General features: G+C 37.9%; 23 protein-coding genes and 1 long non-coding RNA gene across 34 annotated transcripts; 15 read left to right on the forward strand and 9 right to left on the reverse strand.

The window, feature by feature from the left end:
- Positions 1–6,784: 6,784 nt before the first annotated feature.
- Positions 6,785–7,690, reverse strand: LOC133843779 (uncharacterized). The gene is made up of 2 exons (XM_062277506.1): positions 7,106–7,690; positions 6,785–7,038 (listed from the first exon to the last, which is right to left on the reverse strand). The coding sequence occupies exons 1-2, from the start codon at positions 7,606–7,608 to the stop codon at positions 6,951–6,953; spliced, it is 591 nt and encodes a 196-aa protein (XP_062133490.1). The 5' UTR covers positions 7,609–7,690; the 3' UTR covers positions 6,785–6,950.
- Positions 7,691–31,864: 24,174 nt separating this feature from the next.
- Positions 31,865–32,877, reverse strand: LOC133835082 (ubiquitin-ribosomal protein eL40 fusion protein). Its single transcript, XM_062264945.1, has 2 exons — positions 32,727–32,877; positions 31,865–32,430 (listed from the first exon to the last, which is right to left on the reverse strand). Exon 2 carries the CDS (start codon positions 32,415–32,417, stop codon positions 32,031–32,033), a length of 387 nt encoding a protein of 128 aa, XP_062120929.1. The 5' UTR covers positions 32,418–32,430; positions 32,727–32,877; the 3' UTR covers positions 31,865–32,030.
- Positions 32,878–32,981: 104 nt separating this feature from the next.
- LOC133835081 (putative lipid scramblase CLPTM1) lies at positions 32,982–35,605 on the forward strand. The gene is made up of 2 exons (XM_062264944.1): positions 32,982–33,370; positions 33,432–35,605. Exons 1-2 carry the CDS (start codon positions 33,326–33,328, stop codon positions 35,337–35,339), a joined length of 1,953 nt encoding a protein of 650 aa, XP_062120928.1. The 5' UTR covers positions 32,982–33,325; the 3' UTR covers positions 35,340–35,605.
- A 327-nt stretch (positions 35,606–35,932) lies between these two features.
- LOC133835083 (ral GTPase-activating protein subunit beta) lies at positions 35,933–43,810 on the forward strand. The gene is given in 17 exon segments (XM_062264946.1): positions 35,933–36,360; positions 36,423–36,642; positions 36,864–37,262; positions 37,330–37,590; positions 37,716–38,315; positions 38,727–38,828; positions 38,944–39,084; positions 39,155–39,642; positions 39,644–39,699; positions 39,757–39,971; positions 40,112–40,282; positions 40,420–40,560; positions 40,720–40,737; positions 41,058–41,621; positions 41,681–42,267; positions 42,335–43,164; positions 43,232–43,810. Coding segments are annotated over 17 exon segments (5,100 nt in total). The 5' UTR covers positions 35,933–36,168; the 3' UTR covers positions 43,347–43,810.
- Positions 40,419–41,064, reverse strand: LOC133835084 (uncharacterized). Its single transcript, XR_009893512.1, has 2 exons — positions 40,769–41,064; positions 40,419–40,713 (listed from the first exon to the last, which is right to left on the reverse strand). It is a non-coding gene; the product is annotated as an uncharacterized LOC133835084 (long non-coding RNA).
- A 1,913-nt stretch (positions 43,811–45,723) lies between the features above and the next one.
- On the forward strand, positions 45,724–67,208 carry LOC133841954 (cadherin-related tumor suppressor). Its single transcript, XM_062274855.1, has 8 exons — positions 45,724–46,041; positions 48,576–54,228; positions 55,979–56,293; positions 56,347–56,580; positions 56,646–56,847; positions 56,914–57,206; positions 57,478–63,788; positions 63,928–67,208. The coding sequence occupies exons 2-8, from the start codon at positions 48,703–48,705 to the stop codon at positions 66,629–66,631; spliced, it is 15,585 nt and encodes a 5,194-aa protein (XP_062130839.1). The 5' UTR covers positions 45,724–46,041; positions 48,576–48,702; the 3' UTR covers positions 66,632–67,208.
- LOC133848393 (uncharacterized) lies at positions 66,564–76,068 on the forward strand. The gene is given in 11 exon segments (XM_062283946.1): positions 66,564–66,654; positions 67,662–69,524; positions 71,108–71,455; positions 71,522–71,998; positions 72,030–72,140; positions 72,203–72,236; positions 72,301–72,490; positions 72,541–72,758; positions 72,824–72,911; positions 74,069–74,398; positions 74,493–76,068. Coding segments are annotated over 11 exon segments (5,241 nt in total). The 5' UTR covers positions 66,564–66,642; the 3' UTR covers positions 76,063–76,068.
- Positions 76,069–76,272: 204 nt separating this feature from the next.
- Positions 76,273–77,164, reverse strand: LOC133843698 (RNA-binding protein 7). Its single transcript, XM_062277386.1, has one exon. The coding sequence runs from the start codon at positions 77,086–77,088 to the stop codon at positions 76,339–76,341; it is 750 nt and encodes a 249-aa protein (XP_062133370.1). The 5' UTR covers positions 77,089–77,164; the 3' UTR covers positions 76,273–76,338.
- A 652-nt stretch (positions 77,165–77,816) lies between these two features.
- On the forward strand, positions 77,817–79,460 carry LOC133843138 (uncharacterized). Its single transcript, XM_062276599.1, has 5 exons — positions 77,817–78,657; positions 78,717–78,758; positions 78,819–78,920; positions 78,981–79,092; positions 79,157–79,460. The coding sequence occupies exons 1-5, from the start codon at positions 77,883–77,885 to the stop codon at positions 79,443–79,445; spliced, it is 1,320 nt and encodes a 439-aa protein (XP_062132583.1). The 5' UTR covers positions 77,817–77,882; the 3' UTR covers positions 79,446–79,460.
- Positions 79,461–79,506: 46 nt separating this feature from the next.
- Positions 79,507–81,125, forward strand: LOC133843465 (uncharacterized). 2 transcript variants are annotated; one of them, XM_062277077.1, is made up of 3 exons: positions 79,513–80,480; positions 80,542–80,755; positions 80,812–81,125. In XM_062277077.1, exons 1-3 carry the CDS (start codon positions 79,670–79,672, stop codon positions 81,014–81,016), a joined length of 1,230 nt encoding a protein of 409 aa, XP_062133061.1. In that variant the 5' UTR covers positions 79,513–79,669; the 3' UTR covers positions 81,017–81,125. The 2 variants fall into 2 exon arrangements, with proteins under 2 accessions (XP_062133135.1, XP_062133061.1); XM_062277151.1 differs by lacking the exon at positions 80,542–80,755 and having other exon boundaries at positions 79,507–80,480; positions 80,812–80,930.
- Positions 81,126–81,501: 376 nt separating this feature from the next.
- On the forward strand, positions 81,502–82,238 carry LOC133848399 (uncharacterized). Its single transcript, XM_062283958.1, has 2 exons — positions 81,502–81,537; positions 81,637–82,238. The coding sequence occupies exons 1-2, from the start codon at positions 81,502–81,504 to the stop codon at positions 82,135–82,137; spliced, it is 537 nt and encodes a 178-aa protein (XP_062139942.1). The 3' UTR covers positions 82,138–82,238.
- A 5,530-nt stretch (positions 82,239–87,768) lies between these two features.
- LOC133843604 (glutamine synthetase 1, mitochondrial) lies at positions 87,769–89,824 on the reverse strand. The gene is made up of 2 exons (XM_062277268.1): positions 89,633–89,824; positions 87,769–89,312 (listed from the first exon to the last, which is right to left on the reverse strand). Exon 2 carries the CDS (start codon positions 89,303–89,305, stop codon positions 88,106–88,108), a length of 1,200 nt encoding a protein of 399 aa, XP_062133252.1. The 5' UTR covers positions 89,306–89,312; positions 89,633–89,824; the 3' UTR covers positions 87,769–88,105.
- Positions 89,825–93,484: 3,660 nt separating this feature from the next.
- Positions 93,485–100,582, forward strand: LOC133842901 (ATP-binding cassette sub-family G member 1). The gene is made up of 7 exons (XM_062276234.1): positions 93,485–93,992; positions 96,931–97,048; positions 97,799–97,988; positions 98,284–99,123; positions 99,190–99,358; positions 99,426–99,526; positions 99,584–100,582. Exons 1-7 carry the CDS (start codon positions 93,800–93,802, stop codon positions 100,082–100,084), a joined length of 2,112 nt encoding a protein of 703 aa, XP_062132218.1. The 5' UTR covers positions 93,485–93,799; the 3' UTR covers positions 100,085–100,582.
- A 1,021-nt stretch (positions 100,583–101,603) lies between these two features.
- On the forward strand, positions 101,604–106,501 carry LOC133843067 (ATP-binding cassette subfamily G member 4). The gene is given in 13 exon segments (XM_062276476.1): positions 101,604–102,047; positions 103,128–103,265; positions 103,797–103,859; positions 103,939–104,208; positions 104,273–104,396; positions 104,457–104,544; positions 104,614–104,715; positions 104,775–104,920; positions 105,003–105,516; positions 105,578–105,746; positions 105,814–106,070; positions 106,161–106,191; positions 106,194–106,501. Coding segments are annotated over 10 exon segments (1,797 nt in total). The 5' UTR covers positions 101,604–102,047; positions 103,128–103,265; positions 103,797–103,859; positions 103,939–104,000; the 3' UTR covers positions 106,352–106,501.
- Positions 106,502–108,341: 1,840 nt separating this feature from the next.
- LOC133843228 (S-adenosylmethionine synthase) lies at positions 108,342–115,706 on the reverse strand. 4 transcript variants are annotated; one of them, XM_062276952.1, is made up of 7 exons: positions 115,592–115,706; positions 114,536–114,701; positions 112,272–112,349; positions 112,021–112,143; positions 110,668–110,780; positions 109,308–109,987; positions 108,342–109,233 (listed from the first exon to the last, which is right to left on the reverse strand). In XM_062276952.1, exons 2-7 carry the CDS (start codon positions 114,666–114,668, stop codon positions 109,128–109,130), a joined length of 1,233 nt encoding a protein of 410 aa, XP_062132936.1. In that variant the 5' UTR covers positions 114,669–114,701; positions 115,592–115,706; the 3' UTR covers positions 108,342–109,127. The 4 variants fall into 4 exon arrangements, with proteins under 4 accessions (XP_062132936.1, XP_062132858.1, XP_062132783.1 ...); XM_062276874.1 differs by lacking the exon at positions 115,592–115,706 and adding an exon at positions 115,382–115,528; XM_062276799.1 differs by lacking the exons at positions 110,668–110,780; positions 115,592–115,706 and adding exons at positions 111,773–111,885; positions 114,985–115,182.
- Positions 115,707–116,537: 831 nt separating this feature from the next.
- Positions 116,538–119,042, forward strand: LOC133842983 (sodium/hydrogen exchanger 8). The gene is made up of 2 exons (XM_062276355.1): positions 116,538–117,370; positions 117,446–119,042. The coding sequence occupies exons 1-2, from the start codon at positions 116,655–116,657 to the stop codon at positions 118,701–118,703; spliced, it is 1,974 nt and encodes a 657-aa protein (XP_062132339.1). The 5' UTR covers positions 116,538–116,654; the 3' UTR covers positions 118,704–119,042.
- Positions 119,043–121,104: 2,062 nt separating this feature from the next.
- On the reverse strand, positions 121,105–152,130 carry LOC133838836 (mucin-2). The gene is given in 16 exon segments (XM_062270064.1): positions 121,105–122,492; positions 122,556–122,754; positions 122,815–123,252; positions 123,489–123,714; positions 124,260–124,453; positions 124,517–124,603; positions 126,008–126,163; positions 126,165–128,939; positions 129,636–130,106; positions 130,422–130,468; positions 130,529–131,045; positions 131,555–134,098; positions 134,349–134,545; positions 134,607–135,178; positions 150,852–150,956; positions 152,031–152,130. Coding segments are annotated over 15 exon segments (8,661 nt in total). The 5' UTR covers positions 150,922–150,956; positions 152,031–152,130; the 3' UTR covers positions 121,105–122,324.
- A 5,960-nt stretch (positions 152,131–158,090) lies between these two features.
- LOC133850229 (uncharacterized) lies at positions 158,091–162,702 on the forward strand. Its single transcript, XM_062286273.1, is given in 7 exon segments — positions 158,091–158,772; positions 158,839–159,098; positions 159,291–159,422; positions 159,483–160,910; positions 160,912–161,256; positions 161,258–162,063; positions 162,118–162,702. Coding segments are annotated over 6 exon segments (3,153 nt in total). The 5' UTR covers positions 158,091–158,772; positions 158,839–158,960; the 3' UTR covers positions 162,422–162,702.
- Positions 162,703–163,725: 1,023 nt separating this feature from the next.
- LOC133850240 (galectin-9) lies at positions 163,726–166,978 on the forward strand. Of its 6 annotated transcripts, none has more exons than XM_062286306.1 (3): positions 163,726–163,840; positions 165,786–165,901; positions 165,954–166,978. In XM_062286306.1, the coding sequence occupies exons 1-3, from the start codon at positions 163,751–163,753 to the stop codon at positions 166,975–166,977; spliced, it is 1,230 nt and encodes a 409-aa protein (XP_062142290.1). In that variant the 5' UTR covers positions 163,726–163,750; the 3' UTR covers position 166,978. The 6 variants fall into 6 exon arrangements, with proteins under 6 accessions (XP_062142290.1, XP_062142267.1, XP_062142274.1 ...); XM_062286283.1 differs by lacking the exon at positions 163,726–163,840 and adding an exon at positions 164,001–164,628; XM_062286290.1 differs by lacking the exon at positions 163,726–163,840 and adding an exon at positions 164,019–164,535.
- A 10-nt stretch (positions 166,979–166,988) lies between these two features.
- LOC133850278 (galectin-6) lies at positions 166,989–170,309 on the forward strand. 2 transcript variants are annotated; one of them, XM_062286337.1, is made up of 3 exons: positions 167,854–167,994; positions 168,080–168,664; positions 168,726–170,309. In XM_062286337.1, the coding sequence occupies exons 1-3, from the start codon at positions 167,976–167,978 to the stop codon at positions 168,776–168,778; spliced, it is 657 nt and encodes a 218-aa protein (XP_062142321.1). In that variant the 5' UTR covers positions 167,854–167,975; the 3' UTR covers positions 168,779–170,309. The 2 variants fall into 2 exon arrangements, with proteins under 2 accessions (XP_062142313.1, XP_062142321.1); XM_062286329.1 differs by having other exon boundaries at positions 166,989–168,664.
- A 4,595-nt stretch (positions 170,310–174,904) lies between these two features.
- Positions 174,905–179,898, reverse strand: LOC133848843 (uncharacterized). Its single transcript, XM_062284546.1, has 2 exons — positions 179,485–179,898; positions 174,905–176,678 (listed from the first exon to the last, which is right to left on the reverse strand). Exons 1-2 carry the CDS (start codon positions 179,555–179,557, stop codon positions 175,684–175,686), a joined length of 1,068 nt encoding a protein of 355 aa, XP_062140530.1. The 5' UTR covers positions 179,558–179,898; the 3' UTR covers positions 174,905–175,683.
- Positions 179,899–187,293: 7,395 nt separating this feature from the next.
- Positions 187,294–195,020, forward strand: LOC133835053 (dedicator of cytokinesis protein 7). Its single transcript, XM_062264910.1, is given in 15 exon segments — positions 187,294–187,447; positions 187,550–187,634; positions 187,712–187,881; positions 187,941–189,508; positions 189,565–190,097; positions 190,100–190,445; positions 190,502–191,097; positions 191,168–192,364; positions 192,419–193,150; positions 193,211–193,342; positions 193,406–193,586; positions 193,666–193,842; positions 193,952–194,327; positions 194,385–194,514; positions 194,817–195,020. Coding segments are annotated over 14 exon segments (6,177 nt in total). The 5' UTR covers positions 187,294–187,406; the 3' UTR covers positions 194,428–194,514; positions 194,817–195,020.
- LOC133835055 (ATR-interacting protein mus304) lies at positions 194,754–197,522 on the reverse strand. The gene is made up of 4 exons (XM_062264914.1): positions 196,899–197,522; positions 195,365–196,844; positions 195,132–195,311; positions 194,754–195,038 (listed from the first exon to the last, which is right to left on the reverse strand). Exons 1-4 carry the CDS (start codon positions 197,505–197,507, stop codon positions 194,791–194,793), a joined length of 2,517 nt encoding a protein of 838 aa, XP_062120898.1. The 5' UTR covers positions 197,508–197,522; the 3' UTR covers positions 194,754–194,790.
- A 567-nt stretch (positions 197,523–198,089) lies between these two features.
- On the forward strand, positions 198,090–205,355 carry LOC133835054 (lethal(2) giant larvae protein). The gene is given in 10 exon segments (XM_062264911.1): positions 198,090–198,174; positions 199,357–199,472; positions 200,745–201,523; positions 201,578–202,757; positions 202,814–202,919; positions 202,992–203,299; positions 203,301–203,635; positions 203,706–204,160; positions 204,526–204,634; positions 204,690–205,355. Coding segments are annotated over 9 exon segments (3,492 nt in total). The 5' UTR covers positions 198,090–198,174; positions 199,357–199,388; the 3' UTR covers positions 204,826–205,355.
- The last annotated feature ends 28,189 nt before the right edge of the window (positions 205,356–233,544 follow it).

Raw genomic sequence — 233,544 nt, forward strand, 5'->3', positions numbered from 1 at the left:
AAATTTTGTCAATTTTTCTACACCTACCCCTTGAAAAAATTTCAAGTGCATTTTTTGGTATTATCCTTAAAATCTTTGAATGCCAATCGATAGTCCTGTTTGTTGTGATTACAAAAATGTGCATCCTTGCTAGATCCTTAAAGATTTGGCAGAGCTATGGCTAAAAAACGAATGTCCTTTTTCGAAAACAAGCTATATCTCGGCCATATTCTTGCACATTTACAAAGGACATATATTGCCAGGATCGCAAGGACGAACTCTATCGATTGGCATCAAAAAAGTATGGGGTCATCTAAGGATCCAACACTTGTATTTTTCAGTCCGGGGGCCGAAGAAAATCGCCCGAAATCGCAAATTCCAGGATATCTAGAGAACCGCAAGGACGATTGGGATGAAATTTGGCAGGATAATAGTCCTTGCCAAGAAACTTCGATTGACACTAGTCCGGCAAGGATCGGACAGGATATGGCCGAGATATAAGCTATTTTCTCTGAACATAAAAGTCCTTGTAACTTTGTTGTTTACAGGACATTCGTCCTTTTTGTTATGTCAGTCGGTTTGTATTTAAAAGAGCTATCCTTCTGCCAAAGGACATCCCGATCGTCCTTTAAATGGCCGAGATACGGCGGATTTTCTGAAATTTTTTCAATTTTTCTACACCTACCCCTTGAAAAAATTTCAAGTGCATTGTTTTGGTATTATCCTTAAAATTTTTGAATGCCAATCGATAGTCCTGTTTGTTGTGATTACAAAAATGTGCATCCTTGCTAGATCCTTAAAGATTTGGCAGAGCTATGGCTAAAAAACGAATGTCCTTTTTCGAAAACAAGCTATATCTCGGCCATATTCTTGCACATTTACAAAGGACATATATTGCCAGGATCGCAAGGACGAACTCTATCGATTGGCATCAAAAAAGTATGGGGTCATCTAAGGATCCAACACTTGTATTTTTCAGTCCGGGGGCCGAAGAAAATCGCCCGAAATCGCAAATTCCAGGATATCTAGAGAACCGCAAGGACGATTGGGATGAAATTTGGCAGGATAATAGTCCTTGCCAAGAAACTTCGATTGACACTAGTCCGGCAAGGATCGGACAGGATATGGCCGAGATATAAGCTATTTTCTCTGAACATAAAAGTCCTTGTAACTTTGTTGTTTACAGGACATTCGTCCTTTTTGTTATGTCAGTCGGTTTGTATTTAAAAGAGCTATCCTTCTGCCAAAGGACATCCCGATCGTCCTTTAAATGGCCGAGATACGGCGGATTTTCTGAAATTTTTTCAATTTTTCTACACCTACCCCTTGAAAAATTTCAAGTGCATTTTTTGGTATTATCCTTAAAATTTTTGAATGCCAATCGATAGTCCTGTTTGTTGTGATTACAAAAATGTGCATCCTTGCTAGATCCTTAAAGATTTGGCAGAGCTATGGCTAAAAAACGAATGTCCTTTTTCGAAAACAAGCTATATCTCGGCCATATTCTTGCGCATTTACAAAGGACATATATTGCCAGGATCGCAAGGACGAACTCTATCGATTGGCATCAAAAAAGTATGGGGTCATCTAAGGATCCAACACTTGTATTTTTCAGTCCGGGGGCCGAAGAAAATCGCCCGAAATCGCAAATTCCAGGATATCTAGAGAACCGCAAGGACGATTGGGATGAAATTTGGCAGGATAATAGTCCTTGCCAAGAAACTTCGATTGACACTAGTCCGGCAAGGATCGGACAGGATATGGCCGAGATATAAGCTATTTTCTCTGAACAAAAAAGTCCTTGTAACTTTGTTGCTTACAGGACATTCGTCCTTTTTGTTATGTCAGTCGGTTTGTATTTAAAAGAGCTATCCTTCTGCCAAAGGACATCCCGATCGTCCTTCAAATGGCCGAGATACAGTGGATTTTTGGATTTGGCAGAGCTATGACTACAAAACGAATGTCCTTTTTCGAAAACAAGCTATATCTCGGCCATATTCTTGCACATTTACAAAGGACATATATTGCCAGGATCGCAAGGACGAACTCTATCGATTGGCATCAAAAAAGTATGGGGTCATCTAAGGATCCAACACTTGTATTTTTCAGTCCGGGGGCCGAAGAAAATCGCCCGAAATCGCAAATTCAGGATATCTAGAGAACCGCAAGGACGATTGGGATGAAATTTGGCAGGATAATAGTCCTTGCCAAGAAACTTCGATTGACACTAGTCCGGCAAGGATCGGACAGGATATGGCCGAGATATAAGCTATTTTCTCTGAACATAAAAGTCCTTGTAACTTTGTTGTTTACAGGACATTCGTCCTTTTTGTTATGTCAGTCGGTTTGTATTTAAAGAGCTATCCTTCTGCCAAAGGATATCCCGATCGTCCTTTAAATGGCCGAGATACGACGGATTTTCTGAAATTTTGTCAATTTTTCTACACCTACCCCTTGAAAAAATTTCAAGTGCATTTTTTGGTATTATCCTTAAAATTTTTGAATGCCAATCGATAGTCCTGTTTGTTGTGATTACAAAAATGTGCATCCTTGCTAGATCCTTAAAGATTTGGCAGAGCTATGGCTAAAAAACGAATGTCCTTTTTCGAAAACAAGCTATATCTCGGCCATATTCTTGCACATTTACAAAGGACATATATTGCCAGGATCGCAAGGACGAACTCTATCGATTGGCATCAAAAAAGTATGGGGTCATCTAAGGATCCAACACTTGTATTTTTCAGTCCGGGGGCCGAAGAAAATCGCCCGAAATCGCAAATTCCAGGATATCTAGAGAACCGCAAGGACGATTGGGATGAAATTTGGCAGGATAATAGTCCTTGCCAAGAAACTTCGATTGACACTAGTCCGGCAAGGATCGGACAGGATATGGCCGAGATATAAGCTATTTTCTCTGAACATAAAAGTCCTTGTAACTTTGTTGTTTACAGGACATTCGTCCTTTTTGTTATGTCAGTCGGTTTGTATTTAAAAGAGCTATCCTTCTGCCAAAGGACATCCCGATCGTCCTTTAAATGGCCGAGATACGGCGGATTTTCTGAAATTTTTTCAATTTTTCTACACCTACCCCTTGAAAAATTTCAAGTGCATTTTTGGTATTATCCTTAAAATTTTTGAATGCCAATCGATAGTCCTGTTTGTTGTGATTACAAAATGTGCATCCTTGCTAGATCCTTAAAGATTTGGCAGAGCTATGGCTAAAAAACGAATGTCCTTTTTCGAAAACAAGCTATATCTCGGCCATATTCTTGCGCATTTACAAAGGACATATATTGCCAGGATCGCAAGGACGAACTCTATCGATTGGCATCAAAAAAGTATGGGGTCATCTAAGGATCCAACACTTGTATTTTTCAGTCCGGGGGCCGAAGAAAATCGCCCGAAATCGCAAATTCCAGGATATCTAGAGAACCGCAAGGACGATTGGGATGAAATTTGGCAGGATAATAGTCCTTGCCAAGAAACTTCGATTGACACTAGTCCGGCAAGGATCGGACAGGATATGGCCGAGATATAAGCTATTTTCTCTGAACAAAAAAGTCCTTGTAACTTTGTTGCTTACAGGACATTCGTCCTTTTGTTATGTCAGTCGGTTTGTATTTAAAGAGCTATCCTTCTGCCAAAGGACATCCCGATCGTCCTTCAAATGGCCGAGATACAGTGGATTTTTGGATTTGGCAGAGCTATGACTACAAAACGAATGTCCTTTTCGAAAACAAGCTATATCTCGGCCATATTCTTGCACATTTACAAAGGACATATATTGCCAGGATCGCAAGGACGAACTCTATCGATTGGCATCAAAAAAGTATGGGGTCATCTAAGGATCCAACACTTGTATTTTTCAGTCCGGGGGCCGAAGAAAATCGCCCGAAATCGCAAATTCCAGGATATCTAGAGAACCGCAAGGACGATTGGGATGAAATTTGGCAGGATAATAGTCCTTGCCAAGAAACTTCGATTGACACTAGTCCGGCAAGGATCGGACAGGATATGGCCGAGATATAAGCTATTTTCTCTGAACATAAAAGTCCTTGTAACTTTGTTGTTTACAGGACATTCGTCCTTTTTGTTATGTCAGTCGGTTTGTATTTAAAAGAGCTATCCTTCTGCCAAAGGATATCCCGATCGTCCTTTAAATGGCCGAGATACGACGGATTTTCTGAAATTTTGTCAATTTTTCTACACCTACCCCTTGAAAAAATTTCAAGTGCATTTTTTGGTATTATCCTTAAAATTTTTGAATGCCAATCGATAGTCCTGTTTGTTGTGATTACAAAAATGTGCATCCTTGCTAGATCCTTAAAGATTTGGCAGAGCTATGGCTAAAAAACGAATGTCCTTTTTCGAAAACAAGCTATATCTCGGCCATATTCTTGCGCATTTAAAAAGGGCATATATTGCCAGGATCGCAAGGACGAACTCTATCGATCGGCATCAAAAAAGTATGGGGTCATCTAAGGATCCAACACTTGTATTTTTCAGTCCGGGGGCCGAAGAAAATCGCCCGAAATCGCAAATTCCAGGATATCTAGAGAACCGCAAGGACGATTGGGATGAAATTTGGCAGGATAATAGTCCTTACCAAGAAACTTCGATTGACACTAGTCCAGCAAAGATCGGACAGGATATGGCCGAGATATAAGCTATTTTCTCTGAACAAAAAAGTCCTTGTAACTTTGTTGCTTACAGGACATTCGTGCTTTTTGTTATGTCAATCGGTTTGTATTTAAAAGAGCTATCCTTCTGCAAAAGGACATCCCGATCGTCCTACTAATGACCGATATACAGTGGATTTTTGAAAATTTTGGCCATTTTTGTTAGGTTTTGGAAGTAAGTCTTATTTTGTAAAGAAAAAAAGAAACTCTGTTTAATAACTGAAGTAAAGCGCAAGCTGGCTGGTAAGTTGATGATCAAATGCACAAACTAAACAAATGTACGAGCATACAATGAAAAGATTCAGGAGCAACAGAGAGCGAAATTGTGAAAACGTTGTTGGAGTGAGAACCGGACGTAGGGAGAGAAAACAAAAATGATGTGGCATTGACATTGATGATACTGTTGGTGCTAGGGGATACGGATGCGTATACCGCCCAAAGAACACGATACGCAAAGTGTCAATAACAATTTACACTTGAGACGATATCTCAATATTGTCGAACGTCAAAAGCAGCATCGGTACCAGCCAACAACACCAACTGTTTCGTCCTGCTCTTAGGCTTTGAGGAGGACAATTCTGATGACAGCAAAACAATGGTGACCATCATGACGAGTCGATGGTGAACTCTAGTGCTATTGCCGATTCCTTTCCGTTTGTCTTGTCCTTGCCCTTGCTTTTGGCTTTGCTGTTCAGCGCTTTTTTGTTTATTTAACCCAAACCATTCCACCCAAGATCTAAAAAAAGCAGGTCGAAACGATGTCTTCAAAGTTGACTGAAAATCCAAAATAATTTCATCGGTTGAATAATTATCGCAAAACAATTTAGTCAGCATGAGCTTTGAGTACCCGCACATTTTTATGCCCGCTACCCACAGGTTAGAAGGTAGAATTATAACTTTGTGCCTTCAGGATACGTATAGTATGTAAACTCGTAGTAGCGGGTATGTCACAGTCAACCACACTCGACTGAAGCTTTCTTACTTGCTTAAATGTTATGATACAATAAAAAAAAAGTAACACAAAGAAGGACGTTAAGGCATGTCACTAAATTTGACACATTATCTGTGTCAACTTTGCACTAAAATTTTGTGTAAAATTTTTAGAGGCTGATTAAACAATAAAGTCACCGCTTATTATTACATTTGCGAGCACAGAGATTTACTGCTTCATCAAATGTGACTAGTTAATATTAATTGAAAGATCCAACAACGATTGCTTTCTACAAAAGCAGTCCATTATATGTTAAATAAGCTTTTAATATTAAGTCGCATGAACTTTCATTATTTTTGCAACAATATTTTGTAGCTGTAGGTTTAAAATTAGCTATTGTAAAATGCATTGTTAGTGATGATTGCGGTGTACCTTTTTAGGCACTTAAATTTGAGTTCAGTTATGTAAATATACTATGTATAATTTGTGATTTTCTTTAGATTTCAGAACTTGAAAATCGTCCAAGTTCCGTTTAAAGATTTCAGAGTATCGTTTATAAATTTTAAATTAGAGGACATGAAAATTATGGCAGGCAGTACCTTGCATATTTGTTTGATGCTTAACAGCGTTAACACTCACAGATGCACATGGATACCCATTAAGATCGAGAAGTGATCTGTGCTATATAGTTAGTGGCAGATATATGTATAAGCATCGCGGTATCTGTCGAGTGCCCTACAATAGTACTTGTTCAGACAATGTAAAATGCGCGCTCTTTGGCACAGTCTGTCAACCCATCTGACTCAAGTAGCGCTATAGCACCCTGCCCCGCCTATTGCTCACCAATGTCTGCGACTGCTCCAAATCATGATAAGAGCTCTCATCACAATCATTGACATCAATGCGTTGCTCCTGGTTTTTAGCCGTCGTTCGCAGCTGATAGCGAGAAAATATGAGTGGAGCAACTTTGTATAAACTGAAGTGTATTATTACTACCCATTGCTAGAGTTATTGGCTAAATAATAGGTCATTATGCTAGATTGGCATATGTTACAATAACAGTAAAAGAAATGTTAAGGCAGTACTCAATTATGAATTATATTATATAATGGGGAATGTTGTATTAAAAAAAATCAGAAAATGCACATTTCTTTAAATACTAATAGTTCCACAATTTTCTATTAAAGGACTGGAATTCGACTCATACATCATGAATATGATGCACACATTGTAGGCAATGTTATTTGATTTGATTACATGTAGATATGTCGAAATACACATATACATATATGAAACAAACAATTTAAAGACCTTACTGTGCTTAATTTGAGCCGAGTTTAGGTCATGTGTAAGAAGGCTTTCTATTTGCTTTTTATCTTCAAATTGTTGTAATTGAATTTACTTCCATATGTTGGCACTATATTGACAGGTGGGATGGGCTTGCGCTTGCTATAAAATAAAATTTTTGAATATAAATTTCGCAGTCTTTTAAATAAAACTAATGCAACATACTAACCAGGCGCAATGAAACTCGAACAGCTCTTCATCATTGCGATGGTAACTTTGTGCTACATTTGGTCCCTGAATTTGTAAAATCATGCGCATATGTTTTTTCAACGAAGATTGGTCGCAGCATGTGTAGTTCTTCAAATAACCGACTAGTGTTTGAGTTAGGAATTCCTCTATCAACTGATCCGGGCTAGAACTATTTGAAGCCTGCGGATTAACATAATGCATAATTTTTGATACCGTACGCTCGTAATCAAGTGGCAATCCAGTTATGCGGTCTGGAGTAAATATCCTAGGTAAATTAGCTTTATGCTTAACTTTGGTTAGCACGATCGTCTTGCGCCAAATGACTTGACTACTTGGACATTTTTGTGGTTGACGCTTTGTGGAATTTTTGAAGCTTTTCTTACTGTGAGACTTCTTATTCTTCTTTTGCATCGCCTGATAAGCTAGTTCAATTTTTGGTACCACGGCGTGTTTGGAGAATCCAACATGTTTCTCAAATTCCATATTTGCCTGTCTTTTATTTTATTATATTTTTGTACTATGAATTTAAGGTAGATTGATCGGTATTTTTTCGATATAATATGTATCTTAATAAGACAAAAACACCTAAGCTAGCTTCGTGTTGAACGAAAACAATTGCAAGAATATCATCGCTAGAGTAAGCAACAGATTAGAAATTGCAGTTATGAGTGCTCTTTTAATTTAATGTATTGCATGATACATCATAACAAGTGCAATGCCAGACTTATAATTGCATTTCGTTAGGACCCATACAGCATACACACACACCCACATATGTACATTTAAACAAACAAGCTGTAAGTTTGTGGCCACAGCCAACTTAACTTTTGAGACAATGTCAACTCCAATGAACGGTCGCTTTAGTGTCATTTGCAATAATTGACACCAATACAAATGAACAAAAAGCAAACCGTACATACATCTTCATTCTGTACATGTACGTACATTGAAATGTATGTGTGCTCGACCAGGGCTGTGGAACCGCATGATTGTATTGCAAGGAACTATTGTAATTGCCATTACATGCATTTGTTGTAAGTAAGCGTTGATACAGAGTATAACGAGAACACCTATATCAATGCACAGGACGCAATTCATATCCCGCACATAACCACTCACACTCACGTAAGTACGATAACGTGCTGCAAAAGACATTGCAGTAGTAGCAGTAGCAGGACAAAAGCAATATAATTAATCATAAAAGAACAAGCTGAGCTAAACCCACATGATGATTCAACAGCAACATTTACGTCTGCTTCGTCCGGATATGGCAAAATGGCAATATTTATATGCTCAAAAATGTTAGTGAAACAGCAAGAAACATTTATACTTTACATATCAAATTGGCCAACCTTTGTGATATTATTTTATTTGTATGTATCCGGTCCAATAAGCAGAGGAAATCGTAAAATTTTACTTTAATTTTTTGAATACTTGTCGTATTTTTTGTATGACACTACTATTCTATCAATTATAAATGTTTATGTAGGATATTTTACAAGCCGACTACTCTTTTGCCAATTCACTATTACTTATGTTTCCAAACAAGACGTACGAGAAAAAAGTTGAGGAAAATTCTGATAGCAAGGAAATGACTTCACACCTTTTTCCTCTGTCTGCTGCGCGTAAGCGTTGAGCGAAAGAAAGAAATGGATCAAATATAGATTTATGTGCTTCATGTCAAAATAAATGGATTTTACATGTTGCCACAAAACGCTCGAAGCTTGCTGCCAGTCCGCATGGCACCCAATATGTTAAAAAAAAAGAGGTGGAGGTGTAAGTGAAGCCATTGCCAATGCTACCATCAAACGGTACAAACAGCAACAATAATGAAAATATAACGGCACATTAAAATGTCATTTTACACTCACACGCATACAAATAAGTCTACATAACGAATTACCTCGCTTTTATCAATTCTTTTATAGAAGGAAGTTAGTTGGTTCGCACAAAACCAAACAATTCACCACAATTTAAATTCGTAGGGTTTGTTTTATTTAAAAAATACTAACTTTAAAAAGTACTAACTTTAAACTTTAAAAGTACTAACTTTTAACTAAACTTTTTTAGATGTCTCAAAGAGTAAAACTAATATACCAGATTTGTTGAAGTCTAATCTTAGCCGCATTTTTGAGGTATCTAAAGTCTGCTCGCGATACAGCGTTGTCTAGTCTTTGCTCGACAAAATTGCACCTTTTCTCATCACTTCTTTTTTTGTTTGCAGATGTTTGTATGCCACACGCCACAGCACATCACAAGAGACCATCCTCAATAACTTATCAACGATTTTTTACATTCTGCACGCGTTGTGTGTGTTATGGGCATTGCCAGGAGAACGTGCTGACTGATGTGCTGAATAGGGTCGGAGTCGATGTCGATGTCAGTAAAGTCGTGTCGACTCGAGGCAAGTCTAAAGCTGCCGCCTTCAAAGGTCAACTTGAATCACAATGTGGCCAGGCTGATCTCTAAACACTGTCAGCAGTGCTAAATATCGTGCGTTTCTTTGGCGTTTTATTTGCCAAGGTCCCTTAATCTGCACTCCTACTGACTGCTTCGCATTTTGATAAATATATTTTTCTAAATAAAAACATGACGTAATCGTATGCGTGAGATATTGCATAGACATACACAACTGTGAATCCAGATGTTTCTTTTGATAAGCTAGATAGGAGAATTACAAAATTTTATAACAGTGATTCAGACATTGTCCAGCTTTAAAGTCAACTACTGATGTATGTCAAGAGCACAGACATTAAGGGTTCTGCTTAATGTGATATTCCTTGTTCCTTGCCTATCAACGACCACACACCGACAACCGACAACCAACGTATCCCCAAAGCCAATTCAACTCTCGCACTGAACCATTCGATTTAATGGAAAATCGACCGCAAAAACAGTAACAACTTGAGCGATTCAGAAATTGCAATATACGTGTACGTTAACCAACCAAGCCACAGCAGGAGGAGACAAGGTGCGGCAGCTGGTACGCTGGCAGCAGACCCCAGTAGAAGTTAGAGTGCTCGTATAGAGTACTCGCATTGCGGTGCCACACGACACGCAATTAGGAGGTCTAACCACAGCCTACAGTGTGTTTCAAAGCTATGCGACACTTAAGAATTTGAACGTGAATGGCTAGCAGAACAAGATTATTAAATCGTCACAGTCATATAGAGTCAATGCACTGAAAATTAGAATTACCCTTTTGTTATTTTTTTTAACAGTTCGCCTTTTTAATCAATAGTATTCTTTCTAAGAGAAGTGTGCATATTTTGGTAAGTTGCCTGCGATCCTGCTTTGTACTTGAAAGCATTCTCTGGAGGCGGCAGCCAAAATTCAAGTTGAGGAAAAGCTCTTCGACTTGTCGTCACCGTCTCTGAATTCTTCTTCCACGATTAAAGCATTCGAACAATTGGCAAATAACTGCCCACCAATCCAACCGATAGTGTTCGCCACGAAAGGAAGGGGAACTCCTTTCAAACAACAGTGGCATTTCCAGCAAACTAATTCAAGTGTTCCGTGAAATGAGTCGAAAATTGGCATTCGATTTTCGAGTCCATTGCACATTGCAACCGTAAAGGCATACTGCTTTCAAGAAGAGAATGTTAAGATTCTATTTTGCAAAGAAATGTTTCAAGTACTTGTTTAAAAAAATGCTGCCCGAAAACCCAGAAAGTTGCCATTTTTAAAGGCTAGCAACCAATTTGCAACTTGCATGTGAAGGCAAAATTAATTATGCCATTCAGGCTGGCAATAATTCTCATATATCCATACATAAACCCGAATCATATGCGTGATTTGTATTTCTCATGCAATCCAGGACAATTAGAGAGAGTTTCACAAAGCTAAGACTATGTAACAAGCGCGAATAACTATTTGTGTTTTTAGCAACAACCATATTGCTATCGACATAAATTATAAAAAGTTTTAAGTTTTATAAATAATGCAATACGCTCACATGATGGCTTGCCAAGTGCCCAAAACTTCGTTTTATAATCAAAGTTGTATTAATGCAAAATGAGAATAGTCAATTGAAATTAAAAAACATTCTGTGTCATAGAAGTCTGCAGCTTGTTGCACTTCCAAAACTGAAAATATCACTGCAACTGTAAAAGCAACAGTAACAGCAGTTTTGCTACATGTAGTCGCCATAATTATTCACAACTTTTGCGTAATGAGAGTGTCGCAATGGCGCACCAACAAGCAAGGTTCAAATTGTGCCGACTATGCTTTTTACTGTTTTTTGCTGGTGCGCAGCTCATTAAATATTTAATAGTTAAATTAAAAGAATATGCACACTGTGCGCAAAATGAACTGACATGGCACATGGCCGCAATGGAAAATCACAAAATGTGCAGTTGCAGCTAAAAGTTTCAACATAGAATAGTATAAGAGAGCGACAATTTGAAGAGCGCCAAGACTACAGCAATTATTTACCAAAACGTTTATTAAAATTTCCCTTTTTACAACTTGTTAATTTCGTAATAGACTTTCATTGTCCTGACAAGCTCGTTGAGAAGAAACTTTTTGAGACTTGTAAAAGTGGTGCTCGCAGCCTACCAACGATTATAACTGATAGCTAATAGCTGATGGCTGTTGCCTGCTTCGGCACCCACCTAGTCTGCTTGGAGTCTAGGCCTGGTTGCGAAATAAACTTGTTTAAGTGTATTTTTGTTTTTATTGATCGCTTGCGGTTGTGCACAATTTAGATCAAGGATATCGATAACGGCTTCATGTTCATGCCAAAGCATTTTGTCAATGCTAAAGAACATTTATGCCCATTTTCATTTTGGCACGCCGACAACGGCAACTCAGTGAGCGCCTTATGAAAACTCGATAGGCAAAGTGGAAAATAATGTGGCTCGGAAGACAGCGGCATTGTTGTTGTTGTTGTTGGCGTTGCCGTTGTCGTTCTCGTTGTGCTTGTCACTTGGCCGTTTGGCAGTCACTGTTCTGGCTGCGCGGTCGTTACCGGAGTACGGAGTAACAACAAAATTACAAAATTAAATTATTTTCAAGTGAATTTATCAACATGGCATAAACGATTCTGTGCAGCTCCCGGAAATTGCTAAATTTTTTTGTTGCCAATTGAGTTTTTTCCGGGGCTAACATTAAAGCTGCTTTGGCACTTATGATTGTGTTATTAACGACATAATTATACAATTAAATGCTTGGTCATATCGCCCGATCGCATAAACAAATGCTGATTTCATTATTTCAATGGTTGCTTCCTCTCCAATTTCGATTGGGTCACAACTAATGAGTATAATGATTATATAAACCTATTCATTGCGACAGCCAAGACGGAAGGTATGTCATATGAGAACAAGAGATGACTCTTGCTCTCTAATTTATAGAGTACAGCAAAAGGAGCTCCGATTTCTCAAAGCACTCTGTCAATTAGATACGATGCTACATGCTCCATGCGTCCTCTGCCACGTGTTCCTTTTGCCCTCTAATTCATCGATACACATCGATACAGACATGCTGCCCAACTGATTTCATAACAGACAGCTCGCAAAACACATTACTATCGATGAGGCATAGATAGTCGATTGCTTTTAAAACACTCTTAGACTCCTTAGAGGTGGAGTTGTAGCCACGAAAAGAGACAGATCCCGGCTGACCAATTGCTAAAGCGAATGCAGCCTGATTAATTAGGCCATTAATTTTGTTAAATTACTCTAATACATTAGGGAGATCGAAGCCATTTATCAAAATTAACCTGAGGACCAATGCAAATGAATAAACCTAGCACACTAATGACTCTCATGAAGCTCTAGTTAGGCTTGAAATAGCGATGAAAACGACGTCAGTTTTCTTGCTCTCAATGATTACGATTACGTGGCATATCAATTGCTCAAAGTTGCGTCCAAACTGAGTACATCACGTCTTGCTTCTTTAAAATTTCATTGGTTCAATATGTTCAAGTTCAATATGTTCATGAGTGAAGATCTATACAACAATTTAAATTCCGCAAATAAGAATTTGAATCCCCGACATTTCGACATGAGACTTATCTGTGCAATATATTGCAAAGCATAATTTTTTTCCGTTTAGGAGTTAGGAGTCTAAGTATGAGTACAGATCTGAACCGTCTACGCTTATTTTCTTACAATTGCTGGCATATTATAATAAATGCACTGTGACCCATCAACACACGCTGGAGCTATACATTCAGTTGCCTTTACCACTCCGCTCCTCTGCTCTCTGTCGTCTGTTGGTGTCATCAGCTTAAAGTTTCTAAGAAGGAGGGAAACAGCCGGACCCGAGATACATACATACTATACATACACATATACACATAGGTAGTCAACTCGGCTTTACATTTTTATGTGTTGCTATACAAGCTATACAAGCTATTGGTGGCTGTCGAGTAGGGACAGGACAGCCCAAGATGCCAAGCGAGGAGACGACAGCAAAAAGAATACAACAACGAAGAGGGTGAAGGACAGAACGGTGGATACTTCGCTACTACTGCGTGGGCGGCATTAATAATTGAAATATTCACTAACAGAAAGTTGAAGACGTTAATGGCGCTCGTCAAGGCGAAAGGGATGAAACTGCTATTGCCGCAGCCACTGGTGTTTCTCCTTTAGCTGGATGGTTCTGACTCCGACTCCGACTCCGACTCTGACTGCGACTATGACTGTGACTATGACACTGTTGGTTGTACGCCACACTTCTTACTTCGTGCTTGATTGAGGTTTACTTTGCCGAGAGGCTAATGCATAAACCATGCACAGACATCAACAAGCATCTTACATGAAGTGGCTCCTGCGCTGCGCGTCTTAGTCCTGATCTCTGTTAGTGTCTGGAGCCTGGAGTCTCAAGTCTGGCCCAAAACAAGCTAGGCAACATATTTTCTAGCTCATTATAAGGCAATGGCAAAGGCAACGGCAACAGCAACGGCTACAGCAACGGCTTTGACAACTGCTGGCTACCACGGCGTCATCTATGCAGCACAGAAGAGAGAACACACACACAACGGCAACGCCTCAGAGCGTTGCCCAAGTTGTTTAACTTGTCTTTTTGCCTTGTTTTCTCTTTCTGCTCCGTTTTTGCTGCTTCCTGCTTCCTTCCCCAACAAATATTTCTGCTTCACGATTGCAAATGGTGTAGCCCGTCATATTCCATTTCCATATTCCCAAAACGTTGGCATCTGTAATGAGCCCGTGCTCACAGGCTACGTACAACTTTTCTTGTTTTGTAATTTAAAAATAATTTTGCTGCAAGTTCAAAATTTGTATATGCGTGTGTCTCTGTGCCTGTGTATAAACATACACACACGTATATTCTATTTCACTTGGGGGGATGCCGCGGTCGCCGCTTTCGCTCCCACTCCCACTCCCGCTTCTGGTCCCCATTCCTGGTCACTGCACCACGTGAAGGAACACGAGGATGCCAAGAAGCTCGGCCTCTAGCCGGCGGCAGGCGTTTGCCTGCTCACCCGAATATTCCCGTAGCAATCATTTGCGTTTATTATCACAAGGCGTCGAAGGCGCTGCTGTGGCTGATGTTGATGTGAAAGGCAAACGTTCTTTCCCATTTCCACTTCCATCTCCACCTCCATCCCACTCTGACTCCCACTCCCATGGCGCAGCCATAAAGTTGCTTCCTACACACTCATATACATATATTGCTATATACATACATACCCAACTATATATCTACTTATATACAAATAAATACGCATGCAGATATACGATTTGTATTGAACATAAAGCAAAGTTATCCGATTTCGTGGAGCTTTAAAGCAATATGCTTAAACTTAAACATTGCCTATATGTATGTATGTATGTATGTGCGTGAGTGTTTGCACGAGTGTGTGTGCGTGTGTGTGAGTAGGGGTGTGTGTGCGAGGCACAAACTGTAACCGCAAGCGCCAAAAGGAAATAAATGTGCGACTTTGCAATGAAACAGGCATTTATGATGCCATAAAACAAACCAAGCACAAATATTTCTAACTCATCTTAAAACAAGTATGCCGATTTGTATGGAAGTGTGTGTGAATGTGTGTGTGTTTGTAATATACACGGACATGCATACTATACTCCAAATCGCATGCATTGGTGTCTGTATCCGTGTCCATGTTTGTGTGGAGAGTGAAGCCCTCTCGCCTGTCTCAAATCTTTTGTGTGTATTTGGTCGTGGTTCCAATTCAAGTTGAGACACGCATAAGCTTCGAGTGGATAAAGTTGGGGTTTGATTAGCGCTCTAGCTAAAAATGGCGGTTTCAAATTTGTATAACATTATCGAAAGAGTATTTAGCGACTCTGCATATATTGTTCTCAGCCAACAAATTGAATATGCCACGTTTGCAATAAAGTCTGTTGCATATTTCGAGTTTAACTGTGTGTGGTAATGGATGTTCTTGTAGTAGTTATGTGTGCGGACCCCGACAAATTTGTAAAATTGCGAAATAAGCCAACACGCATTTTAATAAAAACGACAGAAACATAACGAAAACGCCGTTAAACCCATAACACGATGAAGGGAGTAGCAACAAAATTTTCAGAGCACAGCACACACACAGTGAAAAACCACAAAATACAAAAGGCAAAATTACTCCCTCAGGAGTTCAGTGTGCTCTCAACAAAAATACCACAAGCGTTGAGATGGAGCGGACACGGACGTGCCGGGGCAGACAGGGGAGAAGCTGTTGACTGAATACGTAGCCAGAGAAAAAGAGAGAGAGAGAGAAAGAATGCGATAGAGAAAGAGAGAGTTTGCCAAATGCTGAAAAGTAAGAAATGAAACGTCGCATATTAAAGTCGCCTTTCCGTTGTGACATCAACGTCAACGTTGTCGTTGTCCCCGTCAACTTCAACGTCATAGTCGACGCCCAAAAAACGGAAGAAATGGCAACGAGAAGGCAAACGAGGCGTGGGGGAGATGCTGCGAGGGGAGGGGGTTAAATTATTTTAAAGTGCTTTGCGGTTATTTGGTTGCGTTCGTTACTGCTCTTTTGCCTTGACACTTGAGAAGATTTCAAACACACAACGTCGAAAAAGTTCGTGTATTTACATATTAAAGTGAAATAATTTTTTGTTCTTTCATGGATGTCGCATTTGCATGTTTGCAAGTTGCGCAGCTTTTCATTCACTATGACATACGGCACATTTTACGAGTAAACAGTGTTAATGAAGTCGCATTAATTTGAGTGCATTATACAAGACTACAACAGCAGCAAAGCCGGCTAGCAGCACGCAGCAGACAGCACACAGCACAATACGAGTATAGTACAAAGAAAGTGTATAGCACGCAACGAATTTCGAGTAAGATGTGTTGAACAGAGGCCAAAAAGGCAAACAACAATACCGAAACACATGTAGTATACACACGCTCTCACCACAGAGCAGAGCAGAGCAGAGCCAATGACAATCCAAACATTTAGTATCTGGGAAAAATGGCTAAATGGCACGTGGAAGAGGAAGAGCAACAGGAGCTGCTTGCAAGCAGCCACCGAGCAAAAGAGTTTGAAAGCGGAGTCGTCTCCGTTGTCATCAGCGCCCTCATCGTCGTCGTTGTCGTTGTCGTTGCCGGCGCTGGCCTCCTGCAGCGTCGTAAAAACGGTGTTGGCAACATGAAAATCTTGTCATATTTTTCTTGTTTACTGTCAACATCTTTGTACTTCAAGTCCCATTATGTTAATTATGATGAAGTAAACAGGACACAGTTGTTATTTATTATAATTACCAGCAGTCAAGCTCCGAGCTGAGTTGAGTTGAGCACAATGCCAGAAGACACAAGGCGCCAACGCAACGCAACGCAACATAAAATGAATTTGTTGCCAGTCCTGACCCATCTCTTCCATCTTTCCTCTACCCCAGTAGCCAGCGAAGAAACTGAAGTTAAAAGCCAGTAAGGAAGTGACAAATTCTGCGACCAGTGAAGGGGGTAAGTAATTGACCGGGTTGCTGGCATTGTAGTTACTATTAAGTTCGGCAACTGGCTTTGAGCTTGTCAAGCTTCTCCTTTAACTAATTCACTTTAATTGAAATCGTTGACATTCTTGCTATCTCTAGAACTTGCGACAGCAGCCAGCAGCCAGCAGCTGATTAAGAGATGCAAACCCGAACCCAAACCCAAAGACACATCATCGAGAGGAATAGGAGGAGGAGGAAGAGGAAGAGGAGAAAGCCATAATAATTTCCTAATTACATATGTATACAGTCAGACAAAGACACAACGCCCCATTGAAGAGTGTTTAACATGGAAACGGTTATGATGAGTTTTATTGAAACTTTGTCTTTTGTTTTCAATAACAAAAATACAATGGAAATTCCTAGCATATTTTCCTGCTGCATTGTTAGACAGTGCGATAGGCATAGCATCGGCTTGTGGGTAGTGACTGAGAATGAGTAAGGTGCTTTTTCGTATTCAGCACAACAACAACAAAATACAAAAACAATCAATAGAAAATGGTATGCAAACAACCTTTTGTATGCGGGTCTGCGCTTATTTGTTCAAGAAAGTAAAAGTAAAGAAAAGCAAAAGCCTCGCATCACACGCATACACGCACACATACATATAAGCATACATACATATTCACACCCACAGACAGACTGCGAGCTATGAAAAAGCACATACGACAGCAAATCGATGCTCAGAAGTGTTTTTTACGGAGAGCAGTCCTCTAGTCCTGTTGCCTAGCTCTGTGGAAGGCAGTCAGGACATCGCCGTTTACTCTTGAGTTTGTGGTGCACTTTACAAGTGGTCGTCTGCACCACGCCGACGGTTCGGACTGCGTCGGATCTGCTTGCATTGTTTGTCCCCGCCCAAATGCATTTTTAATAATGCAACGAACACTGTGCTGTCCAAAAACAATGACATTAATTAGCAGCTCTTTGTGATTGCAGAACAAAAAGCAAAATGCAGCCATGGTTTGTCTTCTGCTGCCTTGCTTCAGTTACTTGCCTCATTCTCATAGCTATTCTACTTATTCTTCTTCTTCTTCTTCTACTACTACTGCTGCTGCTGCTCCCTCTCTTGTTGTGCTTATTGTGTTTTGCTGTATGCTCTGTCTATTTTTTGTATTATGTGCACAGACAGCGGAAAAATTCATTACACTTTTCCAAAGCGTGCAATTTTTATATTTAGAACAAAAACGCTTGAAATTGAGTGTAAATGAGAGAAATGGAGCCTTGCATAAGAGCCACACTAAAATCAACGAAAGTACCATAGTGTGTATGAGTAATATTTCTTTACTTGAAACATATTTTAAACTGATTTTAGAGGCCATGAAATCCATTAAGCAAGTTACGTATTTACCCTATGCATCTAATTCACTAGCCTTGTCTATTATTTTCCGGCAAACAGTTAACAGTCAGCCTGTAAATACAATAGCATAACCCTCAGTTCCATGGAATTGTTGTTCGACGTTATTGCATTCTTCTGCTCAATGTGCTGATAGACAGCCCAGAGACTATTCAATTCCCTCGCCTTTGCAGTTCACGCTCTCCATGTTCCATGCCTAGCAACTAGTTGGCTGGAGCCCACACTGTGAATGGCGATTGATGTCCTGCAGGCAAGTTTTCAGCACACAGACCTCTTAAACATACAGAAAATTCAACTCCAGAGTCGCAAAAGCAGAAGCAACATCAAAAAAGTAGCAAACATGTACGTCGATTTATATAATATATCTCACACAATTTCAAGTGCTAGCTATTTTGTGTGTATATGTGCATGTGTATGTGTGTATGTGCCACTGGTTGTGGGTGTCTGTCTATTTGAAAAAATAAACAAACCGCGCCATAAATTGCAACTTTGTAATTTCGAGAATGTAAACAGGAAATGTTTTGTTCATTTTACTCACGACTTTTCCACTGCAGTTTTTATTTATTTTTTACTAAGGCGACAAGAACAATATCCTTCGGCTCAGTTTGTGGATATTACTGCTTTTAAAAGTACTCAACCAAAAATGTTTGATCACAAAAATAATGATATGGTTGACCAAATTAATGGGATACGTTTGTATATCAGTGTTTATTAAATCCATGCCAATAAATATGCTACACTTTATAACTTTATTTACAGCCAGTTGCAAAGCTGGCATATAAGAAACTTCGCGTCATTAGTAAAGTCTTGTATGAAAATTCTGTATAAATATCAATTACTCGAATTTCGTAATGACCGCAACGCCAAAATGACGCAATAAGACAAAGACAGAAAGCAATCAAGCTAATTTATTTTTAAATTTTCTATGTCCCTGGCTATCTTAATAAAATTACCTTATTTAAATTTTACTCAAATGTGATGATTATAGATTGTAGTACTGAAGTATAATTAGGCAATACATAAATGTGGCTTTAAACTAATTGAAGCTTTATCTCGCACATATGAGAATGCTAAGTACATAAATGGAAATATACAAACACACACACCCACATCCTAGCGCTCCCCGCCAATGCATTTAAAAGTTATTAATTCCCGAAAAATAAGTATTTCCCCAATAAAGCAGCAACCTGAGATGGAGAAGAGAACGGCAGCATAGCAGAAAATATATATAAAACAAATTTATAACAGAGTCGTGACGAGCTTATTGATAGACAGCTATGGTCATGGAGATACAAGTGATACAATCCTATATTCGAGTTCGTATTCGGACATACATAGATGCAATGGAATTTTATTGCGCATTGTAGTATGGACAAGAGTCCCGTATATTAACTTAGCTATATACAGTATGCATTAAATCGTTAACTCTGAGACAAGGATAATTACGCTTTTCACTCTATATCACTGCAATAGATTGTATTCTACATAATGCAGTATTTTCTATAATTAGGTCATTTAATTATTGCACCTTAATTGCTTTCAGTTAAATTGAAATATAATTCGATACTTCGATTTAGATTAAACCCAAAAGCGTATCCTGTTGTAGTGTTCATATTCTAATATCCTTCCGACTGAACACATCTGAAGTCATCTTTATCTTCGAGCAATGAGCTTTCTTAAATACAAGACATCAATGTGCTCTCACCGAAAAATTAAATTTTCCAAATCACGAAGATTGGTGGTTTTATGAGTTGGTTGAAGGTGGTTTTCACAAAATTTCTGGTTTGGCAAAATGAAGGCTGAAGTGAACAAGAACAACAACAAAAAAACGCATTTCCCATAGACTTAACACAGTTTGTCGGACAGCCCAAAGACGTGACCTTAGGGGCAGAGGGTCAGACCATCAGTTGGTCGAGTCTGTCGTATGTCGGGCGTATGTTTGTGAGTTTCGTTTTCAATGAATTGCGGCAATTGGAACCCCTAAAATCTACGGCAGCAAGTGCGAGTACGTCATATCTGTTATGTCCTTGTTGGCCCTGCCCTACTTTACCTGCTCAGCGGCAATTCCATTTACCGAAAAAGGTTGCGGCAGACACGAACGACAACAAATGAAAATAGAAACGAGACAAATAAAAGTAAGAGGAAGAGACAGAGACAGACCTAAGAAGTATACTGAACCAGTTTTATTTTTAGAGATTATAACAATTTTGTACCAGCTACCTAAAGATTGGAATGACGTGTTAGACAGTGGGAGGCACTAAGTTTGAAATCTCATTTATAATTCATTGCTTTAAATTAGAATATTGAAAAACCAGTAGAATTGTGAAGGTCTAAAACATGAAAACCCTACAACTATATAGGTTTAGGTTTAGGTAGGACCGGCTGCCCCTGTACGGGGCAAAGCACAGACCAGTGGTCCGTAGCTGTACCGGTAGCTTACCTACGTCTCAGAAATCGCGCAGTATGGATGCATTTTTGGCAAAAGCTAGCAGCATCCTAGGAGGTAGCCGTGAAACGTCCCGAAGATCGTTGTGGCACGGCGAATTAAGGTATTTCAACCGGAGTCGGGATAACGCTGGGCATCTACAACTATATAATAAGCGCAAAAGTAATGAAACAATGAATACACTTGACTATTAGTTTTCTTCATTTGTTCATTTTCATTTTGCTATTCGTATTTCGTTTGTTCATTCATTTTTTTGCTCGTTCGTTGTCTAGTTTGTGGTTTCTTTTGGCTTGTGCATTCCAAGCACTTCTGCTTAACTCTTACACAAATATACTCATATATGTGTGCAAGTGTAGGGGGTGAGTGAGTGCACGATTGAAAGGTAAGGAACAGGGTAAGACATGCATGTGCCTTGGCCGACCCGATGGGTGGGTAATAAGTAAGTAGAGTGTACGTGTGTTCGAATAAACAGTGACAGAGACCGTGGCAGAGACACAAGCATATCAGAAACTAAAGAGATGCAGTGCAGCCAAAAGCAAAGGCAAAAGCAAAAGCACGCGATCTCCAGCTAACGTCGCGCTGTCTAGCTGCTTCGCACTGCCTGCGATGACAGTCGCCAGCGAAAATAGATTGCGGAGGCACCAGTTAAAATGGGCGAACGAAAGGAAGTATTGCAAGTGGCAGAGCGGAAACGGAAAAGAAAAATATTGTTTCAATTCAATTGAAGTTGAAATTGCATGATTGTGACCAAGCCGGTCGATAGAAGAGACGTATCGAGGCCAGGCAAGACCTTAAAGAGAGCATCTCTTGTGATGCAATGAAGTGAGAAATTACACTAAGTACAAACACGACTACGAACAAACTGCAATCTCTCTGAGCATGTTTTATATGACATCCGAATTAAGGTCTAGTTAGTCAACTTACTAGCATCTTTGCCGAACTTTCAGTTATTTACAAGTTTAGCAAAACTTTTGGAAACATGTACATATTGTTTGTAATAATAATAATAATAATAATATTTGTATATTAAAGAGAAACAATGTGAAGGTGGATTTAATGAAAAAGCTGATTTATCGACAATAAACCAGTACAAGGCATATCCAATCAAATTTTGCAATTGCAAGAGACTTCTAACAGTTTTCGATTAATTAATTATTAAATAGCGGCTAAACGTGAATGTTAAGCCAATTGAGAGCACGGCAGGGAAATGCGCTTGCTAGCAATGGGAAGTTAATAAAAACAGAGAAGAGCACTAGAATGTATATGTATTTACAAGCAATGATTAAATGATATGTTTGAAACGGTTCTGTTAAAAGTTTCTCTGTCCCTTCTATAATAAATAACTGTGAATCAATACAAGAGAAGATACTGTTCTCAAGTCATCAAATCATGCTATCTCAAAGCGCCAACCGGGTTGTGTCCTTTCTTTCTTAACACGTAGCTCTGAGACCGAAGCAAGTATAATAATGTTTGCATAGCTTTTGGGTTTTATTACTCGGCTGTGTAAATGCAAGCGCAGCATGTTTGCAGCTCCACCGGTGCTAGGACAGCAACCAGCAACCAGCAACCAGCTGCCATTGCTGTTGCTGTTGCTTTCAACGTTATAGTCATAGTCGTGGTCGTTATGGTGCCACAAAGTCCTTCTAAATACCTTTTGTTTTACAGTGCTTGGCTGCTTTGCGGACGGCTACGAACCCGTCATCAACGCTACACTGACTCTGTGCGGCCATTTACATGTTTTACTCGCTTCAGGATTTTATCTAGTAGCTGTTGCCTCTGTCGCGTGAAAGAAGCATCAACTTCTCTTTAGTCTCCAAGTACCCCCAGTCTAGCTGTTCCCGTCTTGTTCGCCTCGCTCTTTTGAGTTGATATACTTAGCAGTACATTTGTTGTCGTCCTTGACAACGACATCAGCAACCTCCTTCGTGCTACCGCCTGCTTCGCGTCAACCTTTCTCTCTACCCCAAAAGATGTTTTGGTGCTTATCTAGTCGTACTTGTCAAAAATTCGGTAGCTTCCTCGCCCATCGCCCACCGTTTTCGCCCATTTGCCCACCGCTTATTGTTGTTGCTTTAAAAGCTAAAACTTATAACTCTTGTACTATTGCTTGTTCTTGGTCCTTCGGTCCTTGGGTTCGTCATTTTAGGCATTTTCTTGTGCGCTTTTGTTTTAGTTATTTCTTTTGTTTCTTCATCTTTCGTCTTTTCTTGTTCTGATTCCGCTGCTGTTCTGCTGCTGCGGCTTTGAAGTTTGTTGTCTTGTCTTTAATGACATTGGAAATTGCGGTCAGGACAATTAATTTCCGGTTGAAGAAACATTACTTTAGTTTTTGCAACCAACGCACAATTCCTGACACTCTACCTGACCATCATCTGGCCACGAAATTGATCGACCATTGCAACAATATAATAAGTGGTCCATTTTAGAAATAGGGTTGCTAAATTTAAAGATATTTTTATTGATCTTAATCATTTGAAAGCAACCTATCAAATCAGCTCAGCAGAAATATAAACATAAGGAATTGTGTACCGCTTATAATAAGCATAATTTAAGATCGGATTCGGATCGCAAAATATGCAAAAATTACTCAATAAATAATTTAATGGCATCTCATAGTTAAATACTCTCGACTCAGCTTTCTTCATTCATTTCGCTTTTTCATTCGGCACATATCTTACCCGGCATAAACATGAGAAGTTACCAAATTTCGGCGAGTCTTGCAAGTTCTATTGGCCTCTATTGTCCCCCACACAGCACAAGGATTGACATAAGTTACAAATCACTTACTAACACATAGTCACACTATGCATGTACAAGTATGCAAGCGGACTTGTGTGTGTGTGTGTCCCTATGCGAAAAGTGTCGGAAAAGAAGCCGTACCTATTTAGCATTCAAACGAACTTATTCACCAACACCCACGACGAGTATTCTATACACACTATACACACACATGTGTATGTTGTAAGTATGGTTGTGTTTATGGATTCGGGAGAATATACGTGCATGGGCCTAAGTGCTGGCTGGCTTGGCAATAGGAGCCAAGCCAAGCCAAGCCAAGCCAGAGCTAGCCTCTGCGACAACCGAGCGAGCGCATGGAATACTCATTAAAATTTCAGCCCACGTACCCAATCTGCACTTAAAGGACCTTTCGAGATTTGAATTTTTCACATGTTTGCAGCCAGTCAGTCAACGATTATTTTTTCCGATGCCCAAACTCTGCCCAGTGCCCAAAGTCTGTACTCGTGCCGTAGCGTAGTTGCGTCACCTCAGGCCAAGTGAGTGGAGTATATAAAAAAGTGTAGCATACATATGGGCTGAACGGGAGTGTAAACTATACTCGTAAGTGCTATGACATGTTATGCACGCACTTCCGCGCATGCTGAGGCTGGGATCGTGAGTGTGAATGTGTGTAAGGGTGTATGCGAGTGTGTAGAGAGGTTTGTAGTTTGGAGGCCCATTGTTATGGACAAACAAACAAGCATTGTTAGCAGCAAGGAAGCTATTGGCGACAGTTCTTGAGTTCTTCACTGAGGTAACTGAGAAAAAATACAAATTTGAACTGTAGAAAACGGTTTGGCTCCTGCTTCTATGCTATTTTAAGTACGGCTGGGTGACTGTTGTCCTGGTATCGAAACCACTTGGACCACGACTCACCCACGTCGTTATGGTTACGGATGCGGGTCGTTGTCGTTCTTATTCTTTTTCTTGTTACTGAGGTAAGGCGGTTATGCCTAGACTGGGCACGGCCATCTTGACATGTCATCAAAAACACATTAAATGAGTTTTTATGAGCTCGTTTATCCAAACTGTTGTCCACCTTTTAAGCGGGATCTAGGCAAAAGTTCTACAACCAAAGTTATTCTCATCAGACCGAATCCGAGTCCGGAAATTGCCATTGCGTGGTAATTGAAAAGTTTTTTCTTTTCTGTTCAAGCTCTCTCTCTTGCTATCGCTAACGCTATCGGGCTCTCTGCGTTTGGCAACAAAGTGGCATTGCTGTAAATTAGTTTTATAATTTTTTACGCTTGCCACAACAATAAGCAAACTTGACGGAAATTTGACAAGTTTTTGCTTTTTGTCCACATCCATTGTTGTTGCCAACAATTATTTACAAATCGAAATAATATATTTAAACATTGGTTTCCAATTTGCTTTCCCGCTGTCGCAGACATGGCCACAAAGGGAATATTATATTATATGTCAAACGGAAATAGAAGGAAAGAAACGCTTTAAATTTAATTCTATCGCAATCTGTGCTATTAAATACGGGCGTAAGAGTGCAAACTGTTGCTATACTGCGATAAGTTCACCTCTCAGCTTTGTCCATTGGCCTGCGCATCCTCTTTTCTCTGAGAAACTGATGCAAATTTAGCCCACAACAGACCACAGGCTCACCAAACTTTCAACCAATATTTATTGTGTAAAAATTCACGCCTAGTCGCAGTGCCCGGCATGCTGAGAGAGAAAAAAAATAGAGATGAAGCACAAACTAGAAACTTTGTCCTTTGCGTTCAACATAGTCATACTCATTAAATTTGCTAATTGAAGCTATTAGAGAGGAAGACAGAAAAGGATGAGTGCAGCAAAGAATTTATCTAGCTCGTCGAGCTCGTGGCGAAAATGTTTGTTAAATTATACAGCAAATTAAAAGTAAATGCGATTAGTCGAAAAAGTTCAAGCATTCTTTAAAGTGCAACTTTCCTATTAGAAAATCGAAATTTCTAGCAGCTTTAAAGTATTACACCCATAAATTATAGAAGCGACAAAACCTATAGATAATAAATGAATTTTTCGATGTAAATTACACACATTATAAAAAACAAAGAAACAAGGAGTCTAGACTGCACAATTGACCAACTGCTATGGAAGGCAGTTTAGTTGACTGAGTTGACATTCTTTCGCTAGATCAAACTTTGCACAAATGTTGGCATTTCCATTGTGGACATTAATCAGAAATGCATGAAATTGCTAAAGTTTCAGAAAGCTCACGCCCTGCAGAGCAGCTGTATGCTAGCTAGCTGCATTACATTGCTCAAGTCAAACTTCCAATCGAAAGATTTCGTGTGTTTTGGACATTGAAGCATAAAACAGGCTCCGGAGAATTACTTGTACTTTCCAATGTGCTGTTTGTACTGCTTGATTCTTGGTCTGTGACCTCCAGCTTATTGATATATTAATAGAGGACCAAAGGGGCTCTGAGGTTTGATGGCCAAACGCCAGAGGTGGCAACGTGTTCTCGACAAGTCCCCAGCGCAATTTGCACACGCTCTACAACTATGGTTGCTACACTTAAATCGTCGAGCAATCCTGGCTTAGCAGCATATGCATTTGGCCGAAGGAGCAAATAGCGAGTTGAAGCTTTTCACGTCCGCGCATAATTGCATGAATAATGCACTTAGTATTTGGCAAACGATATACGCTCACGAAGTTCTCGATTCTCTTGCAAGCAATGGTTACCTTCCAATTTAAGGTAAAATCAAAGAGTTAACTGCCTGGCAGCAGGCTTTGGTCTGAACTGAAGCACAAGCAAACTCACAAAAATTACGAAATAAATTACAAGACGTGCAGACATGCCTGATGAGTATAGGACAAGACAATTGTTACGCATATAAAGTGTTGGCCAAATCGAACACAAGTAATTTAGAAATAAGTGCTCTCGAGCAGTCTAAATCGAAATAAGCATGCACAGTAGGCCAGTGGGAGAGCGGTAAAGGTTTGCATATGCGAATCGCATGTTTGCATTACACTGGAGTCGACTGACAAAACAATTGAACATGCAGGGCATGTTACAGCTTTCGAAATGTACTGTCAAAAGTGCCACCCAAGCAACCCAGAAAGGAGCCCAACAAACTCGACCCGAAACCGACCCGAGTAACCCAAAAACGCAAAACAAAACATTAAATGAACTTTTCATTTGCAGAAAGGCCAAGCAAATTTTGGGTGAATAGTTGGCATGGAAAACTGAGCAGAAAGCTCTGAGTAGAGCATGCTTCCGTTTAACTCTCTTATTTTATTTAGGGGCTCAAGTTTGTTTAGATTTAGGGAACTGAAAAGGAAGTGAAACATTTTCAAAAATTTCCTATGCACTATTAATGGACGCAAATAAGGCCTTCGACTGCGAGGGGTGTCTCAGACATTTGTATGTATATTTTCATTCCAGCACCATAAAAAAATATGTGAAGCGACTTACCCTCGAGTAATTCCAGTTGTTCTTTCAACAGCATTAATTGGATAGACTCGACGATTTTAGTTTTATTTGCAATCAAGCAGCTTCTAGAGAAAAGGAAATATCATATGCATTAATATATAGCATAGGCAGCCGTCAGATAAACAGTTAAACGAGTGCGTCACAATCTTTTTGATCAACTGCTACACACGAAGGAGTCTCGTAATGGATCAATGCGAGACGAGCTAAACAAGATAAGTAATGAATGTGCTTCTTGGGTAAGATGTAAAAATTGTATATTTTAATAGTCAAGTTATTCTGCATTGATGGGAGACACGTCGACGGCTTAGCTAACGCTTGGATTGGTTATGGCCATGGTTAACCAAAACACTACAAGAGGCCAAAAAGTGCTTGTCTTGGCCAGTCAACCGTAAGATCGCTACAGAGCGAAGCGAGAGCACTTGTAATCTAAAATCAAGTGCTGCTCCTCATCCATTCGAAATTTGTTGTCGTCCTGCAAGGCAAAATGGCAATATGGCAATACGGCAAAACGGCAAACCGGCAAACGACTCTAGTCAAGTGCTCTGGCTTGGCCTGGCAGCCAATCTGTCTATCTGTAGCATTTTATATATGCAAAAGTAGCATTTTTTCTTGCAAGCCCCAATTTAAAGTTGCCCAGCAGAAGCAGTCGAGGTCTTGCCAGCTGAAGAGAAAGGAGGGGACGAGAAGGGCAAGAGACGGCGTGGTAAGAAGAGGGCGTCATTTGCCTGGCCCATGGCCCATTTATAAAACAGGCAAACGAGCAGCCAACCGTTCGACCAACAAACAACTTCGTCGTCGTCCCACAAGTCCTTGTCCTAAAGTCGGAGTCGCCATCGCTGGTTTACTGCTGGGACAGCTGGTCAAAATTAACAAGTTCCAGCGCATGCCTGGATTCTGGTCTCCAGCATCTCCTTCGCTATCTGTACGAGTGTCTATATGTGTGTGAATGCGTGTGTGTGTGTGTGCGTGCGGGCATCTGTAGCTATATATGTATATGTGTGAATGTATAGGTGTATGTATGTCACAACATAAGCAATTTGTTGCAAACTTTCGTACAGCTGGCTTTTGTTAGGCCCCAGCTCAGTGCAAAAGTATGTCGCTGTATTGGTGTATTGGTGTGCGGTCTTGTCTCTGTGTTGGTAGCTTGGTGTATCGGCGTGTCGGTGAGACAGCCCGCAGAACTTTCGACTCTGATGCGTGTGCGGAGCGAGCAACAATGGCCTCAGACTCAGCATCAGCCGCCTTTGGGCCAACATCAGCTTGTGCCCGGCCGTGGGCGTAAGCCTGGAAACAGGCGCCGTTTGTTCGCCTCGCTTACTTCCGTATTTTCGTCAGAGTCGGAGTCGGAGTTGGGAACGGTAAAGGGAGCGGGAATGAGAATGAATGCGCCGGGTTGGTTACTTGGTTGATGGCAAACTTTTTAAAAGATCTTAAATTTCTGTTGTTTTGTAAAATTGATGAAGTAATTTGTTTGGTGATTGCACAAACTTTGCGTGTCAATATTTAAAAAAGAAACACCAAAGTTAACCTAAGTTGCCACACACACATACACAACCACTACGTCAAAATTCGCATAGCTTTCAAGTGCAACCAAGCAGCAGCAAAAATCGGTCTTCGCTGCAACCACAGCAGCAAGTTGCGGATCAGATCAATAAGTCATTTGCACTGTTAATGATTCAAATAGCTTACGAACTTTATGAGCACTGACTTTATGGCCAATTGAAATCTACAATTTAGAGTGGACAGCGTCAAAAAATGACAATTGAAATTTACTTTAAAATTATACATATATAGAAAATATGGAAGACGAAATGATACTATCAAGTTTTGACATGAAGACATGAAATGTTTAAACCCAAATAATGAAGAAATAAAATATAAAAGTAAAAGTGATTTTTAAGTTTAATTCGATATAAAAAAAAGGTAGTTAATATCGGACAAAATATAAGCAAGAAATATATGCTGGTTTCTAGCTAGTAGATTGTGGTGCACAGTGAATACAAAATAGAAGTAGCGAATGTCGCCAAATTTGTAAATTTGTGAAAGCAGTTAAAACCTCGCTTCAAATCCCTTTTGAATTGGCCTAACCAATTGTTGTAACATAAGAAGAGCAGTAGTGGAGTAGTAGTAAAAGTAGTCTAGTGTAGTTGTAAATGTTATTGTGAGTCAACCGCCCCACTTTAGCCCTGGCACTTAAGTGGATTTTTATTAAGTATTTATCAAGGAAATCAATATGTCATCTAACCGGTTGTCTGTCTGTTGCTTTGTACGTCTGTTTATCCTACGAGTCGAGTCTGACGGTCGAGTTTCAATGCTTCCGCTTGGATTGAGCTTATTGCTATTGCTATTGCAAAATGCTCATTCATTCATTGCCTGTGTGGCTGAAGAGTCCCGCAAACAAACGTCCCATACCCATTACCTGCTCCTGCCGCTGCCTCTCCCATCCTCAACATCTTCCATTGAAGCTCACACTCAGAGCCAGAGTCAGAGTCACAGGGAATGCTCGCAAGTACGATTGAAATTGAATAAAATGACTTTTCAAATTATTTGCGATACAACAAAGCGCCATGTGGCAGAAGTGCTTATCTGCGGAAAATGTTAACTGTATGACAAAACATAAATTGTAGATATGCAAAACCGAAGAAGCACACACATAATAGCGCACACAGAAGTCAGTCGTACAGAGAATTGTATTCTACTCATAGATATCTGGCTGGATGCTCACACACTCACACATGTAAGTGTTTGAAGGGTAGATGTGGAGTCGACTCACATGTACACATCAGCATATGTGTGCATTTGTACGAGCGTGAGTGCGAATATGCGTATGCTGCGGAAGAGTGAGAGGGGGAATGAGGATGGGGGTGCAAGTGCGAGGGGATATATAAAAACAAATAACAATTTTGTGCTCAAAATAGAATACAAACAGCACAATGCGTTCGAGGCATGCCAATGCGCGAATGGTGGGTAAAGAGAGGAAGAAGTGCGGCGATGTGTATATTCGTATGTATGTGTGTACGCATGAAATGTAAATGTAAAGCGTGGAAAGAGAAAGCCGGGCAGAGTATCGATTTATGCATATTAAATTACACGCGCTGCGTACAATACATACACACATACACTTGGCGCTCCTTTGAAAATATTTATACTCATCTCTTATTGGCCGCCTGACATCTCAATTGGCGGCTACGCCGATTACCGCCTACACCCACCACCATCTCCTCTACCTATACAATACTTGCGGCATACACATACATCCATACAAAACAACTACTACTTTCCCTGTATGAGCCATTATTACCATTGTGATCCCACACTTGCGACCAATTTATAAACGTTTGGCTCTTCGGCTTATCTTTGTCAGTTTTTCTTCTTGCGTTTCGTCTTTTTTATTTTCTTGCTGCTTGCCGCTCACCTCCTCTCCTTCTCTTTCGCTCTTCCTCTGTTCATGTGTGCACACAAGGATAGTAAGTTTGTATATCTGGTGAAACTTAACGCTGCCCAACTGCTGAATTGCCTCAACTGTATTGAGCCCAACCGCAACTCGCACTCGAATCCACTCTATTGACAATTTGTATTCAGTTAGCTGGACCCTCATTTCACTCTTCAGTTGGACAAACGACAGCGATTATAACCACTGCACTTGTTCTGCCAATGCAAACGAGGCTGAACACACTTATGCATATTGTATACACATTACAGTATCTGTGGATATAGTGAACACGCCATATAATAATCATCAAATATAAACAAGAAAGCATGAGGTTCAATAGATCGGAAATTCTCGTAGTAAGAAGACATTATATTTTCCTACTAATTTATTTTATAGGTCTCATGAATTTAAACACACAAAGTGTAGTTTGAGCAAACGAACTGAGAACAAGCGTAATACTTTGCAGTAATCAGTTCACTATACCCAGACACGACTATAGTAAATATGTATTAGTGTAAGGAGTGGCCTTGGATGGTGTGTGGTTGCGCCACCCGCACACTCTGCAATATTAATACTGCTGAACCGCCCACAAAGTTAATGCCAAGAAAAGCAACTGAAAGTGGCCAAAAGCATCAAAGCAGCAGCAGCGAGACTTTGTTGGAATCGCGCCCTGAGCTCTTGGGAGTGATAATTTTTGGGTCACTCGGAGACTGCGACGACCATTGTTAATTATTCTGGTCACATCTGTTATGTAAACTACGTCCCAAGCATAAAAAAAGAGCAAGGACAACAACACGACGTACTTCAAAACGGACTCCAAGCGAACTCGTGCGCCCAAAGAATTAAAAAGTTACAAAAAGCGCGTTAAAAAGCCACCCAAAGTGTTGGATATATTTGAAGTGTACCTTTTTAAGCCCTCTTTTTGTAATTTGCTTTCAAACGGCCGCCAAATCCCAAAAGAATGTAAAAACTGCACTTTGTTAATTTTTTAAATATTTCGCTTCATGTTCAAGATGCCTAGTTATATATATTTCATGAAACCAAACATAAGAACAGACTATGCGAACAATAGGGTAAGAGTGCAAATAAAACCATCGGACAATTTCAATTTGCCCTCACTACCGTTTTTGTGTGTTCATAAGAGAACAATCCAAGCTGCATGGACATTTCCCATACATACTGAACATATAACAATTGACGAGACTTTCGACATTCTACAAGTTGCGGACTAGAGACGAGTAATGAATATGAAAACCACTTACATATTCAGAATGCAGTAATGAAATGAATCCCAGGGTAACAGTTTAAGTTTTCTGCTCAACAGGCTTTTTTGGAGACTGCTCGCGAGACCATAACAAAACACACATGGAACTGGTACGAAGCGCCTTTCAGCAAGTAAATACATTTCGCTCTTAATCATCTTGATAAATTTACAAATTTATATTTACTTAATTGAACAGACGATGATCTTAAAAAGCGCCCAAAGATGATGTTTTGGGCGGGCGTTCGAACAGTAAACTGCAAATGGAAATGCAAATCATCTACTTCAACTTCTTCTTGGGGCGCAGGTTGTTTGTGTGTCCACACTTCTTCTTGCGGCAGTTGGTGGCACGTGGATGCAGACGTGCGTAGCATTTGCGGCAAATCATCTTGTCGCAGTTGTACTTCTGGGCTAGGATACGCAGAGATGGTTCAATGATACCACCACGCAGACGCAGCACCAAGTGCAAGGTCGACTCCTTCTGGATGTTGTAGTCGGACAGAGTGCGGCCATCCTCCAGCTGCTTGCCAGCGAAGATCAGACGCTGTTGATCTGGGGGAATTCCCTCCTTGTCCTGGATCTTAGCCTTGACATTCTCGATGGTGTCAGAGGGCTCCACCTCCAAGGTGATGGTCTTGCCAGTCAAGGTTTTCACGAAGATTTGCATTTTGACGGTGTTGCTGGAATCGTAACACAGAATGTAATTTAGATGATTGTGTTTGCAATTTGTTGTAAACGACACAGTTGAATTTCCATATCAATTGTCAATTTTGTCGACGGTGTCTCATGTCTCCCATTCGAGGTTATGTTCGACACAAGTCAATGAGCGGCGAGTGTTTGTTACACTATTTTCACGGAATAAGTTGTGATTATAAGTAATTATGTTGCACAAACGCAATTATTACACTTTACCAGCACAACTGAATCCATGATTTCACTTTCTACCATTTATTTTTCGTTATTTTCCGCAACTTACCAAGAGAAACGTGCAACCAAATGCTAATTCACAAAAGAAAAGAGTGTGTACACTGTATACAAGCAGCGAACACGTATGTTTAACATAGATTGAGCAACACTGACAAGTTTCGTAGCAACATGCTTTTGAAAATATGTCAAAAAATATATCGATAATATTATTAAATAATTCTACGTAAAAGAATAGTTGAATAGAAAATACGCTAAATATATTAAAATAATTTTTTTGTTGTGTTGAATAAGTTCTCTTTTTTCTTATAATATCAGCTGTTTTTAACAGACTTGTGGGCACACTGTTATCTAACATTTTGAGTCAATTAAAATTAGTTTACATGAACTGTTAACACAATTCGTTCATTGCGAATGCAGAGTGTCATTAATAAAAAACACTATATTCGTTTAATTTTCACAAGCATGGTAGTCAAGCCGCCAACAAAGCTAAACACTAGCAGCGTATCTTAAATTGAACAGTGAACAAGTAGTAGTAGTAGTTCGTAATTGAACTGGTTCAGAACAACAGACAACTCTTAAATCTAGGCAACGAGAAAAAAAGTTGTGTAAAAGAAACGTGTATTAATTAAAAGTACACGTACACGCAGTATGTCGAACAATGATGTCGCCGTGCCGGCGACGGGAGAGGCTCCAGTGAGTTTATAGTAGATTTATCGAATATCGCCCATCTTAATTACCCTTTTCTCAAATTTAGGTGGCGGGTGCTGAGGGTCAACAGCAACAACAACAACAGCAGCCAACGCGCATGGAATCTTTTTTTGCCATGACAAAATCGTTGATTCTGCGAGCGCTGATCATTTACTTTGTTAGCTCGTTCTTTCGCCGACCACAACCAAACGCTAGCCAAGACAACGCAGTGGCCAATGCGGGTCCCAAAATAACCGCGTGGAACTTTTTCGAGAACGGTACAGATTTCGACTTGCATGTTTGGCTCTCTGAGGAGCCAGATGTGGTAAACTTCCAGCAGAAGGCAAATTTGTTGTGGCTGCAAGAGGACCTCACCTATGGCGACTGGATCTCAGGCCCCACTGGCAATGGCATTTATACACACAACCTTAAAATCAAAGCCAGCTCGCATTTGATGAACAATGGCAGCGTTTATCTACACGCATTTGTAACCCGCGCCGGCGAAAGCCCCGATCCTAAATCACCGAAGTACTCGCGAAATGGTCACATGGGTCATCAGCAACACCAGTTGAACAAGTACAAGAAACTGCGCGTAAATCGCAACTATAATCTGCTGGCAAGCGAGAAGGAGAAGTTGGAGCACGAGCTGAAGCACGCCAATCTCAAAGATCAGATTGTGTCCCATTGGCATCCCAACTTGACCATTAACCTGGTGGTAGATCAGACAAATTGGGCCCAGGGCAGCGTGCCTGCTCCACTGGATGAGTATGTGAAGTTCGTAGATGGCGGCAAGACTTATTTGCCCATCGTGTTTGTCAACGACTACTGGAATTTGCAGCGGGAGTATCAACCGATTAACCAGACAACGCCTGAGCTGGATTTGCAGCTGACCTTTCAACCTCTAGGCATGTTCAAGTGGCAATTGTATGCCGCCAAGCAGATGAAGAGCAAATGGGCTGGCAACATGCTGGGCGAAATAATGGCAGCTGGTGCTCCCGAAGAATCAGACGAGGATCAGGACTCGCTGAAGGAGACTCTGCTGGATACAAACATCTATCTGCTGGGTATTACAGTTGCCGTATCTATATTGCACTCGGTGTTCGAGCTGCTCGCATTTAAGAACGACATTCAGTTCTGGAATAATCGCCAATCTCTGGAAGGTCTCTCAGTGCGATCTGTGTTCTTTGGAGTGTTTCAATCCTTGATTATTCTGTTATATGTGCTTGACAATGAGACGAACTTCATGATTCGTGTATCCTGCTTTGTTGGCCTTGGTATCGAGGTGTGGAAAATCCACAAAGTCGTTGATGTCAACTACAACAACCAGCAAAAAGTGCTGGGCATCTTTCCGCGCATCAGCTTCAAGGACAAGGGATCGTACTCGGAGAGTTCCACAAAGGAGTACGACAAGTTGGCATTCAAGTATCTGGGATGGGCATGTTTCCCACTGCTCATCGGCTATTTCGTCTACTCGCTGCTCTACAACGAGCACAAGGGCTGGTATTCCTTTGTGCTGAACATGCTGTACAGTTTCTTGTTGACCTTCGGATTCATTCTGATGACACCGCAGCTGTTCATTAACTATAAGCTGAAGTCAGTAGCTCATCTGCCTTGGCGAATGATGACCTACAAATTCCTCAACACCTTCATCGACGACATCTTTGCATTTGTTATCAAGATGCCGACCATGTATCGCATTGGCTGCTTCCGTGACGACATTATCTTCTTTGTGTTCCTTTATCAGCGCTGGCAATATCGCGTTGATCTTAAGCGCGTCAATGAGTTTGGCTTCTCTGGCGAAATGGAGGAGCAAGCCGCCAACAAGCGGCAGCAACTCGAGGGAGAGAAATCCGCCGCCGGTTCAATTGAAGGAGTGCCCAACAATACCACAGAAGCAGAAACAGCAACAGCAACCAAAGCAACGCCGAACGCGACGCCGACCAAAAAGACAGCTGCACAAAAGAAGAAGGACTAGATAGCCGTGCATCCTAGACTATGCATTAGAACAATTTTAACAAGTAATAATCGTGACATATACTCCATTTGTGTGTATGTATTGTACTATATATATGCAAAAATAATCACACTTTCAGTATACATAGCAACGGACGGTTAAGCAGCCAAATGTTAGCCGCAGTAGCAAACATATTTTAGTGGTAATTGTATGTGTATTTGTTTGTTTTTGACCCCATGATGGTCCATAGCATTCGTCATTGAAATAAATTCAGTGTGAGAAGTATATCTCTTAATCTTATCTTATCAATCAAAAAACATGTCGTTTTTATCTTCTACCTTTTTTTTGGGGTGCAACAGGTGTTTCGAATTCGAGATAGGCCATTTGTCTCATGCGCAGTACCTTGAAAACTAATGCACCCCACTAAGAATTTTTTATTGAAGTCAAATAAATATTTGAAAGTTTTGAGAATCAATATATATTAAATGCGTTTGCAACTGAGGATTAGGATTAATCAAAAGTCAATTTCAAATGCCCGCGTCAAACTGTAATCGAACCTATCGAATAGTTGCATGATGTTTTGCAACACTAAAAACGACCGCTGACGAACACTTGAGAAGAAGAAAAAAGAAACAAACCAAAATAAAGGAGTGTACAATTGGCAGCAGAAAAATATTTATAAAATTCATTCGAACTGCATTATACAGTCATTCAATACCAGGGACTATCCTTAACTTGGAATGCATCGTTCTGAACCATCTTGTCATTGCAACAAAGTTAATTTGTAACGAGCGACTACAAAAAGTTCAACTGCTTGGAAAGTGGAAAGTGTTGCGAGTGAACAATCGCCATGTACTCTGAGTGGGCTTCGCTGTCAACACAGATTAGTGCCAATAGCTGTGGTGCGCAATGCTTTAGTGTTTTAAATAAGTTTCCCGCATCTGCTGGACGGGAAGTGGTTATTTCTGTGGTAAAACAATTAGGCACAAATTTGGGAATCACGCAGAATGCAGAACCTAGCCACTTGGTCAAGGATGAAGAGGTAAATACGACGCACGCAGCCAGACAGAGAGAGAGAGCTCAACTATCATCTTCCTCTAACAGGTCAAATGGTGCATGGATGTCATTTGCTTTGGTCTCTCGTTGCCGCTTCAGGAGCATGAAACCATCAAGGATTGCGTCAATGTTTATTGCGAGTGGTTGACGGCTTTGCATCCGCAGCCTCGCATAAGCGTTCCCAAACCCATTTGTGAGGATGCGAATCTCTATGCCAGGCAAATCATCAATCATTTTCACAATCTCTTTGTGCCGCGCCAGGGTGAAAGTAAGTTGGCACAAGTTTTGCAAATAACACTTCACTACATATTGAATATTTGATGCCTGCAATCATACAATAAATCTATTAACTGCAAATCGTAACTATTCCATTTAAATATTTCAAGTCTTGCCATTTTTATACCAATCGAAGCTTGGTAGGTGCTGCTTGGATCTGTTATCATTTGGAATTAATTATCTTATAGTAACATAAATTCGAAATACTTGCAGGCAGTGACACTATCAAGCGTCAGGCTGTTCTTTGTCATCGCGTACTGCGAACTCTTCAGCAAACTGCTCAAATATCACAGCAAATGGATCGTCAAACTTGGGACACACTGCTGCTGTTCCTGTTGGCCATCAATGAGATTCTATTGGCGCCACCAACGGTGAAAGATGATGTTGGCGACCAGTTATGCGAAAGAGTGATCTCTGTGCTCTTCGAGGTGTGGTTGTTGGCCTGCGTGCGCTGCTTTCCATCGCCCTCGTTGTGGAAGACCTTGCAGGAGTCGTGTGCCATGTGGCGTCACCGCGTTGCTCTGGTGGATCAATGGAACCGTGTCAATTTAGCATTAACGGCACGTTTGCTTGAGTTCAGTTACGGACCCGATTTTACTCAACTCAAGATTGGTAGGTGGCAATTACAAATATGCCAAATTTTATAATTGAACTAACTTGCCTGGCTTAATCTTTGCAGCCGACGAGGATAGTCAGCTTATACCTGCGGGCATGTCTAACGACTGTGTGGCACAGACTTGGTATCGCTTCCTACGCATGATCGGCAATCCCACAGCACTATGCTCTCCGCATTTGATTAGCAAGTCCTCGCACTTTGTGCAATGGGCGCTGACGCATGAGAAGGGCGCTGAAACACATCAACATCCGTGCCTGCAAATGCTGCCGCAGATCTTTCTCAATGCTATTAAGGGAATCTCCAGTCAAGTTGATGCATTTTTGGGTAAGATAAACCATAAACCTGTCTGCGGTATGTAATTTGATGGGTTCAGTAGTCTAGATGGTTCATTGCTATCTCTGTAATTTTCTCAATCTCACAACTTAAATTTTAAATTATCGGTGATGTAGGCGTTTATCAGCCAGCAGCTAATCAGCAGGACAACGTAGTTACGAATCTGCTTGAGATACGGCACTCCCTCAACGAGGCCACCTCGTCCACGCTTCAGCAATTCATACACTCGAGCAGCGTTTCAAATATTAGCACTCAACAAGCTGGACAGCAGCAGCATCCGCATCCGCATCATCACCATCATCTTCCGCATTTGCATTTACATGGCGCTGGTAGTTTTCTGCGCGACAACTTTGTCAGCAGCTCGGCTAGTTCTGCTTTAAATGCCATCATGGGCCACCATCATCAGCAGCAACCACAAGCCCAGGCAACAGCAGTAGCAGCAGCACAAACTCAAGGGCATCTCAGCCATGGCCATGCGTCTCCCACCAACGTTTGCCACGGACCATCAACGTCAACAGTCCCTGTGGGCAGCGTAAGTGCAGGTGGCAGCCACTCAGCTGGCGTGGTAGGCTGCATTTCGTTCACTCCAGCTGAGCCAATGCTAATGCCATTGGCGAACTCGACTAGCAACAGCAGCTGTGTGACGCCAACGCCGCCTCTTCAGCGTCGCTTAGCCAAAAGTTTCAGCGTAGCTCCGTCTATAACGCAGCAGAAGGGTGCGATTTCATTAAATAGTCCATCGATTTGTTGTGACGCATTTCACTGTTGCAGTTTATGTTTATTTTATTATAAATCTGCAGTTGACGCATTATTATGCCTAAATTTTTTTTTTTTTTCTTGTACACCTGCATGATTTGATTTGCTGTGGTCCTCACATAAATAATTCTTGTACTGCCTGAGTTTTTGAGTTTGCACATTCACTCTCAAGTCTGCGATGAGTTTGTTCGTAGTCATACATACTCTGCTAATAGTACTCGTTCTCCCATGCATAATAGAATTTAATTTATCTATTGTACGCCCACAATTAAAGCCTCGCATGCTCCGCTGCATGTTGAAATATCCAACGATCCGCTGGCAGATGTACTAACTAATTTCTCACACGCTTTCCCTTCCCACTCGCTTTGCAGGCTTAAGCAAAACTGCGCTTATCAGTCTAACACGCAGTTCGGCGAATGCGGCGGCCCCCACAACGCCAACTTCAGGTCCGCCCTCATCGAGCAGCATCAATTGTGAGTGTTGTTGTGCCAAGTACTTGTTGCTTCTTTTTTCTCTCTCTATTAACTAGCTAATTACTCACGCTCTCGCTATGAATTCCATCTACTACCTCTGCCTCTGCCTCTATAGCGTTGCCATCCATTGGAACTGAAGTACGGACGACGTTGTCTGTGGCTCGTCCAAAGTGCAACAGTATTCTGCATTTATTTGGCGAGTGGTTGTTCGAGGCAGCGCACATAGGCGGCGACACTTGGTTACAGAACCGTAAGAGTGAGTATTCGCCTGCAGCTTGAACTACATATTTAATCAAACAACAAATATTTTTTAACATTTACTCCAGGACAAGCATGTGAAGCCAGCAAGCGACCGTCATCAATGATAATGGAAAATCGCAAGGGCTCAATATCGCTTTCACAGCCAAATTCACTGAACGACCCGTCATCATTACCGCCCACTCTGACCATAGACAAGTATGAATCTGGCCGTGCTGAAGCTATCGGCACTCTGTGTAAGATTTTCTGTGCCAAGAAAACGGGAGAAGAGATCCTGCCAGTCTATTTGGCCCGCTTTTATATGGCACTGCAGCAGTGCCTAAAGATTACCGAGTCGAAAGAATGCGATGAAACATTGGCGAGTATTTTGCTGCACTCAGCCGATTTATTCCGTTTGGATCTGGATGGCATTAATGTGCTACTACCTGGCTATATAGCTGCATTGGAAATTGTGCTGCCCGACAAGGACTTGAAGCTAAAAACTCAGGCAACCGCATTTAATCGAACTGATCTGCGTCGCTCAGCAATTAACATTCTTCTGTCGATTATGGTGCTTCCCCCTTCACTACCACAATTTGCCTATCCGGAATTTGACTTCGGACTCAAATGAAAAGTAAGCGTGCAAATGCATTGAATATTCTGCGACTAATAGTTCCAAACTTTATGCTAGGCCGCTGACTTTCATTCAACTTAAAGCGCGCTTGATGAATATTTTAATGAATGCCCTGCAAGTTGAGACGGATGCTCAGAACACTCATATGCTGCTTGGCGGATTGTTGCTCTGCGTCCAGGATGCGGTTACTTTCGAAGAGTGCGAGTTAAGCGGCAATGAGCATTTAAGCGGACCAACTGGTCAAAATCATGAAGATAATTTGCTTAGCTCCGGTAAGAGAACATTGTCAGATTGAAAGCAAATATTTAATTTGATGCTTTTTCGTTTCAATTATTTATAATTTTTTGTGCATTTTGTTTTTTGTTGATCTATCTGGTTTGAATTGGTGTTGCCAATGTCGTTGTGTCATCAGCCTACTCGGAGCGTTCCGCTTCGTTAGTCAGCGGCACAGTAAGCTTTGGTGGGCAAACCCCAGCAATGAGCTCGCGTGACACAGCCTCAGCTCACGAGTATCCGAGTCTGACTATATCCGATGATATATCGGTGGATTTTACACATGATTTCGAGAGCATTGCATCATATGGTAAAGTAGATCCATTTCAAAATTCCAATTATGTTATATTTATGTTTGTGTATTTGTGCTTCATATTGCATTTTTATCTCAACATTAATCTTGTGCATTTTCTATTAAATAATGAAAAACAATTCGAAATATTGCAGATAACGCACACGCTTTGTTTGTACGGGCTACTTATTTGGTTTGCCACCGCCTCATTTCCTCGTGGAAAACGGATTTAAATGTTTCACTAGCGGCTCTGGAGCTGTTGTCCGGATTGGCACGCCTGCACATACGTGAAACAGGTAGAGTACATGGCTTGCACACATGATTTATGATGTGTTTAATTCTCCTACAATATAGCAAATGTAAATTCTTCTCATCCTCACTGTTATTTGTCCTGTTCCTCACCACACTCTATTTTCCATTTGAACTTGTTAATGTTAATAACTAAAACACTGCAGCAAGGAAATTAGCAAATGGTAATTTACTAACTATACTAACAAATCTCACCACTTTTATTTTTTTCTTTTCTTTTGTGTTTCTCTTCTCTACCACCCACTCAATAATCCTTATCGGTTCATATCGCATCACTAAAAATATTAAATCACAATCGTACGGCGGTAATTGTTTTATTTGATAACTACATATATGCATATTTATATGTTTTGTGTTTTAATTTCAACGGTCACCATGTAAATAACCCACACAACCAAACACCACCTGAACCCACATACATACATCTTAGATTCTTTAGTCAAAATTGTCGAACCAAGCCAAAATCTAACGATAATCTCCACAGACGCTCTAGAGTGCAAGCGGGCAGTCAAGTGGATATGTGACTATATTTGCTATCAATGCTCTCGACCTCCGCCTGCCCACAGCAAGGATCTGCACAGCACAATCGTTGCAGCGTTTCAATGTACAGCAGCATGGCTGATGCAGCATCCATACTTGCTGCAGGATAAAGATTGCCTGCAAACAGTCCTGGAGGTTGTCGAGCTGGGTATATCTGGTACGAAAAGCCAAAGCAAAAATGGCGATTTACCCAAATTCAAAGATGAAAAAGAACTTAAGCCTGCTTCAATGAGAGTTCGTGACGCGGCAGAGAATCTGCTTACAATTATACTGGAGCAGGTCGGCTATTTCCCAAGCGAGTGCGGCCCAGAGTCCATATCTTCACTCTTAAATGAACTGGCCTTAATCAAACATTGCACGCATCCGACTGGAGATGGATCTGTTGGTGTTTGCAACACTGAGCAAGCAATTTCCAAGTTTAAGTATTTTGTTACCGAAAACTCGACTATTTTGGCGCTTCTAGAAGAGCCTTTAGGTAACGATCAGGATCCGCAACCAACAATCACTCGTAAGTAGAAATCGCACAGTTCATGATTTAATAATAATCAATTTCATTTAAATTCGCAGTCCTTATAAGGGGTCCATTTGGTCGACATGCCTGGACCATGCAACTGCGCCATCTACCGCGCAGCAAGTCTGGCATCAAGTACCATGCCGTTAATCCAGGTCGACCCATACCCTTGAATGACATAACACAACGTCCCGAGTGTGAGCAAAAAAATTTCCCCGAAGGTGTTGATAAAGTGCAGCCCTGCGTGGCCGACTACTCAATACCAACCATTGAACAAATACGTGAGCAGTATGGTGCCAGTATAATAGGTGATTTGGAAGCAATGCTTGAAAACCAAAGCATACATGAGAAGCTAGCTTGGGCAGAATCTGACAATAGCATGGACAGTCTGTCACATGCTCAGGAATGCATACCTCCCGCTGTCTGCCACGAGTTCCACGCGGCTCGTCTGTTTCTATCTCACTTTGGTTTCCTTAACTTTGAGATACGTAATCCGCAGAATCCAAATGAATCTTTGGGAGCACCGCCGCAAAGGCCACTGATTGTACTCGACACGACAGCCAGCGCTTTTGCTGCAGACTTAGAGAATCTAGATAAACTCAGCGCTCGCACACACGATACTGTTTATGTATTCTACGTAAAGGTAAGGCGTAACTCATTGAAATCATTCTATCAAAATCGTTTCGAAACATTGTCTTTGCCTTTTTCAGGCGGGTCAGACAAGTGCGTCTCAAATAATTGCCAATATGGCAGAGGATCAGACATATGACTCACACTTTGCCAACATGCTCCAAACATTAGGTTGGCCAGTTCAGGTGGCGGATCACTCGGGATGGACTGGCTTCGTACACAATTCATGGTCCCTCAAAAACACAACGGAATCGACAGATCGCAATCAATCAAATGTATCTAACGAATTGTCCTATAATGGCGCGCAACATGTACTTTATTGGGCGGATGTGTCCGCTGAGATAGCTTTTGTAGTACCCAATGCTTGGAATATGCGCTATAATAGTGACATTGACAGCTGTAGCCTGTCCAGCAATATCAGCGACCAGAGCACGGCAAGCAATGTATGGATGCGCGGAGAGGATACTGGGCCTTTAAAGTCGAAGCCAAGAAATCTCAGCTTAGAGCTTGACACTGGCAGTAGAAACAAGGAACCAATACCACCCACTCGACGAAAGGGTACTGTTTCGAAGCCTGCGTTGCTCGCTCAAGCTCCAACAAAGATATTTCTCGTATGGCTGGAGAGCTTTGAGGATTATTTGAATTTCCCTGTTGAAGATCTTCTGGCCTACGCACGCACTGGAGAAGAGCTACATTCAATGCAAATGCCAAAAGCAGCTGATTGCCATGTGATTTTTGTACATTCTCTGCAGTCTGGTTTGCTGCGAGTAAAACTCTTGGGACCATCTGGACGCATGAGCTTTGCTACACCACTTGTCGACGGCATGGTGCTCAGTCGTCGTATTGTGGGCAATTTGGTTCGTCAAACGGCGCTAAACATATCACGGCGCAGACGTTTAGATAACGATAAGTAAATACTAGTAATTTGTAACCAGTTTGAGTAAGTAAAATGCTGATTGCTTGTTTACTATTTGTAGTTACCAACCACCACACGTGCGTCGTCGCTTGAAGGTTCAGGACATAGTCCAAAAGTACAAAATGGATCTGACCGAAGCAGAGCTCCTGGCGCATTTGTTCCACCGCTCCATTTAAATCGAATCAACTAACAATAAGTTAACTTATTTTACTGGTATTGGCGCTATTCTAAATGCATTTCAATGTATTAGGCTAAAATAAACTAACAAAGTTAGGTTCTCAAAAACACAAGCAAACAAACAAGTTAACTTTTAAGCTATAAAGTCGCACCTTGTCTCAACTAGCTAGCCACTTTTGCCTCATCGCCCACATGCTAACAAGACGCGATTAAAGCATTTACAGAAAGCGCAAATTCCGTACTGAAATAACCCAACCACTACGTACAACTCATAGAGGCTGGCCTCGAATGCAGGCAGGCTGCATCTATTTTTGACCGCAACTGCACAACGGCAGCAAAAGGCCTCTGCGTGTTATTGCAATATTTCTCAAAAGATAAGAATGCGACTATAGCTGGGCTTGGGTGCATGCCGAAGCTGAACGTTTGACGCTAACATTTTAGATCATACACAAATAAAATCGGGCAAAACATATTTTTATGCGCATTTTTACCATTTTAAGTGACTGGTTTATGAGACAGCCGCTGGTTCTTGGTTTCTGGCATGTCTGCCAGCTTGACTAAACTATTTCCCATTCTTTTGGCAACCACGCTTTGTTTTTCAATAGGGACTGCGAGCGATTCAAATGACTTAGACAACGAACTTGGCTGTCTCAGAACTCCAGTTTCTAAATAACGTTACCTCACATATTGTAACTAAAAGCTGACCCACAAAATAACTAATTCTCAAGTAAAAGAGCAAGTCTTAAATATACACTATGAAAGGCGGCATTTTAGAATCAATCCAAAAGCTTGCTATCCCTTTACATGCATTTGACACTTGTCGGGATCATCTACTCGTAGTATTCGTCAAACACGCATACTGGCATTTTAGTTCACACTAACACCGAAAAGCAAACTCAGGTCGAATCACCAAACACCAAAACAAAACAAAAAAATTATAAAAGGAGGCATCTACAAGCAAAACAACAGCGGCAAAGTAAACGACAACTAGCCATAAGAAAAATGACCAACGATAATTTTAATTTGAAACCAGTTTCTATGCTAAACGAAAATTCAGCGGCGCTGCCGAAGACCCAAAAGCAGCGATCCAAGGAATCGAAAAGAAGTGGCAAGCTAAACAACAGAAAATTATCAATAAGAGACAAAACTCATGGAGAGAGAGTATCCGCTAGTGAGAGAACAGAACAAAAACAGTCACAAAACTAGAGCTTGGTCAACGCAAAAGAATTTCTTGTTTCCAAAAGACAGGAGACACTGAGTCACGGCGAACACCGAAACCGAGTGAATACGATCACAGCCAATAGCCAGCAATACGAGCAGCAAGTGAAGTAGTGGTCATGGGACCAGCAATATCAGGCGAGTAATTCTTATATTCTTATTCTTATGCTGCTTGTATACGAGTTGCCGGTGGCTATAGAATCTCGTTGGATTGGCTATCGCACATACATACATACATACATACATATGTATAATATATAGCAAATGCTGGAAACCGCAGCTCTCGTGAAGTCTACGTAGTTATAGCAGCGAGAGCGAGAAAAGCGGGAGAGCTGTGTTAGAGCGTTAGCAGAGTTTCCGAACAAGAAAATGAAAAACGAAAATGCAACAAGTGAAAAATATGTTGCGGGCGACGGCAATGCAGCGGCAGCGCACTCACTGCTCACTGTTTGGTGTTCAGTGCTTGCTCCTAGCATTGTCCGTCTATGCGCTTGCGATACAACAGGTAGACGGCTGGGTCTAGGGGCGAGACAGGAGGCAGAAGGTAAAAGGAAGGCGCAACAACAACAACAACAAAACAAGCTACCGCATTTGGTACGTTTATGACAAGAGCAAGAGAGCCATTCTCTCTCATTGTGTTTCTCCAGTTTTCTGTGGCCCAGTCCGGCTGTCCGTCTTTACTTCTCTCGGTATCGGTCTCGGCCTAAACCTGTTAAGCGACTTTTCGAAGCCAGGCTGCTGCCACTATGATCATAATTTTGTGTGCTGCTGCCTGCCTTTGAGTTGCAAGTTCTTCTCGCAACTTTCAGGCAGTCAGTAACGTTGCGACCACAGAGCGAGTGGCAGTTGGCTGAGTCTTTAGCTGGGAAACGTGTCCGCGTAAAATAAAGTCTTGACAAAAGTGAAGGTGCGTCGGATGCTCAAATTTCGTTCGCTCGTTCGATCACATAAATACGGTTACCCACACTCAGGCCCCCTCTGTTAATGTGTGTGCGTGTATGCGCACATGTGTGCGTGTGCTTGTACTTGTGAGTGTGCTACATATTAAACCAATAATTAGATTTATGTATAGATACTATACACAAGCTACTATACATACCACAAGCACAAATTCCAAAAAATCTCTGATAAATTAAGTGCGACCAGCATTGCGTGGTTTTAAGCCTTCTATCAGTTTGTATGTGTGTGTGAGTTTGAGTGTGTCTCTCTTGTCGCTGTCGTTGTATTTTTATAAGTGAAAAATTCCAACAACGTTGCAGCCCGCACTGCACTGCAGCCACAATAAAAGAGCACAAATGAAGCAAAACACGTTTTGTTGAAAAAATATGCTGCGTCTGTTGTGGCTTCTGACGATGTTGCATTTGTGTTTTCGTGAGTGCGCGTGTCGTATTTGTACTATAGGTGTACCAGCTCAACAAACACCAACAGCAGCATCGAGACTATCACAACACCCATTTTAAAATGTGAACTAAAATGGTAGGTATTTTTATTCGTCTAGTGCGAGTAGATAAAAACTGTTTTCTATTTCTATTTTCCCATTTGCTATTGCCCAAAAGGACCAGTCCAACTGACGAAACATCACAATAAATTTGTCAAGAATCAATTAACCTTGCAAGTGCTTACCTAAGGAATTTCGTATATCTTTCTCTCTTTACGGCTCTCTCTCTCTTTGATTTGAGCTCTGCTCTCTCCCTATCTCTCTTCCTCTCTTGATGCGGGTAAAAGTAAAAAACTTATAAGTCAATCTAGAAAATGGCGTATATGTGGTATGTACATATGGTAAAGCAGCTTGTGAGGCTGCGGCGCATTGTGAGGTAAAAAGCTAAGCACAGAAAACTAATGGAGCGACAAACCTAACTTTGAAATTCAAACAAGATTAATTGTTAAAATATTATAAGGCAACGGTAACGTAGGCAGCGAGTCGTTATTGTAATCTTTGGCGTCTTTTGTTGTCTGAGGAGGCTGGCGCAGTCAGTTGTTCAGAGTTGAGCTGAGATTGAAACGCCCAGCGTTTGTTGCTGTCTCGTAATAGCTTAAATTGTGTTGTTGGCGTCGTTAGAGACATGTAAGAAAGAAGCATAGACGGAAAAAAAGAAATACCTTCTCTCTCCCAACTAACTAATCTTGTACCTTTTCTCTGCCGCCTACTTGGCTCCCTCTTTCTCTCTATCTGGCTCTCTTTCTATGCACAAGAAGAAAACATTTGAAGCATAGACACTGCTCAAAAGCGAAATGTAAATGACTATGGAAATATGAAAACACGTTTTTGTCAGTTATTTTCCAGCTTTTCGGAGTAATAAAGCGAAAACACAAAAAAAAAAAAAAAAGGAAATACATAATAATAAAGATTATGTATTGATGTCTATATGTACATGTATGTATATTTCTATCTGACCTTATGTAAAACCAATTTTGTAGGCGCCTCTTACCAACGAGCATTAATTCCAGTTGATGGTTGATATTACCATGATTCCTTGAACATATGGCCAAAGTCAAACAAATACGACTTTAACAAAATTCTATCTCCACCTCAATGAGCCTTTGCTCGTATTAGCATTGCAAATTGTATACACAGATATGGTATTTATGAGCTCTTATAAATAGTTCGCATAACCATCTTGAAGTCTATGCATAATAAAATAGAAGCTGCTTCCATATTGATATTCAGATCAATCTTTGCTAAACCACTTACGTATATGTGGGAACTACCGAATTGGACACTGCAAGTGAGAAATATGTTTAATAAATATCTTTATGAAACTGATTAAAACAAACGAGAAGAGCATTGGAGAGAGCAGACTCATATTAGTCAAGCAAGCGGCACTCAATCGATAATTCACGCCAACTGAATTTATATCTTTCTTTCTTTTTTATATTCCCATTCATTCACATGTTTATGTTCGTAGCCATGTACATATGTATTTGAAAGGGTATAATATAATACGAAACACTAATGCGTCTATGATTCAAAAGAAACAACAAAAGAAAACCAAAACGAAGATAGAAAAAACAACTAACAATACTCTTAGAACAGGTAGATTTTAAAGATTAATGAACGGGTTCAGTTTCAAAAGCTTTCGACGAATACAACATATCTAGGGTAACAAATTTACGATGGATGTGTCTTCAGTGCTTCAATGCTGATTAGCCTTACCCGCATAAGAAGCAAGAAAAAACTAGGAGATATGTCTACATATATTTAAACTTGTGTTTTGTTTATAGATTCATTGGCATTGGGATGAAATCATTTTCTATGGTTAGAATGCAATGTTTGGGTTGAATTTATAGTATGTCAGTACTTACCTTTATCAATTCCATATGTAATCATCTATGATCATAGTCTTTTGTTGGCGTTTTAAGTTGTATGTCTTTAGTTAAATCGCCACACACGCGGTATAAACGGACGTTTTGACTTTACGATTTGTTGTTTATTGAATTATTAGGTTGGAATTCCTTCAAAATCACCTTTTGTTTGGTGTTTAGTAAGATCGATGAACAATCTTTCAATTAAATATGTGTTGATATCAATTATTCTGATAATTTATTTGTTTATAATTTCTGAAAGTAAAACGAATTGAAAAAGAAGTGTTTTCATTACTAAAAGCGGCAGTCGAGTGTTACAAGCTTAAGCATTGGGGCCGTCATAGAGCCATAAGACCACAGCAAAGGCTGTAAAAAATGTTATGCTCGACGAAGTATAAAATAGGCAGATAAATTGTTAGAGGCGTTAGCATGTTAACCATTAAATCAAAAGTATGTGTGAACTTAAACAGGGGGGAATGGATATAATAAAGTAATTCACTAGTTTGTATAATCATTTGACGCATGCTTATATATTATATATAATATTTCAGTGATAAACTATTTGTTTTTTTCTTGCTGTATCTCCTTTCTACTTATATAAAATTATTTTGGTAACATGTTGACTTTATGAATATAGGTAGAATATTTATTTTTATTTTTTTTTATTTTAAATAATTATTTAACAAATTCTTCCTTCTTTATTGCAGATGTCTGTGAAGATTAAAATGAATTAAAAATATGACGTGTTGTAAGTTAAGTACAAATTGTCAAACAGTTAAAGAAGAGCATAAGCTAATTGCTAATGAAAACTTTGCAAAGTAAGAAAACAAGTGAATGAAAGAAAATCTGCGAATCTCACCAAAATCTTTAAGGTTCTCAGAGAAGATGCACTCACATCTCTCGATCCGCCACAAAAAGAGATGGGGGATCCTGTTGCACTTGATCGTGCTAGCAAATTGCTGGCATGTCACATTTCAAGTATCTGAGGATTCAAGAGCTACGCTGGAATTCTCATCTCCCCGTGGACGCAGTTATGCGACAACCTATGAGCAATATGCTGCGTTTCCAAGGCGTCGTAGCTCCTCACCATCAGGTGAAATGCAATCACGTGCCGTGGATACTAGCGCCGATTTTGAAGTATACGAAGGACAGCCTCGTGGAACACTTGTTGGATTTATTCCAACGAAGCCCAAATTCACATATCGCTTTAATGAGCCACCACGGGAATTTACACTGGATCAAATAACGGGAGAAGTCAAGACGAATGCTGTGCTGGATAGGGAGGGAATGCGCAGTCACTACGATCTTGTGGTGCTCTCCTCACAGCCAACATATCCCATAGAAGTACGCATTAAAGTGCTCGACATCAATGATAATTCGCCAGAATTTCCAGAGCCTAGCATTGCAGTTTCTTTCTCTGAAAGTGCTGTGACAGGAACTCGTCTGCTCCTTGATGCGGCAACAGATGCAGATATTGGCGAGAACGGTGTGACAGATCATTACGATATTGTGGCTGGCAATGTGGACAAAAAATTTCGATTGGTGACTACAACGAATCCCAGTGGAGATACTTCCTATTTGCATTTGGAGACAACGGGCAATCTAGATCGTGAATCGCGTGGGAGTTATCAGTTAAATATATCCGCGAGTGATGGTGGGACTCCACCTCGACTAGGCTTTCTTCAAGTCAACGTGACTATACTGGACGTAAATGACAATCCTCCGATTTTCGATCACAGCGATTACAGTGTGACATTGAATGAAACAGTCATGCCAGGATCGCCAGTTCTGCAAGTGATGGCCTCCGACAACGATCTGGGTGATAATAGCAAGTTGACTTATTATTTGGCAGAAACAGAACATCAGTTCACGGTTAATCCCGAAACTGGTGTTATTTCTACAACGGAACGCCTAAATTGTCCTCAACAAACCAACGAACAGACACGAGAGCCCATGAGTAAAAATCATGCTCTGAAAAGTTGTGTTTTTACAGTCTTTGCTCGTGATCACGGTTCGCCTCGTCAAGATGGCCGGACTTATGTGACTGTGAATCTAGTCGACACCAACGATCACGATCCTATCATACGCTTCCAATACTTTCCGCCTACGGGCATCGTAGCTACCGTCGATGAGAATGCCAGCAATGGAACTGTGGTAGCCGCTGTGTCCGTAATAGATTCGGACGATGGCCCGAACGGTGAGACAACCACTCGAATTGTCTCTGGTAATGAACTACATCACTTTCGTTTGGAGAAGACGCCGCTGTTTCACATTGTGCGCGTAAATGGAATCCTTGATCGCGAGGAGATTAGCAAATATAATCTGACTGTTGTGGCCACCGACAAGGGAACGCCGGAACGCACAACGATTGCATATCTCATAATAGACGTAAACGATGTGAACGACCATGAGCCAGTGTTTGAGAAGTCTGAATATTCTGCTGTGCTCAGTGAACTGGCGCCAAAGGGTAGCTTTGTTGCCTCAATCGCGGCCACAGACGAAGATACAGGCGTCAATGCTCAAGTTTACTATGAAATTTTGTCGGGTAATGAACTCAAGTGGTTCAACATTGACACTGCCACAGGTCTTATTGTAACAGCCGGATTATTAGATAGAGAAGTCCAGGGCAGTGTGGAGCTAAGCATTTCCGCTCGTGACGGCGGACCAAATCCTAAGTTCGCTTATACTCAGCTTAAGGTCACTATTCTTGATGAGAATGATGAGGCACCACACTTTAGCCAGCAGGAACTTAACATTATCTTAAACGAGGATGTTGAGCCCCAGTCTATAGTCGCCTTATTATCTGCTACAGATAACGACCAGGGCACGAATGGCTCAGTTACATATTCTTTGGCGCCTAGTGTGGAGCGACTGTACCCACAACAATTTGCGATCGACTCCATAACGGGCCAATTAATGACACGCCGAACTCTTGATCGTGAGACAATGGCGAATTATGAAATTTTTGTGATTGCACGCGATCAGGGAGCACCGGCTCCGCAATCTGCCACAGCTACTGTGCACCTCGCTGTTGCCGATGTCAACGATAATAATCCTGAGTTCTATCCCAAGCATTACATCTACACACTAAAAGACACCGAGTCAGATAACAAGGAAGGTAGTATAAGAGCACTGCTAAATGTCACGGCCACTGATCGCGACGAGGGCGATAATGCCTTAATTACATACAGCTTGGAATCTGGCGGTGAGGATATTTTCAGTATCGATTCAGAAACTGGTGCTGTAATCTTTAAGCTCCATGGCAACAATATGAAAAAATCTTACTACAGTTTGCGCATCTCTGCTCGAGATGCTGGACAGCGGCGTAGCACTCTGGATGCCATTGTAGAAATTGTATTGGAATCGACTACTGAACAACTCGAATTTAATTCACAAAAACCATACGAATTTCAAATAGTTGAGGATGCGGATCAGAAGACAGCAAAGGTCGGGCGGGAGGTGGGCATAGCGCAAGTAAAGCGTGCAAGTGGATCCATTGAATATATGATAATATATGGCGACAAAGCAGAGAATTTTGCGATTGATCAGCGCAATGGGCGTATAACCACAGCACGCCCAATTGATCGAGAAATGCAGTCACAGTATCAGATAATTGTCGTCGCTCGCAGCATTGATGCAACCACTTCTCAACATCGGTTCGCCTATGGCAAGTGTTCTATTCACATAACGGTACTCGACTTGAACGATAATGCGCCCAGTTTTGTGCAAGAACGAGATGCAGAGACTTCCATTTGGCTGCCCGAAAATACGGCTGCGGGACAGGAAATCTTTTTGTCACGTGCACGGGATCGTGATGCGGGTGTGAATAGTCGTATCACCTACAACTTGACCTATAATCCAGATCAACAGTTTCGCATTAACGCAGCAACAGGAGTTCTTTATTTGCAAAAGCCTATACGTGCCGAGCCTGGAAGTGTCTTGCAAGTGGAGATTATGGCCACAGATGGTGGGTCGCCAGCTCTAAGCAATAAACTTAGATTGCCTGTTCATGTTGCTGACATCAATGATCATACACCTGTCTTTGATCACACATCTTATGAGACTTCACTCTTAGAGACGACAAAAGTAAACACTCGTTTCTTTGCCTTAGCTGCTTCCGATAACGATCTAGGCGCCAATGGTCGAATTTCCTATAAGATCATAGAAGGAAATTCCGATCGTAAATTTGGCGTTTTTCCTGATGGATATTTATTTGTTCGTGCTCCTCTAGATCGCGAAGAACGTGACTATTATGCGCTCACAGTATCCTGCAATGACGGCGGTTCTCCTCAACGATCTTCTATGGTTCCCATTGTCATCCACGTCATAGACGAAAATGATAATCCACCACAATTTACCAACAGCACATTTACTTTTTATATACCCGAGAATGCAACGCCAGATACATTTGTTGGCAAGCTTACTGCAGTCGATCGAGATATTGGTAGAAACGCCGAACTGAGCTTTAGTGTCCTAGCGAGCTCCCAGGATTTTGCTATAGATAAGCACAATGGGTTTATCAGAACACTGCGACCGTTCGATCGCGAGGCTCTAGTTCGTAACGCCCGTGGTGTGGATACCGCCGACGACGAGGAACGCAATATAAATAGTGGTGGCTCCAACTATCTGTTACTGGAGGCCATGGTTTCGGACAATGGTATTCCCCCACTTCACGATAAGGTTAAGATTAAAGTCATAGTCACAGATGTTAATGATAATGCGCCAGAATTCTTGCGAGCACCTTATCAAGTAACCATTTCCGAAGAAGCCCCCGAGGGCACTCATATTATGCATGTTTTTACTCAGGACGCAGATGAGGGTCTCAATGGTGATGTATATTATATGTTGTCTTCTGGAAATGAAGGAAACCAATTCAGTTTAGATAGTGCTACAGGCCAGTTAAGTCTGCTTCGCAAATTGGACCGTGAATCACAGGAGGTGCATCACCTAACTGTGACAGCGCGGGATGCAGCACTAAAGAATCCTCTTAGCTCAACTGCCAATATTACCATCACAGTACTAGATGACAACGACAATGCGCCGGAGTTCACGCAGTCCAGTAGCGAAATTTCCGTATTGGAAACTAGTGTCATTGGAACTGAACTAATGCGTTTCCGCGCAAGCGACGCCGACTATGGTGTCAATAGCCAGGTAGTTTTTAGTATTACGGCGGGCAACAGAAGAGATACATTTCACATTGATAGCATTAGCGGAAGTTTGTATCTGCATAAGCCACTTGACTATGAGGATATCACCAACTACACTCTGAATATTACTGCATCTGATTGCGGCACGCCACCTTTGTCAACAACGGTACTTTACAATGTCATCGTTATGGATGACAACGATAATCCCCCGATATTTCCAAGCACGGCAATCGTGCGACAAATCAAAGAAGGTATACCACTAAAGACCCCAATTGTCACAGTCGTCGCAGATGATCCTGACTCTGGTCTTAATGGAAAGGTTACATACGTCATAAGCAAGCAGGAACCAGAACTGACCGGTGGTCGGCACTTTGGAATTAACACGCAGACGGGAGTGATTTATACACTACGTGAAATCGATCGCGAGTCTATTGATAACTTTCGATTGACAGTTGTAGCTACGGATCAGGCGCAACCCTCGGATCGTCAACTTTCCACCGAAAAGTTAATCACAGTCATAGTCGAAGATATCAATGACAACGCTCCAATATTTGTATCAATGAATGCAGCTATTCTTCCTAGCCTACCCAATACGACAATACCATCAAGGGGCAATGGAGGCTATGTTATGCAGGTTTTAGCTCGCGATGCAGATTCCTCAAGCAATGGCCTGGTAACATATGAAATTGTTGGCGGCCATCAAGAACTGTTCTACTTGCAACGCAACACAGGAGTCATCACTCATGTCCATGCTAATCACTTGCAGGACAACTTCGAAGTGCGCTACCAATTAACCCTAAAGGCCACGGACGAGGCAAGTGGTGAGCGCAAGAGCACTGAGACTTATATAACAATTATAACGCCAGGAACCGCGATGAGCGATGAACCAGTTTTTGATAAGCACAACATCTTATTTGGATCGGTTTATGAGAATGAGCCGATTGGTACTAGTATCTTAACCGTAAATGCTCAACTCGGGGGGGCAGAAATCGAATACTATGTGACAAATGTGACTGCACCTATAGAATCGACCTTTGGACAGTTAAGCAATAGTGAATCACGAGTGCAAGTTGATCGTCTTTTCGACATCGATGCAAAGCTGGGAATTTTATCGACGGCTGTGGAACTGGACCGCGAGGCTGGGCCTCCAGCCTATGAGATAGACGTGTATGCCATCGCATTGGGTGGAAGGCCACGAACCGCCCTCACAAAGGTAAGTTATTCTATATGTTCTTTATTCAAAACAAAAATAATTTTGAAAAATTGTGTAATAGAAACGTCAAAGACTAGATTATTATGTAAAACATTCACTCTAGAAGCCATAAAATGTTAGCCGTCAAAGTTCAAATTCTAATTGTTTATACATATGTACATATGTAGTATAGATTACTTTTCCCAATAATAAGAATCTGGCTTTAAATAACAACTTGAAATATATACAATAATATAAGAATTATATGTCTTTTGTAGATACATATAGATTTTAAAATGAATATTTTTTACTTAAATTTTTAACGGAACTTATTTTGTATACACACAAAGTGCGATTTGCAGCTCAGATATTATACATACATACAAGTGAAACCTCAACCTTTTGTTCATTAACAATATAGCTGCAGTTTAGACTGGAGATGCAGAAGGAGATGTAGTTGTGAATGCTGTTGGGATGGACATTATTGGGCCTGTTTCAAGTGCTTATCAGTATAAGTTGAGGCCACGCTAATGCGCTTTTAATGTCTACTGTAGATATGAAATGTTAATTGTACGCAAAAGCTGGAAACTTCTCGAGATTCGGTCACCTAAAGAGCACATGGATACAACACTCTGTTTGCTTGTGTGTGCATGTGTGGAGGCCTTAAAATGCAAATCACATCAGACATGAGGAGCGATACCCATGTATTCTACTCAATGAATGTGGTGCTTGACTAAAAGAATCATTATATCAAATCATTCCTGTACCAGCCAGTAGGGGATCACATACTTCGAGCAGCGAAACTGCATAAATAGGCCGTAGGGATGAAATTATAATATATAAGTTGTTTCATTGGCAGTCGCCTTTAATTATGGAGAATGCTTCACCAGAATCCTTAAGATGTATTTCAGTTGGAGACCCCTTTCCGTGTTGGTGTGTAGCGCATACCACAGTCGAAGTCCTGATGTCAAGAATTGCAAAATCTTCGACCTGTTTTCACTCACAACAGTAAACATTTTCGGGTTCTCCTCTCGTCACATTCGTATATACATACATACATACATATATATGTATATACAGTCATTCTCGCCGTCCGGCCCTTCAACGGACGTCTTGTTATGCGCCTCACACTGTTGATTCGATGCCAACCCGACGCTGTTTACTGCTTTCCTCTTGGCTTTTCTGGCAACCATTGGTGTTTCTTGATCCCCCTTCAGGAATCTTCCGCTTCCCTTCCCCCATGACCTGATGCATGCGTAGGTATGCCAGCAATGCACGCATGCAAATGTGTATACGAGTAGTTCCAGTTCTGAGCAGCGCAGCTTCTTGAAAGAATTGCTTGTACCAGCGAAGGTTTAAGTGCACGCACACTTCCACATGCATACACCATATGTACATATATACAAATACGGGTACACAAATTCACACATCTTTCACATTCATGTGAATCTGCAGCTTGCGTGTTAAAAGTATTTCAATCAATTTTATTGTTTCTTTGATTTAAAACGATTGTCATGTTTTTTTCGGAATTTGTGTTAATTTTGAAAATATGCATTACCTGTCTGCAGAGTACATTGCAATGGCTTCAAATACATATAAATGAAGCCATTGATATATATATATATTTCTGAGGGGGGTTGTCGATCCTCTATTTCCCCACAACATATGTTGGTATATAGTAAAAGAAAAGAGACATTGCCTACGGGAATAGGAAAGTTAAATTAATTACAGCTTATTCAACGATTCCTTTGGAACCCCTTTATATTTGCAGGTCAAAGTAAATGTACTGGATAAAAATGACAGCCCGCCAAAGTTTCTTGATACGCCACTAATGTACACAGTGAGCGAAGACCTAGAGATTGGTCATACCATAGCAACAATTCGAGCGACTGATCCTGATCCGGATACAATGGGCAGTATGGTTTTCTCTCTAAGGGAAGGCCATGATGGCAAATTTACCCTTCAACCAACAACTGGTAAACTTCAATTAAAAGATGCATTGGACCGTGAAACAAAAAGTAAATACGATTTGCGTATACGTGTTAGTGATGGAGTCCAGTACACGGAAACTGATATTGTGATTCAGGTAAGCATTAACTTCGTCACTTCTTAACGGGAACTTATTACTGAATCTTTAAGGTGGACGATACCAATGATAATCCGCCGGTATTTGATGAGTCTATTTACTCCTTTGATATACCGGAAAATGCACCACGAGGCTATCAAGTTGGTGAAATTGTGGCCAAAGATGCAGACTTAGCACAGAATGCTCAAGTGTCATATTCAGTCATTTCTGATTGGGGTAATGATGTGTTTAGCTTGAATCCTCAAACTGGAACGCTTACTCTAACAGCGAAGTTGGATTACGAAGAAGTAAATGTCAATTTACTATTTGAGATAATTTCCTTACATAAATATAAATATTTATCTATAACCAGATACAGCATTACATATTAATTGTACAAGCCCAGGACAATGGTCAGCCCAGTCTCTCAACTACCACGACTGTATATTGCAACGTGCTCGACTTAAATGATAACACACCATTATTCGATCCTATGAGTTATTCGAGTGAAATATTTGAAAATGTTCCAACAGGCACAGAGGTGGTGACCGTTTCCGCAAAAGATATTGACTCTGGTAAGTAATATTATATACACAAAAATTAACAATAGAAGTCCGAAAATATCTCTTATTTTATTATAGGTAAAAATGGTCTTATTGAGTTCAGTATAACAGGCGGAGATATGGATAACGAGTTCGAGATCAACAGCAATGGTACTATCTCCACTCGCCATCAACTTGATCGGGAGCATCGCAGTTCTTATACCTTAACAATTACTGCTCGCGATTGTGCTGATGAAATTGCCACATTCAATGATCTTAAGGAGACACAAATGAAGCTGAAATATCGTTCACCAAGACGTTTCTATAGAACACATGAGGAGAATCAGTTTCTGTCGCATCAAAAACAAGAGCGATTATCCTCGACGGTACAGGTAAGCTACTATGCTAGATAAAAATGTAAAGGTAAGAGAGCTGTGCCATTTAAGAAAATAAGTCTGAGTCTCATCTATGACAAGGTCTGTTTAAAATTTTTATGTTACTTTGGCAAGCCCTCATTATAAAAAAAACTGGTTTCACTAAAACTGAAACCAGTATCATATCACACCGTTGGTCATTAAGATCGCAACATTATCTAGTTTACATTGCGCAATTACAGTCGACAGATTTTCTAATCTCAATTCTTTCTCTTACGATATACAACAGGTCACCATACTTATCAAAGACATCAACGACGAAGTGCCCGTGTTTATTTCCGCAAATGAGACAAGTGTTTTGGAGAATGTGGCCGTGAATACAGTTGTGTTTACTGTGAAAGCCATTGACAACGATGAGGGACGTAATGGCTATATTGATTATTTCATCGATAAGCCTGCATTAACTGGAGGGTATAATGGTGTAAAGCTGCCGCCGTTTACTTTAAACCCAACTGATGGAGTCCTACGTGTAGCCGATGCACTAGATCGGGAAATACAAAATAGCTACATTTTGAATATAACAGCTCGAGATCGTGGAGATCCACCACTTAGTACGCAGGCGCAGTTAACTATCAAAATTCTAGACGAAAATGATAATACTCCAGTTTTCGACCCAAAGCAGTATTCAGCATCAGTCGCTGAAAATGCCAGTATTGGTGCCATGGTGCTGCAAGTGTCCGCTACAGATATGGACGACGGAGACAATGGCCGTGTGCGTTACTCTATCTTTGCAGGCGATCAGAATCGTGACTTTACCATCAGCGAAGATACTGGTGTTGTTCGAGTGGCCAAAAATTTGAACTACGAACGAAAGTCGAGATATGTATTGACTGTACGTGCTGAGGATTGTGGTGAACAGGAGAGTGCCAGTGATACGGCTGAACTGATAATCAGCATTATTGATATTAACGATAATCGACCAACATTCCTTGATTCGCCCTACATTGCTCGCGTAATGGAAAACACTTTGCCGCCCAATGATGGATACCTCCTCACTGTAAAAGCTTATGATGCTGATACACCTCCTTTCAACTCACAAGTGAGATACTTTCTAAAGGAAGGCAATGTCGATCTGTTTCGCATCAATGCATCAACAGGCGAAATAGTTCTATTAAGAACTCTGGATCGTGAATTGCAAAGCGAGTATATTTTAACACTTGTAGCCATGGACACTGGATCCCCGCCCTTGTCGAATACTGGCATTGTCAAAGTTGAAGTTCAGGATATAAACGACAATGATCCCGTCTTCGAGCTTCAATATTATCAAACCATTGTTCAGGAAAATCTTCCCATTGGATCTTTGGTGCTTATAGCTAATGCCTCTGACAAGGACACTGGTCCCAATGCCAAGATTCGCTTCAATTTGCTGGGAGAACATATGTCTCACTTTCACATCGACACTGATACTGGAGAAATTGTCACGGCTGTAATTTTGGATCGGGAGAGCATTAGTGTTTATCACTTAACTCTCATGGCCCAGGACAGTTCTATTACCGAACCAAGAGCAACTTCTGTGAATCTAACAATTATTGTGGGGGACACCAATGATAATATGCCCAAGTTTGATGCGAGTACTTTCAATGTTGTCGTGCCAGACAAGATACAAGCGGGCGAGTTTGTTTTCGGCGCTAAAGCTACGGACTCTGATGAAGGATTGAATGCAAAGATCATTTATAATATTAGTGGAAAGGATCAGCAGTATTTCGATGTACATCCCACAACGGGAGTTATACGCACTAAAATGGAACTGGCCCATAAGAATACACCCCACGTTGACATAGTTTATAACATAAACATTCATGCAACTGACCAAGGTAGCATGCCGCGCAGCTCCACAGCTGAGCTAACAGTTCAAGTGCGTCCTGCTGAACTCTTCCCTGTATTTTCGTACATGCCCATTACACAATTTACGCTACCTGAGGATGTGCAACCAGGGAAATTAATTGCCAAACTAAATGCTTCATCGCCAAAAAAGGGTACTGTAGCTAACATAAGATATAAGATTGCTGGCGGTAATATGGCTCAAGCTGCAGAAGTGGATCCCATAAGCGGGGTGCTAAGTGTTGGATCTGATGGACTCGATTACGAATTGGCTCATCAATACGAACTGTGGATTGAAGCAGCTGACTCTGATAAACCAAGTCTGAATACTGTCACTCTGCTCAAAATTAATGTCACCGATGCCAACGATAATCCTCCAGTTATGGAGAAACTTGTGTACAACAGTGAAGTCATGGAGGAGGAATCTCCACCACAGTTAATTGCAACGGTCAAGGCTAATGACAAGGACTCTGGTGATAATGGCGAAGTCAGTTATCGTTTAAAAAATGATTACAATGGTACATTTGAGATATTTAATTCCGGAGAAATATACACGACTATGCGGCTAGATCGAGAGGAGCTCAGTGATTACGCCGTGATCGTGGAGGCTGTCGATCAGGGAGCACCTCAGCTAACAGGCACAGCAAGTGTTTTGCTCCATCTGCTCGACAAAAACGACAATCCACCCAAATTTACACGTCTCTACTCACTGAATGTGACGGAAAACGCGGAGATTGGCAGTTTCGTTATTAGCGTGACATCTTCAGATCTGGACTTGGGGGAAAATGCACATGCCACATATTCGTTCAGTTCAAACACTGGCGACAAATTTAAAATTGATCCACATAGTGGAAATATAACGGTAACGGGTCACATCGACCGTGAGCAACAAGATGAATATGTTTTGAAGGTAGTGGCCTCCGATGGCGCGTGGCGTGCTGAGACGCCGATCACAATCACCATTCAGGATCAAAACGATAATGCACCTGAGTTTGAGCACAGTTTTTACAGCTTTAATTTTCCAGAACTGCAGAATGCTGTCTCATTTGTGGGCCAAATTATAGCTACAGATCGGGATAAGCAGGGACCCAATTCTGTAATCTCATACTCCTTACAATCGCCATCGCCCATATTTAGCGTCGATCCCGCTACCGGGGAAATATTTAGCAAAACTAAAATTCAATACAAGCACTCACAGTACACAAGTTCACCAGAGAACATGTTTGCACTCAATATTCTGGCCACGGACAATGGCAAACCGCCTCTGTACTCCGAGTGCTTAGTTAACATCAACATTGTGGATGCCAACAATAATGCACCCAAGTTCGAAAAGGAGGAATATCTGTCTCCATTGCCAGAGCATGCTAAAATGGGACAACGTGTGGTTAGAGTTCGAGCAAATGACGACAATGATGTTGGCGTAAATGCAGAGATTGATTATGCTCTGGTCAGCTCCAATATAAGCTTATATTTTGCCATCAACAAACATGATGGTTGGATAAGTCTGAGAAAAGAAATTGATGCTCGGCCAAACACACGATTTGAGTTTAAGGTCAGAGCCACTGATCGTGGTGTGCCACCACAATCAGATGAGTCGCGTGTCGTTGTAATTGTAACCGATGAGAATCGTTATATTCCCGAATTTATCCCACTCACTTATCAAGTGATTGTGCCCGAAAACGAGCCCATTGGCTCCACAATTCTCACAGTTACTGCTACCGACAAAGACATCGGACCTAATGGCATGTTGCGATATACTATTTCTGGTGGCAACGAGCGAGAAGACTTTAGTGTTAACGATAAAACGGGAGCTATTACCATAATGCGATCGTTGGACTACGACTTGTTGCAGGACTACCACTTGAACATTACTGTCCAAGATCTGGGCTATAAGCCACTGTCTGCTGTGGCCATGCTTACGATTATACTAACTGATGTCAACGACAATCCGCCAATCTTTAATCAATCGGATTATCATGGTTATATAGCGGAAAATCAGTCAGTTGGCGCTAATGTGTTCCAGGCCCATGCCACAGACAAAGATTCGCCAAAGAATGCTATTATACACTATTCATTCCTCGCAAGCGATCCAGATCGTCACTTCTTCACCATTGATGCCAAGAGCGGAATAATTCAATCTGCAGCTAGTTTCGATTATGAAGAGCGTCGTACCTATACACTTCATATAAAGGCTAGAAATCCCGACTCCATCATGGAGAGTTACGCAGTGCTGCATATTCACATCTTAGGCGTCAATGAGTTCTATCCTAAATTTTTGCAACCTGTTTTCCACTTCGATGTATCGGAAACTTCCATTGTCGGTACTGCTGTGGGATCGGTTCAGGCCACAGACAAAGACAGCGGAGAAGATGGACGCATCTATTACTTGTTGGTTGGATCTAGCAATGACAAGGGATTTAGTATCAATGCTGACACTGGCTTACTGCACGTGACAAAGAGTTTGGATCGTGAGACTCAGGATCGTGTCGTGCTTATGGTGATGGCCAAGAACTACGGCAGCATACGAGGCAACGATACGGATGAGGCACAGGTGATAATTTCCATACAGGATGGAAATGACCCCCCAGAGTTTGTAAAGCATTATTATACATCGAGCATATTGGAGTCGGTGCCGGTCGGAACATTGGTGACCACAGTTAAGGCTGTAGACAAGGATGTGCGTCCGCAGAATAATCAATTTATCTATTCAATTATCAACGGCAATCTAAAACACAGTTTTAAAATTAACGAGGAAAATGGCGAAATAAGCACGGCTGCCTTGCTGGATCGAGAAGACATAGGGCGCTATAATTTAGTGATTGGGGCTATCGATACAGGATTGCCGCCTCAAACTGGCACAGCTACAGTACGAATTGACTTGGGCGACATAAACGACAATGGACCAACTTTTAGCGCCGAAGGTCTCCTGGGTTATATATCAGAAAACGAGCCAGCAGGCACAACTATAATGACCTTGGCAGCGAGCGATCCTGATTTGCCCAAAAATGGCGCACCTTTCAGTTATAAAATTGTAGGTGGCAAACACAAGACCTGGGTAAGTGTTGATAAAAAAACAGGTCTCGTAAAGTCTACTACCAGCTACGATCGCGAAACAACTTCGACTCTAGAAGTTGTTATTGAGGCAGAGGACAGTGGCATTCCCAAGCAACGATCCCAACATAAACTCATTATTAAAGTCCTCGATCAGAACGACAATCCATCAACTCCACGCACTGTGCACGTCGCTGTCAACATATTCAACAACAAATTGCCAGCCAATATAAAGCTCGCTGATGTACATCCCAACGATGTCGATATTGTTGGAGATTATCGGTGCAGTTTGCACGGCAACGGCCAGCTGGCCATAAAGAGCGGCTGTGACTTATATACAACATCAGTGACAAGTCCAATTGCATATTCTTATAGTGTCAGGGGTAGCGATGGCAAGCACAACGAAGTGAACTCAAATGTAACTGTTGATTTCGAGAACTTTAATAATTTAACCATAGCCAACACTGTGTCACTACTTATAAGAAACATGTCTGCTGTGCAGTTCCTTACGCAACATTATCAACCCACTTTGGAATTAGTAAAGTCAAGATTTGCTTCCAACGATCAAGTACATATTTATAGCCTGATAGATGTGGAAACCAACCAGACGAGTAATACAAATGTTGAAGCGCTTCTTGCGGTACGGACACAGCAAAACTATAAAGAGCCAACTAAAATTGTAGAACGACTGCGAGAGAAGCGCTCCGCTCTCTCAGAGCTACTACACTCCGAGGTGGTCATCGGATACGAGCCTTGCAATACACCCGAGGTGTGTGCCAATGGAGGTGTCTGCAGTGCAATGATTCGACTATTGGATATGAACACCTTCAGCACAGTTGACAGTCCAACACTGATTCTCAGTGGTCCACGCTTCGTCCACGATTACACTTGTCAATGTGCCAAAGGATACGCTGGAGAACAATGTGCCAGGAGACAGGACCCTTGCATACCCAGTCCGTGTCAAGGGCAGGTACCATGTCGACGGATGGGCAATGATTTTCAATGCGACTGTCCCACTAATCGAGAAGGCAAACAATGTGAAAGGGAACGTAGCGATGTCTGCTGGGGCAAGCCTTGCCGTAATGGCGGTAGTTGTCAACGCAGTCCAGATGGCTCGTCATACTTCTGTCTATGTCGACCGGGCTATCGTGGAAGTCAGTGTGAGAGTTTAGCTGATTCATGTCGTCCAAATCCTTGCCTGCATGGCGGCTTGTGCGTAAGTTTAAAGCCGAGCTATAAATGCAGTTGTCCTTCTGGCCGATATGGCCGACATTGTGAACGTTTCAGTTACGGCTTTGATCCGCTCTCCTTCATGAGTTTTCCGTCTTTGGATCCTACCACAAACGACATTTCAATTGTATTTGCTACAACTAAATCGACAGCCCTTTTGGTCTACAATTACGGTCTGCAGACTGGAGGGCGTTCCGATTTTCTGGCGATAGAGTTAGTGCAGGGAAAAGCGTACTTTTCATCAGGTGGCTCACGAACTGCAATAAGCAGAGCTGTGGCTGGCTCCAATCTCGCCGATGGCAGTTGGCACAAGGTTACTGCCACTCGCAATGGGCATGTCATGTCATTAAGTGTCGCCAAGTGTGAATCTGGTGATGTTTGTGCTGAATGCACTCCAGGACACTCCAATTGTTATGCGGATGTTGTCGGTCCAGTGGGGTAAGTGAATTTTTTACAAGTGTCTCAGAGAAAAATTTATCAAAAGTAAATTACAAGAATATGCGAATTGAAATTTTTTCCCTATACACTCGCCTAAATTAAAAAAGAATGCACCACACAAATATCATTCTACTTTCAGAACTCTAAATTTTAACAAGGAACCAGTGCTTATTGGAGGCCTCGCATCCGCCGACCCTGTTCTTGAGCGACCTGGTCAAATACACAGCGACGATTTTGTTGGCTGTATTCACAGTGTTTCAATTAATGGACGAGCCTTGAATCTGAGTGCACCGTTGCAACAACATGGCATCACCCCGGGCTGCCATAAACAATCCTGTCAGCCATCTCTGGCAGCAGAGAGATGTGGCAAGTTTGCTGGGCAGTGCATTGATCGCTGGACAACTTCGCTGTGCCAGTGCGGAAGCCACTTGCAATCGCCGGACTGTGCTGACTCGCTTGAGCCTGTAACTCTTAGCGATGGCAGTTTCCTTGAGTTTAAAATCTCAGAGCAATATCGTCGCATGCAACTTCTTGATAGTCTTTACCATGACAAGAATGCATGGACCACTCGCTCAAAACGTCACTCAATTGACAATAATAATGTCAATACATCGACGTTGTTTTTTGAGCCACCAAAGCTAATAAGCTTGCTCTTCCGCACTTACAAGTCGCAGGGTTTAATTCTGTATGCCGCAACTAATCACATGTACACCACGATCTCTTTGCTGAGTGGACAGCTTGTGTACTATTCCAAACATCATTTGTCCATTAATATGACAGTGTCCACACCAAAGGCGCTTCACGATGGCAAGTGGCACAACGTTAGTCTACACAGTCATAGCCGTATACTGCATCTACTCTTAGATGGCCAGCGAGTTGGCGATGAATTGGACCTTGCCGGAGTGCATGATTTCCTCGATCCCTATCTGACTACACTCAGTGTTGGAGGTACAACTAATGGTCAGTTAGATACTGAACCATTTGCAGGTTGCATTGCCAATTTCACAATAAACAACGAACTGCAGCCTTTGAACGGATCGGGAAGCATTTTTCAACAAGTGAAGCACCACGGCAAAGTAGAGCTGGGCTGCAGTGGAGCGGATCTTGGAGTTGACGCTGCCCAAGTTGCCGATCCATTGAGTATTGGCATCACACTGGTTATTGTGTTCTTTGTTATACTGGTTGTGGCCATATTTGGCTCTTATATCATCTATCGTTTTCGCGGGAAGCAAGAGAAAATCGGTAGTCTCAGCTGCGGAGTTCCCGGATTTAAAATCAAACATCCTCCACCAGCAGCTGTGCCACAAAGTCAAGTGGCGGACCATGTCCTAGTACGCACAATACACACTAACGAAACTCCCACTCCCGCTACAGATCACATACGTCCACCTGGACATCATTTGGCTGGGCCCGAGCTAATTACAAAGAAGTTCAAGGAACGCGGTGACCTGCCACCCACAGCAGATCTTCCGCAGCCTCAGCAAAGGCCTCAAAGGCCAGACATCATTGAGAGGGAAGTTGTTGGGAAAAGTCCGCCAATTCGAGATGAACATCATCTTGCAATTCCACCACTGAATCCACTACATCCCCTCGATCACGGCAGCTCCGTTGACATGGGCTCCGAGTACCCTGAGCACTACGACTTGGAGAACGCAAGTTCAATTGCTCCCTCTGACATTGATATTGTATATCATTATAAAGGATATCGTGAGGCAGGTGGCATGCGCAAATACAAAGCAACCACTCCACCAGTTGCTGCATATACCCACCACAAACATCAGAGCACAGCAGCCCAGCAGCAGCACCGTCATTCTCCACGTCACGCTGTCAACGCCCCCTTTGTACCTCGCGTGCCCAATCAGAACAATCAACCACCACCCTCGACATCAACATCTAGAACGCATCAGACAACACCACTAGCACGCCTCTCGCCCAGTTCTGAGTTAAGCTCGCAACAGCCAAGGATTCTAACCCTTCACGACATTTCCGGCAAACCTCTTCAGAGCGCTCTTTTGGCGACCACGTCGAGTTCAGGCGGTGTGGGCAAGGATGCGCTTCACAGCAATAGCGAACGCAGCCTCAACAGTCCAGTGATGTCCCAAATGTCTGGTCAGAGTTCGAGTGCAAGTCGCCAGAAATCTGTGGCTCCTCCCCAAGCGCCACCACAAAGTTCAATGGGTCTAACTGCTGAGGATATCGAAAGACTTAATAGTAGACCCAGAACTTGTAGCCTAGTTTCAACACTAGATCTATCATCGAGCAGCGAAGCGCCAACGCCGCGTGTTTCAGGCGGAGCACTTCATCTATCGCTTGGCGGAGATGTTGATGCGCATAGCTCAACATCGACAGATGAGAGTGGCAATGATAGTTTTACTTGCTCGGAAATTGAGTACGACAACAATAGCTTAAGCGGCGATGGCAAGTACTCCACCAGCAAGAGTATGCTTGACAGCCGGAGTCCTGTGGCTCGAGCGCTGAGCGGGGATCCAGCGAGAAATCCAAATGCGGTTAAGACTCCGCCGATACCACCACATGCGTATGAGGGATTCGAATCGTCTTTTCGTGGTTCACTTAGTACACTTGTTGCCAGTGACGACGACCTGGCGAATCACTTGAGTGGCATCTACAGAAAAGCAAGCGGCGCCGCTTCGCCATCTGCCACAACTTTGGGCTGGGAGTACTTGCTTAATTGGGGACCCAATTATGAGAATCTAATGGGCGTATTTAAAGACATTGCTGAACTGCCTGACACAAGCTCACAACAACAACCACAACAGACAACTCAGCCCGTGTCAACATTACGTATACCTAATGTACAAAAAGCACCAGAGGAGTATGTGTAAATGACTCTCTTATGTATCGAATTGTATGTATATTGTATGTAAAACTATGCCTTCCTTAAATGTTAAGTATTGCCATTTGATTTTGTAATGTACAACATAACCGCAAGGATGTTTTAATTAAGACCCAATTTAACCATTGCATTAATATTTATCAACTGTAATTATAGTTAAAAACAATCATTAAACGCCTTGTATCAAGGTTACACACATCCTAAGTGCATTCCTACTTCCATAAGCATCAAAGGGAATGCACTGACTGATTTTTGAATATGCCAATAGAAATAGTAAACTAATGCACAACCACAAAAAGACACTATTCTTAGTTCTTAAATATGAATGCAAGTACTTGTGCATGTGTACTTCTGTTATACGAGCATGTACGATATATGTGCTATATTACATTAGATTGAGCTATTCTATTTATTGCCATTTAAGTACATTGTAATTTTAACCAGCATTTATACTAAACTGCATTAGTCTCTACAACTTTCGCATGAATAAAAAATTTATTAGGAATCTAGATGTAATATTCTGTAAATTACAATTAACAAATAAATACAAGCTTACATATCTTTAATCTCGAATTATTCTCAATTAGATGTCCAAACTGCTGATTAGTCAATTTGACACTTTTCATTTGCCAGACTTTATTTTCGAAGAGACAACCTGCGCTTGTGACCTGCGCAGAAAGCGCTTCTAATTTTTCCTTAAATAAGGGGTACATTTGCCACTACAAAAACAGAGCAAAAGTAGCTAAAAGTTGCAGTCGTTGCTGACTACTGGGAAACACCAGACAAAAGTGAACAAAGTTGAAATAATCGATGCCTAAAATTTCTAAGTATATTTCTTGAAATACGAGAACTAATTATGAGATACTTTAGTTTGAATTTTAGTAAGCAAACTCAATTATTCAAGTGAAAAGACAATGCATATTGTGAAGTTCTGAAAGTTGGTTAGATAATTGCAGTAGAGTACCTGCGGTTCCGCCATGTTCTTTCAGCGAATTTTTGACCGAAAACCCATTTCACAGAATGGATACACCGAAAACAATGAAAGTGTCATTTATGATTTGAGAGGCACGAGTGTTGGCATTGACGATACCAAGGATAACAACAACAATAATAACAATCAATCAAATAACAGCGAAGTAGCCCCCATCAGCGGCAGTGATAATAGTAAAATGCATCAACGACGCACAGAACCTACAGTAGGATCAGTGCAACTAACGCCCCTATGGGAACATGTTCTACGTACTCGGCGCTTGCCGGAAGCAATTTGCCCGGCTACAATGTTTGGCGAATTCCATGAACGTCTACAGGATCCAGAGTGGCAAGTACGGCAACATGCTCTACGCGTTCTCGTCGATGTTCTGGTGGTGATGAAATCGAAGGCCGACAAGTACAATATTCATTTCTTAGTGGATCTGATCAAAAATCTGGGACATCAAGCGCCCACAGTGCGCAAAGGAGCTTTAGATTGTTTGAGAGTATATCTCGCAGAGACAGGCATACCCGAGGTGGTCATGCTGCAGATTTTAGACATCGGTTTGAATCACCAATCTATCTATGATGAGCGCTTGAGCTGTGGAGTTTTGCTGTCACTGCCCGCATTGCTTCAATTAATTTTACTCACGCCGCAACGACACTTCATTGTGAAGCATACTATTGAGCGTATACTGCAGCGATTGCAGCGTAAACAAGCCCAAGAAGAAATTTCGATAAAAGTTCTGGCAAAAATTAGCGAGCTGCTTGGTTTGCAAGAGTTCGAGAGTTATTTGCATGACGTGAATGGTCAGGACGCCTTGGCCCTGTACAGGCATCTCTGCAAAGTATATTTAATTTCAAATAAGCCTACTACTTCTACAAACGGTAATGCTGGAGCCTGGCGAGCTATTCCTCGAGAATATACCTGGCGTGGCAGTGGATTATCTCAAGCATCTGAGCCAGAATCTTTACTGATGACCGAGAAAGGCGGCAAGGTGATTATGGAAACGGAAATTAAAATCAACGATGATACCCTTACCATGCGCATCCTCGAAGCAGAGACTGAAACCGAGGAGACAGATAGTCCCATTATGGGTTCAACTGAGCTTGTGTGTCGACCATTAGCAAGTGCTACGTCTCAAAGAGATTTAAATGCGGGTATTCTGCAAATTATAAGCGACTCGGAAATGGAAGAAATAGCGGAGCCATCTCACAATGAAAACAATGAACTTGGCACGCCCATTCGTGGCTTGAAGCGTGTCACTTTTGGTGGCGAGGTTGTAAAAATGCGCACACCTGACAGCGATGCAGCATCTTCGGCACATAATAATGAGAACACAACAGCAGACCAAAGCAAACTCAGCGCTATTTCAGTATCAGCGATTAAAGGACATTCATTGTTATCAACGCCATCACCATCGCCAGCAGAAGAGCTGAACTCAGAAGAGAATTCGAACTCACCAAGTGAAAATGGCATGACAGAATTAACATTGGAAATTCCCATTGATAACACAAAGCCCTTGCCTAGGGCACATAGTGCACATTCCCCAAAACGAAGTAACAGTGCCATGAGCGAGCCCCCATTGTCGAATTCCAGCAATTTCACATCACCAAAGCCAGATATGACACAGTCTCCTGCCTTTCTCTGCCGTAGCATAAGTCCGGCTGGCAGCAGCAACGTCAGTCCGAAAGTGCCCCACAAAGAGATCGAAGTGCTGCATAACCTACAACGTGATTTAGATCCCTCGCCCCGTTCAATGCGTCGCATCGACTGTGTGGCAACTACAGACACAGTTACACCTTCGCCTACAACAGCATCTGTAATGTCAGTAGAACTGCCTTCTACACCAAATACGTGGGAAGACCTAGACATTGTGAGCTATAAAACAATAATGGACCTTCGCTCAGGGGTGAGTGTATAATCTGATTTTATTGAATTTATTTCTGGACTTTTTGCTCTGGCAAGTTTAAATTATTATATTGATTTTAATTTATTCAATATAATCGAATATAAAAAGTATTTATAATTATGCGTCTCATATTCTCGAGACAACTATTCTCTAATCTTCTACACTGGGCATGCTGTCATTAGTTTTATTGTTGCTTGCACATAAAAATTAAAAAGTGAAATTGTAACGCACGCTACCCCACTGCCAATGACCATTCTATATGCCAACTGGCTAACTGGGTTACTAGGATATATACATTTTCATATGCGTTCATAATTTGCCTTCATAATGGCCACCCAAATTTATTACGTACACGACACGCATTGCCCCCTCTTCCTCCAACATCAATATGTACACATAGCTGCTGCTATTATTTTACCGGCAAGCCGGGTGCTTACTAATGAAAACTTAGCGATAAGTGCAGGGTTCAGTCATACACATATTAATGGCAGGCAGAACAATGCTAGCCACTGCCACTGAGGAAAGCTGTACCCTTTTTGTTTGTAGTAGAGAACTCCAACCAATGACCTATTAATTTTTGACATGAACTATTCAAAAGTTATATATTTTATGAAACGATTTTGTGAGTACTTCGAGTAACTATGCTCGACAAACTTTTAGGTAAATCGTGGGCGCTGCAAATTTGAAAGCAACTTCATTTGAATTGGAACATGTGATATGCTTGTAAAATTGAAGTTGAACTGTGACAGCAGAATACGATTTAAAGTCTTAACCAATCCTTTTTATTTTGATACTGTATAAACGTGTACACATGTCACAATCGAACGACTCGAATAGTTGACAAAAATTGTGCTATCCATATTCTCATAATAAGAATTAAAACATTAATTCAAAATTTATTTCTTGAGCATTCAAAACATTGGATCTTTTTAATTTTAATCCGAAGTTATTGGGAATGAAACTCAGGTCATAATTTTTTCTCTGTGTAGCAAAACTTTAAGTAAAAACTCTTAAGAATTTTTGATAGAGCTGCATGCTATTTGTAATGTGTTATTGGTAGCTGCTGCAGAGTGCCAATGAGTACGGTGCCAGTGGTTGGTCTAGCCGGCCAATCATTTAAATGCACGCGATATTTGTAGCTGGTAAAAAAAACAACAACAATAACTCACTAACAGCATGCATACGAGTACGAATACACGGCGATAAAATAATAAGAAGTACATTGGGTACTGTTGGTTGCTGTTGATGGAAACGCAGCGTAACTTGGAATGGGTTGGGATGAAGAGAGCCAGAGTCAGAGCCAGAGCGTGCCAACAACTGGGTCAAACACAAAAATAATAAAACATTAACAAAAATTATAGCGCGTATAGAATACAAAAAGGCGCCAAAGAAACCCACTTACGGAGCATGGAGGATGGCGCATGGGTCAAAAATGATTACATTTAAAGTAATGTTCTTGTTGAATACTTTTGCATTACTTTGAAACATTTCACAATTCAACGAAAAGTGCCAAGTAACAATGGAGGCAATTATTGAAATGCTTTTTGTCAATAAAGCATTCTCCATTTTCACCCAACTCTCAGGACTGGCGCAATCGTTTGCAGGGAATATCACAACTAGAGATAGCATTGAGCTCATCAGCCAACTTGGTACAAGTGCTGCCCTGTTTGGATAGTCTGCTGCGCACCTTATTGTCTTCCGAGCGCAATTTAAAGGTATCTGAGCTGAAGCGCGAGGTTTTAGTGAATCTTATCTCACGGCTTCCGTTGGACAATTTAGAGGAGCGTACGCACCAAATTCTTTCAGGTCTCTGTCGCCAAGGCAACGTCGGAGCTAATCGTGTTTGCAAGGCACTTATGCAACATCTTCCAGCTGGCACAATTGTTGCCAAACTGACAGCACCAGAGTATTTGCATGCCAAGAGCTCCAAGGTGAGTATACTGTTCTCATATATATTTTTTTGAAGTTGTTAACCTATTTTATATTCATTTGCGCAGTTTCGTGACCATGCGTTGCAAATGTCCATATTCGCATTGATGACTTTTCCCGGTACTTGCTTTGACATCAGTAGCCTGTCCGAGCAAGTTACGTACGCCGCCCTTAATCGAAAGCGTCGAGTGCGACAGGCTGCCCTAGAAGTGTTAGCCGTGCTTGCTGATATATCATCGGCGGAGCAAGTCTTGGAAATCGTAACAGAAATTGCAGCTGGTGTAGAATCGGGAACTGCCCTGTTGACGGCTGTTAAAACACGTTTGTCACGTCCACAATTGCCCGTTATAACGTCGGACGGAGCAGTTTTATATATTTTTCATAAAATGGAGCAGATGGGCATCTCAAGTACAGGAGCTGATATCGATTGGATTACACAAGGGGACGGATCAGCCTCGCCCAATTCTATGAAAAGGCGTCACATGTCACATAAAAAAACGAGTTCTCCAAGAAAGAACGGATGTGGATAATAAGACTGGAGCAAGGTTAGGTGACACATATGATATGTATGACAAGATATGTAATATATTTTAACCTATATTATCTTTTAGTTTTAAGACTTATGAAAATTTGCACCCGCATTCCTTTCATTCGCCACCTGAAGCCCTAGTCATGTCTAGACCAAATGTAAGTACCAACAATAATCGATTAAGAAAACAATTTACGCACTATCGTTTATCAAAATACAGGATTTTTCTCAAAAGAAAAACTACGGTACTAGTGGTAAGTACTACCGTACTTTTCACTTTCTCTTTTGTATACTACAATATATTCTTTAAAAACGTAGTCATTCAAGGCAACTTCATGGAGCGCCGTCTAGTCACCCAGGCATACTCTGAATCTTCTATTGACGGTAGAAGCTCTGACAGTACAACAACAACTTGCAGTAGTGGAAGCGGGAGCGGAAGTGGAAGTTTTATACAATTGACTCCCTGTAAGGCTGGCTTGAACCGACGATTGGTCAGACAGAATTCACGGTAAGAATATCAAAGCATACACTTTAAACACTAAACGCATTTGCTCTCAGGTTTCCCGTTATGCGGCAACACACGGATTTCATCAATAATTTCATGCGTAATGGACAGCGAACTACATATCCTTATAGTTTTGAGGATTCCAATTATCCGAAAGTACACTGTGCATCCCACAAAATAGAAAAACAGCAGTCAACTAGAAAGCCACCGACATTGCATCAACAAGCTAACAACCAAAAAAACTGGATTACCACAAACAATGAATCTCAGGGTAAGTACATTTTAGTAACAAATTCATTAAATACTATTTATATTTCAAACTCAAAATATATACAGAAAACGCAAAGGGGAATGAAACAATTAAAAAGAATTCCAACATTGGATTAGAGGTAGCCATTCAAGATGTACCCACGAGTAAATCCATGTAAGTCAACAAAGAAATATGTTATGTGTCTAATATTAATTTTAGAAATTCGCGATTATAAACTAGTCAGGTCAGAAGTGGAAATACTTTTACTTCCGTCCTCATCGCACTAAGAATGGCAAGTAATAATAATAAATTGACTGCCAGCGTCAGCAAATGAGTTTGTCGCGCTTTTGACCCAAAAATTCGGCAACTTACGCATTCGATACATAACGTTGACTGTTGGCGACTTAAAGGTGCCACAAAGAACCAAAACCATTTCGTTATTTAACCTAAATAATTTAAATGCGCCCTGAAACATTTACCACGACCATTTAGGATATAGACCCAGAATGGTTAGCAGAGCCAGTGACGAACCTTCAAGTGACCACTACAAATACATATGTATGTATACACACATAGAACTTTAGCTACCTGTATCATAGTCGGTATTATTCTAGTTACAAAGTCATTCATTCCCAGCTTTTAAACTGTTTCTTCTGGGGATATCAATTTTTTCTTTTGTTTTAAAAATTACATGCAATTATGGGATTTCTTCCTCACGCAATGAATATATGTTATTCGGTCATTAACTTGCTCTAAATAGTTTCAAAACTTGTTGCTTTATACTATCGACAATAATGAATGTTGAAGGATTTGGAATTCTTGAAGTTAAGTCTTTTCACTTACCATGCGCTTACAGGAGGTTAAAATGTCGACATAGCCGACGGTGGTTTTTTTCTCCGTCACAATCACACGAAGAAACCCGAACTTGGCTAAGAAGGTACTCGTTCAATAGAGAGAAAGTCAAACTGAAATACCACCAGTGCTTTGTTAGCCAGACCAATGGCTAACTCTTCGTCATCGTGGTGGTCGGTTAGCGTTATTGGGGGTGCTCCTTTTGTCGCAAGAAGTGAGTGGAAAACGCAATGTCCTCTTTTACATTTGCAACTTTTGTTGTTGTATTTTCCTGAAATGGAAATAAAGACTGTTGTGTATAGTAGGGAACTGGACTCGGCATTTCTGCCCTCTTGGTGAAAGAGACTGAAGAAGTGGTCAACGAGAGCGTTACAAACAGTTTGTAAAGCGACGTTGTTGCTTAAAGTGCTCAACCAGCCGACAGCCAGCGAGTGGCCTTAATAGTTAACAAGAATTTATTACTAAAATGTTTTCTTATTTAATTTTTCACTAAAACGAAATCAGCATTCTACAATGCAAAATGTATTTTCCTGTAGCGGTCAACCCGCAAATCTTTTGCGACAATTGCAAACTTTCTGGTACATAGCTAAAGATTATTTAGTGGCAAAGGCCACGGCAGCGCGTCAAACTCTGATACCCTATGATCGGTGTCTATGTCCATGTGGTGTTGGTCACACCAAGCCGCAACGCAGAAAATCGATTGGTAAAAGTGATACAAATGTCGCTGATAATGTGACGTGGCAAGTGTTGCAAACGCCCAAGGTAGTTGATAAAAGTTCAGTCAATGCGTTGCCCTCTCAAAAGGATTTGTAAGTTTATTACCGTTTATTTACGAATTTAATTCAATCATATATTATTAACTAATATGTTATTGAATATTAATAAAATAAGTAATTTTTACAGGATTATGGTTGAGCCAGAAAATAAAATTTCAACAGCCCCATCAACGTCATCCTTGATGCTAGAAACTGAGTCAGTTAACGTTACCAATCATAATGTAGATGGCTCTCCACTGTCAATCAAATCGACAAGCTACTCTCAAAAATCAACAGCTTCAGCTAAATCGTACAGTTGCCACAGCGAAGAGAGCAGGCAACCAATCGAACAATCTGCTACTCGAAATGATTTAGAGTCGATAAATTTAGAGCAACAATTTGGCGATCTAGTTGTGAACGATGTAGAGGACGAAACGGATTCACTGTCTCAGGAGCCAGTATTAAAGCGCAACGAAAGCGTCAATAGTCTGCACAGCAAAACAGAAAGCATCAAGACACAGTTAGAAGATGCCACGCCACAGATGTCTCGAGCACAGTCTATCAAATCGCTTGCTATTGAAGAGGAGATTGAAAGTACCAATAGCTTCGTAGTGGTTGAGGAACTGCAGCACGAGCTTGAATCGCCGGCTGTGGAATCTCCCGTCGTCAAGCTGCAGAAAAAATTAATCGATAATCACGGAACACCCTCACGAGCTTCAAGCAGCAGAAAGTCCGCTAATGCACATGACGAAAGGACCATTCATTCACGAAGTATCTCTCTGGATTCTCTGTATGGCGCACGTCCCGTATCGAAGCAAGACTCATTGGATACCAGCCTCTGCACGACAGATAACAGCTCGCACACAGGGTCCCAACTGGAAAACATACATTTGCCTGCGAAAGTACAGCACACTCCATTAAAACAAAAGTCAAAAACATCATATTTTCTCCGAGGTCAACGGCGAATTTCTCCGGTGAAGCAGGCCATCAAAATGTCGCAGACGGAATTGTTCCCGCCGAATATGACACGTTTTGAAAAGCCACGCGACGCCCTGATAAAGACATTCGATCAATTGGATTCCAGCAATTGGGAGATTAACATGACTGGACTGAAATCCATTGTACGCTTAATCCGCTATCACTCAGATTTTTTGGATAGTCACATGCACATGACATGCATTCAGCTGACGCGATCTGTTCGAAACTTACGTTCACAAGTAGCTCGGGCATCATGTCAAGCAGCCACTGAGCTGTTTACTTTAAAGTGCAAGTCGCTTGAGGTTGAGTGTGATGATTTAGTCTGCGCGTTACTCCATCGCACGGCAGATACTAACCGCTTCTTGCGTGCAGATGCCACGCGTGCCTTGGAGTCGATGGTCGATCACTTGCAACCGCCTAAAGTACTCACTATATTAACGACAAAAGGCGCTCAACACCAAAATGCACTTGTCAGGACCACAACTGCAAAGCTGTTATTCAGACTAGTCGAACGCTTAGGAAGCGATCGTATTTATGCGATGGCCCGTGAAAGCCGTGACAAGTTTTTCATGGTGGGTGCAAATCTATTGCTTGAGGGCAGTCTGGAAACACGCAGCTATGCCAAGTCTCTGTTCCGCGCCTTGTCAGAGCACGCAAGCTATCAGCGTATCATATTGGAAGTTATTCCCCCTCGAACTTATCGCAATGTGGAGAAGACACTCAGAAGCATTACTCGATGATCTCTTTGATATAATATGTAAGCATGCGGATACAGTGATATGATATACATACATATGTACATAGACAATTAAAATAAATCTATTTATTCTTAACACAAAGCTGTACACTGTACGCAATAAAAATATATTAATTCATATGTGGCAATGACTTCAATTGCAATAATTTCTCTATGCTTAACTGTGTGTAAAAAGTTGAATAAAAAATATTGATTAGTCAAAGCTAGTGAAATAAATGTTGTTTTAATTCTATACATCTTTTGATAACTATTCTAAACCTTAAAGCAATCTTTTTTTGCCATGACTATAGCGTTGATCAGATCTTCGACTACCTCCACTGCTGTTATGCGGATGTTGTTGATGCATTCTACGTCGATTGCTCTCTATAATTGCACTATCGGATTGTCGTCTTATATCATTACTATTAAATTTGTTTTTGTTATCATGCATGCTGTGACGAGAATGCCTCGGACCGACATGGTCATTTAGTGGCATTGCAGGAGGACCCATGTCGTGGGCGAACGGATTGCGTTGGTTACTCCGGTTGGGTGTAGATGATTTTGATTTATCCAGACACTGCTGTCTAATTGTGACCTTCTTTTGGAACAGCTCCAATCCTTGGTATAGCTCTACTGCATACGGCACTGCACTTCTGTGCTGATATGTAACAAAACCAAAATTCCGTTGTCTTCCAGTATTATCCAAAGGAATACGTGCGCTTTCAATGGGGCCAGCTTGTAGAAATACTTCATACAGAATCTCTTCTGTAACGCGCTCGTCCAAATTATTGCAGAACAAGGTGCGCATCTGCTCTTCATCCTCATCATCTTCATCATCGTCATATTCCTCATCAGCAGCACCATTAAATGCTTGGAATTGCGGCCCAGCTTGCGGCCCGTAACCAAGGTAAGCGCCATTCATAAAATCCACGGCATGCGCATTCGACAATGTTGCATAGGCATTTCTTAAAGCGTTGCACATTTGCTGCTGTTCAGCAGAATATTGCATAGCCGTCAAAAAGTTATCCATTGCTTAATAGTTTGATTTAAATAACTAAACTGTGAACTTAGCTTGTTCAGCGTATAAAATATAAATGCCTTTATTTTAATCGATAAATTCAAATGCAGCTCTGTGCATGGCTGCCAACTCGTACAATTATGTCAATGTGACCACATTTAAAAAAAAATTCAAATCAAATTTATCGAAACAAATAATTATATTTAAAAATTAACAGCATAGTTTGGTAATATATTTATTCATTGGGTATACGAACAATCGTCTCAAATTAGACAAATTACAGATATTAATGGGAACTTTTGATTCGCAAATGCAGGGTACAAAGTAAACGGTATTATTCGTTAGACGATAACATTGATTGTTGTTGTTGATGTCTCTGCCTCAATTGTTCGAGTTATTTCAAATGATATCAGTACTACACAGTGCTAGTAATCAACACGAGACGATTCAAATCAAAAGTACCTTGTGTTTATTCGGGGTACGATTGCTGAATGAACGAACAGAACCAGAAATGAAAATAGTAGTTCTACAATTCTGTTTATCAGTTGAGTTGAGCAAATTTTTCGTTTTTGCGAGAGCCAGTCATGTTATAATGCGAACACACGGCAGCAAGTGTATAATCATTTTTTATTATCAGCAGACATATGTAGATATGCACAAACATACATACCTTGTATATATGCTTTACAAACACTACTCAAATGAGCTGAGTGCTGAGCCTAGGCTAGAAAAGAAATTGCAGTCCACTATTACAATTTCAATCAGTCGTCGTGAATAAGCGGAATAACATAGCACAGCTCGCAGAAATGGCTGAGGTTCCGAAAATCATCGATTTACATAAAATTGTTGAACCTTATTTACAAGGTGCTACACTTGAGTCTTATGAAAGTGGCTATCTAACAAAACCTGGCGATAATTATGGCAGTATCATGCTGACCATAAAATCAAAAATAAAGCAAACTAATGGTGAAATTCAGGATTTCCCGCTGATAGCGAAATTGCCGCCTCTTACCAATGATTTGTATTGGCAGATCTTCCAGCCAGAACGTACATGTATCACTGAAAATTCAGTTTACAAGTATTTGTCTCCAGAGCTAAAGAAGCTTCAACTTGAGGCTGGTGTACTGCCTACTGATGTATTCGATGGCTTTCCGCGTTACTATGGCTCCCGCATCTCACTTAATCCGGATACCCCCAAGGTCGATCGAGATGCAGTTTTAGTACAAGAAAATGTCACTAAAAGCGGTTACAGACCTGGTAATAGGCATAAGCCGTATGATCTAGAGCACACTGTCCTTATTTTGCATTATCTGGCACAATATCATGCTTTGCCACTAGCATTGCGTCTAAAGAAACCAAAAGTATATGATCAATTTGTGCGGCCGTATTTCAATAAATTTAACATGAACGACAATATGGAAGCAGACCTAAAGAATGTATTAAACGAAGAAGCTTTAGCAGACATTAAAGAAATCTTAAAGGACAACGATCGTGACATTCAGCGCGTGCAGGAGCTGCAGGATTTGAACGAAAAATTTCAATCTTCAGAAGATGTACAAGATGGACTCTGGACTTCTATAGGTATGTTTAATTTTGCCCATAATTGACTAAATATTAAGGATGCCACTCATTAATTTTAGCTCATATGGACGCTTGGATAAATAACATTATGGTTAAATATGGTGAGTAATCAATTAACTATTGTCCATTGCATAAAATGATTTCATTTTGTTTAATTTCAGATGAAAATGAAGTTCCTGCTAAGCTAAAAATTGTCGACTTTCAAATTGCCCAGTATGAATCAGTTGTGCACGATATCATCTTTTTGCTTCTGTCGAGCGTAGGTGAGAGTAATTTTTAATGTTAAATGCATTTACTTGATAATGACACATTTATCTTGACAGACACACCAGTACTGGAGGAAAATTATTATAATTTTCTAAAGATATACTACGATGCGTTCATAAAATCACTGCGCAGTGTTCATGTAGATACAAGTGAATATAGTTATGAAGGGTATGTATTTGTATGGATATTTAAGCGTTATAGTTGTAGAAACATATCAATTGTGTCCTTACAGATTCCTGGATGAAGTTAAACGTGTGGCTCATATTGAAATCCCACATGCTCTGTTTATGACCAAAGTTGTTTTGGCTGAAAACGATACGTTACCCGACGACTATAAAGATGTGGATTTGACTGTCTTAACTAAAAATAGAGGAGTTGGAAAGATCATGGATAAGATTAGGGACATTTTGCGTTTGTCCAAAAAAGTTTGGAATATTTTACTAAAATGTAACGTGATTAGCCCGAAATATAATGTATTTCACCATTTTCTAAACGTACTCGTGCATCTAATTTTTGTTTAGTATTTATTTGACAAGCCCTCAAAGTAAAAGTCCAGCGGAAAAAAAGAAATAAGTTTCAACGTAATCAGTTTTATAAATTACCACAACGACCACAAAGCTTATCAGTGCGATAACGATAAAGAATACAAAACTTAAAGCTCAGCGACAAACATGGGATGATGGTTTAAGTGTTCATTAAACTATAACATTTATTAACACGACACGCCACATTAAGACAACACAACATGGAAATTCTTCCAGAAATACAAGAGCTAAGTCAGGTAATTGAACCATCACTGCGTGGCGATAGCCTCTTTCGCTACGATGTGACCAACTTGACGCAACCAGGTGATAATTACGGAAGTGTTCTGATATCTATAAGAGCTCACCTGCAGCGACCTGGCGGGGAATTATATTTCAAGCGTTTCGTGGCCAAAGTCCCTCCAACCGACGAAAAGTATTGGCGATTCATTCAACCAGAGCGTACATGCCTTGTTGAGAATGCTATTTACAAAATATTGGTCCCAGCTCTGACCGTTTTACAATATGAAGCAGGTATTCCTAAAGATAAACACTTTGACGGATTCGCCGACTTTTTAGGCTCGCGAATCTCATTAATACCTAACGCCAAGGCAGTAGACAAGGACGCCATTTTGATTTTAGAAGACCTGCGAGATAGCAATTATATTCCAAGTCAAAGAATGAATCCTTTTGACCTACCTCACGCAGAATTAGCGCTGAAATATATGGCACAATTTCACGCGTTGTCAATCTCATTGCGATTAAAAAAACCAGAGATATTTGAGAAGGAAGTAAGACCATCATTTGGAAAGTTCGATTGGCATGCAGCGGCACCAGAATCGAAGGCAACGATGATTGCTGAAACATTACAAGATATAAGAGAAGCAACTAACAATGATGAACTAATGGTGGAGCGTATCGAGCAGTTATCAAGCGAATTCTTCAGTTTCTTAGCAGCACCAACTAATGAAAATAATCCCTTTAATAGCATTATTCATTCCGATTTCTGGGCAATGAACCTCATGTTCAGACATGGTAAGTTATTGAATTGATAAACTGTGAAGACTTATTTTATTCGTCATTGTAATCTATCCAGATTCGTTTGGCGAACCTACGAAATTAAAAATAATCGACTTCCAAACGACACAATATGATTCTATAATTCATGACTTGATATCATTTTTGCTAACAAGCATTTCAACCAATGTATTGGAAGATAAATACCAGCAATTGTTACATGTCTACCACGACAGTTTTATTTGTACTCTAATAGCAGTAGGTGCAAATACATCAGCATATAGTTTTGAAGCGTAATATAAACTATTTTTAACAATGTACCTATAAATAATATTTTACCCCAATACAGATTCCTTACTGAGCTAAGCCGTATAGCCTACATTCAAGTACCACACGCTATATTCATGACCCGATTCATTCTGGCCGATGATACTACTTCCACAAGTCAACAAGACCTAGATCTATCTCAGATACTGAAGAATACGAACTCGAAGCATGTGCATTGGAAACTTGCCGAAATTTTGCGATTAGCACAAAAATTTAATATTCTCTAAATACTATTGTACATTATATTACACATATGTTCCTATAGATTTCTTAACACTAAATTGCTTAAAATGTGTATTTAAAAAATACAAACTATTTATTAATATGAAGTGAATATTTACAATACAATTTATGACGATTTGATTTTAACGAAAATAGACGTCTAATTTCTGTGTTATATTTGATTTCGAAGAATCGGCCTATTTAAAAATGCAATGACATCAAATGCTTTTTGATTTTTAGCTAAATTACGATGTTGACTTTAAATATATTAAGCTAATGAGTCAACAATGTTTATGATGCTTTTTTTTTAACAAAGCAAAAAAAAGGTAGACTTCCAAATTATGTAATTGTTTTGTTTTCAATCGGAATAATATTAGTGTCTTAATGAGGCGTGATATTTGTTTCTCAACACTTTTGGGGTTTGTTAGTTATTTTCATGAAAATGATCTTGCATTAACATAGTTTTGAGTAGGTTCTCGATAGAAACACTATGTATTTTACAAGCGCTTATCAATCATTTTCAATTGTATTTATATTCTTATATACTCTTATGGAAAGTAACTGTAAAGAGGCAAGTTTCCATTTTAATTCATGTTGTTCTCAACCATTTATATAAATCATATAGAACTGTCATTATGTGGATTTGAAATATACCAACTGGACAGACGATCGCCCACGATTTGTCGTCAATATGACATTCTCCAATCAAAATGGCATAGGATCAATTACGACGATCAACGAGGAGGTTTCATCCCCAATCTCCAGTCTATTAATTGAGCAACAGGTTCCAAAAGAAAAGAAACGAGTCATCTACAATGTGACTACCAAATTATGTACACTACAAAGCATATTCAATTCTGTCCCTCTGTTCAAGCCTGTCCAGGAAAATATGTTGAAGCAGAGTAACTACACATTTAGCTGTCCGCTTAAGAAAGGAGTTTATGTCATGAGCAATATGCGCATTAATCCAAGAAACCCTCTTTTAGGTTTAATGTACCAAGTCAAAGGTACTTTTTTCGTTAAGGGTGCTTTATATGCAGAAATGCCCCATGATATATTACATTCTTTGTCGACTTACTATTTGACTGGCAGGATTATAAAAAAGAATTGCGTTAAAAATGATTAAATCTCAATTATTCTTTAACATCACATTTAATCCCTTTAAAGCACTATCTGTCTATTATGTATTGTAATGTAATGCAATGTATTTTTTTCAATATGCTTAAAATAAAATAAAAGATTTAAAATTTTATATTATTCTTTGGTCAGTGCTATTTCATTATCACAACCGTATAACAGCAATCCAGAAAAAGAATAGCATATTTTTGGGCTGTCACAAAAAACATATTTAAAAGGAAAAGTGTGCTGCATCGCAGTTTTATTAAAGAATCAGTATAATCGCAATAAGTTCTATGAATCCTTATATCTAAAATTTAATATGCTCATGCACTGATTAAGTATATAGTTTAGCGATGCGACTAAATATTCGTTATTGCATTTTTATGTATTCCTATTTAATGATTGCCTGCCTAATGAGATGCGCCATTGATTATTGTTTGATTGATTTCGTTATTATTGAGAGTCGTACTCGCTCATACTCAAGTTGGGCTCAGAAGTGAATGAACTCATCTTAATTGAACTTGGTGAATTGTGTGCACTCTGTACTTATTGCACATATAAACAATACAAAGATGCTATGTGGATTCATTTGCATGTATCTACTACATATAGGCACTCTTTCATTTTATCTCTTTAAAAATACAAAGAAGAAAATTACTATACATACAGATTGGGTAGTTCAGTCAACTTAAATGGTATATATCATACATATAAAAGTGTTTATATATACATACAATACATATTGATATTGTCGTTTTCAACTTCACACACACTCATCCCAAACTGCGCTTATCGGGAATTCATTATCAGTCGAGCACTGCGCTCACAGTTTCCCTTTTAATGTATAAAATACAAAATAACAACAATGGGGTAAAAGTTGAAAGCAATGTATAACACAATTTTAAAATCTGCTGTCTTCTATCAAGACAAAAGATACTCAGGCATCCACAACTATGATCCATTAGATCATCATTAATTAGAGTAAATTAATTGTTAAATAAAACAATTATTAATCTAAAAAAAAACGTCAATTAAAATATAATAGACGCTAACAGACACTTCCAGATGATAAACTACCAGCATAGATGCGTCCAAATGCCGCTTTTTTGTTTATTGTGCTGTGTGGTTCAATGTGCTAATCAACCAAAGGAAAAGAAGATCACTTGGCAGACGCGTGCGAAGCCGATGACGTAAAGAATCGAAGCGTGTGCTGCGAATACGACAAGAACGCTATACTCTCAGTCAAAGTCGAAGAAGAGTGCAATATACCTATTAAGTGAGAGTGAACGTACATATATAGTCCATTCTCTTTCATCGTTTTTATACCACAAATGTGTACTAATAACTACACGTATTCACTAAACCGCAATATATCTACATATGTATGTACATGTGTATAAAGCTAACGAATATTGTTCACCAATTATTCCACAACCGATTCATATATATTGGACATTTGAAATATCCACCATATCTTCTATATTATTAACAGCAAAAAAATAACTGATAAGAGAAACAGAATATTGAATGGCAATTCAAACAACTTTTCGTTGTAATGTTTGATTGTTTTTCATGTGATTGAAGCAAAGCCCCACTGAAAAGACACGCGCATTTGATAAAGGAATATGTATTCGAAAATAAAGAGTTTTTAAATAATATATAATTTTTTGCAATTGGATTTTTGGTTCACAAACATACGCTTTTAAAATAATTATAAGGTGTTTAGTCTGCGATCATTTGAAAATATTTTAAAACATGTTCAATAAAGTTGCTACGTGACCAATTTTTTAGCTAGCAAAATGAAATTTTACCCAAGCGAAATGGTTAGTAATTATTTATATGTATATACCATATGTGTTCCTATCCTTAGATATTTATAGCTTGCTAATGTTGATGTTTTAGATTAAATTTTAACGACCACTTCAACGTTAACATAAGCTATAATTCGTGAAGCACTCAAGCAAGTATGTTTTATATAAAAGTGCCATAATCGTAATTGGCAGGTGAACAGGCGTTTGATAAAACCAATTGGTACAATAAAGTACAACCACCAGCAAAGAGAGCGACTTCACCATAATCAGGTTCGCATTGTATTTTTATATTTATTTTTTTATTATGTGTGACGTAGTCAATTATTCGGAATAGTAAACTTAGCTAATATCAGTAATTAGCACTAAATGCTGTTGTTTTCTTTTTACTGAATGGCGTCTGACCCAGTAACTAAATTTGATAATGATTGCGATTTCTTTCAGTTATAATTATTATATTAATGTCTATTAGCACATAGTCTTGATATTTAGTCAGCAAGTAAGTAAGATGTACATATGTACATACGAGTACGTTGTATGAATAGATAAATGTGTGCTGTGTGTCAATATATCTATATTTTGATAAAAACGTTTACGGTCAAGCAAAAATATCACGCAATACGTGCGTGTGCCATTTCATACACTTGTTTATATATGACAAGTAAGAAAGTTACAGTCGAGTGTGCTCGACTGTGAGATACCCGCTACCCATTTTTAATAAGGGCAAAATATTGTGGTATTATTTTCAAAATATACCGAAAATACTAAAAAAAAATACTAAAAATATACCAAATGGTATGTTTGGTATACCGATACAGCACACCATTCAAAATATACCATAGACGGCACAATGTACCAGATTGTCGGCCAAAGCAACTAAGAGCCCTAGTAAGTGGGCGTTTTTGCCCATACAAAAGTATTTCTTTAATAACTTCCACAATTTTTATCTGATCGCAACCAAATTTTCAGGAATCATAACTACTATAGTAATTATACTATATACCAAAATTCACAGCTCTAGCTTTAAATTTACGCTTGTTTTCGATTTTTTGGTTTGCGGGGGCGGAAGTGGGCGTGGCAAAAATTTGAAACAAACTTGATCTGCGTGCAAACATAACAAATACTGTCGAAAAAAAATTATAGCTCTATCTCTTATAGTCTCTGAGATCTAGGTGTTCATACGGACAGACGGACGGACACACAGACGGACAGACACACAGACGGACAGACGGACATGGCTAGATCGTCTCGGCTGTTGACGCTGATCAAGAATATATATACTTTATAGGGTCGGAGATGCCTCCTTCTGCCTGTTACATACATTTCCTGCCGGCACAAAGTTATAATACCCTTCTACCCTATGGGTAGCGGGTATAAAAATTGGATTTTTGTTGTAGTTTTCGGATTAAATCAATCTAATTTTTGAAACCATACATTTTTCCCATTCTCAGGGGTAGACGAATTTAAAAAATGATTTATGGCAGCACGATAACGTTGCCAGATAGCTTCCCGATGTCATCTATTGACCGAGTTAAGAAAATAACACACACCCGGCGTCGTATCGCACAAATCAGAATCACTTTGCAAAACAAAAACATTTCGCTGGACGCTTATCAAATTCCTCTGGACTTTATACACCAGCGAGGTAATAATTATTTCACATTTAAAAAGTGTAGCAATTGCATTTAAATATTTCGTTGATTCGAAGTCTACTTTCTTCGCGATACGGTATAAAAAGGCACTATGATCGATTATATTATTTGATATCTCAATTGCTTTACTCTTTTCAGCATTCTTCTTTTTATTATTTTTGGCCAACGATCCAATTGTCATTAAATAGGTCTTGGAAATATCGAAAGAACATTTATGTTTTACATTATATGTTTCTTGTCGAAATCATTATTGGTCTTTAAGCTCAACTGCAGTTTAATATAAAATGTTTAATGTTTTTTTTTGGGATTCCGAAAGTGGCATTAATCTATACATTTATGTATGTATATACATAAGCATACGCTCGTTTAGTTTTTATGCAAATCTTCTAAAGAAAAACTTAATTGGACTAGCTTCAGCTGAAGTTGATCTCGATAGACCTGCATTGTAAGATGTCAACATAAAAAACTAGTTATTCGCATATAAATAAACTTCATTCATTTAAATAGTGATTGGTGCGGAAATCAAGCGTATTGCGTTAATAATTAGGCGTAGACTTATGGTTGTTTATGTAGCTTTAAAAACAGACAGGTTTTGTTGCTTGAGTAACGCATAATACCTTATCGGTTCAGGCATTCCAACAATATATATGAGTGTTATGTATTATTGTTGTAAATATTATGTGCAAGAAATATGAAAATTCCAAAGGCAACACTGTCATGGCAGAATTCACTTCTAAGTCACTTCAAAAACTAATCTATGCAGCTAATGTCATGATTTTGCAACACGTGTTTTTCAATTGCAGGCTACTGACCTGATTACTTTTATATGCTTACCTTCTATATGCTTAAGTGCAATAAATTACAGTTACATTGTGTAGCCGTTATTCATATTCACACATATACTATATATTACACCGGGTAGTGATAAAAACAAACGAGCCAATCAAATATTGCAAAACATGTGCCAATATTGGCACAGCAAAACTTATATATAGAGGGAATACAAGCCAACCCATATCTGTGGAAGTGCAGTAAAAAAACAAGCTGTGTTAATGCAGCAATCGTCAGTGCAAGTGTCACAAATGTCGTCAGCTCAAGGTGAAGTGCAGCGCTCAACCATTTAGTTGCGAACCTTAATGTTTGCACGGTTATCTAGAAAGAGTGAACAGACTTTTTGTACCGATTAAGGTCACTTCTCAAATGTACTTGAAATGTTACACATACTATATGTATGTATGTGGCTTTAATCAATATTTGATTGTGAAATATAAATCCCTCTCATAAACGTAAGTCCAAGAAAATAAAGTGCATTAGTGCCGTAGGCATATGTTATTCCTGTACAATGCGTATATATATATTATTATATGTATACATTCATTATACGGGCAAATATACAAAAACTTATATATAGTAATCTCGGCTAATATTATCTTGCTACTGATTAAAACCCACATTTTTCATTCTCTCATTTAGAGCAATGACAACTAGTCAATTACATACATATGTACATATGTGTTGTATATATGTATATTATTTTTAAAGCACAGACCCCAAATAACAAAACAAAGACATGTCATCAATGAAACATATAGAGTCAAAAAAACACACCGTGGAATATTTTGGTTTTCAATTTTATCGTGGAATTTTCCAAAGAAACTTATTTTTAATTTGAATATGATAGTTGATATTTTCTTTGTAATATGTATATGTATGTATGAATATGTATTATGATTTGTGTCAAAATTTAACCAACATTAACGATCTATATTACTTGATTTTAGATTCATTCTGTTTAACAATAACAACGGATAGATCATGTGCTCAGTATATGTATATAATTCATTTTTTGTGCAGTATATATATATATACATAAATGTATGGCGCTCATGTATACACACGAATTTTACACGATATATGAATATGTAATTTTAATAAGGTCATTTCATTTGTTCATTTTTCATTAACATCACTTGACGTTTTTGGTTTATTTACTTTTGATCCGAGCATACATAATTTACTCACTTAATGGAAAATAATCAACAAAGTCAATCGAAATGCATTTTTGACTATATAAATAATGTATGAAATAAAATATATTTAAAACATACAATAATTAATTTGGTCATGCAGATTAAACATAATTAATTTATACAATTTATATAAATTACAAAATAATAATAAATCAATAATATGTATTTTATTCATATTTTGGCAGAATATATTTTATCTCCATTTTAATCTTCACTGTTCACTTCATACTCTTAGTTTTGCATTACTTAGATTCTAAACATATTTCTCATTTCTCAATTTATTTGTCTTCTTACACACAAACCAAACAACTCGTAATTTTAGTCAAATCGGATAAATGGCCAAACTATGCATACAACAGACCAACTGCCGGCCGCACGTTCAGTATTGTATAATGATTATACATATATATATACATCAAAAATTGAACTCCCACTAGTAGCATATAAAAAGGGCCCTTAATCTTCTAAACCCTCCTACTATTCCCTTATTCCAATAGGCACGTACGTACCAACGCACCACACACCGCATAAGGATCGCAGTTCGAACTGGGACGTCGATCCTCAAAGTATCCTTTGCCAGCTGTCGCTACACCACGTGGAACGCGAACACTTACAGCTCGGTTGGCAACGCCCCATGAGAATTTATCAATGCTAGATGTCTCTAGGCGACCAACCAGGCGACGCTCATTATCCTTACCCTCCTTAGGATCGTATGCCTTGATATGACGTTCATGTTGTTTGCTCAGTTTCTCGATTGCCTGCTCGATGGCTTTCATGCCGCCGTCAGCACGCATGGCTTTTGTGGAAAAATTTGTGTGGGCACCAGCACCATTCCACTGGCCCTCCATTGGTTTGGGGTCGAAGGTCACAACTACGCCATATTCTTCAGCTATGCGCTGCAGAATATAACGAGACACCCAGAGATCATCACTGGCCTTCATGCCGTTGCTGGGGCCAACTTGGTATTCCCATTGTGCTGGCATAACCTCAGCGTTGGTACCGGCGAAATCAATTCCTGCGTAAAGGCAAGCAATAGCATGGGCCTCTACAAGATCGCGCGCATAAACGCGGTCAGCTCCTACACCACAGTAGTAAGGACCTTGTGGTGCCGGAAAACCGTTATCGGGCCAACCAAATGGTCTGCCATCGACGTCAAGTAGTGTGTACTCTTGCTCGATGCCGAACCAGGGTTCCTGGTCGCCAATCTTGTTTACAGCTTCCTGGAATGCGGCGCGTTTGTTTGAAGGCGTGGGTTTTCCATCAGCACTATACGTGTCACACATGACAATAATATCGTTTTTACCCGGCTTAAAGGGATCCCGGTAAACAGCTCGAGGCTTCAGAGTTGTGTCGGAATTCTCACCATGAGCTTGATAAGTTGAGCTACCATCATACTGCCAATCAGGAAGATCCTCCACGGAGCTGGGCACTTTGTCCAGTACACGATCCTTTAGACGAATGTTCTCGCCTGTTCCATCGATCCAGAGGTAAGTAGCTTGCACACGGTTAGAAGGAGTGTCCAGGTTACGATAACGTTGAAGTATACTCTTGTCCAGTGCAGTATTCGGTGAATTATTTAAAAATTGCGCCTTGCTGGCGGCCGAAGTGCGCATTAAACGCAATTGCTGTTGGATGGGAGCGGTAAGCTCTTTTTTGAGAAAAAGTCCAGCGGCGCGGAATGCCATTGCGATGCTTTTTGGGTATATGTCAAGAAAAGGATACGTTTACTTGTTTGCTTATATGAGAAGGTCGTGTGTATGTATAAGTGTATACATAAAGTTCAAGGATAATAGTAATGCCAATACGTCTGTAGAGCACGAGATGACATCTTAATGTTACAGCATTTCACTTTTGATTTTTCTGCGCAGAATTATTTTCATTTACTTCGAACTGGTTAAGTTTTCCTTGAACTTTTTACAAACAAATTTACACACGTACATTTACATTGAAATGCATATGTACATCCGTAAATCGCTTGCATTTACATTTACATTTTGCTTTGCTCAACTTACAACTTGCACTAGTCACACTGTACAGTTATATATTTTTTTCAATTTTGTATTTCTCTTCTTGGTTGCCTTCGTCGAACTTGCGCGCTGTTTTTGTGTTTTCAGTTGGTCAGTTGCGGAACGAAACGACTGCTTGCTTGGGACGCCCAACCTATACAAAGTTAGGAAGGTTTGTGAATACAATTCGCGACACAACATTCACTTTTCTCGTTTGGCTCGCTGGTCTCGATTTTTCTTTATCGCATTTTCAGTCGACGCGACGGCGCTCAAAATGAAGGCAGCAGCAGCGACGAAGGCATCGGCTGTGACGAAGCGTCCTACAGTGATACCAACGAGAGCGTGTCCAAAACATACACAGCTGATACAGTATATACACATGACCAACGGAGAGCAACACAATTACAAATATGCGCCCACACATATTCACCATCGCTATCTCAGAGAGCAAATGAGTGCCATGCGGAGTCGCGACATTTAGCTGAGCATGACTGCGAGATACCATTTGTTTGACAATTTCTACTACACAATGCTTAAATACATTTAAAATCACTGAAACAGACTTTCTAATACCAATGTAAGACTGTATTCTTTTGTTATTTTTAATTTTTAGCTTGGTGTGTTTCCTTATCCAAAAAAATTTAATCCCTATCATTATTTTCTTGTTGCATTTATGGAGGGCGCACTGTACAAACTTGTATAGAGCAACCAAAACGTAAACATGAAGAGAGCAGTATCAATGTTTACTGCGCATACTCTCTCATCTCCCGCTACGCTAAACATCCCCGACACCCGCATTCTCTTACTTTATCATTAAACTACTGATACAATGTTGTTTGACCTCTACCTAGGTGTAAACAATATATCAGGTCATATACATAGTTGCAGCAGGTGCCTGCAAATGCTCTCTCTTTTAAAAATGCAAAAGACTCTCTTATTTTGGTTGGTGCAAAGTCCAATTATGCCAATTTTTAACAAACTGTTTCAAAAAAGAATCAACAGCTAGAAAAGAATACATATGGTAATAAGTTGAAACTTGTTCGTGTGTTTGTAGTAAGCACACGAAAACTAATTTCCATATAATTTATCTGGTATTTTTGTTGTTTGTCATGCAAAGCTAAAGGAACCGTATTTATATGCAAATCAGTTTGAAATACATGTAAACTCCTAAAAAAAGCCCTACATTTTCTGCTGAGAAATTTGTTTCCCAGAAAAGTTTAATATTGGTAAAAAAATAGTACTTACATACGTATACCTCTTTTCATTCAAATTGTTTATATTCGAATTTTAGATAATGGATATTTTCGAGCTTATTCAATGAAATTTTAAAATTCACAACTTTCGACAAATATCAGAATTTCGTTATATATACATAAACATTTTATTAAAGCCTAAAAGTATGTTACATATTTATTAATGCTTGCGACTTTTATACCCGGTAGATTGAAGCACAAAATCTAATTAAAAATCAAAAAAAAAAATATTAATACTTTAAAAATATAGAAAAGAGATAGTAGCCTAACTATTAAATCAATGTTATTATTTAGTAGTTTAGTAACTTAACTCAACTAAAGTTTTCAATTATTTGATTTAGGACTGAATGAGTAGGTCCACTTAATAAATAAATAATTGTGTTATTATATTGTACATAAAGAAAATCATAATATCGCCAATTCACTAACATCCATGGAAACATATGCTTAAGTGTAGCTTGTGGATTTTCATGTGTATTCGTTACATAGCCTGCCTGACGTAATTTTGGCTAAGTTTCAAGTTATTTTCCGCACACAGCTGTCTTTATATGTGCGTATACACAATTGCATATATGTATGTATGTGTATAGTTTTCCACCATACTCTGAGCGAGTGTTAGTGTTTGCAATTGCTGCACATTTTGTAGCCAGTCGTTCAATGCTTTTCCAGTTGTGTTGAATCGCTTCCAGTGGTTGCCGGTTTCAGTTTTTCTATCGCATAAGCACAAAAGTTAGGGCTTTTCATGTACAACTAATAATTGGCCTACACTTCATCGACAACAATGTAGGTTTAGACTGATTTTGACACTTGTTGAATAATCGTTTGATCATCGCCTCTTAAACAATGAAAGTGGATTACAAATAATTTATATGTGTGGTCATCAGTGAAAAAATCATTGAGATTATCATGGACAACCTCAAGTGGGAACAGTTCTTGGAAAATAACAATCTGTAAGTCGCATTATAAAAAATAATACAAAAAGAAAAACTTAAAGCAAGCAATTAAGCAATTACTTTGGGAAAAAGAAACCGGTTTTTCTTTTATACGTGCTTTACACCTTAAAATTATGATTAAAGGGTAAAATCCACATCTAGATTGTGGGGAGAGCTCACACTATGTGGAAAAGTACTAGTATTTGAAATATCTCTATTGCTTTACGGGAATAGCCGTAATAGTTCTTCATAAACTAATAGATGCGGATATCGTGAACTGCGCTTGGAAAATACTTGTAATGGAAGTCTTGAAAATACCCGAAACCGGTTTTGTTTTCATTGCAATTCGCAATGTTTACGGTTGGTATTGCGAGATCCCAGGTCATTTATTTTGTAAGTCAAGTCAAAAAGTTGTTTAATACTGTGTGTATCGTATAAAATGTTTACTGTATATTAACTTCTTTTTGATAAGTTGATTTCATCAAGTTCAACCCGAATACTAATACACAAGACATTTTCTCACTTGTATAACATGTAAGGTTTTTTCAAACAACATTTGTTGTATGTTATAAAAAAATGTCGCCAACAATTTTTGTTACCATCCAACATTAAATTACTGCGTTGCTACAATAAATAACAAGAATAGGCCTTATCTGCAATATCCATTTATCAAACTGGACATACGATTATGTGTAGCTCCATGAACTTGGTTGGTAATCGTCCAGACGATAAAAAGTATCAAAGTCCATCCACTTCCTATTTTTGTTACGTGTGAAAATGAGAGAGCTTTTAAGAGACTCAAACTCGCTTATCATAGAATAACAACATTTATGTACAATGTATGACTTGCTTTATCAATATTGTATGTAATATTAGTAAAGCAAGGGAGAATGTTTTTATGAAATAAGAATAATTATGGACATACAACAATGTTGAAGTTCTGTGAATGAAATCGAGTATGCACTCAATTAGAATTAACTTATGCAATATGTACATACATGCAAATTATATACATATCTATAATAAGAATATACATAATTCATTTTAATAAAATATTCGTGATAACCAACATAAATGATTGGAAGTCGAACACTTTAATTAGCAAAGGCAACAGTATCTCAAGGACAGGCAATTCATACAAATGTACATATTCAGTGTATGTACAGTATATAAAACTATAACTTTCCATAAGTACATATATGTCCCGGCATTACCGGATAAAAGTTTTAAGTTCCTTAGTACCTCTCTAATTAATTAGAATGCTCCTAATTATCTAATTTCATGCATACAACCATTTATTTGTACGTATGTACGTCACACATTGCTATAATATTCAAAAGCACATGTACATGTTCATTCATTCATATATGTTTGTGTGTACACATATTTATAGGTATGTATGTATAGTGTTTGCATGCAAACAATAAAAGTAAGCTCTGAGAACCGATCAATTCAGCAATAGGTATTCTCGCTTAACGCAACGCCTCTCTGAAAATGAATGTAAGAACACAAACTGACTATTGCCATCGCGCTCCAACCCTCAGCTGAGGCACTTGCGTCAGCATTGGAATTGTGTCAGTGTATGCGTGTGTAAAGAGTCAGTGTGGTGGTGAGTGTGCTCGCTCACTCGCTTCGAATTTTTAGCTTTGTTTCATTGCCACAACTGCGACGCATTCAGTAGCGATCGCGGCGCGAGCGTGTCAAGTACTCTATACAAACTCGAAAAGCAGAATACCCGTGTTATTATACAAACGGGTGGAAAATTTTCTATAGCGACCTGAGGACGGTGGTTGAAATACTGTGCAAAATTGAAGGGGTGGCCATGCAACAGTGAAGCAAAAGAAATAATATTAGCCTTTATACAAATACATACATCGAATACATCACTAAAGAATATTGTGATATCGAGAATAGTGGTTCATGTGACTTAGGCTTGCAGCGTTAATAATATAAATACTATAACTCTTGCTTGACATATAAAAAGCAAGATGGTTACGAACGAAAATAAAAATCTATTAAACGACAACAGATTGGGCGTCAGTGGAAATGGAGGCGCAGGACAAGTTAAAGCTCAGATTGTGCCTGCACAACCCAAGACTCTGCAGCATTTACCTAAACGACCAGCTGTAGATTTGGCGTTCCACAATTTGACATACCGCGTCAAGGAGGGCAATGGAAGCAGTAAGTACTAAATTGTTATATGTAATTATAATATTTAATCTGTTATATTTCTTAACATTGTGAACTGCACTTGTATTTTGATTAGCTTTTAATAATTTTGTTGTGTTATTCACTCAAAAAGCTGTCAGCTGCTCTCTAATAAGATTTTACTTTATCACGCACTGGGCTCTCTTGAATTCAATTCTGCTGTTGTTGTTTTTGTCTGCTACGCTCTGTGCTGGTTTCTGTTTTCTTTGTTCTCATCAGCAGTTGTCCGACAGCGTTGCCACATCACTCAGACTATGTACTGCTTGGCCAGAGTTTTGCGGAACTTTGGACTTAGTTTCTCGTAGCTATGAGTAATTACGGGAACCTTGCCATTTAATGTATAGATAAAAACCCTTAGTGATTAACCCCCGTAATTGTTTTGAGGACAGTCAACAAGTTGTTTCAAATGCGCGTCAGGTCTGCCTGCTTTAGCCATATTAGATATACCCAATGACATACTATAAATATTTATTCTATGGAGACCGCATTGTTTTGTCGTATTCGTGTAGAAATATAGTCATAAAAGAATATACATATATACAGAAAGTTTTTTATGTGCATATGCTAAGGGATAGACAGAAAGCCAGAGAATGGAAAAAATATGTTCCATGTTCATAGGTCAATTCAATGAATTTATTAAATACTGTATGAACATATTTTTGAATATGAAGGTATGTATACAACCTTGCATTAAAGTATCTGCATTTGCCCGATTAAATATTTTTCCATTTACGTCACCCTTTTCTATCGACTTTATGAAGTAGTCTTCATTTACTGATATTGGAAGTTCAGGTCATAAATATAAGCTATCTTGCAAATAGGTAACGCATAGTATATACATATAACTATGTAAATTCGTATGTCCGGTTGTAGATACACGGATACTACCTATTTGCAGTTAGCTTATATTCTTTGATTTCCAATATCAGTATATAAATATTTACTTCGTATTTCCAATGCGGTCGGCACATCTGTTATTCTTCTCAGGTATCCATCAATTAATTACGACATACTATAGAGAGCACACTCGCTTGCATCAATTGAAGGACTGTAATTTAATTTGAAATGGGGCACTAAAGCTAGGGAGACTTGCTTGACCTGACAACCCTGTTAGTTACCGTAACCGGTTGCCAATCAGACATTGTATAAGTAGAAAAAAGCTTGCAAACTTTGAACAGACACATTTAATTGCAGCTCAATATAAACTTTATAGAATAAGTAGTACTTTATGCCAATCACAGGCATTTAAAAATACAAAGGTCGAGAAAAAACAACTTCAGATTGTATTTATACTTATACAAAAATTCTTTGCTCCGCGCTGAGAATGTATAATACTTGTTGTATATAGTCTCAATAATATTACACTGCGGCTATTGAAATGCAAAGAAAAGAAATATACGTGCCACAAATAATGAACTAAGTGGCGAAAATGAGAAAAAAGCGGCAGCAAACAACATCTGTTGTAGCACGCAAATTATGTGATTTTAAAGTAAACACACCCTAAAGTATTTCATTTTTAAATCTCAAATGGCGCTACCTTGAAACTGTTATATTCTTCTTTCTTAACTTTCGCCTTCGACTTTGGTTTTTAAATACTCTACCACGTGTTTCGTACATTTTGAAAACAGTTGTTAATTTTCGATTATTAAAACCTAGCATAAATACATATAAATATGTGTTTGCAAAAAAGCACAAGGGTGTATCTTTAAAATGGTGCTCGTAAATTGTTTTTTATTAGTGAATACTCAATTCACATTTATCTAAAATAGATGACAAACACCTAACGCAAGCATTCCTAATTGGGGTCTAATGTGCCTTTTTAGGCCTCTGTTTGAAAAATTTTCTTGGCTTAAGAGGGACAGAAAAATGGTATAGAAACATAAGTATAGAAAAGATGAAATTGCATTGAAATTGAAATAATGAAACTGCAGTCTCAACGTTTCGCTTTCAACTAGTTTTTTACAAATGGCACATCATAATTGCTGCTTGAAAAACTCTAGCCGACAGACCATACTATGAAATTATCAATGGACTAACCTTAACGCTTGGCATTAATTCGTCATGCGTGTCGTATTCATTTTATTAAGTAGTATTAGTTTTTCCTCAGTAACAACCGGCTAGTCAACATATTCACTTTACTTGTTTTTCGTAGTACAACGCAAAGCGTTGTGTCGACGTAATGTCTATGCAATCTTCTATTTTGTTTTTTTGTCTGCCTGTCGAGGTTCACTGACAAGGTATGATATAAAGTGGTGCCAGGTTAATTAAGCACATAACAGACTTATTAAGTAAGCTGACAAAAGTAATGTGCACTAGCACTGAAAGGTTCGAGTTATGGCGGCAGCCATCAATTTATGTCGAGATTGAGGTATCTTGTAATGCCGTGACTATGAAGCTAGACTAGTCGTACTATGAATATTTTACATATAATAATTAAAAGACACAAACTTTTTAATTTAGAAACTAAGTCATAGTGTACACGTATGTATATATAAATATATGCGAAGTATGTATAACTAAAAAATAAACTACCGCAACAACTCCGTTATTTCAAAAATAAATACATACGAGTATATTGCCTTCCGATTGTTTTCCACTTATTTGCTTTATATGCATATACTTATACAAACATACATATGTACATCTTCACAATGTTAGATACGTTGTCATTAATACTCTACTTCCCACTTTTTGACGGCAACAAAGTCAAGAAAGGCTAATGACCGCACGATTTTTGTTTATTCAAGTTTGTACATTTATACATAGTTTGTATATTTATATTACTGATTTTACATTTGACCAATTACTGAGTATTTTAGCAATGCTGAGCAAAACAATTATTATTATTTATTTTTTTGGTCTTAAGAATGTTTAAGAATGGATACATGAAGACGAAAATGTTCTATTGCAGATTCCAAGACCATCTTAAAGGGTGTCAGTGGCCGTTTAAGGTCTGGAGAGCTCACTGCCATAATGGGACCTTCAGGTGCCGGAAAAAGTACTCTACTCAATATTTTGTCGGGATACAAGTAAGTTTTTGTACTTATTTTTAGCTTATTGTATTTAATATTTAAGTTAGAGATGTTGTATATTTCTCCTTTATCAAACAAATGTCTTATTGAAACTGTAGATAACTAGTAACTAAGTGAAAAAGGCCAACTTATGTTTCCGGCAAATAATCACCAGTTTTCAAACGATTATTTTTATATTATTTACTACACTCTTAATATTGATCAAAGGGAACGAGCAAATGCTACCGCAAAATCGAACTTTGGAGCAACCGCGCACACACAGTCTCACACACACACATATGCTCTCACGCTCTCTATGTATGTATGTTTATACCCAATTATTAGCAGCAGACTTAGGTTGTCAATTTTACGTGCGCGTGTTGATTATACAAACTTACATATATTTATGCGTACAGACATTCGTTCATAATCGTATACGAGTATATGTACATAAATATGTACTTATCTTTCTCATGTGAAATGTGATTAGTACTAAATACATGAGTTCATAATACTGCATGCATGTATGTATTATATTGTAACCATATGGCTATGTAAATAATGGTAAATAATTAGAAAGACTGCTAAATATATAATTTGATTGATTAATCTGATTGACCATCAATGCACCTTCTATATTGTAAGATCTAGGAAATGAAACAATTTAACAAAAAGTGTAGCACTAAAATTAAATTAAGTAACTAATAGAAAATCATCGAATTTGTTTATAATTTTTACGAATATATAAATGTTTGGCTCTGTTTTTAGAACCACAAATATCGAAGGGAGTGTTACAATGAATGGATCAGAGCGAAATTTGAGTACCTTCCGTAAATTGTCCGCATACATAATGCAGGATAATCAGTTGCACGGGAACTTAACAGTTCAGGAAGCAATGACAGTGGCAACGAATTTAAAATTGAGCAAGAAGTTCACAAAGCTCGAAAAGAATTCAATGGTAAGTTAATGTAATATGAAACATTATGCCGTAGCAGTGGACAATTGTTATAAAAGCGTCTTAGAATGAACTCAACTCGAAACAGTTGACAACTTAACAATAGAGTATTAAACTGAGCTCAACAAAAACTGAGCGTTCAGTAAATAATTCGATATTGTCATGTTTTCATGCACATTAATCGTAGACACTACGGCGTACTGTCCTCTCGCAGAATATTTATTTTATATTTGATAAACAATTTCAATTTAAATCGTTAACAAAAATACTATATTTAACATTATATTTATATTTACAGATTGATGATATTTTGCTAACTCTAAGCTTGAGTGAACATCGCAACACAATGACCCGTAATTTGTCTGGAGGGCAGAAAAAGCGTTTGTCGATTGCCCTGGAATTAGTTAGCAATCCACCAATTATGTTCTTTGACGAGCCTACTTCTGGTCTAGATAGCTCCACGTGTTTCCAGTGCATTCATCTGCTGAAAATGCTTGCCGCTGGCGGCCGTACTGTCATTTGTACTATTCATCAGCCGTCGGCCCGACTCTTTGAAATGTTCGATCAACTTTATACTCTTGCTGATGGCCAATGCGTGTACCAAGGAAGCACCAAGCAACTAGTGCCTTTCCTATCCACGTTGAACTTGGAGTGTCCCAGCTATCATAACCCAGCAAGTTATGTGATCGAAGTGTCTTGCGGAGAGCATGGCGATCACACTCGCAAACTGGTGGAAGCCATCGACAATGGCAAACGGGACATTCGTTCATCGGCTGATTATGCTGGCTTGAAGGCCCGTAATGATCTGGTTAAAGTGCAAAATTTGAAAGCTATTTTGGACAAGAACGACGTGTCTAACGTCAGCGGTAGCAAGTACGAGGATAACCTTACTTTAAACAATGGTCTGCTTAATGGAATGGTTAATGACATTGTGAAGGAAACAAACGGATTGGGTGGTTCATCTGTGGTGACCACCAATGAGAAAGGAGACGCTATGATCGACGTTGAGAAAACAGACAATTGCACAACAGCTCTGCTTTCAGAGGAGATAATGTCACCCGAGCGTTATCCCACGTCACAGTTCCATCAATTTTGGGTGGTTTTAAAGAGAACTTTACTTTTTAGTTACCGCGATTGGGTATGTCATAAAAATCAAATCCAATACACCTACGCTCTTATTGTACTATTGTATTTGAATTTATAGACTCTTATGTATTTGCGATTGTTTGCCCATCTGCTGGTAGGATTCTTAATTGGAGCTCTCTATTACGATATTGGAAACGATGGCGCAAAAGTGCTAAGTAATTTGGGTTTTCTGTTCTTCAATATGCTGTTCTTGATGTACACATCCATGACCATAACAATTTTGTCCTGTAAGTCACGAATACATCATTTCTTTATATGAAAATCTATGAACTTATTTATTTCTAACGTATGCAGTCCCACTTGAAATGCCGGTGTTGCTAAAGGAGAACTTTAATCGCTGGTATTCTTTAAAATCGTACTATTTAGCTATATCAGTAGCTGATTTACCATTCCAAGTAAGTTATTTTCGCATCATACTTATATAATACGTTAATACATGATATCTATTACAGGCGATTTTCTGTGTCATCTACGTATCCATAGTATATTACTATACGTCACAACCATGGGAACTCTTCCGTTTCACAATGTTCTTGTCTGCATGTCTGCTGATCTCCTTCGTGGCTCAATCCGTTGGTCTGGTTGTCGGCGCTGCAATGAATGTTCAAAATGGCGTTTTCTTGGCTCCAGTAATGTCCGTACCGTTCCTGCTTTTCTCTGGCTTCTTCGTTTCTTTCGACGCTATACCGGTTTATTTACGGTGGATCACATATCTCTCATACATTCGCTATGGTTTCGAAGGAACGGCTTTGGCCACATACGGATATGGACGTGAAAAGCTAAAATGCTTCCAAACTTACTGTCATTTCAAATCTCCAATGACTACCTTAGAGGAATTGGACATGGTCAATGCAAACTTCACACTAGATATTGTTGCCCTAGTTGTAATTTTTGTGGTGCTGCGAATTTCAGCCTATCTCTTCCTGCGTTGGAAGCTCAAGACCACTCGCTAAGGAATACAACTGTTATTTTCGGGTTTTAAAGCTTTTCCGTGTGTATAAGTATCCAAATTTATATTCTTTTAATAAGATTACAAAATGTGTAGTTTGTGTATAATAGCTTAAAGTCTAAATTGTATTTCAAACATTTGTAGTCTAAGAGTGATAGGGTTGCCCATGTGTGATTTTAAATTAAACCGCATTTGTAAAAAAAAGTGCAATATTCATCAACTGATCAATTTTATGGGAATACGAATCCAAAATATATAATACATTATAATGCGTCATTAGTAACAACACGACCAAAACAATATGAGCATAAATATGAATGTATTAAAAAGCCTAATAACAAATGAACTTGTAACGCCATGTCAAAACACTTTTTTAATGGATGTTATATATTAATGCGATCAAATGTTACTTATAAATATCAAAACGGGACTATGTTTTTGAAAATATTTTATATTATTTTTTATTATATATAAAGTTTAATAAAAATGATAAAAACAAAAACTTTATCTTTAGGTTATTTCATTTTATATACTCGTATGTATAGCCGACAAACTGCTCATTGTAATGTGAAGTGTGGCTAAATATTAATAATTAGTTGGCCACCGGCTTTTAATTTTTAAGATTTCACTTTACACAATGTGGTAGTATTCTCTTTAAATTACTGCTACGGGTATTGTAAATATACATAGATACTCGGGCTGCATCGCATTGATACAAATCATGAGCTCTCCTATGCATTATAAATGTCTAGGTAAAATATCGTGCCTTGGTTTATATATTGCAACATATGTATATTTATATGAAATATGATACAACAGTTATTGCTGCAGGCGTTTTCAAGACACTTGGCAACCGCTTAATGAAAGTTGCTAAACAAAGCACGATGAGTTGACACTAAAAGCGGGAGCAACAGGCTAAATCGAAAGCTCGTAACATTTTGCACTCTTCAACAACTCTTAACTAAATTTCGTCAGCTGTCTGACTCGCAGCATATTGTGATAGGTCGGAATAAAAGCCTAGGGATGTACACGTGTACATCATATAATTTATATTCTTCTTTTTATATACTAACAAAATATAATAAAGTTTATATAAACTTTAATAATGATACTAGACATGTAGGCATTCACGAAACTATAAATGTTTATAGTTGGGGTAGAACGGGAAATATTCAGTTCATTCGTATATTAATATTTTCTAGAAAGGATTTTGATACTCGTCCATACAAGTCCCTAGAAAAAGAAACCGGATTTTCAACGTTTAAAAATAGTTGTTCTCTTGTCGCCTAGAAGAATTCTTTCATTATTTTCTTTGTTTGCCGCTCACTGTGAAGCTCAGATGATTTGACTCTCAATTTGAGTGCGCAACTTGCTTTCAAAGTCCCGTACCCCGTACATACATATGCATGTATTCGTACTGTATGTATGTACATAAACACATATACGAATGAATATAGTATGTAAGTGTGGTCGTGTGGCAGGCCTCCACTCTGTTATTCTTCCTCGATTTGTTTTCAGTACATTTTCGTTTCTCGGTGCAACAAGTCGTTGACGTCGTCGTCGTCCCAACATTGATGTTGTTGCATGCATAAAAACGCCCGCTACACAGTGTTTAGAGAGTGGAAATCTGCAGCAGTTACAAATGCAGCCCTAAATAGAAAGTGGAGTGAGTGCAATGCAACGCAACGCTGTGCCGCACACATTATTTCAAATCGAAATTTAGTACAATGCACTAGTGATACTGAAGCCTACATAGTGTCTTAAGTCCGATCAATGAACCTGAAAATTGACAAAGGCGTAAAACGTTCGACTTTACTACGGAATCAATGCATTATTAATTGTATGCAGCAGAACTTTGACTTCCTTCAATAATGTATCTAGTGTACAAGTAGAACATTCTTAGTATGAAAACCCATTCTTGAATTATTTCAAATGCTTTCCGAGATAGAATAGCCCATGTTCGTTGTGTAAGTAAAGAAATAATATTGTATATTAAAATAATTGTATAACATATAAAATGAATACTTTAATCAATTCATAATGAAATACTTAAATTACCTCACGCCAACCAATGCATGTCAAAGATCAACATTCGACGCTCTGTTGCATTTGCATGCACACTTAGTCACATTATACGGACATTGTATATAAATGCAAACAAATGACGAATACCAAAGTAGTAAAAACAAACCCTAAATGTTTCGAAGAAGATTTGAAAGAATTATTTTACTAACAACGAATAAATGAAAAATATTACGCATACATTCAATTCAGATGAGAATATGTTTACGCGCGGACTCGCAGACGCAATACTCTAATTTGAATAAGTATGTGTGAGTGTGAACAAAGTGTATAGGGCAATGCTCTAGTTCACGCTCTTGATATGCGACAAGGCAAATTTGTTTTACATTACATATGTATGTATGTATATATTTATATATATATATATGTATACAAGATATTTGGGAAATTCACCAAAATACGCGAGTCGACATTCGAATAAATCGACATATAATATATACTTACGATTCGATGTATACACACATCTGGTTATCAGTAATTTCAATTTCGGGTTAATCGTTGTCAACTGATAAACCAGTTAAATAAAATGAAACATCAACGGCAGAGTTACGCACCCGACAAAAGTGCAGCCGCTGCAATCGTCTGGTGAATGCCTTAGAACTCAGCTCAATTTCCGCTGCCTGATAACATTTTAAAAGCTGATGCTTCTTTAGCTTCAATACCCCACAGCTTATCTGAAGCTCACATAGCGCAACGTGATAATTGTAGTACTCTGAGCAAATATTTGTTGTTATGTGAATACTTGTCTTACTCAGTCACTCAGAGCTCTCACAATCGTCCCCAGAAGAGGTATATTGACAGTCGTTGTCAGACCGTCAGTTAGTCATTTACTAGTTCCAAATCAATTGAGAATCTTGTTTCATACCTATAAGTGAGTGTGATAGGGGTGAGGGGTGAAAGTGTACTTAATAAGCTCAGTTCAGTGCAAATTAAGTTTTGAAGACGCTTCGTGTTTTTTTTTATAGGCAACAGAAGTGACTATAATTAATTAAAGCGAAATATGAGAACAATTTGAAACCCTCATATTTTTGTATGTCGCGTCGCCAGTAAGCATTAAACACTTGTGGAGAACAGCTGAACTTAATCTGTCGCTTATTAACTGTGTAAGTGCTTTGCAAAGATACACCATTAATTACCAGTAATTCGTCTAACGAATTGTTTTTTTGTTCTTGTGCTGTGACATTAATTGTTGTGTATAATTTGTTAGACAACCAGTTCAATTTCCATGTTAAAATTATAAAATAAATGCTGTTATAATTATAAATAAATGATTGAAAAAAATAGAAAGAATGCAATTGGAAGCAATTAATAGCAACTATTTACAATATTCAATGTATAAACTATATAAATTGGAAAAAGTTTAAATGTAATTGCTGTCTATGATTTGTTAAACAACCAGTTCAATTGGAAAAAAAATGCTGAGAAGCTATTAATAATTAATTAATTTACCTAATTAAATTTATATACTATATAAATTCGAAAACGTTTAAATGCTAGTGATTAACGTCAAATATTCGCAGTAATTATAAAGATCTGACAACAAGCAATTAAAAAATAATTGATAATAGTCACTGTTTTTATCTTAACAACGAATTTATATTTAGCTTATTAAGTTTTAGTCTCTCGACTTACAGAACAGTATACAGAAAATCACGAAGCTATTCAGATAAAGAACGGCATAACCAGACGCTCCTTCAGTATGTATTTTTATTCATTTATTACGTTATATTAATTAATCAATATATGTGAACAATACAACTTCTTGCAACTCTTCAGCTTTAAATATGGACTGATTTAGAAATTAATATTTAAATTGTACATCGATCCTCGAATCCACAATGGAAATGGATGCTAGTGTTAAGACCACCACATACTCTCAAAGTGGTAGTTCAATAGATTACAGTAGCGATATCAATGCTATTAGTGTAGAACTACCCGAACCAGATGATTATCAATCTTTGAATGGCTTTAAATATTTGCCTGCCTGGCCAGCTGTTAACTTGGAGTTTTCAGGTCTTACATTCGAAGTGCCTGACGAGAATAATGGTAATTAAATATACAAACATTTACTCGAATACTAACATTCAAGCTTGCACTACTTTTATGTCAGCTCCAAAAACAAAGAAAATCTTACGTGACATTCATGGGGAGTTTCGTTCCCATGAGCTGAGTGCAATTATGGGGCCATCCGGTGCAGGGAAAACCACACTATTAAACTTATTGGCAGGATTCGGGTAAGATAACAAAAGTGTTTCAATAATTTGATAACATAACTTATGCTTATTTACTTAAAGCTCTTTTAGTTCATCTGGAGAAATTCTAGTTAATAACAACCCGCGTGATATGAGAATCTTTCGCAAAATGTCTAGATACATTATGCAGGTGAAGTTTACAACCAACATCAGCATACACGAAATCAGCCCAACAATTTAATCTTTAAACTTTAAACAGACGGATATTCTCGACCTACAGTTCACAGTTAGCGAATTAATGTTATTAGCCGCCAACTTGAAACTTGGAAACGAATTAAAATTAGAACAAAAAATTGAAGTGGTAAGAACGCTTAAAATAATATATAAATGAATTTGAGTCCTCTTAACACACAAGCTTAGATAGATGAAATATTAGGAATGCTACGCTTAAAAGGGGCTCAACACACAAAAACTGATAAAATCTCTGGAGGCGAACGGAAACGTCTTTCTATTGCATTGGAATTGGTTAACAACCCACCAATATTATTTCTAGACGAACCAACAACGTAAATATTCATTTCATACATACATACATATGTTTACAAACGTAAGAAATGATACAATTGTTTATTTTTTATTTTATTTCAGAGGCCTGGACGATTTGTCTAGTTCCCAATGCATAACATTGCTGAAAATGTTGGCATCCGGTGGACGCACCGTCATTTGCTCTATACATACACCCTCTGCTAAGATTTTTGAAATGATTGACAAAGTCTACGTTCTCGCTGAAGGACAGTGCATCTACCAAGGGAGCGGCGTAAACATTCTCCGCTACATGAATCACATAGGACTATCATGTCCGCTCACCTACAACCCTGCAGACTTCATAATTGAAGTAGCATGTCATGAATACGGAAATGGATATCATAATCAGATGGTAGAAGCTGTAAGCAATGGCAGAGTCTTCCGCTGGTCTCCATCCACGGAAGATGGCAAGAAGACTCCAACCAAATCAGATACAACGTCAGGAGCCTCAACGTTCTACGAAATTGATCAGTTTGAGGAAGAAATGAACCCAGAACTATTAATATCGAAGTCAAGTTGGTGGATGCAGTATAAGTTACTGCTTGTGCGAATGATGATACAAATGTGGAGAGACAAAGTAAGTTCAGAATATACATATGTATGTATAATACATGCAATAATGGATTTCGCATTTACAGTCGCACATCAAACTGAAATTCTATATGAACATCATTCTTGCACTAATTGTTGGTGGACTTTATCAGGGAGTGGGTCGTCAAGCTTCTAAAGCTCTTTTCAATTTCGGATTTATGTTCACCATTGTGATAGCCTATTTATATTTGCCAATGATGCCGGTGCTACTACAATGTATATTCTGTTATTTTCTGCAATTTTGCGTTGTCAAGTAATGCTAACGATTCTTTTTTTATTTCAGTTCCGACCGAGATCAAATTATTAAAACGTGAATACTTTAACCAGTGGTATCGATTGAGCTCCTATTACGCCGCAATGCTCTCTGCAAAATTACCTTCAATGTTTATCTTGGCTGTTATTTATCTATCAATAGTGTATTTAATGTCGAGCCAGCCTCTGGAATGGTTTCGATTTATCATGCTCTTCATTATCGCTTTTCTAACGGCTCTCACTTCGGACAGCTTTGGCTTGCTGATCTCCAGTAGGCTCAGCTTAGTGGTTAGTACTAATAAAATTCTGATATGCTAACAAAATACTCAATATTTTAATGTCAATAATGGTTTTTATATTTCCTTGACTTCCCATTAGAATGGCATGTTCATGGGACCTGTTCTTGCTGTCCCATTAATCTTACTTTCCATTTATGGCATTGGTTATGGCAAGGATGCCTACATTTCCCCGATCATGCGATTTCTAATGTCGCTCAGTTTCTTACGACACGGTATGGAAGGATTAGTGGCCGCTTTATACGACTATGGAAGAGGGGATACTATTTGTGAGGATTCGGAAATGTTTTGTATGTTCAAAAAATCACAGTTTTTGTTGATGTTCCTCGGGTTTGAAAACATGCATTACCTATGGTCCGTCTTTTGCCTAATTGCATTTTATCTTTTCTTCACCGTTGCTGCCTACATATTGATACGGAAACGATTGAAAAGAACAGAGACAAATCATATCGGTGCTTATGTCTTACAACTCTTGACAAAATACTTTAATTTCACTTCCTATAATTATTAGCTATTGTCTAAGCCATGGGTAGTTTATTTTTTTATAATAATTTCAAGTGTATAAACTTACCGTATACAAATAACATTTCAAGTGTGAAAATATTTAAATTTTTTACTCCTCATGTTTACATATGTGTATGCAAATGTAATGGATTTTATATGAGCAAGAGTAAAGATGACGGGCTTTTACCAATTTCAACACACGCGCAAAAATATACGAACACAAAAAAAAATTCACTCAAAAAATCAACACAATAGTAACGGTAATAAACGCATACGTGTAGAATATTTAAAAACACGATTTCACTCGCGGAAATACATACATACGAATGCATGTATACACAAATGCAATACTTTTTCAATTGCTTCAATTATGTGAGCTTCTGATTTATTTTTCGTTGCTCCTACTAAATTTCAAACATACACACAGACACACGCGCGCCATTTCACTTGCACCATTAATTATTATACCATTAATTAGGTGCGTAATACATCATTTTGTGTATTGCCTTCATTTTACCGTATTCTGACAGTATTCAAAATACTTTTTAACGTAAAAAACTCTATCGCGCACTCGTAATTTGTTAATTATTTTGCAAAAACGTATTCAGTTTACCGCTTGCCGTCGCGCGTTTTTCAACTGACATTGTTTTTTCATTCGAATTTCACAACACTGATGGACAGCAATACCAAAGCTGATTGCTGTGACCCTCAAGCTAAATGGCTTACCACCAATATGTAGGTTGGTGCCTGCGCTAAGGAAGTTTTTTGCTTGTGCCTATTATAATGTTGATCAACACACATGGAAAATATGCACACAAACAAAAATTCACCACAATAGTAACGGTTAATCAACACAAGTTAAAAAAATTAACACAAAAAAAAACACAATAGTAACGGTAATTAACGCATACGTGTAGAATATTTTAAAGCAGGATTTTATTGGCGTTAAAAAGGTATGCATGTATATAAATGCAGTACTTCATTTTTTTTGCTTCAATTATGTGAGCTTGTGATTTATTTTTCGTTGCTCCTTCTACATTTGAAACACACAACAAACACACACGCGCCGTTTCACATGCACCATTATTAAAACATTTATTTAGTGCTTATTACATCATTTTATGGATTGCCTTCATTTTCCCGTGTAGTGACAATATTCGAAACACTACCTACCGTAAAAAACTCGTTCGCGCACTCGTAAGTTGTTATTATTTTGGAAAAAGCTTATCGCTTGCCGACGCACTTTTTTCAACTGGACATTGTTTTTTCACAAATGAATTTCACAACACTGATTGACTGCAAAACCGAAGCTGATTGTTATGACGCTCAAGCTTATTATTAAGAAAGCCGAATGACTTCGAATTTGCAGCGCCAATTACCAGCAACACCATAACTGATTGCTGTGACACTTTAGATGAACTGCTTAAAAATAAAATGGTTCTTGTCTGTGTTAACGAAGTTTTATACTATCCGGGTCAATGTTAACGTTTGCGATCCAACAGTGTACAAGCTCAAACATGTTTGTCCCAAGCATGACGAACTATGTAAATAAATACCCATTCTTATGTATGAATAAATTATCCTAAAGTTTTATCTCAAGAGGTACTAATCATTACTTTGAACATCTAGAATCTAGTTTCTAGGCAATATACACCTCAAAAGGTACTAAGCATCTTATCATCATAAGGAAAATATGAATTGACTAGCTCGTATATCTCATTTACCTGTATAATAATGTAATAAAAATGAAAAGAAAAAGTTTACTTTGGATAAACATATATTTTGGAAGTAATCCACTATACCTCTCTGAATGGGTATTTCGTAGACGTAGCATATTTGACAATCATTGTATTTGAGTAAGGGAAATACACACACAAACAATGTGTACTTAGATATACAACTATTTGGTTGTATGCACATAGAATGTACATTGTCTTTTGCTGGCCAGATGGGTACATAATTTATGGATTTTTATGTTACAATAACGTATTAAATAATTTAAAACTTTCCACTGTATTTTAGAAATATATTTTTGTAAAGGAAAATACGACAAATACAAAACTTGTTAAGTGTAAGTAATGTACAAATAGGTTGTCTACAATTCTGGTTTAATACCACCACATTGACAAGGGAAAGCATATTAATTATAAAAAGAAATATGTGCATGATCGTTGTTTTGTTTTACAGCCGTAAAAACCGAAAAGTCAAGAGAAATCAGCTGTTGGTGGTAGCAACAATTCATTGTGATAAAACTGAAGCTCTTCAGTTAGTATTTGAGCCTTCTTTTGATAGTATTATATGCAAACCATTACAAATAAGTTGTATTAATGGTATCTCATATACATACATATGTATAATTTAAAGTGGGAGGTTCTAGCTTAGAAATGAAAGCCTATGTAGCTGACAAGCCTATTGCTTGCGTCACTTATTTTGTAAACTAAAAAAGAACTAAAAATTACGTCGTCGCTGCTGTTGATTCTGTTATCGTCCTCAATCTTTTAGCACATGGTGACTGCGGCATCGGCATCGGCGTTTCAGCGTCTAGTCAATTGATTTCCAAATGCTTTGCCTGCTCCCATGAGAAACCATCGCGTCCAAAGTGGCCATATGTGCTAGTGCGTTGATAAATCGGTTGGCGCAGATTGAGGTCTCTGTTTGATGGGATATCATTTACGTTAAAAATTGCAAATAATTATCAAAATCATTATTCATCATTATCACTCACTTGACAATTTTTCCAGGGCGGAGGTCAAAGTTGTTTTTGATAATGGCCAGTAGTTCCTTTTGCGACTTGTGAGAGGTGCCGTAGTCAAACACAGTGATCGAAAGTGGCTCTGCCAAGCCAATAGCATAAGAGACTTGCACCAAGCAGCGCTTGCAGAGTCCAGCCTTAACCAGCGACTTGGCTACCCAACGCGCCGCATATGCTGCCGAACGATCGACCTTTGTGAAATCTTTGCCGGAGAATGCTCCACCACCGTGGGCACCCCAACCACCGTATGTGTCGACGATGATCTTACGTCCAGTCAAACCAGCATCACCCATTGGTCCGCCAATGACAAACAATCCGCAGGGATTGATGTGGACAATAGTATTGGCATCAAAGTATTTGGCGGGAATGACAACTTTCACGACTTTCTCCATAACTTCAGAGCGCAGAGTGTCCAGAGAAATCTTGTCCGAGTGCTGCATGGACACAACAATGGTGTGTACGCGCTTAGGCACTGCCGATCCCTGGTTGAAGAGATATTCACATGTCACTTGGGTCTTGGAATCTGGACGAGCCCACCAGAACACATCGGAGCGGCGCAGTTCAGCAATCTTCTCGTTCAATTTGTGTGCCAGCACTACCGTTAGAGGCATACACTCCTCTGTCTCATCGGTGGCATAGCCGAACATAATACCCTGCAAATTATTGATAAGGGCAATTTAGTACTGATGATTATTTTGGAACAGCCAATAGAAAATTAACAATTACCAATGCCATCCAAATTGTTATTATTTAATGGGAATATCTTGCATTTTGGGTGAAGGTTAAATAATAATATGATTTTATAGGGGAAATAAGGATAATTGCTAGGAATATTGAAGTGAGTGCAGTTATGATAAGGTTGAAATATAAATTCTACACACTACCAAATGTTTAGATACAATGTAAGATGTTCGTAGTAGTTGATTAAAAAAGACATAGGAATAGGTCATAAGATATCATGAATGCATTACATTAGACAAACAATTACAATTTCGATTAATTTTAGTGTCATTTGTTGTCTTATGAAGGCGTATGCAGAAATGAGCCTACAAATGATTTGATACACAGTTTCTTCAGCAATGCAATTGATGCGTTACATTGGCATTGACATTGACATTGACTTACAATTAGCTACGCACATGAATAGTAAGAGTAAAGTAAAATAAGGAACACAAATTGTACATATTATAACACCCTTTCCTAAAGAACGATACGAGAACGTTAACTACAAAATCCATAACCAGTTAAATGAATAAGCACCTCTAATGGAAAGGGTATTTGAGAACTCGACATAGCCGAGACTGATAAATTTGTACTTTGTTCTAGTCCACACCTGATCTCCGGCACCGATTTCTTCCTCAGCGCGATTTACATGCACACCGGCAGCAATTTCGGGCGACTGTTGGTCCAATGCCAAGAGCACGTTGCAAGTTTTATAATCGAAACCTTTTTGTTTACGTTTTAAAAACCAGTTGCGAATTAGGTATTAAAGGTATCATTTATGGTTAATGTGTCATGTGTTTGTTTGATTGTTTTATATGGAACGAAAGAGATAAAAAGTAGAGAGCACAACACATTTGAAAATACATAGAGATACAATGTTGTTGGTAAGTAATGTTTATGTAATGGTATATATCACCCCTTTAATTATAAGACGTGTTTACACAAATTGTATTCAAGGCTCGAATGCATTAACTTAAGCGAAGAAAACATCAATACCCATCGGCTTATACTTAGGTGATCCGTTGCTGGTTTCAAATTCTTTCTCAAGTTTTCATTAAATTCTAGAATCTAGATTTTTGATGAGCTGTTTGTCTGTTATCTGAAAATTGGGATATTTACGGTTTGTTACGGTTTCTTTTAATGGCATGCCACGTGCAAATTTGTATGCTGCCTGTTTGAAATTAACTCATCGGTGTACAATGGATGGCTTTAGTTTTTGGTTTGTTAAAATGAAACATTATTGAATTAAAACCCATAAATAAAATATGAAGTTAGTATAACGCTTGTATCTGAGTCCAAATGCAGTTAAATCCGAGATTTAATATCTGCATTGTTTTTTGGTCAAGATATTATTTGATTATGAGAATGCTCGAAATGTTATTTAAGTCCTATGAAAAAAAAAATAATAATAATTTAGGGGCGCCAAGATGATAATGTAATCATAGCACTTTTAAAATTTCCCAGAAAGTGAATAATTTTTAAATCGAGTATATTCTAATCTGAATAAACAGTATGTGGGAATACCATCTGTAATACCTAATATATATACGCGATAACGAGCTTATGAAGTGTTGGTTCACCATTATGCGAGCAAATATATGAGAAACATAAGATTTAAAACTGACATTAAACAAAATGTAAACGTAACAAACGAACGCACACATTCTTCGGTATCACTTAATCGATATGAAGGATACTGATATGGTTTGATATACCTGGTCACCAGCGCCGACATCCTCTTCTTCGCGATTCACGTGCACACCATTAGCAATATTGGGCGACTGTTGTTCAATGGCAACGAGCAGATTCAACGTCTTCCAATCGAAACCTTTTTGATTTTGAGTTGAGTTGATTTTTATGGTATATCGTTTATTTTTCTTAAATATGAGTTTACTTAGCAAATCGTTGCTGACACCCACCCACAATATTCTCAACTCTTTATGTTAATCCTAGAAACACTTACCCTTGGATGAATCATCATAACCAATGTGCTCCACAGTTTCACGCACCACTTTTTGATAGTCCACAACAGCCTTGGAGGTGATTTCGCCACAAAGCAGGATCATTCCAGTCTTTGCCACAGTTTCTGTGCGAACAAAATTCTATTAACTTATAGTCACAATAAAGAAAGGGTATACAAAAATCAGGCAATGTCAGCAGAGTCGGACTCCATGAAATGCATAATTTTTGCATTAAGATTGATTAGTTATTTACCACATGCCACCTTAGCGTTGGGATCTTGTCTAAGATGTGCATCCAAAATAGCATCACTGATTTGATCACACATTTTGTCTATAAAAGGAAAATACAAATAAATGAAGAGACTGAGTACACAAGTTTTGAAGTAAGTTATGAAAAACGCCTATCATGCAATTTATATTCTTTCGAATTGTTGCTATTGACAGCGAAATTCAATCCGTTCACAAATTTCAATTCCCTCGTCAAATCGCAGATGCCATATTGTGTCAATAAATAACCATAAGAATAAAGTGTGTGCTGGCGAATATGCTAGAATAGAATAGGCAGAATATGTCTCAGACATTTAATCATTACGGCCCTTATTAAATGGAGGCACACGATGACGACTTTTTAATAATTTTAATGGCGCATCGCTTTGATTTGAATTATACAAACATACATATGAATACATATGTCTATTATATGAAAATAGTATTAGTATTATTAATAAGGCAACAGTCGCCCTCTGTTTTTTGGGGTCCCGTCGAAGCTGATAACCCAAACCTTGCCTTTCTAGCTATTGCCATAATGACTTAAAAAGATCGAAGACAAAATTGCTGTCTCATGTCCGGTATATGTTTTGTGAAATGACCAGCGTATTTTCATCTCTGTTCTGGGTTTCATTAGATTACTCTTTATAATCGATTCTTGATTTGAATCAGGCTGAGCTTTCTACAAGCTGACAACTCCAAGATAAAATGAATGCAATATATTTCATTACAATACGAGGTTATATATGTACATAGATATAATCGCTTATCAGCTACATACATATTTATGTGAATACCTATGTACATATGTAAAATATTTGTGAAAATTATATTTTCATTGTCAGTTAACGCCGACGGGAACGTCCTTTTCAATCCTACTTGACTTAATTAACTTTCAAAGTGGCAATAGCAATCATCGTATCTGTTCCTTATCACACACCTTTGTACATATGTACGTATATGTATTCACACACACACACCCACACACACAAAACAAACTTACGCATATCCGCATGTCTGAGCATATTGACATGTTGGAATGTTAACACAAGCAAAGATCGCTGCAAATGTATTGACACCTATCTCAATATCTCAATTAAATGAAATTAAAACATGAGCATTTACGTTTCTAAAGCTATGCGACACCGCAACACGTGTTTATTTTGCAAACGCGATAAGAAACTTCGTAATATGAGTAACTGCATAGATTTCAATTGTCTTAAAGTATCTTGGTTCATTTGGCCACTTTACACATATGTATGAATGTATGTACATGGTGTACATTTGCAGAAATACATATTTTATGCCAACTTCATTTATGCATATATAAATAAATATAAATAAATATACGTATGTATGTTGATGCACATATATTTATACAGACGGGATGCATACGATCGTTTTAAGAGAGCCGGTGATTACAAAGAGAAATACACAAGCGAGCACATGGCGCGCATGACGCAGTGTGTGGTTGTCCACAAGTTCACACAGTCAATAGCCAATACACGTACATATAACCATACATATGCATGTACATATATATATATATACACATACATATGTATGGTTATGCATGTGTTTGACTATAACACGTTGCCTGGCATCACACTGGCAATAAAAACACAGAAGAGTGACCAGCTGTAATTTGCTGGCTTCGCAAATGCATGTTCACATAAACATATACATATGTACGTACATGTGTGTGTATGCGAGTTCGCTAACGCCAACTAAAGATGTTGACACCTAGAAATGCACGTATGTATGCATTTTTACAAATGCATAGTTCTCAGTATTTGGTTCATTGCTTAAACACCGGCCAATTGGTATGCGTGTATAACTTGAAGTTGGTCACACTAACAACCGCTTTGGTAGACGGCTGCTGAATAAACAAGCACGTTTTGCCGAGAGTTGGCTCCAGAAATTTTCGTTAAAAACCAAATGAATGAAATATCTATACATATATTAAAATATGTTTATAAACTAGACACTCATTAGAATTGACGGGGCAGATAGCGCAACTTCATTAAATCTGAGACAACTTTTCTTGTTCTTGTTGGATGTGTGTATGCCTGTATATATACTATATATGCAAGTATGTGTGCGTGTATATACATAGACATACGTTGTTATTATATGATGCAATAAGGAGGTCGAAGACAACTCTCGATTTGGCGTCCTCTTTTGTTTCAAATTCACTACACTGCAACTAATGCATATCGATATAATTTGTAATGCATATTTTGCACTTACCTGGGTGTCCTTCTCCAACTGACTCGGAAGTAAATAAGAATGTCTGTCCATCCTCCATGTCGTAGGAATTTCCATTGCCGTTGCTGCCATTGCAGCCGTTGGCAGCGCCGTGTCCATTGGTCTTTTGTGGCATTTTGAATGTTTTTTTTGTGGATAAATGGTTATGCTATATAAAAACAAAACAATTATTACACATTTAAAGTGGTATATACTGTTATATGCAGGTGTAGACAAATTGATTTTCTCATAACCCCGGATTGGTCACATGAAATGTTAGTCCCCTCGGTGCGAAATTACGTTTTTTTTATTTTGCAAATACTATTACTTGTATTTTTATATAACCACACAAGGCGCACGTTATATTCATTTGATCATGCGTTTGATGTCAAACTTTACACACAATACGCACAATACAGTACATAAATATAAATATGAACGAAGATACACACCGCTAAACACACGAACTAGAAAACGCCAAAGCCTATTCGAAAATTTATATTTTGCGGGCTTGTAATGTTTTTGTTTAAAAAATAAGTCGGCCTCGGGAGCAGTGTACAATGACTTTTTCTTATATTTTAGCCGACGGCCAATGAAATAAACGAAACTAACACGCACGTCCTATCGCCGTCACAGTACTGTAGAAAAAGAGCGCACACTTTTTGCCAGCTAGAGAATTTATAGCCGCGAAGCGGTTGCGGCCAACGATAGCGGTGTCAAACGTCGGGTAAGAGCGAAGGTTCGCTCTCTCTCTATCGCTTCGAGTAGTAATATACATACATATGTGTATAGGTAACAATGTGTGTACAACATAAGCATACACGATTATATATATGTATATTTATGTACCTTGTTTTGGGCCCACGTTGGTGCTCGAATTTAGAGCTACTAATACACTAACTGCTACCGTACCGATGCTAACTTTGGCAGCATCTCCACGTTTTTCACTGCTGATTGTGAAAACAGCTGATATGATACAGACGTGGGCGTTACAGCGTTGCCACTGCGTATCAACTTCGTGTGACATAAAAACTAGTATATTTTTAAAACTCTACTTACGTTTTCTTGATGTTTACGTAAAACTTCCTTTTTGGTCTTAACAGTTGCTCGACCAGAGCTTCTCTGGGTTTGTGTTGAGCAAATGAACGTAATTTATAATTTATTGCAGTCGAATCCGGAAAGATGATTGGGCAAAATTAAACGCTTATCAGTCTTAAAATATTGTAAAAAAAATTAGTTGAGTGACTATTTAAAAACCCTGTTTTTGTTTTTCCCAAATATATGGATGGCTCTTTATTTTGCGTATGTACATTCTATGTACATATATTTAAATAATTGTATCACGTGTTGTCAAATGTTTTACGTGTCTTTCAAAGCGATACAATGGTAACACGTGCCCATTGGGTATGTTGGTGTAACCCCCCAGTGGAGTATTTTTGAAAGACTCTAACGTAAGTAGTTACGTACAATACGTACGTATTATGTATTATATACATACATACATACATATGTACAAATGCTCTGTTATATGAGACTCCTAGAGAAAGGAAGTATGACCAAGTATGCGGTCGACAACAATTTGGTTGATTTTTAAATAACAAAGAACCTTAGAAAGCTCATGTCATGCTAATCACAAAATAAGGTCGCTCAAGATCAAGGCGTTCTATAATCTGTTTTCTGCATAATAAATACACAAATCTTTAGAAACTGAAACTGAAAAAACAAGCTCTATTATCATTGAATTGATTTTGACCCCCTAGATAGAGTCGTAGGTTATACATAGGTATAAATTAAGTTGTAAACTTTATTTGAATAATATAATATACAGATGTCTATGTAACTTTTAATTATTTAATTTAATTTAAGTTATACACGCGCACACATGAATATACAAAATATCGTTGAAATAATCAGTCTGCCGATATACCGATAAAAATTCTGATACAACATATTTCGAAGAAATTTCTTGCAGGCATACCACTCTTTATTCGCCGTAACCAGTGTGGTAAAATACCAAGAATCAAAGTAGAACGTTAAAACAGCTGCTCATGACGTGTTTGTACTTCAGTAAAGAAAATAATAAAGAATTTAGGTATCGCGTTGTAAAAATACGTTGTTAAACATGAGGAAAAGACTGGCGCACTCGTGGAAAAGAATTATAATATTTGTTATTTTCGCTGTCTGCACCACACAGGCGTTGGATTCACACGATGCCAACCAAGACACTACTGGTAGTCTGGTACAATCTGCTGGCTCGCCACAAAACACAATTGTTAATGCATCTAATGTTAGCAGTAACAATAGCACAGGCAACACTAATAATATAACCGCAAGTGTCTCACCTGAACTGTCCACCGCAACTTCAGTGGCACCAATAAGGAGAAACACAACTGGAAACTCGTCTACAACAGTCACGGAGCCATCATTAATTGATTCTCATGCAGTTGAACAGGAACACAATTCGTCGCTATCGCTTTTTTTTGTGATATGCGTAATTATGCTGGGCATACTTTTGATACACTCAATGCTTCAAACTGGATTTCAATATTTACCCGAATCGATTGTCGTAGTCTTCTTGGGTGCCTTTATTGGCCTCTCGCTGAATGTGATGTCTGGCGAAAATAATAGTTGGAAACGAGAAGAAGTATTCTCTCCGATGGGCTTCTTTCTCGTCCTTCTACCGCCGATTATATTCGAGTCTGGATATAATCTGCACAAAGGCAATTTCTTTCAGAACATTGGCTCCATATTGGTGTTTGCTATTTTTGGTACAACAATATCTGCCTTGGTAATTGGTGCTGGCATTTACTTATTGGGAATGGCTGAGGTAGCATATCGGTATGTTTTGTAATTGATTTATTTATTAGCGTGTCTTTTTGTTTCCAAATACATCTCTTCTTTTCAATCTTTCAGACTTAATTTTTCCGAATCATTTGCGTTTGGTTCGTTGATTTCGGCCGTCGATCCTGTGGCGACGGTGGCTATCTTTCATGCCCTTGATGTCGATCCAATCCTTAACATGTTGGTCTTTGGAGAAAGCATACTCAATGATGCCATATCCATTGTCTTGACAGCATCCATCACCATAAATGCGAACGCCGATGCAAACACTGGTGAAGCAATGATGAGCGCCTTAAAAACGTTTTGCGAAATGTTTTTTGCATCTGCTGGCATTGGAGTCATATTCGCACTCATATCAGCACTGTTACTCAAACACATCGATCTACGAAAGCATCCCTCTTTGGAGTTTGCAATCATGCTTATGTTCACCTATGCACCCTATGTCTTGGCAGAAGGCATACACTTGAGCGGCATCATGGCTATACTCTTTTGCGGCATCGTGATGTCACATTACACGCATTTCAATTTATCGACTGTGACGCAAATCACCATGCAGCAGACTATGCGAACACTGGCATTTATTGCAGAGACATGTGTATTCGCTTATCTGGGACTGGCAATTTTTTCATTTAAGCATCAAGTTGAAATGTCATTCGTCATCTGGTCGATAGTGCTATGCCTAATTGGACGAGCCTGTAATATATTTCCGCTGGCATATTTGGTGAATAAGTTTCGTGAACATAAAATTAACAACAAGATGCAGTTCATCATGTGGTTTTCTGGTCTACGAGGAGCTATTTCGTATGCCTTATCACTCCATCTGCATTTGGATAGTCAAGAGAAACGACATGTTATTATCACAACGACTCTCATCATCGTACTTTTCACAACACTCGTTCTGGGTGGCTCCACCATGCCCCTGCTTAAATATCTTAAGCCTGGAAAGAAACGACGGGCTCGTGGATCTGTGCGATCGACGAATGGAAGTTCGTACTCAAATCGAAAACGTAGCAAGTCAATATCCCTCTCAAAGACTAGAGAATGGGGCCAGGCAATCGATTCCGAACATTTATCTGAATTGACCGAGGAAGAGGATGTCACGTTTACCCAGGCTAGAGATCGTTTTGGCCGCTTAGATCGCAAGTATTTTATTCCGTTTTTTACACGGCGATTCAACAGCCAGGAACTTAACGAATGCAAGTCTCAAATGGCGGATTTGACCAACAAATGGTATCAAGCTATACGCATAAGTCCTCTAGATTCTGATGAATCAGACGATGAGATTGGGCTCTCAGCTACAACAAGTCAAAGCAATTTGACGCGATCTTAAATTTACCAGATTATTCTAAAACAATATATCTTTGTGGCCAAAATTCAAATATAGTCAGGCATACTACAAAGAGTACTAATTATATTATCAATATTTTGTAAAGTGTGCAAGTGCAATTGTTTTTCAGTAGAAAAATCATTAATTTTAAATGTAGAGTTTAGTATGGATAGTATTTGTTGTAAACTCAACAATGTTTTAATTTATGTTAATTGATTGCCCTTGGTATACTGTTTCGTATATCTTTTATATCACTAATGTTACCTCATTTTAAAAGTGCATCAAACAGTATTCATTCTGTTTATTTGTTTTTTATTCAGCTGTCTCCTAATATATATAAAAATAAATATGTATTGAATATATATATATATAATAGTAATATACTTATGTATGTACATAATATGAAAACCAAAAATATTTGTATTTCCTGCGAAAGAAATTGTGATAATAAATGTCAGTATATTTACTTATGAAACTGCAGCAATTTAATGTTTATTTATATTTATACAAATGTAAGTTAATATGCGCCACATAAAAATACATAACTGTTTCATATATCAACTTGCAATGTTCTGTTGTATAAGTAGGTTATTTTCAACATCAGTTTTAGTTTTAGTACGCAGGAGAAATGGAATTTAGTGCAGTCTACTCACAAAGAGTACAAGTCCTTCTATAGGCTTAATGGAGAATTTCCAATCTTGGTACATTTGAGCTTTTAGAACACAATACAATTCTTGCGTTGGCGGATCAAGCAGTCACGTTTATTGCGTTCCGGTATATAATTTACGCACCAAAATACAATTTGTAAAATTTGTTCTTTTTTTTTATATGAGATGTTAATACATACATCATATATAAGCGAATCAAGTGTTGTGCCAATTTATTTTTAGAACTTTGGGGATTATGCCTCAAGCGCAACCTTCGCACAAAGAGTAAAAGTCCTCTCCAATATGAATTTCGGAGGATTTTTCAATTTTAGTACATTGACAGATTTTAGAGCACAAAGCAATTGGAACTGACATTTTAGTTCTTCTTGCATTGTCGGAGCAAGCAGGTCACGTTTTTTCTTATTGAGATTGCGTGTGTTTAAATATTTGATTTCAATATGATAATTAATATAAAATGTGAACTTTTTTAATTACATCGTGTTATTGGTGTTCGCGATTATGAATGTTAAGCATATTACTTTGCTACTCAATCGTCCTAATTATGCTAAACGAAAAGAAAAAAAGTGACGCTCGGCGAGAAAACTGGCGCTAAACTTGTAAAATTTTGCGCGTTTTTGCATTTTATATGTGAGTTAATTTGTGCGCTTGGCACAAGTCGATATGTAAAGGTGATAATTCATTTTTAAGTGTAACTTCTGTATTATAACATTGCAATTGGACTCCTCGTCGATAAAAGCAAATCACTTGCAGATAAGTGCCAACGGGTCAAAGTCTCTCTTCGAAGGACAAGATGGCGATCCCGTAGCCAACATGCTGTTTACGCAGAAAACTAAGCGCGTTTTTGTTTTAAGTATTTTTTTTTAGTGAGTGTGATGTGCACTTTTCGCAAATGTGCATATGTGTATATATGTACATACATACATACATATGTATGTATGAAGGCGGAAATATGTAACGGTTTGAAGTGTGCTGCAAGTAAACAAGTGATGTGAGTTATGTTTTGCGCTTAGCGTATATATAACGGCGTATATGTGACGGCAAATATGTAACGGATCTTGCCTTGCGTTACTGGCGTTCTCGTCGACGAAAGCAAAGCGTAATTAATTTAGTAGACGATTTTTTGGAATATGCTCTTTGTTTAATATGCTAAGTTCAAACAAAAAACGTCGCGATCCGGTGTATAATTTACTTTTATTTTTTTTTTTTTTTATGTGAGATGTTTATACATACATGTGTATATACATAAGTGTATCAAGGGTTTTGTAAGGTGCTCAAAACATTATTTGTGCGGTAAAATTGGTTATTTTTTGAGATGTTTATACATATGTAAATGTGTCAAGTGTTGTGAAGGGTGTTTAAAATATAATTTGTGCGGAAATATTGTTGTTTTTTTTTATATGATTTGTGTATAAGTGTATCTATCAAAAGTTGTGAATGGTGATCTGATAGGAAATGTGCAAGTGCACTGTAAAGTAGTTTCTTTTTGTTTATTTTTTTTATGTGAATTGTGTTCAAGTGCATCAAATGTTTTATAATATGTGATATATTTTTAATGAGTGTGTGATGTGAATAAATTAAATATACTATGATTTCTCAACGTTCTCAACAATATAACATAATAAAGGCTGTACTAACGGAGGTAAGCTTTTTCTTTTATTTAATATTTGCTCGCCATTTTATGACTGTGAGCTAACCCATAAAAATTCTCTAAATGAAACATCAATAATTTATTTAAAATATTTTATTTTATTACACATATTTAATGGTACTCGTTTATTTTATAATTGGTAGCACAAAATACACAATTCACTCGTTGCTAAATAGATTTTTTAGCGCTGTGTTAGGCTAAACAAAAATTGTATATGAAGGTCCTTAAATTATGAAGTCATTTAACCTAATTATATCTCTTTTCAAGTTTGCAGCATTACAAATCCACTTAATACTTTCGTAACAGTATTCACATATAGCTTACTTGTTAATCTACTTGCTAGACTGGGTATATGAGGACTTGGTTGATGTGCTTTCTTTTTTAATATGTTTGTGTTTTTTATAGATTTCAGTTATTGCCAAAAATAATATTTTTTGATGATAAGTATGTACATATGCTTATATGTTCATAAAAAAGTTGACATTTCTTTCATACATTTTTCTAGTTTTCGGCTAAAATGCAAATAGTTATACTATGCGATTTTAATTAATGTAGTGAATGTGATATTAGCTATGTATATGCATGTATGTGTGTATGTATATACATATGTATGTCTAAGTTGATGAGTGTACAGAGGTCAATTTTGAAAAGGTTGATTTATTATTTTGTGGGTATGCAAAGTATAAAATCAAAAGTTGATATAAATACCCATAAATTAATGGTTTATAATACCTTCACCACAATTCAGAAGTGAATTGGACTTAAATTTAAATAGTATAAATGTGACTGCCAAAGTTGACAAAAAATTAATTTATAAGAGTTTCTGACAAATGGAGTTATCAAACTATTTATAATAGTTTTAATTCTAAAAGGCAATGGTTTAATGTTGTGTGTACATTTTACAACTGTATATCATAACATATAATTTACTTCTCAATAGTTCTTAGATCTAGCATCTAACATTACATAGGTAACTTAAGCTAATATTGCGTTTTGAAACTACTTAAGAGAAATTCCATTTAAGTAGCAAACCATAGGAATATACAGTACACATATGTACACATAATATAAGGGAATAAATAATTTTAAATAACATGCTCCAAAAAACGAATTCAATTTATTGCTGCGTTTCAACTAATTAGCTATTGTGTACGAGTATTAAAGATGAAGAACGAGTGAATCCGTATTTTGGCATACTGTCAATAACAAAATGGTGCTGAGTACCAATTCAATTTTGTCAGCATAGATGAATTGCTCATATACGCGTGGAATTTGCTATCGGGCAGATTAGACTGAAAATTTAAGACTTTACGGTTGTGGCTCCTCAACCTCGTTGTCAATGCGTGATGAACGGATACCAGATTTGCCAGTCCACGGGTAGATATCGGGACAGGGTTGACATGTTTTCATATAACGTACGCCTGATTTATGCCAGAGGTTGCACACTTTTGGATTGTTGCAACGCTTCGGACGGTCCTGTAAAAAGCACAATATTAAATCAAAATTTTGAAATTCCAACGTATAGATGTTTGAGCTTACCGAGTAGTCGCATTGAAATGGCTGGAACGAATTGATACGTGATGTAGGTGTTGGGTCTCGGACCCATTGTAGAGCTTGCCAATTAGTTATGATCCAAACGTCTTGCATGGCATTAATGTTATCGAGAAATTTAATGAAACCTTCTTTGTGATGCGGCTGTGTAAACCAAGCGGCATGGTAAAACAATCCAAAGGGAGCCCTAATTAAATAATTCAAGAAATGTACAGTTTTGTTCCTACACTCAATTTTCAATAAATACCTGTTTGTGGTATAATGTCGTTCAAAATTCTTCATGATCATTTTTGTTACACCCTCTGCATCACTGGGATTCGAACAGGCGTCACCCATAGAACAGCGTCCACCATTCAAATCTTGCCACATAACCATGGGTACCTGCCAAACACCTGGATAGCTTCGAGTTGGGCATGGTGGTATCATACAATCATGAAAGATTTTGTAGTCCAAAGTATATGGCCAGGAAGGTGGTCGATTCTCATATACCGGCATTGATGAGTCGTATGTAAAGTTTGAATCGTATAACATCTTGTACATTTTGTTACCACCGACAGAAAGAAAAGGAGCACGCATTCCACGTACATCGGAAAGCTTTACACCACCATAAGCCGCTAAGATTTCCCGCTGACCAGCAATTTCCCGAGTCCATTTCTTTTGTGAGAATTGCTCGCCAAAGCTGTGGCTGTAGATATATGTAGTTATAAGTATATAATAGCTATACAAAATTCTAGATGTTCGATGTTGTCGTTTTGCAAACAAATAAGTGTGTTTAGTCAAATGAAACTGTGCGTATGCATTAGCGGTGTTTTAGTTGTGAGTAAGCAAGATGAGTTTGTTTGGTCTATCTACTCATATTGTAGTGTCTGTTATTGTTCTGTGCTTACGACGCCGCTTAGTTGCCGAGATTCGACTACTTACGAAACTGTGTGTGAAGCCATTTCATGTCCATCTGCGTATAGATTTTGTACTTGGCTATAATCGGTCCATTCATGAGAGACGTAGAATGTGGCAGTTATGGGACACCCATTGGGGTTAACGCGCCCCTTCTCAAAAAGATCCGTATACAATTGCTTATTGAGGTCGTTAACAGAATCATCAAAGGTCAATAGTACAATTTGAGGTATGCTTTCAACTGGAAGTTCGCCTAGCAACCATGACCATTATAATGATGCAGTGGAAATGATGCAATGTGAAGAAAAATAGAAGGGTAATGATATGAATATATAGAAAATTGAAGCGTATATTTAGAGGCATAAGAATAAAAGATAAGTTCTGTTCTTTGAGGTTGATGTTGATGTAGTTCACTGACTGATTTTAACGAACAGAAGTGAAGAACTCAAGAACTTACGAAACCGTGTGCGAGGCCATTTCATGTCCATCAGAATACATATCCTGTACCATGCCATAATCGGTCCATTCGTGTGATAGATAGAAAGTACCACGCCAAGGACAACCATTAGGATTCTTTCGTGACTTGTTATTGAATATCTCTTGATATAGCTCAATGTTAATTGTGTTGATGGCATCATCAAACGTTATCAAAACAATTTGTGGTGTAACTGATACATTCAAACCGCCTACGTTTTGTGGAGTAAGTTCATTTTTGAGATAATTTCACATAAAGCTTTATAGGGCTATTATTACGCTATTTAACTGCTAGGCAACGAACTGGAAAGAATTTTCACTTACCAGGTATATCCTTTCCACCGCAATAGCAATCAGGCAAAAGACATACATCTTTACGGCATTTCGCTGCAGTTTTATCTGGCGTAGGCTGTGGATAAATAGGATCCGGTCTTGATGCTGGATATCTATAAATGTCTACAAACTCTTGAGCCTTTGAGACTATTGTGCCAGAGGGCTTAAGCGTCGGACGCGTTCGCCTTTAAGTGTTAATATCAAATTAATGTATGGCTTGATGTAACAAAAATAACTTAAGTACGTACGGTGGGTGAGTTCCTCTGTTGGGCGGTGCGGCGGCATCACGATCCTGATTTGTGTATATAGTACTGCCGCGGTTTCTATTATTGGTTCTAAATGCAAGTAACACAAAATTAGAGATAATATTATTTATAAAATAGAAAAATTGAATATCACGTGCGGAATGCCAATTAATTTTTATGGACAATTGCTACACAAATAATAATAAGAGGTTAGTGTTATTTATAAAGTAATTTGCACAACCCAAGTATTTATGTAGGTATGTATATGTATATTGATATGTTTATAGGTGTGATTATGTATGTATGTACACGTGAATAAAATAGCATTTCACATCAGCAGCCAATTTATTGTAAACTTAGTGAGAACCAAAAATGTGTAGTATACTTATATGTCTGTGTGGCAGGATTGGGCTGAAAGTCTAAGCAGAGGATAATAGATAAAAAGAACAGTAACAGTTGATATTGTTTCGCTTAGTAAACCGCTGTAAGATATTTTATATAGACTTTCAATGATACCCGTAATTATTTAAAAAGTTTTATACCATAAGGGACGCTGTTTGGTTTTGTTTGACGAAATTTTTAAAGCCCTTTCTGGGCATATTAAGATATTTGTGTGAAGCCTCATACATCTTGGCTGAGACTATAATTCCTTTATTGAATTTCTGTATGAATTTAGATATTTCTGTAACTATAAATACTAAATAAAAGCTCAATAAAATGTGCAAGTGCTGTTTTACCCCTAAAAAATGTTTAAATATGTATATGAAATTAATCCAAAATAGATAAAATGTGAACTACATTGAACAATAACAGTCAAAAGTAAAAGTGTAAATTTGAATTTTTAGTTCTCACAATATCGTGACATATACACACATACATTTTTGATGTATGTATTAACCATTTAAGTTTGTATAAGGAAATAAAAAATGCGGAAGGAATGTCACTAAAATCATAAAGAAATCAAAAATAAAAAAATGAGAATACTCTCAATAATAATACGAGTATGCAGATACAAATACTAGTATTAAAAGGTAAAAGGGCCACCACCTATCGGTTACGAATTGTTTACATACTTTTTCTTACCGCTCTGTACAGTGTTGCAACATTTTACAGATCAGCTAATATTTAGTATATATAGTATGCATGTATCTTTGCATTAAAAATCAACGAACAACTATGTGACTATGTTGGCATTACAGTGGTCTTAAGATTTCAGACATTTCGCCTGATGGTTGTTTAAATAAATACTAAAGGCGTACTAGAAAGCCAACAAACAACCAAAGTTCTACATAAGTGGGTGAATGTGGGTAATGAGAAACGAAAGCTACATAACAAATACAGTTGTTGGGTTTGTTGTTTGTTTAAGACACTAAATCTGTGTTGAAAAACAAGATTACGGTGAAATTGTAAATTGTAAAAAAAGAGAGGAGAGTGATAATGCAGTGGTATCAGCAACTAAGGAGCTTTATAAAGAAATCGCTATTGATTTTATACCTTGAGGGAATTTCGTTGCACTTGGCGCTCAGTGTGCTGTCGGAGCACTTCACCGAGACGGCAGCGGTAGCGACAGCGCCATTGTTGTTGTATTGATGTTGGTTGTTGTTATTGTTGGGGGCGATGGCATATTGGAATTTGCTAACTCTACCCCCCTGGCATTTGATAGGCTGTGGAGGTAGAGCCTGGGCTAGATGATTGAGCGGCAGCAGCGGCAATCGACGATTTTATGGCATTGTTAACCCTCGAAACTCGTGTAGTAGGAGTAGGTGGAGCAAATATAGGTTCAGAGGAAGTGGCAATTGTGGTTGTGGTTGTTGTTGTAGTTGGAGTAGAAGGTGCGCTACTAACTTCGGGGGTGCTAATATTTGATTGTTGTCTTATGGTCGGTTCTGTGCTTAATATGATCATCGTGGAAGAGGGGGAGAATAATTTGGAGGGATATGGTTTTGATGTCAAATGTGAAACACGAGTAGTGGAGTGGAGCAGTGCAGGCAATGCCGTAGTCGATCTCATCGGCACTGAAGTATTTCGATTCTCTGAGCTGTTGATTTGTTTAATTTCATCAATGGTAGCTGTTACCTCAGGTGCAGCATTTTCATCGACAAACTGCGGTGATCCACTTTCATCACTGCCACTAGCAGCAAGAAATTGTTGCAATTGTTCCAATACATTAGTAGTACGGAACTTTGAGCGACCATTTGCTGTTTTTATATAGCCAGCGTTCTGCAGACTTTCTGCCAGTGTACGTTCCGCCGTTTGCTGTCGATACTTATTCGAATATAGAAACTTGACAGGAGGACGATCAGTAATAATCACAATTTCCGTCGAGCTAGAAATATCGTTGTTAAGAGACGATGGTTCTGTGTTGATGCTTAGTTCTATATCATTGCCATGCTTAGCTTCAAATGGGCGCTGTGCAATTAATGCTTCAGCACGAGGTGAGTTCTGATAATGGGTCTCATTTTCAATAGGATTACTTTTAGGTTTATTCGTTGGTTCTGAATTAATTGGTATGGCTTGATAGCTTTTGACTACCTCTTTAGCCTGCTGAGTCGCTTTGAAGCTTTCATACTTCTCTTGAGACTTCGCTGTGGGGCCAGCCTGCGTTTGTCGCAGGCTGTTTGCAACTCGAGACCTCTGAACTTTTCTTCTAGGATATAGGTTAGGTGCTGAGCTTCTTAAATCCGAATTTTTGGGTATTTTGAATTTTGGCGCATACGTTGTTGGCTCGTCAACGCTGTCTAAATTATAGTTTACGGTTGCTGCTGTGTAACGAGACCGTCCTCGGGGACGCACAGGAGTTTCAGTTACTTGAATGGGAGATGATGTCACTAACGTGGAAATTGTTGATTTTAATACAGAATCCGTTATAGTAGAAATATTAATTGATGAAGTTGGAGTAGTACTCCTGGCTATTGGTGTACTGACTGTTGGAACAGGATTTTGGGGACTAAAAGTGCTGAGAATTGCATCACTAATACTAAAATTACGTGCATTTCCGGTTGTCAAGGTAGCAATAATTGTCTGGCTTGAGTTCTTTTGAGGCAAGCTCATAAAAAGTGGATTTTTATTTGACTTCGGCGTGGTTTGGAGAAACGGTGGCGATCCATTTCCACTACGTGATCTCGTCGTTGCTCTGAGACTGTTCTGTGGTAATCGTTCATCATGGAGTAGGCTCTCAAGACTTTTGTAAGGTGACACAAATCGCATTGAAGGGTTGCTGGTTACACGACTAAGGTTGTCCTTAAAAAGATTTGCACGAGCCGTAAAACTTTGTCCAGAAGCGACTCGCTCTGTGCTTGACGTTGAGATAATCGCAGCTTTTGTTGGGATACTTGTGGTTATTATACTAGCAAGTTCTCTTTCGCTTGTTGTGGCCATTATTGCTTGTTTGGTACTGAGGGCCTGTTTAATAGTTGGACGACCATTACGCCAGACTCGCAACGGAGCATATGTTGTGGGTACTATGTCCTCATAGCTCTCGGTATTTGTATATGCTAGTGTAGGGGGTAAATGTTTGGTTGTTGGAGTTGGTATAGTCGTAGTTGTTGTTGTCTTAGGAGTGGTAGTTGTTGTTGTGTCTGTCTTTTGTAGTCGTTCATTATTGTCAACTTGATATATGGATTCATTTTCTTTATTCAATGATTGCTCCGCTTTCAAGCTAAATCCGTGCGATCCGCTCTGTAGGCTATATTGATAAACATTGTTAGGCCTTCTAGTACTTGAGCTATCCAATAATTCGCCTGGATGTGATTCTGCTCTGCTTTTTGCTATTGCCCTAAAACTCTGGGGCTTTATGTCGGAGAGTACAAAGTTTTGTATACGTTTGTTTTGATTTTGCTCTACGGAAATTGGTTCATCTGTTTCAAAATTATTGCTTGAATATGTGGCCTCTTTAGAGTATATTGGTTTAATAGGCTTCGCTGTTGGAGGCCGAACTGAGTTACTGGATCCGTACGCCGCAGCATTGATGAAATCTAGGAACTTGGGAGAAGTGCTTGTTTCAACCGCACGACTGGTTGGAATCTCTGCAGTTTGCACTTGCACATTCTGGCTTTCGTCATAAATGGTCTCTGGAAGTTCTCGAGTACTACTATTTGCACTGTCACCTACCAACAACCACTTCTCGCCAATTTGATAGAATGGAACTGTAGGTCGGTGGTGTGTCAAGGTATTCTGTGTATTATTGCTTTTTTGGTTTTCGATGTTTTCACTTACAGCACTAACTAGAGACTTAGCCAGTACTTGAAGCTGGGATTTGAGAAAGGGATTGGAACTATAGGTAGGGGATGGCATCGTTGTACTTGTAGTGGTCGAGGTCGTAGTGGTTGTTGAACTGGGTGTATGTGTGGAACGTGGTGGTGGTGTGGTTGTCTTTAATTTGATTATGACATTTTGCTTAATGCTTTTATTTGCATGCGTTTTGTAGCTGTTGAAGAAATGTGTATTTTTAATAAACAACAATCACATTAGAGTTAGTAACTTATCCATTCAAATGATGTGTACTATGTATAAATGCGTGATTTTCAAGAATGATATATCGTAATCCTTTGGTTCTCAATATACTATTTGTCTAATATGTACCTTAGTTTCGGTGAATCGCATCTTAACATAAAGCACATGCCATGCGAATAACGCGAAGCCATGCGCGAAATAAATAATGATTACATTGTACATTCATATGATACTATAAAATTCATGCAATGAAATTAACTGCACGTTTTTTTGTTTCCATTTTGCACAGGACGACTACAGATTTGGTAAAAAAATGTTGTAAAACTAAGACGTTTATAATGAAAAATAACCAAATAAAAATATAGGACATTTGCTAATATTATCATATGTATGTTTGCAGCTAGCTAAAATTGCTTTCTATTATACCATAGATTCTAGCTGCTTCAGTGTATTTTAAGGTCGAAAAATGTTTTGTGTGTGTTTTTTTGGTTTTGTTTGATTTGTAGTGTAAAATGAGATCTCATATTGTACTTATTTGTAATGATTTAAAGGCAAAAAAGCTTTTTGGGCATAGAGGAGAGCCGTATGAACAGACAGCTAGTCATAGACATAGTCTATAAATTTAATTAGGTGTAAGAGAATTTCACAAATCGAGTGGCATGGGAAATACCTTGAAGGTTGCAGTGTTGTTGTTTTCACGGGGGGCTTTGTAGTGGTTTGTGTGGTAATTGTGGTAGTTTTGCTTGTACTCCTGCTTGTCACCGGAAATGACTTTAAGGTCGACTTTAAGGCTGGCGTTGGTGGCGTCGTTGTATATTTTTTAGTTGCTCCAACTTTAAATTGTGTTGTCGACTCTGCGACATCATTGGCGATCAAATAATAGTCGCCTGTGTTCACTGATTTAGATGGTTTGTTTTGACGCACAGTCGCTTCTGAGTCGTGCTCACTATGATAGTAGTCTTCTTGCGAATTATGGGCATACTCAGCTGAGCTGGAATAGCTAAAATCAGGCTCCTCATAGCTCATATTTTCCGTGGTAAATGCGTCGTAGTAGTTGCGTGCATCATGTGTAACTGCAGGACTCGACGTTGTCGATGCAATGGCCCGGCCATCTAGAGTCTGAATGGTCACTTCCTCTGCCCTGATTGATAGATTTGTTGTAGATGTTGTTTGTTGTTTGTGTAGTCGGGGGGTGTTGTTGAATAAGAGATGAAAATGTTTGATAAATTTTGATGGTGATTTTGTGTATTGTGTAAATTTCTTTTGCTAAGGCACTGGGGAAACATCTGCATTTATTAATTCCTTAAATATCTATGTATGTATACTAAATATTGAGTCGAATGCAAATTGTGTGTACGAAACAATTTTCTGACAACTAGTTAGCATGTTAACAAGTTTCTACTCAATTTGAGTCGCGATGTGCGATTTGAGGCCTTAAATAACAAAAATTACTTACCTTTGCGGGGTGCGTGTGGGATGATCATATACACTGTCCTGTTCAATCTATTGGCAATTTATAGATGAAATGGTGCACTATACAATCTATTGAAAAACTATACATACCTGCGCATTGACATCGGTATCATCGTAGTCCGTGTTGTAGCTCAATGCAGATGCAGGCTGATTACTGTAATGTGGCCTTTGTGTTGGCGTTGAAGTTGTTAGTATCTCCAAGGGCCGATAGGTCGAGTGTTGTTGTTGTTGCTGGCGAACAGTAGGCTGGTATTGCTGAGGTTGTTCCTGCTGTGGTTGTTGCTGTGGTTGTTGCTGTTGCTGATACTCAATATCCCTGTACAAATCAATTTCGTCGTCGTAAACAGAATAGTATGATGAATCATAGGGATTTGATAAGGCATGCGACTGTTGCTGTTGCTGATGTTGTTGCGGTTGTTGGAATGGTGTCGGTTGTTGTTGCGCCTGCTGTGGTGTTTGGTAGCCAACCCCGTGATTGAATATGGATGTAGTATTGTAGTAGTTACGATTGGATTCTAACTGTGGCGGTGGAGCTTGTGAGCTGGGTTGTACAAATATGTTATCGGTTGTCTGCGCCGTTAGCGATGACGGTGAGGATGAATCAACTCTTTACACATACAATTTTTGTGAGTCGAGTTGGCGGCGCAAGTTATTTACATTAACAAATATTCATAATTATTTAAAATATTGATGCAATATAATACATATGACAATAAAGTAGGAACGCAATGATTTTCATATGATACAAGGGGGAAAAAATGGAAAATGATAGTAGTATGGTAATAGTAGTAAGAGCTTAAATTCAGAGTACATAAAGTATGGATAGTTTATTAGTTTATATGATGAGTTAAGATGGTTAGAGCAGTAGAAAATTTGGTTAGGGTAGCCCAGTCCATAAAAAAATTGTTTAGTCAACTGTACAGCTTTTGTAAGTTTCATCGGTTTTGATTTTTGGTTTGTTTAGTTATGGGTAAGGTCAGAACGTAAACGTATAAACAGTTGTGCCTGCGGGCAGTTGTAAATATAATTATGTACATGTATTTGTATTTGTATTTGTATTTGTGTAGCAGCCAAAAACAATTGAACAGCAGAATCATCAGCGACTTGTATAACTACCTTTGTCTATCCACATTTGAGGAGCTGTGTATCGAGTTTAAGTGCTGACCGCCCAAGCTACCAGAGCTTATGCTAGCTTTGCCATTAGCAGCCCCTTGGTTGGTTTGATTTTGAGAGCGCTCTGTTACAACTGAAGTATCCACAATGTGTGCTTGCCACTTTTGTTGTCCGCGGGTGCGTTGCGGCCGCACAGTGTGACGTATTTTAGCTGGAGCAGGTGTTGTTGTCGTTGTTGTTGTGGTAGTGCTAGTCAAATGGACACGGATATTTTGGTTGGCAGATGAGGGTTTCCCTTGCAATTGGGGTAGTCGTTGCTTCAGTTCCTGGAATATGTCGCTTGGAAAACTGATGAAAGCTGGAACTCCAGCACCTGGAATAGGCTGGTTGTGTTGTGCAAAATGAGGAAAAGGTCGACGAGTTGTTGTTGCTTGCATGAATCCTGTCTGAAGCTGTTTTTTTTCTGGCATGGAAGTAGTCGTTCTATCAGTAGTCACTTGCGGGCGGGGTGGAGCCATCGTCTCGGACATGGGCATATAAGGAGGCATTTGTGATGGTGGTAATATGTCCTCATCAACTCCATCATCATAGTCCTCGTCATAAAACTCAACAGGTGTGTCCGTAGTAGTTGTTCTAGAGCCACTATTTTTGAGTCGGGGCAAGGGAGTAGTTGATGTTACATTTTCCTTTGATTTATGCATTCTTATGCTGTTGTCGAAACTTTCATATCCTTTAACAATGTGGGTCGTTGCTAAAGTGGTTGCGAGAACTGGCTCACTGGCCACGATTGGTCTGGTTTTCTGAGGGGATCGGGTAGTTGTTGTGACTGATGCCGTACTGGTTACGGGCCGACGAAGAATCAAAGCATTACGCACATTGCCACTTCCATCATTGCTTACCTGTTTAAAGTATTTGATTAATGGATTTACTGCCGGACTTAAACTGGCTAGATCACTTGCTTTTAGGTTTGCCATAAATTCATTAATGTTAAATTGAAAATTTGTCAAGTGTGGCTTCGGTGTTGCCAACGATATTGGTGACTCTAGTTTCGGAAGCGCAGTAGAACTCATTGATTTCGTAAACGTCTGATATGACTCAGGTAAAGTTGTATTGGACGCATAAGTGATACCCACTGGAAGATTTGAGATGTTCCGAAACGGTATTTGATGAAGAATAACCTGCTTGTTGTTAGACAAATCGGGCGCTGAAACAATGTTAAAGTTTGGAGTGACTTGCAGTGGGGTGACTGGTGGTCGCACCTTGACCGCAGCATGCTCTATTTGATTCAGCTTGGCCGTGTTGTAAACACCTTTCATCTTTTGATTTGCAATTATATTATACTGAAAATAATTGCTTTCTGTAGTACTTTGCAGCTCTTGGCCTTGGCCAATGCTATACTGAGATATAAGTTTGACCGGATAGCTTGAATGGTTTGGCGCCTGCTCTGCTTTATTGTTGTTGTTGTTGTTATAAAATCCACCCATTGTACTGTACTGGGCATAGTGACCTATCGGAGTTACTTGTTGCGGTGGTTTAGGTGTGGAGTAATACTCTATAGATGTTCGTGGAGTCGTTGTGTGCACTGTTAACTGAGTAGGGGCTATAGGTTGATTGTCCAAGTGAAAGTAGGCAAAATTTTCAGTTTGAATTTGCTTACGACGTTCTTTTAGTTCTTTCAGCTGCTGTATTAGGTAGGGCAGTAAATCGGTATTTTGCGATTGCTCCTGATAACCTACTGATGGTCTCGAACTAGTTGAACTAGCTGCACCATAGTAGTTGCCAGGAATGGGTCGAAAGTCATCTTCTATCGGAGGCGGTGGCAATGACAAGTTATAGCCTGTATACACTAATGTTGGCTTTTGAGCGTATGGGTAGTTCGGGGCTTGCTGCTGATGTTGTTGTTGTTGTTGTTGCTGATGCTGATGCTGCTGCTGTGGGTAAGCCTTATGGCCAAGGTTCTGGCTTAATTCGTTATAATTGTGGTTGGAGGGTGTTTGTTGATTGGGCGGAGTAAGGTACGGATTGTAGTGGCCAAATGTATAACCATTTTTCTGTGTATTCAATTGATGCGCAGATGGGGAGTCAATGGATCGATAGTTATTCGTTGGCCATTTTAGAGAAGTATGCGAAAAAGGTCTTAACTGACGAGGTCGTCGCTTTGATTCTGCAATGTCAGTATCATTCCTATCATCATTTAATTGTTCATAATCAGAGTCTGCGTCTTCGTCTTCGTCACCGAACTCAATTTCTTTTTGGTTGTAATCATGTTTTTTTATACTATATTTCGATGAAAATTTTTGTACGTGATTTATAGTTGGGGCAGCCTCATCGAAATGTTCTTGAGAGTTATTTGAGTCACTGCCCAAATTAGTGTTAGTGCTGCTGTCTGACTCCATAACCTCACTAGAAATATTTGAATCGTTTTGGATTTCCGCTGGCGTAGTTATCGCTAGTCCAATAACACTGCGTCGTTTGCGTCTCCTGTCTAGATCAAGTCGATTATGTGGCAGTTCAGGTTCAATTGTTATGTCGTTGTTCAAGCTTTCGCTGTTTGCGTACAGAGTTTAGCCAAAAAAGCATTTTTCAGTCAGTTGGTGTGTCGTTTTGAGCAAAATATAGATATAGTGCAGTATGCATTGTATGAGAAAAAGAGAGTAGTACAATGAGTTGAAGAGAATTTTAAATTTGGCTTGCAGTTTTTGGAAACTATAAGAACAGTTTAAAAAAAAAAAAAAACTAAAGCGACGAACAATGAAGAGCTAGTTAAAAACGATAGCCAAAATGATACTAGACATACCTGTAAGCAGAGCCAAAAGTATATGACCCAATTTTTCCATGATTTGGTATGGCATTTATGCTGGCCTGGTGTATTATTCCGTCGCGATCCCGTTGAACTTGGCTAACAGTACTCGGTTGGCCACGATAAACACGCTGTTGTCGATCGCTTTCCTCCTCCTCAACGGGTGGTAGTGATTCCTCTGCCTCGGTGTAGAGCTGGAAATACATAAGCAGTTGGTAGACGACAGATCTTGCTATTTGCTTGTCAGCCACTCACCTTGGCTATTTCTTCTTGAGACTCCAAGAGCGTCTTCGGTTGCCCACGAGACGTGACTATAGGATTTGGCGGCACACGCAATTCTGGTGGCGGTGGTATATGCTGAACTTGTGCCTGAATTATCTGTGGCGGCGAGCGATGATATTGTGGTGGCACTGTGGCTGCCTTTTGGGTCGAGCCTGGGCTAGTAAATGCGGCTCCAAAACGAATGCGGCTAGGAACGTGTTGTTGATGTTGCTGCTGCTGCTGCTGTACTTTGTTACGTGGGGCGCTACCAACATCTGTCGAGCTCGCTGACGTCCCACTATCCACTAATTCACAACCCACGTTTCGGGGCCAGTCGCAGGTCTGCAGCTCATGTGAATACATAAGACCCCCAGTGCAGCTTTCCAGGAGTGCGCCACCGAATACACAGACATAATATTGTGTGCAGTCAGTTGGGTGCGGGTAGTATCCGAATTCTTCGGGACAATCAAAGTTAATACCATTTGTGCTGGTTGGCTTAACATTGGTTCCAAAGCTGCGTGAATTGGTTAGGCGTGAAGCGCGTTTGCTTTGAGCATCAATACATCCTGTAAGACAGGGAAGAAGGGATTTGTTAAAAACATTCAGAAGTATTGCCAAAGTATTTTTGTATTTTAATCCAATGCACAGCAAGTACCTAAAAGATACATTGAAATGTTTCAATCTCCCAGTTAAGTTAGATAAAATACCAAATATCAAAAACGTACTAAAAAAAAAATACTCAAGTAATGCTTGTCCAATTCCACAAAAATCATGAAAATCTTAATAAAAACTTGAATTTGATTATTATTTCAAGCAATTCATGCTCAATTTGAATTCAATTGAACTTCGATGCATTCAAACTTATTGCACCAAAGCCGCAAGCCAATGGCGCGACCAATTCGAATTGCTCGCCCAACCTAAGATATTGTCATAATTGGGGCGGAAGTTGTTTTACTCTTATTACCCAACTTGTTGAACTTTTATTTGCCAAAGTATATTTGTATAAGCGTAAAATCTTGCAAGACAATAAAGTTAGGCAAGAAGCCGTTCTGTAACGATTTCAGTTAACCTTCGTTTATCAAATAGTTTGTACTCAAATTAAGAATGTGACTCATAATTGTAGATGTATGTCGTATTTAGTGCTTAAGTGGAGTAAATATATCAATGACTCTATATTAGCATGTTGCTTCTATAACATAACCTATATTGCTTCAAGCAGCTAGTGAGTTATGCATTTTCCATCGCTATTACAACCTACAAAATTTGTGCTTTTGACCAGACATGTTATTAAATCTGAAATTCATAGGTTTTTTCAAGCTACATAATATATTTGGCTTGTTAAAGAAACTTTTCCCAAAACAAATTTACATTCACTTTTTTGAAATAAGAAACCGTTTGAAAGGCAGACACAGTCCGTAACTGCCAAAAAGCTTTTCAGGCATTGTTACAATAATTGACCGTAGATGAAATGTTAATTTAATGTTGCGCTTTACTACAGTTATAGAGCAAACAATGCTGACACAGGGAGTCAAGCGTAAACTTGAGCATGACAACTTCTTTATATTATATTATACATACATTATTTCTAATACTTTTGCTTGCACGTCACATATGGCTAATCATGTCAAGGCTGTTGGAGAAGATCTACTTAGCATGCAGTGCAAACAGTGAACAGCAAACAGCACGCATCGCAAATTGTGTAATTATCGCGAGAAACATTGTACGTCGTCCCGTACGCCTAATGCAACTGTATACGACAATCTTTAGTGAATGATATATAGTACTTTATATATGTATATGCAAGTACAGAGTCTACTGCTGGCGCAAAAAGTAAGCTAATCACGTGCCAAAGGCAATTGGTCATGCAAAAGCCTAAAGCTGTGTTCACCTGGGATGACATTTGTCTTAGCAAGCGTCAACACACACTTGGCAACACAACAACTGTCGAATCATTGTTGCTTTGCTGTACTTTCTGCTCCACTAAGCAAAATGTGTACCTGGCCTGGCTTTACTCAGCCCGAGCTAGAGCGTGGCTGGGTAGTTATGCAATGCTCAGTAATTCGGCCATAAGCCTGATTGGCTTTTTTTGTGAGTTTATTTGGTGCTTGTCGATTGCTACGCTGTTGCTGCTCTACTTATTGAAAAATAAGTGCAACACATTACGCGACTTTTATTGAAAGTAATACACAGCATAGAAAAAGGCAGCCCGTTAAATATCCAGACTGTTTTTATTGTAATTTCTATCTATTGATATGACAGCTTTAATAAAATTTACGACATCCATATATTGGTCTTATCATAAGAAACAGCTTTTTATAAAGTCATAAAAAGTATGAGTATAAATTAAAAAGTGTTCTATGAATTATAATAAAAATACATTTAAAATTACCAACTTACAAAATTATTTAAATTGCCTACTCTATTAATTAGGTAGATACATAGAATAACAAAGCACTTATCTTATAACAACGATAGGTGCGGTCCACTATAAAATGTACACTTCATAGATAAATAAATAAATCATTCGTCATTTTTCGGTTTACAATCGATTGCACAATTCCACAAGAAGGCGTATTAGATACCTCAAGGCAACCTTAATTTTGCTACATTTTTTGTGGTTACTATTTCTTTTGTTAGCAACATTTAAGCTGCCTTTCAATTGCTTTGCATGTGCGCAGGAAGTCTGCGATCGGCAGTTGGGATTTTCCTTTCTAATCGAGTGCCGTTACCGTAACTTCCTGGGTGTTAAGCCACGACAAATGCCAATTGCTAACACAGTCTAACTCTCTCAATGTATGCGACCTCTAAATACATTAACCAGTATTAGTTAAAAAGCTGCTAATTAAAATCCTAAGCTGATTATTGACCTGATCGAACACATTACTGTACTTTCGCACATATTTTATTGTGGTATAAAATGATGATGTCTAAAAAAAAAATGAAGCCTCTTTTCATTTCGATATCTGAATGTGCTGATACTAGTCTAGTATTGCAACAGCGAAGTGAAAAAGTGAGAGTTATATTGGAACCCACTATTTTGTGGACCACAAACAGGAAATATGCAACTTGGTAACACTTGCCGGTTTTCTGCATATTGCTACAGTTACTACGGTCAGCTATATGTATGCTGCGAACCCCACTTTCAATGGTTACACTTCAAAAGTAACTTAAACGTTTTTGGCAGTTGTGCAACAAAGCTCCTGGCTAGCACTGAATCGCTTCATATATATGTACATGTATTTGTGTTGAAATTTTGTATCATAGCTATCAAATACCCTAACACAATAAATTACCTAAAAAACATTTTTGAAAAAAAAAACTTTTGATATTTTTTTTACAATCTTCTTGTCATTCGGAAATTTGAGGTTCATGATAACACTAGCTCTTGAAAAGATAGTTGGCATTACTGTTCATATATTATTATTCATTTGATTGCTCAAGCCGCATGGAATAGTCACCTGTACAAGTCATTACATTCAGTTAAGAGGTTTGATTTTTGTAGCACGCAGCATTTGTGAAAGCACTGCAGTGGCGAGTATGGCAGCCCGTCGCTTGGTGTTTACTTAACTGTGACTGGCAATATGACACTTGTGGCACATGATTTTTTATCAAATTTGCAGCTTTGAAAAATGTTAATTGAAAGCAAACTTTCAAATATAGGCAACATATTGTTGTCATGTTGCATCAAATGATGTAAAAGCATAAGCCTTGTATTTACAGTACAATATGTGGATCAACAGTGTTTTTAGAGAATTACTTAAAAAACAGAATGGTTTGAGGACCCTAATGCGAATTTATATTCTATTATTAGTGAAGATATTAGAATATAATCATGATCGTATTCGGACATTATACATTAAAAATAAATGAATTTATTATATATTCAGGAATCTATTGAATACACACAATCTAACTCGTTTCGATCAAATAGTTTTTGGTTAGAGTGAATGTTGCCCAGCAACGCCTGCTTAGACCACAACAAAAAGTATAAAAACAACTACTACAAAAGTGGGTCAAACTGAGAATATTGCATAAGATGTAGACACAACACTCACCAGCATACAGACAAGCTATTTCAAATCTTGCTGCTAGTTGCAACAACTAGACCACGCGACGTCGCCATTTCTGCTAACGACAACTAAAACGACGGCGACAGCGACAAAGACAACGACATCAAAGTTTGCTGCTGTGGCGCAAAGCTCTTAGAGCGCATTATAAATGCGGCAAGCCACGCCTGCTTCAAAATCGATCACTTTCGAATGGAGTCGGTTGCCACAACAGCGTTACCGTGGGCTGTAGTTTGCTATATACTATATAGTGTAGCGATTTGAGTTGAAGCAATGAGCTTCAAGCTGTAACTATTGTTTGGCTAACTGCGAATTCGACGATAGTTTTTGTTTTAAAATATTTGTTGCAAGAAGTGGTAAATGAGATGTATTTTAACTTTTCAAATTTAATTTTATACACACACATTCATCTTTCGCGATCCAATGTAAATGTAATAGGTCTTTGCCCCAATGCTTCAAATTTTGAGAGTTAAAGAGGTTATCGTCTCTACATAGATATAAATGCCAGTAAATCATTCATTTTCAAAAGCCAAAATTATCAAACGATCAAAAATTTACATACAGCCAACAATATCAACCCAACCGCGATGCATTTAAACTGTACATTTTACAACATTTGCGGTACCATGCCCATGACGCTCATTTTTAAGTTCACTTAAGTTTAAAAGAAAAACGCCCATTGACTGCAACTGTAGAGGTCAAGGTACTCATATTTGTTTGTGGTGTATGCGGCTATCTTCGTCAGATACCATGAGGTGCGGTTAATGTTGCCAATCTCAAGCCAAGATACTTGTACAATGTATTGCTGTATTTTGTGTTGCCCTTATTATTGCTATTTGTTTGAAATGCCGGATGCAGTTGTACTGGTATGTACGCATTTATGTATGTAGTCCATCGTACATGTATGTACATACATAAAGGAGAGAGCTTCATATACATACGTTAAATTATGCCTTGTCTTGGGGAAAAGTTTTTTCAAAATATGTAAAAAACTACACAAATATAAAGTTTACAGTTTAATGGTTTAGGTTGATTATTTCATCTGTCAACAGAAATAACTTTAATTTTCGGAATAATATATATTTATTACGTTTTTTTCAGAGGTACAAGTTGCTTTTGCATTTGACGTGACATTAAAATTGACTCTCTGTTGACATATGGTATCATTAGGTTCTGTATGAAAATCTTTATTACTTCCTAATCTGCATTTATTAAAATAGGCAAAACCGACATCAACTTGAGATATGATTCAGTTTGAGTCGGAAATGTAAATCTTGCACTGCAAGTTTTCGCTATGTATGCACTTTAGATTAGGATTTCGCAGCTTACCTTTATATATAACCATCGACAACAGGTTAATCCACTCCTTAACTTAAATACCAAAAGTCAAACAAATCTGATATAATTATCCACCCATGAGGTGCTTGAAAATTTAAAAAAATTAGAAACCATTAACCCACTAAGGCCACGCCCAACCTGATTTAGGCAAGAAAGAGAAGTAATTGAAGCACATTTTGTGAACCATCAAGTGTTTGAATATTTACGTACATATGTATATACTGTATGCAGCGCTCAGCAAGTTTAATCATTTAAAGCTTGTTTGTTTTCTAATATTTTTATTTGTTTATTGTTAAACAAAATGCTTATCAAATCATGAATAAGATGAAATTTACCACTTTTCGGGAGCCTCATTTTTTCAAATACATTTTTTAACTTCCTAAAGTTCTGTTCATCATGCCGCAAGCATTTATAGTATTGCAGTTAATTGTGTAAATTGAATTGATTAAAACAGCGTACAAATAGTTTTATTGTCTTCTCATTCTAGAGCACCAATAATTTTAGACTCAAAACAAGGTTTTCTGAGTTACTTAGGTACAAAGTAAATTTTGCAGGTACACAGCGCATACACTCTCACTCACATATGTATGTCTTTTGTATGTATTTGAATGTAGTTTGTAATCATCAAAAAATGCGCTGTCTTGGCATTAGAATTCAAAAGTGAACGGAGTTCACTCAACTGTGTCCGGTCTTGCGCTGTGAATTTAGGTGCCACAGCATATTTTGGGTGTGCCATTTGGAAACAATTGCGATTCAAATCTGTAGCACAATCAAAAAAGTGTGCGGTATAAGCGCCAATAATAAACTGTGTTAGACTGTGGAAATACTATATATTCTTTTTCTGCAATTTTGGTGGACTTATACATGAACAAATCGACAATCGCTAGCTCGACACATAAGTTAACGGAATAGTCTAAATTAAAAAGCGTTAGCTCCAAGCAAATCAAATGACATTTTAATTACGTATATTTAATTCAGTTTACGTTCTCGAGGGGAGACAGAAAAGCATTCAGGGTCGATCTACGCCTCAGCATGGCAACCAACCACCATAAAAGTCGAAGAGTCGAGACGGCTGCTGCTATTGCTCAAGAGGTGAACGCCAACATGTTCATAATACATATAAATAATTGTTTCTTTCAAGCCGGTCGCTATCGCAGTCATATATTAGGCGGTAGTAATGGATCTTATTCACAGAATCAGAAAAAAAGACAAGTAGAATAGAAGTTTTTCTTAATGAAACAGGCAATAAGTATATAATAATCTAAAACAGTATTAAATATTTCTGTAAGATTGTGTTCTTTCTTTATTTTGTCTTTTAAAAATGTTCTCACAGTTAAAGCCATTCTTATATAGGGTATGAGAATCATCACCCATTTTTAAAGATTCAATTGTAATCATTGTTCAATTTAACATAACAATTGTTTGGCATTAAAGCATGTTAAATCCCACACTAATTTTTGCAGCTGAGACATTTCAGAGTGCTGAGTTCGTTCCCATGCTTACGTAAGCCTTGGGAGTGGCCAACTATACCATGTAGCAGCCGTATTTCATAAATATAGAGCACAACGACTGCAACAACTAATGCTGTTACCATTTCTCACGACTATCAATGGTCGCGAGTTAAATCCTTGAAACTCACAGTAATAATAATGTTAATTAAATTAACTGGCGCAGATAACCTAAGCTGTAGTCCGAACAAAGGTGGTAGAACGAATAATATACAAATGAATTAAGCACTCCTATTAAATATCTGTTCAATCTTCAAACAGACATAATCATATGATACTGAAAAGGCTTATAAATAGCTGTTATGTAGAAGGGTATTAGAACTTTGTACAGGAAATGTATGTAACAGTCAGAAGGGGGGCATCGCCGACCTTAAAGCATATGTTATGTCATATTATTATATATTGTATATACTTTGCACTGTATGGTATATTTTGAAAGTAATACTGTACCACTAAAACGCCATTGGTATATTTTTAGTATTTTCGTGGTATATTAATTTGGTATATTTTAAAATTAATACCGCACTGTTTTGCTTTTATTCAAAATGGTTAGCGGGTATCTCACAGTCGAGCTCACTCGACTGTAGCTTTCTTACTTGTTTTAACTGTGTGCCACCTTTGCTCTCGTTAACATTTTTTATAGAGGCAGAAATTATATTGCACATTTGAAATATATTAATTGTTTCAAATTTCTACAAAAATTTAGGTTATTATTTCAGTATGAATAACTCAATGGTACGAATAACCGAAAAAAACCTCATATAAGAAACCTTAGTAAAACAAGCACCTCTGAGCGACATGACTTTAGTTAACATCCGAATATGGCCTTCACCTTTTCATTAGCCAGTAAGGCAAAAGAGATATTTTACATGAAATTAAACATGTAATCGATACGATCGGCTACAAAAATCATCGGGGTCATTGCAATAACAAGCTATTAAATCAAACTAAAATCTGCAAGTAGTTATGCGTTTGATATTTTCAATGCTGCTACTAGGTTTTTTCAATTATATATAAATAGTATACATATATACTCACATATACATAAATGAATATACAAATAAATGTGTATACACACAAAGCTGAAAGTGGATGCCGACGGCTGAATTTGAAGTGAAAAATGTTGTATGGTCGATGCCCGGCAAAAGCATGTAGTAAACAAGCTGCGCCTGCTTACTTGGGTTTCCCGTTAAACTTGAACAAACGTTATGTAGTTTACAAAACCAAAAATATGTTATTGCTAACAACAATTACGAACCACACATGTAGATAAATACTTAAACGTGTTAAAACAAAATTACAGCCATGTATGCAGCACCTAAATGTGGCTCAAATGCGTTTATAGTCAAGAATTAAGTGCAGCACAATTTGAAAAAGGTCTTAGGTGTTGCCATGGTTTACAAAGCGACTTTTCTTGTACAGCTTCGGGCTTAGGTTTATGCAAATTACTCTTTATTTGTGTGTACATTTCAACAAATAGTGAATAAAACAAATTAAGTGCTTTAACAACAGAAATAGAGTAAATGTCGTTTTAATTTAAAAGGGACTTCAAAATTTCGTTATTTTCACGATGCCAAAATAATTAACAGCCTTTGTTACGAAAATGGCTTTACGCTTAAGAAATGCTTAAGTATCAAAATATCCATTAACCTAGTAAAGCTAAGTTACATCATACTTGTATAATGGAATTTGAGCGTATTATAAATACTATATATCTATGCTTGCATACGCTTCAACTTCATTAACAGCGTTTAATCAAATTGTTTAATTGGCAAAACAAATATGATATATAATATAGTCCGCAACTGAAGTTATCAAATGTATACAGGTAATACAAAAATTAACTTTATTAGGCGCTATACACAGCACCAACAAAATTTAATAATGTTAGTAATAAAAGAAACTATTAACAAATATATTTTCGCAAATATATTTCACGCAAAAATGCGTCGTTAAAAAAAATATTTTCTTAATATTGTACAGATTGATTGAAAAACGAGCCAGACAGGTGTGTGAAAAAGCAAAGTCAAGGCTTAAAGTCGTCAAGTTTTAACAGAAGAGGGGCCTTTTTGAGGTTGGGACTTGAAGTCGGAAGTTTCTATGTTGTATCTCTCAACGATTTTGACGGACATTCTTACACATACACATGTATATATATGTATGGAAATACTTATAAATATTGAATACAAGATTGGTGGTTATTAAGTTATTTCACCTTTATAACTAAGCAAATGTTTGTCTCCCTGAGAATATTTTGTATTTGATTTTGTTTTATTTTGTTATTGTTATACCCGCTACTCATAATGTAAAAGGGTATTATAACTTTGTGCCGACAGGAAATGTATGTAATAGGTAGAAGGAGTCATCAGCATCAACAGCCGAGTCGATATACGTTATATACGATATTATGATATAAAAACATCAATATACGGGGCTTCGTTGCTTTGGCTTTTGTACGTTTTTCCCTCTATGGTATATTTTGAATGTAGTACTATATCAATATACCAAATATAACATTTGGTACATTTTTAGGTTTTTTATGGTATATTAATTTGGTATATTTTAAAATTAATACCTCATTGTATTGATTTTATTCACAATGGGTAGCAGGTATCTCACAGTCGAGCACCCTCGACTGTGGCTTTCTTACTAGTTGTTAATAATTCGATGACTAATAACATGTTTCGCAGAAAGATTGTCTAAGCGGATATCATTTGTTAAAAAAATTGTTGTCTCGAATATTTATCCGGTTTTCGTGATTGTGAATGTCAATCTTAAATTTTGAAGACTTGTTGGTAAAATAAAAAAATCCATAGGGCTTTTTTTTTTATTATGAGCACATACAGAAGAAGTTGAAGGTCTTAAATCAAGTAACCTCATTAATATAAATATATTCTTTGCGATTAATCAAGAAATAGTTTATGCAAAAAGTGTTATATGGACCCTGTTCACATACCATGTGTCCACGCAAAATGTTCAAACAGATTATCCGAGCAATATCTACCATTTTGAGTCATGTTCTGCTAAGTTTGCGCTTGAATGTCAGGGTACGAAAAGAACAACATAAGTGACGGGGATAGTCAAGAATGAACATGTTCAAAATTATTGCTAGCATGTAATCTGGACAAAGGTATCTCTCCAAGTGCAAGAAGGCGTGCTTAAGGCAGCGGCTGGTAGATCTGTAGGGGTATTCAAACTGACTGGTTTGGCTTGTCGGCGACTGTCACTATTGTTGTGATGAAGTACTTACATTACCAGCAAATCCTACGTATCCACGATGACTCGCAGTATACATATGTACATGTAGCACATTCATCGCCCTTTGCCAAGATTATACAAATTTATTGCATTTTTAAACTTTACTTTTACACACATATGTAAATATGTATGTTTTAAGTTTGTCACCTCTTACATTGCGCCAATTTCAATAATGTCTATTTGTAACAGTATTGTACAACTCAAACAATCGGTACAATCCATGTAGTATATGTATGTACATGCTTGTTGCTGCAGATTGTATATTATGAAAAATCTATAATAATATTTATTATTTTTACAAAGATATAAATCTTTTTTGCATTTGAAAATGATTCAATAAGATTTCCATGCTTTGAACTAAACGTGATAGCATGTAAGTTGTGTGAACTGCACGGCAAACAATCACCCAAAACTTTTATTGCAAGTAACACTTAGCCGCTGCGTTAATGCTTGTTTGACCAGTGTCAGTAAAACCGCATCAATAAATTCATTTTATAACAAATAAAGAAGCTCAAGCTCCGCTACTAAGCGCAATGTCATCAAACTCAGCGCTGTAATCACAACCAGTTACTAAATGTATTTTGCGGTTCGTCTCCCTCGTCACCTTTGGCGGCATTGAAAATGTACGGGCCCCCATCAGGTTCCTGCTGTGATTAACAGAATTGACGTTGCTGCAACGCTGTAAACCATTAACTAAAAACACGAATGACTGCATCAAGCAATTGGCTTATATGGCAATTACAAGAAAATCACAAACTTTAACCAGCTGTGCACTGATAAAGACCTAGAGTTGAACTATGTAACGTTAATAAACGTTTGATGACCCCAGCACATGATCTGACATAATTTCGATACTGTATTGCTGACTATAGCCACGATTGGTTAACCGAACAATCATAGCTCTTTGGATGATTAATCGTTTGCTGAATGTTGAAAGCCTAACGCGCAATCAGTTCACCAAGCAGCTCATTACAATTGCCCACCCAATGGAGCACCAAACTGAGAAACAGTATCTTATATAATATAATCTACTCTAGCAACATTCATCGATAAATATGTTGTCACTGCAAAGCTGTCGCACGATTAGCTAAAGTAACTTCATATATTCATATGTGCATTCGTATACAAATACATAATATTAAATATGTGTTGTAAGTGAAAGTGAAAGGCTAGCACTATACAATACATATCGCTGCATTCGAAACTATTTTAAAAATTGTAAGCTGTTGAGATTTTTTTAGCTTTCGAAGAAGCAATTACAACCTGAAACAGAAAACTTGCCCTTGGCAACCTTGCTATATTTGACTTCCCATCGTTAAAATGACTACAATAACGAAAATAAAAGCGTCAAGGTTATTGAACATCTGCAAAATCCAGTTTATCAATAATCGACGCGCAGATGTGACAATGAAAGATATGAATGAGCCTTTAAAGTTAACAAACCCTGTCCTGTTCAGCTTTTGTGAGTACAACGGCTATTTCTTACTATACATATACTGCATATATGTAAGTGTATCTAAACTAAATAATACAAACTATTTACAAAATAAAATAGGAATAAATAATCTAAATATACCTTATTTGTAAGTTTTATACTGAGTCGCATACAAGTAAGAGATTTTGTATGTATTGATTCACGTTCTCTGTTCTCTTTAATACGTTGTTGATCTGGCATGCCATTTAAATTGGACTGTGTCCTTGCCGCATTTTCACGCCCAAGACCCATGACGCTGTTGAAATCATTTAGCATGACTGCCTTTCTAAATTACTGACTTAATATTTATATACATATGTATATGCAGTAGCAACCTTGAAATTACTGCAATGAAATTACTCCGAATGCAAGACAGTAATACATAACCTAGAGAGGTTTTGGTTTAAAAGGTTCCCTATGTTAATAATAATAATGTTCTTATAAATTTTTGTAAGCAGCACTACTAAAGGCTGTATTATTTGCTGTTGATAATAAAGTGAATATGTATGATAATAGTGTATATCTGCATAGTCTTAATACAGAGTCGAATATATATTTTATGAGAACAATGTACAGATTTATATGTGGCGATAAATAATAATTGCCTTACTCTAGGTATACATCTATCATACAACGGAACGTCATTTGTTTTTCGATTCTATTATGAAAAGGCAAAAAAGAATGTTGGGCCCACAGACTATTCAATCAATTATAAAGGCACGGTGTGGAGTCGGCTGTTCATATGATATTGTGTTACGAATGCCCATCGGCGTTGCTGGTGATTGTCTGTTTGAAGCAACGAGCCGTAAATGTGAAACGCGCATAAAATAATCATAAAAATTAAGAGTTTTACGCAATCTTCACCAGGCATTCAACCATTAGCTTTCAAACATGAGTGAAAAAAGAGAGCAGTCTGGAGACAGGTGTTAGAGTGTAAAGTGGAGCAGTTGTGCCAGTCAAGGTAACTTGCTGTTGTTATTTCATGATTCAAGTTATAGAGACGTCAAAAGTTTTTATATATTGGTTAGGTATGTTGTTATAGCACTCGTTACGCATTGAAAATAGTTTTGTACTGACTTTTGTACAGACTGTAAGTAAATTCGACCGCGTTGTACTTGCATATATGACTTAATAATACAATTAAAATAAAAGAAATGTAATTCAATGTAATTTATATTATTAACAAGATGTATTAACACTTATAAAAAATCTATATTAGATAGTTTCAATAACTTTACTTGAGCTAATAAGGCGTTGCTCTATTGAACTTTTGATAAATATTATAATATAGTACAATTCCGACATCCATCGCTGTTGAAATGTAAAAGTCAAAGACCCTTTCTTAACATCACAAGTATTTTCACTAAATATAGTATGTGCATGTGATTGAACATGTATAACATGTGCATTTTTATGAATCTTCGTAGTGCATTTGAGTAGTTCGTTGCCTAAGTCTTTTGTTATGCTTGTACCCAGTGGGAAAAAACGAAAGTGTACAGTGGCTACTTGCAGTGTAAGTGATGTTACGTCATAAACTCGTATCTACATATGTATGTATGTCTGAACAAATTCAGCTCTCACATTATTATACTTTAAATAAAAACAAAGAGTAAGTCTGGAGAAGGCGGATTGTCAACTAATCTTATAATTTAATAATGCCCTTCCGCATGCTACAACTGTTTCGCACGGTGTTCATTAACACTATCCTCACATTGTTTTATTTTCCAAATAAAGATTCAAGAGATCAGACCTAATTTGGCATTGACTTTTATTCAAAAAGCAGATAATTCATAGACATATTTTCAAGCTCGTATTATTAAGAAAGAAGTCATCATTCTTGAATACACATATTTTGAATACGAATCAACAATTATTTATTTTCATGAATGCGACAGCGTTTAATAATTTGTTTTCGTGAATTCGACCGCTTACCGCATGTAGTCAAAAAAAAAACCCCAAGTTGATATGAGTATTCAAGCGTAACAAAATGGAAAGCTTGTCACTTTTCATGGATTATTTTGATGGGATTTATTTACTACCTAATTTTCTTATAATTTATGTACCAACAGTTTTATTTTACATTTATTTTTGTCGCTTTATTTCATAGTGTCATTAAGGGCAAGAAAGTTAGATGCCTTTCTGATGTGAAGAATTATAATGATGTCACTGCAGTTATGCATGTTTCATTATTCGGATCTATATACTATGCATAATTTATTGTAAAATTGTATAAAGGTCTCAAAATTGTTTCAACATGGAGGAAAAGACTCGACTAGGTACCTCTTTCAAAGCATTACACCCTTTTAATTCGATTGCTGGCAAATTGCTTGGAAGCTGGGTTATCTAACTTTAGTGATCCTAACTTTATTAATTTAGTTGCCACCAATAGCTACACAAAACAATAATGTTTTCAAAAGTGAGACTCAAGCATTGTGAACAGGGCTGACAGCTGCTCAATATATGCTCGCACTTTCATTTCTCTTATGGAAACGGAAATTTGAATAATTATCAGTAATGCGAAACTTGATAGCACGTACTTTGCATAATAATAATAATACGTATAAGTAACTGAATCGTATGCATACGACAACTTGTGGGTTACCTATGCAATTGCTGTGCTGTAATTATATACAGAAACTTTTAACTTCAGTACTCGCGTGTTTGGACAATGCCTCTTCCGATCATTGTATTTTGATTAAGCATACATAAAGTCCACAACTATAAAGTACGTTTGTATCTACGAATATAGGATTAAAATTTACCAATATGCTTACAAGTGCTTATATGTACGAGTAGCTAGTGAAAATCGAAAGTGAAATAAAAAACATTTGCTCACTAAAAACCACAAATACGATATTGAATGCACGTAGTTTTTTCGTGACCTTTAATTAAGGCAATGAAAACGTAAAAAGTATCAAAAGAGGGCACATAGTAGTTTTTTATCAGAATATAATATGGATTCGAAATAACACTTAATAATAATATTAATTGTAAAGATCAAGTTCGGGTTTCAAATCCAGCATTAAATTAAAATGTTGGACTCCTATTTTATTGGCATATTTTGTATATTTGTAACTTAAGTTTAACTATTAAGTGTGTTGTGTTTGCAAATATTAACAGTTATTATAACCGCAATTTATTTGATGGCAAATATGGTTTCATACACTCTCCCATGAAAACACTAACTCCATTCATTCATGCCACTCGAGTCACTACGTGGTATGCAATTAATATCTATGTCATAAGCAAGCTGATTGGCATAGCTTACATAAGTCATAGATACTATATACATACATATGTATGTATGTACATCGTGCGTTTCGCTTGGTGGACAAAACAAGGTGATCAATCGTTTTGAATGCTTGTTATGCTAGAAATTGATTGTGGTACATTATTTGTTATTTGACTCTATATGCCTTAAATAAATGTATCAAGTAATCGAAGTAATGCACACGATATTTCAATATAATCTGTAAGCGAATGATCGAAAGCTTTAGCTTAGATTGAATAATAAAACGAAGTCTTTTTAATTTTGAGATAATAAAATGGATGTTTTGTGGTTTAAATATGGTTCATAGAAGTACGCATTCATAAAAAACGTGTTATTAAAAGAGCACGATCAATACATTTTGGCTCATGTGAATTTGCATATGAAAACTAAGCAATAAATAATGCGAATAATCACCATTCATCAAATATTCCTTACTTTTTAATTAATAATTGAGTAATAGCTTCAATTGAATATGTATGTTCTTCTAAGATAAAGTATTTATAATGTATATTAGCAGTTACCGTTTTATTCATTCTAACAACCGTTAGCAATAATATTTTAATTTTTCTTAGATATAACTGTTTATAAATAACTGTGAACAAATTAAGATTGAACATGAAAATAAAAAAGTCAAATATAGACAATGATGTGCTAAAATTAATAGCTTCACATGAATGTATTGTATATGAAACAACATCAAACTTCGCTCAAGTCTTGTATATCGTGAATTTTACTTAAATCGAAACAAGTTTTGGTTGTTCATAATTTCTTAGGCAGACTCGAAAAAAATTTCCATACTAATAATGTTCAAAGAGTTTGGCGTATCCAACTTACTACCCAAAATATACATATACATAATTTACATTTTTCTACAGAATAATGAGCAGACTTTATGTGGCTAATTAATATACATTGCTCGTGTGCACTATTTGACAGTAAAAGTTTTATATGATCTGAACACTTTCTTAGTATGAAAACATTTGTTTGTATAATAGTCGCTCCTAAACAATGTGGGGAAGTGACCCTGAAATCTTTTTTATCATAACCAACCGACCTACTATTATTTTTCTGTGTATAGCAAATACTTTAAGCCAACAGCTTCTGTTAACATATTTGTATTCTACTTTATGCGTTGCAAACACGTAATTGTTTGCATAAGTCTTAAGAAAATTCCAGTTTCGCAGTCGGATTGCGAGCTCTTAGAACTTCATGTTTGAAGTTGAAGCATCCTAATGTTACTTTCATATGTTTTATAATTTATATATGTTAAATAAGATTTCCTAACTGAACTAGTAATGCAAGTAAAACTAAAAACAAACTCACCTGTTTTGAATAAGAAAAGACATAATCCCAGAAGCCAGTATAAGCTTTGACGCTGTGTTGAAAACTCCATGTTGCTCTTGTTATTGCGCGTCACTGTAACTGTAACTGTAAATTTTCTTGTAGTTGCATTTACGTTTTCAGCTTAATTCGCAGAATTTGAAATACAAAAATACAAGCATAGACTGACAGTCAAACAGCATGGCAACAGCAGCAGCCTAAAAAGCCAGTCTCTACTTTGAACAAAAACAGATATCTAAACATACCAACGTACTCGCATACACGTATGTATGTATATATGTATGAACGTAATACACATGCAAGTAAGAAGACAATGTCGCAATTTTTCAATTTAGATTTTTTTCGAACTCAAGCTTTTGTTTTCGGTTTTACTGGAATTGTTGGCGTTTTTCTTGGCTTTTGTTACTGCACTTTATTTCAGTTTTGTTTCTATATGCCCGTAGTTGTTCAGTTATTGCTGTCGTAGCTGCTGGTTGCTCTCTATTATGCACACTCTCGTCAAAGTTTGTGGCACACAGTAAAATTCACACATACACACACTCATATTGCAACATTTACGATATACCCTTTGTTTCGAGAAACAATTTATTCTGATTTCTTGACTATGTTGCAATGACAATTGCCACGAAAATTATATTAAACAAAACACTGCACATCAAATGAATTAGCATTAGCGTTGTTGGTATATCTTGGTAGATTCGTTGTTTAATGGCCACATTTGAATTTTCCACGCGTTTTAGGCTGGCGCTCACAAAAAAAATATGTGCGCGCAAGTCAATGTTTAGAGAAGAAAATACGAAGCGAACTGCGATAAATAAACAAACAGCAAGACTTGAGTTTTCGTTTTTGTTTATGTTTTTTTTTTTTTTTTTTAGCAAAACTTTCTTTTCGATGTAAAGCCAGTCTATCATCGGTTGGTATTGCTTTTTTTTCGCGCACACATGCGCGTTTCTTGAACTATAAAATGCAGTTGAGGCTGCTTTCTATATGTGGATTTGATGTATGCAATATTCACTATTTTAAAATCTCAAAACATTTTAGTTTATTATAAAGCACTTTTTTGGTTTTTTTCTTATGCTTAAAAGCAATTATGGAGCTTGACGAAGTTTTTATACCCTAATTAATTGCAGTACTAATTCTCTCAGTCAAAACGCTTCTTACCGTGAGCTCAAGCGAACAACACGTCCTAATCGAAACAGCTAAGCAACACGACTGTGCCCAACAAGTGCTCGAAGTCAGTCAGCTGCGCCAGGTTTCGATGCCAAGCTTGACTTTAAGCTTACAGTGGCGCAGTTGCTGCTGCTGTTGTTTTCGTTGTGGCTTGTGGCTGTGGACGAGACCGATTATTTTGTTTGTATCTCTTAAGTTTTTGAAAGTAAGAGTAAAACGGGTCTCATTCACAAAAGCTTCGATGGTTATGGCTTATCGTTTCTCTTAACTTAAGCTTAACAGACTCAAGACTTTCAAACAAGCAGGCTGCAAGCATGAAACAAATATCTTTCTGTATGTACCATATGCAGCTAAATAAATACAGTTTAAGTTTCTCGTTGCATTAAATTTACATTCTTATTGTTAGCTAATAAAATCATAGTGACAAACCTATTCAAAATTATAACAACAAATTTTTTTATTACAAGTCTTGCAAACTATTATTTTCGCACAAGCATTTTTAAAGTGCGATATATTATATTTAATGTACTGAATAAAGCAATATAATACAATTGTCATTCAGCGGTTTATGATGAATGACTGAAAGTATTTATGTTCATCATTCTTCAGTTACGAAGACATTCGGCTAGATGTGAAGTTCAGTTATACAAATATGCCAAATTTTCGCCAGATACCTTTTAAGTTTAATGCGCAATTTTATAAACAAATTATTTTAATGGACTGTAATGTCTTAATTGCAAAAAGCAAAAGTTTGAGTAGTTACAACTATTGTCGACATTTTCAGTTCCACTTTGCATTGCAAAAAAATGCAGACAGTGCCCCTTAAATATTTGTCATTCACGTTGTTAAATAAAATACAAAATAATGTTGCTTTGTATATGCATGGACATAAAAATTGGATGGAAAAATATTTAGGTTGATTTTTGTTTCACTAGTATACGACACCCACCAAAAATAAAATTTAGTTCTTCAAATATTAGAATATTATTTTTGATTCGCCTGAACTTCTGTCAATCCTTTTTGGATGGTTTAAGCCATGGTTATAAACACTTATACCATTAAAGAATACATTCGAAATTAGATAATTTTGTGGTGGTATAATGCGACATATAAAAGTCCTTGGCAAACAAAAATTAAAATACCCAATCAATTTAACTACACATTACGCATTGACAAAAGTGCCCATAATGTAAATACATCTATACATGTATCTATACAAAGCGGTAAAAAAGTTAACCTTGATAACTTCCCTATAAATAATTATATTCACCAGTCTACAGTATGGTAAGTCTAAAAACAAACATTAACGGACTAACACTACCAAATCTACATTTGTAACGGCCTTCATACCAGCCAGTCATTGTATCTACTTACTGTGGTCGAAATACAGATCTATTGTACTCGGCGTCGACTGAAAATGGGAGTGCTGCATTTAAAAAGCTCATGATACAATGGCCATGGTAAATTATTAAGCTTTTGGTGCAATATGCCAACAACTTAATACATATTGCCACCAATACACAAAAGTTTATACTCGAACCTTCCATTTTAAAAATAATATAAGAGACTCTCAAGCGAAAGCGGTGGTAATAGCATCAAGGGATAAAGGCTTGCCAAACCTTTGATACAAATTTTATGTTAAGTTAGCGAAAACCAGACTCTAGTATTTCCTTTTTTTAGATTAGACGCACCCACTCACCAAAGTAGCTAGACTCTATAGACGCAGCCAACAACTCAAAATCAGAACAGTGACAGAAAATACAGCAACAATGTGAATGTAAGGCAACAAAGGCAGCAAGCAACCGACTTGCTGACCTTCTCGACACCGCCGTGGAGTGACGGTTTTGCAATAATCGACCGACCACTCAACTTCTGGGCGGCTTCTCAATGATACAATTGCTGAACAACCATAGCTTATGCATATGGGAGCAGGCGAGCAAGCACGACCGCACTATTTAATTGTGGTAACCAGCAACTAGAATTTACGACAACAGGCTAGTAAAAAACAGATGGAATATAACAGAATATAATGTGAGCTGCACTGCAAAGTCTGCTGACCGATCAACCACGCCTTACCTTCACACAATGGCTTAATGCAATTTCGTCGTCATAACTTAAACATCATAAATGCACTTATATAAATTTAAAATCAAATTCATTTACCATATTAATTTACTAATTAAAATATATTCCAAAAAAGTTTGGGTGTCTTTTCATATATATTTCTGAACGCAATATTGAACACCCTGTACACGAACACTAGTAAGTTAATAAAATGGTCACACATTGCAGCTCAATGTAGAAATACTTAATACTCAACGTTATAGGTTGAATAAACCGGATTAAAAACAAAACTGTAGCAAATGTTAGTGTAAAGTAAAAGATACAACTATTCTGATTTCCAGCACGCTTAAAGTTAAGAAACTCAATGTCACTGGTAAATTCGAACTTAGAGACAACAAACTTAAAGTTAAAAGACTTTAAAAAAAAGCTTTAGAACCCAGAAAATGTATCCTATTCCGTTAAAATAGTGTAGAATACGGAAGTTACTAAGTTTGCTCTCTAATCTGAAACACTAATACTTCCTGGGCTGGTATGCACTATTTCTGGTTACCTATTGACTACTATTAACTATAATATTGCGTGACGCGGATATTAACAGTAAAAATACCAATATAATTCTTTTCGGGTATAGCATGCGTTCCATTCACGCGTACACTGCAAGCAGCCACTGTGGATTAAGCGTTCATCATATTACCAGAGGCCTTTTTCAAAAGATAGATTTAACTTATGCTCTCGAAGCGCAATGCAAATCCATTTACATAATACTCATGCAGTACTCGTCTCGCCATAATGCTACATTTGGAGCAAATTCGTGTATTGCGACCGCAGCTGAATACGCGAAAGGTAGACACGACTCGAGCACCAATACGAGCAATAAAATAACCAGTGCTGGTCATAGAAATAACTAGATGCATGACTACGCTAGTATGAGTCTCTTATTTTGTATTTCAAAGTAAGAGAAACAAAAGATGTTGGACCTAAAATACGCGAAGTTGTTGCAGCCAACAATCAATGTACTCATAATACGTCAGTTCAAAATAAACTTCAGAATTTATAAAAAAAAAAGTAACAAAATGATCTTTAAGAATTTATGTATATGTTTACATATATGTACATATATACATACATATTATACATGAATATAAAAAGTAGTGCAATTGTTTAGTGGCCAGTCAATTATGGAAAAAATTGGAATCTATTTAAATGTCAGCTTTATGCTGTTGTGGCCTTAATTCTTTTTCTTTTTTTAAATTTGACATTTCATAAGTTGGTAGCACACAGTTTAAAACAGATTTAAGCTCTGTTTAATAGTCAGCAAGGCTTCCTTAATTGAATTCATGGAAAACGCAGTATAATAACAGGAGCGAATTACGATCCACTTAATGTGTCAGTGAATAAATCAAAACAAAGAATTTTAAATTCTATATATATATGTATATATATAGACTGATATTTGCTAGGGGAGGATAGATAGATTTCTCAGGTGTGCTTGTGAATCTGATCACTACAACTGCTGTAATAATTAAGTGGAACCGACGATAGCTTTAGTATTTTTTGTCATTCAAATTTTTTGAATGCACTAGCCATCTTTTTCTATGGAGAAATGATCCAAAGTAAAAGGGGACTATTTTTATAATGTTATTATATTATTTATATTTTCATTTATATATTTTTATTTATTGTATAGCTTTTATCAAATATTAATTTACTTTATTTTTTTCAGTTTCAGTGTACAAGCCTTTTATTGGAGTCAAGGTAAGTACAATTAATAATTTATAACATCGAATAACTTATATTATACATGGACATGAATATAACAGATTTTGGCTAATATTTTTACATATATTCTGAAATATAATCTATTTAAATTAGCTTACATATGTATGTATGTACGTACTACGTAGGTATGTTTACCTCAAATTCATAGCAGCCTCAAAGTATACAATGTTTTTTTTAAATAGAAAAGGTAATATTTATAAGACCAAGCTAGCGCCTTTGATAAATTTAGATATTTTTCAAACTTCTGTATTATTTGGTTCAGAGCACTTGCGCTATTTACAAAAAAAATATAATTTCAAATGTAATAACGATCTCGGGAATTATGTTTAATATGGTATTTGGTTATATTCCATTTTGTTCGATTTTACTCATTAACATGAGTATTTTATTCAAGGCAGTCGAAAATGTAGTTAATAGTATTTATTTATATATTGATATTTACACAATAAAAGTATGAACGAAAACATATATCAATGATATTGACAGGAGTTCGTATGTTCATAATAAATGTTGCATACTTTCGTCCGATATTTAAAAGGCCCTATTAAATTGTTAAAAGCGCAACGCAATGAAATTTGATAATTTCATGGATTATATGAACTTTAATGAGTTTAACTTAACTTGATAATTACTTCTTCTTTTGTGAAAGTCACGAAGGACAAATAATCTAGCTATATATGTATTTATTTATTTTTGTGAGCAGTTGTTCGCTTTTATAATTGTTTTTAAAAATTCCCAGTGCTCCTGCAACATTGTCATTAAGCATAAGTACAAAACAATAATTACTATTTCCTAATAATATATGTATGTACATATTACAATTAAGAACATATTTGCAAAAAATTAATATATATTCTAATGTATGTACGTATGTGTATGCCATAACATACAATACTAGCAGACTTTTCTTCGTTTTGATTAGCTACTTAAAGTTTTATACATATGTACATACATATGTAGATCCCTAAAAAGTCACTATAATTTTTATTTTTATTTTATATACCGCCGAAAATTCCTGTGTATACATGTAACCATACACATACACATACATACATATGTATATTTATATTACGCGCAAAATCCATTTACAATTAATATATCAATATGCATTTATCTACATACATATGTTTGCGCAATTTTTTTTATTTGTTATATCCAACTGATCCCCAAAACATCGCTATACAAACTGCAACATACATACATACATTTTTATAGATGTGTCACACAAATATACAATGTATATACATTACATGTATGTATGTATATGTGTAAGTGTGTGTGTGTGTGTGCATATGTGTAAGTGTGTGCATACGTATGCATGTGCATGTATGTATGTATGTACATATTTTGTATGTTAATTAACAACTAATGGACTTATACATACACATAAATACATAGTAACATTTATAACATAAGCCAAGGATTTAAGTTATTTAAAATCTAAGAAAAATAATACAGCAACACTTCCATATTAGTTAAAAATAGAAAGCTACAAAAGGAACACTACGCAAATTAACTAAAAATACATACATACATACGTGTGTGAAAAATATAATGGTATTAGTGAATGTTAATGTGACACGAATAAGCAGAGAGAAACAAATAAAGATCACGCATATACATTCACATGTTCACGTAAGCTCTATGCACACATACACACATAGCTAGCTAACGAATGGCGTGTGTAAGAGAAATTCGAACGAAACAAAATGCGAGTGAACAAGTTTTATTATAAAAAGAAAACCCCCACAAAATACAAACATATGTATGCACATACATATGTGTACACAGCCAGAGCGGAGAAGCACAAGCAACACATGAATGCATACATATGTATGTATGTACGTATTATACGAATACTTACATGCTTTTGTATACATGATAGTGCGAACACAGACAATGGAAAACTGGCTGTACGCCATCAAAATGTCTACACACAGGCATAGAAACTCACCCATACAAGAGCAAAAGCAAAATGTTTATGAATACGACGAGCGGCACAAAATAAATATGCTTGTATTGTGTGCGTATGTATGTAATAAAAACAACAGTCAGACACGCACTCATACTCATACAATCAGCGCCACAACGCAAAGCGTGTACAACAAAAACAGCGTGGATTGCAATACGCGAGTGTGAATGTATGTGAAGCAAGCCGTCGATAGAGTATATGTATGTGTTTTTTTCAGTTTTCTTTCAGTTTCTTTTCGCTTGCTCGTCGCAACGCAAGTGTTGGTGAAATTCGTTTATTGCTTAGCTCTGTATGTACAAAGGACAGAAGGAACAAGTTGCAAATCTTGTCAATTACGTTTTAGTACAAAAACACTATAAACAAAAAACTTAAACCGAATAATAAACAATTCGTGAATTGAATTGCTAGCATTGCTTTAAAAAGTAGAAAAATCGACGCTCTTTCCTTTTCCTCTCTCTTTCTCCTTTGATCGTCGGGTATATGTACACATCTACATACATACATACATATGTGCGTTGTGCTACGATTATTGTTATATTTTACTTTTTGCTTGGCCTCTCACTCTATCGCGTTCGCGACTTTCTCAAAATTTTAAAAGTATAAGAAAAAAAAATAAAAACTATAATAAACAAGGCAAGCCACATTGCAGTACGGGACGAGTATGCGAACATGAGCATATGCAACACATATACATAAGTATGTGTGTGTCTGTGCAAATTAATGACAACGAAGCCAATGCGAAGCGAGCGTGCGTGAATCGGGTGCAATGAAATGAGTTTGGCGGACTCGCAGTGTTTTCTTTAAAGTGCAGTTAAAAATAAATACATACACTTGCACGTGTTGTATGTATAGATACGCTTTAATATGTAATTGTATTAGATTGGTGTTTCAAAAGAATTAGCAAATATAATAATTCAGGTAAGCTAAAAATTTTCGAATTTATTTTTAAAATGTATTTGAAGCTACAAATATTTTTCTTTCTAGGCGTAAACTAAGGATTTTATTGTACACATATACGTTTAAACTTTGTGTTTAAACATTGTGTGCACATTTCATCAAAAAAAAAAAAAATAAATACTGCCTGAAAAGAACAACTGCTACCAGCAATGGATGCACACTTTGAGCATTTATGTCGAGTTTGTGCCGCCAACACAAAATCCAAAACTAACTCAGTTGTTGAAAGTGTTTTTATTTTCAAAACATCGGGATTAAAGGATAAAATATCGCGACATCTCTTCCTAAATGTGAGTAAAACATACTTTACTTAAAGGCTCTGTTGTTTAGATCAGGGTACTAGTGTCTTTAATTCAATGGCTTAAGCCGGTCTTGACAGAGTATACTGTGCTTTGAAATTTTAAGCTGAATTCATCAATATTTAGAAATGAATATTTAAATTTGTGTAAACCATAATATTTTGTTATTCGTTGCGGCTATAGGTTGCGGAGGATGACCCTCTACCAAAAGTACTTTGTAAATCCTGCTATCGCCAAGTGGAAGCTACAGCATCGCTTTCAAATATCGCCAAACACACGCAACGTGTGTTTTGCGATTTTTTGTTGAGCACAGTGGTAAAAACGATTGTTTAATAATCAGATTTGTATATTACAACATTTGCATTTTACTTCTAGCCAAAACATGCTCGCGAAGCTACTGCAGCACTACTTCCTTCTCCACCTGTCGCATCAACATCAGCTCACAATATTCGGGAATCCAGACAGTTAGAATCGTCTAACACTGCTAGGAACACTATCAGCTTGGAAAATGATACATTTCAACCTATAAGGCTGACACGTCCTCCGGAGACGACCATCACACTTGCGCAACAACAAGAGAAAAGCAGCCAAGCACACAATGACGTTGCCGTCAACTCAAATAATAATGATAATAAGACCGGCAGTCAGCAGCAAAAACTGCAAAATTTATCCAGTACTGAAACTGCCCAGTATAACAGAAATCGCAGTATCGTTAAAACCAGCTTTGTTCTGCCCCCTCGGCGGAATAGTGTGTTTGTGGATACAAGGTATAGCTCCACACCTATGTCAATAGCACAGCGTTCAATGCAACAACCACCGTCATTAATGCCTTTACATCCGGAGATGTCTGTAACGAAAACTTTGAAAATTAGCCCAGAAAAAAAAAATTCGCCGGCCGGAGTGATAAACTTTATACAGACTCATGGTCGCATTACAGGCTCTGCACCATCAATTGCGCCCCGAATAAATAAAAATTATACAGATGAAGAGACGAGCAAATCCATACATACAAAAAATCAAATAGATGCATCTTCGACTGCCCAAACCGTTAACAATGTAGGCGTGTCCAATTTGCCAACTAATGTACTTCAACAAAAACGGCGTAATCTGAAGAACGCGTTGAGTAACATCAGTGCCATAAGAGATGGGCAGGTATCTCTTTTAAAGTCAGCTCACGAGCGTCAGAGTGTAGAAAATATTGATATACGACCCCTAGTTACCACCACAGTGGTGCCACACTTATCACTTTATGGATCCGAGCCATCAGTCGAGGAAGCACTACCTGAGCATATTATTATAGCTGCACCGAAAAAGAAAAAGGAAGAGTCGCACTCACACAGTCGACAATGTATACCCCAATCACAAAAAATAATAACTGCTCCTACAAAATCTACTCAAAAAAGTAGCGATGCAACTTCACAAAATTTTGCTAAATCTAAAACTCCAGCCAACATGAGCAGCTTAACTGATGCAATTTCACTAGGAAATGTTATTCGTGATCCTGATCTTCTAATGCTAATATTGAAAGCACTCAAATGGCCAGTCACAAGTGGAAATTGTGAAGACCAAATGACAAGATTAAAGAACTCAAAATTTGCTGTAATAATGTCAGACTCTAATCTGTTACAGGATACTGATTTGACTCAGCTGCTGGGCCCCTATCTGGGACCCATGATGAATGTCATTCAACAGCAACAAAAACAACCTTCTACTACTAATGTATCAAGTCCTTCACCATCAGAAAGTCCAACACAAGCCACCTCTGAACTGCAATCGATCGGAGACTGTACAATGTATAAATTACCCCCCAGAGACATCAGTTCAGTTGGTGCCCTCCAGTCCGACAGATAAGGAGTCGCCACAATTGGTATCGAATAAGACGTTAGGTACAAATGCAAAGCGTTTACAACGAAAGCCAAGAGCTCGAGAATTTCTTGGCGATGGGCAGCAAAATACATCGGCTCCAGAAACTTCAAACGCGACTGTTGTTACTAACGAATTGCTAAACATTAACGCAATGCTAATTTCTCAATTTGGTTCAAATCCGGCCGATGCAATTAACGAAGCATTGGTTTCAATGTTAAACCAACAGCAGGACTCAAAGAATCAACGCCAAACTCGGCGAAGTCGTAGTGTTTCAACAACGACTACTCCCCCTGAACTTAGAAGATATTATTCTTGTTGAGCCGCAAACATCCTTGGAATCTGTTTCAACAAATGATGAAGTCACTTTTAAGATTCCGCCCCGAAAACTGATGGAACTTCCTATTATAACACGGCCAGTAATAAAGCGGCGCAAAGCTGTTATGAAAATGTCAGAGAAAATAAGTTCAAGTAAGGAATGCAATAACGAAACGAGAATAGACAAAAGCCATGGAGATAATGCGACTAAGACTGAGCTCGAAAAATGTAAGGACAAGCAAATTACTCCTCTCGTCCCATCTAAAAATGATAGTAATTCAGGTAACGAACATGTTATCGATGTGCAACAAGCGCCTACAAGCACGGTGCCGGAGATAAATTCTAGTGAGATCATTAACCATATAGATTTTGAATGTACAACTGATATTGGGGCTACTACTAATACCACTGATAAAAGTTGCGCCGACAAACCAGCAATCCCAAGCGTTCGTAAAACAGATGTTAAAGCTGCCCTTGGACAAAAGTTATTGGAGGCAATAGGATTGCCTCAGACTGGCAAAAATGTTACTCCGGAGTGTTCACGCAACACGTTACGCAGTGCATTGAAGCGATCTTTGAAGCAGGCTCAAGAACAGCAACAGCACCTTAAACGCGTTAAGCTAGAGGAACCTGTCAAACAAATGGCAGATTCGACTACAAAGCCCGGAGCAGGAGAGTCTTCAGAAGAACACAAAAAGGCCATTGCTGAGCGGGAACTGGAATTGCTCAAGCGAAAGTCTAAAAACGCAGAAAAAAACAGTTTGGCAATTAAGGAGTAAGTATAATAGTTTCTCACATTATATAACATTGATAATATCTTCCATTTTAGTGAGAAGTCAGAACGTATGGATGTAAGTTCATCGTCATCCCGCAATCGTCGAATTCGTAATAAATCTAAAACTGATGCTCATGAGGATGACTCTGGTATTGAAGCAAAGAAATCTGAGCGGTGGGATGAAGACGATGATTTGCCATTAAAAACCGAAGTAGAGAAGTCCACGGAGCATATTAATCGTCCTAAGCGCACAAGCAAGACGGTGTCCAAGTATTATAAGAGTCCAGGCATTGATAAAGCTTTGTCAGTCCAAAAGTCTCAACATGCCATGGGAACTCGCTCAACTCGGCAACGATAAACTCAAGATGATCGCGCTACGTTTGACATATTAAATATGTGCAGACATTGTTAATACTTTGTAATCAGGCCGAACTTTACGCGGTATATTCATACATATTTCATTGTAAATAGTTAAACTATTATTCAAAAATATTTAAGCATATGTTATCAGCTATGCTTACCGGTAACCAATGCAAATGATATTTTCCATTTAGCATATTCATTTATTGCAAAGAAAATATAAATAAGTTAATTGGCAAAAAAATTTTGTATTATTTTATACACGCACGTAAAACTCCTATAACATTTGAGTAATCAAAATGTTTCTTCATCAAAATTATTATTCAATCTTCTTGTATTACCAATAATAATTTCTAAATGGTTTAAACTAATTTTTATGTACATATGAATGTACATAAATCATTGTGTTAATGTTTTGAAATCAATGACAAAATAATTATTAAAATGGCATATGAAAACAATTGATGAAAGTTTAAATTTTTAGTTTTATCCAATTTATGTTTAAACTATAATTTGACTTTTCAAATTGTAATTTTAAAGCAAAAGTTGTTGAGTTTAAATACATAGTTACGGTTTCACAGCTGAGTAAATGAGAGAAATATAAATAAGAATTATTGCCAACAAAATGAATTATTTATAACGGATACGCAAAATTGTAATAACATTGGATAATAAGAATGCTGAAAATCAAAGTCCAGTTGATTTTAAGGAGTTTCTTATACAACTAAAATATAATATAATAATATAATTATTCAAATTTCGGTAACAACAAATAATAATATCTAAATGGTTTAAATTACTTACATATGTATGTATATAAATCACTATATTAATGCTTTTAATTCTATGCCACTATAATTATTAAAAAGGCATATGAAAGCAATAGATGAATCTGGAAACTAGTAGTTTTAAGCAATTTGTAGTTTAAACTATTATTTTTCTTTCAAAAATTGCATTTTTAAAGCAAAAGTTGAGAGTATGATATACATACCTACTATTTCACAGCTGAGTATAGTAAGAGCAATTCAGTATAAATAGGTGCAAAAATAAAAATCGAAACATTAGTCAAAAACATTTAGCCACTCGCAACAGTTGTGCAAAGACTTACATGTAATAAAATATATTTTTGAGTATATACACAATATTAATAAATACAATGTTCATCAGCTTATAAATATGTACATTTGTACATAAGCAAGGTCATGGTAGACATAAAGTATCTATCTGTACTAGTTCGCAATAATTTTATATACAAAATTGCAATTTTTGGCCCATTTCTATTTAAAAAAATAGTAATTTTTCAATTTGGCGTTATTAAATAGTAAAAATGAGAGGTTGCTGCTGTAGAAATCGAAAACGTGAGTCTAACTGCTCTACCAGGGATGACACTGATCGCTTATGTGTCTGCACAAATGACGTGAGTAAAAATATATGTACTTATTGAAATTAATACGATTTTCCTACTAACTAGCACTTGTTACTTATTTGTTTGTTGGGTATTAATTTAACAGCATATCTTATCAAAAAAACTTTAATAAACCATACGTTGGTGCACGCATAGTACAAGCATATATGTATATAAAGAGCAGTCGATAACATTAGTTCAAAGTGGTAGCACCTGACTGTGCTTTTATAAGAACAATCAAGAGCATCACATCTTGTTTGCTTACTGTTGCTTGACGAAATCAAGAGAGATACTCGTACATATATGTATGGCAATATGCATAAGTAGTAGTGTGGCTAAATGTACATGTGAATACTATAAAGTGAGAAGAGAGAGAGAGAGAGAGAGTGAACACATTGAGCATACGCGCAATAGCATCCAAAAGAGCAAAATTGTGACGTTCTTGCCGTTTACTTGTTAGTATGACAGCAATAACGTTGCTAATACGTGAACTTTACGATCTGTCGGATGCATTTTGGCACAACCAATTTCATTTCGAACGAAGTTTACGTTACTACCATACAAAGCGACGGCTACAACTGTTTCATTTCCACTGTCGAGAACACTGGATGCGTGAGTATAAGAAAAACAGATTGGGATACGAATATAACCAAACAGACAGCATGCAACATGCTGGGGACACAAGCATCGATTTTGCAGCCATTGAGGCGAGTACGTGTTATCAGGCTATTGGAAATTTTGACCGTCAGCAACTAAATGACTTGAATGACATCGAAATCGTTGATGGCAAGGAATTCAATGTACGTAATAAACAAAGGTGAATCTGGTGTATCTTGATTGAAATGGGTTTATTTATTATCAATTTCCATCACATATATGTACATATGTACATTCACTTATTACGTCTTTTCTGACATTTAGCGCCTATTACATCGATTACTCTCTTTCGTATACTTTTCTGACTCTCTAGCTTGCGAGCTTTTGCACAGCTGTTGAGTACAGTGGTGGCATAAAAAGTATACCTACTCCCAAACTAATAAATAAATGTATTGTTTTTCATTTGTCTACGCCCAAAGGCCACTAAAACAAATTGTAGTTTAATTTCTGCGTGCACATACATACATATGTATGTACATGACATCAATGCTAATATAACTACGTGCAGACAAATGTACATGAGAATAAGCTTCGAAGTAGTGCGCTTTTGCTTGAACTCTACAACTTTTTGACGTTTTGGGCGAATCATACGCGCAATGTGAGACAATTAAAATAAGTAGAAACTATTGTAGTACCAACAAAACTTAATAAGTTTATAAATATATAAATTAGTGTACATATGTAGTAAAAATAACTGTGATAATTTTTATTGAGTTTTATAAAAATTAACGTACATATGAATTGTTTATGGAGCAAGCCATAAATGGATGATTGTTTTTCATTGGTATACAAAAAAGACACTACTTCATAAATACATATGTAGGTGTTTGAGAAACGCGAATTCAAACATTGTAATTGTATATATGCGCCGAGTCAACCACAGATTTGAATTATAAAATGTGCTTTAAGATTTTGTGTAGAAAATTCTTCTGTTGTTGCCATCAACCCAATAAGGGTGGCCTAAATGAGGTAAGCAGTACAAGGACATTGACGTTAAGTAGACCTATTTATATATTTTTTTATAAGTTATATTGTGAAATTGAATGAATGTACCTATATTAAGCATATGTTGCTCCTGTGAAGTATTATAAGCCACGAACTCTTAAACTCATATGTTAATCAAGTTTCGTTGTATTCTTAATATATGTGTAGTAGGCTCCGGTCATAGTTCAAGCTTTCAGTATGTCAATTTTATCGGTTTTTAATGTTCTCATATTTTACGAAAAGAAGCTTCACGGCATTGTAACATATATAAAACCCTTTGGTGTTTGCAGACATGAACTAATTATATTTACTTTAGGCGTCTTTTTATGAATATTCTGATGCACAGCCCAAGTTTCAGACAGATCAAATCGGTGAACTTGTCGAAGGCGTTAGTTTCACGTTCACAGGAAAAATTCCCATTAACTGCGAGAGGTAAGCGATAATACGAATAAAGAGTCACTTTTTAAAATATTTTAATCTGCAGGTTTTCCATTAACTTTGTGTATAATAATGAGGCAAGGGATATCGCTCTTCACATAAATCCTCGCCTACCGCAAAACTACATTGTACGCAATACCAAAGTATACGACGTATGGGGTCGTGAGGAAGTTTCTTCGGCATTACCTTTTTTGCTTCGTCGTGGTGACAAATTCGCTATTCAAGTGCTAATTACAAGCGCTTGCTATATGATATCGGTAAATGGGCACCATTTTGCTGAATATGCTCATCGTCTTCCCTATGGCAATGTTAAAATTCTTGAGGTAAAAGGCGACGTGGAGGAAATAGGGATGGAACGTACCATAGTTCAAAGCTATCCAAAACGCTTGCCCGAATCTGCAGCCCGCTCGATCGATGCGCATCTCGATTCAGAAAAGGATGAAGTTGATTGCAATGTGAATAAGAATATAACAAATACAATACCGCATGAATGGTGCCTAATCAACTCTAAACTGTCGGATAATTCACCAAAGAACAATTGCAATACCTCTGATCTAGGACTAACTCTTCCATACTATGGTACATTGTTGCCGAAATCTTTAAAAGAAGGCAGATGCCTAAAGATTGAGGGCCGTGTTCGTTTGTTGCCACATTCGTTTTACATCAATTTACAACAAGGTCAAAACATTTGGCCACATCCTATTATTGCATTCCATTTAAATCCACGGTTCTCGCAAACAAGCAACGGGGCTATAGGTAAGGCTATAGTTTGCCGTAACGCTTGGTACAATGGTGGCTGGGCTCAAGAGGAACGCTCTGAGCTAGATACCAATTTAAGACCAGGTCGCACGTTTTGCTTGGCGATCGTGTGCTCCCACGATTCTTTTGAGGTCTATGTCAATAATCAGTTTATTACTGAGTTTAAGTATCAAATTAAACCAGATATGATCGATACGGTTTATATACAAGGCGATGTAAAACTTTGGAAGGTAACTCTCGAGCTCAATCCCATAATCAAAGGCAAAAATATACGCATCTATCACAATCCTTTGTACACAGAAGAGAGTTAGCTTAATAATCAATATTTTATTCTTATTATTATTGTATTCAAAACAGTTGCCTTCCGTGACAATAAGATATTTAGAGGAATACATGTACAATATATTTTCTAATAATAAATGTATAAAAATATGTTGAATGTATCAAAGTATGCAATGAGTTGCCTAATTATTAAGCTCATCTCAGTTATAAAAAATTTTGTATTATAGGTGAATTTTTTTTTACTGGGCGCCGGGTCTAGTTTTTACAATAACTTCTTAGAAGTAATCTGTTCAAACATAATATGTATTTGCTGTATGGGGCCTATGATTTGATAATTATCATTAGTGTCCACAACAGATCGTCCCATAAAGATATTTCTTTATAGATTATGAAATTTTTCAATCGTAGTAATATATCTTAAAGTATTCAACAACCTGAACACTAAGAAAGCAAGCAACAAGTTTTTTCACTTACCGATATTCATTAAATATTTTGTTCAAATTATATTGTAAGAACGTAATCATTGAAAATATTATTTAGTTGTTGGTTGAGTATGCCTTATATTCATAAACGGCTCCATGGATGTTTACAAAGGTATTCGCAGTATTGCATTGCGACGGGGCTTGGATGCAATGTCCATATACTATAAGGAAAGATATGCTGCTAGTCGTCGCAAAAAATTGAAGTTATTTGAACCACCTATACCAGGTCTTACTTTTGTATTCCACGGACTAATTCAAATCGATTGCGAACACTTTGCTATCGATTTTCTCACTAGGCAGACAATCACAAACTCCGAAAACTATGATATCATTCTGCAGATTGCACCACGTCTTCCGCAAAATTATATAGTCCGCAATTCGCGTCTAATGGGCAAGTGGGGTCCCGAAGAAAATTCATCCAATTTACATTTTCCTTTAAAACGTGGCAAATATTTCTGGATACAAGTGCTACTGACTGAAGAATCCTTTTATATTTCAGTAAATGGCTTCCATTTCACAAAATATAATTATCGTATGCCATACAAATGGTTAAAGGCTATAGAAGTAAGTGGTGATGTAACTGATGTGATTATCGAAAGTTTCTATGTGAAAGAGTATCCTGTCCGTCTGGTGCGTTCCTTCAATATAGATCTGTCTTATACCTCAACTTGGTCGAAGGATTTTCATACAATTCCTGCGGAGTGGTTACGTATTGATATACCATCCAAATTTTTAAAACATGTGAGTTCGCCACAAGTCCAATTAACTTTACCATTCTATGGCCGAATCCCAGAAGAAGAAAAGTTGACTGATGGTCGTGCGTTACGCATTGAAGGTCGCGTACGTCTTATGCCACAAAGTTTCAGCGTGGCCTTGCAGCGAGGATTTTGCATCTGGCCGCAGCCAACTGTCTCACTATTATTTAGGCCAAGTTTTGTGAGAAATAGTCATGTTAAGGTGGGTAAAGCTATTATTACCAGAAGTGCTTTTATCAATGGTGCCTGGGTGAATCGTGAAGTATCACGCCTGCATACTCATTTGCGTCCAGGAAAAGCATTTGTTATAGTAATTGCTTGTAGGAAACAGTGTTACGAATTATTTGTGAACAGCAAATTATTATTGGCTTTTAAGCACCAAATGAATCCCGCTGACGTTGATATTGTTAATATTCGAGGCGATGTTAAGCTGTGGAATATTGTTGTCGAGAGTGCAAAAGTTCCCCAGAGAAAATCTGGTAAGGGCATTAAACAACCCTGGAAATTGTTTACCGAATAAAACAGTTTTCCTTTTTACAGGTCGATCGATAATGGGTCATATTAGTCGTATTCGATTAAACGATAATGAATAAAACTTGATAAAAATACATATAATTTTAATAATATAAATTTTATTATATGCATTTAGATGTCATATATTACTTGCAAGCACTATTCTGTCATTTTGGGCTTTAAAATCGAATTGTAAACAAAAACTTTTCAAATATCTATTTATTTTATTACGGTCCATAATTAAAATATCAGATAGGGCAGGGGAATTCCAAAAGGTCTACTGCTCATAAACGTTAGCTCGCTGTCAAGTCGAGTGCATCCCATAATAGGAACGCAGGTGGACTGAAAGGGTCCTCTACGATTGATTATTAAAAATGATAATCGATTAAAGTTGCCTCCTGCTAGCTTGCAATGCTGTCTGTTGGCCTGCTGTGCTGAGCTGACGTTTATGTCTAGATGTGTTGAGCACGACAGTTGACATTGTTTTGCCATGTTAAACAAAAAGCAGGATATAAATGGGCATAGCCGAAAACGTCAAGAAATCATAAAATATTTCCCAAGGTTGCGAAAGGAAGATTCTTGTAGCAGAGCCAGGAGAAAATATATATTATTTATGGTTCAAGTTCGCACGTGATCCGCATTCTCTTTTTTATAATGGCGATCATTAAGTGTATATTATTTAATAAAACTAAAAGTAGTGTGAGCTCATTTCCTCTTTAGTTATGTATTAGATTTAAGACGTAAGGTTTTAAAGGTTCAAATAATGAGCTGCACAATTAACACATACTCACAGCTCAAATCAATTTTCTTATAAAAAACTGGCTCTTGTAGATTTTAAACCTCAATGATCAAGAGAGAGGGAGAGCTTATTTTCCGTAACTTATTAAACCTGCAATTAATTATGCGCTCTGTGTAGCACCAAAAACAACTTGTTTTGACTTCCAAGACATTAATTATTAATTATATATTTTTTAATGTCTTTACTTGAAAACTTTCATGACAGAAATAATAAAGTCGTCACCGCCTTGATGATCCATTTTTAAATTTTGCCAATAGCTTGACCATTTTTGCACTTCATCGTTATTGATAATGATATTAGGTAGGCTGCGTGTTTTATATTAATATCTTGTTTAAAGCATCACTTGTTCTTAATGATTATAGTAAAGCCGATATTTTTAGAATAAATCGTATTTCTATGTCACTAACATTGGCTCTAAACAATTAGCAAAATAATGTTTACTTCACTGAAGTGTCATTACATGGTTACATGGTCATTGGCCTTCCATTACATAGCCGCCTATGTTACCATTATGGCGGTGTCAAGTAGCTTATCAATATTCCGTCTGTGTAGTGTAGCCTCACAGTGCACAGCCCAATCAATTCCTCTGCAGTGCCGCAGTAACAGCCACATTCTAAATTAAACCTCAGTTGAGGTTTTGCTCTTTTCAATGCTACAGAGACTGCTTCAGTCAACTGTTTGAAATGGTCATCGGAATGTAACTTGTTTCGTATATCGTGCACTACTCGTAATAACCCATTCCTTAATAATAGCCGCTTGCCGACGAATTAAACATTGCCAAAAAAAAAATAAAATCAACAAAAATGTATCCAGCGCAGTTAATCAACTATAGTATAACTTTAACATTAAGTGCTGTAACTACAAAATGTATCTTGAAATCAATCAGTTTTTGTGATGTGTTTCTTATAGGTCTTTCCTAATTTTGTGGTTTTTATTCTGGTTATTTAAATCAGTAAAGATTCTGTCCGTATCACTTTGAGTATTCTTGATTTGATTATTTATTGTATTACTTTGGTTACACCCTGCTATGCAGCACAGGCATGTTAGGAAGGATTATTTGCTGTTAAAAAGTGATCTTGTAAAGAAATTCACTTTTTCTTGACTTTTAGCAACTTTTATAATTTGACGAAAGTGTATCCAATTTTCGATATAACATAGTTACCTTTTATTTTTTTTTAGCTTTAAGAATTAAATTTCGAAGCTTCCGTTGTTTCTCTTGCGTAGTAATTCTACCGCTTATGCTGTTTTCGTGTAAGTGATATATGTAAGGTTTGAAACTCGTTCCTTAACTGTTGAGTGTCTGATCTTACAATGAATAAAAAGTATATTGTGTTAGTGACTGCAACCAGTATACCTACAGAGGAGACTGTTTCACGGCTTCCCAATTTCTTGGAATATCGCTCGAGATCAATCTGATCGCATATTTTTATATGGTAGTTGGGATCGTTCACATCCTTTTTCGGCGTTTCGATCGATCAGTTACTTGTTAATGTTTATTCCCTTCCTTTGTTTTACCACGTGCTTCTTTATGTTCATACCTTTAAATTTTGGTTCGAAATGCAACAAAAATTTCAGTAATTTCAATGCGACAACATTGTTTTATTTTGTTTGGGGATTTCTCTTAATTTTGGCCGTTTTTTGCAATTAATGATTTTAACACATGACGTTTTACAATTTTTATATCAATCTGGTTATTATTCTAATTTGTTTAAGAAAATTTTTCAATGATACGGACTGTTTACATATCTTTACAAAGTGCTTTATTGGATATTTTTTTTTGATAATGTTAACTTCAGTATCAAACTTACTAGTGTGGTCACTTTTTAGATGGTTAGAATTTGACGTCTTGTGCTACCATTTTCATAGTATTATTATTTGTACGATTTACACTGTACTTAATTGTGTACCGATGAATATATTGTGGTTTTTCTCAGATATAGTAAAAGTATAGAAGGGAACAAGTTTGTGATTTGTGGGTGGACCTCTAATCTACGAGTGCTCTGAGGTATATGCGAGAATGCTACCTACAAATTGATCAGGTGTTTGTCTTGCCCAATTAACAGTCGCGGCATGGCACTGGTCAGTCGTTGGCAGCTAAGCAAAATTGATGGGCCGCCAACCTGACGTTGCTTAAGTGGCGCCAATGCCTAGGCTTCATTCCCCGTCATTTTGATTTGTGGCGATAACTTGCTTATATGCTCTTGGCGGCCAACGCTCAAACTTAAGTGAGAAGGCAGAAGGAGGCATCTCTGACCCCATATAGACATATATTCTTGATCAGCGTCTGTCCGTCTATCCGTATGAAACACTGGATCTCAAAGACTATAAGAGATAACCCATTTTTTTTTAACGACATTTTTAATAAATATTTGTGTTTGAACGGATAAAAGTTGTCAAAGTTATTAAAGAATTACATGTATCATAGTTGCCTTGGCTGACAATCTACTATATTTTATACTCTATGAGTAGTACAATATCGATATACCAAATAAAGCCTTCGGAATATTTTAATATATTTTCGGCATATTAATTTGGTTTATTTTAAGAATAATACCGCACTGGTTTGCTTTTATTCAAAATAAGTAGCGGGTATCTCACACTCGACTGCGGCGTTCTCACTTGTTTTATTTTAAGAATGTCAAATATATCTTGCTAGCTGACCGCCTGTCCATCCCCTACCGCAACTACTTTAACTTGAGATACAATTTAGGTGTATTGCACATAATTGGCTTTTATGGTGTTCTTACCTTAACGACACCATGTGTTGAGTATCTCATAATTGTATTTCTCGTTATACATATGTATATACACATAACATTATATATATAAATCCTACATCTTCATATATTTTTAATGTATTTAATACATTAGTCATAAAATTTTGCGAATGTTAATGTATTGTAAGCAATATACGCACATATAAAATAACTAATATATTTGGTTGTTATCTTAAGTCAAATCTATTAATAAGAAGTCAATGTTTTATTAATATAGAAATCAACTGTGACCAGTTTTAAGATTACACCTAATAGGTTACTCACGACAATGTTCATCAATATGTGCTAACACAAAATACAACGCCCCCGCTGTGAGATGGGAACAGACTCCACGCGCCTAGGAATTGATGCCAACACCTGTCTCAAGTGCTATTCATTTAGTTATTCTTCAGTAACTTCAAAAATGAATACAGTTGGAATCTATTTTTAGTATTACATTTAATAATTGTGTGAAAATCAGCATTTCATCGCGAGCGTCACATGTGATCTACCAACATGAAGTTTATTTTTTGTTTAATTGTTTACGCAAATGCTAATTTGTTGCGCTGACTATAGAAACGACAAAAACATTTTTAAAACTTGATGTCTGACAAGAAGGGGTGTGAATATCATCGAATATGGCTAAAATAAATAATACTGATATTAATATTAACAAATGCTTATACATTTTCGCTTTGACCTGCTGGTCGTTATTGATAAAATATAACAAAATTTATATTTAATTGAGCCGAAGCAATTACCAACTATAGCAAATCTTCGGCAATATAACGTTTGTTTTCTCGACTTCATTTTTATAAATTTGATGCGTTCTCTCTTTTGCGTTGTCAGAATATAAATTAGGTTTGAAGTTTTTTAAGCGTTCTCAAGATTTATTTCATTGATTTTTGATGTATTTTAATGATTGCATCAATTACTTTTCTTCTTTTTTTGACAATCCTCCTTATACGTTTTTTGACAATATAGCTAAGACATTACTATCAATATTCAGGGAAGTCTTATATGATGGAAACAAAAGGCATAAGATATTTTGTCTGATATTGGAAGATAAGTTAAGGACATTTCGGTTAAAAATTCAGCTGCCTTAATGTTATTCACTAAATTAACGATTGTGGATTCCTTTGATTCTATTATATTGAAATGCTGACTTTAGCTACTTTAAACATACATAATTCAAAATTATCGTTATTCACAACAAAAAGGGGTAGGAAAAATTACCTTCTCATTTAATACAATCAGCAGTGCAGTTGCATTTCTTTTCTTCAGTATTAAATCGATGCATAAATCATTGTTACTAACTAGCTCAAATAAATCGAATATAATAGTAATAATTTCTATATTAACATTTGTAGAAATATAAAGAGACAACAAAATCCGGCTCACCTTCAAAAAAAAAACTAGTAATATTATTTATATGTACTTTCAAAACTGCTTAAAAAGTCGTAATCGAGCACCACAATTACATCAGATTTTGTTGATGTAAAATTTCTAACAAATACTTGACGTAGCGAGCAATAATGTAAATTTATATATTGTTGCTTTACTTTGTTTAGGGTCTTCATACTGAACTTGAACTATAAAGTATTCGTGTGAACATATAGTATGTCAGGCTATCGATCAAAAAATACAAATTTAGCTAAATAATTGAGACCGTGATTTGCATTTTAATATATTTATGTGATGCGTGACATATAAGTCAAATTCAATCTTCCAATTCTTGAGTCCGATAACAATGCTGACAATATACAAATGTATTAGTTTGGATTTGTGGTTTTCACGAAATAAAGATTTGAGTATTTATGAGGCACAAAAATAATGCATAGTCATTTTCAGAATTAGTTGTAAAAACATCTATCCATATTATAATAAGTCAAATTATAAAAAAATAAATTTTATGTCTGGAGTGCGCGACAGAGCTGAAAAATGTAATATGACGTGAAAAACTATACATATAGTATACAATATGGGGTTGGAGATTCCCTCTTGTGACGGTTAATATTATATATTGCCTGTTGTTATAAAAAGTGTATGTCGATCTAAGCTAAAAGAATACTTCTTCAAGCACCTGCAATACAGAATAATTATATTCAGTATCTTGTTTTAATTAACCAGTTTCCATAGCTGCATGCTGATGTAATATAAGACAACTATTGCACACTGGGTCAAGTAGATTCATATTAAAGACAGATACAATGTGTTATTTAAAAAAGAAATTGTGTTCGTAAGTACGCGTGCACTTGTATGCGAAACCAATAATTTAACTTCTTATGCCGAATGGCTAGATTAATTGGGAATATATATACGTACATGTATATAAGTTTGTGAATGATAAGTGGTTAGCTTTGGTGCTCCTAAAGGTTCGATAATGCTTGGTGCACTTGAACCGGACTACAGGCGTTTTGTGCGCACCTGTTGTGCTCCAAATCTGACTCTTCGTCTATTATTCCATCAAATGGCTTGTTGTAGACTGATAAGATTATTCAACGTGTAGAAATATCAAACCCCAACACATTTACCTACACGCACGGTTGGGCTTTACCGCATAAATCCAACTCTCTGAGGGCGCTTGCACTAAGAATAAATTATTTCCCATAGTTATGTATATACAAACACATACTAAATGTACATAAATATTTTATGTGGTAACCAATTTTGTATTTAAGCCTTCTGCTTTTATGGCACTTATTACATTTATATATGTATAAAAAATGAGATTATCTGTTAAAGGTTTTGGTATTTACATGGTATTAAATTTCCCAAAATACATGTCTTTTTACATTGATTTTTTTTACATGACTTTTTATCCCTTTAAATAATATTTTTTTAACATGTGTACAAACTGTATCTTAACACGTCACCATTTAATTAAGGTTGTTGTTTTGGATCGTAAGGGATTTTATACATTTAATTAAAAAATATAGAATTCATTTATACTCTTAAGGGTGCCAATTTTATTCAAATCTATTTTATTAGTGAGTGGAATTTTATTGACATAACTTTCATTAATTATTTATAGTTAACTTTAAATATGTAGTTATTGTCTTTTCAAAAATTTCAAAATTTAGTTTGTACTAGAGAAAACCTTAATCATTAATATTATTCAGCTTTACTTCGAATTTAAAATAAGATCACATAGCAGATTTGCAACCAATTATACTATTTTTTAATTTAAAATATGCACATATACTCGTAAACGTGTTATCCCTGGTAAGCATTTGATTATCAAAGCATCTTTGCCAACGTATAAAGCTGTTTCGCCAAGGACTCAAAGTTTTCTTAAATGGTACATAACCAACAGTACACAGTATGGTCAGCGCAGGAACTATTAGGTCACTATATAAACAGTTAGAAGTACTAAGTCAGTCACATAAAGTCTTTTGAAAATTAAGTAATAGTTAATATTTCGTGCCGTTTATTCTTCTTTCTTTCTTTTTATCTTGCCTTCAGTTTGTATTGTGGTAGAAATAGCCTCAATACAATCAGCAATAGTCGGCTCTGAATGATCCGAACTGTAGTCCTTTCCCGCCATGCGACTCAGCGTAAGAATATAAGAACAGGCCACACGCAGCACTGAAAGCTTCGACAACTTTTGAGAGCTAGCATAGGCTGGAACTGCACGACGAAGGGTCTCATAAGCTGCCGATATAGTGTGTACGCGTGTTCGTTCTCGGGCGTTAGCCTCAATCCTGCGCTCGCGAGTCATATTTTTGTAGTTGCGTTGCTGGGGCCTGGTTTGGGAGCTATTGTGATTAACCTTACAGGTATCATCATCAAGTTCTTCAACAGCAGTTTCAATTAATGGCGTAGATAATGATTTAAGCTCATCACTCTCGTGAATAGAACTCGATCCTTTTGCATTGGATACTGCTTTGTTTGATTGGGCCAGTTTTGCAACCAATGCCAACGGTTCTTGTTGTTCGGGTTGTGTTCCAGAACCAAAGGCACGATGCAAAGTGGTGACACCTGGATGACGAACAAAGATGTGCGCAGGATTTGCTATTATTGCTTGCGGCGTAGATAGGCTGGGATTCAACACGTTATCCACTGTTGAAGGCAAATTACAGTTACTATTAATGTACGACGGAGAAGGAAAGGACGGTGGAGTTAACACCACAGCCGAGTCAGCTGACGAAGTGTATCGTATTCGTTTCTTAAGAGGTCCAGATGCTGTCATACACGAACTAGCTGCTAACAGCGATGTCGACTCCACGACTTTTGATGGCTCCAAGCTTTTCCGTTTGTTGCGCACCAACACAATAGATTTCTCTTCGGCTGCACCATACTCTTTGGACGGTCTAATATCTGTACAAATCGGGTGTACATTTTCCAGGAGCAAATCGTCACCACCTTCGCTTTCAGAGCTTGCGGAACAGAAGCCAGCGTCTCGGTCGTTTGAGCTAGGTGAATCTGAAAAAGAGTTACAAAAAAAATTAACCAAAAATTAACAAACCAATAGCGCTCATATCCCTGAATATTGAACATGCTTTGATTGCAGACATATCAGTTTGTAAAAACGCGTGTAACTGTTTCACATACGAGTTCATCAGACAAATGTATAATAAAACCCCCGAAAATGCAAATTAAAATTATTCATTGTACAGAGAAATTAAACCAGTTTCGAGAGTTTCGTTCAGTCTACCATTGACCTCCACAGTACATACTTAAGGATCGTAAAATAAAATTTGTTATTCTTAACTCATGTTGTTCACTGAATAAAAGCTCTTCAAACAATTCTCAAGTCATGTATGCGGTATTACTATACATTTTTAGTTCTTAATTTCTTAATAAGCTCCAAAATACAAAAATAGACCACAGCTAAAGCATCAATACAAACAGAGAGTTCTTACTGCGTTGTCTTGAATTACTTGATATAAACATATTTTCTTGCGTCCTTATAAATTAGTTGTATCATTATTTGGACATACTTAAAAGTCCCCTTTCTTACACTTTTTCACAGTTTATCTTAATAAAAACAGCCACACGCATAGACACACATGTGACTTGATGTGTTTTGCATGTTGACACAACTATTTATAACCACATTATTTTGCTATCTTTGCTAATTTTAGACTAGCAAATAGCAAAGCGAAATTCAAGCAACTGATAGACGTTGCAAAAACATGCTGTACAAATAATAGTAGCTAGCTTATTATAAGTGTATGTATGTACATATGTACATTGTACATAATCGTATATACCTCCTGCTGTCTAGTTTTAGCAATTCAAATAGTAGTTGCCATATTGTATTGTATGATTTTACTTATTAAAATAAAGTGCGACTCAGGAGTTTCTGATGTTTTTGTAAATGCACCATACAATGAATCCTCAGTATTTTTATTTAAAGGATTTCTAAAAATTCTTTTCTTGAGATTTTTAAAAAAATTTTAAATTTCACATACTTTTACCAAATTATAACTACGTTAATTCCATTAATTACGATATCATAACTTAGGGTGCACTTGTGGAATGATACTCATATAGGTTTGTTGCGATTTTAAAATGCAGTCGACTACATTTGAAATTGATGTAAAAAAATTATCCATTTAGATATAATGAGCGTTTTAATCCAAATTTGAATAACCTATTTAAAGGAGGCACACTTTAAATGTATAAGGCTGAGCTAAATACTTGATATTCGTACTGAAAGTCAGGCAAAGGTTATCACATAGACTCTGTGCGGACGGCATGTTGAAACGCTGTCAGGGTTCCGTGTGTGGGAAGCCTTTGCTTATCATTTTTTGTCTACGCGAAAAGTTTAAGGGCATCAGACAATGATCTTAGCTATAGTAAAATGACGCGGCGATTTATGAATGAAACAAATGATGGATTAATATTTATGGTAAATTCATATTTACATATTCGAATCACAAAACAAAATTTCGGGGTAAAATGAGACAAGACATACATTAACATTTTTTTTACCAAAGTGGAGGCCACTAAATTTTATTTAATATATGAAATTACATCCTTTAATAGTTATTAGCATAAATTCAACGGCATTGCCAAATACTTAACAACTGCTGAATCATACCCACGAGATCTGTGATATTAAGTGTAACACTAACAGAAATAGATCATACAAAATGCAATCCCAATGTTGTACAATAAATAAACCCATAATAATTAAATGAAATGCAAAATATTGAACAGAAAACAATCTGGCAGACACCACTTACTCAGGCAATTTTCTACCCCATTCAAAACTAAAGAAAAGCTTTAACTATATAAGAGAGTCCAAGTGGTGTGACACACAACAAACACAAAAAAAAAAGAAAAATGTGATTGTCGAATGGCGCCCCTTTGGTCTGGCGCCACCGCTAATGACTGGTAAATTCTGACTCTGGAGTAAACAAAGCGACGTAAAGCAAAAAATCCTTGCTTAATAAGGCATCAAAGTTATTATATATTACTTTGACAATATAATATAATACAACGAGATATTTGATTGTGTTTGAACGCACATTGTTATCCACAAAATAAAACGAATTAATTATTTTGTGGCAAAAAGCTTTTTTGCACTAATTTTTACCTTATCACCTTGTTCAACTTTCAGAAGCAAGACAGTGTGACAGAAAAACGCGTATCAATTCCCATTAAAACCTTTTGTTATAAGTTAAGAAGTGTTTATACTATTTTTATTTGGAGTTTGTGCACAGCTGAATATTGCCTAACCATTCCAACGCACTCTTTTCCCTTGTAAAACGTTTTCATACCAGAGAGTTATTACTCGTCGCAATAAGCAGAAACTTGGCAGATTTAGATGGGTAATTGGCAGTTACTACTACAGCACCAGCAAAAACAATATGTTAACAGCTGTGTTTTAATTTATTTACACAGTTCTGTCATTAACCTTGTTAGTGAAACCATCCAGCAATTTCCTGCGAGTTAATTTTAATAAAAAAATGTTTATAGTGTTTTCTGCTTATCTTAGCAAATATAAGGCAAGTCTCATCTGAAATGACGCATGGCAATCGATGTATGTATATAGTAAGAATATCATATATTTTTAATCATTATCATTTGTATGATTTAAATTATATTTTCATAAATTAGATATTTTAATAATTGAATAAGAAATTCATTAAGTTACTCCTTGACATGTTTTTGATTGATTCATTTTGTTGTTTAACGTTCAATAACCCATTTAGGTGACATTCATTCAAAAAGTACATTTATCCATATCAAAGTTCAGTTATATTTTTTAGAAAATTACCTTTTTCGATTATAGCTTCTAGCTCCGCAGCATTTAATTGCATGTAAAATTTGTCTGTTTTGACGACTGCCATAGTTCAAATTTGGCAATGATTCTTCAAGAAGAACGCGTAATCCAAAAAGCGGTGTAAATTTATTGTTTTGAATAACTTATTTGTGTATCGTAAATTCACTTGCAAAACTGATAAGATTTCAATCCCACCGTATAATATCAAATATTTATTAAAGTTGCCTTTATATGTGAAAGACCACATCAACTGTTTGATATGTAAAATATTTTGAATTTTTAATATTTAAAGATTATTATTGATCAGAACAGATTGTACACTTTTTCACTGTTCACACTTGCAACGCATATTTTCTGCATTCGTCCGACAGCCAGAAACACGGCACGTCCGTTCGCTTCGACAGTATCTTGCGTTTTGAGAGAACCAAACACGCTCGCTTTCATGCTAAAGACAACACGCGGTCAAACTGGTTGTGTTGCAATTAGAGATGGGCGCGTGCTTTAAAATTGAGTGAGGTGAATTTATATCACTACCAAAAATGAAGAGTTGAAATTCTTTTTCTATTGTTTTAATTTTATTCTCTTTAAACATTTATAACCTTTATTTAATTTGATCAGTAAAATGTAGAACAGCTTTAAGTAATATTTAAATAAAAAAAAAATATTTTTTAGTATTTTACCCCATTAAATCATTGATAAAACTAGAGGACACGTTAAAGCAAATAATACAAAAATTAAAATATCCTGAGATAGAATTTTAATCACTTCGTGCGTTATTATCTATTTTAAATAAATATATTTTTGAAATCGTACTTCGTATACGCATCGAACCATCAAACATGTTGGATCCAACACTTTAAGTTTTATTTTATGAATGAAATCAACGACTGCTGTATGCTATACTAAGTAGTATAAAGTTTTCCAATATACAAAATTAAAAAAAATGCGATAATATATAAATATTTGCGGGAAAATAAGTAAGTTATAGTACAAAAATGTCGATCTTTAAAGATTTCATATTTCTATTAAAAAACAAGATACATTTTTAGCGTATTCAATATGTTTAAGATGATGAGGCTTATACATAAGCGGAATGTCAAGTATCGTTGTAGAGATAGTGTTGTGTCGTCATCTAGTTTGTTATCTGGAGTTGAAGCCATGTGAAGTGCATTTTTTCTGTATTTCAAAACAAAATTAAACTCTATGATTTTTTGAACTTGGCAGACCCCAAAATCTAAGCAGGCAAACAACAACTGCAAAAATATAAACACATTGTGTGCTTAACGTAAGGGCAATTGTAATGATTAAGTGGTGGAAGAAAACTATTCTTCAAATAGTCACTTTTAACGCCGCCATGTGGAATTCTACACAATTGGTCTTTTCTTCTCTACTTAGCTGAACTGCAAATTTGCAACGCTTGCAACGTAGCGAGCTTACTTATACATACGCAACAGAAGACCATCGACAACCGCTAGTTGTTTACATAAATCTTAGGCACCAGCATTGGAGTCTGCTCTATCGTCGACTTAATTCTTATCAATATGCATGAAAAAGCATTTGCAATAAGACACACGTTATTGAGTGCAGCCAGAAAACTAACGATACTTAACTCCATCAGGCCGCCCATTCTTGTGATTCTCATTCACAGCGTTGGTGGTGAGCAACACTCTTATACTTTGCTTTGCTGTTTTGCCACACGGACTGCCCACGCGACAGCAATGTATGAGTACTAGCTTTAGAGTGAATTTCATGATGTTGCAGCCAGCGAGTTCGGAAAACCATTTCGATTCATTTTCCTTTTGTTTTCGCAGTTGGTGGCAAATGCGTCATGTGTTATGCTGGTGCTATGGTAGTACGGTGCGGTAGCCTCTAAGTCTTCGTGCTTGGCATTGGCGTCATCAGGCTCGAAGTGTGAGTTTCACATGTTGTGTATTAAATATGTAAAACAGCACTAAACGGAGAAATAAATCGACTAAATTACACCCTATACTTCACTTAATTAACTGTCGTAGCACAGACACATTTGAACAGCAACATTTCGGTGATTTCTAATAGTAGGAGTTCTATCTGTATAATTCTCACACAATATGTATAAAAATATAAACGTAAGCGCATATGAGCCCATTAAAAAAAAAGGCTATGCATAATAAGGAACAATTCCGTCGGGTTCACAGCAAAGAAGAACTGAGCTCCAAGAGCAGAAGACCAAAAAAGAATTTCTAGGAATATGTTTAAATTTCGCATGATCATGCCTTCTTAAGGAGCCCAAAACCTGCTATCGTGAAACAGAACTTCACAAAGAAAACACTAATATTGTTAGGGGCTCTCTGGTTGCTATGTAGACCCATCAGGCAACATCTGAGCACACCGCAGAACCATTTTTACCAATCAGTTCTCAGCAGATGTACAAAGTGCACGAGTCTGTTGTTGTCGCACTGAGGACATTTAAAATTATGACTTGCGTGTTTGTACTCCTTAACATAACTAACAACATATTGTATATTCAAATTTTGGAAAATTTTAAGATATGACTTTCACATTCTTTACGAACATTTAAATTGAAATTATAGATTTTTCCAAACAAAAATGCAAATGAATTATACAATTTGAGGTAATCTTCTCATTATTGAATGCTTTATAGTAATGCAATTTAAAGTATCTCTTTGTCGATCATTCAAGAATTGTGCTTTTATTTTTTTTACCCGTAGTCCTTAGCTGTTTCATACAAGTATTCAAGATTCGACCGACGGCTAACCTGTTTACCTGTTGCTCTGCTCAGACGTCAGAGCACACACAACCCGCATAGCCGACAAAATTGTGGGCGCGGCAAAGCTTTTGTCAAGCTGCAAGTTCAAGGATATACTCGTAGTGTGCATGTATTTAAAGTTTCTGGTGTACGTGTCGGCGTAATTTGATCGCCAAATCTACAAAATCAGTATTTCAAGCCCAGATAAAATTACAAAATAATTATTTTATTATGTCTCATCTGAATATAATCAAGTTGCTGTCTTTGATTTGGCTTCCTTAATGTATATGAGTGCAATGATTATCTAAATATGTATGTAGGCATATGTCATAACTCGCTTGAAAATATCCACACTTATCTGCACCTGATTTTTTGAATGGAATGATTACTTTTGAAATGATTACACATGAAAGCGAAGACGAATGTCCCATAAAAAAATGAGGGGCCCGCTAATAGAGTTGATCATTAGGGGAAAAGTCCTGCATTCACTCGTCACATACATAGATTTATACTAAATCCTATGAGTGCAATGTATAAATGTGCAATAATATACATATATTTAATTCACATACATTTATTGCCGTAATATGCACATTTTAAAACATGTGTCGTCACCTCGATTGTCTGTTATATACTACAATAACAGCTCAACAGTCTAGCAACCGGACCCAACTGCTCACGTGTCACTCGAGAGTTACAACCTGCGCCCCATTATCAAAATTTACGCAAGGTCCTTTTAGCATACCGTGTCACGTGTATACCAGATAAATTTATTATTATTAAAAGATAAACAAGAGTATGAATATTCATAAACACATTTGTTCACTTTATTACTAATACATATTTAGCAAAATAAAAAAATTGAAATCTTACAAATGATTCGAATGAATTGTTGTTATTAACGCAAATGGAAAAATTATATACACAAGTGGTTACATACATACATACATATGTAAATATATCATAGTAATATACATAAGTTATAAGACTTTCTTAAAATATTCTTTGATTTGAGGAACCTAAAAAACTAAAGCTGCAATATACAAGAAGATAGTACGTACGGTGTTTTAAGTATTTCTAGCACACATGTGCGTAATCCACACATAAAACACAAATGTAGACACATACATATATACATAATAAGAATGTACATATATTTATCTGCCAGCCTGGCGACCTTTGCTCGGCGTCAGCTTGACTCTTGCGATTTTTCATGGAAATTGCACAGTCGGTGGCGTATTGCACATATGGTGTCCAGAACCTGAAATAAAAGTACACATTGTCTACGTCCTTTCCCGACTGTATTTGTAATGTGTGAATGTTTCTTCATCATGTTTAAGTCGGCTGCTTAATGTTTCAAAGTTGTTTTGCTTACATCTGTTTATGAGTGAGAATATTTTTGTTGGGAAATTTTAGTTCTTTATATGTTTTGGGAGTGATTACGAACACGGTATTACCCTTTACAAGGAAGTATACATATGTATAGCCCTTCGATAATCAAAAGCTTTAAATAAATATTCCATATTTTATCTTTAAGAGCGGAACTTTGTTAAATCTTTTTCAATTTAATTTATATATCATTCAAACTTCGCAAACTTCAAACTTATTCTCAATTTAAATACGTGTAGACAAATGAGGAATAAGCAAATGCTTCCTCGCACAGGCCGATAACCACAACCGAAATTTCCGTTTGGCATGCAAACGACGACTAAGTAATACACAATTGAATGCCAAAATATAAGCTATTATTGCCAAAATATTACTGACTAAATTAACTGACGAGGCAAATGATCTTCGTTGAGCACGCAACGTGATAAGGGAGAAACGTATTTTTAAGTTACCTTACCTTAAACCGTATTAAGGTATTTCCCACGCTTTATATCACAGAAAACACCCTCAAGCTGATTAGTAAAAATTAACAAAAAATGTTACGTGGACTTGTGTTTTTCACGAACAAGCCGCCGGCTTCAAGCAATCTGACTTCCTTCCTTAATGGTTGCTGTCCACTTTTAAGTGACTATTACAGAAGCAAATTTTTAATACCAAAAACGAGATCGCTTTGGGCGAACAATGCCACTAATCACATTCAACCTCATAATGCTCTCAAAATGGTCCGTGTTAGTAACCGTTCGGTCTCTGATATCGTGTGATCTTGTTATTAGCATTTCTTAATATACGTACATTATTTATGTATCTGAGGGATCCGTATCCTTTTAACAAGTGAAAGCGATTTTGATTAGGTCTATTAATTTGTAAGCTTACTGTAAAAACGATCAAGGGTATTTCTGAATAATTTGTACAGCGAATATATATCGGTAATGATTTTTCTGCTTTATTGTATCCGTAATGATTTTTGAATGACCTGTAAGATGCAGAGATCAGGTAACCCCATATCAGGTACGGTTAGTAACAAAGTCATTTACCTGTTGTTACTTACCGTACCTGTTATGGGGTTACCTGTAGTTTTACTTCCTTAGTTGTGACCATGGCTAGTCGTTGTTGTCACAAACAAGCGATAGTGTTGTTGCCTTTTGTTATATGGTTTCACAATTTCAAAAAGATATTTACTCCTACAGGAGGCTAGACATACAATATTTTCCGTAATTTAGCTGGCGCCAGACGCACAGCATGCAACTTCGCAAATTATGAAAAATTGTAAATATCACCTGTATGAATAGCATAAACAGAAAATAGACATATCATACTCGAAATTATTGTGGCACAACATTTGATGGCTTGTTTTGAGCGATTGCTGTTCTTGTAATTCCCACAAGTAAATAATAATAACTAATTTCAGATTATATTATATGTATGTATGTTAAGAAGAAGTATAGGCAATTAAATGCTGAAGTTCGATGTTATTTCAAGCAGTTTTGTTCCTTGCCTAATGAAAATAATCAACATTAGTATTTCTAAAAAGAGCAGGAAAAAGAGGAGTCGGACATTTCGGCTCCCAAAAATGCAATAGATCATTTTCACTTATAAGTACCAGATGGCTTTCAGCAGCCACAGTGCCTTGTTGACATTGTCACAAGCCACAGCTACAGGTTGTATGACAACTCATTGGCCACTCTAAAGAAATTTGTTGCTGTTGTTGCTAAGTATAACTGGTTTGAGTTCTTCATTTGCGTGCTGGTTGATCTTATATCCATTGAAACATCTGTGGTTTCCTACGTTACGCCCTTGGTACCAAAAGAGTTCAAAACGTGTCCAGCTGTCCCATCTTCTTTATAGATCGTGACAATCGAAAGCGGCATAACAACTGCCACTTGATCTGCCGAGCCTTTATTTATAATTGCCGCTTGCGGTGGCTCGTCAGGTGCTTTTCCACAGGACGTTCATTGAAATAATAAGATAACCGACCTTGCCAAGCGTCATACGATCACTATGTAGAATGTATATACATTCTTCGCTTTTTTTTAATGTAATATTTCTTTATTGAAATACAATTTTTCGTCAAAAAGTCGTAGGTACATAAAAGATTTTCATCTTTTATGAAAACAGTTTGCACAGTTACTAGCATGTCCTACGATATATGCCCCATGCTAAAAAAAAATTGGCGCCAGACTTATAAAAATATGCTGGCAATTAGAAACATTTTGTACTGTAATTTCTTTAAATAAGTTCATTGTGTATCTTGTATGTAAGTATAAACCTATACGTATGCTTAGGTTTGTATGTGTATGAGCAAGTGTGGGCAACATGCGCATGCTGTTTCCCACAAAGCTATACACAAATTTCGTATACAACAACAACGACACACGAGGATCCATCCGACGAACAACAGATTGTCAGAATGTCACTAAATGGACTTTGTACCTACTCAATATAGTATAGTTGGCACTTTGTTTCTGACTACTGCTTGGTCGGGTTAGTTGTCGTTGAATGCATTTGCATCTGTCGTTCAGCTTTTGGCGTCAGATGAAAATGAAACCAATGACCAACAGTTTCTATTATATCTGGCACAAAAGTTCAAACGCATAACATACTGAGACATTAGTGGCAGAGGCTAGTTAGTAGCAATGGCGCCTGTTGGTGCTGTAAATGTTAGATGACATATTCGTACTCCAGTTCACGATAATAGATATACATATATAGTAAAAAACAAGTAAGAAAGCTACTGTCCAGTGTGCTCGACTGTGAGATACCCGTTACCCATTTAGAATAAAATATACCAAACAGACGAAAGAGTACAGTACTTCCTTCCAAATATACCATAGAGGGCAAAAAATACCAGATTGTCAGCCATCATTTCTATAATTTTTATCTGATAGCAAAAAATTCAGAAATCATAAAAACTATAGTTATTATTGTATGTACCAATCACGACTCTAGCTTCAACATTACGCTTGTTTTTCAGGCTTTATCGATTTGCGGATTTGAGCGTTGCAAAAATTTGAAGCAAACTTGATCTGCGTGCAAACATAGTAAGTGGTGAACAAAATGTACATAAATCTCTCTATATATACTTTATAGGATTGGATTGATTGCTTGATGAGGTAATGAGTTAATTAAGTTTTGTACCAACGACGGCAGTTAATTAAACTTTTAATTAATGTTATCTTACTAATTGTGCTATAACCCGAACTAGGTGAGAATTGAATAATATTGCATATTTAATATAGCAATTATTATGCAATCAAAGCATCATCATTTATTTTTCCACATAGAAATCTTAATATTAAGCCTTATCTTTAAATTTCAAAAAAGGCGCCATTCGTTGAAAACAGTGTTGAGCATCGATAAAAAAAATATAAATATCAACTATCGTTATTACATGGAATATTAAAACAAACAAAAATACTATATATAATTGTTTACCTAAATTGTTTATGCTTCCCTTTTTATACCCGCTATCCATTGGGTAGAAGGGTATTATAACTTTATGCCGGTAGGAAATTACATGTATGTAACAGGTAGAAGGAGGTATCTCCGACCCTATAAAGTATATATATTCTTGATCAGCGTCATTTACTTGTTCGTTTTGTCGTACTATAAATACTTTATATTAACAAATTTCTGGCGCATATTAATATCGATTCGCCACCACGATTAATCGGTTTATGTTGTAATCGGGTAGGTTGATACTAACTCGATAATTTTCGTGAAAAATAGTGCCGATGGATTGAATTTTAGTTATTGAGTAAAATAGAGAATATTCTGTTTATAAATGGCTAATACACAAAGATCTTTTGTACAAAAGGTTTCCAAGTACGTAGTGTTTAATAGCAACTATTCCTTGTAGGAATGTCGCCACAAGTTAACAATTATTATAGTAGTATAAATCACGAAACATTTCTTTGTTTCCAACAGGCAAGCGGCTACGGATGTTCGTAAAAATATGGCTGTGCATATGCATACAAAGCCCTTTAATACAAGTTCGATATTAGGCTCAACAGTATGTGCTCGCGTAATTTAAAGACATACATACATATGTTTAATTCATGTCCATTTTTTTTGTCGGTATTTACAAAGCTTTCGCTCACGGAACCGCTTGACTATGAGGAATTTCTTAGCCAGCACATAAATATTATAACTCGAGATCCCTTAAAACATATATTGGATTTTCCACAAGGTGATATTACAATAAAAATAATACCTCGAAAAATTCGGACCATTGAACATATTTTACCGAAAGAACACATGTAAGAATTTATCATTTCAAAATCATGCATTTTGATTTAAAATTATTTTTTCTTTGTAGTTCCGATTTGCCAAGTCATGTGCAAGAATGCATTAGTAGCTATACTCGCCCTTGGAAGACTGTTGAATATTTACATCGCCATTACTCAAGCTCATGTTGTGCACGCGAACGTATTGATCGAGGCACCATCAGTCCTTCTGCTTTCCAACAAGAGTTTGAGATTGATAAGGATTTTTCATCATTTGACGAATCATTCACCGATAAGAGTGATAGTTGTACACCTAGTTCAAGACAGTCGATTGCTAGTCTAGCGTCTGTTAGTTCTTGTACAGATACTCTAACTCCACGCGGCTCTTGGGCTAGTTTCGATTTGCGAAGATCTGTGAATGATCCACTTATTCCTAATTTATTGGACAATGTATCGCCGGAACAAATTGATCAATTAAATGAAGCACGGCGACAAGATAAACGCCAAGAAGCTTTATTTTCGCTCTACCCCGAACCGGAAACAGATGAAATTATTGAGCGTAGACTACCTGCAGTGTTGCCTGTGGAACACATGGGTCACCGTATCCTAGTTAAATGTTTGCAGTTAAAGTTAGAACTCGAGGTTGAACCAATATTTGCATCAATGGCTATATATGATGCTAAAGAACGTCAAAAAATTTCCGAAAATTTTTACTTTGACATGAATTCAGATAACCTAAGGCTTATGCTATCAAATCATGTTCGTTGTGCGGACATTAGCACACAAAGTCGTTCCGCTATATTCGAAATTTCCTATCCAAGCAATGATTTGTTTCTTGTTATACGCCTTGAAAAAGTTTTACAGGGCGACATTAATAATTCCGTTGAGCCCTATCTTAAAGAAGACAAAGATAAGTATAGAGAGAAAGTTAAATCAAATGCGGCAGATTATTGCGAGCGATTGGGTAAATATCGCATGCCCTTTGCATGGACGGCAATATATTTAACGAATGTGTTTAATGGAGACAGCTTTGAAAGTAAGGACTCATCCGTGGTGGAGAAAGATTTGACTGCAAGCGGTGTTTGTACTACATTGGCGTCTGCGGCTAGTTCAAATAGTTTAGATCGAAAGTCTTCAACTAGCAGTTTCGATCAACTTCGCCGAAAAGCCAATGATATGAGCGGCACACTGACACGACGCGGATCTCTCGAACGAAAGGAGAAACGCCGCTCTTGGTCACCGGATGATTTTGCCAATGCCATTGAAACTTTTCGTCCCATTACAATCACTGTGCCGAGCTTTTTTAAACAAGAGGCTGATAAAATGAAAGATGAGGATTTATATAAATTTTTGCCCGAGCTTAAAAGGCCGAATGCTGTAACAAAAAAGTATAAATGTATTCCGGGGTCTATTAAACTCGAGATATCGCCATGTATCGACGATGTTATTAACGCTTTAACACCTGAACTGGCCAGAGTTGAGCCACAGAGTGTTGAAAAAACGCGTACTATTAAAGAAGTATTGGAGTTCTCACCATTACCTATATATAATCCTCATTATAGTTATCGCAATTTACTTTTTGTATCACCAAAAGAGTTGAATTTTTCATCTCGTGCTGGATCTGCACGTAATATCGCTATTCGTGTGCAGTTAATGGCAGGTAGGAAAATAAACATTAATTTCTATGCAGTTAAATACCGAAATCATGTTTTCCAGGTGAGAATCCAAACGATGCCGTGAATGCAATATTTGGGAAATCATCATGTCCGGAATATGGAACTGAGGCATACACGTCAGTCAATTACCATAACAAATGCCCAACATTCTACGATGAGATTAAAATAGCGTTGCCGTCTGCAATTAAGCAGCATCACCACTTACTATTTACAATCTACCACGTATCGTGCCAGAAAAAGCCACATGAGTTGCAACTTTCAGTAGAAACTCCCATCGGCTACACATGGTTACCTCTTTTGGAGGATGGTAAATTGAAAGTCGGGGAATTTAACCTGCCAGTAATGGTTGAAATACCACCAGAAAACTACTCTTTTATACCACCAAATGTACATTTACCAGGGATTAAATGGCTGGACAACCATCGCGCCGTTTTCACCATAAGTGTGACCGCAATCACTTCAATTCATACGTTAGATAAATATCTCGACCATTTTTTTTTTTTGAACTGTGAATATTTGAACAGCCGTAATATACCATCTCATATTGGTGAAAGTAATATGGAAGCCGAGCTAAAAAAAAATGTCTACTGGATATAAATCAGTCAAATCGTGAATCATTAGTTAGACATTTACCTCGTGTCTTAGACAAGTTGATAGAGTTGTTGGTAACTAGCCATAAAGTTGGCGCACAGCCCATGGCTTTGGGTGCCACAGTCTTTGAGGTGCTATGCTTGGTTTCGGCTCACTTGTCTTTACTAACTGATATCGACCAATATGGACGTCAAAGTTTATTTTCCACATATGTTCAGTTTCAGTGTAAAATACCACACCCATCGGCTGCAAAACGTGACTTTAGTAACGAATTGAAATCCAATAAGTCATATGGCTTATATGATGACATTTTAAATAGTGGCCGGCCAAGTAAGCGATGAACGATTGTAATATGAGACACATTCTAATTTATTAATTTCTTTTAGATCTTGACAACAATTTATCTAGCAGTGCCACCCCACTGGATGGTCCGGCCCCACTTGTGTGCTTGCTACATGAAGAGCTAGCCTTGCAATATACACTAGCCAGCGGCAAGGTGTCAGATCTTGCCATGAACAACTCATGGTTTCTTTTCGAACTAATTATAAAATCTATGACAGAGCATCTTGATTATACGGATTCTATATGCGGCCCACGGAAACACAGGTTTTCACATCAATTTCTCGATGACATTTCAACACTCGTCACCCTCGTCACAAATAAAGTTGCTGAATACCATAATATTGACACAAGAAGTGCTCAGTCATTAAACGCCAGCTTAAGCTTTTTTATATTTGACCTACTTAGTATAATGGATCGAGGATTTGTATTTGGCCTAATTAAAATTTATTCGAAACTAATTATGTCACGAAACGCATCTGTACCTGATCTGATGAATTACAAAATCGATTTCTTACGAATTGTTTGCAGTCACGAGCACTTTGTAGCATTAAATTTACCTTTTGGTACTCCTTATACCACTATCTCAGCACCTTGCAGTCCTACTCCCAGTACCACTTCAAATAATAGCCAAACTTCATATGTAAGTATATTTCGTAATTTTCGTATTTTTTATTTTGAAAACTAGTGTTAATATTAATTTTGTTTTGCAGGGATCTGTTGAGCGTTCTTTACACGCCGACCTCACCACGGAATTTCGTCAACAACACTTTCTAGTCGGCCTTGTCTTAAGTGATTTAGCGACAGTAATGGAGGTGCCAAATCCTCAATTGCATGGAAAAGCTATAAGCTGTATTCGGAATCTTTTGACTTCACATGATTCACGGTATGATGAAGAAGCACGATCACGAGTAGCTTCTTTGTATATTCCATTACTTTCCATAGTCATGGATACGTTGTCACAATTGCATCAATATATATGTGATGTCCAAGATCATGATCGTTTTCACCAGATGAGTCAACTTGAAGATTATCAAGGGCCACATCAGACTATATCCACATCTACAATTAGCCCAGAAGTTGCGTATGCCATCTCTGGCAGTCGTGTATACTCCTATATGGCCGAACAATCCAAGAACAAGATACCATTAAATGCAGAAAACACGCGTCATTTGCTGTCGTGTTTTCTGTGGGTACTAAAAAATTTAGAACGCACTGTTCTTTATCGTTGGTTGCTTGGATTAACTCCACATCGCGTGCACCAAATGTTACAAGTACTTAATACATCTTTAAAAGCCTTTGAATATTCAGGACAAAAGCGCTTACCAACTTTAAAGCGGACTAATACTCATAGTTTTCGCAAAACTGCGACCACTGATGTTAAGGAAAAGTTGGAAGAATGTATCAGAGGAACCAACTCAGCGCGGTACGATTTAATTAACCGTCGCAAGGATCGCAATTCGACGGATAAACTTCGTTGGCGGAAAGATCAAATGCCATATCGGTCTCAGTATAGTGACACATCTAACAGAATTGAGCCAGATCTTGAGCTAAGTTATTTTATTGAAGGTTCACTTGCGACTGAAATTGGGCTGATTATACTCGATTCTTTGGAAATAATCGTACACGTCGCCACTAACCTTCATCACAATCTGCTTGGAACTGTTCTTAAAGTGCTGTTACATAGTTTAGCACGAAATCAATCTACGCTGGCACTGCAAAACTTGTTTGCATCTCAGAGAGCCCTGATTTTTAAATTCCCAAATCTATTGTTTGACGAAGAAACGGACATATGCGCAGACTTGTGTTTATTGCTTTTAAAGCACTGCTCGTCACAATTACCAGGTATCAGGTCGCAAGCTGCTGCTTCGTTATATTTATTAATGAGGCAAAACTTCGAAATTGGAAATGTAAGTAAGATATTTGCATTCATTTGTATTACTTTAACATATTTTGTTTTTCAGAATTTTGCACGTGTCAAAATGCAAGTTACTATGTCACTAAGTTCTCTAGTAGGTACTAGTGCTTCATTCAGCGAGCAATCACTCCGTCGGGCGTTAAAAACAATTCTCGTGTACGCCGAGTCCGATACCGATCTACAGGAAACCTCTTTCCCAGAGCAAGTACAAGATTTACTGTTTAACTTACACATGATTCTGTCAGATACTGTGAAAATGAAGGAGTACCAAGAGGATCCTGAAATGTTACTTGATTTGATGAATCGCATAGCAAAAGGTTATCAAAATAATCCAGATTTGCGATTAACTTGGCTGGAAAATATGGCTAAAAAGCATCGTGAGCGTGCTAACCACACTGAGGCGGCCATGTGTTATGTTCACGCTGCCGCTTTAGTTTCTGAATATTTAAGCATGCTCGAGTCTCAAACACATTTGCCAGTTGGTGCCGTTAGTTTTCAACGCATATCACCAAATACATTTATGGAATCAGCGGTGTCAGATGACGTTCTGAGTCCCGGAGAAGATGGTATTTGCCTGGGTAATCACTTCACTGAAACTGGATTAAAAGCTCTGCTTGAAGAGGCATCGAATTCATTTCAAGTTGCCGGCATGTATGAAGCTATGAACGAAGTGTATAAAATTCTGACTCCAATCTGTGAATCGAATCGCGAATTTCTCAAGCTCAGTAAAGTTCATGGCAAGCTGCAAGAAGCATTTAACAGAATTGCCCAACTCCAGGTAATTTCGAACATTTTATTTCTTGTTGTTTTATATATATTATTAATATTCTTTGTTTAGGGTAAACGAGTATTTGGAACGTACTTTAGGGTTGGTTTTTATGGCGCTAAATTTGGAGACCTCGATCAACAAGAATTTATTTACAAAGAGCCCACCCTAACAAAATTGCCAGAAATATTCAGTCGACTTCAGGTACTTTTATTTCTTTTAAATGTGATGAATATGATATGATGTTTATAAAATAATTTTATTTAGAATTTCTATGCGGATAGATTTGGTCCCGATTCTGTGCATATAATTAAAGACTCAAATAATTTCGACATAAATACCTTAGATCCGGAAAAGGCTTACATTCAAATCACTTACGTGGAACCGTTTTTCGAAACTTATGAAATGCGTCATCGTGAAACATACTTTGAACGAAATTTTAATATTAGTGAGTACTTTTTTATACCAAAAGTGTTATAAAAATGTAAATGTGCTTGCTCCCAAATAATTTAATAATTATTCTCTAGAACGGTTTATATTTTCGACCCCTTTTACAAAGAATGGAAAAGCTCATGGTGAATTACATGAGCAATGTAAACGCAAGACAATCCTTACCACAGCAAACCATTTTCCATATGTAAAAACTCGCATCCAAGTAATCAGCCGAACTCAGTTTCAATTGGAGCCCATTGAAGTGGCTATTGGTAAGCGAAGTAGTTGTTAAAATTGATAATTTCATTTATAATATGTAAACGTGCATTGCTGTTCTACTAAATCGATATACCTACTAATTCCAATGCTTCTGACATATAGAGGACATACAAAAGAAGACATTGGAATTAGCTGCAGCTACAAATCAGGAACCGGCTGATCCAAAAATATTGCAAATGGTTTTGCAAGGTTGCATTGGTACTACTGTTAATCAGGGTCCTATGGAAATGGCTAGCGTATTTCTTTCAATTTTATCTGATGGAACAACTGTACCGACAAAGCATCAAAATAAATTACGGTTGTGCTTCAGAGAATTTTCAAAACGATGTGCAGATGCTTTAAAAAAAAAAATCGAAATTTAATATTATCGGATCAAAAAAGATTATCAGCGGGAATTAGAACGCAACTATGAACGTTTTGTCGAACGGCTCTCCCCGCTAATCACGCTTACGGAAGCTCAAACGCAAGGTGTTGTAAAGTAAGTTTACCTTAAAATTATAATTTGATCATGAAATTTGAATATTTGTATTTGCAGAGCTAACTGCTATCAAAATAAAACCACACCCTTGAAATGGTAATTTGAACGATCAAACTTAATAAGTAAAGTTTCTCATTTGTCTGATAAAATGATTTCTTTACATGCCTAGCGTGTCGGATTATTTTAAGTAAGTTTTATTATTTTATAATATTTATTGGATTTAACTAATTTTTAATAAGAAAAATTGGTTAAAACCATAAGCTACCAAATTTTATATTATAACATCTCTCACTGATAGTATTACTATAATTATATATATTTATATATTGATCGAACTTTCTTATATTTTACACAATCCCTAATTAAATTATGTATATCATAACACCAAAGTTTTATACTTTTTATATTTATAATTTTTAAGAATAAATATATTCGCAATATAATTTGCTTTATTAATGAAAGACTAATTTTTATAAATATAATTTTTAGCGGACGATTTCAAGTTATTGAAAAATTCATTCATTTTATGTAAGTATAGAGTATTGAAATTAAATTCGCTTTGCGACGAATCAAACTTGTCGATGACCATGTCACCTTTGTTAACAATACTTTTCCAGTCGGCCAAGTCAGTATCGGGATTACTATGATTTGCTTCATGATGCATTGGCTTCAACATAAATTGCAATTCCTCCAGTTGATTCAAAAAATGCACTAAAAACAATGAAAGCTTTTTAATTATTTGTATTCAAAGTGAATCAAAAAAGTGGCAACAAATTCGAATGCCCAACATAAAATTATATTTACAGTGCGTGTCTTGAAACCTCAAAATATGCATATGCTCTTTCCACCAACCGCAAAGGAGCGATAAATTATGTTTCGTCGTTTCTTCAGAGTCACGAAAAATACTTGGAAGATAGTATTCTCGAAAAATAAGTATTAGCAAATGTAATGCGGTTTGTGATATTTCCCCAACGTGTGAAACATCTAAAAATTAAATTTTCTTGTATTTGATTGTAATATTTTATTTAACAACGTACCTGATTTTTCAACTTGTAGTGTCCATTGATACATCATTTGAAATACAAGTGTGACAACACTTATACATAATTTTACGTAGCATTCGCAGTTGCTTTCTTGGACTAACTGTTCCAATGCGGGTTTAACAATTTTTGATGGAATTGCTGTGTTGTTATTGTTGCTAGAATTTGTACTAGAGGTAACCATAATTTTGGGCGTTAAGCGCTCTTCAGGGCCTTCGTACTCAGCAAAGGTTTGAAATGGATGCATTTTCATTATAAATTTAGGCATTGATATAAAACCTTGGTATACGAAGCGCACGTGATTTCCACATATAGATAGAAGCAACTTAAAATGAGTTGAGTTCAGAGGAATGTCACCACAAAAACAAAGTTCAAGTAACCCGGCGTAAACTTGTATTAAACAAGACTCTGGCCGAAAACGGTATTTAGATCTAACTCTGTCTGACACAAAACAATTATTATTAGTGCCAGTGCACATTCTCTCCATTATTTGATCGTGTAAAGCACATAATAACATACAAGAACTTAGCTGCTGAAACACCCATATATTTGGTCGAGTAAACACCAACTGTTTGAATAAGTTAAAAAGTGAATCCAATTGAGTTTCGTGTGTATAAACCGCATTTATATTACTAAGTAAACTGTGTAGAAAAGCCCCAGTTGCTTCAATAACCCCGAAATGCTCAAGTACTTCCGATGAGTAGCTTAACTTGTTTATTGCCTCTATGACAATTTGCAATATTGAAGAGTTGTCTCTTTTATTTTTAATCAAAGTTTGAGATAAGTTGCCATGCCTTTGACAAATCAACGCCAAGGTCGCTATATAGCGACGTAATAAAACACCCCTTTCAAGTTTGTACAAATTCTCGGTTTGAATTAATGAGTGGCGTTGGCAAGTGTTGTGATCAAATTGTAGATCATAATGATGATATGGATATACTAAATGGTGTTTTGGTAATTCCAAAGTTTGAGCATATGACAAGAACTCTTTAAATACACCACGTACTGAGCTAATTACGCGGTCCATAGCCATTGTGTCAGTGTTGGCTTGCAACTGCAGTTCTGCGTTTATGAAAATCAAATGCTCTAGCTCCAATTCAAAGAAGCTTCGTTGTTTCTTTTGCGTGCGGGTTTCTTTTGAAAAATCGTAAAGCTTATTTTCCGCATTAATAGAAAATTGTGTATTAAACCTTGTTATGCACAGATTTTCCACACGAAGGATATTACGACACTCATCGGTATCATAGACTGTAAGTTGTTGGTTTTTGAATGAGTTGTTCGTATTTCGAATTTTATATTCAGAAAATTCAACATTCGTAAAAGTTAATTCTGTATTTTTCGCAATCACTTCCTTGTAAACATCTGCGACTTTTCTATTGCAGTCTTTTTTAGCTTCTTCAGCCATAATAATTTTTTCCATCTTACTCATTTGAAGTAATTTTCTCGCTTGTTGTAGTTCATAACGGAGTAATTTTACCTGTCGAAATATTTATTAATGGACATTGAGCTTATAATATATATACTCTCTCACCTCTCCATCTTTGGTGCCTGTTTGACTCTTGTGATCCAAGAGATCTTTTTGCAATTTGGAATTTTCCTTTTGGAGAATATCGACGCGCTCCATTAATAATTTAAGTTGTCGTTCCTGTGCTACTTGACGACTAGTTGCCCAATGACTTGTATTTGAAATTGTAGGCTCATTTTGTACATGTTGAACTTCTGGTAACAGAGGGTTATCTTTATTGGGCCTAAAATTACTCGAATTTGAGAATTTGATCGTCTCATCTTCAGGCGACGTTGAAGCCACATGGCGCGGCTGGTACGCAGGACTCTGGCGTGAAGTTGATAGCCGCTTTCTATGCGGTTGTTGTGTACTGGATACAAATGGACGTAATTCAAATTCATTCTCTGTTTGTCGTGGACTGTCTGGCTGTCGCTGATTTTCCTCTGCTTGTTGAGTAGCTAACAAAATAACATCGTCATCGTCACTTCCCCAAAATTCAGCAATAGTTGACTTAAACAAATCGCCTGAATTTTGCACGCCTAATTCTAATTTTTGCCTTTTACTCGAATTGTTTAGTAGCGGACGAAATTGTCTTGCCATCTTTGCACTAGAGGTGGGAAACATTGATGGCGCCATCGATGAAACAATATTTCAAACAACAAATATAATGCCCTGTTTCCACAGCACCAACAATTTTTCTCGGTATTTGCATTCAATATATTTGAAATGTTATATTGGTCGCACACAAGCGTAGAAATATCGGCCACCAACTTTCAGTATATTTTTGGATATTTAATCATGGTGAAATCGAAATAGTTCTCACCACAGCAAAAATTGATAATAAAAATGAGTGCGAAGATATGCAAATTCAACAAGTGATTTTTTTAAATGATTTTGCTTCAAATTTTCAATTGTTTTAATCGCTCACTTATCGATAACTTGATGGTTAAAGTGTGTTTTCATTCTGCGCAGCTGTTTTGCATCAGAGCGGCCACACTAAAATATTTGGCGTTGCCATTATTTTTTCATGATTGCTGTGCAAGCGCCAAAGCGGGACCTGATCAAATGTGGAAAAGTAGGGTATAAAAAAGGTCAATATTTGTTCAGTATTTTTTTCAATTGAGTTTTATTATTCAATAATCGAATGTGACTATCGATTACTCGTATTATTTTGCGACTCTGCAACGATAGTACTTTTTGATTATTAAGCGATATCATACAGTTGAGAAGATAATTCGGCATGAACGCGTTGTTAAATTTTGTGAGCGCCGGAATAAAAACTTTTCCTTAACGCGATTTTTAAGTAAGAATAAAACTGTTATTTATATAAAATTGGCCACATTCTTCTTTTTCAAAAACTACTATATTTTGTTTCTATGTTGTTCAAAAAGGTTAAGTTATTTTGCGAGTGCATAGACTTCAATCTTCAACAAGTGTGGGAAAAGTATGAAGAAGACCTCACCACGCAACTCAAAAGTATATGTGCAGCTTGTCTTAAAATTCTATCATTATAATTAAAGAGTAAGTAAATGTGATTCATTTTTATGTCTAAAATGAAGATTTTGTCACATATTGTGATATACATAGGTATTCATAAGTGTATATGTATGACTCATCCAAGACAATTAAGCAGCATTTGCATACATACAAATGAGCGCGTGTGTGTGTGCATTCTCTCACGCACATTCTGTTTAGTATTATGTTTTGTGTATTATTTAAATTGTAATTGTGGCGATTGCTTTGGTGGAAATTTGTATACCTCAGATCAGTTGGTTTTTGTGAAATTCGGAATATATTTTTTTAAATTGGACACACAATTTGTTCGATAGTGAAACCATTTTGAGTGAAAGGTGTAGTATTCTGTTTACATGCTAAGAAAAATTCGGGCGTCGGCTATCGAGCAAAAACAAAAAGAATAGTGGTTATACGTGTGTGTTTGAATGCATGATGCCTTCTTGACACGCATACTGTACTAGCTGCCTGCAATAAACTAACTCATATACACACGATCGATGTGTGTATACACATTTGTCCACCATGACGTTCATTAACAATTTTATCGAAGCATGAATAAATCATTCATAGCTGAAGCTCATAGCAACTGTCCAACTAGGCGCCTATAATTTTGCTAGTAAAGTCGAATTGTTTCTTGAATAAAATTGTATGTAATGCATAAGATTTCTGTTGAATAATTCTGATGTATTATATTTGTTAGTTTTTATATTCGCGTAAAATAGCTCAAAGTAGATTTTTTTACGCCTACACAAAAATGGCCGGCGTTTGTCTTAGCACAACTTGTCTAACAAGTTTGGTAAGTTTAGTTCATATTGCGATGCTGGTGCCATTTCCTTCTTTCACGTTCTTGTATTTATGTTTTACATTGCATTGTACACTACATAATAGGATTATGTATTTTAACATATTTTTATATGGCAAGCTAACGTTTAAAATATAATAAAATATTTTTTGTTTATATGTTTTTCAGATACTAAAAATTTTAACGTTGCAACCACAATTATGTTGAAATTCATTCGTGGAAAAGGTCAACAGCCAACTGCTGAACGGCAACGATTACAGAAGGAGCTCTTCGCATATCGAAAGGTTTGTCATTAGTTACATACAAATAAAGGAAGAGAATGTGTTCATAGAAACAAACGGGCATCTGCACCCAAAATACATTTCATTCATAAATGAGTTGGATTGTTAATTATGTTGTAGACGACGCAGGACATGAAAGAATGTACTTAATGAAATGTAAAATAAATTAAGATTACTCTTCTGTAAAATGTGCTGCTAACAGCAGATATGTATAAGCAACCAATCGAAAATGAAAATAATTTGGGTCCAATATATTAAATATTTAAATAAACGTCAATTTTATTGAAGTTGTTCAATGCTAGTGTCATAAGTCAGTTGTAGTTAGCAACGTTGCTTAATTGAATGACATCATCAACAATGCGTCACTTTCAGAAATGACTCTTTCAGTGTAATTCAACGACGGAAAGGTATACCAACTTATGTAACATCAAAGACATTATCAAATAAATTTATCGCAATGTGTAGCGTTTAAGAAGGCCACAGCTACTCATAACAATTTCTATTAATATATTCATTTATTATGTGCACACGAAAAATATTACTATATCATATTTCTTGTAAAATTACTAAATTCTTTAAACACTTGCTTAAGTCGTAGGAGGGGCATTTAGGCGTGGATGAATAAGATTCGCGTACAGTGAACATTATTTCATGTAAATCGAAATACATTGATAATTGGTGTCACCTAGGCGAATGTAAACCATTTATAGACTTCAACCTAAAATAAAATATTGTGTAGTCTGAGGAAAAGATAAACGTTAACGACCCAAGCAGTACAAAACAGTATTGTTGATAAGATTAACAAAGTTTGTTTTATGTACAAAGTGAACGAATGGAATGGTTGTAGTGCATTTACGAGGGAATGTGTGTACATAAGGTACTTATGGATATTGATAAGCGTAGAATGCCGAACTGATAAGGTTTCATAAAAAGAGTCAGAAATTGTGTAAACTGCTGCACCTGTATTGGCGTCGTTATCACTGTGACTATATGCCCATAAAAATTGAAATGAGTAAGCAAGTTATTGGTTCCTGTAAAATAAGTATTTCTATATGTTAGACTTAAAAACCAAATATTTGTTTAGCCAACATAACTAGTTTAGTGATTAATTATTATGCAATTGAAATGTTTTCGTTTTTTCATTATAATGACAATTTAATAATAATAATACTGAGTCAATTAATAAAAAATAAATGAGTTTGATGATATTATACAACAGTTATATTTGATAAGACACGATATTGTAGTAACCATAGATTTTTCCTTTATTTGCAGACAGCTCAACATGGTTTTCCGCATAAACCATCTGCTCTGGCTTATGACCCAATATCAAAGTTGATGGCTATTGGTACGCAAACAGGAGCTATAAAAGTTTTCGGACAACCTGGCGTTGAACTTTACGCGCAGCATACCTTGACTAATAACTTGGCATCGGAATTGAACGTACAACTACTTGAATGGGTGTATGGTAGTGGCCGTATACTCTCGCTGACTGCTGCTAATCAACTTACATTATGGGAACCTGCGGGTACAACTCTTGTGCCCCTCAAAACTCTACCTTTTGATGGAAAACTAAAGAAAATATCTTCATTATGTTGTTCGATCAATAAAGATCTTGTGTGGATTGGTACTGAAGGCGGAAATATATACCAATTGGATTTAAAATCATTTTCTATTCTGGAGCCTGTCATTTATCATGATGTAGTTTTGGAACAGGTGCCATCAACGTATAAACTAAATCCGGGAGCTATTGAATCTATACGCCAGTTACCAAATTCACCGAATAAACTTCTTATCGCATACAACCGCGGTCTCTGCGTATTATGGGATTTAGGCGAGTCGGCTGTTGAACGTGCCTATGTTGCGCCTGGCCATGGTCAAAGTGTGGGACTCTATGTAAACACAAAAGGCAATGAATTTAATTGGTACCATGCGGATGGCTCCTATGCTACTTGGAATATGGAAAGCGAAAATCCACCACAAAATGTGAACTATGTGCCCTATGGTCCAGATCCATGCAAAAGCATAAACCGTCTATTTAAAGGAAAGCGCGGGTAATATGTTACATTTTGTAATTATGGTTCTTTTTTTAACTTATGCATTTGCAGAATAAGTGATATTATCGTTTTTTCTGGTGGTATGCCTCGTTCCGCCTATGGTGATCATAACTGCGTTTCGGTACATGCCAGTGATGGACATAAAGTTTGCCTTGATTTTACTTCCAAAGTAATTGATTTCTTTGTTACATATAAGGAAGATAGTGAGTCTGTCCAGGTACTGATTGTCTTACTCGAGGAAGAGCTTTGTGCTTATGATCTTACCGATGCTAAAGTTTCTTCAGTGAAAGCCCCATATTTGCACTCGGTTCATGCGTCTGCAGTAACTTGTAATTACCTGGCATCAATGGTCTCGCACGAGGTATATGAACGAATTTTGCGTGCTGGCGATGAACAGGATTTAGACTATAGCAGTATTGATTGGCCTATTACGGGAGGTGTGCTTTCGGAAGATGACGTCCCACAGTCTAATGACAATAGCATAGAAATTTTGTTAACTGGCCACGAGGATGGTTCAGTAAAGTTTTGGAATTGTTCTGGAGTAATACTAAAGCCGATTTATAATTTCAAAACGGCAAATATATTTGGACATGATAATGAGGATGATGTTCCGGTAGACAGTAGCAATGATCAACTTGATGAGGGGGAGCCACCGTTCCGTAAAGCTGGCTTGTTTGACCCTTATTCTGATGATCCACGTTTAGCTGTTAAAAAAATTGCACTATGCCCGACCACCGGTCAGCTTATTGTGGGTGGCACTGCTGGCCAGATTGTCATAGCAGATTTTCAAGGGGATCAAAATGAACATGGAATATTTAAGGTTATGTCTATGAACTTGGTCAGCGATCGAGATGGCTTTGTATGGAAAGGCCATGATCAGCTTAACGTCCGCGCCAATTTAATAGAGAAACACTCTTTAGCGATTAGTGAGAATGGTGTGAATATTACAGGTGTACTCCAAGTACTCCCACCAGCAAGTATTACTTGTTTGGCATTAGAAGCTAATTGGGGTGTAGTCTCCGGCGGTACTGCTCATGGTCTAGTATTGTTTGATTTTAAAAACTTTGCTCCGGTATTCCATCGATGCACACTTAATCCAAATGATATGACTGGTGCAGGTGAACAGCTTTCGCGTCGAAAGTCGTTTAAAAAATCACTAAGAGAATCATTCCGAAAGCTACGTAAAGGAAGATCAACTAGGAATAATCCAAGTAATACGGTTCCAACCACGGTATGTTGAACACTTTGTTATATTTACAACCAATTTAATTACAAATTTTAAAACAGTTAGAAGCGCGTCCAGTTGAGAGGCAAATTGAGGCGCGTTGCACGGATGATGGCATGGGATCCATGGTACGCTGTTTACTATTTGCTAAAACGTATATAACCAATGGTAAGTATAGTAGAATTACTTAAAAATGTTTTCGCTTTTTTTTTAACATGTTTCATAATTCATTTTTTTTAGTAAACATTACTTCGCCTACTTTGTGGTCAGCTACAAACTCCAGCACAGTTTCGGTATTTCTTCTACACTTACCGCCAGCAATGACTGCAGCCACAACAGTACCACCCGCAAGCGGAAATACAACTCCGCAGTCGCCTCGCCGTATATCTGCGCAATTAGCCAAAGAAATTCAGCTTAAGCATCGCGCACCTGTTGTTGGAATTTCTATATTCGACCAAACTGGCTGTCCTGTTGATCAATTAAGTGCCGGTGAAAATGGCTCACCACCACATCGAGTTTTAATTGCCTCTGAGGAACAATTTAAGGTTTTTTTCGCTTCCACAATTGAAACCTATCAACAAATATAAGCTTACTGCTAATGAGGGAGCCCGAATACGCCGTGTGCACTTTGGATCGTTTACATGTCGGGTGCCACATGAGCTTTTACAAAGTCTTAATGGGAACAGTCCCACAAAATCAACGCGTTCATATGAAGGTGGCGATGGAGGTCATAATGCAAGTATTTCGCCAATATCAAATGATAGTGAGCTGTACAATGAAATGGCGTTGATTTGTCTGACGAATATGGGCGACATTATGGTACTGTCGGTACCTGAGTTAAAACGTCAATTGAATGCAGCGGCAGTACGGCGAGAAGATATAAAGTAAGTACTTTATTTATCACAATAAAATAGATTGCAAATCATTTAACTAAAAATCAATTTTTTATGACAGTGGGATTTCATCACTATGTTTTACCAATAGCGGTGAGGCTTTGTACATGATGTCGTCATCCGAACTGCAACGAATAGCTTTAGCCACTTCTAAAGTAGTGCAACCAACGGGTGTGGTTCAAATTGAGCCACTTGAAACCGACGACTCAACCGTGCCAATTAATGAAGAGGATGACACCGATAACGAAAATGAAACAAATGGCGATGGAAACGTCATCGGTAATGGCGCTGGGATGCTAGAACCACCAGTGGCTCAGCAACGCTCCAAGCCGCTACAACTAAACGTTGACAGCAATGTTGTTTTAACAGCAAATGGACTTAGCAGAGGCAGCTCACCCAACCGTGCCAACGAAACTATCACCAGTTCTATAGGTGACATTACTGTTGACTCTGTGCGCGATCACTTGAATACCACGACAACAACGCTATGCTCTACAACCACAGAGGAAACAGTCGGTGAGTAAGATGACTATTCATGTAACATTGAGCATCAAAAAATATATACAAATTCATACCTCATACCTTCTACATATCAATGTCAGTCAGTGTGCTCGTTACAATGCAACTTTTGTGTGTTTCAATTATTGTGCGGATTTTTGCATAAGTTTAAATTTCTTTTTTACTTTTTGTTTTTAGGATTACGGCAATAAAATTCACATCCGTAGCAAAACTTTATTTTAATCCATTATATGCTGCTTTACATTTGGCATAAATTTTGCATGGTTGCAATGTAATATGATTTATGGAATATTGTGAAATAACTATATGATTATTAACTATATAATTACTTAAAAACGTAATTTATTAATGTTATTTGCCAGGTCGTTTATCGGTTCTCAGTACGCAAACAAATCAAAGCACTACCAGCGTCAATATAAAGGATTTACCAATCTTAAATATACCCAATTTAGTGGATATTACATCGAAAAGGTATTGTAGCGTGTTTGCTAATAATTTTGCATAATTACCAATTATTTTCTTATAGCAACACTAACGAAATAAGTACTAGCTCAGTAGTGATCAAATCGGTCATAACGAGCATATCACATGAGAAGACAAACGGCGAAAGCGAAAATTTGAAGACGACTAATGTTACAACACATGAGGAAAGTCAATTTTAGAAAAAATGGAAGGAGTACGAATGAACCCACGTTGATCTATAATATATTGGGTTTACATATTAACATTAGTTGTATGTATACACCATAAGTATGAAGACAATTTTAATTGTACACAAGAGAACATTCGATTTACAAGTTTAACAAATTTATAATTTCGTATTTGTAAGTATTTAAGTAATAAGATATCAAGAACAGAATCAAAAATGGGTTCTTAACAATTTCTATTAATATTTATGTGTATTATCTTGACAATAGCTGAAACGCTTTTAGACAAAATATTATTGACCTTTTGAAACATATATCGACAAAAGATTAAATTGTTGCCTTATATCAGGGACCACATTGCTACTGATTTTATACAAGTATTGAAAAATCACAGGTATAATTGCAAAATATATACATTCCTTTTTCCTATCTACGGTAAACATATCTATTTTTACACCCCACATTTTATATTTCTTGATTTATAGTATTTTTATATGGTTAATGCAATAAATGTTAATTATTTAAGTAAATATTTTAACTGAAAACTGGGTTTTGTATTACTTCTTGACCACGGTTACAAAATCGAATGACCAACAACAACAGGCATATTATTAATAAATATTTATGGAGTGGTTGTTGTTGGAATTCCCAAAAAAATATTCTCAAATTTTAACGAGTTAGACGCATGTCTATTTAAGTTTTTATAGTAGCGGAAACAGACGAAAGATGGATTTCAATGTTGAAAATAACCGACAAAAAACAAATCCGTTATAATTTAAAATTATTTGTTTTTTTTGCCATATTTTGGTGAAAACACTCAGGATCCTGTCAGGAATTACCTTATTATCATGATAATTAGTTCTATCAGTTGACACTCAAGGAATTTCAGGATATGCCAATAAAATTCACTTGAAAATTTTTCAAGTGGTAAGTATACAAAAATGGCAAAAATTTCAGAAAATCCACTGTATCTCGGCCATTAGTAGGACGATCGGGATGTCCTTTGGCAGAAGGATAGCTCTTTTAAATACAAACCGATTGACATACCAAAAGGGACGAATGTCCTGTAAGCAACAAAGTTACAAGGACTTTTTTGTTCAGAGAAAATAGCTTATATCTCGGCCATATCCTGTCCGATCCTTGCCGGACTAGTGTCAATCAAAGTTTCTTGGCAAGGACTATTATCCTGCCAAATTTCATCCAAATCGTCCTTGCGGTTCTCTAGATATCCTGGAATTTGCGATTTCGGGCGATTTTCTTCGGCCCCCGGACTGAAAAATACAAGTGTTGGATCCTTAGATGACCCCATACTTTTTTGATGCCGATCGATAGAGTTCGTCCTTGCGATCCTGGTAATATATGTCCTTTGTAAATGCGCAAGAATATGGCCGAGATATAGCTTGTTTACGAAAAAGGACATTCGTTTTGTAGTCATAGCTCTGCCAAATCCAAAAATCCACTGTATCTCGGCCATTAGTAGGACGATCGGGATGTCCTTTGGCAGAAGGATAGCTCTTTTAAATAGAAACCGATTGACATACCAAAAGGGACGAATGTCCTGTAAGCAACAAAGTTACAAGGACTTTTGTTGTTCAGAGAAAATAGCCTTTATCTCGGCCATATCCTGTCCGATCCTTGCCGGACTAGTTTCAATCGAAGTTTCTTGGCAAGGACTATTATCCTGCCAAATTTCATCCCAATCGTCCTTGCGGTTCTCTAGATATCCTGGAATTTGCGATTTCGGGCGATTTTCTTCGGCCCCCGGACTGAAAAATACAAGTGTTGGATCCTTAGATGACCCCATACTTTTTTGATGCCGATCGATAGAGTTCGTCCTTGCGATCCTGGTAATATATGTCCTTTGTAAATGCGCAAGAATATGGCCGAGATATAGCTTGTTTTCGAAAAAGGACATTCGTTTTTTAGTCATAGCTCTGCCAAATCTTTAAGGACCTAGCAAGGATGCACATTTCTGTAATCACAACAAACAGGACTATCGATTGGCATTCAAAGATTTTAAGGATAATACCAAAAAATGCACTTGAAATTTTTTCAAGGGGTAGGTGTAGAAAAATTGGCAAAATTTCAGAAAATCCGCTGTATCTCGGCCATTTGAAGGACGATCGTGATGTCCTTTGGCAGAAGGATAGCTCTTTTAAATACAAACCGATTGACATACCAAAAAGGACGAATGTCCTGTAAGCAACAAAGTTACAAGGACTTTTTTGTTCAGAGAAAATAGCTTATATCTCGGCCATATCCTGTCCGATCCTTGCCGGACTAGTTTCAATCGAAGTTTCTTGGCAAGGACTATTATCCTGCCAAATTTTATCCCAATCGTCCATGCGGTTCTCTAGATATCCTGGAACTTGCGATTTCGGGCGATTTTCTTCGGCCCCCGGACTGAAAAATTACAAGTGTTGGATCCTTACATGACCCCATACTTTTTTGATGCCGATCGATAGAGTTCGTCCTTGCGATCCTGGCAATATATGTCCTTTGAAAATGCGCAAGGATATGGCCGGGATATAGCTTGTTTTCGAAAAATCACATTTGTTTTTTAGCCATAGCTCTGCCAAATCTTTAAGGACCTAGCAAGGACTTTTTTGTTCAGAGAAAATAGCTTATATCTCGGCCATATCCTGTCCGATCCTTGCCGGACTAGTTTCAATCAAAGTTTCTTGGCAAGGACTATTATCCTGCCAAATTTCATCCCAATCGTCCTTGCGGTTCTTTTCTTCGGCCCCCGGACTGAAAAATTACAAGTGTTGGATCCTTACATGACCCCATACTTTTTTGATGCCGATCGATAGAGTTCGTCCTTGCGATCCTGGCAATATATGTCCTTTGAAAATGCGCAAGGATATGGCCGGGATATAGCTTGTTTTCGAAAAATCACATTTGTTTTTTAGCCATAGCTCTGCCAAATCCTTAAGGATCTAGCAATGATGCACATTTCTGTAATCACAACAAACAGGACTATCGATTGGCATTCAAAGATTTTAAGGATAATACCAAAAAATGCACTTGAAATTTTTTCAAGGGGTAGGTGTAGAAAAATTGGCAAAATATCAGAAAATCCGCCGTATCTCGGCTATTTGAAAGACGATCGGGATGTCCTTTGGCAGAAGGATAGCTCTTTTAAATACAAACCGATTGACATACCAAAAAGGACGAATGTCCTGTAAGCAACAAAGTTACAAGGACTTTCTTGTTCAGAGAAAATAGCTTATATCTCGGCCATATCCTGTCCGATCCTTGACGGACTAGTTTCAATCGAAGTTTCTTGGCAAGGACTATTATCCTGCCAAATTTCAACCCAATCGTCCTTGCGGTTCTCTAGATATCCTGGAATTTGCGATTTCGGGCGATTTTCTTCGGCTCCCGGACTGAAAAATACAAGTGTTGGATCCTTAGATGACCCCATACTTTTTTGATGCCGATCGATAGAGTTCGTCCTTGCGATCCTGGTAATATATGTCCTTTGTCAATGCGCAAGAATATGGCCGAGATATAGCTTGTTCTCGAAAAAGGACATTCGTTTTGTAGTCATAGCTCTGCCAAATCCAAAAATCCACTGTATCTCGGCCATTAGTAGGACGATCGGGATGTCCTTTGGCAGAAGGATAGCTCTTTTAAATAGAAACCGATTGACATACCAAAAGGGACGAATGTCCTGTAAGCAACAAAGTTACAAGGACTTTTTTGTTCAGAGAAAATAGCTTATATCTCGGCCATATCCTGTCCGATCCTTGCCGGACTAGTTTCAATCAAAGTTTCTTTGCAAGGACTATTATCCTGCCAAATTTCATTCCAATCGTTCTTGCGGTTCTCTAGATATCCTGGAATTTGCGATTTCGGGTGATTTTCTTCGGCCCCCGGACTGGAAAATACAAGTGTTGGATCCTTAGATGACCCCATACTTTTTTGATGCCGATCGATAGAGTTCGTCCTTGCGATCCTGGTAATATATGTCCTTTGTAAATGCGCAAGAATATGGCCGAGATATAGCTTGTTTTCGAAAAAGGACATTCGTTTTTTAGCCATAGCTCTGTCAAATCTTTAAGGACCTAGCAAGGATGCACATTTTTGTAATCACAACAAACAGGACTATCGATTGGCATTCAAAGATTTTAAGGATAATACCAAAAAAATGCACTTGCAATTTTTTCAAGGGGTAGGTGTAGAAAAATTGGCAAAATTTCAGAAAATCCGCTGTATCTCGGCCATTTGAAGGACGATCGGGATGTCCTTTGGCAGAAGGATAGCTCTTTTAAATACAAACCGATTGACATACCAAAAAGGACGAATGTCCTGTAAGCAACAAAGTTACCAGGACTTTTTTGTTCAGAGAAAATAGCTTATATCTCGGCCATATCCTGTCCGATCCTTGCCGGACTAGTTTTAATCGAAGTTTCTTGGCAAGGACTATTATCCTGCCAAATTTATCCCAATCGTCCTTGCGGTTCTCTAGATATCCTGGAATTTGCGATTTCGGGCGATTTTCTTCGGCCCCCGGACTGAAAAATACAAGTGTTGGATCCTTAGATGACCCCATACTTTTTTGATGCCGATCGATAGAGTTCGTCCTTGCGATCCTGGTAATATATGTCCTTTGTAAATGCGCAAGAATATGGCCGAGATATAGCTTGTTTTCGAAAAAGGACATTCATTTTTTAGCCATAGCTCTGCCAAATCTTTAAGGACCTAGCAAGGATGCACATTTTTGTAATCTCAACAAACAGGACTATCGATTGGCATTCAAAGATTTTAAGGATAAAACTTATTTATCATCACACGCACACACATACACACATTCACCTAGTCGACACTGACACACGCAGGCGTATGCATATATTGAAGCTGATTCATCTGCAGTTGGATTTCCATCAGTTGGGCTGGCTCCACACACACACACACACACACACACACACACACATACACATGCACATGCCTAAACACAGTCGTGGAGTGACAGATCGAAAAGGATAGAGAGCGGGAGGGAGGAAGAGTTCGAGAGCCATGCGGTGACGTTGTCATCGACGGCCCACGACGAACGAACGCGTGCCGAACGTGGAAACGAAAGCGACGAAGCAGCAGACGAAGCAACAGCCGAAGTTGCCTGCAAATCGTGCGCTTCGATGCGAGGCTTTATATGCAAAAGCCGAAGGCCGACAATGAAGACGACAGCAATTGCTCGCGTCTTAGATGTTTGGACAAGGACTGCGTTGGCTCAGCTCTGCTTTCGTTTGTATGTATGCGTCTGTCTATGTATCTACATGCTCGCCTATATTTGTATGTGGGTATGTATGTGCTTAGAAGTGAATGTGTGAGTGTGTATGTGCATGCTTCTAATGAATTGCTACTAATCAGTTCACTTTTCGAAGGCATTGCAACTGAGTGAGTGTAAAAATTGCATGCCAAAAATGTGAATGCATGTTTGTTAAATTGTGTGTATTAGTGTGGGCGGACCTGATAAGTGGACGTGGGCAGGCAGGAGGGCTTCACAAAGAATTCGCAGCTTGCTAGTTCAATAGTTAATTATTTCTTACTTAACCTCCAGACATTGCCAGTAATCTACATACATATGTACGTATGTATGTGTGCGAATGCGAAAAAGTCGATGCCAAAAATTTGTATGAATGTGTGTGAAATGCATGTGTGTGTGATTGACTAGGCGGCGGACCAAGATATCACTTAAGGTGGACCTGATAAGTGGGCGTGGTCTGCCAGGCGAGCTTCACAAAGATTGCCTAGCTAATCTAATTAATTGCTACTTAACAGTTCTGCACAATTTGAAGGCATTGCAAGTGATCTTTGAAGGCAAAATTGGCTTGCCAAAAATTTTAATATATGTCTGCCAAATTGTGTGTGTGTGCTTGACTAGGCGGCGGACCGAGATATTAGTGTGGGCGGACCTGATAAGTGGGCATGGTCAGGCAGGCGAGCTTCACAAAGATTGCCTAGCTAATCTAATCAATTGCTACTCAACAGTTCATCTATTACTCAACTATTTCTCTACAGTTCTGCACAATTTGAAGGCAGTGCAAGTGATCTTTGAAGGCAAAAATTGACTTGCCAAAAATTTTAATATATGTCTGCCAAATTGTGTGTGTGTGCTTGACTAGGCGGCGGACCAAGATATTAGTGTGGGCGGACATGATAAGTGGGCGTGGCTAGGCAGGAGGGCTTCACAAAGATTGCCTAGCTAATCTAATCAATTGCTACTCAACAGTTCATCTATTACTCAACTATTTCTCTACAGTTCTGCACAATTTGAAGGCAGTGCAAGTGATCTTTGAAGGCAAAAATTGGCTTGCCAAAAATTTTAATATATGTCTGCCAAATTGTGTGTGTGTGCTTGACTAGGCGGCGGACCAAGATATTAGAGTGGGCGAAAGGGATAAGTGGGCATGGTCAAGCAGAATAGCTGCATGAAGGTTGCACATTTTAAAAGCGCATGTGTGAGTGTGTATGTGCATGCAAATTTCCAAATATCTTCTTTCGATTACGGATTGCAGAAGAACTATAAGGACGTAGCCGATGAAATAATCATCAAGCAGATTTACAAAAAATCATTTGCAGCGCCATCTATTGGAGTCGATGTGAACTTACTCATACGACTTTTCCACTAGCCAACTTGTCAGCAGCAATGTTCAGCTTTGTTCTATGGATTCTCAGAGCGGGAGAAAATACTCTCTCTGTCTTATGTAGGCATTTGTCGAAAGTGACTTTCTGTACTTCATCTGCTTGCTGCTGCTTTATGTTAGCCTGGTAATCCAACTGCTCTAAGTTTTGGTTTGCAAGCGACATCGGGCAGATTTCTTGACAATTGTTGCTTTTTCCCAAATGTAGTTGTTGTTGTTGTTGTAATTTTTGATGTTGTTGTAGTTGTTGTTCTACTGACTAAATTTGTTGTTGTTGGTCAGTTGAAGTCGGCGTGAAAGGCTCAATAGTGCAAACTCAGCCGATGAAATACCAGACGATCAGAAATCAGCAGAAATCGTTAGTAGCTAGATATTTTCAATGCGCAACTTTTAATATATAATTTATAAACGTGGATCCCTGGTTTTCGTTACCTGGCGAACACGTGCAAATTTCAAAATTTCCATATATTATGTTTCGATTGCGGATTGCAAGAGAAAATCCTTTAAGAATTGTAAAAGTTGTATTTATATTATTTTTTATTCGGCTATTACAAAAGCAACAGCAACTTAAGTAACTCGAACGCAGCGCGCAGCGTACGTCACACACACTGTTCAGTCGCAGATCGTTTGTATGTATGCGTCTATGTGACTTGCTCGCTTTAATTGGCTTGTGTATGCATGTGAAGTTTGGCTACGCAAAGTTGCAGCATAGGTTAGCAGCTACCAGCTAGCGCATGTCCATTTTGTTTTGCCGCGACGAAAGTCTCGAAAATGAGGACGACAGCAATCGCTCGCTTGCAAATTTCAAATATTGGAGAGGGATGGCAAGAGAGAGCAGTTCACATGCAAAAATCCCAAAGCTAAACAGTGAATAAAATCAAAATAAAAACTTATTTATCATCACACGCACACACATTCACCTAGTCGACACTGACACACGCAGGCGTTTGCATATATTGAAGCTGATTCATCTGCAGTTGATTTCCATCAGTTGGGCTGGCTCCACACACACACACATACACATACACATGCCTAAACACAGTCGTGGAGTGACAGATCGAAAAGGATAGAGAGCGGGAGGGAGGAAGAGATCGAGAGCCACGCGGTGACGTTGTCGTCGACGGCCCACGACGAACGAACGCGTGCCGAACGTGGAAACGAAAGCGACGAAGCAGCAGACGAAGCAACAGCCGAAGTTGCCTGCAAATCGTGCGCTTCGATGCGAGGCTTTATATGCAAAAGCCGAAGGCCGACAATGAAGACGACAGCAATTGCTCGCGTCTTAGATGTTTGGACAAGGACTGCGTTGGCTCAGCTCTGCTTTCGTTTGTATGTATGCGTCTGTCTATGTATCTACATGCTCGCCTATATTTGTATGTGGGTATGTATGTGCTTAGAAGTGAATGTGTGAGTGTGTATGTGCATGCTTCTAATGAATTGCTACTAATCAGTTCACTTTTCGAAGGCATTGCAACTGAGTGAGTGTAAAATTGCATGCCAAAAATGTGAATGCATGTTTGTTAAATTGTGTGTATTAGTGTGGGCGGACCTGATAAGTGGACGTGGGCAGGCAGGAGGGCTTCACAAAGAATTCGCAGCTTGCTAGTTCAATAGTTAATTATTTCTTACTTAACCTCCAGACATTGCCAGTAATCTACATACATATGTACGTATGTATGTGTGCGAATGCGAAAAGTCGATGCCAAAAATTTGTATGAATGTGTGTGAAATGCATGTGTGTGTGATTGACTAGGCGGCGGACCAAGATATCACTTAAGGTGGACCTGATAAGTGGGCGTGGTCTGGCAGGCGAGCTTCACAAAGATTGCCTAGCTAATCTAATTAATTGCTACTTAACAGTTCTGCACAATTTGAAGGCATTGCAAGTGATCTTTGAAGGCAAAAATTGGCTTGCCAAAAATTTTAATATATGTCTGCCAAATTGTGTGTGTGTGCTTGACTAGGCGGCGGACCGAGATATTAGTGTGGGCGGACCTGATAAGTGGGCATGGTCAGGCAGGCGAGCTTCACAAAGATTGCCTAGCTAATCTAATCAATTGCTACTCAACAGTTCATCTATTACTCAACTATTTCTCTACAGTTCTGCACAATTTGAAGGCAGTGCAAGTGATCTTTGAAGGCAAAAATTGACTTGCCAAAAATTTTAATATATGTCTGCCAAATTGTGTGTGTGTGCTTGACTAGGCGGCGGACCAAGATATTAGTGTGGGCGGACATGATAAGTGGGCGTGGCTAGGCAAGAGGGCTTCACAAAGATTGCCTAGCTAATCTAATCAATTGCTACTCAACAGTTCATCTATTACTCAACTATTTCTCTACAGTTCTGCACAATTTGAAGGCAGTGCAAGTGATCTTTGAAGGCAAAAATTGGCTTGCCAAAAATTTTAATATATGTCTGCCAAATTGTGTGTGTGTGCTTGACTAGGCGGCGGACCAAGATATTAGAGTGGGCGAAAGGGATAAGTGGGCATGGTCAAGCAGAATAGCTGCATGAAGGTTGCACATTTTAAAAGCGCATGTGTGAGTGTGTATGTGCATGCAAATTTCCAAATATCTTCTTTCGATTACGGATTGCAGAAGAACTATAAGGACGTAGCCGATGAAATAATCATCAAGCAGATTTACAAAAAATCATTTGCAGCGCCATCTATTGGAGTCGATGTGAACTTACTCATACGACTTTTCCACTAGCCAACTTGTCAGCAGCAATGTTCAGCTTTGTTCTATGGATTCTCAGAGCGGGAGAAAATACTCTCTCTGTCTTATGTAGGCATTTGTCGAAAGTGACTTTCTGTACTTCATCTGCTTGCTGCTGCTTTATGTTAGCCTGGTAATCCAACTGCTCTAAGTTTTGGTTTGCAAGCGACATCGGGCAGATTTCTTGACAATTGTTGCTTTTTCCCAAATGTAGTTGTTGTTGTTGTTGTAATTTTTGATGTTGTTGTAGTTGTTGTTCTACTGACTAAATTTGTTGTTGTTGGTCAGTTGAAGTCGGCGTGAAAGGCTCAATAGTGCAAACTCAGCCGATGAAATACCAGACGATCAGAAATCAGCAGAAATCGTTAGTAGCTAGATATTTTCAATGCGCAACTTTTAATATATAATTTATCATTATAAACGTGGATCCCTGGTTTTCGTTACCTGGCGAACACGTGCAAATTTCAAAATTTCCATATATTATGTTTCGATTGCGGATTGCAAGAGAAAATCCTTTAAGAATTGTAAAAGTTGTATTTATATTATTTTTTATTCGGCTATTACAAAAGCAACAGCAACTTAAGTAACTCGAACGCAGCGCGCAGCGTACGTCACACACACTGTTCAGTCGCAGATCGTTTGTATGTATGCGTCTATGTGACTTGCTCGCTTTAATTGGCTTGTGTATGCATGTGAAGTTTGGCTACGCAAAGTTGCAGCATAGGTTAGCAGCTACCAGCTAGCGCATGTCCATTTTGTTTTGCCGCGACGAAAGTCTCGAAAATGAGGACGACAGCAATCGCTCGCTTGCAAATTTCAAATATTGGAGAGGGATGGCAAGAGAGAGCAGTTCACATGCAAAAATCCCAAAGCTAAACAGTGAATAAAATCAAAATAAAAACTTATTTATCATCACACGCACACACATTCACCTAGTCGACACTGACACACGCAGGCGTTTGCATATATTGAAGCTGATTCATCTGCAGTTGGATTTCCATCAGTTGGGCTGGCTCCACACACACACACATACACATACACATGCCTAAACACAGTCGTGGAGTGACAGATCGAAAAGGATAGAGAGCGGGAGGGAGGAAGAGATCGAGAGCCACGCGGTGACGTTGTCGTCGACGGCCCACGACGAACGAACGCGTGCCGAACGTGGAAACGAAAGCGACGAAGCAGCAGACGAAGCAACAGCCGAAGTTGCCTGCAAATCGTGCGCTTCGATGCGAGGCTTTATATGCAAAAGCCGAAGGCCGACAATGAAGACGACAGCAATTGCTCGCGTCTTAGATGTTTGGACAAGGACTGCGTTGGCTCAGCTCTGCTTTCGTTTGTATGTATGCGTCTGTCTATGTATCTACATGCTCGCCTATATTTGTATGTGGGTATGTATGTGCTTAGAAGTGAATGTGTGAGTGTGTATGTGCATGCTTCTAATGAATTGCTACTAATCAGTTCACTTTTCGAAGGCATTGCAACTGAGTGAGTGTAAAAATTGCATGCCAAAAATGTGAATGCATGTTTGTTAAATTGTGTGTATTAGTGTGGGCGGACCTGATAAGTGGACGTGGGCAGGCAGGAGGGCTTCACAAAGAATTCGCAGCTTGCTAGTTCAATAGTTAATTATTTCTTACTTAACCTCCAGACATTGCCAGTAATCTACATACATATGTACGTATGTATGTGTGCGAATGCGAAAAGTCGATGCCAAAAATTTGTATGAATGTGTGTGAAATGCATGTGTGTGTGATTGACTAGGCGGCGGACCAAGATATCACTTAAGGTGGACCTGATAAGTGGGCGTGGTCTGGCAGGCGAGCTTCACAAAGATTGCCTAGCTAATCTAATTAATTGCTACTTAACAGTTCTGCACAATTTGAAGGCATTGCAAGTGATCTTTGAAGGCAAAAATTGGCTTGCCAAAAATTTTAATATATGTCTGCCAAATTGTGTGTGTGTGCTTGACTAGGCGGCGGACCGAGATATTAGTGTGGGCGGACCTGATAAGTGGGCATGGTCAGGCAGGCGAGCTTCACAAAGATTGCCTAGCTAATCTAATCAATTGCTACTCAACAGTTCATCTATTACTCAACTATTTCTCTACAGTTCTGCACAATTTGAAGGCAGTGCAAGTGATCTTTGAAGGCAAAAATTGACTTGCCAAAAATTTTAATATATGTCTGCCAAATTGTGTGTGTGTGCTTGACTAGGCGGCGGACCAAGATATTAGTGTGGGCGGACATGATAAGTGGGCGTGGCTAGGCAAGAGGGCTTCACAAAGATTGCCTAGCTAATCTAATCAATTGCTACTCAACAGTTCATCTATTACTCAACTATTTCTCTACAGTTCTGCACAATTTGAAGGCAGTGCAAGTGATCTTTGAAGGCAAAAATTGGCTTGCCAAAAATTTTAATATATGTCTGCCAAATTGTGTGTGTGTGCTTGACTAGGCGGCGGACCAAGATATTAGAGTGGGCGAAAGGGATAAGTGGGCATGGTCAAGCAGAATAGCTGCATGAAGGTTGCACATTTTAAAAGCGCATGTGTGAGTGTGTATGTGCATGCAAATTTCCAAATATCTTCTTTCGATTACGGATTGCAGAAGAACTATAAGGACGTAGCCGATGAAATAATCATCAAGCAGATTTACAAAAAATCATTTGCAGCGCCATCTATTGGAGTCGATGTGAACTTACTCATACGACTTTTCCACTAGCCAACTTGTCAGCAGCAATGTTCAGCTTTGTTCTATGGATTCTCAGAGCGGGAGAAAATACTCTCTCTGTCTTATGTAGGCATTTGTCGAAAGTGACTTTCTGTACTTCATCTGCTTGCTGCTGCTTTATGTTAGCCTGGTAATCCAACTGCTCTAAGTTTTGGTTTGCAAGCGACATCGGGCAGATTTCTTGACAATTGTTGCTTTTTCCCAAATGTAGTTGTTGTTGTTGTTGTAATTTTTGATGTTGTTGTAGTTGTTGTTCTACTGACTAAATTTGTTGTTGTTGGTCAGTTGAAGTCGGCGTGAAAGGCTCAATAGTGCAAACTCAGCCGATGAAATACCAGACGATCAGAAATCAGCAGAAATCGTTAGTAGCTAGATATTTTCAATGCGCAACTTTTAATATATAATTTATCATTATAAACGTGGATCCCTGGTTTTCGTTACCTGGCGAACACGTGCAAATTTCAAAATTTTCATATATTATGTTTCGATTGCGGATTGCAAGAGAAAATCCTTTAAGAATGGTAAAAGTTGTATTTATATTATTTTTTATTCGGCTATTACAAAAGCAACAGCAACTTAAGTAACTCGAACGCAGCGCGCAGCGTACGTCACACACACTGTTCAGTCGCAGATCGTTTGTATGTATGCGTCTATGTGACTTGCTCGCTTTAATTGGCTTGTGTATGCATGTGAAGTTTGGCTACGCAAAGTTGCAGCATAGGTTAGCAGCTACCAGCTAGCGCATGTCCATTTTGTTTTGCCGCGACGAAAGTCTCGAAAATGAGGACGACAGCAATCGCTCGCTTGCAAATTTCAAATATTGGAGAGGGATGGCAAGAGAGAGCAGTTCACATGCAAAAATCCCAAAGCTAAACAGTGAATAAAATCAAAATAAAAACTTATTTATCATCACACGCACACACATTCACCTAGTCGACACTGACACACGCAGGCGTTTGCATATATTGAAGCTGATTCATCTGCAGTTGGATTTCCATCAGTTGGGCTGGCTCCACACACACACACATACACATGCCTAAACACAGTCGTGGAGTGACAGATCGAAAAGGATAGAGAGCGGGAGGGAGGAAGAGATCGAGAGCCACGCGGTGACGTTGTCGTCGACGGCCCACGACGAACGAACGCGTGCCGAACGTGGAAACGAAAGCGACGAAGCAGCAGACGAAGCAACAGCCGAAGTTGCCTGCAAATCGTGCGCTTCGATGCGAGGCTTTATATGCAAAAGCCGAAGGCCGACAATGAAGACGACAGCAATTGCTCGCGTCTTAGATGTTTGGACAAGGACTGCGTTGGCTCAGCTCTGCTTTCGTTTATATGTATGCGTCTGTCTATGTATCTACATGCTCGCCTATATTTGTATGTGGGTATGTATGTGCTTAGAAGTGAATGTGTGAGTGTGTATGTGCATGCTTCTAATGAATTGCTACTAATCAGTTCACTTTTCGAAGGCATTGCAACTGAGTGAGTGTAAAAATTGCATGCCAAAAATGTGAATGCATGTTTGTTAAATTGTGTGTATTAGTGTGGGCGGACCTGATAAGTGGACGTGGGCAGGCAGGAGGGCTTCACAAAGAATTCGCAGCTCGCTAGTTCAATAGTTAATTATTTCTTACTTAACCTCCAGACATTGCCAGTAATCTACATACATATGTACGTATGTATGTGTGCGAATGCGAAAAGTCGATGCCAAAAATTTGTATGAATGTGTGTGAAATGCATGTGTGTGTGATTGACTAGGCGGCGGACCAAGATATCACTTAAGGTGGACCTGATAAGTGGGCGTGGTCTGGCAGGCGAGCTTCACAAAGATTGCCTAGCTAATCTAATTAATTGCTACTTAACAGTTCTGCACAATTTGAAGGCATTGCAAGTGATCTTTGAAGGCAAAAATTGGCTTGCCAAAAATTTTAATATATGTCTGCCAAATTGTGTGTGTGTGCTTGACTAGGCGGCGGACCGAGATATTAGTGTGGGCGGACCTGATAAGTGGGCATGGTCAGGCAGGCGAGCTTCACAAAGATTGCCTAGCTAATCTAATCAATTGCTACTCAACAGTTCATCTATTACTCAACTATTTCTCTACAGTTCTGCACAATTTGAAGGCAGTGCAAGTGATCTTTGAAGGCAAAATTGACTTGCCAAAAATTTTAATATATGTCTGCCAAATTGTGTGTGTGTGCTTGACTAGGCGGCGGACCAAGATATTAGTGTGGGCGGACATGATAAGTGGGCGTGGCTAGGCAGGAGGGCTTCACAAAGATTGCCTAGCTAATCTAATCAATTGCTACTCAACAGTTCATCTATTACTCAACTATTTCCTACAGTTCTGCACAATTTGAAGGCAGTGCAAGTGATCTTTGAAGGCAAAAATTGGCTTGCCAAAAATTTTAATATATGTCTGCCAAATTGTGTGTGTGTGCTTGACTAGGCGGCGGACCAAGATATTAGAGTGGGCGAAAGGGATAAGTGGGCATGGTCAAGCAGAATAGCTGCATGAAGGTTGCACATTTTAAAAGCGCATGTGTGAGTGTGTATGTGCATGCAAATTTCCAAATATCTTCTTTCGATTACGGATTGCAGAAGAACTATAAGGACGTAGCCGATGAAATAATCATCAAGCAGATTTACAAAAAATCATTTGCAGCGCCATCTATTGGAGTCGATGTGAACTTACTCATACGACTTTTCCACTAGCCAACTTGTCAGCAGCAATGTTCAGCTTTGTTCTATGGATTCTCAGAGCGGGAGAAAATACTCTCTCTGTCTTATGTAGGCATTTGTCGAAAGTGACTTTCTGTACTTCATCTGCTTGCTGCTGCTTTATGTTAGCCTGGTAATCCAACTGCTCTAAGTTTTGGTTTGCAAGCGACATCGGGCAGATTTCTTGACAATTGTTGCTCTTTCCCAAATGTAGTTGTTGTTGTTGTTGTAATTTTTGATGTTGTTGTAGTTGTTGTTCTACTGACTAAATTTGTTGTTGTTGGTCAGTTGAAGTCGGCGTGAAAGGCTCAATAGTGCAAACTCAGCCGATGAAATACCAGACGATCAGAAATCAGCAGAAATCGTTAGTAGCTAGATATTTTCAATGCGCAACTTTTAATATATAACTTATCATTATAAACGTGGATCCCTGGTTTTCGTTACCTGGCGAACACGTGCAAATTTCAAAATTTTCATATATTATGTTTCGATTGCGGATTGCAAGAGAAAATCCTTTAAGAATTGTAAAAGTTGTATTTATATTATTTTTTATTCGGCTATTACAAAAGCAACAGCAACTTAAGTAACTCGAACGCAGCGCGCAGCGTACGTCACACACACACTGTTCAGTCGCAGATCGTTTGTATGTATGCGTCTATGTGACTTGCTCGCTTTAATTGGCTTGTGTATGCATGTGAAGTTTGGCTACGCAAAGTTGCAGCATAGGTTAGCAGCTACCAGCTAGCGCATGTCCATTTTGTTTCGCTCGCTTGCAAATTTCAAATATTGGAGAGGGAAGGCAAGAGAGAGCAGTTCACATGCAAAAATGCCAAAGCTAAACAGTGAATAAAATCAAAATAAAACTTATTTATCATCACACGCACACACATACACACATTCACCTAGTCGACACTGACACACGCAGGCGTATGGATATATTGAAGCTGATTCATCTGCAGTTGGATTTCCATCAGTTGGGCTGGCTCCACACACACACACACACACACATACACATGCCTAAACACAGTCGTGGAGTGACAGATCGAAAAGGATAGAGAGCGGGAGGGAGGAAGAGTTCGAGAGCCACGCGGTGACGTTGTCATCGACGGCCCACGACAAACGAACGCGTGCCGAACGTGGAAACGAAAGCGACGAAGCAGCAGACGAAGCAACAGCCGAAGTTGCCTGCAAATCGTGCGCTTCGATGCGAGGCTTTATATGCAAAAGCCGAAGACCGACAATGAAGACGACAGCAATTGCTCGCGTCTTAGATGTTTGGACAAGGACTGCGTTGGCTCAGCTCTGCTTTCGTTTGTATGTATGCGTCTGTCTATGTATCTACATGCTCGCCTATATTTGTATGTGGGTATGTATGTGATTAGAAGTGAATGTGTGAGTGTGTATGTGCATGCTTCTAATGAATTGCTACTAATCAGTTCACTTTTCGAAGGCATTGCAACTGAGTGAGTGTAAAATTGCATGCCAAAAATGTGAATGCATGTTTGTTAAATTGTGTGTATTAGTGTGGGCGGACCTGATAAGTGGACGTGGGCAGGCAGGAGGGCTTCACAAAGAATTCGCAGCTTGCTAGTTCAATAGTTAAGCATTTCTTACTTAACCTCCAGACATTGCCAGTAATCTACATACATATGTACGTATGTATGTGTGCGAATGCGAAAAGTCGATGCCAAAAATTTGTATGAATGTGTGTGAAATGCATGTGTGTGTGATTGACTAGGCGGCGGACCAAGATATCACTTAAGGTGGACCTGATAAGTGGGCGTGGTCTGGCGAATGCGAAAAGTCGATGCCAAAAATTTGTATGAATGTGTGTGAAATGCATGTGTGTGTGATTGACTAGGCGGCGGACCAAGATATCACTTAAGGTGGACCTGATAAGTGGGCGTGGTCTGGCAGGCGAGCTTCACAAAGATTGCCTAGCTAATCTAATCAATTGCTACTCAACAGTTCATCTATTACTCAACTATTTCTCAACAGTTCTGCACAATTTGAAGGCATTACAAGTGATCTTTGAAGGCAAAAATTGGCTTGCCAAAAATTTTAATATATGTCTGCCAAATTGTGTGTGTGTGCTTGACTAGGCGGCGGACCGAGATATTAGTGTGGGCGGACATGATAAGTGGGCGTGGCTAGGCAGGAGGGCTTCACAAAGATTGCCTAGCTAATCTAATCAATTGCTACTCAACAGTTCATCTATTACTCAACTATTTCTCAACAGTTCTGCACAATTTGAAGGCATTACAAGTGATCTTTGAAGGCAAAAATTGGTTTGCCAAAAATTTTAATATATGTCTGCCAAATTGTGTGTGTGTGCTTGACTAGGCGGCGGACCGAGATATTAGTGTGGGCGGACATGATAAGTGGGCATGGTCAAGCAGAATAGCTGCATGAAGGTTGCACATTTTAAAAGCGCATGTGTGAGTGTGTATGTGCATGCAAATTTCCAAATATCTTCTTTCGATTACGGATTGCAGAAGAACTATAAGGACGTAGCCGATGAAATACCAGGCGAACAGTAATCATCAGCAAGCAGATTTACAAAAAATCATTTGCAGCGCCATCTATTGGAGTCGATGTGAACTTACTCATACGACTTTTCCACTAGCCAACTTGTCAGCAGCAATGTTCAGCTTTGTTCTATGGATTCTCAGAGCGGGAGAAAATACTCTCTCTGTCTTATGTAGGCATTTGTCGAAAGTGACTTTCTGTACTTCATCTGCTTGCTGCTGCTTTATGTTAGCCTGGTAATCCAACTGCTCTAAGTTTTGGTTTGCAAGCGACATCGGGCAGATTTCTTGACAATTGTTGCTCTTTCCCAAATGTAGTTGTTGTTGTTGTTGTAATTTTTGATGTTGTTGTAGTTGTTGTTCTACTGACTAAATTTGTTGTTGTTGGTCAGTTGAAGTCGGCGTGAAAGGCTCAATAGTGCAAACTCAGCCGATGAAATACCAGACGATCAGAAATCAGCAGAAATCGTTAGTAGCTAGATATTTTCAATGCGCAACTTTTAATATATAACTTATCATTATAAACGTGGATCCCTGGTTTTCGTTACCTGGCGAACACGTGCAAATTTCAAAATTTTCATATATTATGTTTCGATTGCGGATTGCAAGAGAAAATCCTTTAAGAATTGTAAAAGTTGTATTTATATTATTTTTATTCGGCTATTACAAAAGCAACAGCAACTTAAGTAACTCGAACGCAGCGCGCAGCGTACGTCACACACACTGTTCAGTCGCAGATCGTTTGTATGTATGCGTCTATGTGACTTGCTCGCTTTAATTGGCTTGTGTATGCATGTGAAGTTTGGCTACGCAAAGTTGCAGCATAGGTTAGCAGCTACCAGCTAGCGCATGTCCATTTTGTTTCGCTCGCTTGCAAATTTCAAATATTGGAGAGGGAAGGCAAGAGAGAGCAGTTCACATGCAAAAATGCCAAAGCTAAACAGTGAATAAAATCAAAATAAAACTTATTTATCATCACACGCACACACATACACACATTCACCTAGTCGACACTGACACACGCAGGCGTATGGATATATTGAAGCTGATTCATCTGCAGTTGATTTCCATCAGTTGGGCTGGCTCTACACACACACACACACACACATACACATGCCTAAACACAGTCGTGGAGTGACAGATCGAAAAGGATAGAGAGCGGGAGGGAGGAAGAGTTCGAGAGCCACGCGGTGACGTTGTCATCGACGGCCCACGACAAACGAACGCGTGCCGAACGTGGAAACGAAAGCGACGAAGCAGCAGACGAAGCAACAGCCGAAGTTGCCTGCAAATCGTGCGCTTCGATGCGAGGCTTTATATGCAAAAGCCGAAGACCGACAATGAAGACGACAGCAATTGCTCGCGTCTTAGATGTTTGGACAAGGACTGCGTTGGCTCAGCTCTGCTTTCGTTTGTATGTATGCGTCTGTCTATGTATCTACATGCTCGCCTATATTTGTATGTGGGTATGTATGTGCTTAGAAGTGAATGTGTGAGTGTGTATGTGCATGCTTCTAATGAATTGCTACTAATCAGTTCACTTTTCGAAGGCATTGCAACTGAGTGAGTGTAAAAATTGCATGCCAAAAATGTGAATGCATGTTTGTTAAATTGTGTGTATTAGTGTGGGCGGACCTGATAAGTGGACGTGGGCAGGCAGGAGGGCTTCACAAAGAATTCGCAGCTTGCTAGTTCAATAGTTAAGCATTTCTTACTTAACCTCCAGACATTGCCAGTAATCTACATACATATGTACGTATGTATGTGTGCGAATGCGAAAAAGTCGATGCCAAAAATTTGTATGAATGTGTGTGAAATGCATGTGTGTGTGATTGACTAGGCGGCGGACCAAGATATCACTTAAGGTGGACCTGATAAGTGGGCGTGGTCTGGCGAATGCGAAAAGTCGATGCCAAAAATTTGTATGAATGTGTGTGAAATGCATGTGTGTGTGATTGACTAGGCGGCGGACCAAGATATCACTTAAGGTGGACCTGATAAGTGGGCGTGGTCTGGCAGGCGAGCTTCACAAAGATTGCCTAGCTAATCTAATCAATTGCTACTCAACAGTTCATCTATTACTCAACTATTTCTCAACAGTTCTGCACAATTTGAAGGCATTACAAGTGATCTTTGAAGGCAAAAATTGGCTTGCCAAAATTTTAATATATGTCTGCCAAATTGTGTGTGTGTGCTTGACTAGGCGGCGGACCGAGATATTAGTGTGGGCGGACATGATAAGTGGGCGTGGCTAGGCAGGAGGGCTTCACAAAGATTGCCTAGCTAATCTAATCAATTGCTACTCAACAGTTCATCTATTACTCAACTATTTCTCAACAGTTCTGCACAATTTGAAGGCATTACAAGTGATCTTTGAAGGCAAAAATTGGTTTGCCAAAAATTTTAATATATGTCTGCCAAATTGTGTGTGTGTGCTTGACTAGGCGGCGGACCGAGATATTAGTGTGGGCGGACATGATAAGTGGGCATGGTCAAGCAGAATAGCTGCATGAAGGTTGCACATTTTAAAAGCGCATGTGTGAGTGTGTATGTGCATGCAAATTTCCAAATATCTTCTTTCGATTACGGATTGCAGAAGAACTATAAGGACGTAGCCGATGAAATACCAGGCGAACAGTAATCATCAGCAAGCAGATTTACAAAAAATCATTTGCAGCGCCATCTATTGGAGTCGATGTGAACTTACTCATACGACTTTTCCACTAGCCAACTTGTCAGCAGCAATGTTCAGCTTTGTTCTATGGATTCTCAGAGCGGGAGAAAATACTCTCTCTGTCTTATGTAGGCATTTGTCGAAAGTGACTTTCTGTACTTCATCTGCTTGCTGCTGCTTTATGTTAGCCTGGTAATCCAACTGCTCTAAGTTTTGGTTTGCAAGCGACATCGGGCAGATTTCTTGACAATTGTTGCTCTTTCCCAAATGTAGTTGTTGTTGTTGTTGTAATTTTTGATGTTGTTGTAGTTGTTGTTCTACTGACTAAATTTGTTGTTGTTGGTCAGTTGAAGTCGGCGTGAAAGGCTCAATAGTGCAAACTCAGCCGATGAAATACCAGACGATCAGAAATCAGCAGAAATCGTTAGTAGCTAGATATTTTCAATGCGCAACTTTTAATATATAACTTATCATTATAAACGTGGATCCCTGGTTTTCGTTACCTGGCGAACACGTGCAAATTTCAAAATTTTCATATATTATGTTTCGATTGCGGATTGCAAGAGAAAATCCTTTAAGAATTGTAAAAGTTGTATTTATATTATTTTTTATTCGGCTATTACAAAAGCAACAGCAACTTAAGTAACTCGAACGCAGCGCGCAGCGTACGTCACACACACTGTTCAGTCGCAGATCGTTTGTATGTATGCGTCTATGTGACTTGCTCGCTTTAATTGGCTTGTGTATGCATGTGAAGTTTGGCTACGCAAAGTTGCAGCATAGGTTAGCAGCTACCAGCTAGCGCATGTCCATTTTGTTTCGCTCGCTTGCAAATTTCAAATATTGGAGAGGGAAGGCAAGAGAGAGCAGTTCACATGCAAAAATGCCAAAGCTAAACAGTGAATAAAATCAAAATAAAAACTTATTTATCATCACACGCACACACATACACACATTCACCTAGTCGACACTGACACACGCAGGCGTATGGATATATTGAAGCTGATTCATCTGCAGTTGATTTCCATCAGTTGGGCTGGCTCACACACACACACACACACACATACACATGCCTAAACACAGTCGTGGAGTGACAGATCGAAAAGGATAGAGAGCGGGAGGGAGGAAGAGTTCGAGAGCCACGCGGTGACGTTGTCATCGACGGCCCACGACAAACGAACGCGTGCCGAACGTGGAAACGAAAGCGACGAAGCAGCAGACGAAGCAACAGCCGAAGTTGCCTGCAAATCGTGCGCTTCGATGCGAGGCTTTATATGCAAAAGCCGAAGACCGACAATGAAGACGACAGCAATTGCTCGCGTCTTAGATGTTTGGACAAGGACTGCGTTGGCTCAGCTCTGCTTTCGTTTGTATGTATGCGTCTGTCTATGTATCTACATGCTCGCCTATATTTGTATGTGGGTATGTATGTGCTTAGAAGTGAATGTGTGAGTGTGTATGTGCATGCTTCTAATGAATTGCTACTAATCAGTTCACTTTTCGAAGGCATTGCAACTGAGTGAGTGTAAAAATTGCATGCCAAAAATGTGAATGCATGTTTGTTAAATTGTGTGTATTAGTGTGGGCGGACCTGATAAGTGGACGTGGGCAGGCAGGAGGGCTTCACAAAGAATTCGCAGCTTGCTAGTTCAATAGTTAAGCATTTCTTACTTAACCTCCAGACATTGCCAGTAATCTACATACATATGTACGTATGTATGTGTGCGAATGCGAAAAAGTCGATGCCAAAGAATTTGTATGAATGTGTGTGAAATGCATGTGTGTGTGATTGACTAGGCGGCGGACCAAGATATCACTTAAGGTGGACCTGATAAGTGGGCGTGGTCTGGCGAATGCGAAAAAGTCGATGCCAAAAATTTGTATGAATGTGTGTGAAATGCATGTGTGTGTGATTGACTAGGCGGCGGACCAAGATATCACTTAAGGTGGACCTGATAAGTGGGCGTGGTCTGGCAGGCGAGCTTCACAAAGATTGCCTAGCTAATCTAATCAATTGCTACTCAACAGTTCATCTATTACTCAACTATTTCTCAACAGTTCTGCACAATTTGAAGGCATTACAAGTGATCTTTGAAGGCAAAAATTGGCTTGCCAAAAAATTTTAATATATGTCTGCCAAATTGTGTGTGTGTGCTTGACTAGGCGGCGGACCGAGATATTAGTGTGGGCGGACATGATAAGTGGGCGTGGCTAGGCAGGAGGGCTTCACAAAGATTGCCTAGCTAATCTAATCAATTGCTACTCAACAGTTCATCTATTACTCAACTATTTCTCAACAGTTCTGCACAATTTGAAGGCATTACAAGTGATCTTTGAAGGCAAAAATTGGTTTGCCAAAATTTTAATATATGTCTGCCAAATTGTGTGTGTGTGCTTGACTAGGCGGCGGACCGAGATATTAGTGTGGGCGGACATGATAAGTGGGCATGGTCAAGCAGAATAGCTGCATGAAGGTTGCACATTTTAAAAGCGCATGTGTGAGTGTGTATGTGCATGCAAATTTCCAAATATCTTCTTTCGATTACGGATTGCAGAAGAACTATAAGGACGTAGCCGATGAAATACCAGGCGAACAGTAATCATCAGCAAGCAGATTTACAAAAAATCATTTGCAGCGCCATCTATTGGAGTCGATGTGAACTTACTCATACGACTTTTCCACTAGCCAACTTGTCAGCAGCAATGTTCAGCTTTGTTCTATGGATTCTCAGAGCGGGAGAAAATACTCTCTGTCTTATGTAGGCATTTGTCGAAAGTGACTTTCTGTACTTCATCTGCTTGCTGCTGCTTTATGTTAGCCTGGTAATCCAACTGCTCTAAGTTTTGGTTTGCAAGCGACATCGGGCAGATTTCTTGACAATTGTTGCTCTTTCCCAAATGTAGTTGTTGTTGTTGTTGTAATTTTTGATGTTGTTGTAGTTGTTGTTCTACTGACTAAATTTGTTGTTGTTGGTCAGTTGAAGTCGGCGTGAAAGGCTCAATAGTGCAAACTCAGCCGATGAAATACCAGACGATCAGAAATCAGCAGAAATCGTTAGTAGCTAGATATTTTCAATGCGCAACTTTTAATATATAACTTATCATTATAAACGTGGATCCCTGGTTTTCGTTACCTGGCGAACACGTGCAAATTTCAAAATTTTCATATATTATGTTTCGATTGCGGATTGCAAGAGAAAATCCTTTAAGAATTGTAAAAGTTGTATTTATATTATTTTTTATTCGGCTATTACAAAAGCAACAGCAACTTAAGTAACTCGAACGCAGCGCGCAGCGTACGTCACACACACTGTTCAGTCGCAGATCGTTTGTATGTATGCGTCTATGTGACTTGCTCGCTTTAATTGGCTTGTGTATGCATGTGAAGTTTGGCTACGCAAAGTTGCAGCATAGGTTAGCAGCTACCAGCTAGCGCATGTCCATTTTGTTTCGCTCGCTTGCAAATTTCAAATATTGGAGAGGGAAGGCAAGAGAGAGCAGTTCACATGCAAAAATGCCAAAGCTAAACAGTGAATAAAATCAAAATAAAAACTTATTTATCATCACACGCACACACATACACACATTCACCTAGTCGACACTGACACACGCAGGCGTATGGATATATTGAAGCTGATTCATCTGCAGTTGATTTCCATCAGTTGGGCTGGCTCCACACACACACACACACATACACATGCCTAAACACAGTCGTGGAGTGACAGATCGAAAAGGATAGAGAGCGGGAGGGAGGAAGAGTTCGAGAGCCACGCGGTGACGTTGTCATCGACGGCCCACGACAAACGAACGCGTGCCGAACGTGGAAACGAAAGCGACGAAGCAGCAGACGAAGCAACAGCCGAAGTTGCCTGCGAATCGTGCGCTTCGATGCGAGGCTTTATATGCAAAAGCCGAAGACCGACAATGAAGACGACACAGCAATTGCTCGCGTCTTAGATGTTTGGACAAGGACTGCGTTGGCTCAGCTCTGCTTTCGTTTGTATGTATGCGTCTGTCTATGTATCTACATGCTCGCCTATATTTGTATGTGGGTATGTATGTGCTTAGAAGTGAATGTGTGAGTGTGTATGTGCATGCTTCTAATGAATTGCTACTAATCAGTTCACTTTTCGAAGGCATTGCAACTGAGTGAGTGTAAAATTGCATGCCAAAAAAAATGTGAATGCATGTTTGTTAAATTGTGTGTATTAGTGTGGGCGGACCTGATAAGTGGACGTGGGCAGGCAGGAGGGCTTCACAAAGAATTCGCAGCTTGCTAGTTCAATAGTTAAGCATTTTTACTTAACCTCCAGACATTGCCAGTAATCTACATACATATGTACGTATGTATGTGTGCGAATGCGAAAAAGTCGATGCCAAAAATTTGTATGAATGTGTGTGAAATGCATGTGTGTGTGATTGACTAGGCGGCGGACCAAGATATCACTTAAGGTGGACCTGATAAGTGGGCGTGGTCTGGCGAATGCGAAAAGTCGATGCCAAAAATTTGTATGAATGTGTGTGAAATGCATGTGTGTGTGATTGACTAGGCGGCGGACCAAGATATCACTTAAGGTGGACCTGATAAGTGGGCGTGGTCTGGCAGGCGAGCTTCACAAAGATTGCCTAGCTAATCTAATCAATTGCTACTCAACAGTTCATCTATTACTCAACTATTCTCAACAGTTCTGCACAATTTGAAGGCATTACAAGTGATCTTTTGAAGGCAAAAATTGGCTTGCCAAAAATTTTAATATATGTCTGCCAAATTGTGTGTGTGTGCTTGACTAGGCGGCGGACCGAGATATTAGTGTGGGCGGACATGATAAGTGGGCGTGGCTAGGCAGGAGGGCTTCACAAAGATTGCCTAGCTAATCTAATCAATTGCTACTCAACAGTTCATCTATTACTCAACTATTTCAACAGTTCTGCACAATTTGAAGGCATTACAAGTGATCTTTGAAGGCAAAATTGGTTTGCCAAAAATTTTAATATATGTCTGCCAAATTGTGTGTGTGTGCTTGACTAGGCGGCGGACCGAGATATTAGTGTGGGCGGACATGATAAGTGGGCATGGTCAAGCAGAATAGCTGCATGAAGGTTGCACATTTTAAAAGCGCATGTGTGAGTGTGTATGTGCATGCAAATTTCCAAATATCTTCTTTCGATTACGGATTGCAGAAGAACTATAAGGACGTAGCCGATGAAATACCAGGCGAACAGTAATCATCAGCAAGCAGATTTACAAAAATCATTTGCAGCGCCATCTATTGAGTCGATGTGAACTTACTCATACGACTTTTCCACTAGCCAACTTGTCAGCAGCAATGTTCAGCTTTGTTCTATGGATTCTCAGAGCGGGAGAAAATACTCTCTGTCTTATGTAGGCATTTGTCGAAAGTGACTTTCTGTACTTCATCTGCTTGCTGCTGCTTTATGTTAGCCTGGTAATCCAACTGCTCTAAGTTTTGGTTTGCAAGCGACATCGGGCAGATTTCTTGACAATTGTTGCTCTTTCCCAAATGTAGTTGTTGTTGTTGTTGTAATTTTGATGTTGTTGTAGTTGTTGTTCTACTGACTAAATTTGTTGTTGTTGGTCAGTTGAAGTCGGCGTGAAAGGCTCAATAGTGCAAACTCAGCCGATGAAATACCAGACGATCAGAAATCAGCAGAAATCGTTAGTAGCTAGATATTTTCAATGCGCAACTTTTAATATATAACTTATCATTATAAACGTGGATCCCTGGTTTTCGTTACCTGGCGAACACGTGCAAATTTCAAAATTTTCATATATTATGTTTCGATTGCGGATTGCAAGAGAAAATCCTTTAAGAATTGTAAAAGTTGTATTTATATTATTTTTATTCGGCTATTACAAAAGCAACAGCAACTTAAGTAACTCGAACGCAGCGCGCAGCGTACGTCACACACACACCGTTCAGTCGCAGATCGTTTGTATGTATGCGTCTATGTGACTTGCTCGCTTTAATTGGCTTGTGTATGCATGTGAAGTTTGGCTACGCAAAGTTGCAGCATAGGTTAGCAGCTACCAGCTAGCGCATGTCCATTTTGTTTCGCTCGCTTGCAAATTTCAAATATTGGAGAGGGAAGGCAAGAGAGAGCAGTTCACATGCAAAAATGCCAAAGCTAAACAGTGAATAAAATCAAAATAAAAACTTATTTATCATCACACGCACACACATACACACATTCACCTAGTCGACACTGCACACACGCAGGCGTATGGATATATTGAAGCTGATTCATCTGCAGTTGGATTTCCATCAGTTGGGCTGGCTCCACACACACACACACACACATACACATGCCTAAACACAGTCGTGGAGTGACAGATCGAAAAGGATAGAGAGCGGAGGGAGGAAGAGTTCGAGAGCCACGCGGTGACGTTGTCATCGACGGCCCACGACAAACGAACGCGTGCCGAACGTGGAAACGAAAGCGACGAAGCAGCAGACGAAGCAACAGCCGAAGTTGCCTGCGAATCGTGCGCTTCGATGCGAGGCTTTATATGCAAAAGCCGAAGACCGACAATGAAGACGACACAGCAATTGCTCGCGTCTTAGATGTTTGGACAAGGACTGCGTTGGCTCAGCTCTGCTTTCGTTTGTATGTATGCGTCTGTCTATGTATCTACATGCTCGCCTATATTTGTATGTGGGTATGTATGTGCTTAGAAGTGAATGTGTGAGTGTGTATGTGCATGCTTCTAATGAATTGCTACTAATCAGTTCACTTTTCGAAGGCATTGCAACTGAGTGAGTGTAAAATTGCATGCCAAAAAATGTGAATGCATGTTTGTTAAATTTGTGTGTATTAGTGTGGGCGGACCTGATAAGTGGACGTGGGCAGGCAGGAGGGCTTCACAAAGAATTCGCAGCTTGCTAGTTCAATAGTTAAGCATTTTTACTTAACCTCCAGACATTGCCAGTAATCTACATACATATGTACGTATGTATGTGTGCGAATGCGAAAAAGTCGATGCCAAAATTTGTATGAATGTGTGTGAAATGCATGTGTGTGTGATTGACTAGGCGGCGGACCAAGATATCACTTAAGGTGGACCTGATAAGTGGGCGTGGTCTGGCGAATGCGAAAAGTCGATGCCAAAAATTTGTATGAATGTGTGTGAAATGCATGTGTGTGTGATTGACTAGGCGGCGGACCAAGATATCACTTAAGGTGGACCTGATAAGTGGGCGTGGTCTGGCAGGCGAGCTTCACAAAGATTGCCTAGCTAATCTAATCAATTGCTACTCAACAGTTCATCTATTACTCAACTATTCTCAACAGTTCTGCACAATTTGAAGGCATTACAAGTGATCTTTTGAAGGCAAAAATTGGCTTGCCAAAAATTTTTAATATATGTCTGCCAAATTGTGTGTGTGTGTTTGACTAGGCGGCGGACCGAGATATTATAGTGGGCGGACATGATAAGTGGGCGTGGCTAGGCAGGAGGGCTTCACAAAGATTGCCTAGCTAATCTAATCAATTGCTACTCAACAGTTCATCTATTACTCAACTATTTCAACAGTTCTGCACAATTTGAAGGCATTACAAGTGATCTTTGAAGGCAAAAATTGGTTTGCCGCAAATTTTAATATATGTCTGCCAAATTGTGTGTGTGTGTTTGACTAGGCGGCGGACCGAGATATTAGTGTGGGCGGACATGATAAGTGGGCATGGTCAAGCAGGAATAGCTGTATGTGAAGGCTGCACATTTTAAAAGCGCATGTGTGAGTGTGTATGTGCATGCAAATTTCCAAATATCTTCTTTCGATTACGGATTGCAGAAGAACTATAAGGACGTAGCCGATGAAATACCAGGCGAACAGTAAATCATCAGCAAGCAGATTTACAAAAATCATTTGCAGCGCCATCTATTGAGTCGATGTGAACTTACTCATACGACTTTTCCACTAGCCAACTTGTCAGCAGCAATGTTCAGCTTTGTTCTATGGATTCTCAGAGCGGGAGAAAATACTCTCTGTCTTATGTAGGCATTTGTCGAAAGTGACTTTCTGTACTTCATCTGCTTGCTGCTGCTTTATGTTAGCCTGGTAATCCAACTGCTCTAAGTTTTGGTTTGCAAGCGACGTCGGGCAGATTTCTTGACAATTGTTGCTCTTTCCCAAATGTAGTTGTTGTTGTTGTTGTAATTTTGATGTTGTTGTAGTTGTTGTTCTACTGACTAAATTTGTTGTTGTTGGTCAGTTGAAGTCGGCGTGAAAGGCTCAATAGTGCAAACTCAGCCGATGAAATACCAGACGATCAGAAATCAGCAGAAATCGTTAGTAGCTAGATATTTTCAATGCGCAACTTTTAATATATAACTTATCATTATAAACGTGGATCCCTGGTTTTCGTTACCTGGCGAACACGTGCAAATTTCAAAATTTTCATATATTATGTTTCGATTGCGGATTGCAAGAGAAAACTCTTTAAGAATTGTAAAAGTTGTATTTATATTATTTTTATTCGGCTATTACAAAAGCAACAGCAACTTAAGTAACTCGAACGCAGCGCGCAGCGTACGTCACACACACACCGTTCAGTCGCAGATCGTTTGTATGTATGCGTCTATGTGACTTGCTCGCTTTAATTGGCTTGTGTATGCATGTGAAGTTTGGCTACGCAAAGTTGCAGCATAGGTTAGCAGCTACCAGCTAGCGCATGTCCATTTTGTTTCGCTC

The sequence above is a fragment of the Drosophila sulfurigaster genome, chromosome 2L (assembly GCF_023558435.1).
Source record: "Drosophila sulfurigaster albostrigata strain 15112-1811.04 chromosome 2L, ASM2355843v2, whole genome shotgun sequence".
NCBI classification, from domain to species: Eukaryota; Metazoa; Arthropoda; class Insecta; order Diptera; family Drosophilidae; genus Drosophila; species Drosophila sulfurigaster.

Excerpts from the sequence above, each read along its gene's own strand:
- LOC133843779 (XM_062277506.1), bottom strand. The coding sequence starts at position 7,608 with ATGGAATTTGAGAAACATGTTGGATTCTCCAAACACGCCGTGGTACCA. Across the intron at positions 7,039-7,105 it reads TTCGAGTTTCATTGCGCCTG|CAAGCGCAAGCCCATCCCAC; the intron begins GTTAGTATGTTG and ends TTTATTTTATAG.
- LOC133835082 (XM_062264945.1), bottom strand. The coding sequence starts at position 32,417 with ATGCAAATCTTCGTGAAAACCTTGACTGGCAAGACCATCACCTTGGAG.
- LOC133835081 (XM_062264944.1), top strand. The coding sequence starts at position 33,326 with ATGTCGAACAATGATGTCGCCGTGCCGGCGACGGGAGAGGCTCCA. Across the intron at positions 33,371-33,431 it reads CGGCGACGGGAGAGGCTCCA|GTGGCGGGTGCTGAGGGTCA; the intron begins GTGAGTTTATAG and ends TCTCAAATTTAG.
- LOC133841954 (XM_062274855.1), top strand. The coding sequence starts at position 48,703 with ATGAAAGAAAATCTGCGAATCTCACCAAAATCTTTAAGGTTCTCAGAG. Across the intron at positions 56,848-56,913 it reads CGCAAAAGATATTGACTCTG|GTAAAAATGGTCTTATTGAG; the intron begins GTAAGTAATATT and ends ATTTTATTATAG. Across the intron at positions 63,789-63,927 it reads GATGTTGTCGGTCCAGTGGG|AACTCTAAATTTTAACAAGG; the intron begins GTAAGTGAATTT and ends TTCTACTTTCAG.
- LOC133843698 (XM_062277386.1), bottom strand. The coding sequence starts at position 77,088 with ATGGATAACTTTTTGACGGCTATGCAATATTCTGCTGAACAGCAGCAA.
- LOC133843138 (XM_062276599.1), top strand. The coding sequence starts at position 77,883 with ATGGCTGAGGTTCCGAAAATCATCGATTTACATAAAATTGTTGAACCT. Across the intron at positions 78,759-78,818 it reads TAACATTATGGTTAAATATG|ATGAAAATGAAGTTCCTGCT; the intron begins GTGAGTAATCAA and ends GTTTAATTTCAG. Across the intron at positions 78,921-78,980 it reads TTTGCTTCTGTCGAGCGTAG|ACACACCAGTACTGGAGGAA; the intron begins GTGAGAGTAATT and ends TTATCTTGACAG.
- LOC133843465 (XM_062277077.1), top strand. The coding sequence starts at position 79,670 with ATGGAAATTCTTCCAGAAATACAAGAGCTAAGTCAGGTAATTGAACCA. Across the intron at positions 80,481-80,541 it reads GAACCTCATGTTCAGACATG|ATTCGTTTGGCGAACCTACG; the intron begins GTAAGTTATTGA and ends TAATCTATCCAG. Across the intron at positions 80,756-80,811 it reads TCAGCATATAGTTTTGAAGC|ATTCCTTACTGAGCTAAGCC; the intron begins GTAATATAAACT and ends ACCCCAATACAG.
- LOC133848399 (XM_062283958.1), top strand. The coding sequence starts at position 81,502 with ATGTATTTTACAAGCGCTTATCAATCATTTTCAATT. Across the intron at positions 81,538-81,636 it reads CTTATCAATCATTTTCAATT|AACTGTCATTATGTGGATTT; the intron begins GTATTTATATTC and ends TAAATCATATAG.
- LOC133843604 (XM_062277268.1), bottom strand. The coding sequence starts at position 89,305 with ATGGCATTCCGCGCCGCTGGACTTTTTCTCAAAAAAGAGCTTACCGCT.
- LOC133842901 (XM_062276234.1), top strand. The coding sequence starts at position 93,800 with ATGGTTACGAACGAAAATAAAAATCTATTAAACGACAACAGATTGGGC. Across the intron at positions 97,049-97,798 it reads AATATTTTGTCGGGATACAA|AACCACAAATATCGAAGGGA; the intron begins GTAAGTTTTTGT and ends CTCTGTTTTTAG. Across the intron at positions 99,527-99,583 it reads TAGCTGATTTACCATTCCAA|GCGATTTTCTGTGTCATCTA; the intron begins GTAAGTTATTTT and ends TATCTATTACAG.
- LOC133843228 (XM_062276952.1), bottom strand. The coding sequence starts at position 114,668 with ATGCCACAAAAGACCAATGGACACGGCGCTGCCAACGGCTGCAATGGC. Across the intron at positions 112,350-114,535 it reads AGTTGGAGAAGGACACCCAG|ACAAAATGTGTGATCAAATC; the intron begins GTAAGTGCAAAA and ends TTCCTTTTATAG. Across the intron at positions 110,781-112,020 it reads TTATGATGATTCATCCAAGG|GTTTCGATTATAAAACTTGC; the intron begins GTAAGTGTTTCT and ends GTAAACAAAAAG.
- LOC133842983 (XM_062276355.1), top strand. The coding sequence starts at position 116,655 with ATGAGGAAAAGACTGGCGCACTCGTGGAAAAGAATTATAATATTTGTT. Across the intron at positions 117,371-117,445 it reads ATGGCTGAGGTAGCATATCG|ACTTAATTTTTCCGAATCAT; the intron begins GTATGTTTTGTA and ends TCAATCTTTCAG.
- LOC133850240 (XM_062286283.1), top strand. The coding sequence starts at position 164,290 with ATGACAGCAATAACGTTGCTAATACGTGAACTTTACGATCTGTCGGAT. Across the intron at positions 164,629-165,785 it reads TTGATGGCAAGGAATTCAAT|GCGTCTTTTTATGAATATTC; the intron begins GTACGTAATAAA and ends TATTTACTTTAG. Across the intron at positions 165,902-165,953 it reads ATTCCCATTAACTGCGAGAG|GTTTTCCATTAACTTTGTGT; the intron begins GTAAGCGATAAT and ends TTTAATCTGCAG.
- LOC133850278 (XM_062286329.1), top strand. The coding sequence starts at position 167,527 with ATGGATGTTTACAAAGGTATTCGCAGTATTGCATTGCGACGGGGCTTG. Across the intron at positions 168,665-168,725 it reads AGTTCCCCAGAGAAAATCTG|GTCGATCGATAATGGGTCAT; the intron begins GTAAGGGCATTA and ends TCCTTTTTACAG.
- LOC133848843 (XM_062284546.1), bottom strand. The coding sequence starts at position 179,557 with ATGGCAGTCGTCAAAACAGACAAATTTTACATGCAATTAAATGCTGCG. Across the intron at positions 176,679-179,484 it reads AGAAGCTATAATCGAAAAAG|ATTCACCTAGCTCAAACGAC; the intron begins GTAATTTTCTAA and ends ACTCTTTTTCAG.
- LOC133835055 (XM_062264914.1), bottom strand. The coding sequence starts at position 197,507 with ATGGCGCCATCAATGTTTCCCACCTCTAGTGCAAAGATGGCAAGACAA. Across the intron at positions 196,845-196,898 it reads CAGGCACCAAAGATGGAGAG|GTAAAATTACTCCGTTATGA; the intron begins GTGAGAGAGTAT and ends ATATTTCGACAG. Across the intron at positions 195,312-195,364 it reads ACTACAAGTTGAAAAATCAG|ATGTTTCACACGTTGGGGAA; the intron begins GTACGTTGTTAA and ends TTTAATTTTTAG.